This window comes from Littorina saxatilis, linkage group LG16, assembly GCF_037325665.1.
Source record: "Littorina saxatilis isolate snail1 linkage group LG16, US_GU_Lsax_2.0, whole genome shotgun sequence".
Classification (NCBI taxonomy): domain Eukaryota; kingdom Metazoa; phylum Mollusca; class Gastropoda; order Littorinimorpha; family Littorinidae; genus Littorina; species Littorina saxatilis.
The window spans coordinates 22,991,107-23,279,464 of NC_090260.1; the positions used below are offsets into that span (position 1 = coordinate 22,991,107).

General features: G+C 42.3%; 6 protein-coding genes and 3 long non-coding RNA genes across 14 annotated transcripts in view; 5 read left to right on the forward strand and 4 right to left on the reverse strand.

The window, feature by feature from the left end:
- Positions 1–31,865: 31,865 nt before the first annotated feature.
- On the forward strand, positions 31,866–55,496 carry LOC138950606 (putative uncharacterized protein ENSP00000383309). 4 transcript variants are annotated; one of them, XM_070322310.1, is made up of 6 exons: positions 42,931–43,231; positions 44,557–44,748; positions 48,679–48,788; positions 50,295–50,647; positions 51,936–52,343; positions 53,676–55,496. In XM_070322310.1, exons 1-6 carry the CDS (start codon positions 43,012–43,014, stop codon positions 54,409–54,411), a joined length of 2,019 nt encoding a protein of 672 aa, XP_070178411.1. In that variant the 5' UTR covers positions 42,931–43,011; the 3' UTR covers positions 54,412–55,496. The 4 variants fall into 4 exon arrangements, with proteins under 4 accessions (XP_070178413.1, XP_070178414.1, XP_070178411.1 ...); XM_070322311.1 differs by having other exon boundaries at positions 44,557–44,694; XM_070322312.1 differs by lacking the exons at positions 42,931–43,231; positions 44,557–44,748 and adding an exon at positions 31,866–32,233.
- On the forward strand, positions 34,974–38,719 carry LOC138950604 (keratin-associated protein 4-5-like). The gene is made up of 3 exons (XM_070322309.1): positions 34,974–35,439; positions 35,691–35,775; positions 37,422–38,719. The coding sequence occupies exons 1-2, from the start codon at positions 34,974–34,976 to the stop codon at positions 35,729–35,731; spliced, it is 507 nt and encodes a 168-aa protein (XP_070178410.1). The 3' UTR covers positions 35,732–35,775; positions 37,422–38,719.
- Positions 55,497–70,679: 15,183 nt separating the features above from the next.
- On the reverse strand, positions 70,680–123,921 carry LOC138949931 (trichohyalin-like). The gene is made up of 27 exons (XM_070321715.1): positions 123,845–123,921; positions 122,847–123,071; positions 121,775–121,884; positions 118,790–120,117; positions 117,739–117,897; positions 116,410–116,549; positions 115,169–115,369; positions 113,569–113,716; positions 111,648–111,739; positions 110,861–111,021; positions 109,625–109,943; positions 107,992–108,122; positions 102,296–102,424; positions 101,017–101,150; positions 98,956–99,365; positions 98,371–98,613; positions 97,297–97,510; positions 96,708–96,886; positions 96,123–96,359; positions 95,686–95,835; positions 94,900–95,127; positions 92,105–92,365; positions 89,616–89,810; positions 88,881–89,048; positions 76,854–76,920; positions 74,745–74,895; positions 70,680–73,799 (listed from the first exon to the last, which is right to left on the reverse strand). Exons 2-27 carry the CDS (start codon positions 122,961–122,963, stop codon positions 71,723–71,725), a joined length of 7,749 nt encoding a protein of 2,582 aa, XP_070177816.1. The 5' UTR covers positions 122,964–123,071; positions 123,845–123,921; the 3' UTR covers positions 70,680–71,722.
- LOC138950607 (uncharacterized) lies at positions 103,035–107,232 on the reverse strand. The gene is made up of 2 exons (XR_011450748.1): positions 106,577–107,232; positions 103,035–105,414 (listed from the first exon to the last, which is right to left on the reverse strand). It is a non-coding gene; the product is annotated as an uncharacterized lncRNA (long non-coding RNA).
- Positions 123,922–124,474: 553 nt separating the features above from the next.
- LOC138950608 (SAC3 domain-containing protein 1-like) lies at positions 124,475–137,780 on the forward strand. 2 transcript variants are annotated; one of them, XM_070322315.1, is made up of 9 exons: positions 124,475–124,556; positions 126,280–126,373; positions 127,043–127,108; positions 128,057–128,185; positions 128,657–128,818; positions 131,558–131,761; positions 132,971–133,114; positions 133,662–133,860; positions 135,020–137,780. In XM_070322315.1, the coding sequence occupies exons 2-9, from the start codon at positions 126,294–126,296 to the stop codon at positions 135,110–135,112; spliced, it is 1,077 nt and encodes a 358-aa protein (XP_070178416.1). In that variant the 5' UTR covers positions 124,475–124,556; positions 126,280–126,293; the 3' UTR covers positions 135,113–137,780. The 2 variants fall into 2 exon arrangements, with proteins under 2 accessions (XP_070178416.1, XP_070178417.1); XM_070322316.1 differs by lacking the exon at positions 131,558–131,761.
- Positions 137,781–138,603: 823 nt separating this feature from the next.
- Positions 138,604–166,022, reverse strand: LOC138950609 (D-beta-hydroxybutyrate dehydrogenase, mitochondrial-like). The gene is made up of 7 exons (XM_070322317.1): positions 165,928–166,022; positions 154,529–154,780; positions 153,999–154,193; positions 152,206–152,358; positions 150,706–150,899; positions 148,886–149,125; positions 138,604–138,971 (listed from the first exon to the last, which is right to left on the reverse strand). The coding sequence occupies exons 2-7, from the start codon at positions 154,728–154,730 to the stop codon at positions 138,894–138,896; spliced, it is 1,062 nt and encodes a 353-aa protein (XP_070178418.1). The 5' UTR covers positions 154,731–154,780; positions 165,928–166,022; the 3' UTR covers positions 138,604–138,893.
- A 3,915-nt stretch (positions 166,023–169,937) lies between these two features.
- LOC138949797 (uncharacterized) lies at positions 169,938–173,205 on the reverse strand. The gene is made up of 2 exons (XR_011450453.1): positions 172,869–173,205; positions 169,938–171,322 (listed from the first exon to the last, which is right to left on the reverse strand). It is a non-coding gene; the product is annotated as an uncharacterized lncRNA (long non-coding RNA).
- Positions 173,206–174,679: 1,474 nt separating this feature from the next.
- The window catches only part of LOC138949933 (uncharacterized), a 192,895-nt gene continuing 79,216 nt past the window's right edge, over positions 174,680–288,358 (forward strand). Inside the window, exons 1-6 of the mRNA XM_070321716.1 lie at positions 174,680–174,764; positions 188,264–190,237; positions 193,767–193,826; positions 254,091–254,300; positions 266,316–266,426; positions 275,781–275,900. Coding sequence (XP_070177817.1) covers positions 174,698–174,764; positions 188,264–190,237; positions 193,767–193,826; positions 254,091–254,300; positions 266,316–266,426; positions 275,781–275,900 — 2,542 coding nt within the window. The 5' untranslated portion in view covers positions 174,680–174,697. The remainder of the gene's footprint in view (positions 174,765–188,263; positions 190,238–193,766; positions 193,827–254,090; positions 254,301–266,315; positions 266,427–275,780; positions 275,901–288,358) is intronic.
- On the forward strand, positions 235,330–240,723 carry LOC138950610 (uncharacterized). Of its 2 annotated transcripts, none has more exons than XR_011450750.1 (5): positions 235,330–235,770; positions 236,252–236,381; positions 238,289–238,349; positions 238,696–238,789; positions 240,518–240,723. It is a non-coding gene; the product is annotated as an uncharacterized lncRNA (long non-coding RNA). The 2 variants fall into 2 exon arrangements; XR_011450749.1 differs by having other exon boundaries at positions 236,275–236,381.

A 288,358-nucleotide genomic window follows, 5' to 3' on the forward strand; every position in this document is an offset into this window, starting at 1 on the left:
ATTTGGCAATCCACTCAACAGAACAAAGTTTGACTGAGAGCGGTAGCAATACTTCAATCATATTTAAACCCTCAAGACTTTACCTTTTATGTTATCTGAATGTCTTGGTATACAAACAACCCCTTCACCCCCTAAATCATTGGTGACCCGAAGAAAGCAGTTACAGCCTAAGGTTTAGGGCAATCACTAGATAGAAAAGCGTTAGTGCCAATGACAATTTTGGAGAAAAAGAAAGTTGTCTGAACATTCTGCCTACTACTAGACTCGAAACTTTGTAATTGTAGAATGGTGGTGGAAGAACTGAAGTTCATGAACAACAACTATGAAAATATTTGCTTATCTTAAATGACTGGAAAAATTGCCTTCGCTGTCAAGTGGTATATGTCGCGTCAAATTCATCAATGAAATGCAAGCATTCATCTACAAGAAATATTGCCTTAATCTGGCCTTTTACTGCTGTTTTCAGGTCGCTGATTGTCAAATATTGAATAAGGTGTACTGTGTGATTCGATTGTCTCCATAGGTAACAATCTTGACGGTTTAAATCGAGCAAGTTTGGCTACCACTTAATTTTAGAACTCGTACTGTTGAGACGATCCCAGGAATTGGCAAGATAATTTGAAACTCCATAAGTTTGGCAATCCACTCAACAGAACCAAGTTTGACAGAGCGGTAGCAATACTTCAATCAGATTTAAACCCTCAAGACCATACCTTTTTAGTTATCTGAATGTCTTGGTATACAAACACCCCCTTCACCCCCTAAATCATTGGTGACCCGAAGAAAGCAGTTACAGCCTAAGGTTCAGGGCAATCACTAGATAGAAAAGCGTTAGTGCCAATGACAATTTTGGAGAAAAAGAAAGTTGTCTGAACATTCTGCCTACTACTAGACTCGAAACTTTGTAATTGTAGAATGGTGGTGGAAGAACTGAAGTTCATGAACAACTATGAAAATATTTGTTTATCTTAAATGACTGGAAAAATTGCCTTCGCTGTCAAGTGGTATATGTCGCGTCAAATTCATCAATGAAATGCAAGCATTCATCTACCAGAAATATTGCCTTAATCTGGCCTTTTACTGCTGTTTTCAGGTCGCTGATTGTCAAATATTGAATAAGGTGTACTGTGTGATTCGATTGTCTCCATAGGTAACAATCTTGACGGTTTAAATCGAGCAAGTTTGGCTACCACTTGATTTTAAAACTCGTACTGTTGAGACGATCCCAGGAATTGGCAAGTTAATTTGAAACTGCATAAGTTTGGTGTAGTTTCAAAAAATGTTTCCAAATTTAGCAATCCACTCAACAGAACAAAGTTTGACTGAGAGCGGTAGCAATACTTCAATCATATTTAAACCCTCAAGACTTTACCTTTTATGTTATCTGAATGTCTTGGTATACAAACACCCCCTTCACCCCCTAAATCATTGGTGACCCGAAGAAAGCAGTTACAGCCTAAGGTTTAGGGCAATCACTAGATAGAAAGGCATTCGTGCCAATGACAATTTTGGAGAAAAAGAAAGTTGTCTGAACATTCTGCCTACTACTAGACTCGAAACTTTGTAATTGTAGAATGGTGGTGGAAGAACTGAAGTTCATGAACAACAACTATGAAAATATTTGCTTATCTTAAATGACTGGAAAAATTGCCTTCGCTGTCAAGTGGTATATGTCGCGTCAAATTCATCAATGAAATGCAAGCATTCATCTACAAGAAATATTGCCTTAATCTGGCCTTTTACTGCTGTTTTCAGGTCGCTGATTGTCAAATATTGAATAAGGTGTACTGTGTGATTCGATTGTCTCCATAGGTAACAATCTTGACGGTTTAAATCGAGCAAGTTTGGCTACCACTTAATTTTAAAACTCGTACTGTTGAGACGATCCCAGGAATTGGCAAGTTAATTTGAAACTGCATAAGTTTGGTGTAGTTTCAAAAAAGGTTTCCAAATTTGGCAATCCACTCAACAGAACAAAGTTTGACTGAGAGCGGTAGCAATACTTCTATCAGATTTAAACCCTCAAGACTTTTTACCTTTTTATGTTATCTGAATGTCTTGGTATACAAACACCCCCTTCACCCCCTAAATCATTGGTGACCCGAAGAAAGCAGTTACAGCCTAAGGTTCAGGGCAATCACTAGATAGAAAAGCATTCGTGCCAATGACAATTTTGGAGAAACAGAAAGTTGTCTTAACATTCTGCCTACTACTAGACTCGAAACTTTGTAATTGTAGAATGGTGGTGGAAGAACTGAAGTTCATGAACAACAACTATGAAAATATTTGCTTATCTTAAATGACTGGAAAAATTGCCTTCGCTGTCAAGTGGTATATGTCGCGTCAAATTCATCAATTAAATGCAAGCATTCATCAACAAGAAATATTGCCTTAATCTGGTCTTTTACTGCTGTTTTCAGGTCGCTGATTGTCAAATATTGAATAAGGTGTACTGTGTGATTCGATTGTCTCCATAGGTAACAATCTTGACGGTTTAAATCGAGCAAGTTTGGCTACCACCTAATTATAGAACTCGTACTGTTGAGACGATCCCAGGAATTGGCAAGTTAATTTGAAACTCCATAAGTTTGGCAATCCACTCAACAGAACCAAGTTTGACAGAGCGGTAGCAATACTTTAATGGAAAATTTCCTAAATAAATTATCATTTAATTAATATACTTACCCGAATCACATTAGCATTGAGTCACCTGAGATGCTTATCACTGAAAAACGCTTACCCGGCTAAAGAATTTAAAGGGAAGCAACCCCATCACCAAAACGAAAGTGAAAGTAGCTTTGGTAATGGGCCAGTACACCGGGAGTTACCTCCCATACGGGTGTATGCCACGTCACTTCCTCTAGGAACACGTGCCTATTATCATACGGCTTTAAAAAATCTTAAAACCATAAGCGGGGCAGGTGGGAGGGAATACAGTATGTGATTCGGGTAAGTATATTAATTAAATGATAATTTATTTAGGAAATTTTCCATTTAATATCATATTCTTACTCCGAATCACATTAGCAGATAACATCAACAAGGCGGTGGGCTAGAAATGAATCAAAACTCACCATCAAGTTCTGGACAGGAACTGGCCTGCTGCTATGAGCGCTGGAAGGCCTCTGGAGCCATCCTGTCGAAGAGCTGTGACGTCCCGAAGATAAAAGTTTATGAAAACATCTTCGGAACGCCAATACGCAGTTGTCAGCACCTCCTCTAGACGTCTGGAGCGCAGAACTGCCAGAGAGGATGCCCACGCCCTCGTCTCATGGGCTCGGGCCGAGTCAAGTGGCAAGGAGGGCATAACCCCCCCCCTCTTTGTGCGCCTCCACTCATAAGCCTGCTTGATGAGCGAGGACACCCACCGGGCCAACGTTACCTTCGACAAATCTTTCTCGCGCCTAGTAAGGAGAGAGATAAACAACAACTTCTGAGAACTAGACCGAATCGGCTGAGTCCGGGCTAAGTACAGACGAAGTGCCCTCACAGGGCAATTGACCGAATCGGGGTCACCCGGGGCCAACGCGCTGGTCAGAGCCTTAACTCTAACCAGCGGAGAGGCCTGCCCCGGAGACTGATTCTTGGCCAGGAAATCAGGCCGGAAACGCAAAGATGCGGAACCGTCCGGCTCAAAGGAGATATCTCCAGGCTGACCCGACAGGGCGTGGACCTCGCTACCCCGTCGGGCCGTAGCCAACAAAAGGAGAAACAGCGCTTTGCGAGTGACATTGAACAGACTGGCCTCGCTTAAAGGCTCAAAATCCGCAGAACGAAGGAATTCCAGGATTAAAAACAAGTCCCACTTGGGAGCGGGCAAACGAGCTTTAGCTTCCTTAAGAGCAGCCCCTTTAATGACTGCAGCTATAACGCCCCCGACTCGAACAGAACGACCAATCTGCTGAAGAGTCGCCGAGATAGCGGAGCGCCGGACCCTCAACGAGGAGACTGAGGCGCCCTGTGAAGACATGAAAGAGAGGTGGTTAGCGACCTGAATAGAGCGCGGAGCCACCGAACTCACCCCTCTAGCTGAACACCAGGCAGTCCATGCCTTCCAGTGGGAAGCATAAACTGAAGAGGTGGACGCTCTATGCGAGCGAGCCACCAAGTCCAGAGTCAAAGACGACGCCCCAGAGCGCTTCAGCGAGTCCCGAACAACTTCCACACGTGAAGCTTCAGAAGACTGGGCTCCTCGTGTGGAATGCCTGTTCGGGGCTGCACTAGTTCCCCTCGCACGAGTGCGAGAGGAATGGGGGGCCCTTGGGCAAGCCGAAGAAGATCTGGAAACCAGACCTGCGACGGCCACAGAGGAGCGACCAGAAGAAGAAGGGCCGGCTCCTCCATCTCCGCTTTCCGGATTACTCGGCTGAGTAACGGAAAGGGAGGAGTCTGAAGATCTGTATGTGCCCCCCAACCCTCCCTGGACGCATCTGTAAAGAGGTCCAGGTCGGGGAGGGGCACGACGATCGGAACACCTCTGCAGACCCACTCCGTGTGCAACCACGGAAGGGTCGCAGACTGGAACCATCCCTGCAAAGGGATGAGGGCGTCCCAGTCCACCAGAGGAGAGTCCACAAACGGCTTCAGCGCGAACTGAAGCGGACATTTGTGGACCCGGCCCAGTGAAACCAGAAGAGCCATAGACTCCATCTGCCCCAAGATGGAGGCGAGCGAGCGGGTGGAAGCCATCAGGAGAGGTAAAGTGGAGCGAATCTGAGCTTGGAGCTTGTCCACCCTTCTCTGAGAAGGCTGGACAGTCCAAGCGACCGTGTCGAAAGACATCCCCAGATAAGTGAATGTCTGTGACGGGGTCAGCTCCGACTTTACCCGGTTGATCGAGAACCCCAACCAGTTGGATTCTCGAAGAACCGTCAGGGTATCCTGCGAACAGCCGCTCTGGGACTGGTTCATGATGAGCCAGTCGTCCAGATAAGCCCGCAGACGGATACCCTGGGACCTCACCAGTGCACAGACCTGTCTCACCACCATGGTGGAAATCCACGGTGCGAGAGACAGCCCGAAAGGGAGTGCGCGAAACTGGTAGATCTGATCTCCCCACCGGAAACGAAGCCATTTCCGGTCGGTCGGATGCATAAGAATGTGAAAGTATGCGTCCGTGAGATCGATCGAGGTCACCCAGTCTCCTGGGCGGAGAGAGTCTCGGACAGAGGCTGGCGTCTCCATCTTGAATTTTATCTCCCTCAAGAAAGTATTGAGGAGAGATAAATCCAACACGGGACGCCATCCTCCTGATGCTTTGGGAACAGCGACCAGACGCCCGTAAAATCCCAGGGAGCTGTGGACCCGAACTCTCTCCACCGCGCCCTTCTGCTCCAGGGAGGCAATTTCCGACTGCAAGACGGAACGTGCTTCCTGCGAGAAGGGGGGCTTGAACCGCGGAGGCACTCGGGTAAGAGGCGCCTTTTCCTCCCGCCAGAGTAGACGGAAGCCCGAACTCACCACTCCCACAATCCATTGGCTGTCTACTACCGACATCCAACGAGAAAGTGCCCGGGAGGGGCCTCCCGCCATCACCAAGGTGGAGGGCGGGAGGGAGGTGAGATCGGGAGCGCTTCATTGGGGGTGTGGCTTACTTCCAGAGCCGCCACGCCCCCTCCCCGATGCCGTCCTCTTCTTCCCACCACGAGCGGCCGGCGAAGCCTGCCGCTTCTGAGCTGGCTTGGGGTTAGACGATGTCTGAGCCTGCTTCTGTTTAGAAGGCTGGGACTGTTTCACCCCCTTCAGAGTGTAGTCAAGGAACTGACTGTCCTTGTTTGACTGAATCTCCTTCTGTCTGGCATCCAGTGCCAGCGGACAGAAGAGAGACTCCTCTGAGACCGGGGAGACTCTCAAGGTCTCCCTAGTAGCCAGCTCCGTGAATTGGGACTGCGAGAGGAAGAGATCCCTCCTGCAGAGTACCGCTTGGGTGTACTGCAGGGAGGAAAGACGCAATTGTTCCTCATTGACCTTGGCCAATGCGGTCAAAAGCGCAGAGACATCGTCCGCATTCTGTTCTTCACTGAGAGTGAAAGGAACTAGCGAATCGGTCAATGCCCGAGACAGAGCCCGAACGAGAGTCTCCGCAATGGAGGACAGTTCGATCTGCCGACGTCCAACCTCCTCAGCAGAGAGGAGGGAAGCCTCGGAAACCGGCAAAACCGAATCACGCTTGATCGGTTTAGTCAGAAGAGGCAGCAATTCCCGGGAAACCGGAAGGGTAGCCCTAGGGAGTGCAAAAGACGCCAGCCAATTCTGGCTCTGATTGGGCATGCCAAGCTTCCTATTGGCCGTAGGCACGAAGGAAGAGGCTTGGGCAGCTGAAGCCACCCACTGCTGAGCTGATTCCGGAACTGGACCAAAAGGAAGCAGTAACGGAACAGGCACTGGCCGAATACCACTCCCCGCATGTGCTGGACGAACCAGTGAATGCGAAAGTTGGAAAGCCACTGACGGAGACTCGGCGAACCGGAAGGAAGAAACATCCTCCTGTGCCGGCCGGAAGTCCGCCATGGCAGAAGGAACGAATGATGCGGAAGAGTCCGCAGCCACCACCCCTTCAGGAAAATAACGAGACGTTACTTCCGCCGCGACGTCAAGAACAGACTTGAGCTTCGACGGAAACACGCCCCGCGACTCCTCGCTGACCACTGATGGAGCATCAGAATAGTCACACGTGGAACCATGACCGAAGTCACCAGTTCCGGAAGCAGAAGCATGCCCTGGCAAACCGGAAACCGGAAAAGCCTGAGCACTAACGTCATCCTGCCGCCCAAAACCCTGTGAAGGTAAAGGGTAAGCAGGACGACCATCCGCAAAAACCGGAGCTGGATGAGCTGACGTCACTCCCCCGACTGAGTGGAGTGATGCCTGCTCAAGCCTAGGCGCTTGAAAGCCGGAAGGCGCACGCTGTAATCCACTATCTGGTATCCGGAAGGAACCACCAGAAGAGGAAGAAGCGTTTCCGGCCGAAACCGGAAGTGTAGTCAACGGAACCGCAAAAAGCGGAAGTGAAGACTGCACTGGTTGACTTCGCGATCCGGAAGGACCGGAAGTCAGTGAATACTCCATCCTGCCGCGACCGCCGTAGCGTGCCGGAGCGGACGGATCATCACTTCCGGCAAGTGCCGGAAATGCGGCAGTCGAAACCGACTGCCGCCGCTGTTCGAACAAGTCCGGGGCCTCGTAGGTTATCGCCGGAAATGAAAGATCAGCAAGGTATCGGTCGTGACCCGATGCGAAAGAGCTGTCCCCCGAAGGAGAACGTCCAGGCGCCTCACGAGGGCTATCGGACCAGCTCTGCTTACCAACCGACGCTGAAGAGGGAGGACGCTGCTCCAAGCCGGAAGTGGAGGACAAAGACACGGAAGCCAATGCCCGGACGTCACTGCCAGATGCCGGAAACGCCGAACTGCTGGCGACGGAACGCTGAAATTCTGCCTGCACCAAGCTGCGGATTTCTGGAACCAGTGACTTTAACAGAGAGGAAACCAACGCACCTTGTCCAGGTGCTAACAAAGAAGACGAAGTCTCCGATGTAGAGACAGGTGCAGAAGTAACAGTAGCGCTAGGCGCCGCAAAAGAAGCAGAAGTAGTAACAGCGCTAGGCGCCGAAATTGGTACAGCCAACAAAGTGTTACGCTCTTGGTCTGTAACAAGTAACGTTGCTTTGGAAGAGGAAGACTTAGCCTTAATTTTCCCCTTGGGGTCCGACTTGCCACGGCGCTTGTCTGAATCAGACATGTTGACAACAACACGTGGCAACGCGAAAAAATTTACTGAAACATAAGTCTAAACGACTGGAAAATTCAGTAAACACACGCACTAATGCGTTAACAAAATACTATAGCTAAACTTGCCCCACAAGCAGAGGCACGGAGAGCTACAAACAAAGTCACACGAGCTAGAAAACTAACTCACACAACAAAATGGCGACACGCAAGACACTGACACAAACGTCAACAACACGTGGCAAAGTAAAAAGATTCACTGAAACGTAAGTCAAAAACGACTGAAAACACAGTAAACACACACGCTTACGCGTCAACAAAATACTAAAGCTACACTTGCCCAAACAGAAAGAGGGCACGCAGAGCTACTAGCAAAGTCACACGAGTTAGCTAACTAACTCACACAACAAAATGGCGAAACACGCAAGTCACTGACACACAAGTCCGTAAAAAACGGACAACGTACAGTAACGAAACAGCGCAAACAACCAACAACAAACGGGAACGAGCTCACCAAACTGTAGGCAAGGCGAGCAGACAAGCTGGGTAACGTGGCCGGCGGGTGTCACTCAAACACACAAGGTCAGCCACAGAGCGTCAAAAAGTGAACCGTCCTCTCCGAGGTGAAAAAGACGTATGATAATAGGCACGTGTTCCTAGAGGAAGTGACGTGGCATACACCCGTATGGGAGGTAACTCCCGGTGTACTGGCCCATTACCAAAGCTACTTTCACTTTCGTTTTGGTGATGGGGTTGCTTCCCTTTAAATTCTTTAGCCGGGTAAGCGTTTTTCAGTGATAAGCATCTCAGGTGACTCAATGCTAATGTGATTCGGAGTAAGAATATGATATTAAATCAGAATTTAAACCCTCAAGACTATACCTTTTTAGTTATCTGAATGTCTTGGTATACAAACACCCCCTTCACCCCCTAAATCATTGGTGACCCGAAGAAAGCAGTTACAGCCTAAGGTTTAGGGCAATCATTAGATAGAAAGGCATTCGTGCCAATGACAATTTTGGAGAAAAAGAAAGTTGTCTGAACATTCTGCCTACTACTAGACTCGAAACTTTGTAATTGTAGAATGGTGGTGGAAGAACTGAAGTTCATGAACAACAACTATGAAAATATTTGCTTATCTTAAATGACTGGAAAAATTGCCTTCGCTGTCAAGTGGTATATGTCGCGTCAAATTCATCAATGAAATGCAAGCATTCATCTACAAGAAATATTGCCTTAATCTGGCCTTTTACTGCTGTTTTCAGGTCGCTGATTGTCAAATATTGAATAAGGTGTACTGTGTGATTCGATTGTCTCCATAGGTAACAATCTTGACGGTTTAAATCGAGCAAGTTTGGCTACCACTTAATTTTAAAACTCGTACTGTTGAGACGATCCCAGGAATTGGCAAGTTAATTTGAAACTGCATAAGTTTTGCAATCCACTCAACAGAACCAAGTTTGACAGAGCGGTAGCAATACTTTAATCAGATTTAAACCCTCAAGACTATACCTTTTTAGTTATCTGAATGTCTTGGTATACAAACACCCCCTTCACCCCCTAAATCATTGGTGACCCGAAAAAAGCAGTTACAGCCTAAGGTTCAGGGCAATCACTAGATAGAAAAGCATTCGTGCCACTGACAATTTTGGAGAAAAAGAAAGTTGTCTTAACATTCTGCCTACTACTAGACTCGAAACTTTGTAATTGTAGAATGGTGGTGGAAGAACTGAAGTTCATGAACAACTATGAAAATATTTGCTTATCTTAAATGACTGGAAAAATTGCCTTCGCTGTCAAGTGGTATATGTCGCGTCAAATTCATCAATGAAATGCAAGCATTCATCTACAAGAAATATTGCCTTAATCTGGCCTTTTACTGCTGTTTTCAGGTCGCTGATTGTCAAATATTGAATAAGGTGTACTGTGTGATTCGATTGTCTCAATAGGTAACAATCTTGAGGTATTAAATCGAGCAAGTTTGGCTACCACTTAATTTTAATACTCGTACTGTTGAGACGATCCCAGGAATTGGCAAGTTAATTTGAAACTGCATAAGTTTGGTGTAGTTTCAAAAAAAGTTTCCAAATTTGGCAATCCACTCAACAGAACAAAGTTTGACAGAGCGGTAGCAATACTTCTGTCAGATTTAAACCCTCAAGACTTTACCTTTTATGTTATCTGAATGTCTTGGTATACAAACACCCCCTTCACCCCCTAAATCATTGGTGACCCGAAGAAAGCAGTTACAGCCTAAGGTTTAGGGCAATCACTAGATAGAAAGGCATTCGTGCCAATGACAATTGTGGAGAAAAAGAAAGTTGTCTGAACATTCTGCCTACTACTAGACTCGAAACTTTGTAATAGTAGAATGGTAGTGGAAGAACTGAAGTTCATGAACAACAACTATGAAAATATTTGCTTATCTTAAATGACTGGAAAAATTGCCTTCGCTGTCAAGTGGTATATGTCGCGTCAAATTCATCAATGAAAAGCAAGCATTCATCTACAAGAAATATTGCCTTAATCTGGCCTTTTACTGCTGTTTTCAGGTCGCTGATTGTCAAATATTGAATAAGGTGTACTGTGTGATTCGATTGTCTCCATAGGTAACAATCTTGACGGTTTAAATCGAGCAAGTTTGGCTACCACTTAATTTTAAAACTCGTACTGTTGAGACGATCCCAGGAATTGGCAAGTTAATTTGAAACTGCATAAGTTTGGTGTAGTTTCAAAAAATGTTTCCAAATTTGGCAATCCACTCAACAGAACAAAGTTTGACTGAGAGCGGTAGCAATACTTCAATCATATTTAAACCCTCAAGACTTTTTACCTTTTTATTTTATCTGAATGTCTTGGTATACAAACACCCCCTTCACCCCCTAAATCATTGGTGACCCGAAGAAAGCAGTTACAGCCTAAGGTTTAGGGCAATCACTAGATAGAAAGGCATTCGTGCCAATGACAATTGTGGAGAAAAAGAAAGTTGTCTGAACATTCTGCCTACTACTAGACTCGAAACTTTGTAATAGTAGAATGGTAGTGGAAGAACTGAAGTTCATGAACAACAACTATGAAAATATTTGCTTATCTTAAATGACTGGAAAAATTGCCTTCGCTGTCAAGTGGTATATGTCGCGTCAAATTCATCAATGAAATGCAAGCATTCATCTACAAGAAATATTGCCTTAATCTGGCCTTTTACTGCTGTTTTCAGGTCGCTGATTGTCAAATATTGAATAAGGTGTACTGTGTGATTCGATTGTCTCCATAGGTAACAATCTTGACGGTTTAAATCGAGCAAGTTTGGCTACCACTTAATTTTAAAACTCGTACTGTTGAGACGATCCCAGGAATTGGCAAGTTAATTTGAAACTGCATAAGTTTGGTGTAGTTTCAAAAAATGTTTCCAAATTTGGCAATCCACTCAACAGAACAAAGTTTGACTGAGAGCGGTAGCAATACTTCAATCATATTTAAACCCTCAAGACTTTTTACCTTTTTATTTTATCTGAATGTCTTGGTATACAAACACCCCCTTCACCCCCTAAATCATTGGTGACCCGAAGAAAGCAGTTACAGCCTAAGGTTCAGGGCAATCACTAGATAGAAAAGCATTCGTGCCAATGACAATTTTGGAGAAACAGAAAGTTGTCTTAACATTCTGCCTACTACTAGACTCGAAACTTTGTAATTGTAGAATGGTGGTGGAAGAACTGAAGTTCATGAACAACAACTATGAAAATATTTGCTATGTCGCGTCAAATTCATCAATGAAATGCAAGCATTCATCTACAAGAAATATTGCCTTAATCTGGCCTTTTACTGCTGTTTTCAGGTCGCTGATTGTCAAATATTGAATAAGGTGTACTGTGTGATTCGATTGTCTCCATAGGTAACAATCTTGAGGGTTTAAATCGAGCAAGTTTGGCTACCACTTAATTTTAAAACTCGTACTGTTGAGACGATCCCAGGAATTGGCAAGTTAATTTGAAACTGCATAAGTTTGGTGTAGTTTCAAAAAATGTTTCCAAATTGGGCAATCCACTCAACAGAACAAAGTTTGACTGAGAGCGGTAGCAACACTTCAATCATATTTAAACCCTCAAGACTTTACCTTTTATGTTATCTGAATGTCTTGGTATACAAACACCCCCTTCACCCCCTTAAATCATTGGTGACCCGAAGAAAGCAGTTACAGCCTAAGGTTTAGGGCAATCACTAGATAGAAAGGCATTCGTGCCAATGACAATTTTGGAGAAAAAGAAAGTTGTCTGAACATTCTGCCTACTACTAGACTCGAAACTTTGTAATTGTAGAATGGTGGTGGAAGAACTGAAGTTCATGAACAACAACTATGAAAATATTTGCTTATCTTAAATGACTGGAAAAATTGCCTTCGCTGTCAAGTGGTATATGTCGCGTCAAATTCATCAATGAAATTCAAGCATTCATCAACAAGAAATATTGCCTTAATCTGGCCTTTTACTGCTGTTTTCAGGTCGCTGATTGTCAAATATTGAATAAGGTGTACTGTGTGATTCGATTGTCTCCATAGGTAACAATCTTGACGGTTTAAATCGAGCAAGTTTGGCTACCACCTAATTTTAGAACTCGTACTGTTGAGACGATCCCAGGAATTGGCAAGTTAATTTGAAACTCCATAAGTTTGGCAATCCACTCAACAGAACCAAGTTTGACAGAGCGGTAGCAATACTTCAATCAGATTTAAACCCTCAAGACTATACCTTTTTAGTTATCTGAATGTCTTGGTATACAAACACCCCCTTCACCCCCTAAATCATTGGTGACCCGAAGAAAGCAGTTACAGCCTAAGGTTCAGGGCAATCACTAGATAGAAAAGCATTCGTGCCAATGACAATTTTGGAGAAACAGAAAGTTGTCTGAACATTCTGCCTACTACTAGACTCGAAACTTTGTAATTGTAGAATGGTGGTGGAAGAACTGAAGTTCATGAACAACAACTATGAAAATATTTGCTTATCTTAAATGACTGGAAAAATTGCCTTCGCTGTCAAGTGGTATATGTCGCGTCAAATTCATCAATGAAATGCAAGCATTCATCTACAAGAAATATTGCCTTAATCTGGCCTTTTACTGCTGTTTTCAGGTCGCTGATTGTCAAATATTGAATAAGGTGTACTGTGTGATTCGATTGTCTCCATAGGTAACAATCTTGACGGTTTAAATCGAGCAAGTTTGGCTACCACTTAATTTTAAAACTCGTACTGTTGAGACGATCCCAGGAATTGGCAAGTTAATTTGAAACTGCATAAGTTTGGTGTAGTTTCAAAAAAGGTTTCCAAATTTGGCAATCCACTCAACAGAACAAAGTTTGACTGAGAGCGGTAGCAATACTTCAATCATATTTAAACCCTCAAGACTTTACCTTTTATGTTATCTGAATGTCTTGGTATACAAACACTCCCTTCACCCCCTAAATCATTGGTGACCCGAAGAAAGCAGTTACAGCCTAAGGTTTAGGGCAATCACTAGATAGAAAGGCATTCGTGCCAATGACAATTTTGGAGAAAAAGAAAATTGTCTGAACATTCTGCCTACTACTAGACTCGAAACTTTGTAATTGTAGAATGGTGGTGGAAGAACTGAAGTTCATGAACAACAACTATGAAAATATTTGCTTATCTTAAATGACTGGAAAAATTGCCTTCGCTGTCAAGTGGTATATGTCGCGTCAAATTCATCAATGAAATGCAAGCATTCATCTACCAGAAATATTGCCTTAATCTGGCCTTTTACTGCTGTTTTCAGGTCGCTGATTGTCAAATATTGAATAAGGTGTACTGTGTGATTCGATTGTCTCCATAGGTAACAATCTTGAGGGTTTAAATCGAGCAAGTTTGGCTACCACTTAATTTTAAAACTCGTACTGTTGAGACGATCCCAGGAATTGGCAAGTTAATTTGAAACTGCATAAGTTTGGTGTAGTTTCAAAAAAGGTTTCCAAATTTGGCAATCCACTCAACAGAACTAAGTTTGACTGAGAGCGGTAGCAATACTTCTATTAGATTTAAACCCTCAAGACTTTTTACCTTTTTATGTTATCTGAATGTCTTGGTATACAAACACCCCCTTCACCCCCTAAATCATTGGTGACCCGAAGAAAGCAGTTACAGCCTAAGGTTCAGGGCAATCACTAGATAGAAAAGCATTCGTGCCAATGACAATTTTGGAGAAACAGAAAGTTGTCTTAACATTCTGCCTACTACTAGACTCGAAACTTTGTAATTGTAGAATGGTGGTGGAAGAACTGAAGTTCATGAACAACAACTATGAAAATATTTGCTTATCTTAAATGACTGGAAAAATTGCCTTCGCTGTCAAGTGGTATATGTCGCGTCAAATTCATCAATGAATTGCAAGCATTCATCAACAAGAAATATTGCCTTAATCTGGTCTTTTACTGCTGTTTTCAGGTCGCTGATTGTCAAATATTGAATAAGGTGTACTGTGTGATTCGATTGTCTCCATAGGTAACAATCTTGACGGTTTAAATCGAGCAAGTTTGGCTACCACCTAATTATAGAACTCGTACTGTTGAGACGATCCCAGGAATTGGCAAGTTAATTTGAAACTCCATAAGTTTGGCAATCCACTCAACAGAACCAAGTTTGACAGAGCGGTAGCAATACTTTAATCAGATTTAAACCCTCAAGACTATACCTTTTTAGTTATCTGAATGTCTTGGTATACAAACACCCCCTTCACCCCCTAAATCATTGGTGACCCGAAGAAAGCAGTTACAGCCTAAGGTTTAGGGCAATCACTAGATAGAAAGGCATTCGTGCCAATGACAATTTTGGAGAAAAAGAAAGTTGTCTGAACATTCTGCCTACTACTAGACTCGAAACTTTGTAATTGTAGAATGGTGGTGGAAGAACTGAAGTTCATGAACAACAACTATGAAAATATTTGCTTATCTTAAATGACTGGAAAAATTGCCTTCGCTGTCAAGTGGTATATGTCGCGTCAAATTCATCAATGAAATGCAAGCATTCATCTACAAGAAATATTGCCTTAATCTGGCCTTTTACTGCTGTTTTCAGGTCGCTGATTGTCAAATATTGAATAAGGTGTACTGTGTGATTCGATTGTCTCCATAGGTAACAATCTTGACGGTTTAAATCGAGCAAGTTTGGCTACCACTTAATTTTAAAACTCGTACTGTTGAGACGATCCCAGGAATTGGCAAGTTAATTTGAAACTGCATAAGTTTGGCAATCCACTCAACAGAACCAAGTTTGACAGAGCGGTAGCAATACTTTAATCAGATTTAAACCCTCAAGACTATACCTTTTTAGTTATCTGAATGTCTTGGTATACAAACACCCCCTTCACCCCCTAAATCATTGGTGACCCGAAGAAAGCAGTTACAGCCTAAGGTTCAGGGCAATCACTAGATAGAAAAGCATTCGTGCCACTGACAATTTTGGAGAAAAAGAAAGTTGTCTTAACATTCTGCCTACTACTAGACTCGAAACTTTGTAATTGTAGAATGGTGGTGGAAGAACTGAAGTTCATGAACAACTATGAAAATATTTGCTTATCTTAAATGACTGGAAAAATTGCCTTCGCTGTCAAGTGGTATATGTCGCGTCAAATTCATCAATGAAATGCAAGCATTCATCTACAAGAAATATTGCCTTAATCTGGCCTTTTACTGCTGTTTTCAGGTCGCTGATTGTCAAATATTGAATAAGGTGTACTGTGTGATTCGATTGTCTCAATAGGTAACAATCTTGAGGTATTAAATCGAGCAAGTTTGGCTACCACTTAATTTTAATACTCGTACTGTTGAGACGATCCCAGGAATTGGCAAGTTAATTTGAAACTGCATAAGTTTGGTGTAGTTTCAAAAAAAGTTTCCAAATTTGGCAATCCACTCAACAGAACAAAGTTTGACAGAGCGGTAGCAATACTTCTGTCAGATTTAAACCCTCAAAACTTACTTTTTTATGTTATCTGAATGTCTTGACATACAAACAACCCCTTAACCCCCTAAATCATTGGTGACCCGAAGAAAGCAGTTACAGCCTAAGGTTTAGGGCAATCACTAGATAGAAAAGCGTTAGTGCCAATGACAATTTTGGAGAAAAAGAAAGTTGTCTTAACATTCTGCCTACTACTAGACTCGAAACTTTGTAATTGTAGAATGGTGGTGGAAGAACTGAAGTTCATGAACAACAACTATGAAAATATTTGCTTATCTTAAATGACTGGAAAAATTGCCTTCGCTGTCAAGTGGTATATGTCGCGTCAAATTCATCAATGAAATGCAAGCATTCATCTACCAGAAATATTGCCTTAATCTGGCCTTTTACTGCTGTTTTCAGGTCGCTGATTGTCAAATATTGAATAAGGTGTACTGTGTGATTCGATTGTCTCCATAGGCGGTAACAATCTTGACGGTTCAAATCGAGCAAGTTTGGCTACCACTTAATTTTAAAACTCGTACTGTTTAGACGATCCCAGGAATTGGCAAGTTAATTTGAAGCTGCATAAGTTTGGTGAAGTTTCAAAAATAGTTTCCAAATTTGGCAATCCACTCAACAGAACTAAGTTTGACTGAGAGCGGTAGCAATACTTCTATCAGATTTAAACCCTCAAGACTTTACCTTTTTAGTTATCTGAATGTCTTGGTATACAAACACCCCCTTCACCCTCTAAATCATTGGTGACCCGAAGAAAGCAGTTACAGCCTAAGGTTTAGGGCAATCACTAGATAGAAAAGCATTCGTGCCAATGACAATTTTGGAGAAAAAGAAAGTTGTCTGAACATTCTGCCTACTACTAGACTCGAAACTTTGAAATTGTAGAATGGTGGTGGAAGAACTGAAGTTCATGAACAACAACTATGAAAATATTTGCTTATCTTAAATGACTGGAAAAATTGCCTTCGCTGTCAAGTGGTATATGTCGCGTCAAATTCATCAATGAAATGCAAGCATTCAACTACAAGAAATATTGCCTTAATTTGGCCTTTTACTGCTGTTTTCAGGTCGCTGATTGTCAAATATTGAATAAGGTGTACTGTGTGATTCGATTGTCTCCATAGGTAACAATCTTGACGGTTTAAATCGAGCAAGTTTGGCTACCACTTAATTTTAAAACTCGTACTGTTGAGACGATCCCAGGAATTGGCAAGTTAATTTGAAACTGCATAAGTTTGGCAATCCACTCAACAGAACCAAGTTTGACAGAGCGGTAGCAATACTTTAATCAGATTTAAACCCTCAAGACTATACCTTTTTAGTTATCTGAATGTCTTGGTATACAAACACCCCCTTCACCCCCTAAATCATTGGTGACCCGAAGAAAGCAGTTACAGCCTAAGGTTCAGGGCAATCACTAGATAGAAAAGCATTCGTGCCACTGACAATTTTGGAGAAAAAGAAAGTTGTCTTAACATTCTGCCTACTACTAGACTCGAAACTTTGTAATTGTAGAATGGTGGTGGAAGAACTGAAGTTCATGAACAACTATGAAAATATTTGCTTATCTTAAATGACTGGAAAAATTGCCTTCGCTGTCAAGTGGTATATGTCGCGTCAAATTCATCAATGAAATGCAAGCATTCATCTACAAGAAATATTGCCTTAATCTGGCCTTTTACTGCTGTTTTCAGGTCGCTGATTGTCAAATATTGAATAAGGTGTACTGTGTGATTCGATTGTCTCAATAGGTAACAATCTTGAGGTATTAAATCGAGCAAGTTTGGCTACCACTTAATTTTAAAACTCGTACTGTTGAGACGATCCTAGGAATTGGCAAGTTTGTTTTATATTTGAAACTACTATAAATAAGGCTCGGGTCGACCGAGAACAATTTGAAATGGGATTCGTACGGGGACGGTTCTTTGATCTCGCTGAAAGTCACGTGATGCTTATCAACGGCATCGGTAGAAGATGTTGTCCGATTTGTTTTCTCTTTGTCTTAGAACTTGTGTCGTGCATTTCATATTGACATTTTTTATTGAAGATATCTTATGGAAGAATTTACAGCGCAAAAGCGGTTCAAGACTATGACCCCCCCCCCCCCAACCACACCCACACGTACACACTCCCTGTTCTCCCGTTTGCTCATAATTCAGGGAGGGGGGGGCATAAGCGTTATCAGACATAAACGAAATAGTATGCAACAAAGTTTTGGAGAAAGGGCAACTTGCAAAACAGACACCTGAACAGATTCTAAGTCAAATTCAGCACCACAAATCGTCGCGATATAATCATCAGATTCATCACCATGCTGATGTTGGCTACCTAGTACCTATCACTAAGAAGAAGAAGAACCTTCGTGGTTGAAAACGACGTAAAACACCAAATAAAGAAAGACCACGAACGACTCAATTAAGTTACAGAAAGGTATACCGTTTCAATCGTTGTTTTCGTATCTTTTGTTTCTTGAGAGGGAGGGGGGCGAGATTGGTTCTCCGGGGCTGTCAAGTCTCCAAAACAAATATGACCATAAATGGCCACCACTACGTGTGAGATGAACAATTTTTTTCTGTGTCCCCTTCTTTCGTTTCAGTTTGTGTAACATGTCTATTAAAACAACAAAATGCACGAAATGCTACAAGGGGTTATGATAACTAGAAAGAACAATAGTTTTAGGAAGTCAAAGTTCATTTGCTTACCAGGTAATCTGCAACTGGGACACAGAGCCATCTTGAAATCTGTCTTCTTGTCACTAGGTCTTCTTCCTACGGTGGCAAACTAACAAAGAACGCTGAACGTGGTGACATCCGGGTCCTTGCCCCCCCCCCCCCCCCCCTCCCCCTTCCACTCCAAACATCACCTTCACCCGGCCTTCGTCAAATTAAATGTGTCTATTTTGTAACCAAAGGGGAGTTTGTTGCAGTCACCTCAGTCAATGTCGTTGCTTGCTGTTGGTGTGTGTGTACCACAGTTGAATAAAAAACCACTTGGCGTTGGCATTTAGAGTCATGACATGACGCTTGCAGGGAGAAATGTAAAATAAAAGAAAATTTGCACCAATGTAAGTCAGGCTCTGTCACCTCGTGCGCCAAAATGGACTCGCCCACCACACCCAAACGCACTGGGCCAGAGTTGAACTTTGTGTCGCCAAGGGGAGCAATGCAACAATTGCTTTGCACGCCACATGATGCACGTGCGTTCAGGAAAACACTCAGTCCACTTAGTCCGAATCGGTACGTGCTTGTAGCCGGGGCTGCATTTGTTGTTTGCTGTCACTACTCCTGTGAGGTGTAACTCAGATCTTCATGGTTTTTTTCACCTGTCATAGTCATTGACACCCCATACGGCTGAATTTGCTGTCCAACTTAGCCTCCCGATATGCTGCCTGTTTTTCAAACCTCAACCTCCTCCCACCCCCCTCCCAGGATACTTTTATATTTTGTAGCTCCGGATAAAGCCTAACGCAACTAAGAGCAGAGTGCTATGACACATTTCCTTGTTGTGAGCTTCCAGCCCAGTTTTGACCAAACAATTATTGCAACAAATTTCGAACCCAAATAAAAGCATTAATTTCAGTGTCATTTCATCAGAACTTGTTCACTTAACCATCAGAATCCCCTTTTGGGTTAAAAAAAAAACTGCCGCTCAAATAAAGGTACCCTGAAAATCAACCAGACGAAAACAGAAGAGCCGAATGTAAAATCGGAAAAAAATCACTAAAGGCAAAACTTTGAAACTTTCACATACCAAAAGAAAGTCAAACCAATTATCCGTAACTCTTAACATTATGTTTTGTTTAGCTACCTTGCGCATTTCGTGTGCTGTCGTATTCCTACTGATGAAGGTGTCAATCGCAAGAGCGGTCAAAAACGGGACTTTTGCGTCATTTTTGTTAGGGGCAAAACACGCTGCACTTTAGCACTGACTTGTTGGATTGTTTTGAAACTTCCCGAATATTTAACCAACATACTTCAGATACTTCATGGGAAATTATGGATCGTTGCAGTTATAAATTAAACGTTATTCAATGTTTCAAAAGGAGAAATTAAGTTCGTCATAGGAGTGTTCATTTGTGTCCAAAAACAAGCGTTCAATTCGTGTGTGTGAATAGAATAGAATAGAATAGAATAGAATAGAATAATGTTTATTGTCATGAACCAGTAAAGTTATTGACACAACAAACAACAAATAATAATAATGCATTATACAATGCTAAAACAATCCGTAACAAATTTGCCAAGACGAACTTGAACTTCGTCTTCTAAAAATAAGTTACTTGGATTTTTGTTAGCATATTTCATATTGATATGTGAAGCATCTTCTTTAAATTCATCCCTTAATTTAACATATTTATTGCATTTATCTAGAAAATGTATTTCATCTTCTATGACATTGCATTCAATACAAAGACGATTTTCTTTAGGGATATTCTGATGTCTTCCACTTTCAATTTTTAGACAATGTGTGCTAGTCCTTAATCTGCTTAACATCTTTCTGTGTTTATTATTCTTAATTTGTATTAAGTATGACTGCATTTCGTAAGATTTACTGATCATAGAATAAAACTTAAGTCTGGAATATGTATCTGATTTTTCTTTTGTCCAGTATCTTATATATTTCCTCTTGTTGTTTTTTGTCAATGGCAAACTTTAGTTTGTGTACATTTAATGTAGATTGGTTATGCCAAACGTGACTAAAACCTAAGTTACAAAGAGATTGTCTAACAAATTGTAGCCATGGCGTTTCTGTCGGATGGAGCAACATTGAGTCATATAATTGATGTATATACGAATCTTGTTTGGAGTCTAGAATATGCTATTGTTTGTGATAACATTTTTAATCCTAAAGGGAACCTTCCTAATTCCCCCAGTACAGGTATCCACATAGCTTTTCTATGAACTCCAAGAAGGAATCGACAAAATTTGATATGAACAAATTCATGAGGAGTTTTGCTAGATAAACATGATCCAAAGAAATGATCAGTATTTGTTTGTTTTATTTTATTATTAAACGTAAACGGATACCAGATTTCAGCGCCATATCTGCCGTGTGCTGACAAAACCGAGTAAGTCCACTGAACCTAGTTCTGAGATAAACGACTTTTTCTGTTTTATTACATTTCTCAAAAGTGACGATTATCTTGATCAACCTACAGAGATAATAAGATAAATAGCATTAATGTACGTTTACAACCCGAGTTTGATAATGATCTGATGGATGGTTTTTGTTTTGTTGGGCATTTTGTGGACTTACTTGGTTTTGTCACTTTTTTCCATTATATCAGATCTAAAAAATTTGACAGATCTAAGCAAGTGGACTTACTTGGTTTTGTCAAAACATTTGGAAGAAAAAGTAATGCTTTTTTTTGAGGATGAAAGTCGCTTGTTCATTTCAATGCGTTATTCTCTCAGGTGCCAGGAGAAACGTTCCGTATAACTCTCGCTTACTCTATTACACATGTCGTGTGCACATTAGAGCGCTTACTTCCCTTTGCTTATTTGATCTCTAAACAACGCTCTGGCTCATTTCGGTACGATTCTCACAGATACTTTCGAAGCGAACCTGTAACAATGTGTGCGTTTGTGTGTTTGTTATGATTAAAACCAGTCTTGATCTAAGGACTATGTCCAGTCAAGAATAAAAGCTGGTTCTTGTGAATGACTGTGTACGTGAGTGTTAGTTTGAGTGCCTTGGAGAATGATGAGCATATCCGATTGCGGAGATTTGCTAAAATACATATTATTCACGTACAAGTTTTTAAGCTACACGGCATGTTTTGTTGTTCCGGTTATGTTTTGTTGTTGTAAGTTTGGGTGGTACGGTTACTACTATAGTTACAACCTTAAGTCACATTATTTGAAATTCAAATCAAACACTATTTACCCGGGTTTGATGTCTTAGAAATATATCTGGACATTAAAATGCTAGCACAGGCACGAAAGTGATTTTATTGCAGGTGTCAATGTTTCCTGAATCTATTTATAGATGTGTTAATTCAGATGCCGTGTGGACATGGTACGGAAACATTCACTGTCCCGATTGACGGGTTTTAACAGCGAGGACGCAATTTTTGTGAAGGCGTTTTAGTTCTGCTTCTTCTTCTTCTTTTGCGTTCGTGGGCTGAAACTCCCACGTACACGTGTGCTTTTGCACGAGTGGATTTGTACGTGGATGACCGTTTTTACAAAACCATTTAGGCAGCCATACGCCGTTTTCGGTGAAAGCATGCTGGGTATTTTCGTGTTTCTATAACCCACCAAACTCTGCTTTGGACTGCACGATCTTTTCCGTACGTACGTGGTCTTGTGCTTGCGTGTACGCACGAAGGGTGATAAGGCACCAGCAGACCTGCACGAAAGTTGACCTGGGATATCGGAAAAAATCTTCACCTTAATTACCCGTCAGGTGCGGCCGGGATTCGAACCCACGACCTTCCGCTTTGGTAAGTCTTTTTATTTTTCAAAATGATATTCTTTGTTCATCAAAAAGAAGAAATCAATGCGCATCTTGTGTGCTAATTTCTACTTTTTAGAGTGCTTAGATAAGCAGATATGAACAAGTAAGTCCACAACCAAAAACAACTTTTTAAGTGTGCATGAATGTTTTGACAAAACCAAGTAAGTCCAAGGGGTTCGCAATTTTCCTATAATGATAGTTTTAAAATTCTTGTCAGACGACCCATACAGAAAATACGTCATTTTAAGTTTAGAACTCACAAATGACGTCATTTAAAGTTTAGAACACACAAATGACCTCTTTCGATAAGGCGAGACATAATGACGTCACCTTATGACGTTTTATTTTAAACATTTTTCTTCTCTATCTATATATAATTCTCCTGACGATCCTTGTCACTCTCTCTCTCCCTCCCTCTATCCCTCCCTATCTCTCTCTTTTCCTCCCTCCATCTCTCTTTCTATCCCTCCCTACCTCTCTCGCTATCTCTCTCCCTCTTACTCTCTTCCTCCCCCCCTAATTCCTCTTTCCCTTTATTTCTCTCTCTCCCTCCATCCCCCCCCCCCCCCCCCTCGGACCTGATTTCTTTCCCCTCTCTCACTCTCTCCCTGTTTAGTCTCTCTCTCTCTCTCTCTCTCTCTCTCTCTCTCTCTCTCTCTTTCTCTCTCTCTCTCGCTTGCACCAAAACTAGCACCCCAACTAACAAGTAAAATGCCGCAAGAATATTCGGATTGACTTTGACGTCATACTGGCAAAAACATTGCATTCTGATTGGTTATAGCGTCATAAAGGTTCTTGTGATTGGTGGATGGACTTACTTGGTTTTACCAGCAAAGTGACATGTAATTTTTTTGGAGAAATGTTTGAAGTTGTGGACTTACTTTTCTATATCTCCTTATCTATTTATTTTACAAAGTCAAAATTTACACACAGGCTGCTTCGTGATTTCTTAGTTTTGATGAACAAAAAGATATCATTTTTGGGAAAAAATGGACTTACTCGGTTTTGTCAGCACATGGCAGATGTACTTTAAACAGTTTTTAAGGTGTGGACTTACTTTTTTTATATCTCCTTATCTATTTATTTCACAAAGTCACAATTTACACATAAGGTGCGCCTTAATTTCTAAGCTTTGATGAACAAAAAATATCATTTTTGAAAAAAATGGACTTACTCGGTTTTGTCAGCACACGGCAGATATGTTAATATCGGATTTACAAGTGAATCAAATAAATGTATCATTGTGTCTATTTGCACGTTTTGATTGCTGAGTTAGCTTTGGTCGGGCGTCGGGTGTGTGTGTGTGTGTGTTTGTTTGTGTGTGTGTGTGTGTGTGTGTGTGTGTTATGTACCTATGTACTATGTAGGTGTCTGTGTCTACATTTGTGCGTGTATGGGTTTCGTTATCTGTGTGTCTCGGTGTCTATGTGCTGAAGGTTCGATGACTGGACAGTCAGTCTAGCTTTTCTCAGAAACGGGTTTAAACATCGTCTACTCAGTAAATAAGCCTACAGTCATGTCATGCTCGGTTACATACAGTGGAATACTAAGCGGTGTACCGTACTGTTTCGGTATTTTTCTTTGTGTCGAGCACCGCTAAAGCATAATTATATTAATTTTACACTTCGGTTTAGGTTAGCGTGCTTCATGAGTTCATTTTAAAAGAAACAAGTCGCGTAAGGCGAAAATACAACATTTAGTCAAGTAGCTGTCGAACTCACAGAATGAAACTGAACGCAATGCAACGCAGCAAGACCGTATACTCGTAGCATCGTCAGTCCACCGCTCATGGCAAAGGCAGTGAAATTGACAAGAAGAGCGGGGTAGTAGTTGCGCTGAGAAGGATAGCACGCTTTTCTGTACCTCTCTTTGTTTTAACTTTCTGAGCGTGTTTTCAATCCAAACATATCATATCTATATGTTTTTGGAATCAGGAACCGACAAGTAATAAGATGAAAGTGTTTTTAAATTGATTTCGAAAATTTAATTTTGATAATAATTTTTATATTTTTAATTTTCAGAGCTTGTTTTTAATCCAGATATAACATATTTATATGTTTTTGGAATCAGAAAATGATGGAGAATAAGATGAACGTAAATTTGGATCGTTTTATAAAATAAATAATTTTTTTTACAATTTTTAGATTTTTAATGACCAAAGTCATTAATTAATTTTTAAGCCACCAAGCTGAAATGCAATACCGAAGTCCGGGCTTCGTCAGAGATTACTTGACCAAAATTTCAACCAATTTGGTTGAAAAATGAGAGCGTGACAGTGCCGCCTCAACTTTCACGAAAAGCCGGATATGACGTCATCAAAGACATTTATCAAACAAATGAAAAAACGTCTGAGGATATCATACCCAGGAACTCTCATGTCAAATTTCATAAAGATCGGTCGGGTAGTTTAGTCTGAATCGCTCTACACACACACACACACAGACAGACAGACACACACACATACACCACGACCCTCGTCTCGATTCCCCCCTCTATGTTAAAACATTTAGTCAAAACTTGACTAAATGTAAAAACATGATTACCTCAGAAAACCTGAAAGGAAAGCAAGGAGCGCCTCAAAACAAACAAACTGACATGCAATATCCTTTACAGTTTGTGATTATATCGTGAAGGATTTTTTTTCTCCCATGAACAAACATTTATTTATTTATTTATTTATTTTTATTTTTTTCCACTTCACCTCATCTCGACTAACCGGTACACATCTTTGTATTTTATTTTTATTTGTGAAATACTGCTATGTACCGACACAATTTTTATTACAAATCGTGTTGAACGCGTTTTGTAATACAAATTGTGTAATCCGAACACGATTTGTAATAAATTTATTACAAAACGCACTTTTATTACAAAACGTGTCGCTACACTGCTACAGTAACATCTCAGAAATTAAATTCACAAGTATTGGGACCTAATGGTACGGGGACGCAATGGCACGTAATTGTGTTGGGACGTAATGGTACTGGGACGCAATGGTACTGGGACCCAATGGTATTGGGACGCAATGGTACTGGGACGCAATGGTACTGGGACGTAATGGTACTGGGACGTAATGGTATTGGGACGTAATGGTATTGGGACGTATTGACATGTTCCCAAATTGACAAGACAGGAAGAGCGGGGTAGTAGTTGCGCTGAGAAGGATAGCACGCTTTTCTATACCTCTCTTCGTTTTAACTTTCTGAGCGTGTTTTTAATCCAAACATATCACATCTATATGTTTTTGGAATCAGGAACCGACAAGGAATAAGATGAAAGTGTTTTTAAATTGATTTCGAAAATCTAATTTTGATCATAATTTTTATATTTTTAATTTTCAGAGCTTGTTTTTAATCCAAATATAACATATTTATATGTTTTTGGAATCAGAAAATGATGGAGAATAAGATGAACGTAAATGTGGATCATTTTATATATATATATATACTAGATGATTACCCGCTTCGCCGGGAAGAAGTAGAGCCGAATACCCGGCCGTCGCCGGGGACCCGGCTTTGCCGGGTGTACGCCGGCATCGCCGGCTCACGAAGGAAGGGAGATCTAAAAATAGTAACGTGCAGTGACCTTCTAAATATATTAACGTACAAACGGGAATATCGATTGACGCCGGCGCACGAAGGAAGGGAGATCTAAAAATAGTAACGTGCAGTGAAAAACGAAAATCGGTTCAGCGCTGCGCGCTGAGAGCACGTGTTGAAATATCTCATCGATCAGGTTGTGTCCGGGGTCTCTGTCAATAAGCCCACCAAATTTGAAGCAGATCCATCGAGAACTTTGGCCGTGCATGGCGATCAATCACACACACACACACACACACACACAGACACAAGTCGTATATATATATAGATCCCATGACCTCCCTTCTTTGTCTCTGTTACTTCAGTATGGGTATATATGTTGTATTTTTATAGCTCAATAAATACATCATGGACTCAAAAAAATATATGATAGTGCAGATTCCGATTTGGGCGAAGAACTACTTTGCTCCCGACCTTTGACCTCGCGCCGAACAATGTGACACATTTGTATGAAGTTCCAAAATCGTATTGCACGGCTCAGAAAACCATATCAGTTGCACGCAAAAATGAATCTCAGAACTGATCTGATGTATGAGATGCAATAAGGCCAAAAAAAATAATAGGTGTGGTTACGGTAACATAGCCAAAAAAAATAGGGTAGGTAGGTAGGCAATCACTTCTTTTTTTTTTAAACTTTTTTTTCTAATGTGTACAAATTAAACCTACTTGACAGGGAAATAAGTGTGCGACTCGGGCGCTTTCGCTTTCATTGCGTTTTTTGCACTCGTTGTTTTTGTTTTTTTGTTTTGTTTTTGACAAATGTAATAAAAAGTTATAGGATCGGCCCCTAAAAATAGGGTAGGTCGGGTTACCGTAACCACACCTATTTTTTTTTTAGGCCTAAGCAAACGTTTCTTTCATTATGAAAGCAATGCAGGTGGGAAAAAACGAACATTCAACTTACAAAATAACCAGATGCTAGCGAACCAAAACAAAAACACGAGTACCCTCCCCTTGCTTCGTTAGCAGACGACTTTTGAGAATCTGTCAGACCGTCCTTACCTGGCACGGTTGGGCTTCGCTATCATCAGCTGTTTCACGTGTTTTGCGAGCAAGTCTACTCTTTTGTCTGGCTCTGCAGTAAGTCCACATTGGCGATGAAGGTATCTAAGAACTTAACATGTGTGTATTTTTCCGTAATCCAGTCATATTCTTTCAAAATGCAATCAAGCGGCGGTGACAGACTTGGGTCCTGTTTTCCTCGCACCCATACCAGTTTAGGTTCATGCAAACACACTCGCAAAACAGTTTATCATGTAGATACATTTCAAATAGGGAGCAAATGGTTAAATCTACATATGTGTTCCCTAAAATTTGCTTCTCTGTCAATAAGACTAATTGTATAATAATGCGTTCGAAAAAAACAACGTGGAATCGATTCTGAATCGAGTCGAGTAAGCCAAATGGGGGCCAGACCGGTTTCCCCGTTCCGCCGACCTGAAACGCAAAAGAATTGTGCGCTTCAACTAAATGGATTTCTATACGACTTCATTACTTTCTTGCAACTTATGAACCTTTACTTAAAGCTTTTAAACGGTCGGAAAGTAGTGTTACCGCGTACTTATAGATGCACTCATTCGTTTTATTTTTTCAGCGACGGTCACTTAGTTTAAGGTTGCAAAAAGGCCATGTCTCGCTGAAAACACTGTTTCACACTCCACAGATCGCAACAGTGCCGCTAGTAGTCTACACTTTGTGTTTGATGGTAGAATGGGATATACAGATTACAACACTCGTGGTTTTTTATATGGCTTGTATTTCAGTCAAGACCCAGCGGGAATATCAATCGAGAGCCACTCGCCAAAGGCTCGTGTCTCCCGATGATATTCATCCGCTGGGTCTTGACTGAAATACAAGCCATATAAAAAACCACTCGTGTTGTAACCTATACATATTTTTTTAACATTTTTCAGATTTTTAATGACCAGTCATTAATTAATTTTTAAGCCACCAAGCTGAAATGCAATACCGAAGTCTGGGCTTCGTCGGAGATTACTTGACCTAAATTTCAACCAATTTGGTTGAAAAATGAGAGCGTGACAGTGCCGCCTCAACTTTCACGAAAAGCCGGATATGACGTCATCAAAGACATTTACAAAAAAAAATGAAAAAAATGTCTGGGGATATCATACCCAGGAACTCTCATGTCAAATTTCATAAAGATCGGTCCAGTAGTTTGTGAATCGCTCTACACACACACACGCACAGACAGACACACACACATACACCACGACCCTCGTCTCGATTCCCCCTCTATGTTAAAACATTTAGTCAAAACTTGACTAAATGTAACAAGTCGCGTAAGGCGAAAATACAATATTTAGTCAAGTAGCTGCCATTTTTCAGCAAGACCGTATACTCGTAGCATCGTCAGTCCACCGCTCATGGCAGCCAAAGGCAGTGAAATTGACAAGAAGAGCGGGGTAGTAGTTGCGCTAAGAAGGATAGCACGCTTTTCTGTACCTCTCTTTGTTTTAACTTTCTGAGCGTGTTTTTAATCCAAACATATCATATCTATATGTTTTTGGAATCAGGAACCGACAGGAAATAAGATGAAAGTGTTTTTAAATTGATTTGGACAATTTAATTTTGATAATAATTTTTATATATTTAATTTTCAGAGCTTGTTTTTAATCCGAATATAACATATTTATATGTTTTTGGAATCAGCAAATGATGGAGAATAAGATAAACGTAAATTTGGATCGTTTCATACATTTTAATTTTTTTTTTACAATTTTCAGATTTTTAATGACCAAAGTCATTAATTAATTTTTAAGCCACCAAGCTGAAATGCAATACCGAAGTCCGGGCTTTGTCGAAGATTACTTGACCAAAATTTCAACCAATTTGGTTGAAAAATGAGGGCGTGACAGTGCCGCCTCAACTTTCACGAAAAGCCGGATATGACGTCATCAAAGACATTTATCAAAAAAATGAAAAAAACCTTCGGGGATTTCATACCCAGGAACTCTCATGTCAAATTTCATAAAGATCGGTCCAGTAGTTTAGTCTGAATCGCTCTACACACACACACACACACACACACGCACAGACAGACAGACACACATACACCACGACCCTCGTTTCGATTCCCCCTCGATGTTAAAATATTTAGTCAAAACTTGACTAAATATAAAAACGGGGTGGGCGTTTGCTAGGTAGTAACCCCTCTGCACAACTTTTGGCCAAAAGTGGGGGGTGGGCGTTTGCTAGAGACTGGGCCTTTGCTAGGGATTTTACGGTATGTATCATCGGCCCACGAATTCTGGCCAAAATCGCCCAGCTGCTGGCTCACAACGAGGCCGCCAAATCGCTTCACGATGGCGACGAAGAAAGCACGATTGCTGCGAGATATGACAAAAGTTGTACTTCTTAAACTAGTAGACGATTCGGTCAGTGAAATCGTCAGAGAGAATGTAGTTATGATGGGAAATTTAGCTGGGGTAGTCCCTGAACCGGCTTGAAAAGCGGTGGATCCCTCGGGTCACGTCGAAAACCACGCCGAGAAAATCGAAACACGCTACACGGCATCGCAGTGTAAACACCGCCGTCATCTTAGATAACGCAGCCAGAGACTGACGCAGCGGGCGGTGGGCGAGCATAATTATACCAAAGCCGCTCGCCGAGTGCTTCGGGAGCGCTTTCCTGCCCTAAGAAACGGCTTTTTGTCATTCGCACTGCGAGCGACCCGTGGCGAACCGCTCTGGGCAACTCGTCTCACTGATCGAGGCTGGCAGCGAGTGTTTCTTGGTCACTCCTTTGCTCTGGAATTCGTTCTGTTTTCTGTGTTGTGGAGTAGACTGGTCTTCTGCTGTCTCTTGTGTTCTGAAAGTGAATTGTCTTCTTCATCACGATTTTTGTGCCGATATCTATTGCTGATGCCAATTGCTATGTGTGTGTGTAGTATCATGTGACTGACAGATTTCTGAGAACACTTTTTAGCATAATGTAACTTAGACAGAAATATAACCCGTGTATATTCTATTTTCTGTGTTGTAGAATACACTGGTCTGCTGCTGTCTCGTGCGTTTTCAAAGTGGATTCTTTTGTGCATCACGATTTGTGTGCCGATATCATTTATGATTCCAGTTGCTTGATGTGTGCTCTATAGTATGTGACTAACAGATTTCCGAGAACACTCTTGTTAGCATAATGTTATTGAGACAGAAATAAAACTAGCGTATAGAGAATCTTCTGTACAAAAATGGATGCCACAGTGCACTCGGAATCAAGTCATTTTGAAAAACTAAATGCTCTTTGTAGAATCTGTGGTGAAAGATCTCAAAGAAAAAGGGACAGCAAACCTGCTAAATTATGTGTTAACTTTGCCTCCGACTTGAAACTTTATCATGGAATTGTCATTAACAAAGACACTGACGGGATCTTATATTCCAAGACAATGTGCATTAAATGTCATAAGAGACTATATATGTTGAAACGTAGGCCATGTTCATCAGGAAAAGCACTCGAAACCGCATCTTCTGCCCTGGATAAGAGCACCACAATTTGGACCTTGTTTGACAGCTCTGCCAGCATCGATGACTGCAGTGTGTGTAGCCAATTCAAACAGCTGGGAAAAGGCGGTCGGCCTTTGAAACCCGATCATAGCAGCCATGTAGGCCTACTTGTACAGCAGAGTTGCCAGAGTGACAGTGTCAGTGATGTGACTTGCTTTTCACCTCCATCTGCCTCCACCCCTTCTAAGCCAGCAACTGTAACGCCACAGAGTCTACCCCCTGACCCTTCCCCTTCTACCCCCACCGCCAAAACAGTTGTTGAGGTGTGTCACACGCCTGCCAAAGAGAAAGTTGCCAGAGTGTCTTTTTCAACTGCAAACCCCGCAACTGTAACGTCACAGAGTCTACCCCCTGACCCTTCCCCTTCTACCCCCACCACCAAAACAGTAGTGGAGGTGTGGCACGAGCCTGTCAAACGTAAAATGGCCAGAGTTTCTTTTCCAACTTCGATGACCAGCGCTTCCAAGTCTCTCCCGGCAGCAAAAACCATACGGAGCATCCAAGAGTTAAATCTTCCACTCATAACAGCAGAGGCTGGAGTACGCCCCGCAGACAGTGTGGAACCAGCCTGTTTATTGACCCCGACCTCCACAGCGCTAATGGCGTGTTCTCCAAAAGTCAGTGAGTGATTCGTAGAGAGGCTAAAATGTAGTCACGCTGGAACCTAATTATTTTCTTCTCTCAAAAATCTGACATGCTCCACACAGCATGGGTGGAAGTTAGTGCTCGTTTGTGTTGTGTGCATGCGACTGTGCTGTAAGACGTGTAGAATGCATGAATTACAAGGAATTGGTTCATTAAAATCAACAGGGGTCGAAGCGGTGTTATAATAAAAGAAGCAGTAATGTACGGATACATGTGAAAGTAAGCAGTTGTCCCTCGTATGTTCTTCGTGAATATGTAATAACTGTCATGCAAATATGAAGTGCTAGTAAACCTAATATTCTTAGCATCCTTTGCACAAATTCAACTTTGTCTTGTAGTTAAAAATTAAAGAAAAATGATTCCAGAACCATAATTTAATGTTGATATTTCTGGCAACATAATTTTTTACACATGAATGAAACTAAACAAAAACACAAAGGGTAAAATAATAAGGGCAGACCGCGAACTGATCTGGAGATCTTGTAGGCTACGCTACGCGAAGATGTTTTTGCGCGTTCGCTGCTAGCTGCGGTGCCACGCCCCTTGGCTTGTTGGGCTCTGCTGCCGCTGATAATTTCCAGACACCACAATGGCGTCTGAAAGAATGCCGACCGGGGGTAATTTTTGTGGTGCAATTAATTGTACCAATTCCAGCAGAAAATGCCCCGGGAAGTCCTTTTTTCGATTTCCAAAAGATAAAGATAGGTAAGTGCTATATTTGTCTTTATTTTCATAGAATAATCTGCCTTAAAGTCCCCACCAGTGTCAAATCACGAGTGGCACCTTTGTCTGATGCATGTGTGTGCCACGTGTGTGTGCCACGTATGTCTGTGTGTGTGTGTGTGTGTGTGTGTGTGTGTGTGTGTGTGTGTGTGTGTGGAGAGAGAGAGAGAGAGAGAGAGAGAGAGAGAGACTAGAGAGAGAGGGAGAGAGGCAGACAGGGGGGAGAGAGCTGACCACAAGTGCCAGAAAATATAGCGGTATTTAATCAACTTCAAACCTATTAACTGAATTTAGGTGTGCAAAGTGGGTAACCAACACTCGCCGTTCTGACCTGGAAAACAAGTCTTCCCTACAACTGTATGCTACTGTCAGGCTTTGTGCTGACCATTTTGAGGAGTGGATGTTCACATGCCCTTCAGAGAAAAAAAGACTGATGCTCTGTGCCGCCCCCACCCTGTTCGACATACGTAATCCGCCACCGCAAGTGTCTTCCAAGAGAAAAACCCCTGCAGCAAGGAAAATACCGTTACAAGGCAACGATGTTGATCAGGATACCAAACGAAAGAAAGCCAAAACTCAGAAAGAAGGTAAATTTGTCAATAGCACATCCTGTCTTTGGTCGCATTGTCAGATGTTAGACAGTCAAATACCGCACATCAATTAGTTCATATATTGACCGTGTCTCATTGTCAGATGTTAGACAGTCAAATACCGCACATCAATTAGTTCATATATTGACCGTGTCTCATTGTCAGATGTTAGACAGTCAAATACCGCACATCAATTAGTTCATATATTGACCGTGTCTCATTGTCAGATGTTAGACAGTCAAATACCGCACATCAATTAGTTCATATATTGACCGTGTCTCATTGTCAGATGTTAGACAGTCAAATACCGCACATCAATTAGTTCATATATTGACCGTGTCTCATTGTCAGATGTTAGACAGTCAAATACCGCACATCAATTAGTTCATATATTGACCGTGTCTCATTGTCAGATGTTAGACAGTCAAATACCGCACATCAATTAGTTCATATATTGACCGTGTCTCATTGTCAGATGTTAGACAGTCAAATACCGCACATCAATTAGTTCATATATTGACCGTGTCTCATTGTCAGATGTTAGACAGTCAAATACCGCACATCAATTAGTTCATATATTGACCGTGTCTCATTGTCAGATGTTAGACAGTCAAATACCGCACATCAATTAGTTCATATATTGACCGTGTCTCATTGTCAGATGTTAGACAGTCAAATACCGCACATCAATTAGTTCATATATTGACCGTGTCTCATTGTCAGATGTTAGACAGTCAAATACCGCACATCAATTAGTTCATATATTGACCGTGTCTCATTGTCAGATGTTAGACAGTCAAATACCGCACATCAATTAGTTCATATATTGACCGTCAATAGTGAATACTGATGTAAGTACATTTTTTTTTATCTTTGAAAGTGCATGTTTTGTAAGGAAATAGCGTCCACTTATATTGCAATAACCCTTCTCATTAACAGTCTTGACACTACGCCGCGTGATTATAAATAATGCCATTTAAACAATCTAAATAAATAGTCAGCGCGCATAGCTCTCTGCCTGGCTCAGCCAACGATAAGGACACTTTTGCGATAAGAGCGGAGCGCCGCTACCGCGCGTTTCCGAAAGGGCTGTAAGAGGCGGTGCAACATCTTAGCTTTGCTGGAAGCGATGCCAGACCTTCCCGCATTCCAGCTAGCTGCTCCCCCTTTGACCGAGTAAACTTTCTCACGCTCAGTTTTATTGCAATGGCGAGCAAGGCAAGAGGGTCCTGGTGTTCAGCACCAAATTGCCAGAATTCTCGCAAAAAAGGATTTCGTTTGTTTTCTTTTCCCAAGGATGAAGGACGGTGAGTGTATTGTTTACTTACTTTTATAAGTTATGAAATGTATAACTTAAATGTATGAGCAAACACTGTTGAAATAAGGTCTGTCTCATACACTCTTTGCACCGAGTCAGCGCAACTGATTTCTTTGCATAGCGTTTACCAAGAAGGGAAGAGGGGAACATACAAGTGAACGGCTCAGATCATGGGTGAAATTGACACCACCAGATTAAAATGCTCATTTTAAAGCCATCCATTTGAATTAAAAGGAAACAAATCCTACCACACTGCTTAGTTTGAAATGAACAAAAACGAAATGAAAGGAACCAACAACATTGTTTTGTGTGTGTGGATTTTAAACACATTTTATTCACAAAACACGGCAGAAAATGGCGACTGATTTGTTGCACAGCGACAGTACACTTTTTAAACCCAGGCCAGTACTTTCATCAATGACAGAAGAAAGCAATGGAGGCCTGCATACTACAGTCTTATTGTTCTTTTATGTGCCTGAGGGATAAAATGCTGCAGTAAACTGACTTTTAAGACGTCATTGCACTCGGAAGATTTGTCTTCCGCTAATAACTTTGGTGTCACACGTTATGGGCAAACTTGAGGCAGGTCGCATTCTTGCAAAATATCATTAACAACAAAGAAAAGTCATTTTTAGCATAGAAATAGAAAAGCTTTACCATAATAATGTGTTTTAAAAAAGAAAAACATTATAGTGTCGGCAGAACACGACTCTCGTTAAGTCAAATGAGTTTCGTGTCACATCGTTATGGGCGGAAGATTGTGTTCAAACGCTGTAGTAGACGAAAATTGTATTGAAAAATTGCTGTCTGTATCATAATTAGCGCCCATAGACTTTTGATGCACCAAATATTGTGTGAAAATATGACGTAATTGAGAGCGTGACCTCATAGTTCGTTCCGTCAAACTTATCAAACCTGTTATGGGCGTGAGATTTTGTCAGTGATGTTCTTGTTTTGGACTTTTGCGCTGTCCCAATGAAGCTGGAACAAATCCAAAGGTAAGAAATGTTTCTTCTATTGTATCCAAAGTCATTGGTTGGAACTGAATTCTATTAAATACGTTTCAGCACTTGGAAATACGTGATTTGTAATGTTCTGTGATTCCCGAATTCGTGGCCGTCAAAGTAATGGGGTCTGTTAGTTAACTTTTTGGTGTTTTTCTTAAGCTTAAAAGCTGTTGCGTTTATTTGTCATGATGTCAACACATGAATTGTCTTCTGCGTGCAGGAACGGATGAGCACAGCCACATCAAACGTCGGTTTGTGTATGTGCCTGCAGAAGATGTGAACAGGCACAGGCCAGAGCGGACAGGGACAAAGCCACTGAAGAACACCCAGAGACTTCACTGCGTGAAGGGAATCCAACCTTTCGTGGTTGCAACACGAGAGCGCTCTTGTTTTTGCCAGGGCTGCCAAGAAGATGCTGACTGTGAAAATGCTGAAATTGCTGGAGACTGGAACGTGTCGCGACTTGCACCTCCAAGACGGAGACAAGCACGGGCAGACCAGCCAACGGCCCCCGGACACGCTTCGCCTGTGCAGCTACCACAGCAGCCAGCTGCGCCCGTACACCTGCCAGATCAGTCAGCTACGCCCGGACACCTGCCAAATCAGCCAGCTACGCCCGGACACCTGCCAGATCAACCAGCGACGCCCGTACACCTGCCACATCAGCCCGGACACCTGCCACATCAGCCAGCTACGCCCGGACACCTGCCAGATCAGCCAACAACGCCCGGACACCAGCCAGATCAGCCAGCTACGCCCGTACACCTGCCACATCAGCCAGCTACGCCCGCACACCTGCCAGATAAGCCATCTACGCGCGTTCACCTGCCAGATCAGCCATCGACGCCTCAACAGCTGCCAGACCATCCAGCAAAGAGGTAGACCTAAAGACTTTAACATGAATTGTAATAATGTATATATTTCATAAGACTAAAAGTAAAACTGGTTGCAATTGCACACATTGGTTTCACTATAATTATTTTAAAATCGTACGTACAGAATCTATATTGATCACTCTCATTCACATGCACCAAGAATACTTTTTTCAACAAAAGAATGAGGAATTCAAAATTTGAATAAAATACTAAAGTCAGTTCACACACTCTGACACAGATTTTCTTTTTAACAGGGAACTCAAGATTGGGGACTACGTGTGAGCCTACCTGTTGACTGTCAATGGGATTGCAGCCAAGGGAAAGCATTGTGTTGCAGTAGTAAGTTTTGATTGAGCGCATTAATGCATAGCACAACACTACACGGTGTGATAATTTCGCAATCACTTTTTTCAATTTATTGATAGCTAGTACTGTAATAGCATATTACTTAGTGTAGCACGCAATAACTGATACTGTCATCATTTTCACGAGTTTTCATTCACAAACACCTGGGAAATAAATCTCATGTTCCCGATGCAATAAATCCCCGGTTACCATAGTTGCAGGAAGTGGGCTATACATGGATGATCAAAAGCAAACCCAATAGAAACGCTCGGGGATTCTTCGGCTCTTTTCATTGGCGTTTCACCAGACCTAGACAGACGACACTACTTTGCAAAGTTCCAAAAAACGAACTGGCAAACTGGCACAAGTAAACAAAAAACAAAACTACTTCATGAAAGGTCATAAATTCATCACAAACAAATGAAACCTAGTGATACGCTTTGTCTTCGTACAAGGTCATGGAGTGCGTGTATCTGTGTTTCGATACACAGACGTTCAGAGAAACAGGAACGTCAAGTTCAAGTCAAACCAATTGACCCCTGACACACACATTTTGACCCGTGCACAAGACGCTGTATCGCTAAACGAAGCGCAAATAAGAAATAATAATAAAAGCAAAGAACAGAGCAACGAGATATGCAAACATCTAACAAAGCCGAGCAAGCAGAATGACAGGTCTAATGAAAAACAAAGAGGCACTGAGTCGGAAACAAGATCGCGATTCTTTCCTTCGCTGCACGACGCACATCTTCTGTGACATTTGACCCAACGTACCTTGCTTGCACGATGTAAATCTTATGTGAGCTTTGACCAAACGTAGCTTCCACATTCAATCACTAAGCTTAGATATTTACAACTGAAAACCAAGGGGGTGGAATACTGAGAGGAACCTACAGAACTGTGCAACCTGGCATACTTATCTCAACATTTTATGAACTCAAAACACAGAAAGTTGCTTTCACACGCCAACATCTTATAATGTTGTTAAACCGTGTGTACACAAAGATGACATTTTTGTCAAATCATACTTGTGCGTTGACAGAGCTTTTTACGTCATGTATTTGATCTCAACTGTTGACTCGTGATTTGTAGAAATGTAAAACATTTTACAAATCGCGAGGCGCGCCGCGTGATTTGTAACCACTGTTTTACAAATCACGTGGCACACCACGAGATATGTAAAACTTTTTTTTTTACAAATGACGTAAATGCGCCCGATATTTTCTTGTCATCTCGAAAGTCCAGGGATCTATCAGCTTGGCGGTAATTACGATGTTGAGAATGTTTTTGAGAACTCGCGTGCACATGTTTGTGACGGACACACCGACAGACAAACAAATCTGCGCTTATCACGCTTCGAAATCGAATTATAGAAAATAATAACATGTGCAGATTTACTCAAACACTTCCATTTTCATGTGGAATTTTGGCCTGGTTGACTGGGATCTGGACAACAAATATTAATACTAATAAAATGAAAAGGCATGTATTACTTTGTGGTTTTTATGTTCGACGTAATTTGTAAAATGTTTTTACAGTTTTACAAATCACAGGTTAACATCAACTTCCATGGTAGTAAATAAATATAATACTCTGCAACGGATTTAGGGATGAGTCGGTACTTATTGTATTTGTTCCAGATCGACAAGCTGGAAGAGGAAGGTGTTCAGGTCCGGTTGATGAAACGTGTGAGGAGCCACTACGTTTTCTTGGGATTGGATGACAAAACCTTCGTGTTCCATGAGGAAATTGTCAAGAAAATGTCTACAGTATTAGCAGAATAGATTCAAAGGGCAAAAATTTTTTTGATTGACCTGCACCGAATCACTCTTTGCCCTACAAAGTCCAGAAGATGTGGGTCTTGTACGACCCATACTTTCTAACTGTGACAGGGTGAACTGCCAACACTCATAGAGTTATGTTATGTCCGGTCATTTAATTGTTTTTCTCTTTCAGTCCTTATCTAATTATCTCCCCCTGACCCATTGTTTCTGCCTTCAGGATCGCTGTGTTTATTGTAAACTTGGAAGTGTGTCTTAGATGCTGGACCCTGATTGGTTAATTGTTTAAAAGGACGCGCGCTATTCCCAGATGGGGGCCCGGTAGCTCAGTTGGTAGAGTTTTTCGTTTCATGCTAAGTCACTGTATAATGTTCCCCCATGTAATGCATATCAGAATGTTTGTCTCGAGTTCTACTTTTTATGTGTATGATAAATACGTTTGCCGATTATCTCAGTTTGGAGAGTTTTGTTATTTTCTGCATCGAAGAAGTTTCAGTGCCTTCGCTACAATTGTTATTTTTCTATCCTATTAAATAAATATCGGTTTTTACGTAATGTTACTTATTTTGCTGGAAAGTTAAAGGTCGTAGCTTTAATTTGATGTAGTGGTTGTTAGAATTAGTTATGTTCCTTTTTTGTCAACTGAGTGTAAATTAAGGTATTGCGAGAAACATAGACTGATTCTGTGTTTCCAGCCGTATTCAGGCCGAATTTTCCCCCTGCTAGTCAGTTCATTCCAATAAAATATGCGGCCAACTTGAATGCATTATCATAAAATATGTTGAAACAGTGTTGCCTCAATGTGTGTGGATGCATTGGAATGTCTTGGTGTCTACGTTATGCGCGTACATAAGATAAGATTTGATATAACAAAATATTAACGGAAAACCGTTACAGCGACCATTTTCTGTTTCGTTTTGCTCTTAGTACTGAAACGAATACAGATGAGGGTTTCTGTCATTGTTCTGTAAAATGTGGGGAGCCTGCTACCTAAGGTGTTAGATTTATTGCACATCAACTGCAGCTACCCGGCAAAAACACCATCCAGAACCACGATCCAATATGGCGGTCACTCTCTTTTACACGCTAAATCAGCCTGACTGCCCGGTGGATTTACACGGAATGGGTATGCCCTGTAAGTTCAGATACCAAACAAACTCTCTGGAGTAAAAAATCTGAATATCGTTCAGTTTAAGTCACCGTTTCCACGGTTGAAAGTGAGTCATACCATCAAAAACGCTATTTTGAGGGTAGGCGTGGTCAAGGACCTGTGACGTCATAGTACAATATTGCTCAAATCCAGGAACAACGGTTTTGAGAAGAAGAAATGCATATCTTTGAATACACATAAGTCTGTGACCCAAACACGGCTGTTAAACATCTGATCAATAGCACTGAAGACATATCCTTAACTTGTTTGGTATACCTGTATGAGCAGAAGAATTTGCGGTAACCAACACAGAAAGACTGTCAAAGTCTGGAACGCTTGTTTCTTTTTGCGTTTTTCGCCGTTTTGCATCCTACAGACTCTAAGCAACAGTACTATATCACTTAGAGTGCATTCTCTTGCACTTTATTTTTGACCGTCTGTGCAACACTTCAGTGACCCATGATCTAAGCTGTTCACATAGGTAAATAGAACATGGCAGAGAGAGAAAGAGAGAGAGAGAGAGAGAGAGAGAGAGAGAGAGAGAGAGAGAGAGAGAGAGAGAGAGGGAGAGAGAGAGGGAGAGAGAGAGGGAGAGAGAGAGAGAGATTTGGTGACCAGTGAGTAGTTCATTGCGTCGTGTATAAAAATCACTGATTGTTTGTGTATTTTCTTGCAGGTGTAAACAATGGATACAAAACTGCAGACGTGAGGATCTGATAGGCAAGACAGCGTCGTATCTTCATGCAAACTGTTCAGGGCCGGACTACCGGGGGGGTTATGGGGGTTGCGCAACCCCCCCCCCCCCCTAGCCTAAACATGTACCTTACTTATTTAATTTTTTTTTATTATTGCTTATTTTATGCCGTTTCATGCAAGGAGCGACCATTTTCCTATCTCAGAATATGACCTACCCGTCAGCTTCAGGGGGCTTCGCCCCCTGACCCCCACAACGAGGGGGGGGGGGGGTTCTAGGGTTTCCGGACCCCCCCCCCCCCCCCCAGCCAAAAAATAAAAATATTGAATGAGGTATGCATTTCTTTATTTTACATTGAGTTTCCATTTTTGGGGTATTAATCAGTGACAAAATCTGCTGCCTGAAACTGGTAATGATCATCCTCAGAATGCACCAGATTGCACCATTTTGCATCCTTTTTTTCAAAATTTTCTGGGGGGGCATGCCCCCGGACCCCCCGAGCAAGCTAGGCGCTTCGCGCCGTCGGCTGGGCGCTTCACGCCTTCACACCCATATCTTCACAATATACTTTTGAAAAAACCCAGTCATAAAATGAACTGATCCGCCCCTGCCGCCAGGGGGGACATCCCCCTGGGCCACCACTGGCAACCCCCCCCCCCCTCCTCTTCGCCTAGTCCGGCCCTGCTGTTGCCTTTGTTCTGAACACTTTGAAGCAAGTCAGTTCATGAATCCCTCCAGCAAAACCTGTCGGCTTATTTGGTTGTCAGTACCCACCCTCTTTGATGTACCCAACCCACCACCAACACTGACAAATAAACGACCACTGCCAAAACGACAGACATTGCCAAAGAAACGTTCACGCAAAAACATTTGCGCAGAACCTCTTGAGACTGTGGAAGGTAAACCACTTACATTGTGTGTGTGTGTGTGTGTGTGTGTGTGTGTGTGTGTGTGTGTGTCTATGCGGTGTGTGTGTCTATGTGTGTGGGTATGTGTGTGTGTGTGTGTCTATGTGTGTGTGTGTGAGTCTATGTGTGTGTGTATCTGTGTGTGTGTGTGTGTGTGTGTGTATGATTGTGTGTGTGTGTGTGTGCGTGTGTGTCTATGTGTGTGGGTGTGTGTGTGTGTCTATGTGTGTGTGTGTCTATGTGTGTGGGTATCTGTGTGTGTGTGTGTGTGTGTGTGTGTGTGTGTGTGTGTGTGTGTGTGTGTTTGTGTGTGTGTGAAACAGAGAAAGAGGATGCAGAGAGACAAAGACAAATTACTTTCAATAGGCACTAATAGTATGTTCATAAAGCAAATGTATGAAGATAAGTCTGTGAGTTTCTGTCTGCATATTTAGTCTTTTTTACTGTCTGTATCTCTTCAAACACTGCATGAGCGCGAGTGAAATAGTTTTCACATGCTGGAAACAGTATGACCAGTGTGTTTTCTTCCCAGAAACAAGTAAAACAGTCTTTTCGATAGTTATCTAAGTAGCCGAAAACAAAAACAGTCAGTCACTCCTCCTTGCGGCGGCCGTGGCAAACCCCCCCCCCCCCCCCCCCGCGGGTTAGGGGGAGTCCCATATTGGTTGGGACTAGAAAGAATTTACCCGATGCTACCCAGCATGTCGTAAGAGGCGACTAACGGTTCTGTTTCTTCTCTTCTTTTGTCTTATTTCTGCCTTACCAGTCCTTTCACCTATATTTCCTTCCAAGAAAACTCTCCCTACTATTCCCTGCAGTTTTCCAATTCTTTTCTTGTCTTATTTCTACCTGACTGGATCCATCACCTTTATTTCACTTACCAAAAGTTTTCTTTTCCACATCCTTATTTCTCTGCACCCCGCATGTCGTATGAGGCGACTAACGCCGGGATTCTGTTTCTCCTTTTACCCTTGTTAAGTGGTTCTTGTATAGAATATAGTCAATGTTTGTAAAGATTTTAGTCAAGCAGTATGTAAGAAATGTTTAGTCCTTTGTACTGGAAACTTGCATTCTCCCAGTAAGGTCATATATTGTACTACGTTGCAAGCCCCTGGAGCAATTTTTTGATTAGTGCTTTTGTGAACAAGAAACACTTAACAAGTGGCTCTATCCCATCTCCCCCCCCCCCCCCCCTTTCCCCTATCCCATCTCCCCCCTTTCCCTCGTCGCGATATAACCTTCGTGGTTGAAAACGACGTTAAACACCAAATAAAGAAAAAGCCGTGGCAACGTTTTACTCGGTCAAGCCGTTACGCTATTGTAGGATCTGGGCCGGCTGCTCGCATCACTATCGCTAGTAGCGCAGAGAAGGCAGTGCCCCCTCTTTCCGTATAAGCTCTTTGCTCGCAGGCCGCTCAGGAGATTACCGTAGATCCGCGATAGCGCACAAGCTATGCGCGGCCGTAAAGCTATGCACGATGGCGATAAACTAGCGTGTAAGAAAAACCCTCTTTTGTTTCAACAAAATGTTCAAAAAGCGGAACGAACACGGTGCCTTTGAAAACCTTTGAAGACATTTTAGCTGGACTATATTCAGCTCAGGAAATACATGTATCTGACGAAAAAAAAAATCAAAATAAACTATAAACCTGGTTATGGGGGGTCCTCGAATGTTTGGAAGGACTTAGACCACGCCCACTTTGGACGCGAATATCGCGCGGCAGCAATTTTGTTCGCTCACTGGAGCGTACACAATCTTGACGCCACGCGCTACGTCGCCGCCGTCGCACATATGGAAACACGCGTTCTTGGATACTACTGTTGCGATCGGTGTTGACCCTGCTGCCACCTCGCCGCAACCATCGTACCGTCGTATTACCAACAGCAATTAATTTAGCGGTTGGCAATGAAAAGGTACATTTGATAAATCGACGTGCAGCTTTTGCCATGAGATGTGTTGGTTGCGACTTTGCCGAGCTAGAAACATGTTGTGGAGTCTATATGGATCTTAGTAGTAAAAGTACTCAAAAAGGCATCAATAAAACTATTCACAGTGCTGCGGCGGTGACAGCAAACTTAACTTTGAGGTTATCTCGAATGTTTTTCAAGCTAGACCTTTGAAAGTTTGCACGCTTTTAGGGTTTGATGATCGCACGAATTGACCGGAGTTTGGTTGACCCTTGTGACATTTTTGGGTCACAGCAGGGTCATGTTCGCTTCATAAAAACTTACCATTGTGGTTAATATGGATGTATTTGAAGCTAGAGCTTTGTACCTTTGCACAAGTGTAATTCGGTTGGTTTGGTGCGTTATACAATGCATGCCTTTTCAAGACTAAGCATGGATAACTTTAAAACACAAGGATCATCATAGGCCATCATGACTTGCATCATTTTACATCGCATTCTAAGAAAGAGCAGAATTCTCACTTTGTGCGCGGTACATTTCCAGAATCGCGTAGCGCAAAGTTGGAATTCCTACAATGGCGGCCATTGTTGGAATTCCAACAAAGCGCAGGTCATTTCCGGAAAAGCGCCAATGACGAGATGGGTCGCAACATTCTATTTTCTTTGACTGACGCGATGACGTCACACAGTCGTGTGCAGAGTTGTCCAACCTTGCCCCAGGCATTCCGGCGGAACTCGCGAGAAGGCAACACGCGAAATCTGCACTCCGAAATATCCTGCATTTATCGACATGGTCTCTAGTTGTTGTGTTAAAACTTGCCATAACAGACAAGATAGAGATAGGGACAGAAGATTCTTTTCTCTTCCACATGTTGTCAAAGGAAGGGGCAAAGAGACAAGGGATTTGACTGCACGACGCCGGCGAGAATGGTTGGCACAGCTTCAGCTGAAGAATTTCAACTTTGAATCAACAGCGAGGAGATACGTGTGCTCTGATCATTTTGTCAATGGTAAGTACTCATGCTTTTGTACACCTGCCTTGGTTGGTCTATGTTTTATGCAAGCTGTGTTGTGATGGTAGTGTGCGGACATGCAGTCGGTCAGTCCTGCACTGAGTGCAGTCTATGACTGACCGGGGAGTGAGTCAGTCTTACAGTTACACTTTGACTTTCACTTACTCTCTATACTGAACAACTCATCATCAGGGATGTTGCTACAAATTCATACCTATAGGACAAATGTCCTGAGTTCTTCAGCATCAATAGGACATTTGACCGCTTTCAGAAAGTGTACTAGGACATTATGAATTTGCGAAAACAGCTTATAACACATTCCATGGATTTGTTCCAAAGTCATGCGCCAACACACACACGCACACACACACACACGCGCGCGCGCGCGGTAGAACACACACATAATATAGTAAATACATCAACACAGTGTGCGTATAATGTTGTATTTGTTTAGTTTCAACTTGAAGAAACCACAAAAAAGAAACCAACATGAACAACTTCAGAGCTCTTACTTTGATTACAAACTGCATGATTTGGATAAAAGTTGAAAAACAAAATGATCGGTTTGATCTAATGCTGGTCTTTTGCAGGCTTTAGTTTTTTTTCAGCGGCATAATTCAGTGCTTCGTCTCGTATCGAAAACAAAAGCAGACGACAAATTTAGTCAGTTGGAGTTGTCTCCCGTACTCCTGTAGCATGCACTGATCCATTGATCTAATAATAATCCACTATTTTTAGATCAGTGCGCTGCACCGAGATGGTTATACCCAAACGGCGCATACCGCAAACAGTTCGGGAATTCCCGACAAAAGAAAAGATCCGCACGCGGCACTGGCAACTTCAGTGTCAGCTGAACACGAGAGCGTTCGATCTTTTAGAAGATTTGTATCTTGAAATGAAAATTAACGAATATCGCGCTGTGCCCGAAGGAATGGAGTACATATCGGACAATGACCACGCTCAGGCTAAAACGATAGGACATCTGACCGACATGCGGCAATGTGAATCGGACATTTGGGGATTTTCATCGTTATATGTCCGATGTCCGACGCCTAACGACATCCCTGCATCATCATAATCATGGTTGCCCAAAACCATGACTTGTGAGAATGCCATATGTGTGAAATACTTGGATTTGATAATCAGAATTTATTTGAACAATAAATCATTAAATGGTCATTAATGTTGATACAACTTCATAGTTCAGTTTTAAAGGGTAGATCTCTGTCTAGATTTACTTATTCATTTTGTTTGAACGACTTATTGTTAAAATAACTCCCAATCCATAATTTACAATACATTTGCCTTTGATTTTTTTGCAGGGCAACCATCAACCCTGTGGAAAGGAAACAGTCCGAGCTGGACGCCTACTTTGAAACTTGGGTATGGTGCAGGGACACAGCCTGACAGCCAACAAGGACGGTACCAGAGACTCAAGGAGAGGAAGAAGCTTGTGGGGAGTGAGTCAACTCCTTCTCACCCTAATTTAGCAGAGGGTGATGGCGACGGTGAAGGTACTTCAGATACAGCAGAACTGGCTGCTCCTCTTCCCGAGAGAGGCGACTGTGGTGATACTTACTGCCAGACTGAAACCTATGACAATTTTGCCTGGATTTCTAAAGATGAAGAAAAGCAGCTACGGGATGAACTAAACAGGCTGGTGCTAGAAAATCGGGAACTTAAAGACGAACTTGCCAAGAAAAAAATGACACTTGATTCTTTGAGGGACAATGATGACACTGTACGATATTTTACTGGGATTTCTAATTTCTTCACACTTGTTACATTATTTGATTTTCTTGCACCGCATTTACCAACACACTCGCGCAGAGCACTGACACAGTTTCAAGCTCTCATGCTCACATTTATGCATATATATATATATATATAGGCCTTAACACACCCCTGCAACACCTGGCATACATCTTTACTGTGTCAAGAACAACTGCCAGCAAAGTTTTTCACAAGACTGTGCATATATCATGTACCACAGACTGCAGCCACTTGTTTTCTGGCCAGACAGGCGAAGCATAAAGACAAGTTTACCGCCACAGTTCCTTACCTATCCATGGAACAGAGTAGTGTCTATTATTGACTGTTTTGAAATATTCATTGAGAGACCCTCCACTAGTGTTGATGCTAGTGCACTCACCTGGTCAAACTACAAGCACAACAATACAATTCAATACCTAATATCAATAATCAATTACACCTCAAGGCCATATTTCTTTTATTTCTAAAGGGTGGGGTGGGCAAACAAGAGACAAGCACATCACTGCAAATAGTGGGTATCTAGACAATATTGTACAAAATGATGTGATTTTGGCTGACAGGGGATTTGACATTAATGAACTAGTGGCTATGAGAGGTGCACAAGTGAAAATCCCTGCCTTTGCAAGAGGGAAGAGTCAGCTTACAGCTTATGAAATGAGTCAACACGCAAAAATAGAGTCAACACGCAAACTAGCTAATCTGAGAATTCATGTTGAGCGAGTTATCGGTACATGTATTCTTTGTGGAAAGTACAACATTCTGAACTCTGATATTCCGACTGATCTTTTGTTTGCAAGGGAAGGAGAAGAAGTGGTAACACTGGACAAAATAGTCACTGTATCATCTGGGCTTGTCATTGTTTGCACTGGTATCATGTGATTCTTGCTGTGAGCTGCATAAACACAGCCTGGTGAACTGAAGGCATTGTTTAGAGAATATGTTAATTAAACTGTGGTGTATTGTATCTGATTCTGATTCAGGTGTCTCACATGAGCAGTAGCATTAGCAATAGTCTTTCTGTTATGTTTTCACTGGATGGAATCTTGAATTTGAATATGTGTGTATATATGATCTGACCTGCTGCTATTTCCTTCCAATTCAAGAGCAGATTTCATTCTTTCTATCAGTATCACACACACACACACACACCACATTAACATACACTTTGTAATCATTTTGCATGTGACATGTATTGACACAACTGACAAAGGTTGAATTATGCTGATTAACCTCAAAATAGCTCTACACAGGAAACAAGATAAGGAGCATTACAAAATTAAATGGCCTACACTTGAAATGCGAGCACACATTTAAACTACCAATAACATGCAACTGCTAGTGGTCGGACCTTTGGCACATGTCCGGTTTTGGCACTAGTAAAGGCCATGTCAGACGCACAACACAAAACAGTGTTTTCTTTCAAAACAGTGCTAGTCTGTGTGTTTCGCGTGTGACATCCCCGCTTTGAGTTGGAGTTTTTGTCGCAAACATTGTTTTGTGTTGCCCGTCTGTCATGCGCTTAACAGCGCGCTCGCCCCTGGCAGCCCTCGGTGGCTCGCAGCGCTCGCAGGCCGCTCAGAAGATTAGATCCGCGATAGCACACAAGCTATGCGCGGCCGTAAAGCTATGTTTCCATTTAGCGGCGCTGCGGCGGCACAATGGCGATAAACTAGCGTGTGAGAAAAACCCTCTTTTGTTTCAACAAAATGTTCAAAAAGCGGAACGAACACGGTGCCTTTGAAAACCTTTTGGACGGGCGCAGTGGTGTGGTGGTAAGACGTCGGCCTCCTAATCGGGAGGTCGTGAGTTCGAATCCCGGTCGCTGCCGCCTGGTGGGTTAAGAGTGGAGATTTTTCCGATCTCCCAGGTCAACTTATGTGCAGACCTGCTAGTGACTTAACTCCCTTCGTGTGCACACGCAAGCACAAGACCAAGTGCGCACGGAAAAGATCCTGTAATCCATGTCAGAGTTCGGTGGGTTATAGAAACACGAAAATACCCAGCATGCTTCCTCTGAAAGCGGCGTATGGCTGCCTAAAGGGCGGGTTAAAAACGGTCGTGCTAAAAACATGAGTGAACGTGGGAGTCTAAGCCCATGAACGAAGAAGAAGAAGAAGAAAACCTTTGAAGACATTTTTGCTGGACTATATTCAGCTCAGGAAATACATGTATATGACCAAAAAAAAGTCAAAATAAACTATAAACCTGGTTATGGGGGGTCCTCGAATGTTTGGAAGGACTTAGACCACGCCCACTTTGGACGCGAATATCGCGCGGCAGCAATTTTTGTTTGCTCACTGGAGCGTACAAAATCTTAACGCCAAACCGTCGCGTCGCACATATGGAAACACGCGTTCTTTGATACTACTGTTGCGATCAGTTTTGACCCTGCCGCCACCTCGCCGCAACCATCGTACCGCCGTCGCTCCGCGATATGGAAACACAGCTTAATTCAGTTCATTGCCATCAACAATTAATTTAGCGGTTGGCAATGAAAAGGTACATTTGATAAACCGACGTGCAGCTTTTGCCATGAGATGTGTTTGTTGCGACTTTGCCGAGCTAGAAACATGTTGTGGAGTTATGGATCTTAATTGTAAAAGTACTCAAAAAGGCATCAATAATTGAAACTATTCACAGTACTGCAGCAGTGACAGCAAACTTAACTTTGAGGTTATCTCGAATGTTTTTCAAGCTAGACCTTTGAAAGTTTGCACGCTTTTAGGGTTTGATGATCGCACTAAGTGACCGGAGTTTGGTTGACCCTGGTGACATTTTTGGGTCACAGCAGGGTCATGTTCGCTTTATAAAAACTTACCATTGTGGTTAATATGGTTGTTGTGTAGCTAGAGCTTTGTACCTTTGCACAAGTATAAGGTTTGATAGTCTCGAGTTGACCAAGTTTGATTGACCCTCACCAAGTTTTGGGGTCATGTTTGATTCATATCAAACATTGACATTATCTCGGGCATTTTTGAAGCTAGAGCTTTGAAACTTTGAACACTTCAAGGAGTTGATAATCTGTCAACATGATCCTGGCTTGGTTGACCCCCGTCATATTTTGGGGGTCATGTTTAGGCAAAAAAAAAAAAAAGGTCTGTTTACGGTAACATAGGGTGAAAAAATAGGGTCGGTAGGTCGGCTTTTTTTGTTTTGTTTTGTTTAATTCAAAAAAAAATTTCTTTTTTTTTCCTTTTTTTTCTCCCCTCATGCATCCATTTTGAAAGGAAGTAACACGAGTGACGACCCTTTACTCCTAACAGTACTTTGAGCTTACCTCCCTTCTGTCGTCTGCTGTTTGAGCGCAAACAGCTCTATTTTGGATGCGGGTTTTTTCAGACGATGCAAAAAAAAGATTAGGGTCGGGCCTAAAAACTAGGGTCTGTCGGGTTACCGTAAACAGACATTTTTTTTTGGCCTTATAAAAACGTTATTTTGAGGTTTTCTCAGTTATTTTGAGATCAAAAGTCTCATAATTTCACACAATTGTAGGTGTTGACAATCAGCAGACATGACCAACATTTGGCGTGTTTTCGTCAAAAGAAAATTGTGGAAAATGCAGCTGAGTTAGAGTACAATTTGGCAGAAGACAGAATAGACGCAGATACATGTTCAGACGTATCAACTGATGGGACATGGATGAACTCAGGTTCTGCTTCTTTTCTTTCCAGAGGATGATGCTTCTTCTAGCACTGACACGGAACATTTAACTCCAGCAAGTAGTGATGATCTGTGTGCGGCAGAAACAGACCAACAAACTTCTACATCTGCTGAACAACAGGTAACCCGCTCATTCTGTGCTTCTGCCTTCAGTTTTACACATAGATGTCCACCAATACATTAAAAAGACAACCGTAGTTCATGTTGGCATCCAGTGCAGGATGGACTTTAATGCTGAATTCGATAAGGTTGTCACCTATCTGTTTCAATGTGACAATGATGCCAATCGGCACACAGGAATTTTGGGCGCTTGTTACAGCGCTTTAGCCAGATGCCAGCAGTTCCTATAAGAAAATAGGTGTATGTGACCAGATTCTTATGATGCTCACGAAAGTGAGGTTGAATCTTCTCCTGGCAGACATATATGAATAGCGAGACGTTTCATTTTTAGCTGTTGTAAAAGTCGTGTGAGTTGCATGATTTCGTGCTGGATTTCTATCATGGCTCACCACTTGGCAGACATAACTGTGTGGCTGCCGCAAGAAACAATTAGAGCAACAATGACTGATCGACTCAAATGAAATGAAAGACTATTAATTTTGGACTGAACAATTCTGTACCTGTCCTAGCTGCATAACCCGATGGCTGTACAGTGTGTGTGTTTGGCTTGTAAAGTTTGCTCTCTGGCTAGTAGTACATTTTCAGAATCACAAGCCAAAGGCGAGTACACCATTTGTTGGACTTTCAGGGCTGCGTGTGTGTGTATGTGTATGTATGTGTGTGTGTGTGTGTGTTAGGATACTGTTGTAAGTCTCTCGTTATATTTTTACTATGTTAGGATTTGTGAATAAGAGATTCATTTTCATAGTACATTTAATGCTTACTGTGTTAGTGTATGCCTAGAGGTTAACCTTCACCGGATCACGCTTTGGACTACACAGTCCGGATGATGTGGGTCGTGTACGACCTATACTTTCAAAAGAAGGATTCAACGTAAAAAGCCACGCCATCCGAATAAGGATAAACAACGTTCAATTCCTTACGTAATTCCATATAGGTCGTCCACGACCCACATCATCCGGACTGTGTAGTTGAAATTACGTCATCGTTTATTTGTTTGTTTACAAAGATAATCTTTAAAAGTTGGGCAATTAGATGGGCGTATGGTGATTGGAGATGACATGAATGATGAAGTCTAAATCAAAAACTCCAAATAGTTTCAGAGATAAAGACGACTTTGTGAGACTCTGGGTCGTCCACGACCTACGAAGCACGGCGAAGGTTAACAAGTTTGTGTTGTGTTGTCGTGAGTTGTGTGTTCTGTTACTTCGTTTTTAATAAGATTTCTATGTTTTGTTTCAATTTATTTGAATTCCAAAATTAACTTTGTAAGGTTTTTGAAGTGTTGTTTTTCCTTGCTTTTTCCATTCAAAAGCTGAGATACACGTGACATTGAAGTCTTTCCTCAGTGTTAGTGTTACTATGGAAACAAGGAATCACATCGCTTCTTCAATCTATTTAAACTTGACAGTTATTTCCAAACATCATCGATTCTGCTATTCCCAGTATGCTTTATTCAAGGACCAAAAAATGAAAGACAACAAAAAACGACTTGATCTGTCCGCAGGAAGAAGAGGACATGCAGCGTGACGAGATCTTTCTGCAAGATGAAGAAGACACGCAGCGTGACGCTGCGCAGCGGAATCAAAACAGGTGCAGCAGCGGCAGCACGCCAACTCTGGGCACAGACAGCGATGATTCCGTCTCCAGCAGGGCAAAGAGACTCGTGGAAGAAATTGAACCCAGATGTAAACGACCAAAGCTGAGCGGGCAGGAGAGGAAGCAGCGGAGACGGGAAACGAGCAGGGAGCGCAGCAAACGCTCCGTGTTCCTGGGACAGCAGTGGGAGCGATGGGTCCAGCTGGTCACAGCACTCAACGTCAAATCAGACGAAATGCTGGCAGGGATTCTGCTCAACCTGTGAGGATTGTGTTTTCACCAGGGATCGCGCTAGCTTTTTAAAAAAACGCGTAAGTCATACGCAACGAAACGAAAAAAAACGCGTCACGGACCAATATTTTTGCGTACTACGAAAACACGTACAGACACAAACAAAACACGCACGAAAGACTTAAAGACACTCCTTACCTAAATACGGCGAGTTTTCCTGTCGAACTCCGCGCACGCCTGTCGAATAACACCCCTGCTGTCTCCAACCTTCGGGCCTTGCGAGTTTGTTTCCCGCTCTAATACGACTAGACACACTTTCCGCCTTTTGGAAGCGCGAGATGGGAGAGCAGCTAATGTCTGTTTCATTATCCGACAAGACATTATCTGGTAATACCCTCGTTACGTTCGTTTGTGATACTTCGATGCAAAAAGAAACGGACTTTAGTTTTGACACGCAGATTTCATGTGTGTCGTCACTTCTCGAGCCCTATAGTCAGTTTCAGGATCGGGTGATTATTAAGTCAGAGCAAAAGCGCTGCGTGAAGACAAGAAAAAGTTACAATATTTTTGCGTATGGCTTACGCGGCGCGGCGAAAAAAACGCGTCAGCGACTTTTAAAATGCGTCAAATACGCAAAAATCGTGCGTAAACGCGATCCCTGTTTCACTACACTCTATGCTCCATTACAAACATTATGAACAAACGGTTAAGCAAAATGACTATACAGTGGAACCCCCACCCCCACCCCCCTTTTAAGACCTCCCATATTAATTAAGACTCCCTTTTTTTTTAAGACCTTGTCTCCTCAGACTCTCAGTTCATATTACCTCTGTAAGCATACCCCCATTTTCAGACTCACTCCTTTTTAAGACCCGATTTTTTTAGATTGAGATTCTTCATAAAAAAAATCTAAACTAAAAATACACGAACAAATTCAATAGGGCTTTCATTGTTATTCCCTACATTTTCTTCAATCCAAAAAATACAGATATGTCAGGTTTCTTCTGAAATTGGCTCAGGATAAAGAACAAAATCCAGTTGTTATTGTACTACGTTTGCATACTTTGCAAAGACGAGAGCAAGTTCTCTTCAAGTTTTATTTAGCCAAGCCTTGCTACATGTAGTCTCAATAACTGGTTTTCAGCGTTCATCTTTTACTTACAGGCTGACAGATTGCAATATGTACATGGTGTGATATTGCTTTATGTGACATTTGTTGAATATAAGTGTGTGTGTGTGTGTGTGTGTTTCTTGTGATTCTGTCTCTACTGGTTTGAGTCCAAAGGTCTCTAATTAGAGGATGTTGTCTATTCCTCAGATACTATGCTAGACCACATCGGCGAATTAAAAACTACTATCCAAAGACACCTGCACGGCAGAAACCTGCACCGTCTTCTGGTCCAAGGACACCTGTACCCTCTGGTGCAAGGACACCTACACCCTCTTCTGGTGCAAGGACACCTGCACCCTCCTCTAGAGCAAGGACACCTGCACCCTCCTCTAGAGCAAGGACACCTGCACCCTCCTCTAGTGTAAGGACACCTGCACCCTCCTCTGGCCAAAGGACACCTGCACCGTTCACCCCGTACACTGCACTTGATCTGTCCACTGGTGCACCTGCACCGACCACAGGTACACCTGCACCATCCACTGCAGGCCGGGTGATTGGTGCGTGGGCACCTGAACCGCGGTCCAGAGCATCCACCATCTCTTCTTCAGAGCCCGTGTAAGTACACAGATGAATCGTTGTAGCTCAGTGTATAGCACGGGACCTTTAATCCTCTAATCACGGGACCTTTAATCCTCTAATCACGGGACCTTTAATCCTCTAATCACGGAACCTTTAATCCTCTAATCACGGAACCTTTAATCCTCTAATCACGGAACGTTTAATCCTCTAATCACGGAACCTTTAATCCTCTAATCACGGGACCTTTAATCCTCTAATCACGGGACCTTTAATCCTCTAATCACGGGACCTTTAATCCTCTAATCACGGAACCTTTAATCCTCTAATCACGGGACCTTTAATCCTCTAATCACGGGACCTTTAATCCTCTAATCACGGGACCTTTAATCCTCTAATCACGGAACCTTTAATCCTCTAATCACGGGACCTTTAATCCTCTAATCACGGGACCTTTAATCCTCTAATCACGGGACCTTTAATCCTCTAATCACGGGACCTTTAATCCTCTAATCACGGGACCTTTAATCCTCTAATCACGGCTTGCAATCCAGGCTGGAGCAGACACAGGGGAACTTTATGTGCAGACGTAGGGATGGTATCCATGCCCCACTCCCTTGTCATTGTTTTGGCAGGTGAATATAATATATCTTGGTCATTCCGCCCAAAGTGTAGGTGGGTGATTTCTTCAAAACTTGCACATGCCAGGGTTTAAGCAAGGCTGTTGTTTGCTGTTAGCTTTTCACTGGAAAGAAGCAATCTGCATTTCTCACAAATGGGATAGTCAAGTTATGGAAATGACTGAAAAACAAATGTTCATATCCCAGTTGAGCTGCTTCTTCATCCCTCTAATTCTTCTTAACTCATACAAATTGTACATTATATACATTATGCATGTCTATATATTTTGTTTGTATAAAGTGCACACTATAAATAGTGTTCTATTTGTGGCCAAGACTGGGGTCCGACACTGATTGGCTGTCTACATTGTGCATCCTTGCTAATGAAATGATTCACCCCTAAACATGCATGTGGACACATAAACACAGACACACACACATACATACACACACACACATATATATATACACACACACACACACACACACACACACATACACACACACACACATTTATATATACACACACACACACACACATGGCACACACACACCGGCACATATTTCCCCCGTCTCTCTCTCTCTCTCTCTCTCTCTCTCTCTCTCTCTCTCTCTCTCTCTCTCTCTCTCTCTCTCTCTCACACACATGCTCAACATGCACACATACAACTACAGGCAAACACACATACACGCATTTCATTGTCAACTGGTTTGTTGGTAGGTTGATGACTTGTTTAATGTGTCTGTGCAGCGGACCAAAGAAGAAAGAAACAACACATCAGAGGTCACTGGCATTTCATGTGCCTGTCAACAGTCAACTCTACCGCAAGATACAGGCAGCGGACCCCAGGCGTACTCCAAGTTTTCATAAGGTTCAAGTCAAGTTTGAGCCCGAGGAATATGCCACAGACAGTAATCAACAATTTCAAGTGGTGCAAGTGAGATCTGATTTTGAACCAGCCGAATCGGCTGCAGACACTAATACTCCACATTTTGATGTGGTGCGAGTAAAAACTGAACCAGAGGAGTCTGCTACAGAGAGTACTTCCAGTTCTGATGTGGTTCAAGTAAAGCTTGAACCAGAGGAGTCTGCTACAAAAAATACTTCCAGTTTTGATGTGGTACAAGTAAAGCTTGAACCAGAGAAGTCTGCTACAGAAAGTACTTCCAGTTTTGATGTGGTACAAGTAAAGCTTGAACCAGAGAAGTCTGCTACAGAAAGTACTTCCAGTTTTGATGTGGTACAAGTAAAGCTTGAACCAGAGGAGTCTGCTACAGAGAACGCTCCAAATGTCCATGCGGCACAAGTAAACAGTGAACCGGCAGAAGTTATGGAAGGTGAAGCAAGCACAAAACACAATTTGACGATGACCTGTGACACAAACAACACATTTTCACATGAGACTGCATCCAATGGTGTTGATGTACATATAAAATGTGAACCAGAGGAATCTGTTGCTGACACTTTTGAAATAGAGATAGCATAATGTAACACAATGCCCCCCAGAGCGCCAGTATCGCCCACTAGAGAAGCCATACGCAGATTCCAGACACGCCCATGATACTCCGTGCTACCTACTTCTCTTTTGCTGTTGTATTAACCACAATGCAAAATGACACCCATCTGTTGCTGGTTTTACCTGCTTCTTGTGGCAGTGTACACATATGTCACTCGTGTTAACCACAATGCAAAATGACACCCATCTGTTGCTGGTTTTACCTGTTTCTTATTGCAGTGTATGTTACTTGTGTTAACCACAATGCAAAATGACACCCATCTGTTGCTGGTTTTACCTGCTTCTTGTTGCAGTGTGTGTCACTTGTGTTAACCACAATGCAAAATGACACCCATCTGTTGCTGGTTTTACCCGCTTCTTGTTGCAGTGTATGTTACTTGTGTTAACCACAATGCAAAATGACACCCATCTGTTGCTGGTTTTACCCGCTTCTTGTTGCAGTGTGTGTCACTTGTGTTAACCACAATGCAAAATGACACCCATCTGTTGCTGGTTTTACCTGCTTCTTGTTGCAGTGTGTGTCACTTGTGTTAACCACAATTCAAAATGACACCCATCTGTTGCTGGTTTTACCTGCTTCTTGTTGCAGTGTGTGTCACTTGTGTTAACCACAATGCAAAATGACACCCATCTGTTGCTGGTTTTACCCGCTTCTTGTTGCAGTGTGTGTCACTTGTGTTAACCACAATGCAAAATGACACCCATCTGTTGCTGGTTTTACCTGCTTCTTGTTGCAGTGTGTGTCACTTGTGTTAACCACAATGCAAAATGACACCCATCTGTTGCTGGTTTTACCTGCTTCTTGTTGCAGTGTATGTCACTTCAATGTTGAATGTTCTGTCACATCTGTTTGATGGTCAACATAGCCAAATAGGTTGCAAGCACGTAAAATACCAACAATCAACTGCTGTATAAGTTTAAGCCTTTTTTTTTTTATAGGAGATAAATTGAACTATCAGTTTGTGAACCTACAAGTACATGATGGATCCAAGTGTAACATGTGAAACATGTAGTACGGAAGATACATTGGATAACTTTAAAGTTACACATAGTTTTGCCTTTTGTTTTTAGTTCCTGTGTGTGTGTGTGTGTGTGTGTGTGTGTGTGTGTGTTTTACCTGCCTGTGTATGCACTATCAGAGAGAGAGTGTGTGTGTGTGCTCGCGCAGAATAATAAGATAGTCTGCTGCTACACTGCAATATCATGGGGCTGGGTAAAGATAGTCCACTGCTACACTACAATATCATGGGGCTGGGTAAAGATAGTTCGCTGCTACACTACAATATCATGGGGCTGGGTAAAGACAGTCCACTGCTACGCTACAATGTCATGGGGCTGGGTAAAGATAGTCCACTGCTACACTACAATATCATGGGGCTGGGTAAAGATAGTCCGCTGTTACACTGCAAGATCTTTGGGCTTGGTAAAGACCGTCCACTGCTACACTGCAATATCATGGGGCTGGGTAAAGATAGTCCACTGCTACACTGCAATATCATGGGGCTGGGTAAAGATAGTCCACTGCTACACTACAATATCATGGGGCTGGGTAAAGATAGTCCACTGCTACACTACAATATCATGGGGCTGGGTAAAGATAGTCCGCTGCTACACTACAATATCATGGGGCTGGGTAAAGATAGTCCGCTGCTACACTGCAAGATCTTTGGGCTTGGTAAAGATAGTCCACTGCTACACTACAATATCATGGGGCTGGGTAAAGATAGTCCGCTGTTACACTGCAAGATCTTTGGGCTTGGTAAAGACCGTCCACTGCTATGCTACAATATCTTTGGGCTTGGTAAAGACAGTCCACTGCTACACTACAATAACATGGGGCTGGGTAAAGATAGTTCGCTGCTACACTACAATATCATGGGGCTGGGTAAAGACAGTCCACTGCTACGCTACAATATCTTTGGGCTTGGTAAAGACAGTCCACTGCTACGCTACAATATCTTTGGGCTTGGTAAAGACAGTCCACTGCTACACTACAATATCTTTGGGCTTGGTAAAAATAGTCCACTGCTACGCTACAATATCTTTGGGCTTGGTAAAGACAGTCCACTGCTACGCTACAATATCTTTGGGCTTGGTAAAGACAGTCCACTGCTACACTACAATATCTTTGGGCTTGGTAAAGATAGTCCACTGCAACGCTACAATATCTTTGGGCTTGGTAAAGACAGTCCACTGCTACGCTACAATATCATGGGGCTGGGTAAAGATAGTCCGCTGCTACGCTACAATATCTTTTGGCTTGGTAAAGATAGTCCACTGCTGCGCTACAATATCTTTGGGCTGGGAAAAGAGTCCACTGCTACCCTTCAATATCTTTGGGCTTGGTAAAGACAGTCCACTGCTACACTACAATATCTTTGGGCTTGGTAAAGATAGTCCAATGCTACGCTACAATATCTTTGGGCTTGGTAAAGACAGTCCACTGCTACGCTACAATTTCTTTGGGCTTGGTAAAGACAGTCCACTGCTACGCTACAATATCTTTGGGCTTGGTAAAGACAGTCCACTGCTACGCTACAATATCTTTGGGCTTGGTAAAGACAGTCCACTGCTACGCTACAATATCTTTGGGCTTGGTAAAGACAGTCCACTGCTACGCTACAATATATTTGGGCTTGGTAAAGACAGTCCACTGCTACGCTACAATATCATGGGGCTGGGTAAAGATAGTCCGCTGCTACGCTACAATATCTTTTGGCTTGGTAAAGATAGTCCACTGCTGCGCTACAATATCTTTGGGCTTGGTAAAGATAGTCCACTGCTACACTACATTATCTTTGGGCTTGGTAAAGACAGTCCACTGCTACGCTACAATATCTTTGGGCTTGGTAAAGACAGTCCACTGCTACACTACAATATCTTTGGGCTTGGTAAAGATAGTCCACTGCTACGCTACAATATCTTTGGGCTTGGTAAAGACAGTCCACTGCTACGCTACAATATCTTTGGACTTGGTAAAGACAGTCCACTGCTACGCTACAATATCTTTGGGCTTGGTAAAGACAGTCCACTGCTACATGTACACTACAATATCTTTGGGCTTGGTAAAGACAGTCCACTGCTACGCTACAATATCTTTGGGCTTGGTAAAGACAGTCCACTGCTACACTACATTATCTTTGGGCAGGGTAAAGACAGTCCACTGCTACGCTACAATATCTTTGGGCTGGGTAAAGACAGTCCACTGCTACGCTACAATAGCTTTGGGCTTGGTAAAGACAGTCCACTGCTACACTACAATATCTTTGGGCTTGGTAAAGACAGTCCACTGCTACGCTACAATATTTTTGGGCTTTGTAAAGACAGTCCACTGCTACGCTACAATATCTTTTGGCTTGGTAAAGATAGTCCACTGCTACGCTACAATATCTTTGGGCTTGGTAAAGACAGTCCACTGCTACGCTACAATATCTTTGGGCTGGGAAAAGAGTCCACTGCTACACTACAATATCTTTGGGCTTGGTAAAGATAGTCCAATGCTACGCTACAATATCATGGGGCTGGGTAAAGATAGTCCGCTGTTACACTGCAAGATCTTTGGGCTTGGTAAAGACCGTCCACTGCTATGCTACAATATCTTTGGGCTTGGTAAAGACAGTCCACTGCTACGCTACAATATCTTTGGGCTGGGAAAAGAGTCCACTGCTACGCTACAATTTCTTTGGGCTTGGTAAAGACAGTCCACTGCTACGCTACAATATCATGGGGCTGGGTAAAGATAGTCCGCTGCTACGCTACAATATCTTTGGGCTTGGTAAAGACAGTCCACTGCAACGCTACAATATCTTTGGGCTTGGTAAAGACAGTCCACTGCTACGCTACAATATCATGGGGCTGGGTAAAGATAGTCCGCTGCTACGCTACAATATCTTTGGGCTTGGTAAAGACAGTCCACTGCTACACTACAATATCTTTGGGCTTGGTAAAGACAGTCCACTGCTACGCTACAATATCTTTGGGCTTGGTAAAGACAGTCCACTGCTACGCTACAATATCTTTGGGCTTGGTAAAGACAGTCCACTGCTACACTACAATATCTTTGGGCTTGGTAAAGATAGTCCACTGCAACGCTACAATATCTTTGGGCTTGGTAAAGACAGTCCACTGCTACGCTACAATATCATGGGGCTGGGTAAAGACAGTCCACTGCTACGCTACAATATCTTTGGGCTTGGTAAAGACAGTCCACTGCTACATGTACACTACAATATCTTTGGGCTTGGTAAAGACAGTCCACTGCTACACTACAATATCTTTGGGCTTGGTAAGGACAGTCCACTGCTACACTACAATATCATGGGGCTGGGTAAAGACAGTCCACTGCTACGCTACAATATCTTTGGGCTTGGTAAAGACAGTCCACTGCTACACTACAATATCTTTGGGCTTGGTAAAGATAGTCCACTGCAACGCTACAATATCTTTGGGCTTGGTAAAGACAGTCCACTGCTACGCTACAATATCTTTGGGCTTGGTAAAGACAGTCCACTGCTACGCTACAATATCTTTGGGCTTGGTAAAGATAGTCCACTGCAACGCTACAATATCTTTGGGCTTGGTAAAGACAGTCCACTGCTACACTACAATATCTTTGGGCTTAGTAAAGATAGTCCACTGCTACGCTACAATATCTTTGGGCTTGGTAAAGACAGTCCACTGCTACGCTACAATATCTTTGGGCTTGGTAAAGACAGTCCACTGCTACACTACAATATCTTTGGGCTTGGTAAAGATAGTCCACTGCTACGCTACAATATCTTTGGGCTTGGTAAAGACAGTCCACTGCTACGCTACAATATCTTTGGGCTTGGTAAAGACAGTCCACTGCTACATGTACACTACAATATCTTTGGGCTTGGTAAAGACAGTCCACTGCTACACTACAATATCTTTGGGCTTGGTAAAGACAGTCCACAGCTGCACTACAATATCTTTGGGCTTGGTAAAGACAGTCCACTGCTACGCTACAATATCTTTGGGCTTGGTAAAGACAGTCCACTGTTACACTGCAATATCTTTGGGCTGGGTAAAGACAGTCCACTGCTACGCTACAATATCTTTGGGCTTGGTAAAGACAGTCCACTGCTACACTACAATATCTTTGGGCTTGGTAAAGACAGTCCACTGCTACGCTACAATATCTTTGGGCTTGGTAAAGACAGTCCACTGCTACACTGCAATATCATGGGGCTTGGTAAAGACAGTCCACTGCTACGCTACAATATCTTTGGGCTTGGTAAAGACAGTCCACTGCTACACTACAATATCTTTGGGCTGGGTAAAGACAGTCCACTGCTACGCTACAATATCTTTGGGCTTGGTAAAGACAGTCCACTGCTACACTACAATATCTTTGGGCTGGGTAAAGACAGTCCACTGCTACGCTACAATAGCTTTGGGCTTGGTAAAGACAGTCCACTGCTACACTACAATATCTTTGGGCTTGGTAGACAGTCCACTGCTACACTACAATATCTTTGGGCTTGGTAAAGACAGTCCACTGCTACACTACAATATCTTTGGGCTTGGTAAAGACAGTCCACTGCTACGCTACAATATCTTTGGGCTTGGTAAAGACAGTCCACTGCTACACTACAATATCTTTGGGCTGGGTAAAGACAGTCCACTGCTACGCTACAATATCTTTGGGCTTGGTAAAGACAGTCCACTGCTACACTACAATATCTTTGGGCTGGGTAAAGACAGTCCACTGCTACGCTACAATATCTTTGGGCTTGGTAAAGACAGTCCACTGCTACGCTACAATATCATGGGGCTGGGTAAAGATAGTCCGCTGCTACGCTACAATATCTTTGGGCTGGGTAAAGACAGTCTACTGCTACGCTACAATATCTTTGGGCTTGGTAAAGACAGTCCACTGCTACACTACAATATCTTTGGGCTGGGTAAAGACAGTCCACTGCTACACTACAATATCTTTGGGCTTGGTGACAGTCCACTGCTACACTACAATATCATGGGGCTGGGTAAAGACAGTCCACTGCTACGCTACAATATCTTTGGACTTGGTAAAGACAGTCCACTGCTACGCTACAATATCTTTGGACTTGGTAAAGACAGTCCACTGCTACGCTACAATATCTTTGGGCTTGGTAAAGACAGTCCACTGCTACGCTACAATATCTTTGGGCTTGGTAAAGACAGTCCACTGCTACACTACAATATCTTTGGGCTTGGTAAAGATAGTCCACTGCAACGCTACAATATCTTTAAGCTTGGTAAAGACAGTCCACTGCTACGCTACAATATCATGGGGCTGGGTAAAGATAGTCCGCTGCTAGACTGCAATATCTTTGGGCTTGGTAAAGATAGTCCACTGCTACGCTACAATATCTTTGGGCTTGGTAAAGACAGTCCACTGCTACGCTACAATATCATGGGGCTGGGTAAAGATAGTCCACTGCTACGCTACAATATCATGGGGCTGGGTAAAGATAGTCCGCTGCTAGACTGCAATATCTTTGGGCTTGGTAAAGATAGTCCACTGCTACGCTACAATATCTTTGGGCTTGGTAAAGACAGTCCACTGCTACACTACAATATCTTTGGGCTTGGTAAAGATAGTCCACTGCAACGCTACAATATCTTTGGGCTTGGTAAAGATAGTCCGCTGCTACGCTACAATATCTTTTGGCTTGGTAAAGATAGTCCACTGCTGCGCTACAATATCTTTGGGCTGGGAAAAGAGTCCACTGCTACCCTTCAATATCATTTTGCTAGGTAAAGATTGTATACTGCTTACGCTACAATATCTGTAGGCTTGGTAAAGATAGTATACTGCTACGTTACGCTACAATATCATTCCGCTGGGGGAGCTTGCGGCGTTGACAACGACCGTACGTCCTCACATCGTCCTCTAGAAAAAGGGAGGAGGAAGGTCCCCCTGGTAACTGCGAAAAGAAAACCAAACTGCAAATAATCTAACGTCCCAGTTTGTAGCTGTTTACTGCAGGTGTCTGTATCATTCACTTCAGCAACCCCCCCCCCCCCCCCCCCCTACCCCTCCCCACCCTCCTTTAAAGGTGCCTTCTTTCGTGGTTCGAACTAATGAAAAATCACAAATAGATCTGTCCAGGCTTCCGGATGGCTGAAGGGACAATCCCCTCCACGTAAAACAACGACATTGGAGACACTTCTCGACGCACCCCGCGGAAAAACCTAAAGTTTCATTGAACAAAGCTCAGTTTCGGTTTGAATGACTGTCAGTCCTTGCCGGAAAACCCCCACTAGAGCTGAATGTCGTGCCACAATGGATTGTTCTACCGTACCGTCTTCCTATCGCGCCCTGTGAGTTGTTAATGGACCATTTGAAGGACACAGCACCAGATAATACTATATGATTTTCAGTGTCATGCCAGTTTTACACGATTTGCTTTGTTTTACATTCAAACAACTACATCTATTGTCTGTCTTGTCGGTCACCACTGGCTATGAGGACAGGTCACGTTAAATCTCTACATCTATTGTCTGTCTTGTCGGTCACCACTGGCTATGAGGACAGGCAGGCTGACGCTCAGAGAAAACAAGTCTTCACAACACTGGCTGTAAAAAAAAAAGACAGGTCATGATGATAGGTGCAAGCCTACCCGGACACTTGTGTCGCCACACACTGCTGCACATTGGGTTCACGTTGTACACGCCGTGTGTCTAACAAGGGCAGAATGCAGCTATGTACCATCTGTAAACCAGGACTCCCTCCTTTTTAAGATCTTTTTTTCCGACTTTTTGTTCATAACCTCTGAAAAATTACCCCCATTTTAAGACTCCCTCCTTTTTAAGACCTTGTTTTCTCAGACTTTTGGATGTCTTAAAAGTGGGGGTACTGTAGTTCGACACGCAAGATTCAAACAAATGCTGCAAACATCCACTCATACCAGTTTTCAACAAAACTTTCACAAGTTTAACTCATTTTATTGAGAGAGCTGCCAACAGTCGGAAACTGACTGGGTTACTATAAAATCGTAAAAATGCATATTTAATAATATAATAAATTAATTCAGGGCGTATACGTCATAATTTGTGAATTCATTTCAATGTCATATATGGCATAAATGACATTAACAAGTGTCGAGTCTAAAACAATATCTATGTACAATAAAAACATATTGACAGAAGAAAGACATTTAATGAATTAACAAAATTGAGAACCATCTTATGTACCAAAACAAACTCTAAAGGTCAACAATGCTCTCCCTCACAGATCTATCCAAGCTTTAAATGCCATGAGGCATTGGAGTTCTCCTTGGATCCGAGGAAAGCTACACATTTAAGAAAAAATTCCTCTTCCGAGAAAAAAAATTGAGGAAAATAACTTTCAAAATATCAAATAACCAAAGGGAAGTTATCGCTCTTAATGCATACGACATGTGTAATAGAGTAAGCGAGAGTTGTACGGAACCTTTTCTCCTGGCACCCGAGAGAATAACAAGCATTGAAATGAACAAGCGACTTTCATCCTCAGAAAAGGTTCCGTACAACTCTCGCTTACTCTATTACACATGTCGTATGCATTAAGAGCGATTACTTCCCTTTGGTTATTTGATATCTTAACATCGCTCTGCCTCATTCTGTTTGAGATTCTAACTTTCAAAAGACAATCTGCCTAGTATGAGACCAAACTCTTCCACAAAAGCGTCCCTTCATTCAGTGAGTCACTTTTGCAAACAAATCAAAAGAGCCTACAAGTGGTGAACGCAAAGCTGGCAATCGTAATATTGAACGCAGTTAAATTTGGTCAGTTTTTTGCTGTGTAAAAATAGTGAAATATACTCACAGAATGTGCCAGATTTCAATCTAGATTTCACACAAAAATCTGGGTTTTCAGAGATTTTTCTTTAAATCAATTCCCATGCCTTACATTTGGATAATACAGCATCATAAACATTGGTGGCCTTAGTGCGGAGAACCGGGTCTTTCCTTTCACTGCATCCATTTAAACCCATCAAACATGATGCTAAGCAAAAGTACAGATTTCTGAGATAGCTAAACTGTCTGCGTCTTCAAACAAGAAGTCACAGTCACATTCCTGTTTTCCAATAGAGTCTATCTGATTTCTCTCTTTCAATCAACTGGTTGGTCCAAGAGAAACATTTGTGATCAAACTAAAATAATGGAATGTTAGGATTAGTCATTAACGTAATGCACAGCCTTGAGTTTGCTTTACTTCATAAACTGAAGAAGTTACCTTCAACACCTATTATTTTAAGAGAGTTGGACTGACACACATAATTATGCAATGTATCCTGGCGTGATCATAAGCAGTAAAAATGTTTGTGTGGTCCGCAGTATGGCACCTGACTCTGTCATTGTGCAGTACTTTGGCACTGCTGTCATTTCCATAGTGAAACACAGCAAAGAAAGAATGTGCACAAAACACTCACACATCACACCCTCACACACAGTCTCTCTCACACACACACATTCACAGTGACACACACACATACACACATTCACAGTGACACACACACACACACACACATTCACAGTGACACACACACACACACATTCACAGTGACACACACACACGCACATTCTCACACACATATTTACACACACGCATACATTCACACACAATCACATCACACATGCACACCATCTCACAGTCACACACACTGTGACACACACAGTCTCACACACATTCACAGTCACACACACACGCACATTCACACATACACACATTTACACACACGCACACATTCACACACAATCACATCACACATGCACACCATCTCACAGTCACACACACTAACACACACACACACCTCAGCCTATGCACAATCTGGAACAGGAGGAGATGGGGAGGAGGGTTGTGAGAAAACTGCATCTTTCTATGGCACTACAAACTTTTTGATTAATTAACAAGTCGCGTAAGGCGAAAATACAACATTTAGTCAAGTAGCTGTCGAACTCACAGAATGAAACTGAACGCAATGCAACGCAGCAAGACCGTATACTCGTAGCATCGTCAGTCCACCGCTCATGGCAAAGGCAGTGAAATTGACAAGAAGAGCGGGGTAGTAGTTGCGCTGAGAAGGATAGCACGTTTTTCTTTATCTCTATTCTTTTTAACTTTCTGAGCGTGTTTTTAATCCTAACATATCACATCTATATGGTCATGGCTCAGAAAAGGTGTCGAATTTGTGGGACACTTGAGTCACAAATACAAACTCTTGGATTACTTTCCATTTTGGGGTCCAGCAAAACTGTTTATGTGTTTAGTTGTGTCTGGGCAGTAACAATGTATTTTCATCAATTACTGCGGAATGAATTGCATTTTAAATTTTAACTGGAGTGTGTTACATAACACCGTGTCACACATTGTTTTCTAATATACAGTTAACAGTAAACCTATTACACAATAAAAGTTAACTGCATTATTTAGTATCTACCTTGATCTTCATTTGTGAAAAGTGGCATTCCCCGACAGCAATAATCTGCATATCTAGGTACCCTAGGAATGTGTGTATGTTACATGAACACCAATAAACAAAACAACGATCAAACAAGTACTCAAAGAACTGAAAAGATTACTGTTTCAGCAGTCAATCAATTCTTAGTTCCACACACTTCATACGGACAGTCTGCAAAAAAAAATCAAATCAGAACAAGATGTGAAAATGTATTCAAACAAAAATCAACTTTCTGTGTCTCACAACACAGACATTCAAAACTGCTAAATTCCTATTTATTTTACACACACAACCTTAGAAATACATGTAATGGGAAGAGAAACAAGTACATAATAGTAAAGAGTTGAAATGCATCAATGATACCGGACCCGTTATTCCCATTATCAGTTATCTGTCAAGTCATTCCTAAAAGTTTCCAATGAGTGTGTTACATTTCACCCAAAAAATAAAACTTTAGGACACTGTCAAGATATTCACATGAAAAATGCATGCAAAAGAATGAAAAATGAAAGAGCAAAACCATAACAACCTAACAATGATGTCTTATGACTTCTACCATGCTCCAATTCACAATACAGAGAAGATTTTCTCACTTTTGACACTGAGTGTGTTACATTTCACCAAAAAAGTCTTACTTCACATTATTTTGTAAGGTATAAAGCATATATCCATCCACTTGGTAATGAAAACAATACACTGTACAAAAAAACTTGATAAACCCAACAAAAAAATCTTAGGTTGAAGGCGGATTTTGAAGTTATCAAGAAAAATGCTGTTTATTCGCCAATGAGTGTGTTACAAAACACTGTCATAACATGAACAAAACGTTGTTCATATTCAGTGCATTCAGTTAATTGTGAAATTAATTATAAGAATGACACCATGGTTGCTACACAACTATTGAAACTATTGTTGACACATTCCGACAGCAATAATCTGCATATCTAGGTACCCTAGGCAAGTGTGTGTGTTACATGAACACCAATAAACAAAACAACGATCAAACAAGTACTCAAAGAACTGAAAATTACCAATCCTTCAAAGTAAATTGTAACAAGAAGGGCAAAGCCCATACGACTCACATGCTTGACCTTGACCTTTACATGACCTTGACCTTCAGGGTCAAGGTCAAATAACTAAACCTAGCAATGACATCATACACTAAGAACTGCTTTACACATTTTTCCTACCAAAATACATGTGACAAGGTCATCCAAGGTCATGCAACACAAAGCTGTTAATTCAAGACATAGGAAGTACAATGGTGCTTATTGGCTCTTTCTACCATGAGATATGGTCACTTTTAGTGGTTCACTACCTTATTTTGGTCACATTTCATAAGGGTCAAAGTGACCTTGACCTTGATCATATGTGACCAAATGTGTCTCATGAGGAAAGCATAACATGTGCTTTTAAGTTTGAAACAGTTATCTTCCATAGTTCAGGGTCAAGGTCACTTCAAAATATGTATACAATCCAACTTTGAAGAGCTCCTGTGACCTTGACCTTGAGGCAAGGTAAACCAAACTGGTATCAAAAGATGGGGCTTACTTTGCCCTATATATCATATATAGATGAGGTATTGAATCTCAAAAACTTCAGAGAAAATTGGAAAAATGTGAAAAATAGCTGTTTTTTAGACAACATTTATGGCCCCTGCGACCTTGACCTTGAAGCAAGGTCAAGATGCTATGTATGTTTTTTGGGGCCTTGTCATCATACACCATCTTGCCAAATTTGGTACTGATAGACTGAATAGTGTCCAAGAAATATCCAATGTTAAAGTTTTCCGGACGGACGGACGGACGGACGGACGGACGACTCGGGTGAGTACATAGACTCACTTTTGCTTCGCATGTGAGTCAAAAAAACACTCTAATTCAAAACAATAAACGCAGACATCCTTTTCTGTTTACTTGATTCATTCCTTACTTTGTTCCAGCAAGATTTAAATAATTTTCAAGATAACTGTACAAACTATTGGAGTGTGTTACCTCTCACGATGTGCGAGTGGTGTGAGTAACACACTCAACACTGTTCCTAAAAAAAAACCACTCTAATTCAAAACAATAAACGCAGACATCATTTTCTGTTTACTTGATTCATTCCTTACTTTGTTCCAGCAAGATTTAATTAATTTTCAAGATAACTCTACAAACGATTGGAGTGTGTTACCTCTCACGATGTGCGAGTGGTGTGAGTAACACACTCAACACTGTTCCAAAAAAACCCACCTCTAATTCAAAACAATAAAGGCAGACATCATTTTCTGTTTACTTGATTCATTCCTTACTTTTTTCCAGCAAGATTTAAATAATTTTCAAGATAACTCTACAAACGATTGGAGTGTGTTACCTCTCACGATGTGCGAGTGGTGTGAGTAACACACTCAACACTGTTCCTAAAAAACCCACTCTAATTCAAAACAATAAACGCAGACATCATTTTCTGTTTACTTGATTCATTCCTTACTTTGTTCCAGCAAGATTTAAATAATTTTCAAGATAACTCTACAAACGATTGGAGTGTGTTACCTCTCACGATGTGCGAGTGGTGTGAGTAACGCACTCAATGTAAAAAAACATATATTTCTTTTTCCTGTAATTTATTTCATTAAATTGGCATGAAAACAAAGCACAAGGTGAACTGTATGGAAAGACTATAGAAAAGGCCAGAAAAAACACATGCAATGACATGAACGCTGAATAACTTGGGAAATTGGTTGAATCGTCTCAAACATATGTCTTTAAAAATCAAAATAAAGAAAAATCTTTGTCCTAAAAAATGCAAATTTTATCAAAACAAATCACAATAACACTTCTAACTTTCAGATGAAAAAAAAAGGAAGTAAGTTGTTATTTAGTGAAAATAACAGTGTTTCAAACTGCAGGTGAGTACGTTACATACAACGAAAAACCAATGGTTCTTACTTTGGCCGTTTACGTCCATGTCCTCCATGCCACACTGAGTTCTGAGTTCGAGACAGTCAATGCAACTTTGTAGCAGACGATAGAACAGTTGTTTCCACCGTTGGAAGTCAGGAACATGTCGATAAACAACTTTGATTTACGTTGTTACTTTTCGCGGTAACACGAAAGTACACAACAACGAACTTAAGACTTATTTTCATTGCTTTGTCTTCTGTGTTTGTGCATATTTTTTTTTTTAAGTAGTAGATTGTTCTTTCTTGTCCAAGTTTATCGCTTAGTTCAACGTCTGTCATCATTATTAAAAGCGCGGCAAAAGCTAAAACTGCCTACGTGACTCCAAACACGAAAAGTAACATACTCACCGTTGGATCTAAACTTGATCTCAGCCGACTGTTGGGGTGAGGTACTGGTTATCGTGCAGTATGTAAACAATAACTAACACCTTCTCTTTCCATCTCCATCAAGTTCTTATCCAAGCAGTGTGTGTAGTACGCGCAAATACGACGTTTCGACACCAAGTAAAAAAGTGTCCCAACTTCCGGCCCGAAAATCGACGTAAATTCACTCTACTATTGCGCCTTGCTCGAAAACAAAGTCATCAAACCTTTCGGTTTCTACCAGAATAGTAACTGTATTCATATCTGCACCCCGTGTCAGTACTTTCAAAGGTAGAATAAACCATAACTGAGCGTGTGGGGCGTTTGAATGGGGTAAGGGTGGAGTTCGACGCCATTTCTGAGCCGTGACCATATGTTTTTGGAATCAGGAACCGACAAGGAATAAGATGAAAGTGTTTTTAAATTGATTTGGACAATTTAATTTTGATAATAATTTTTATATATTTAATTTTCAGAGCTTGTTTTTAATCCGAATATAACATATTTATATGTTTTTGGAATCAGCAAATGATGGAGAATAAGATAAACGTAAATTTGGATCGTTTTATAAATTTTTTTTATTTTTTTTTACAATTTTCAGATTTTTAATGACCAAAGTCATTAATTAATTTTTAAGCCACCAAGCTGAAATGCAATACCGAAGTCCGGGCTTCGTCGGAGATTACTTGACCAAAATTTCAACCAATTTGGTTGAAAAATGAGAGCGTGACAGTGCCGCCTCAACTTTCACGAAAAGCCGGATATGACGTCATCAAAGACATTTATCAAAAAAATGAAAAAAACGTCAGAGGATATCATACCCAGGAACTCTCATGTCAAATTTCATAAAGATCGGTCCAGTAGTTTAGTCTGAATCGCTCTACACACACACACACACACACGCACGCACACATGCACGCACGCACATACACCACGACCCTCGTTTCGATTCCCCCCTCGATGTTAAAATATTTAGTCAAAACTTGATAAATGTAAAAACAATGATGTGTTAAGATCAATGCAACCAGACTATCAAACACTGTGCCAAGAATGTGAGAAAACACAACTTCATTGATGAAATGACCATGCTGGTGAATTGACCAATCAGCACATGAAAGTCATATGAAACACTGACAGCGAAAGGCTGAAGACTACCTAACACATTGCAAACTCAATTTGCCATCTGTTCTCCATACCACAAGTTTCTGAGCTTAAACATAATGCGTAGTTTTGTGAGCAAACAAACCAAACATAAAAAAAATATTGTTTAAAAGCACAGGAGGTTGGTTCAAAATGTCATATTTTTTTGTTTGTTCCTTTAGATCAGATCATTTCACTATCACAACCAACTTCATTCCAGCACACAAAATAAGTTAAATCAGTCACATAACGTTGAACAAAATAAAATCATCTGCTCTCGTCAAGCAGAGAATACGAAAATGAAAACATGCAAAATTCTATCCTCCACAAAATGTTACAATTATTCTGACATCTGGAAACACCTTTGTAGCCCAATATGTGCTCACAGTGATCTATGATCTATGATCTAAGATGACTTGAGAGAGAGAGAGGGAAACAGAGAGACAGAGAGCACATAAAACATAAAATTGTGACCCTCCACCACGGAATGAGTCGCTTGTCACCACACGCAGTTCTGGGCTAGCCCCAATATACATCCAGGGGGTGTTAAATATCAATTTTGAAATTTCGCTACAAAGTTATTGTTCAGTCTCTTTTCTACCCAAATATATATATCACTTGATAAGCTGAAAATGCCTTAAAAGTTGAATAAAACACATGTTGAAGAACCCTACCGTCGTTGTGAAGGGTACCTCATTCACAGGCGTATAACTCAAAAAGTTGTTGCTCTTTTGTATAACGGTTTTCACCACAGGGTAGAGCACAAACAAATACTTTTGAAAATGTAGAAATACAAAAATCATACATTGGTGACAAGCGACTCATTACGTGGTGGAGGGTCACAATTGATCAATTCTGACGAATCTCCAAGACTGGAATGTAATATCGTCGTCTTCCTGGAGTTTTGGCGTAACTAGATTCTTGGCGATGTTGTTGTTTTTGTGCTTTAGCAAATCATTCTCCATGAGAAATATTCTCTGAAATACGATGGACAAAACATGATTGAACATTCTTTTCTCTTTCTATCCATACCCGGTTTGTTTGCTTAACGCCCAGCCGACCACGAAGGGCCATATCAGGGTGGTGCTGCTTTGACATATAACGTGCACCACACACAAGGCAGAAGTCGCAGCACAGGCTTCATGTCTCACCCAGTCACATTATTCTGACACCGGACCAACCAGTCCTAGCACTAACCCCATAATGCCAGACGCCAGGCGGAGCAGCCACTAGATTGCCAATTTTAAAGTCTTAGGTATGACCCGGCCTGGGTTCGAACCCACGACCTCCCGATCACGGGGCAGACGCCTTACCACTAGGCCAACCGTGCCGGTGTGCAAATTTATATAAACACTATTTCAGAATAAAAATAATCAGTTTCGACCTTCTGAAAAGCTGTCTAGAACGAGTAACGCCAACATTCCGTGATGACGTCGATATGCAGTCTTGCAAACACAGGTCAAAGTGCATGAGAGTAGCACCGAAATCTTTCTTTTTCTTTCTTTATTTGGTGTTTAACGTCGTTTTCAACCGTTCAAGGTTATATCGCGACGGGGAAAGGGGGGAGATGGGATAGAGCCACTTGTTAATTGTTTCTTGTTCACAAAAGCACTAATCAAAAAAATTGCTCCAGGGGCTTGCAACGTAGTACAATATATGACCTTACTGGGAGAATGCAAGTTTCCAGTACAAAGGACTTAACATCTCTTACATACTGCTTGACTAAAATCTTTACAAACATTGACTATATTCTATACAAGAAACACTTAACAAGGGTAAAAGGAGAAACAGAATCCGTTAGTCGCCTCTTACGACATGCTGGGGAGCATCGCGTAAATTCTTCCCCCTAACCCGTGGGGGGTAGCACCGAAATCACAGAGAACAAGACCATGTAACTGGCTGGACGGAAGAAATGTCTTTGTGATACATGTTGCTATATTATTGTTAACAGACACTGGACTGAAGACAAACAGGTGTCATTTCACACCTGTTTCAGCCAGGCCAGGTGTCATTTCAGATGTAAATGATGCTATTTCACAACCTTCTATAGAACACTTTGTCCCAGGACAGGTGTAGGTTCCGAATGCGACAGGTGTCATTTTGAAACCGTGTAGAAGTAGTAACACCTGTTTGTCAAAAGTCACATGTTTAGGCAGGTGTCACACTAGTCATCCAACAATTGCCCAGAACGCCAGTGTGGTTCAAGCTACTGCTAGGGGTTGGACAGGTGCAGTAGGTATTATCACACACCTGTCTAGAACACCTGTCTGTCAAAAGTCACATGTTTAGGCAGGTGTCACATGTTTTATCCAACAATTACCCAGAACACCTGTGTGTCTTGAGCTAAGTGAAGGGAGGTGCGAAAGTCTTATCCCACACCTGTCTAGAACACCTGTCTGTCCCAGGCCAGGTGTTTGGGCAGGTGCGACAGGTCACCCTCTGACACACTGTGGGTGGAGAGAAGACTGGTGGAGGGGGAGGGAGGGGGAAGGAACTGCTTGAGGGGGGTGTACCGATAGCTCTCCTGCCCATCCCCCTCCCCGAAAGCCTCGCTCAGCACATTGAGCGCCTGCTCCGACCTTGACTTGGCCTTGGTGGCGTGGGAGAGGGAGGGGTGGGGGCGGGTGCCCTTCAGGTCTTCAAGCGACCTCTGCAGCACCTCCGCCTCCCGCCCTACCCGTCTGGAGTGGCTGCCCGTGAACACAGGAGCCTGGCTGGACAATTGAGGGGTGTGCACCGAGGAGTGAGCGTGTTTTCCCGACCTGTGCTGCCCCCTAGTGGGGACGTCAGAGGACGGAATTAGCCCCTCTGCTGATCGGGTTCGGGACTTGGTCTTCCCGACGCCAGGCGAGGCCTCGCTCTCTGCGTCTGCCTGGTAGTGTGTAGCGCTGGACAGAAAACTGTCCGACAGCCTGCTAGACTTGTCTTTCTTGGCAGGGGTGGAGTGAGAGCGGTGCGAGCGAGAGTGATCCCCCTTGATACCCAGCCTGGCCAGCATCGTGTCCAGCGTTTCTCCCTCCGGTGCTGCCTCCTGGTGGTGAGCCGACGAAGACGTTTTTTGCGCGGAAGACTTGGACAGAAAGTTTTTGGGGTTGAGCAAGAGCTTGGCCGGCAGGGTGGAAGCCGGGGCGGAGTAGTGTCTATCGTGGTGAGGCGCAGAGTGGCCGTGATGGTCGGAAAGAACCGGCCTGTCCCTGCTGACCCCGTGAGAAGATAGGTACGAGCCGTGAAAATGGTTGCCGTGGTGCAGAATGGAATCGACAGACCTGTCTCTTTTCGCTGCGTGAGAGTCAGGCTGCGAAGAGTGACGCTGTGTTTCGCGGTGAGGCTCTACAGACAGGTTGTCGGATCTGTTCTTGTGAGATGGGTTCGAATCTTTTGATACAGAGTACGACGACGATTTCAAGGAGCGAGCCTTGTCTCCGCGCACAGGTTGAGGAGATCGTTCTAAGCTGTGATGCCTGGTGGCGGACGAGTCAGTTTTACTTCCCTGCGCTAAGCTTCCTGCCTTGGAGCTGTGCTGGTTGACTAAAAGACCTTGCACGGTGAAATCCACCGACCGAGAAAGCTCTGCATGCCTAAGAGACGCCTTCTTTCTCTGCCCACCGCCATGCCCCTTGCCCTCTGAGGCGGCCGAAGAGCCGTCGCTGTCGGCGAAGTTGTCGAGGAAAGACTTTGAGGCGAAGCTAAGCTTGCGACGAGTGGCGTCCTTCTCTTCCAGCTCCATGGAGCGAAGGTCCTCGTAGGCCTGCCACAGGTTGGTGCCCCCCACCGCCTCCACCCAGCCCTCTCCGTCCACCTCCTTCCACCCCCCACTCTCACTCCCCACTCCCTCCTCCTGCTCGCTTCCGTCCCCCTCCGTGTGTAACCTGGGGGGCAGAAGGGAAGAAGAAGAGGATCGCTTTTTCCCCTCGTCCTTGTTCACAAACACGGACAGGTTGCTCTTTATCTTGGGGGGAGTGGAGCGCCGCTTCTTGCCCGTCTCTGGCTTGGTGGTCTGAAAGCCAACATGCTTGGCTTTCCTGACGGGGGGCAGTGGCTGTCGGAACTCGGTCTCGCTGTCCGTGACAGAAGCCGTGTCGTCAATCTGCAGAGAGTAAAACACGCCCGACGCCTGCAGGTCCTGAGAGCTGTTGGACTCCAAGTCCACTCCAGCCAGCGCCGATGGGAGCGAGTAGCGCTCCGACCCTTGACTCTGCGGTGTGGAGGAGGGGCCGGAGAGGTTGACACGCCCCCCAGGTGTAGGCCCCTCCCCTTCACTGTCGCGGAGGATCCGCCCTGTGTCGTCCTCGCTGGAGCGTGGAGTGAGAGCGGCGCTGGTGTTGGGTGTGGGGTCTCCGCTGGAGCGCGGAGTAACCGGGGCGCTTGTGTTGGGGGTGGCAGAGCAGGAACTGCTGACCGAGTCGAAGAGACAGTCCAGTGCGTGGTCCACCAGCGGCCACACCCCTTTCTCCACCGACCTGCAGACACACACACACACACAGTCAGAACTAGCACAGTATAACCCCCCTTTTAAGGCTTTCAAAAATCTAAAAAGATCAGGTCTTAAAATGGAGGAAGACTTAAAATTGGGGTAAATTGGAAGAGCTCATGGTCAGTAAATCTCAGATTACATTGTCTGTAAATGGCGGGGGGGGGGGGGGGGGTGTCTTATAAGGAGAGTTCCACTGTACACAAAAACAGTCCAAAAGACAGTGAAAAAAAAAAAAATAGCAGCCAGGTAGAAACTAAGTGAACACAAATATTCATCAGCCAGCTAGAAACAGTTTCAGGTCAATTACTCAGAAGTCCGAAGAGTGAACACAAACTACAGTCCACTAGAAACAGTGAACACAAACTGCAGTCCACTAGAAACAGTGAACACAAACTACAGTCCACTAGAAACAGTGAACACAAACTGCAGTCCACTAGAAACAGTAAACACAAACTGCAGTCCACTAGAAACAGAGTGAACACAAACGTTCAGCTGTCAGTAACAAACAGGGTGATTAAACCGTTAAGCAGTACAAGAACTTCTGTGCTGCCAATACAAAAATGCTGGTTCTACTTGCATTAGCATTTAGCCATCTCAACAAATATCTGTAATGACAGGAGTTGATTTGACTGGTTGGAATAAGAGAGTGGCAAATATCAGTTTGGGAATGGCTAGCATGACCACCGACAGGACATAGACACTGACCTTTCAGCATGACCACCGACAGGACATAGAAACTGACCTTTCAGCATGACCACCGACAGGACATAGACACTGACCTTTCAGCATGACCACCCACAGGACATAGACACTGACACTGGCTAGCATGACCACCCACAGGACATAGACACTGACACTGGCTAGCATGACCACCGACAGGACATAGACACTGACCTTTCAGCATGACCACCAACAGGGCATAGACACTGACCTTTCAGTATGCGTCTTGAAGATCTGATGCAGACGTGTCTTGCAGCGGCGACGAAGATGTTGAGTGACACGCAGACGCTCGAGACGAATCTCCCCCTTCAGCGACGTCGCCGCTCGCTCGTTGGACATGCTGACGTGACTCATCACCTCGTCTGAAACAACACAACACCATCAGTGGCAAAACCACGACTCTTGTGTTTGTTACACAAAGGTTACCCCAGACACATATGAGTTACTAGATGATTACCCGCTTCGCCGGGTACCGGCTTCGCCGGGAAGAAGTAGAGCCGAATACCAGGCTGCGCCTGGGACCCGGCAACGCCGGCTTTGCCGGCGCACGAAGGAAAGGAGATAAACGCGCAAAACACTGGAGACCTTCTAAAAATAGTAACGTGCAGTGACCTTCTAAAAATAGTAACCTAGTAACGGGAATATGGATTGACGCCACACGGAGGAAGGGAGATAATCGCGGCTGAAAATCACTGGAGAAGATAAGGAAGAGTTACTGGTAGTGGATCCCGACAACAACAACAACCGAAAAAAAAAAAAATCGGTTCAGCGCGCACAGCGCTGCGCGCTGAGAGCACGTGTTGAAATATCTCATCGATGAGGTTGTGTCCGGGGTGTAGCTGAAGACGGTGTCCAAATTTGAAAAAGATCCACCGAGAACTTTGGCCGTGCATCGCGAACAGACAGACAGACAGACAGACAGACACAAGTCGTATATATATATAGATTCTCCAGAGCTGTGAACCAGTGGAAACCATGGTTACAAAGTTGACATTTCTTTACTTAACTGAAACATTTTAACCATACAGTGGAGTCTAGCTATAACGAACCTGGGTATAACGAAATCCCGCTTTTACCGAACTGCCATTGATTTCCCGGCAGACAGCCTTCTATTTCTTACTTGTTACTTTCCGGCTACAACGAACCTTTTGAACTCATTTGCATAACGAACCCCTCTTATAACAAACACGTTTTCATCGCCTCAGAGCCGTTTTGTCTCTAAAAGTCACAAGGCTACAACGAACTGATGTCAATAATTGTCTCCAAAGACAAAAATACACAAACACAAGTGCACATCGCGTGATGAGCGAACTCTGAACAAACTAACAGCGGGAGGTGCACAGATCGAACCAAAACTGAAAGTTGTGGTAACGTCATGACATTTTGCGATGTACGTCAGCGAAGCTCGTGCACATGTGGTCTGTCTTGCTAAAAACAATGGCTGACGAACATGGTTTCAAAATCTGGAACTGTTTTTTTGTTTTCTCCGATCCGTGACCGAGTGACGCAATATAGAACCACGCGTTCATTTGAATCAATACTCTACTCAGGCAGTGAAGTCTCCTAAATTGCTCAACACTGTGGACAGTCCGGAGTGCAGTTATGTCCCGTGAATGAGCGAGTCAAAGTTTTATCGTGAAAACTGACGCTTTTCGTGCACCTCCCGCTGTTAGTTTGCTAGAGCTCTCTATGGATTATATTATGAAGCTGTTGAAAACATGCAGAGATTGTACTCTCCAAGGAAAGATCGATGGGACGATCATTTGAAGGTGAGTGGGAAAACTTGTCTTGAGGCCATTTAGGGTTGAAAACTCCACAGCGAATTACTGATATAACAAACTAAAATGTATCTCCCTTGAGATTCGTTGTACCCGGACTCCACTGTACAACCTGATTTCATTTACAAGAACTGGTTCCAAATATATCCTTGGCCTTAATCAGATAAAGTATTAGAAATACTTGCCCATTTCATTTGTTCTCGTTCAGTAAATTTCAAGGGTTTTAAAGTTTGTCAACTCTATAACATGGAAACCAAAGGTTGTGACATGGATTTGAACACTAACAATGATATAAAAAGAAGACAAAAATATATACTATATTAATTTTGTTGTTGTACGTCTGTATCATTATCAAACTGGCGTATTACTGAATAAAGTAAAGAGAATACATTCTAGTTGCTATCTAATATAGATAATAAATAGAATCATGCCCTCTGCCTCGTTACTTTTCAATTTTATTTTCAATTCTCGACTACATTTCTGCTTCTGCACTATAAAAGTTACACCTCCACACTAACAAGGAGACAAGGGAAAAGATATACCTCTGATTTTCTGCACAGTGGTGAAGTAGTGGTCCTTAATATTACACAGGGAATCGTCCGTGTCAGTCTGAAAAACAGTAACACACAATTCAGTCTAGTGGTCCTTGATACTGCACTTTGAATCGTCCGTGTCAGTCTGAAAAACAGTAACACACAATTCAGTCTAGTGGTCTTTGATACTGAACAGGGAGTCGTCTGTGTCAGTCTGCAAAACAGTAACACACAATTCAGTCTAGTGGTCTTTGATACTGAACAGGGAGTCGTCTGTGTCAGTCGGAAAAACAGTAACACACAGAATAGACAATTTCAGAAAAGTCAAGGATTTTATAGGCTGAGGCAGAGTTGCGCTCATGTAATGTGGGATAAAGGGTCGCTGGTTGTTGGTCTATGCTGGACTGGGTGGCCGATTTGTAACGCACTTGCGCTCGGAATCGAGAGGTTGCGTGTTCGACCCTGGGTCGGGCCGCTATTTTCTGCCCCCTTTCCTAACCTAGATGGTGGGTTCAAGTGCTAGTCTTTCGGATGAGACGAAAAACCGAGGTCCCTTCGTGTACACTATATTGGGGTGTGCACGTTAAAGATCCCACGATTGACAAAAGGGTCTTTCCTGGCAAAATTGTATAGGCATAGTAGTGGGGCTCGTATGTTGCAGACGCACTAATCAATCATTCACATCTTGCAACAAACATCATACTTTGTGATATTGTTCCTTATAATTATTTAAGGGATTTCAGATACAGAGCCACTTCAGAAATCGTTTTTTGTGTGTTTTTGATAGGGAATAAAAGGCTGCATTTACAGCAGACGAAATTCGTACCAAAAGCGCTCAGCAGTAAATATTCCCAACTCAGCAAATGTAAAATTCAATGGTTTACCATGCACCAGAAGTTGTCTGCTGATAACACATGCATGACATAAATACTCTTATGGGTATTTTTGTGTTCTGGTATTTAATTTGATCGTTTTTAGAATGTTATATATCCACAGCATGAAAATTCAAGATGGCGGCCTCTGCAACATTGCGTGTTTTGATTTGAGCGAAAACAACGTTTCTGAAGGTAAGTTTTCAAGAATACGCATCCATTCACCAATGTCACATCATTTTACTGTTTAATTCTCCCCTGGGGTCTGTTATTCATCGGGTGAAGCGCTGAAATGCAGAGACTTTGTTTAATCTTGCAATAGCTCATCAGCTGGATTGTGATGCTGATAGATCTAGATCTATCTGTTGATTACACGTGTGACGGGAATGCCGTCAACACGATAAAGTTTGCAGCAGCGAAGGCAATCCAGAATAGAATCTGGATTGTCATTGCAAATGCCAGCTTTTCCCCGTATGTTATAATGCATGAGAATGATGTAGTTAGGATTTCCGTAAGGAGTAAGTTGTAGTTTCGATATGGGCGATGGCCGCCATGTTGTTTTATCAGCAAGTTAGATGCTGGGAATAAGACGAAAAGTTAACAAACCTGTTATGGTAGCGTTAGTTGAATAGTTGAACGTTTTAAGCAGTAGGAGATGTTATAATAAATATGTTCCCGGGTCATTAGAGCCCGTTTTAATGCTCGGTAGGAGACACGATCGGCTTAGCGACCGACGAAAGTTGTGTTCTATCGAACAACGGTCTGCCGACCGGAACAGACGAGATGTTGATCTAGTGGGCGATTGAAGCTCTTTTGAATAGAATAAAATTGTAGAACAAGCAAGTGTATTGAAATGTTAATGAAACGATGTCTGCGGACATCGTAATTGTAGGGAAAGTAGGGATAATGAGGGATTATGTTTTACTGCGGATGATTCCGCGAGAGAGTCGGCCATTGTTGCTAATTTAGCCAATGCGAAACATTAGGACATTATTTTAGAGTTGCTAGGAAAGAAGGGGTATAAAAGATCGGAGCGCAGAAAGGTCGTGAGGTTTTGCAGGATAAATTTGACAGAGTAGGGTAAATTGCTAGCAGTAAAGAATCTTGAGATTCTCTTTCATTCAAATAGGCAGAGTAGGAGTACGACTAGCTACAACGGAAGATCATCACCACTCGGGCCAGTCGAATTGTCTGGTTCCGAGCGATCCAAAAGATAGGCTAGGAGAAAGATCGTCGTAGACAGATAGAAACTAAACCAAATCGGACCGGGTAGGTCCGACAAACATAGATAGTTAGGCGTCAGTAAAATTATAGGACGTACGCGTGCGTTCGTTTAACCCATTGCAGTCGGGTTCGGACAGCGTACCGTACGTTCATAAATAGGCGTAGAACTTTGAGCATAGGGACAAAAATATCGTGGGCGAAATAAGGGCTGCGGCCTGGGTTTCCATACGATTAAAACTAGCAATAAGAAGTCTCAGACTATCCACATGATTAATAATTTAGCCTGGTGAGGAAAGAACTGTTCTTCCGTTTGGAGCCAGAAGAATAAATAGCATCCCTTTCTAAATTATAGACATCCAAACTTTAGCTAGTTAGGGACCAAATATATCCTGTATGGGATCAAAGACGTAGTTAGATAGGTGTCAGACTGCAGAACCTCCTCTTAGATAGATTCGGGGGTTGGGAGATTAGGTATTTTAGATGACATATTACCTGAGCGGAAGCGTGTGCCTGTAAGGTGAATTTTGTATCATGTAATTTGTATTTAACTTACCATTTTATGCTGGTCGTTTGACCGTTTTGATAAATAAACCTGCTCGAAATATTACAACCCATGTGTGGACTCCCTTCATGTTTGATTGGTGTTCAAGTTGATTGAGTTCCTGTTCAGTTTATAGAGTTAATTGTTGACCAGTCAAGCCGGAATCTTAGGAAAAGCGAAGAGATAGCAATAGACTAGGGTTAGATTTGCATTGCACTAGGAGATAGGGAAAAACACAACGCGAGGTAACATCATAAAAGAAAAATAACATCAACTGCATGCACTAGTCTGCAACGCTGGACAGAGAGAAACATATAGGCAAATTTATCTCTCTCTGTTCCTCTTTACAACTTTTACTAGTTCTCGCCGGCAATTAGCTTAGAAACAACAACATAGTAAGCTGTAGAATTAGGAGAACTGCCACAGATGGCGCCGTGACCATTGGATAGAATTTTGACTGGTCAAAAAGGGTCAGAATTGGACCAAGAACGAAATTTTAGAACAATTTTTTTTATTTTTTTTTTATCAGGTCTTTTTAGAGTAGAATAGTGAAATGTGATATTTAAAGAGATAGGGAACCCAGTATAACTTGAGCGTCTGTCAAACAGAGGGAGCGAAATGCGTAAAGAATGTATGATTATGATATGATGTGTCGAACAATGTGAATGATGTGTCAGATCTACAAGTGCTAGGTAGAAAATAACCTGAGTAGAGGGTCTTATCGAGATGGGGAATGATGAAACGGGTATGTTGTCGAGTTATTTGTACCCGGCAGTGCATCTGGGTGGGTTATTCCTGCTATTTGGGGTTCTAAGGGCTATTTTTGGCAGAAAAGTAGATACGATAGAACAAAGATGCCAGGAAGATTTCCTACCGTGCGGAGAAACGAAGAATGACACATCGAAACACAATCACATAAATCCACAGAGAGAATCAAGAAATCTTTTCACATATCGTGCGCCGCAATACGCGCAGAAAGCGTCGGTTCATTCTAGCCAAGCAAGGTTTTATTCCTCACAAGAATATGGCTATCAAAGGACGAGAAGTGAGCTTGATCGTCAGCGCGAGTATGTCGAGCATGCAAACAGAAATGAAGAATGCGACTTCAGAGATTACTACGCGCGTTCCAAAATACGCACAGGTCAAACTGAGTGTTGCAATGACTGTACAACATTTGGTGACGTCAATAGACATGACGTAAAGTCTGGGGATTGCGGAGACTGCAGTACAGATTCTTATGGGGATGTCAGACAAGTTCCCTCGGAAAAGTATTATGGTCATGTCAGACGGGAATTGCACTCAGAAGTCTTTACACATAGGCGACAGACGGAGGCGGATAAGTTCGATGGGAGCACCAATGTGAACTCATACTTGGGGAAGTTCGAGCGAATAGCTAAATGGAACGGGTGGTCGTATGAGGAGAAGGGAATACAATTGAGGATGTGTCTCAAGGGAAAGGCGGATTCGATAGTGGAAAGGGTGTTGAAGGGGATGGATGGAGAAGACTACGAGTCATTGGAAAGGGTGCTAACTAAATGTCTCACACCAGTAGGCGCCATTAACATGTACAGGAATGAGTTCAAGAATAGAAGAAAAAGGCGAAATGAAGACATCCAAGAATTTGGACGGTCTATCCAAGAACTTGCCGAGAAGGCATACCCCGAAGACTATAACACCGGCCTAGAAGGTATCCTAATAGACAAGTTCATCGGGGGGTTAGACAACGCAGCAATGAGAGAACACGTGTTGTATGGGAAGCCAAAGACACTCGATGAGGCAATTGAACTTGCCCAAGAGACTGAGTTAGTACAGAACTACGAGGAGGGTCTGCTTAATGAGCAAAAGGGGGAAGAAAGAAACAAACGGGAAGAGGACGAGAACGCAACTACAAGTATGGAGGCTGTCCTGAGACAGATGAAGAAAACAATGGAAATCTTTGAGGAAAAGATAAAGGGTCACGACAAGAAAACACGGGGTAAGGAAAGCAGCCACGAGGGCAAAGAAAACTTACCAAAGGAGGCTGGATGTGAGGCCAGTAACTCAAACAAGGGTAGAGATTTCGATAGAAGATCTCAAGGGAATGGAACACGGGGGTTCGTTCGTTACAACAGATTTCCCTTTAAGGGAAAAGGTGGTTCCAGGTTTAAAATGGGAAAGGAGGAAGCGATGTCTCCTAAAGCAAACCAAGAAAGAGAAGCAAGTTTAGAAAAGGGTTCTTTGGTTGGATCAGTTGTTCAGAGGAATTCTGCCTCACCAGAAGGTGAGGATGTGGCTGATTCGGCTCAAGACAGTGTGATAGGTACGGGTGACAATAGTAACTCTGGGGAAAGAGTTGTGGATGATTGTACCAAGGTATCCGGAAGAGGGGTTGTGGTGGAAGAACGTGTTCTAGTGAATCAAAGTAAGGCGTCTTGGGAGACGCAGGATTTGACTAGTTCAGACTTGGTGGGTTCACCCCTTGATAGTTGTGAGAAGAAAGGTCTTCTGATTGAACGTATTTCAAAACTTGATGCTTCAGGTGTTGCAATAGCCCCAGAGGTGGGAGATGATAAACAGGAATCACAGACCCAAGTCAAAGATGCATCAGTTGCCCAGAGACCATCTGACTTACCCAAGAGTAGGGATGTAACTGATCCAGTCGATGATGGCCTACTAAGTACCGAAGAAAGCACTAACTCCAGGGAGAGAGTTGTAGTGGGAGAAACATGTGAAGCAGAACAAGAAACTGTAGACAGGGAAGGTACCCTTGTGGTACAAAATAAAGATTTGCAAGAGACAAACGAGACTAAAGCTAGTGTGACGGGACAGTTAGATCCCACAGAGACGAGAGAAACACAAGACTGCATCAGTCTTCAGAGAGACACGACAGAACAAGGTGGTTCTGACCAAGATGATTCGCACAGGTGCTTTTTACTTGTAACAGCAGAGACAGAAAAGACTACAAAGACAGAAGAGAGATCGAGTGACGTGATTGATCTCGAGCAGGGTCACGAGGTGAAGGCCGAGACACTTGACATTGTCAAAAGAGCAACGAAAACCATTGTTGAGCTTGTTTGGGAGACAGGGTGGGTTTTGCCGGGTAAAATCAGACCACCAGTCAGACCTCCACCATGGCCACCTCCTGGCTTTTGGTCACATTCGGAAAGAGGAGCAACGAGGTTGCTTATCACTCTGGTATGATTCTGCTAGAGTTGTTCTTGTGTTCGTAATAAGTAGTGTCATTTATCAGAGTCAAAGTGATGTAATCTCTCATATCGTTTTGTCTGGACAATAAGGACAGTTTGGGCGAATGTAATTAAAGGGCACCATAGGTCAGTTGCTGTCACAGGTGATTATGTTTTGTTGTCTCAAAGTAAATGTTTGCGGGTGTGAAAGAGAAAGTGGAGTGATAGGAATTGGAAGTGGTATGAATGAGAAAGGGGGGAAGTGTTAAGGTAGGATTTAGATTATGAAAATCGGCGAAACGAATTGTGCGGAAAGGGGTACTTCGATATCCCTTTGCTTTCCGTCCCGTCAATTCGTTGGAAAGTTGGTTACTCGAAACCGGTAATAGACAAGGAAAAGCCATGGAGGCTTACGAAGCAATTAAACAGTTGGTTACTCAAAACCGGTATTAAGAAAAGGTAAAGCCATGGAGGCTCTAGTTTAAACAGTTGGTTACTCAAAACTGGTAACCTTTTTCATTATTCATTGTCATGTAGTTAGAGATGAATCGATGTTGGGTTTAGTAATTGCAACATGTTAAGCGAAACGACATTGTTTCGTGAATCGATTGAGTAAAACTTTATCGATAAAATGTTATATTCAATGTGTTTTAGTAACCACATAGAATTTGGGTTGGGGGGAGTGTGACGGGAATGCCGTCAACACGATAAAGTTTGCAGCAGCAAAGGCAATCCAGAATGGAATCTGGATTGTCATTGCAAATGCCAGCTTTTCCCCGTATGTCATAATGCATGAGAATGATGTAGTTAGGATTTCCGTAAGGAGTAAGTTGTAGTTTCGATATGGGCGATGGCCGCCATGTTGTTTTATCAGCAAGTTAGATGCTGGGAATAAGACGAAAAGTTAACAAACCTGTTATTGTAGCGTTAGTTGAATAGTTGAACGTTTTAAGCAGTAGGAGAAGTTATAATAAATATGTTCCCGGGTCATTAGAGCCCGTTTTAATGCTCGGTAGGAGACACGATCGGCTTAGCGACCGACGAAAGTTTGTGTTCTATCGAACAACGGTCTGCCGACCGGAACAGACGAGATGTTGATCTAGTGGGCGATTGAAGCTCTTTTTGAATAGAATAAAATTGTAGAACAAGCAAGTGTATTGAAATGTTAATGAAACGATGTCTGCGGACATCGTAATGGTAGGGAAAGTAGGGATAATGAGGGATTATGTTTTACTGCGGATGATTCCGCGAGAGAGTCGGCCATTGTTGCTAATTTAGCCAATGCGAAACATTAGGACATTATTTTAGAGTTGCTAGGAAAGAAGGGGTATAAAAGATCGGAGCGCAGAAAGGTCGTGAGGTTTTGCAGGATAAATTTGACAGAGTAGGGTAAATTGCTAGCAGTAAAGAATCTTGAGATTCTCTTTCATTCAAATAGGCAGAGTAGGAGTACGACTAGCTACAACGGAAGATCATCACCACTCGGGCCAGTCGAATTGTCTGGTTCCGAGCGATCCAAAAGATAGGCTAGGAGAAAGATCGTCGTAGACAGATAGAAACTAAACCAAATCGGACCGGGTAGGTCCGACAAACATAGATAGTTAGGCGTCAGTAAAATTATAGGACGTACGCGTGCGTTCGTTTAACCCATTGCAGTCGGGTTCGGACAGCGTACCGTACGTTCATAAATAGGCGTAGAACTTTGAGCATAGGGACAAAAATATCGTGGGCGAAATAAGGGCTGCGGCCTGGGTTTCCATACGATTAAAACTAGCAATAAGAAGTCTCAGACTATCCACATGATTAATAATTTAGCCTGGTGAGGAAAGAACTGTTCTTCCGTTTGGAGCCAGAAGAATAAATAGCATCCCTTTCTAAATTATAGACATCCAAACTTTAGCTAGTTAGGGACCAAATATATCCTGTATGGGATCAAAGACGTAGTTAGATAGGTGTCAGACTGCAGAACCTCCTCTTAGATAGATTCGGGGGTTGGGAGATTAGGTATTTTAGATGACATATTACCTGAGCGGAAGCGTGTGCCTGTAAGGTGAATTTTGTATCATGTAATTTGTATTTAACTTACCATTTTATGCTGGTCGTTTGACCGTTTTGATAAATAAACCTGCTCGAAATATTACAACCCATGTGTGGACTCCCTTCATGTTTGATTGGTGTTCAAGTTGATTGAGTTCCTGTTCAGTTTATAGAGTTAATTGTTGACCAGTCAAGCCGGAATCTTAGGAAAAGCGAAGAGATAGCAATAGACTAGGGTTAGATTTGCATTGCACTAGGAGATAGGGAAAAACACAACGCGAGGTAACATCATAAAAGAAAAATAACATCAACTGCATGCACTAGTCTGCAACGCTGGACAGAGAGAAACATATAGGCAAATTTATCTCTCTCTGTTCCTCTTTACAACTTTTACTAGTTCTCGCCGGCAATTAGCTTAGAAACAACAACATAGTAAGCTGTAGAATTAGGAGAACTGCCACACACGTAAGGAAATCATGATCGCCACGCTGGTGATTTTAAACAGATTAAACGAACTTTGAATAAAAGGCGAGGAGAAAGAGATTGTTCATGGTATGATAAATGATTAGTCCTGCCTACGTTAAGGACTTCCATAAGTCTCTAAACGGCTGAGGTGGGGAGGGGTAGAGTCAAAAACTGAGTGAGGGTAGGCCAGATAGTAGGATGACCAGCTGGAGATAAAAACACTCCACTCCCCATGTCTTTACAGTGTTGTGATCAAACTTTCAAAGACGGTAGGTAACAGACAAAAGCATACAGTGTATGCTAATCAAATGAGATAAGTGGTTTTGAAAAATGAAGAGGTAGATCTACTGCTCTTTGAGTTTTACAATTTTGGTTTGTTGCTTGTTTCTCATCCTTTTGATTATTTTAAGTTGACCGTGCATTGCCACAGAAGGGAGCTGATCTCACAAGTACTACTGTATCAAGGTTTGTTACCTAATACATCCTGTCTAGCTTAACAGTAAGATTTTTTTATTTGTATTAATTGGAACATGTTTGCACATCATTTGTAAGCGACCTCTGTGAATTTGATGGGTTTAACGTACCCTCACTATGGTCAACAATCTGTTAGCGACTGTTTAAAGCGAATAAATGTAGCGGTCAGAAAGATTCCAGAATCAGTTGGGTCACTGGAAACTGTGTGTGTGTTTTTTTTAATCTGAAACAGTAAGAATTATACGAATTCATGAAATAACATTTTCTTTCATTTTGGTCTGTTGTGTGAAGGTTTGCTACCCCGGCTTTGACCGACTCTCTGAGATAGTAAACATTATTCAAATACATTCAAATAAAAATGTCACTTTTCATCTTTTGTGTGAAGGGTACCCCAGGCTGATTTCCTGCACCATGGATGTAGAGGAGGCCAGACAGTCTGCTTCTCATTCCAGCTGTGTTGCGTTTTTTTCTGCTCGTGAAGTGTATCGCCACATTGCCAAAGCCATTGGCCAAGAGAAGTCACCCTGTCTGCCCATTTTGCATAGCCTTACAGGCTGTGACACTATGTCGTTCTTCAATGGTATTGGGGAATCAGAAGGCTTGGGAAGTATGGCAAGCATTTGAAGACGTCACTCAAACTTTCTTCAGGTTGTCTGCTCCTCTTTGTAAGCTGAGTACCACTGACAGGGCAGCACAAGAGCTTTTTGGTGTACATTTGTAGGATAAAACCAGCAACGTACTGGGTGTAAACAGTGCTAGACGGTACCTCTTCAGTAAAAAGAGCTGCCAAATTGACCATAATCCCCTTACAAGTGAGGTGCTGCTGCAGGACATGAGATTGAGAAGAGCCATCTACCTATTAGACTTCCAAACTCTGTGGGCTGGCAGTTCAAGAGGTATCCAGCGTGTGCCGAGAACTCATGAGGTGTGCCTGCAAGAAGAGCTGTACAACAAAACGCTGCAAATGCTTCTAAGAAGGACTGCAGAGCACAGCTCTCTGCAAATGTGCTTGCATGCCTGTGAAAACTGTCAGCATCTAAACTGTGCAAAAATATTATTGCACCCATTTTCATACCCCAACTCAAACATTTATTCCTGTGTCATTTTATTCAAACTGTCTATGCCATTAAAGGCTCGCATCTTCGCTATCTGGCACATTTTTTTTTTACATCATCATTTACGCCGTCAAAATAAGGATACCCTTGACGTGACAAAGAGATGTGACAAAAACTTCGGGTACCTTTTAAAAAGCCGACGACAATTCCTGAGGCACAACTGGGTCACTGTTGTATACGAAGAGAAAGTCAACTTGATTATCCATCCAGAACAGGTTGTTTTATTTCGACATCTGATGTATGTGTCGATCTCACGGATGAGATGTTTATGTGTCAAATTTGAGGGATACCCAAGTCAACTAAAATCCATGTATTTTAGCAATGACCAAGTGGGTTGCGTTGAAACTTTCAGGAATGTGTGTCTACACACGAGGCGTAGTTCAACCGTTTGAGTACACTTTCAAATCTTCACGAAATAATATTTTAAAAACTGCCACAGGTTTGTTGACTTACATCCCACATATTTTTGACTTCGCATGTATATATGACAGATGGTTGTTTCAAGTACTGCCAAAGTTTCTTTTGAGTATAGACACTTGCCGGAATGTGCTAGTTGTGTAAACACATGAGAACAAACAACGTTTTCGAAATACAGCGATTATGAATTTTAGTCGACTTTTGAGTTGATACATTACATTTTTATCAGTTTTATTTTGGGGGTACCCTTATTTGGGCGGCGGTCAAATAACCCATGTAAAGGCCACCTTTTATCTTAAAAGTGTTCCAGTTAGCCAAGTTGAGTGCCCTCAATAGCATACATTGAATACAACAGCACAGGAATGAATGTTTTCGTTTTGGTATGAAAATTGGTGCAATATATTTATTTTTGCACAGTTTAGGTAATCCACAAATTCTTCAACCCTGCCACCCGCACTGACCAATCATTCTCTGCACCAACAATACATGTATTGTTTTGTTTAAAAATGTTTTTGTGTTAGTTTCTATTGCAAGAGAATGTCTTGTAGCATCAAAAATGCCTAAATACCCTTTTTATTGGCGGCCATTTTGAAAATTGTTAACAAACTACTGATTTCTTAATTTTTTCACGGTGGCTCTGTTTCAGGTTTTGTTAACCAAAAGCAAATGTCCATTTACGCCAAATTTGCTGTTAATCACATGAAATATGCCTAACATACCCAACTGTTTACACTGGCGGCCATTTTGAAAAAATGTTTAAAAACAACCCATTTTTTTTTTTTTTGCAGCGGCTCTGTATCAGGTTTTGTTAAGCACATAAAACTCTTCATATTTGCTAAATTTGGTGTTTGTTGCATGATTTGAATGATTTTGCAACATAGGAGCCCCACTATAGATAAAAATGTCCATCAAATACCCGTGTGACTTGGAATAAAGGCCGCGAAAGTGAACATTCGCCTAACAGGCTTGAGGTTTGCTGGTCGATGTGAATGCGTGATATATGGTGTAAAAAATTCCATCTCACACGGCATAAAGCGCTTTGAACTTCGGATAAGGCGCTATATAAATAAAGAGAATAATAATAAAAAAATACCATGAAACCCCCTCCATTCTAAGACATCCACATTTTGGTTGTTAATTAAATCTGAGAAAAGCTGGTCCTCAAAAGGAGGGAGTCTTAAAATTGGGGGCACATTTACAGAAACAATGAACAGAAACTATGTACCTGTAAGGGGAACTTGGCTGAACATTTATCATTGCATTGCATGCGGAGACATTACTGACGAACTTCTTCTTCTTCGTTCATGGGCTGAAACTCCCACGTCTGTTACATGTCCAGTATAACCGTTTTGAGCCCGCCCTGTAGGCAGTACACTGCTTTCAGGGGTAGCATGCTGGGTCATTTTGTGATTCTTTAACCCACCGAACTCTGACATGGATTACAGGATCTTTTGCCATGCACACTTGGTCTTGTGCTTGCATGTACACACGAAGGGGGATAAGGCAGTAGCAGGTCTGCACAAAAGTTGACCTGGGAGATCGGACAAATCTCCACCCCTAACCCACCAGGCGCAGCCGAGATTCGAACCCATTGCCTTCCGCTTAGGAGGCAGGCGTCTTATCCACAAGGCCATTGCGCCTATCATCATTAGTATTATTATTGCAACTGTCCAGGTGTGTTTTGTATAACCTCTGTGGGCGTGTTGGCCAGGTGTGTGTGTGGTTACCTGTGTGGGCGTGTTGGCCAGGGCGCGGTGCATCTGTCCGCGCATGTCTTCCATCATGGTGTGCATGTCGGCCTGGTGTCGCCTCTCCATCTCCTCCACCAGGGCGCGCTGCTCTGCCTTGTGTTCCGACGTCAGCTCCTCTACCTCTATTGCGTGCTGCTTTTGGGCCTGTGACCATACAATCATCAGCATCATCACCGTCGTCATCATCATCATAAATATCATCATCATCATCATCATCGTCTTTGTCATCATCGTCGTCATTATCATCACCATTATCATCAGAATCACTGTCATCAACATCATCATCATCAACATCATGACTATCACCATCACCATCATGATCATCATAGATGTTGAAAGGATTTATATTGTCTTCAGCAAATTTGCGAAAATGCCCCAAAAAAGTTTACAGAAAATTTGGAAGTTTGAGGCAGGTTTTGGTGTCATTTTTCCACAGATGTTCTTCTGCTTTTGGATCTATAGCCAGTCAATCATCCCCATGATCATCTTCTCCTTCAAGGCCTGCAGCCAAACAATCATCCTCACCATTGTAAACATAATATTTTAGAGACTGAATCAAATAGAGCAAAATCCTTGTCAAGCACTGGGCAGCATGTTCCACAGGTGTGAGAGATTATTTTATAATTGTGGAGTGTCCTTTTATTGATTCGTCTATAAGTTAACAATAATATGTAGGGATTGTTTCACAGACGTGGCAGACCAAATAATTACCTGTGCCAGCTGTGCGGAGAGTGTGGCCATGTCGCTGCGGTGCGTGTCACGCAAGGAGTCCCGCAGCCTGTCTACGTCCTCCCGGTGTTGCTGGTTGACCGCACGCAGCGCTGCCTCCAGCTGCACCACCCTGGCCTTGCTGTGGTCACACCGCTGCTGCAGGCCGGCCATCTGCTGCTGCTGTTGCCGGGCAACCTGCACGAAGGAGAATGGAAACTGCTCACAATGGAATCTTAAGCGAAATAAGGCAGAACATTGTTTAGAGATCAAATAACCAAAGGGAAGTAAGCGCTCTAAATGCATACAATATGTGTAATGGAGTAAGCCAGAGTTATTCGGAACCAATCTCCTGGCACCTGAGAGAATAACAAGCATTAAAAGAGGATGAAAGTCGCTTGTTCAGTTCAATGCTTGCTATTTATTCTCTCAGGTCAATCAATCAATCAATATGAGGCTTATATCGCGCGTATTCCGTGGGTACAGTTCTAAGCGCAGGGATTTATGTTTTTATTTTTATTTTTTTATTTTATTTTATGCAATTTATATCGCGCAGGGATTTATTTATGCCGTGTGAGATTTAATGTTTTTATACAATACATCACGCATTCACATCGGCCAGCAGATCGCAGCCATTTCGGCGCATATCCTACTTTTCACGGCCTATTATTCCAAGTCACACGGGTATTTTGGTGGACATTTTTATCTATGCCTATACAATTTTGCCAGGAAAGACCCTTTTGTCAATCGTGGGATCTTTAACGTGCACACCCCAATGTAGTGTACACGAAGGGACCTCGGTTTTTCGTCTCATCCGAAAGACTAGCACTTGAACCCACCACCTAGGTTAGGAAAGGGGGGAGAAAATTGCTAACGCCCTGACCCAGGGTCGAACTCGCAACCTCTCGCTTCCGAGCGCAAGTGCGTTACCACTCGGCCACCCAGTCCACAAATAACAAGCATTGAAAGAGGATGAAAGTCGCTTGTTCAGTTCGATGCTTGTTATTCTCTCATGTGCCAGGAGATTGGTTCCGTATAACTCTCGCTTACTCCATTACACATGTCGTATGCACATAGAGTACTTACTTCCCTTTGGTTATTTGATGCTCACAAGGGAGGCATCGGAAACAGACTGCTGACGTCCCAAAGTCAAAAGGCAAGATACGTTAATTTCATTGAATCTCATAAACGAAGGGAAGTAAGCGATCTAAATGCATACGACATGTGTAATTGAGTACGTGAGAAGTTATACAGAACCACTCTCCTGGCTCCTGAGAGAAAAACAAGCATTGAAATTAACAAACGACTTTCATCCATAATTTAATAGAATGTTTGAGAAAATGTTTTGTATTGCATCTATTAGATGTTTTTTGTGTGCAAAAATCGTAGTCAGACCAACATGACTCTCAGTTTTCTTAAGGCAAAAAAAAAAAATAGGTCTGTTTACGGTAACCCGACCGACCCTAGTTTTTTCGCGCGACCCTAGACTTTTTTTTGGCATTTGGGAAAAAAAGAAAAAAAATCTTGTTTTTTTTGCAAAATAACGTAAAAATATGGTTTTTTGGAAAAAACAAAAAAAAACAAAAAAAAACAATCCCGACCTACCGACCCTATTTTTTGGGCCTATGTTACCGTAAACAGACCTATTTTTTTTTTTGGCCTAACCCTCAAGTATTCAAAAAGAGAACAAGAAGTGATGCACACATGAGCAGCGTTGTTTGTGTAAAAAATAAGAACCAAAGGAGGTGTAAGCCCGTCCTTAACTGGGCCAAGTAGACTTCGCGAAGCTGGCCGCACAAAGCTTTAGCACTGAGTTTTCAGTTAAAAGACTTTCAATCAATCAATCAATGAGTCTTATATCGCGCATATTCCGTGGGTACAGTTCTAGGCGCTCTGCAGTGATGCCGTGTGAGATGAAATTTTATACTGCCAGTAGATTGCAGCCATTTCGGCGCATATTTACCTTTCACGGCCTATTATTCCAAGTCACACGGGTATAGGCAGACAATTATTAACTGTGCCTAAGCAATTTTGCCAGGAAAGACCCTTTTGTCAATCGTGGGATCTTTAACGTGCACACCCAATGTAGTGTACACGGGGGGAGGTTCGGACACCGAAGAGAGTCTGCACACAAAGTTGACTCTGTGAAATAAATTTCCGCCGAACCTGGGATCGAACTCACGCTGACAGCGGCCAACTGAATACAAATCCAGCGCGCTACCAACTGAGCTATATCCCCGCCGAAGTGTTCGCAAAGTCGACTTCGGGTTCACTTGAGGACCACCGTAAAAAGAAGGAATTATCAATATAAGATGATATGATAAGAAATCTTTAATGTCCATTTTCGTTTTACATAATCATGCATATTTTTCTTGGTTTCAAATAAGTAAAGTGTGCCCATTGTTCATATAGAAAATGCATAGCACCCAAAAGATTCAAAAGGAGCAACTCCTTCAAAAGACAGCAGATAATACCCCAAACTGAAAAGTTACCTTCTCCTTTTCTGCCGCTACTGCTCGCAGCGCCCCCTCAGCCTTTTCCAGCCTTTCAGCCAGCCCGGAGTGCTCCTTCTGCAGGTGTTGCAGCTTGTGCCGCACCTCTTCCTGCTGAAGCTCCGCCCTCTGCCGCCCTGACTCCGCCTCTTCCGCTTCTTGTCTCAGCTGTTCTCGCTCCGCCTCCAGTCGCTGGAGTTGTTCCACCAGGCTGTCCATGTCCTGCGGGCTTTCTGCCCCCTGCTTCTTCTCTGTGTTCAGCTGTAGGGAGAGGAGCGGCCGGAAGAGTCACCGTTAGATAAGATCAATGGTTAGAGGGTTGATATGAGAGTAAGCGACTTGCTGGTGTTGCCACCCTTTAACTCATTTTGCAAGTTTTTGTGAACAGTTAACACTATTGTGACTAGCATTGCCACGGCGTTAACGTCCTGCCTGCCCAAGCTTGCCACCAAGAAACTTCCCAAAAATCAGTAACTGTAAAGAAATCTGTCTAGCAAGCTTGAATTAAGTCCAATCACCACCAAATTTTGTGTACTAATTCAAAAATGGATGCCCAGTTCAGTCGTGCTATTTATAAGTTTGTCACGCGATTTGTTTTAGCAAAGGGGGGGTGAAAGGGGGGTGAAAGGGGGATAATTTGTGTTTTTTAACGTTTTTTTGTGTGTGTTTTATTTTCCACTGCTTTTTTTAAAAGTTATTTTTTAACAGAAAGTATTATAAATAATGTTATAACCAAACAAGGTGTAAAACCTATGAATTAGCTGAAATATTGTTAACATTGTACACAGAAATAAGGAGACAGTACAAAGAAAAAAACAAGCAAATCACGCATTCACTCACAGCATCCTGACTCAAATGAAACAAAACTGTGACACTCACCAAATGATGTCTAGGTAATCCATATTGAATATAAGTCACATTTTCACAACAAAGTACCAACTGTACACCTATGAACATTTCCAAAAGGATTAGAAGGCTCCAGCCATCCATTGTTATCAGTGCTGCCACGCCCCCATAGCTCCTGCACGATTCCGAGATACATGTTCGTCTAGCAGTATCACCCCCTACCACGTGTAGTTTGCCGACTCGTACTAGCAACAACAGGACTGTTTCTTCCTCAATATCACTGCTATTATCGCTTTCTTGAGGCGAAAACGACATGATGTATCATGATCTACAGGATCCTCAAGATCCAACATCCGGAGAATCTCCTCCCGTGACAAGGCTCGCCTTCGATTCATTTTTTTTGTTCGAAAACACCACGCAAATCTGCACTAATTTGATCAAGCCGGAAGAGAAAACCACATGTATCAAGACAAATTCTTCTATGTGAAAATTGAAGCCAATAAAATTTGAGTTGAGTTGAGTTGAGTTGGGAAACAAAAAAATCTTCAGAAACCGGGAAGCAATCACGAGTCTTGTACCTTGTATGACTGATACTGAAAAATGCGCGTCCCGTCCATGGGCGTGTCAGCGCGGTTACTGATTTATCAGCGTCCCGTCGCGAAAGTGTTAAGCTCACCGTCTTAGAACTGGCCAGGCTTTGACACGGGACAAGACCATCCCTCCACTTGGTCACATACCAAAAATGAACAGTCTGGGTGCTCTGTGTGTACTGTCAGGATTTATTTTTAACTCCTTTTTCAAGTTTTTATGACCAATTCGGCTGATTGTCTCAGATCAGGCCAGGCTTTAACATGGGGCAGGACCATCCCTCCACTTGGTCACATACAAAAACTAACAACCAGGCTTTTACGTTGGGCAGGACCATCCCTCCACTTGGTCACATACAAAAACTAACAACCAGACTTTTACGTTGGGCAGGACCATCCCTCCACTTGGTCACATACAAAAACTAACAACCAGACTTTTACGTTGGGCAGGACCATCCCTCCACTTGGTCACATACAAAAACTAACAACCAGACTTTTACGTTGGGCAGGACCATCCCTCCACTTGGTCACATACACAGACTAACAACCAGGCTTTTACCTTGGGCAGGACCATCCCTCCACTTGGTCACATACACAGACTAACAACCAGGCTTTTACGTTGGGCAGGACCATCCCTCCACTTGGTCACATACAAAAACTAACAACCAGGCTTTTACCTTGGGCAGGACCATCCCTCCACTTGGTCACATACAAAAACTAACAACCAGGCTTTTACGTTGGGCAGGACCATCCCTCCACTTGGTCACATACAAAAACTAACAACCAGGCTTTTACGTTGGGCAGGACCATCCCTCCACTTGGTCACATACAAAAACTAACAACCAGGCTTTTACGTTGGGCAGGACCATCCCTCCACTTGGTCACATACAAAAACTAACAACCGGGGTGCTCTGTTTGTACAGTTTGGATATCTTGATGAAATAATTTTGCAAAACCTACAAGTGGCTTTTTAAGAAATTAATTCATTACAATATACCAAGTCACCACAGCAATCAGCCAGATTGTTCATTTTTGGTATGTGACCACGAGGGCCTGTGTACTATCTCACCACACAATCCCACACAAGGGCTGTAAACCTACTGTGACAAAGTGCCCGAAGCTCAACAATTACCTTTGGAGGCAAAGCCCTATACAAACTGCCATGGGTAGGCAAAGGTCCCCAAGAGCATAGCAGGAGACAGCAGCAGCCAGAACACATCACAACTGACAGGTGTCTGGAGTACAAGAAACGTCGAGCTACTATAAATAGGCCATGCTCAAGCCATCAAGGCTGAAAGACAACTCTGCAGAGCTGCTGTGAAGGGAGACTACTGAATAACTCTGTCACACTACTACACACACCTGGTGGGCGAGTTGCTCTAGCTGGCGCTCCAGTCGCGTGCGCTCCTTGTGAGCCAGCTGGAGCGCCTTGGAGTACTGGGCCTGTAGACGCAGGTTGTCCTTCTCGCGCTGTCGGGTGTAGGAGTCGGCCAGGGAATCCTTGAGACGCTCCACCTCCTGCTCCATGTGCTCGTCCGCCTGACGCAGGAGAACGTCACGCTTTTCTACCTCCTTCTTCAGCTTCTCCACCTGGGGAATTACAGTCAACATATGGAGAGAGAGAGAGAGAGAGAGAGAGAGAGAGAGAGAGAGAGAGAGAGAGAGAGAGAGAGAGAGAGAGAGAGAGAGAGAGAGAGTTTGTTTGTTTGCTTAACGCCCAGCCGACCACGAAGGGCCATATCAGGGCGGTAGAGAGAGAGAGAGAGAGAGAGAGAGAGAGAGAGAGAGAGAGAGAGAGAGAGAGAGAGAGAGAGAGAGAGAGAGAAAAAAGGAAAGAAACAAATAATGTGTGTGTGTGTCAATGTACACACTTGTCAGCGTTAGTGTGCGTTTGAATGTGTGAATGTGTGTTTATATGTATGTGTGTGCGAGTCTATGTGTGTGCACTTGTCTGTCCATGTGTGTGTCTGTGTTCCTGTCCGCGTGCCTGTCTGTCTTTCTGACAGTTTTAGAAGAAAAAAAATGGTCAAAGAAAGATGCAAAGAAAAAACAAGCTACAACGAGTGAGCTTGACACCACTGCGAGTCAAAAAAATAAAATAAAAATAAAAAATAGGTGTAACTTTATATCCACACATGCATTCTCTACCTGACGAGCCAGATCTTTGGTGCTGGCTGTGTTCTGTGAGGAGCTGGAGCCAGCTGTTGTTGTTGATGTTTCTGTGGCTGCCTGACGTAGCTCCTGCTCCACGGCTCTCAGTGCCGCCAGCTCCTCCTTGTAGCGCGACTCTAGCTCTCCCTGAAACAGCCACCACACAGGTCATGATGGAAAGGGTCTTGTTTGCATCAAACCTAGGTAAAGGTCCTTTTGAAATGGTCCTTTTGGACTGGAAAACACAGTCATTTTAGAAAGGTCAAATTTGACTGAAAGGCACACACAAAATCATTTTGGTTTCCTCCATCTTACATGTAGCACCTTCCGGAGACAAGACATCATAAACCATTATTATTTACCTTTATTATTTTGAAAAAAACAGAACAAGGGTATGAGGTATTCAATTTTGCAGTTTGATGAAATAGACTGACCAGCTCTTGCTGATGTCGCTGCCTGGCCGAGTCGAGCGCCGTGTCGAGCGTAGCCTTGCTCTCCGACATGAATCGCTCGTAGTCTGCCTGGCACTCTGCTCGCACGCTGGCCACCGCTTGTCGCCGTTCCTCGTCCTTCTCAGTCAGTAGCCGGGTCTTCTCTCTGTGCCACGTCTCCTTCTGTTTGTTGAGGTCTGCTTTGAGCTGTAAGGCTTCCTCCTTCCATTTGCTTGACTCCTGAAACATCAGCTAAAGGTGAGATTCAGCGTGATTGCAAAGGATTGGGTGGGGGGTGGGGGTCACACACGCACAGACCTCCAAAGTACCCCTTCCCTCAATCCACCCCACCCCCCTCTCCACACACACTCACATGCAAGCACACACAAAGACACCCCCCCTCCTCTTCAATTCATCCCCACCTCCTCCAACACACTAATCAATGCACACACAGGCCTCTAAAGCCCCACCCCCCCCCACCCCCACCCATGACACACACGCAGACCTCTAAAGCCCCCCCTCCCCCCTCAATCCATCCCATCCCCCAATCCAATCCCCCTCCCCCATCCCCACACACACATCAACTACCTGTACGGTAGAATCAGACACCTGTCGCTGCTGCGTCTGCCACAGAATGCGTGCTGCCTCCACCGCCGCTGTTTTGTCCTGCTCCATCAGACGCCGCACTTCCACCCGCACACGCTCCACTTCCTCAGACAGCCGTCGCTTCAGCTTTTCTGTGTGTTGCTTCTCCTGCTGTGACAGCTCTGCACAGCACACAGCCAAAATCCAACCATCAGTTGCATAGGAATCAATTCGCTTTTTCTCAGCCAAGTCGCCTTCTTTGGCCTATGCAACGAATCGTATCGAGACAGAGCGCTTCAGGATGGCGACGAAAAAGGAAGCAATGATGCGAGATGTAAAAGAAAGTTTAAATACTTTAGCTAGCAGAAAATTCGGTCATTGAACTTGTCAGACAGAACGTCATTATGATAGGAATGTTGGTTCGGGGTGGTCATAAACCTTCAAAAGCATTGGATTCCGAATAAATTGCTTGCGCTCCTCTATGGCCAACAACTGCAGAATCTGCTGTGAAGGGTGACGCAGTAGTCTCCCTGTCACATAGAGAAGAGCATATTTCTCAGGATTCTACAGCCAGGGACAGCATAGCACCCACCACGCTGCAGAGTTTCTGCAGCCTGCTCCAGCAAGGCTGTCCTCTGCTCTGTCAGTTTGGCCTCCAGTTCCGTCTCCAGCGCCTGTCGCAAGTGTTGCTCCACCCCCCTCTCCAGCTCCGCCTCTTTCTGCGCCACCTCTCGCTGCCACTTGGACTCCATGGCTGCCAGCTGGGCCTTGTGCTGCTGTCGGCACTCCTCCAACTCTGCCGTCACCTGTGTGTTTGGAACCATTCGTTCAAATACGGTTGGATCCCCCCCGACAAGACTTCCCTCTTTTTAAGGCTCTGATTTCTGAGATCTTTTGTTCAGAATACAGAATACAGAATACAGTATTTATTGAGCCAAGTGACATTAAAAAACATTTAAAGCACAAGGAATTTAGCGTAGTGTTGGTAAAATCACGCACACACACACACCCACACACACACTGACACACACACACACACACCCACACATACACTGACATACACACCAACACACACACGCCCACACTACAGCAGTCACGATCACACCATCACACGCAGGGCAGACATGAGGTAAAACAAATGACAATCATCTATTAAAAGAAAATGTACAAAGAGTGGTCTAAGATGCTGGTGGAAGGGTCTACACAGAATACAATTTTATAATCTAATGCATAGTTAGAACTAGCCCATCCCCTCCACCCACCCACTCATGAATAACTGAAATAATGCAGCTAAAAAAAAATAAAATAAAAATAAAAATAAAAAAATCACGATGATTGTAATTTTACCTTCATGTTAAGTGCTTTCTGCCCCCACACTCATCCACCCCCCCCCCCCCCCTTCTCTCTCAGACACACACACACACATAGCAGCTCTAAACCCAACACTCTCTCGCCCAAATATCCACACTCATCATCCACTCACCCCCCCCCCCCCCCCTTCTCTCTCAGACACACACACACACATAGCAGCTCTAAACCCAACACTCTCTCGCCCAAATATCCACACTCATCATCCACTCAATCATAATCAAAGTTAAAAAACAACACATCTATCTATCTATCTATCTATCTATCTATCTATCTAACACATGTCCTCGTGAGTGACCTGCTTGAGCTGTTGCTGGGTTTCCTGTTGCCACTGGCGACGGGCGTGTTCCACGGCCATGTCCACCTGGTCCAAGGCGTCGCGGTCAGCGCCCACCTGCCAGCTCAGCCGCTCTTTCTCTGACCGCTCCGCCCACTCGGCTTCCATGGTCGCCCGTTTCTCGCTTTCCCACGCCCTCTTTTCTTTTTCCAAGCGCTTCTGCCACTCTGCTTCTTGTCTGGATTGCTCTGCAGCCTCCCATGTCTGGTGACAATAGTGATGATACAAAGAATAAGGATAAGATAAGGATAAGATATCATATAGTGCTGTACTATGCACAAAAACAGACTCACAATAAAGAACTACAAATTTGCAAACTTAGTGTCCCAACAGGTTAGGGAATGAGCAGCATCCTGACAAACAAACAAACAAACAAACAAACAGTTTCATAACACCCCTCCCCCACACACACACACACACACACATGCACACTCACTTACACAAACGCAGGCACACACTCACTCACAGACAGACAGACAGACAGACAGACAGGAGAATGGACGGACAAACAGGCAAACAGACAACCTCACCCATCCACCCACCCACCTTGCGCTCTGTCTCCACCCGTTCCTGCCACTGGCTCTCCAGATCGCTCCGTCTCTCCGACTCCCACTTGCTCCGTTCCTTCTCCAGGCGCTCCTGCCAGTCATTCTCCGCCTCCGGCTGCTTTTCCGACTCCCAAAGCTTGCGCTCCCCAGCCAGCTTTTTCTCCCAGTCAACGTCTCTCTCTGACTCCCACTTTGTACGCTCTGCCTCCAAGCGCTCCAACCAATCTTTCTCCGCGCTCGCTTGCCTTTCTGACTCCCACTTTTTGCGCTCCGTTTCCAAGCGCTCCTGCCAGCGCTCCTGGGAGTCAACCTGGCTCTGCGACTCCCACTTGCTGCGTTCTTTTGCCAGGCGTTGCTGCCACTCGCTTTCCATGGCAGCTTGTCGTTCCTCCTCCCATTTCTTCTTTTCTGGAAGAGAATAACACAAACAACGTTGAAGTACACAATTCTGTGATACAGGAATTCAGACCTGGGGACCCCTGTTTTGCACTCGGGAGTATTCTCATACAAACTTGGTGTATTTTCAGAAAAATGAACGTACTCCACACAGCATTTGGACATCCATGATTTAAACATGTTTCACACGCGCCTGTCGCACCGTTTATTAAGTTTACCAATACATTCAGAACAAATGCTTCCATCAGTGTGAACTGGCAAAAACTAATCATTTGTCAAAATACTGGATCGGCTTCTGGATGCGCTTGTGAAGAAAACGTAGTCTAGTCGCATTTTTTTTTCTACCAACCATACTGATCGTATTCTAGACAATCATGCATACAAAATACGGCGAATATGGTTTCCAGGTCTGGGACAACTGTCAGCCAGAGTTTTCACCTAGACAATGTCAGTGACACAAATTCTTGCAAGAAGGAGTTTCCACAAGGAGCTCTGTTTACAATGCAAGTACCCGGGTCCATACACATTTGGGCATCAATTTCTTTCTTTATTTATTTGGTGTTCAACGTCGTTTTCAACCACGAAGGTTATATCGCGACGAGGGAAAGGGGGTAGATGGGATAGGGGAAAGGGGGGGGGGGGGGGGGGGGGAGATGGGATAGAGCCACTTGTTAAGTGTTTCTTGTTCACAAAAGCACTAATCAAAAAATTGCTCCAGGGGCTTGCAACGTAGTACAATATATGACCTTACTGGGAGAATGCAAGTTTCCAGTACAAAGGACTAAACATTTCTTACATACTGCTTGACTAAAATCTTTACAAACATTGACTATATTCTATACAAGAACCACTTAACAAGGGTAAAAGAAGAAACAGAATCCGTTAGTCGCCTCATACGACATGCGGGGTGCAGAGAAATAAGGATGTGGAAAAGAAGACTTTTGGTAAGTGAAATAAAGGTGATGGATCCAGTCAGGTAGAAATAAGACAACAAGAAAAGAATTGGAAAACTGCAGGGAATAGTAGGGAGAGTTTTCTTGGAAGGAAATATAGGTGAAAGGACTGGTAAGGCAGAAATAAGACAAAAGAAGAGAAGAAACAGAACCGTTAGTCGCCTCTTACGACATGCTGGGTAGCATCGGGTAAATTCTTTCTAGTCCCAACCAATATGGGACTCCCCCTAACCCGCGGGGGGTTGGGCATCAATGAACCAAGCCATCCCTCTGTGTGAATTGAGGAGCAGTGACTGATATGTACAACAAGAGGATGTTTGTGTGTGTACAGTGGAACCCCACCTTGTTTTCTTCGACTTTCTGTTCAAAACCTCTGTAAATTTCCCCCCATTTTAAGACTCCCTCCTTTTTAACCCCTTCACTGCCACAGTATAACAGCATTATCCGAACGGTCTAAGGAAAAGAACTGTGTTTAGAACCCCTACAAGTACTTGGACAGTGGTTACCTCCCATTTAGTTTTCAGAAATGTCCTGAAATGTTGTTGACACAAATCCCACGTATGAGATACGGTTATGGGCGTAGGACAAACCGAAAATGACCACGTATTACATACGGGGTGGGCAGTGAAGGGGTTAAGACCTGATTTTCTCATATTTTTGGAGATCTTAAAAAGGAGGGTTCTACTGTTGCTATCTTACACTGCGTGTACCTTGTGCAAGAGTCTCCTTTATTTCCTGGTCCCTGTCGCGTAAGGCTTCTTCTTGCTGCGTCAGTTGCCGACTGGTCTCCACGTACATGTCCTTGACCTTGTCCAGCTCCTCCTCCGCCTCTCGCAGCTTCTCCCTGTCGCACAAAAAATGTCGCCCCGTTTTGTTCACACATTAATAATAATAATAATAATATAATAATAATAAACACTTATTAATCACCTCTTCTCACCAGAGCTCACAGCGATGTACAATAGCATCAGCGTGCACACACACACACACACGCACACACGCACGCACGCACGCACACACGCACGCATGCACACACACACACACACACACCCACACACACACACACACACACACACACACACACACACACACACACACACACACACACTAACATACAGTTTGTGGATAACAATACCATAAAGACTATCCTTAAAAACCCTCACCTAAAACATACATTTATAGATATATACATATGACACAAAGCTTCACAGCACTGACTGACAAGGCTATATTAATACACATTGTCTAAAACCAAAACCTTCTTCTGTTTTGTTGTTCTGCATATGTTGATCTTATAACAAAGAAGTACAGTGAAACCTCCGTTTTTAGACCTTTAAAAATCAAAGAAAAAGAAGAAGTTTTATAATGGAGGGAGCCTTAAAAGAGAGATAAATTTACAGACGTTCTAATAAAAGATCTTGCAAAATTAGGTCTTGAATGAGTCTCTGTTTAACAACTCCTGTTTTAACAAGACCCACCATGTTACAGCCTAAACTTACGGAGGTGTACATTTTCTATGCATTCACGAGAGCAGAAGACAGACCTGGGAACCCCTGTTTTGCACTTGGGAGTATTCTCAAACAAACTTGGTGTATTTTCAAAAACATTGAGCGTACTCCACACAGCATACTGAACATCCATGATTTAAACATGTTTCACTCGCGTCTGTCGTACCGTTGATTAAGTTTACCAATACATTTAAAACAAATGCTTCTTTCAATGTTTACTGACAATGACTGTAATCATGTGTGAAATACTGGATTGGCTTCGGGATGCGCTTTTCTCGTCTTATTTTGTTCCCACTGATCGTATTCTAGACAACTATGCGTACACAATACAGCAAAATCGTATGGGTTCCCAGGTCTGAGATGAACTCAGCGTGCGCACACATACATGCAAGCATGGGTGCATGTTTGTCTTTGTATCTGTGTGTGCATACATGAGTGTGTGAGGTAAGTTAGTTTTCTTATATTATCATTTTGTTTTTACCTGGTTGAGGCGACTTGTTGTTCATATGTCATGATGAGCTCCTGCTTGTCAGCAAACAACTCGCTGCGTATCGCGTGTTCCATCTTCTCTCTGGCCGACCTGTGGATGTCCTCACACGTCTTGCGACACCTGCATACATAACACCTCAATCAGACATCTGCACAGGTAACACCTCCAGCACACACCTTGTCCTACATAACAGGTGGCAGGTATTGGACCAGCTGTGTCACAAGCAGAGCTAGTTTTGGCAAACTCTCTCATTTCTTAAGGGGGGACAGGGTAGGCAAGCACTTTTTTTTTTTATTTTGGAAACAGCTTGCTGCTTGTTTGATTTTTGCAAGCAGAATAACCTAATTAAGGGAAACCATTTTAAATTTTGAGTGAAAAGCAATTTTTGGGGGTTTTATTCACCAAAATGTGAGAAAAACGTTATAAAATGTGCTTTTTTTAAAATGTTGCAGTTTGTGAACCAGTGCATGTTTTGATCCAATTTTTCTTCTTTGCAGCAATATGTGTGTGTTTAATAATTCTGTGTATCGAAAAGCATTTCTAAGCAATATATTATTTTAATTTAGCATTTTCAGTTACCGGTTCAGTTCTGATAAGAAAAATACATGAAATCCTAACTGTCAGACTCATAAAAACCCAACCAATGCACTGAACTCTTATTCCATACACAGAACTGATGCTGTACAACTCATAAACAACATATACAAAAACTGAACAAATCCATCAAGCCTTTCAAAAGTTGCAACATTTTAATTGTAGCGTTTTGTCTGAAAATTACATTCAGAGAAAACAGCATTTTAAAGATTTGAACCAGTACATAAAAAAACCAGTAGCACAGTGCACCCTGAATTCATATGCTTTTATCAGAATGACCACTTTACTATGTAGGGAAAAGGATTTGACAATCAAATTATCAGGATTTTTTTTATATACATCATATGAAAACAACCATCTTTGTTTGTACCGATATGAAAACATGAATCAGAACCAAACTGTCAGACTCATAAAAACCCAACCAATGCACTTAACTCTTATTCCATACACAAAACTAACTCTTTACAAATCATAAACAACATAAACAAAAATGAAACAAATCCATCAAGCCATTCAAAAGTTACAACATTTTAATTACAGATGTTTGTCTGAAAATTACATTCAGAGAAAACAGCATTTGAAAGATTCCAACCAGTACCTCAAACTAGTAGCACAGTGCAGCCTGAATTGATATGTTTTTATAAGAATAACCACTTTACTATGATGGGGAAATGATTTGACGATCAAATTATCCAGACTTTTTAAAAAAAATCATTTGAAAACTCATCTATGTTAGTGCAGATATGAATCAAAACGAAACTGTCGGACTCATAAAAACACAAGGAATCCACTGTATTCTTATTCCATGCACAGAAATGGTGCTTCACAAATCATAAACAACATATACAAAATTGGAACAAATCCATCTTGCCATTCAAAAGTTACAACATTTTAATTACCACATTTTGTCTCAAATTACATGTAGAGAAAACAGCATGTAAAAGAGTCTCACTAGTACCCCGGTAAACTAGTACCACAGTAGAGCTTGAATTAATGGGGTGTTTTTTTTTAACCAGAATAACACTTTAACTATGAAGGGGAAATGATTTGATAATCAAATTATCAGATTTTTTTTATTTAAAAAAAAATCATATGAAAACATTAAACAAGAAGAGCAAACGCTCGATCGAGTCACTTTCGCAGTTCTGAATATTATATGAGGCATCAGATGGACAGGAAGAAATTGCTATTCACAACACAATGCATACCTGAAGAATTCAAGACATACCTGTGACCTTGAAAAAGGTCAAAGGTCACCAAAGCAGACGTCAAAGTGTAGAGGTCACTGGGAGTCACGTTCACATAAAATTTGAGCCCGGTCACTTTTATAGTTTCCGAGAAAAGCCCAACGTTAAGTTGTGTGTTGCCGAACAGAAAAGGCTAGTTATCTCCCTTGTTTTTCTGATAACGTTCGTAAAAGGCTACAGATGTAAATACTTTGATGTAAAGAATAATCCTACAAAGTTTCAATCACATCCGATGAACTTTGTCAAAGATATAAAATGTCTAATTTTTCCTTTGACGCTGACCTGTGACCTTGAAAAAGGTCAAAGGTCAACGAAACCATCGTTAAAGTGTAGAGGTCATTGGAGGTCACGACTAAACAAAATATGAGCCCGATCGCTTTGATAGTTTCCGAGAAAAGTCCAACGTTAAGGTGGTGTCTACGGACGGCCGGCCGGACGGCCGGCCGGCCGGACGGCCGGCCGGCCGGCCGGACAGACTAACACTGACCGATTACATAGAGTCACTTTTTCTCAAGTGACTCAAAAAGTCAATTATCTGTGTTTGTGCTGATATGAAAATATTGATCAGAACCAAACTGTCAGACTCATAAAAACCCAACGGATGCACTGATTTCTTATTCCATTGCATAGAAATGATGCTTCACAAATCATCAACAACATTACATAATTATATATACACAAATGGAACAAAGCTATCAAGCCATTCAAAAGTTGCAACATTTTAATTACAGTATTTCTGTGCTCAATCCTAACACTGCAGCAAATTTCTGAAAAGCTGAATGTCCCTTTCCATGTACCAACATGGTCATACGCGGATTATTTAAAATGCAACTTTACCACCCGAAGCGTTGCAAACACCGGGAGAAGAGTAAACAACTGCAGACTTGAATGGACACTCATATGCACTCCAGATGCAGGGCCTGTGCAAATCCTTGGGCTGATGCATCACCTTCTTTCATAATCAGACTGCTATCAGACAAGCATTCAGTACAGGATATAGACCTTTCAGCAATAGATTGAGCTGATCAATGTTGACAAAAGCCCAACACATGTCAGCGGAGTGACGTTGCACAGTACCAGTATCCATATCTGCTTGTGATGGGCCAGAAGATGGCAAAGTATCTGTATCTTCTTATGGTTGGTCAGAAGATGGCAAAGCTGATGTTTCTGCTGTGGAAGAGGGTAGTTCCGGTTTAGCAAACTTTTCCATCAGGTCAATCTTTCTCCTCGCTGCCACCACAGGAGGACTGGCTCTCCCCTTGCTCCAACCTAATAAATACACAAACACTGATTTAATATTTGATACAACTGTCCATGGTTTTTGTTTGTAATAAGCTGCAAAATTTAAGACTCAATATAAACGTCAACAAGTGCTTGTACTTTATTTTGCAAATGACCATGTTACATGGGGTGTACCTCAACTTTTTGGCTAGGCCGGTAAATCAGAAATCCCAATCAGCCCCCAACCACTGAACCAGGCGGGTTTTCTTACAACCACCTCAGCGGCTCGTACCCACATATGTCGGTTGACGAACACACACACACACACACACACAAAAGACATTCATTAATTGGCCCCTATCACAAAATGTACATGTCAAGTTTACTATGGGATTTGAGTAACCACACAATCACATACACACAGGAACTAATACTGAAACTAGCTGAATTATTTTCTTTCTTTCTTTCTTTCTTTTTATATTTTTCTTTTAAAATTAATTTATTTCATCACACTTGCTATGTATTTGCTTGTTTCTTGTTCTGTCTGTTGTCTGTTTTGTGTGTGTGTGTGTGTGTTCTGTGTGTGTGTGTACATTTTCAGATTTCCTAAACCTAGCACTGTTTGCAGGTGATCTTTATGCTTTTGATTCATGAGTTGCATCCCCAGTCCTTTAGTTTAACTCTTTCTTTTTCTTTGGTGAAGTAAATTGGATCTATTTTTTTATTCCTTAGTTAATGGAAAAGATTTGACAACAATATTGCTGTCAATGATAGGTTGGTCAGCCATGCTGGTGTAAACCAATCCTTTAGAATTAGAGAACGCTCTCTAGTAGGGTACTTATTTTCCTACGGTCAATGACCAGAATTAAACAGAAACTGTGTCAATCGTACATCGCTCAGATGCTGCTTCTCAGTTTGACCCCAGACAAAGAATAATGATGACATGTTACACCATAGTAAGCTCTCAAGGACTGGCCAGCGAAGAACAATAAAATAGGGGTTGTGAAGACGATATCACAGAGATGATCGAGGGAGGGAGGGGGGGGGGGGGGGTGCGGCGGCAAGAAACACGCAAAATACTTCAGACACAAACTGTTTATCATTTACCTGCAAACCCTAACACATTCTTACAACAACAACAACATAACAATGTGCAATAAATCACGTTGTCAAACAAACAAGATCGAAAAGAGAAAGAAGCAAAACCCACCTCGTCGAGTCAAGAATCTTAGAATGTCGTCTGCTTCAATACGATAATGTTGGTTCATTTCGGAGTGTTGTTACTTCCTTCTACTGTTCGCTGCTGCTGGTTCATCTTTCTCTGATATTTCTTGCCACTATGCCGAACATTTCCAATGTTAGGGTTGTTCTCCGCAGCTCAAAACTTTGAAAAATGCTGCTGAATCGGTGAAAACGTCATGGATTTGTTGACACTGGGGGACTGATAAGTTGTCTACTGCGCTTGCGCAAAATGCCTTTGACCTACATATATTTGCATATATTAATTCCGGGGTTTCGGTTGGAACGGATTCTCTCTCTTTGTGTCTATGTCAACGGAAATTCCCCAACGGTGATGACGTCATCTTGAAGAACGGAAATTTCCACACAGTTTGAACAGCGAAGGGTCATGTCATGTGCGCACATTTACCAGCACGGAGTATCCAAAGTTGACCATTTTTTCGATTTTTTTGATAAAACACAGACAAAAACAACAAAACATCGGTTTGAAAATGGTTTTATTTACATGAATACATGTCTAAAATGACAAAAGCAGATTATTGAATGCATTCCAGGATGTTCAAAGGTGTGAAAAATGCAACAACCCCAAAAAGGTCTATGAGACCAAAAATAACTCATTTTGCCTACCCGGTCTGCCCTTAAAAATAATGGAGAAATAACAAGAAGAGCAAACGCTCGATCGAGTCACTTTCGCAGTTCTGAATATTATATGAGGCATCAGATGGACAGGAAGAAATTGCTATTCACAACACAATGAGTCACGTTCACATAAAATTTGAGCCCGGTCACTTTTATAGTTTCCGAGAAAAGCCCAACGTTAAGTTGTGTGTTGCCGAACAGAAAAGGCTAGTTATCTCCCTTGTTTTTCTGATAACGTTCGTAAAAGGCTACAGATGTAAATACTTTGATGTAAAGAATAATCCTACAAAGTTTCAATCACATCCGATGAACTTTGTCAAAGATATAAAATGTCTAATTTTTCCTTTGACGCTGACCTGTGACCTTGAAAAAGGTCAAAGGTCAACGAAACCATCGTTAAAGTGTAGAGGTCATTGGAGGTCACGACTAAACAAAATATGAGCCCGATCGCTTTGATAGTTTCCGAGAAAAGTCCAACGTTAAGGTGGTGTCTACGGACGGCCGGCCAGACGGCCGGCCGGACGGCCGGCCGGACAGACTAACACTGACCGATTACATAGAGTCACTTTTTCTCAAGTGACTCAAAAACAAGAAAGTAAGTTGTTGGAACGTTTGTTATTGACAAAACAATACGTTACAATCACATATTGTTTTGTTTTTGTATTTTCTCTCATTTCTTATGAGACACCAATATCAATGTGTGAAATGTGTGAAATGTGTGAAATGTGTGAAATGAACGCCACCCACCTTTCAACGGCTTGCTGCTTGTCGTGATCGTGTTGCGTAACCATGGCAGCAATCTGTCGCTTCAGGTCGCTGTTCATCTGCGTCACCTGCTCCTCGCTGGCGCTCACCTCGTTCAGCCGAGTCTTGTAGTCCTGCAAGCACAGCGGTGTGGAGTGTTGGACTGTTGTATGCAAGTTGCGCTTATCCCCCTTCCCCTCCCCTTCCTCCCCCTTCCACTCGCAACACTAGCTGCTTTTATTGATTCTTTCTTTCTTTCTTTATTTGGTGTTTAACGTCGTTTTCAACCGTTCAAGGTTATATCGCGACGGGGAAAAGGGGGGATAGAGCCACTTGTTAATTGTTTCTTGTTCACAAAAGCACTAAGGCCAAAAAAAAAAAAAGGTCTGTTTACGGTAACATAGGCCCAAAAAATAGGGTCGGTAGGTCGGGATTTTTATTTTATTTTTTTTCCCCTCCAAAAAACCATATTTTTACGTTATTTTGCAAAAAAAAAGAAGTTTTTTTTCTTTTTTCTAAGGTCGCGCGAAAGAAATGGGTCGGTCGGGTTACCGTAAACAGACTATTTTTTTGTTGTTGGCCTAATCAAAACATTGCTCCAGGGGCTTGCAACGTAGTACAATATATGACCTTACTGGGAGAATGCAAGTTTCCAGTACAAAGGACTTAACATTTCTTACATACCGCTTGACTAAAATCTTTACAAACATTGACTATATTCTATACAAGAAACACTTAACAAGGGTAAAAGGAGAAACAGAATCCGTTAGTCGCCTCTTACGACATGCTGGGGAGCATCGGGTAAATTCTTCCCCCTAACCCGCGTTGTTTTTTTTATTGATTGACGGATGGATTATTTAATTAATTTCTACTGTCACTGACACTCTATTGTGACAGGTGTGCATGTATGGTGGGCCGGGTAGCTCAGTGGGTAGAGCAATTGACTTGTGATCCTAGGGTCACAGGTTCGAATCCGGCCGGGACAGTCACGGGTCAACTTTATGTGTAGACTCAGATACGGTATCCATGTCCCACCCCTATGTCACCACAGTGACACGTAAAAGACTTCGGTCATTCTGCCATAAGTGCAGGTGGCTGATTACACCTGAACACGCACTCAGCTGGGTAGCGCGACTATTGTTGCTGCTAGCTTTCAACTGGGAGAAAGCGACCCGAATTTTTCAGCATTGGAATAATAAAAGTAAATAGAATGGAAATGAACGCTAACACACACCAGGACAATTAGTGAACTACCAGCAGTACAAATGGCACTATAAAATGTTCGGTCGCTTGCTGTCAGACCAGCTTCATTGTTGGTCGGGGGGGGGGGGGGGGGGGGGGGGGGGGGATGGGGAAGCATAGGATTATTCTCTCTCGTTTCATTTTTTTTTTAAAGGAGGCTGGAGGTACTAACAAAGTTCTCTATGTCTATACAGAAAAACTCCCCTTTAAGACCTCCAAACTAGGTCTTAAAGGGGAGGGAGTCTGACAAGAGAGGTACATTTACACAGGTTGTCAACAGAAAACCGGAAATCACGTAAAAAGTCTTAAAAAAGAGGATGTCTTAAATTGGGGGAGGGGGGTCTTAAAAGGGGTGTTCCACTGTACTAACGAAGTTCTCTACGTCTATACTGACCTCCAGGTCGTTCAGCATGGCCAGTTTTTCCACCTGCATGTTCTCGATGTCTCGCTTCAGACGCGCCTCCACCACAGACGGCTGCATGCTGCCCCCCAGGCGTTCCTCGTAGCTCGTCACTTTCACCTGCTGGGTCTGGAGGCTGCGCTGCGCTTCTCTCAGCTGCTGCTGCGTCTCTGTCGCCTCCTGCTGCAAGCGCTTCGTCTGCTGCTGCAGCTCCGACACCTGGCTGCGCTTGGCTCGGTTGCTGGCCACGCAGCGCTCCAGTTCGCGTCGCAGTTTGCTCACCAGCTCCTCTGACGAGTGACTGCCGTCAAATCTAAAATAAAAATCAAAATAAATGATTCTATTTAAAAAATTGTTAACTTTTATTTAATTTTTTTTAATTAATTTTTTTTTTATAAGAACATACAGCCGAACAGTGGTCATTATAGATAGGTGGTCGCCATGGAAAGGTGAATTATATAGAAGAAAACGTCGTCTGGGATCCTTGGGAGGGGTCCTGGTGGGCAGGTGGTGGCTTTTAACAGGTGGTTGCTTTCATAAGAACTGCAGACTAACAACCCCCCTAGTGGTAAGGCGTCCGCCCCGTGATCGGGAGGTCATGGGTTCGAACCCCGGCCGGGTCATACCTAAGACTTTAAAATTGGCAATCTAGTGGCTGCTCTGCCTGGCGTCTGGCATTATGGGGTTAGTGACTGGTTGGTCCGGTGTCAGAATAATGTGACTGGGTGAGACATGAAGCCTGTGCTGCGACTACTGTCTCGTGTGTGGCGCACATTATATGCCAAAGCAGCACCGCCCCGATATGGCCCTTCGTGGTCGGCTGGGCGTTATGCAAACAAACAAACCAACAAACCAACCAACCGGCCCACGCGACTGGGCCGATGTGCACAAGAAAGTTACAAATTGAGTGTGAGCCAGCCACGCCATAGGATTGCTTGAAAACACAAACAAACCTCAATTTCAACAAATCCAAATCAGAAGCTGGGCTCAGGTACACGAGAAAGTTACCACCCAAACGGGAGCCTCCCGCAGTGTTGGATTAATTGAAACTGAGATGTGTTGTGACTTTAACCAATCAGAGCCCGCAGTTTGTTCTCTCCTGTTTGGGTGGCACCCACTTTCGCTTCGTCCACCCAGCTGAGAACTTTCACATGCACAACCCAGGTTCCCGCCTGGTTGGTAACTTTCTCCTGCACACCGGCCCTGATCACCGGTCAAGCCAAATCTCACCTGGCGGTGGATTCCGGTGTGGAGAAGTCCAGTGTCTTGCGGATGCCGAGGTCGGAGATGGAATCGTCGGTGAAGGCGGAGGGGTGGGAGGAGGAGATTGCGCCCAGAGAAGCGGCCGACTCCAACATGTTGAGCTGTTCCTTCAGTTCCTGGACCTCTGTCTGCAAAACGGAGGGTGGCCACAGTTTCATTGTTACTGTCTTTAGTTAGTGTGACCAGTATCATCAACAAACACATATCAAAGTCTCTGTCTGTAAACCAAGATGTATGATCCATGTGGTGCATCATCAACCAATACTTTGTGACACAGACATGAGTAACACAAGAGAGAAACGTGTGTGTGTGTGTGTGTGGTGTGGTGTGGTGTGTGTGTGGTGTGGTGTGTGTGTGTCTGTGTGTACTTGTGTGTCTGTCTGTGTGTCTGTGTGTGTGTCTGTGTGTGTGTCAGTGTGTACTTGCGTGTGTGTGCGTGTGCGTTCCAAACATTTTCAATTCCTTCTGGAGGTCATCAAATTCTACAGGTAGGTAAAGTTTCAAAACTCAAATTTTGCAAAGGTTGGCAACTATAATTTAATTTTCCATTTTATGACCAAAATTTGACCCTGTTCTCACCTTGAAATGTCAACCAGACTTGGGTCATGTCAGGAGATCATCAAACCAGAAAAATGTGTAAAGATACAAAAGCATCCAAAAAAAATTCAATGTTATTTTTGTGTGCTTATGAACAGACTATCACTGCTATTTACTAACACTCACTGATTACTCAGGTGAGTCAACAAAACCTTACCTGCAGACTGTTACACATGTCGTCGGACATATTTTTGGACATGAGCGACTGTTGTAGCTGTGCTCGCAGCTTGCCCGTCTCGTCATTGGACGCTGCAACATCACCATGGCAACTGGGGTAATCAAACAACCACCCACTCCATACGGGACTACTCATACAAATATATATAAACTCTAAGGGTGCTTAAAGATGGAGTACGGCTGCCTACATAGCAGGGTTATTGAAAATGTTTGTGCACATAATCTTCCCATCCCAGTCGCCATCTGTGTAACTGAGAGCCCTGCGAGCGTTTGACACTGAACACCAACAACTGACAGATTAAGATTCTGTTTCTTAGAAAACAGGACTGGAAACATCCCAAACTCAAGACTAAACAAGAACAGCAAGCACCTGACTGAGTATTTGTTCAAAATAGTAGGCTTCATTGGAGATTGGAGGAGGGGGGGGGGGGGGGGGGGGAGGTGTGTGTTTGTGTGTGGATGTATGTGTGTGTGTTTGTGTGTGGATGTATGTGTGTGTGTTTGTGTGTTTGTGTGTGGATGTATGTGTGTGTGTTTGTGTGTGGATGTGTGTGTGTGTGTTTGTGTGTGGATGTATGTGTGTGTGTTTGTGTGTGGATGTATGTGTGTGTGTTTGTGTGTGTGTTTGTGCGTGGATGTATGTGTGTGTGTTTGTGTGTGGATGTATGTGTGTGTGTTTGTGTGTGTGTTTGTGTGTGGATGTATGTGTGTGGATGTATGAGTGTGTTTGTGTGTGGATGTATGTGTGTGTGTTTGTGTGTGTGTTTGTGTGTGGATGTATGTGTGTGTTTGTGTGTGTGTTTGTGTGTGGATGTATGTGTGTGGATGTATGTGTGTGTGTTTGTGTGTGGATGTATGTGTGTGTGTTTGTGTGTGGATGTATGTGTGTGGATGTATGAGTGTGTTTGTGTGTGGATGTATGTGTGTGTGTTTGTGTGTGTGTTTGTGTGTGGATGTATGTGTGTGTTTGTGTGTGTGTGTATGTGTGGATGTATGTGTGGATGTATGTGTGTGTGTTTGTGTGTGGATGTATGTGTGTGGATGTATGTGTGTGTGTTTGTGTGTGGATGTATGTGTGTGGATGTATGTGTGTGTGTTTGTGTTTGTGTGTGGATGTATGTGTGTGTGTTTGTGTGTGTGTTTGTGCGTGGATGTATGTGTGTGGATGTATGTGTGTGTGTTTGTGTGTGGATGTATGTGTGTGTGTTTGTGTGTGGATGTATGTGTGTGTGTTTGTGTGTGGATGTATGTGTGTGTTTGTGTGTGGATGTATGTGGATGTATGTGTGTGTGTTTGTGTGTGGATGTATGTGTGTGTGTTTGTGTGTGGATGTATGTGTGTGTGTTTGTGTGTGGATGTTTGTGTGTGGATGTTTGTGTGTGGATGTTTGTGTGTGGATGTTTGTGTGTGGATGTTTGTGTGTGGATGTATGTGTGTGTGTTTGTGTGTGGATGTATGTGTGTGTTTGTGTGTGGATGTATGTGTGTGGATGTATGTGTGTGTGTTTGTGTGTGGATGTATGTGTGTGTGTTTGTGTGTGGATGTATGTGTGTGTGTTTGTGTGTGTGTTTGTGTGTGGATGTATGTGGATGTATGTGTGTGTTTGTGTGTGGATGTATGTGTTTGGATGTATGTGTGTGGATGTATGTGTGTGGATGTATGTGTGTGGATGTTTGTGTGTGGATGTATGTGTGTGGATGTATGTGTGTGGATGTGTGTGGATGTATGTGTGTGGATGTATGTGTGTGGATGTGTGTGTGTGGATGTATGTGTGTGGATGTATGTGTGTGGATGTATGTGTTTGGATGCGTGTGTGTGTTCATGTGCATGTGTGTGTGTGTATTTCGGGTTGGGGGAGAGAGGAATAAAAAGCAACTTCAAACAAAGGGCAGACAACTGACAGGCGGCGAGCAGGGCCTGGCACCGCTGCTGACTCTCCTCCAGGCTGCGTGTCAGCTGGTTGATGGTCGCTCCCCGCGAGATCTGCGCCTCCTCCGTCATCTTGGTCAACTGTCGCACCTGACTCTGTAGCTTGGACACCTCTTCTGTCTGTACGCACACAGAGAGAGAAAGAGAGAAGGGAATCAGCTTGTTTTGTGTGCAGCGTTTCTCAAGCAGTGTACAATGACATTTGTGACCCTCCACCACGGAATGAGTCGCATGTCACCTTTGCCCGTTTTCATAGTTTTACATTTTCTTAAAGAATTTGTTATGCTCTATCCAGTGGTGAAAACCGTTTTAGAAAAGATCGAAAACTTTTCGAGTTATAAGCCTGTGACAAAGGTGACCCTCACACTGATACCTGACACCCCCTGGACTTAAAATATGCCTAGCGCAGAACCGCGCAAGGTGACATTATTATTATTATTATTATTGTGATCATTTTTATGCGCCTAATCTAGATATAGCCCTAGGCGCTTACATATTAATTTCTGCCGTTTGAAATGGAATTTTTTACAGACAGACAGACAAACAGACATTTTTTACACACAATATATAACGCATTCACATCGGCCAGTAAAGCTCAGTAGCCTATTAGGCGAGCATTCACCTTTCACGGCCTTTATTCCAAGTCAAACGGGTATTTGGTGGACATTTTTATCTATGCCTATACAATTTTGCCAGGAAAGACCCTTTTGTCAATCGTGGGATCTTGCGACTCATTCCGTGGTGGAGCGTCACAATTGTTATTTTCTGCGCAGACTGTTGACTTTTTGTTATCACTGTTTTGATGACAAGACAAACAACCATGTAACACAAAGATCCCCCATCATGCTAAGGGGGATAACCAATAGAAACACAAGACTTCTTCTTCTTCTTCTGCGTTCGTGGGCTGAAACTCCCACGTACACTCGTGTTTTTTGCACGAGTGGAATTTTACGTGTATGACCGTTTTTTACCCCGCCATTTAGGCAGCCATACGCCGTTTTCGGAGGAAGCATGCTGGGTATTTTCGTGTTTCTATAATCCACCGAACTCTGACATGGATTACAGGATCTTTTTCGTGCGCACTTGGTCTTGTGCTTGCGTGTACACACGGGGGTGTTCGGACACCGAGGAGAGTCTGTACATAAAGTTGACTCTGAGAAATAAATCTCTCGCCGAACGTGGGGACGAACTCACGCTGACAGCGGCCAGCTGGATACAAATCCAGCGCGCTATCGACTGAGCTACATCCCCGCCCCTGAAACACAAGACTTATCATCAGTCAAGTTCACATTTACCTAACTGATAAGAAGGCATTGTAGGTAAATGTTTTGTCATGAAATGGGCACGGATTGGCTGAAGATAAGCATGGTTAGGGGGTTACTGCTTTATCATGAGATTCGACCCCCCGAAAGTCTGGCCCCAGGTTAGCTGGCAACAACAGATCTCAGTTCAGCTGAAAAACCATATTTAACAAATTATGAGTGTTAGAACTAAGATTTCTGTACACATTTAAAACAGCAGTGACACGCACAGGAGCCTCGTTTTTGTTTCACTAGAACAAAGCCAACATACCCTGCCAGCAATGGAATCGTTGGCGGCGTCAAGCTGCTGCTTCAGGTTGAGAAGTTGCGAGTCGAAACGTTGCTGCATGGTTTTGATGACGGCCTCGTGTTGGTGGCGTGCGTGAGTCAGGCTGTCCGTTCCATGTAGCCCCGCCACCTGGTGGCTGAGGTTTTCAACTGTTGTCTCAGCACTCTGCAGTTTCTTCAGAAGCTGCAACAGATTAAGTGTATCTTGAATACTAACTGCTACAGTGACCACCACAAATCTAAGAAAATCGAAGCTTCGATGAAAGTTAGAGTTTGTGAACAGAAAATGTGTGTGTGTCTGTGTGTGCACATGGCTCTGTGTGCATGTTATTTGTGTTCGTGTGTATGTGTGTGTGCCTGCATGCATGTGAGTGGTTGTCTGCATGTGCAGGGTTCCTGCAGGGCAGAGCTGATACAATTCAAGGAGTTTTCAAGGACATTTCCAGGACCAAATAAATGCTTTTCAAGGACATGATTTTCCCCAAATTAATGCAAAGCACCAAGCTTACCTTCAGTTTTTCAAGTCATCAAGTTTCTGGTGAATTTCTATTAGTCATTCCGTAGTTGTTTCCCTTGCCAACTTCCGGGAAGGGAAGCAACTACGGGTGACTAGTAATAGTTCATCTGCTTTCGTTTTCACTCGATCTTTTATTCTCCCAAAATGTGTACTGTATTTGACGAAAAAAAAGGGGGTTGCATTTTTTTTTAAAATAAGACAAGCTGCTGACGAAATGTATAGACAACAATTTGGAAAAATCAAGTACTTTTCAATGACTATTTAACAAAACTCTATTTTCAAGCACTTTTCAAGGCCTGGAAAAGGTTTTCCAATTTTCAAGGAGTTTTCCAGGGTTCAAGGACTCTGTACGAACCCTGCATGTGTGTGCTTGGGTGTGTATGCACATGCCTGTGTGTGTGTGAGTGTAAGTGTGTGGTATATATACATGCATGGGTGCAACCTGGAAAATTTCAAAAACCGGCAAAAGCTGGGGTCCAGCTTTTTTAGTATTTGAAATGCCAAAAAAAACCTCTCCTGAAACAAAAACATCGGCAGCCGATGAAACCAAAAATCGGCTGCCGGCGTGTAGCCGGCAGAGTTGCGCCCATGTACATGTGTGTGTGTGTGTGTGTGTGTGTGTGTGTGTGTGCATGCCTCTGTGTATGCATGTCTGTCCATGCATGCCTGTGTGTATGTGCGTGAGAGAGTGTGTGCAGACCACAGACCTCCTCCTTGCTCTCTGTGAGGGCTGTGATCTGGGTCTGAGCGCTGTGCCGCTGACTCTCTGTCTTGCTCTGTTCGTCCTTCACTTGCTGCAACAGCTGCTGGCACTGCTTCAGGCTGCTCTCCATGCCTTCCTTCTCCCCTGCAAAATGTCATCGCCATCATCACCATCACTGCAATCCTCCTCCTTTATCATCATAATTGAGGATACTTATATATAATGGCACAAAAATATTCACATTTGTAATGGTCTTCAAAATAAAAGGGTTAGTGGGGGGCGGCAGACGAGAAAGCCCCGCCAGCAATCACGCAGGCTACCCGCTGTCTTAACCCATTTGGCCCCGGAGCACCCGCTAGCGCCCGCTGTTTTTCTGCAGTGGCTGACCGCGGAGCGCCCGCTACCAGCCGCTAAACACGTGTCTCAGTAGGGCGCAGCCATTGTTGTTGTTATAAACGAGACTCTCGCGGACGAGACTTCGTTGTTTTCGCGACTTCCTTCCGGTTATGCACATGTTTTCTTCTTGAAAATTGGTTCACTGTGAGAGGAGTAGCGATTTTTTGAAACTTCGAAATGGATACACGATCAAACGCAGAGTTTTGGTACGACTTCATGGGGGACTCGGACGATGACAACGATGTTTTTCAGGGATTTACGGACTTAGACCTGTGTAAGGGACACTGTTTTGCTCAGTTTCATTTGGAACTGCTGCAGTAGCAGCCTTCTGCAGCTTTTTCTTTTGTGGAGGTTGGACCCTTGCTGCAAGTCTGTGTGTTTTCAACAGTCTGACACTGTTTTGAAAGAGTATAAGAGACCAGACACTGATGTTGGTGCTTGTGTGAAAGTGAAATTTTGTACTTCTGATTTTTTTTAATACATTCCTGTGCTGTGTAGCTGCAAAAAAAAATTGTATTTGAAGGAATGATGTTTTGTGCATCAAGGAAAAATACACAGGTGAGTCAAACTTTTCAAACAGCATTTTATTTCATTTTTTAAATGTTTGTACAAGTGACATGTGACGGAATTACTTCCCTGTACATGGGATTTCATAGTAAAATGGCTGCCGCTGGCCTGGGGTCAAATGGGTTAATGTGTAATTTTTGCGTATATGTAAAGCCTAAAGCTAAAAGTAAACGTAACAGTTTGATTTTATTTTCCTTCTGTGCCACATGTGAATGCCTCAGTTTCTGTACAGCCATACACTAAGCTTGTTGATAGTATTGCCTTATTGAGTAAACGGGAAAGCTGCATTTGTAGCGTCTTCCCAAACTAAAACAAATAAATTTAAAAAATGAAAATGTGTTCAGACAAGACACCATAACTATGTGCTAACCTGTGGCGACAGACAGCAAGTGTTTCAGCCTGCGTCGTTCCTTTGCGGATTCCTGTGTTAGCGCGTCCATCTCTGACCTCAGGTCTTCCAGCTGTCGGCCACGCGCACGATACAACATCTGTAGCTGTGACAGCTGTGCCGTGTCCTCGGTGTCCCCTTCTGCCACACAAACAGCCAGGTTAACCATGATCACAACAAAGATAAAATTTGATTCAAAAATGCGGTTGTGACAGCGTCTGCTCAATTTTGTTTAATGTCAAAATGGTGTTTTCGATTTTGCTTGCCAATAAAAGCCATGAAAATCTCCCACAAATTCTCAAACAAGTCTTGACACTTTCAGACATCTGTCTGTCCAGCAGTTGCTGTATTTACACACATACACACACACACACACACACACACACACACACACACACACATACACTCACGCACATACACACATACACACACACACATACACACACTCACACACATACACACACACACACATACACACACACTCACACACATACACACACTCACACACATACACACACACACACATACACACACACACACACACACACACACACACACACACACACACACACACACACACACACACACACACACACACACACACACACACACACACACACACACACATGGGCAGGGATGTAGATGGGGCGAGTATGTAGCTCAGTCGGTAGCGTGATGTCTTTCTAACCAGTTGGTTGCTATCTATTTATTTCTAAAAGTCAACTCTGAATGCTATCCCCAGGGAAAGCAACTGAAATTTTCTCGAGGTTGTCCCCTAAGGACAATAAGATTGAACAAAAAAACGTTAACATTTTTAAACTAAAAGAAAAATACAAATTTCTCACTGATGAAAAGGGGGTAGAAACAACATCAGCAGATCAAGCTGTGGACACAATCAAAATGAATAAAAGTCTAAACGCACACCCACAATCAGTGAAATCAGTGAAGAAGAAATAAATAAAAGCAGACAAGAAAGAAAAGAAGACACATCAATTTCACATTCCCCTTGCTACCAAGAGTCAAAACAACCAACCCTGTGTGATGAAGTTGACCTTGAGCTCTGACCCTGCGGACGTGACGGCAGGTTGTACGGACGGCGCCAGCTTCCGGTACTTGACCGTGTAGTGGTCAGTGTCCTCCTCCTCCCTGTCCCCTGCTGCAGACCTGTCTCTTCTCACCTGGCCACCGCCATTCTCACCTGTGCTCTTCCCACCACTCCTTTCCTCACCGTCCCATCTCCCCCCGGAAGCAGGAGGGTAGCGTGGATGGCCAGACTCCACCCCCTGAAGGCTTTCAACGGAAGAGCGCACCTGACTCCAGTCTTGTTCTGCAGCGTTGCCATGGTAACCCGGATAAACTCCGCCCCTGTACTCTGTACCTTGACTGCTGTCTGCCGTTCCTGCGGTCTTTGTCCAGTCGTGGTGAGCAGTGTTTTGAGGGTACCCCGGGTGGGGTCCCACTCTGTTGTTGGCGAGCTGTACGTTTTCAGGGTGAGAGGGTACTGCAAATCCTTGCTGGGCAGACACGCCAGCCCCCTCGTTTGTGTTCCAGTCGTGTGCAAAGTTTGAGAAAGCCTCCTGGTGAGAGGCCGGGGCTGGTTCTCCACCGTAGTCCTGGAAGTGGTACTGATCCTGTGAAGGAGTTTCTCCCTGCTGTGTCCCGAAACTGTCGGTCTCTGCGTACATGAAGGGAGTGTAGGGGTGGGGGTGGGGGTGGGGGTTGTTGTCGCTGGGCTGGCTGTCGTGGCGATAGTGGGTGGGGTTATGGGCTGGGTGGGTCCAATACTGGTCGGCAGAGGTAGGGGGTGGGTAAGAAAGCTGCGCATCGCTGTAAGCAGGTGCTGATGACGGCTGTGAAGACGAAGGAATGCTGTAAGGAAAAGCAGGGGCTGCACTGTATTGACCTCCCTGTGACTGCGAGTGCTGCCCACCGTCCACATAATCGTGCTGAGGATGGTCCACCACATCGCCGTATCCAGGGACCCTCCCTTGCTCACTGCCCAGTCCTTGCCACATTGCAACGGACGTGTCATGTTGTGGCCGTTCCGAAACCTCTCTGAACGCCGGGCCAACACTGTTATTTTCTTGCCACCTGGCACCTAATGTAACGCGCTCGACGGACGCTTGACCCTTACTATCTCCCGTGTGATCTTTCAACAAGGATTGTGCTGAGCTGTGGTTCTGGTCAGTGTGGCTGCGGTGTGCTGGCCAGCTGTGCGCATGGTGACCAGTCTGACTACCGTTGGGGCCTGACCCAGGCTTTGAGGCAAGCACGGCAGTTGTTGCCAAGGATGTTGCTCGACCGTTGCTGCTGTCTGCGCTGTGCGAGTGGCGGTCAATGCTGGCAGGCAATGCCGAAAAACTGCAACGAGAAAAATATAGGCAGTAAAGTACTAAACCAGCTTGTGAATTGTTCACTGATCTGTGTGCGGCGCTCAGTCAGAGCAGGTGAAGCTAAAAAACACAAAGAAACAAGTTGCTAAAACTTAAAGCAATATCAAATCAATCTGTCAACCAAAAGATTAAAACTAAACACACTGGGCCAGTCTTCACTGAGACTAGGAAACCTGTCCACCAAGGTAGTGCTGACTGCATGAGAGCTAGCCATTACCCTATTGTAGCTACAGGGTGACACGAAAAAAACAGATCCCACCAAAAGTTTAATATTTTCTGAAATAATCAGCCGATTCTTTTATTTTTTCAGGTGAGCCAAGCTGAAATGATGTTCTAACAGCCCACCAAGTTTGAGCTTCAAGATGTCATGGACAACGGAGCATAAGACATTTATAGTCGAGGCCTATTTTCGCCGGCGAACAGATTTGCTCGGGCTGCGCACAACAGACTCTCTGACTGAATCAATATTCCTCGGTGTCCTTGCTGATTTAGGTCGACCAGAGTGGGATCCCCTGTTAGGGTTTTTACTATTGAGGTTATTGACAGTCCCATGGTCTCTGAACTTATCCCTCCATCCATAGATAACTGATTTAACAGGAAAGTCTCTACGTCCAAACTGTCTTTTGAATTCCAGTTGAGCAGCGTGGATAGAATTCGACCGAAAATAGGCCTCGACTATAAATGTCTTATGCTCCGTTGTCCATGACATCTTGAAGCTCAAACTTGGTGGGCTGTTAGAACATCATTTCAGCTTGGCTCACCTGAAAAAATAAAAGAATCGGCTGATTATTTCAGAAAATATTAAACTTTTGGTGGGATCTGTTTTTTTCGTGTCACCCTGTACATGGCTACAGTATGCATCAACTCCTGCACTGTCACCTGTTTTTTTTCATGGATGAACAAAGTGGTTTGTTTGTTTGCTGAAATAATTTTAAATTATGGCTTATTCCTCTTTATGAAAAACTAACAAGAAAACTTTGGTCTGCAACAAGAGCTCTTGTCGTGGTCGCAAAATTCTACATACTATTTGTGAAGAAAACAGCTAATACTCTTTCAAACTCCTATGTTCACTGAAACTTCATTCAATCATTTAAATAAAAAGAAAACACACCAGTAACCAGGTTAACTTCATTCAATCTTCAGCTTGCAGTTTGAGTTAGCGGAGACTTAAATTACACATGCACACACAGACATTGAGGTTGTGACCCAGGAAGCTCTCTGGCTAACCTCTCAGTCTCAGTAGTAAGGCCAAAACAAAAAATATGTTGGTTTAGGATAACTCGACCGACCCCATTTTTTACCCGCCGACCCTAAAACATTTTTTTCATTTAAAAAAAAAAAAGAACAAAAAAGAACTGTTGGCACATTTTGCGAACCATACCTGGACTAAGGGAGGTAACCTCCTTTGAACTCAACATCACGTGTGACAGTTGCAATGGCGGCTTTGACTTCGAGCACCTGCTTTGCAAAATATATACTTTCGCAAATGCCATCATGGGGGAAGACATCAACTAAATTAAAAAAAGAAAAAAGCCTTCCTTCTGATCCTATTTTTTTTGGCCTAAAGATCAAAATCATATTACAATTACAATAGCTAACATAAAAGTAAATACACAGAAACCAACCTGTCATGCTGTGACGAGATGTGACTGTGGTTGACAGAATCGTCTTCCGAGGAAGCTATGGAAAGGTCGTCATCAAGGTCATCAAAAGCGTTGGACAATAACTGACGTAGCTGCACACAAGAGAGAACACTTTACTTCAGGAAACTCTAGATCCAACAGACTAGAAAAATCATTGGCAAACATTAGTTGTAGGTATAATTCCTGACACAATGACATTGAAATAAATCAAAACAAAAATTTCAATTTCACACCAAAAAGCTTGAGTATGGCAGTCACTTTGAAACAGTGCACAGATTTGAGATTTATTCTACCTTTAACAACGTTTTTGTAAAACAATCTAACCATCATTTTCCTGCGTTACTCTAGTACTACATGTATTTATGTATCAACTGTGCCACCACCCAGCCTTTCCTAACTGACCACTTTCTCATGTTATGGAACATGATGCACCCTAGACTTTCCCACCATCTCAGCATCCTTACTTTGCCTTAAGTTATTCAGTTTCACTTTGTACCAAGCTCTAATACCGTGTAGTTGCTTTTCCTTTATGCTCTACTCTAGTGAATAAACCTATAAAATAGATACTCGTCTGATAATCTACTGACGCGGCTTAGAGTGTGAACCTATGATATGGCCTCCCCTCACAAATAGCATCATAAACAACAAACATCGTACAGTGGAACCCCCCCCCCCCCCCCCCTTATTTTCTTTATTAGAAAATTGGGTTTTAAAAAGGAGGGAGTCTTAAAATGGGCGTAATTTACAGAGGTTAAGAACAGAAAGTCTGATAAAACGAGGTCTTAAAAAGGAGGGAGTCTTAAATTGGGGGTTCCAGTTTCCACTGTATTATTACAGTTTCCTCATTTACTGCATTGTCATCTTCAGAGGGTGGCCCACCGCAGCGACGTCTGTAAAGTCGAATAAGTCTAGAAGTGAAACGAAATTGAGATAAGGATGGAGCAGTGGATACTGGGACAGGGCGGTGTGAGACTGAGAGCACACCAGGACAAGGAACAGGTGTTTGGACAGCAAAAAAAACAAAAAAACAACCACACACACACACAAAAGTTACCTCATTCTGTTGCATCTGCTCCTCCCTCTCTATCTCCGCCTCCTGCTGGTTCTGCAGGTCTTGTGCGTCAAAGTTGATACTGACGCCATTGTTCACCAGGCTCACGTTGGCGCTCATGGTTCCGCCTCACTGATTTCACCTTCTGGCTTCATGCACTTCCCTTAGTCTGACAGCATGAAGTTACTCTACATGTATTTGCTAGATCATTCTGTCTTGTATAGAGATCTGAAAGTGAAAAGAAGAAATGCCTCAGTTTTGAGTCATAAAAAGTATAGTACATTGCTGAATTTGCCCATTTAGTCATTAGTTCTAGTACTAGTAGTACTATCGGATCCAGAGCTTACTTGCTATATAAATGCTACCATTTCTAGGCATGTTCCTTGAATAATCCTAAAAGTCCAAGACCAAAACAATACACCTCTTCACTTGATTTGTTTTACTTAATTACTTACTAGTTACTCTTAGTCTTAAGTCTGCTTCAGAGTCAGACGTGGACAACTTTACAAAGAGACATGCTCTTGTGAACCTTCATTTTACTCATGTCTGCCACACAATCGTTTTAGGATGCCTATCCCGGAATCTTTCTTAAGATGTCATTGTCACACAAACTGCAAATGAAACAGAAAGTGAACTGTCGACTAGAACGAATTCCGTTCCTCACCAGTTACTCACATTCACAAGCAGGAAACTGAAGAACATTCAAATGAGTCTGTTCCTAAACTGAAACTGCAGCTGAAATGTACCCTTCGTACAACATAATCCAAGCAGAATGTCTCTCTACCGAGATTAACTTCTTCTAGACACTGTCAGAACCTGCACGTATTTCTTGTCCAAACAGTCCTGGCCTCAACGTGTTTCAACATGTCTTCACACAATTGCGATTTTCGCAAGTGCCACACAGTGACATTTTGTGCCTTGAGCTTCTGAAAAAAGTAGTAACTTGATAAAGCAAAGATTTATTAATTGAATTTTTTGTTAACCTCATCTTAATGCCTTACCACAAGTCGTCATGGCGTTCTTCTTCGTCAACGCAATGATGTTGTTTTGAAGGCACCGCCATTTTGACGCAGAAAAATATCCGTTTACAGGAATTGGGCGTAATAACATGATTGAACCGCACGTTTCCACTCAAAATACCCCGTCTGGGTTTTAGCAAAGAAACAATTTGTTCTTCATACTCAATAACACCATAGGGTTTATATTTCTACCAACATTATTTTAAGAAATGTAAGCATATGTACATCAGAGAGATGTAGTACATCACTGACACTGCCGAAATCGTGTGTAAGCTAACAGCGTTATTACCGTATCATAATTTCATTTGCACTGCTAAATATACTGATGTATCACAACAGAACGGAATTTGATAACATTATTACAAAAAAGGAAAGGATATCATCAAGTGTTGATGTTTCTACATTTACTGTAGCCTCATCTTTCGTAATTGATTTAGATATCATTCTTTCTTATTAAATGTCTTCTTCATTCCCTTCATTACTGACTGCTCTTTGTAACTTATAGGTACCGTTTACGCATAAACAAAATAAAATAAAATAAAACAAAACACTGGCTGGGCATTGTTGTTTAATAGTTGTGTGAAAAGATAACTTGCAAACAAAGTTGCTTGAGGGTTATCTTCCCTCGAACAAGGGAAAAAAAAAGGTTTGTGTTGACGCCTAGTATTTTTGTGTGTGCTGACGTTGACAGAAGGTTGGCAAAAAATTATTGCTTATCGTGAGAAGTGGAATACTTTTTGTCTGATATTTCTGTTATGTGTGTTTTTGTAGGAGATCGAGATCGTAGTTTTCGCACGACTGAGGCGAGCATTATTTTAGTCGTCTATAAATTGTTGGTTTTCAATGTCTGACACTTTTCGTTTTGTTTTGTGGAAATGATCTCATCATATGCACACAGTCTCTACATGAGTATGAAATAAAAGAAAAGTTTCCAAGAGGCATGTTTGCACTTTCTTTTAACTGAAAGCCATTCACATTAACCACGTCTTCATATTGTAAGTACATGGTAGTACTCATGCAGTAGTAGTAGGACTAGAAGTATTAGTAGTAATAACTAATACTAATAGTAGTAGAGACTAGAAACACAATCTTTACACTTATGCTAACCCTCTTCCTGACGCTGACACCAGTCTCCAGAGTATTCCAGAGGACAATTAAGCCAGCTAATTACGTACCATTAACAACTACCATCTCTAGATGTTGAGCAATACATCAGTTGATGGTTCCTCGAGCTTTTATGCCAAGAGGCACTAATAATTTTAAGCGGCTGTGCTCAAAGTTTAAACTTTCTCCTTTTATGTTACACTTACAGTGGAACCCCCTTGTAAGACCCTCCACATCCAATTTAAGACCTTATTTTGTCTGGTTTTCTGTTCATAACCTTTCTAAATTTACCTCTTCTTCTTGTCGTTCGCTGTTGACATTTCATTTTGCGATTTGCGTGGATCTGTGGTTGGTTAAGGTGCGCCTGTTGGCCCAGATCCTCCGACTTCAGCCCTTAGGTTTCTTTCAGGGTTACCCCGCCCTTAGTTCCTGGCTCAAAAACCTAACCCTGGGAACACATGGGGGATTTCTTACCGGGGGTCCCACCCCGGGGCTAAAGCTTTTAATGCGGCTCTTAAGGCCCGTCCAGACACTCCCGGCCGACCCTGTCCACATTTGACTTATGCTCAAAACGGCCCCGTTGGGCGCACCGCGTCGTGCTGTGATCGCGAAGCGTTATTTGCAGAAGAATAGCGCGTGTTCTAATTTCTATGACACAGACATAGAACGACGGAAATTTGACCAATCAGAGCAAACCAGAGCGATGACGTCAGCTGCTCGCGGCGCGGCAGTCGAATGCAACTGAACCTTCTTGTCAGGTGACCCGCTCCACTGATACCGCGTTGTGAAAAAAATCGTCGATGTGTGGCCACTCGGCAAATCCCGCGCGACGCACAAAACGGCCTGCGGCGCATAGAGCGTAAAACGGCGTCCAAGTCTGGACAGGGCTTTACTCGCATGGTGTAACCGTCATCGGACACGTAGGGCATTAATAGGGTAGTCAGTGCCATCTGCCAACCCACCCCGTCCTGGTAGAGACACCGCTAGTTAGTCCGGGACTGCTTATTCTATTTGCAGCTGGCCCTCATATCTGGGGGCCGTTCCCCTATCCGCCACCTGGGGACCCGCCGGGTTGAGGATAGTCACCCCCCTACGGAATTGGAAGTAGTGTGTTCCCGGAAATTTACCCCCATTTTAAGACTTCCTCCTTTTTAAGACCTGATTTTCTCAGATTTGTTTACCTTTAAGTCTTAAAAGGGTGTACCACTGTAATTTCTTCGCCTGAAGGAGGATGACACTGACATGGACAATTAAGGTTCCATTGACAACATTTGATTATGTTATTTGTTAATTATTTATTGTTCTGTGTGCAGGTGTGTCTGTGAAGATGGAGCCTGAGGGAGAAGTGCCAGTCAACATAATCAAGGGTACCTGCCAGACCATGTGTCCTGTTTCTGAAATGAAGCTGTGAGTGTGAGAAAAGACTCTATTGAGATGCTGTGTGCTAGTAGTGCTTCTCAGGTATTAGTGCAAGTATATATGTGAAGCATCAACAGGTTTTAACAATTATTTTTACATACTTACAACTTTACAGGGATGATATTTAAGTTGAAGTTTAACCCCTTCACTGCCCACCCCGTATGTAATACGTGGTCATTTTCGGTTTGTCCTACGCCCATAACCGTATCTCATACGTGGGATTTGTGTCAATAACATTTCAGGACATTTCTGAAAACTAAATGGGAGGTAACCACTGTCCAAGTACTTGTAGGGGTTCTAAACACAGTTCTTTCCCATAGACCGTTCGGATAATGCTGTTATACTGTGGCAGTGAAGGAGTTAAGATTAGTTTTATATGAATAGCATTTAGCCAGATTTCTACAGTCATCAGTCATGGCATTTTACATTTGCACCCTTGTGAAGCTTGTCATTAATTGGGCGAAGTCGACTACGCGCAGTATACTTCGCTAAGCTTGTTGCACAAAGCTACAGCACTGAATTTACGGTAAAACGATTTCATGCCGTCTACATGAAGTCGAATGGTTCGGGCTCAATAATTTAAGGACGGGCTTTAACCACATGTTTAGGACCTTTGTGGGTGAAAACATGTTGCATTTATCATGTTTCTGGTTTCAGACGTGAAAGAGAGGGGCTGCTTCATCGGTTTGAGATTTTGAGGAACCAGCCAGGTAAACCACGCAGGTAGGCCATACAATGATACAGTTCTACATGATGCGGTTATTATCGCATCGGTTTTTGTTTATTTTCATATTATTTTCAGACCTCCAAAAGTATGAGAAAATTAGGTTGTATAAGGGAGGTAACTTTACAAATGTTTTGAACAGTAAATGTGGAACACTAGGGCCTTAAAAAGGTGGTAGTCTTAGCAACAACAAACTGAGGCAGGGGGGGGGGGGGGGGGGGTTAAGTGGGTTTTAAATGTATTACTAGCATTCATTATCTTACAACAAGAATAACCCTATTAAAGTTTGTGATAAGTCATGTAGTGTACCTCCACTCCTTTTCTGTAAGTCTAATACAGTAATAGTTTGAGGTCCTAAAAAATCAGCATTACAGTGGAACCCGCCTTTTAAGACCTTAAAAAATCTGAGGAAAATCGGGTCTTAAAATGGGGGTAATTTTATAGAGGTTATGAACAGAAAGTCTGAGAAAACAAGGTCTTAAAAAGGAGGGAGTCTTAAATTGGGGGTAATTTTATAGAGGTTATGAACAGAAAGTCTGAGAAAACCAGGTCTCAAAAAGGAGGGAGTCCTAAATTGGGGGTAATTTTATAGAGGCTATGAACAGAAAGTCTGAGAAAACAAGGTCTTAAAAAGGAGGGAGTCTTAAATTGGGGGTAACTTTATAGAGGTTATGAACAGAAAGTCTGAGAAAACAAGGTCTCAAAAAGGAGGGAGTCTTAAATTGGGGGTAATTTTATAGAGGTTATGAACAGAAAGTCTGAGAAAACAAGGTCTTAAAAAGGAGGGAGTCTTAAATTGGGGGTAACTTTACAGAGGTTATGAACAGAAAGTCTGAGAAAACAAGGTCTTAAAAAGGAGGGAGTCTTAAATTGGGGGGTCATAAAAGAGGGGTGCCACTGTAGTGATGATACGTAATGCATATGTATTTTTCATCCAACATATGCAGACCTCCAGCAGACCCCCAGAGAATAATAAAAGCGTTCTCACGGCCGGCTGCGGGCAGAGTGCAGCCATCGCCTGCCGACATTCGCCCCGGTCCTGTGCTGCTACGTACTGTGGTCTACCTCTTTGAGAAGTACGGAATAGTTTGTCAACAATGAGAGTGGCAGAAAAAAAGGGGGGGGGGGGGGGGTGGGGAAGATTTTGGAGGGGGCCAGGGTAGGGATGGGTGAGGGTTTGGAGAAGAAAGGAAACATTTGTGTTTTATGATTTTCATGTATATTTTGTACATGTATGTATGTATGCATTTGGTTCTGTGTGTACGCACATGCAAAATCTGTTTACTTTAAAGTTATTGAAATCTAAGTTTCGACATAATACAATTTTCAAAGTTGGAGTTTGGTTTTGTTGCTCATTTTGTCAACGTGAATAGAATTGGGTCATAATCATGTGAAACAGTTTATGTGTAATTTAAACTTGTGCTTCAATTAACGCAAAACATAAAAACGCAAGCAGAAGGAACTACCCTTATTTGTATAAATGTGAATAATAAATTTTTCATGAAATCAGAGAATCAAGTGTGTGCAACGCCAGTGGGTTGTTTTAGCGTGGCACCGATCGCAGAGCGGGACTGGTGTCATGTGTACGACTATGTGTTCGATCGTCTGCGCGCGGTGCGTCAGGATGCAGTGTTGCAAGGACTCGACGGCCCACATCTAATCACCATCCTCGAACACATCGTGCGCTTCCATGTCTACGCCGGATATAGGTAACAACAATTACACTTCATGTATCCCTTACCAAAATACCCGTGTGACTTGGAATAATAGGCCGTGAAAAGTAGGATATGCGCCGAAATGGCTGCGATCTGCTGGCCGATGTGAATGCGTGATGTATTGTGTAAAAAAATTCCATCTCACACGGCATAAATAAATCCCTGCGCCTTGAATATGTGCGCGATATAAATTGCATAAAAATTAAAAATTAAAATATAAAAAAAATCCCTGCGCTTAGAACTGCACCCACGGAATACGCGCGATATAAGCCTCATATTGATTGATTGATTGATTACCAGTTTGAACATTTCCACTAGTTTGAGCAAGCTACAGTAGAACCCCCCTTTTAAGACCTAAAAAATTTGACAACTTCCGGTCTTAAAAGGGAGGTGAATTTACATGCTATGAGCCAAAAATCTTAAAAATTAGGATCTTATAAGGGGATAGGTCTTAAAATGGGGGGTCTTAAAATGGTGGGTCTTAAAATGGTGGGTCTTAAAAGGGGGTAACTCTTAAAATTCACAAGCCCACAGCAATTTACACTTTGTCTAAAACTTGTTGATATTTTTCCTCTCTCTGAGAAAGTCAGTCTTTTAATAACAGTGACATTATTTTCAAGACTTTTAAGTCAAGGCAAATGATACAACAACAAAGTGATAAGCGGCATACTGTATGGCAGCTCGCTATCCCCAGCCAGAAGGCAACCCTAAACTGGCACGGTTGGCCTAGTGGTAAGGCGTCCGCCCCGTGATCGGGAGGTCGTGGGTTCGAACCCCGGCCGGGACATACCTAAGACGTCTCATTCTGCCGTGCGTGTAAGTGGCTGATTACACCTCATTCTGCCGTGCGTGTAAGTGGCTGATTACACCTCATTCTGCCATGCGTGTAAGTGGCTGATTACACCTCATTCTGCCATGCGTGTAAGTGGCTGATTACACCTCATTCTGCCGTGCGTGTAAGTGGCTGATTACACCTCATTCTGCCGTGCGTGTAAGTGGCTGATTACACCTTATTCTGCCTTGCGTGTAAGTGGCTGATTACACCTCATTCTGCCGTGCGTGTAAGTGGCTGATTACACCTCATTCTGCCATGCGTGTAAGTGGCTGATTACACCTCATTCGGCCATGCGTGTAAGTGGCTGATTACACCTCATTCTGCCATGCGTGTAAGTGGCTGATTACACCTCATTCTGCCGTGCGTGTAAGTGGCTGATTACACCTCATTCTGCCATGCGTGTAAGTGGCTGATTACACCTCATTCTGCCGTGCGTGTAAGTGGCTGATTACACCTCATTCTGCCGTGCGTGTAAGTGGCTGATTACACCTCATTCTGTCGTGCGTGTAAGTGGCTGATTACACCTTATTCTGCCTTGCGTGTAAGTGGCTGATTACACCTCATTCTGCCGTGCGTGTAAGTGGCTGATTACACCTCATTCTGCCATGCGTGTAAGTGGCTGATTACACCTCATTCGGCCATGCGTGTAAGTGGCTGATTACACCTCATTCTGCCGTGCGTGTAAGTGGCTGATTACACCTCATTCTGCCATGCGTGTAAGCGGCTGATTACACCTCATTCTGTCGTGCGTGTAAGTGGCTGATTACACCTTATTCTGCCGTGCGTGTAAGTGGCTGATTACACCTCATTCTGCAGTGCGTGTAAGTGGCTGATTACACCTCATTCTGCCGTGCGTGTAAGTGGCTGATTACACCTCATTCTGCCGTGCGTGTAAGTGGCTGATTACACCTTATTCTGCCTTGCGTGTAAGTGGCTGATTACACCTCATTCTGCCGTGCGTGTAAGTGGCTGATTACACCTCATTCTGCCATGCGTGTAAGTGGCTGATTACACCTCATTCTGCCGTGTGTGTAAGTGGCTGATTACACCTCATTCTGCCGTGCGTGTAAGTGGCTGATTACACCTCATTCTGCAGTGCGTGTAAGTGGCTGATTACACCTCATTCTGCCGTGCGTGTAAGTGGCTGATTACACCTCATTCTGCCATGCGTGTAAGTGGCTGATTACACCTCATTCTGCCGTGCGTGTAAGTGGCTGATTACACCTCATTCTGCCATGCGTGTAAGTGGCAGATTACACCTCATTCTGCCATGCGTGTAAGTGGCTGATTACACCTCATTCTGCCATGCGTGTAAGTGGCTGATTACACCTCATTCGGCCGTGCGTGTAAGTGGCTGATTACACCTCATTCTGCCGTGCGTGTAAGTGGCTGATTACACCTCATTCTGCCGTGCGTGTAAGTGGCTGATTACACCTCATTCTGCCATGCGTGTAAGTGGCTGATTACACCTCATTCTGCCATGCGTGTAAGTGGCTGATTACACCTCATTCTGCCGTGCGTGTAAGTGGCTGATTACACCTCATTCTGCACACACCCGGCAACTCGTGTTGCTGCTAGCTTTCCATTTGGAGGAAGCAACACAAATTTCCCAGCATTGGGATAATAGAGTAAATGAAATGAAATGAAAATGAAATGAACGATCGTGCAGACCTTTCATTACACGCACACATCTTTGTTACGTGACTTGTTGCTGCTAGTGCTAGCTTGGAAGCGACCCAGATTTTACAGCATTGGGATAACAGAGTTTGTTTGTTTCGTTCATGGACTGAAACTCCCATGGGTTTTATGGGTATGGCCGTTTTTACCCTGCCATACGCCGCTGTCGGGGGAGGATCACAGAGTTAATGAAATGAAAATGAAATCAACTGATTGTGCAGAATGTGCGAAGCTCCTGTAAATCAGTTTGACCCCGTCATCAACGATCAGCACCTGCTGGAGTGTCTGAAGCAGCTGATCCGTCTCTACGACGCCACACCTGGTTCCCACAACAACCAGCCTGTCTTTGAGGCTGTCTACCTGCTACACAACCTGGGCAGTAACCAGAGCATCCAGCAAGGTCTGGCAGTTCCTCATCACATCAGGTGAGTTGTGGAAGTGCAGAAAATCGTACTGGTACAAATTTGAAACACCATGGAAGGTTCGAATCAGGGCCGGGACAGACACGAGTCAACTGTATGAGACGGTATTCATGTTCCACCCCCGTGTCACCATTGTGGCACGTAAAAGACCTCGGTCATTCTGCCATAAGTGCAGGTGGCTGATTACACCTGGGAAGCGCGACTCTGTTGCTGTGAGCTTTCCACTGGGAGGAAGCAACCTGAATTTACCAGCGATGGGACAATAAAGTAATGAAAATGAAAAAAAATGAAAAAGAACAAATGCACTCATCAAGTTGGCTTAGTTTGTTAGTTTTATTATGGGCATTTTTAATTAAAAGCTCTTCATGTTTGTGTGTTGTTGTATGTTTTTTTCTGAATATTTTCTTTTTTGTTCTCTTTTCTTTATTAGGATATTACTTTGCCATCTTGTGATTGTCACTATTGCAAGAGTCACCTTCGTTTGCTCGGGGTCTGTGAAAAAGGTTTTTAATACAAATGGGTTTCAAGCTTCTAATATTGCATACATGTACAACATTTAAATAACAAGAAGACACGCCAGCAACCAGGTACTTGTTTTGATCAATATTTCGGCATATAAACTGCCTTTGTCAGGATGGTAAGAAAATACGGAATCAATCAATGAGGCTTATATCGCGCATATTCCGTGAGTACAGTTCTAGGCGCTCTGCAGTGATGCCGTGTGAGATGAAATTTTATACGGCCAGTAATTGCAGCCATTTCGGCGTATATTTACCTTTCACGGCCTATTATTCCAAGTCACACGGGTATAGGTAGACAATTATTAACAGTGCCTAAGCAATTTTTGCCAGGAAAGACCCTTTTGTCAATCGTGGGATCTTTAACGTGCACACCCAATGTAGTGTACACGGGGGGGAGTTCGGACACCAAAGAGAGTCTGCACACAAATTTGACTCTGAAATAAATTTCCGCCGAACCTGGGATCAAACTCACGCTGACAGCGGCCAACTGAATACAAATCCAGCGCGCTACCAACTGAGCTATATTCCCGCACGTGATCTACAGTGTATTAAATTGTCATGATTAGTTATGACGTCATTATTTATCGCGCATTCTTTCTCTCTCTCTCTCTTGTTTTCTCTGTCCAGCTTTCTATCTCTTTAATTCTGTTGTCAAGGAAATTGTAAAATTTCGTATCTTTTTCTTCCACAGAGAGAGTGCAACGGTGAAAGATGCCTTAGACCTCAACCTGGCCTTCCAGCAGGGAAACTTTGTACGCTTCTTCCGTCGCTCCATGCAGACTTCCTCTGTCTTGTGCCTCTGTGCTATCCACCGACACTTCTGTCATGCGCGATTGTAAGTCATGAAGGTTGTTGTGATGTTGTGTGTTTAGTGCTTACAGTGTGAGTGTGTGTTAGGGGTTGTGGGGTGGAAAGGGGTTGCACTTTTGTTAGTGTGTTGGTCAGTGTGTGTGTAGGTCAGTGTGTTGGTCAGTGTGTGTGTGTGTACACTTGTGTAAGTGTGTGTGTACACTTGTGTCAGTATGTGTGTGTGTGCATGTGTGGTGTTTTTTGTGAGTGTGATTATGTGTGCACTGATATATATATTTATATATATATGTCTGTGCACAGTAGTGTGTTTGTATGTTCGTATTTGTGTGCACATTTTCACGATTTGCCTCCATATCACTGTGTGTGTGTGTGTGTGTGTGTGTGTGTGTGTGTGTGTGTGTGTGTGTGTGTGTGTGTGTGTGTGTGTGTGTGCATTGCCTGTGTGTCTGGGAGGGGTGGGGTGTGTGTGTGTGTGAGCGAGAAAGCTATTCTTCGCTCTCTTTCGGTAAAAGCGGTTTGGAAAAACACCACAGTCTGACGTGTACCATGACGACACATTGTGTATGTTGCAGGCATGCGGTGCGTGTGATGAGCATGGCCTACAGCAGCAAGACGTGCCAGTTTCCCGTGTCCAAGCTGGTCAAGCTCCTGTACATTGACAGAGGTCATCTCACAGAGTTGCTGACCGCCTGTGGACTTCTCACAGACCAGGAGAAGATCTCTGCACAGCATGTCAACTTTCTCAAGGCCAAGTTCACTGCACCAGAAAAGGTGATAGATTTTTATGCAGTGATAGTTTGTACTCTACAACAGGTGATTGATTTTTATGCAGTGGTAGTTTGTACTCTACAAGAGGGCGCTATGCTGCCCGTGTGGTAAAAGACATAGTTGCACGCAACACTCTCCCCATAAGGTGACCATGACAGCTAAAAAGCTCAGGGAACTCACAAAAAGACCCCAAATTCCTCCCTTTTAAGACCCTGCTTGTTCGACTTTCTATTCATAACCTCTGTAAATTTATCCCTATTTTAAGACTCCCTCCTTTATAAGATTTGGTCAGATTTTTGGAGGTCTTAAAAGGGGGGTTCCACTGTACAGTGAAATCCACTTTTGAGACCTTCCAATATAAGACTTACCTCTTATTAAGACACATTTTTCTCAAATATGTTTGGTCCTCAATGTCTGTACATTTGACACCATTTTAAAACTCCCTTCCTTCTCTTAGAAGACCAGATTCTTTCACTTTGAGATATTTGCAAAATTATGATGAGCGTACCTGAGTAAGTGAAGTCTAATTGTGGTTTTATCGACCACAATGTAGAGAGGAAAGGGATTAGAGCACTAAGTACGTCTTCACGGGACAGAAACCTTTCGTTCAGTGACGTATTCCCGCTTTCTCTCTCACGTGACCCATTCCTCTCGGCATTGTGGGAGATCGTGTGTGTGTGTGCGTGCGTGTGTGTTTATTGGAATTGTAAAGCGCTTGGAGCTGTGAATCGGGACTTGCGCTATAGAAAGTTAATTTATTATTACACCCCCGGTATAGGGGTGTGTATAGGATTCGGTCGATGTGTTTGTTTGTTTGTTTGTGTGTTTGTGTTCGCATATAGATCTCAAGAATGAACGGACCGATCGTCACCAAACTTGGTGAACAGGTTCTATACATTCCTGAGACGGTCCTTACAAATATTGGGACCAGTCAAACACACGGTTAGGGAGTTATTGGTGGATTAAGATTCTACAAGGACTTATAGAGGGACATATTAATGGTCAAAGGGAAATAACCTTCTCAGTTGGTGGCAGTGAGAATGGTAAGGACGGGGGTGTTTTTCCTACCTCGGAGGAATTTCTTGTTATTATTATTATTATTAGATAAAATTGACTGATCAGAAAATTGTTGATTGAACTGTCTGTGACTGGTGTGTTACAGGTCGCAGTATACAAGCAACCAGAGCTGGAAGCACAACTACAGAAGCAAGACCTCGCATCCCTGTTACTCAACAAACTGCAAGACGCCAGTTGACCACTTCTTCAACAACAGAGCCTTGGGGCGCTTTTGAGTTTTGTGAAGGGGAGGATGATTCTTGTTCCTCGATGTTGCAGTGCAGAAGTGAAGTAACCGAGGTCGGCTTGTTCCAGTAGAGAGAAACATGTTGCCGTTTTACAACACCGTGCAACACTGGAAGGACAGCTCAGACCTGTTTACACTACACATTGAGCGTAGTAAACTACGATTTTGGTCCCCAAACTACGCAACTACGCATGCTTGTCTTATACTACGCAAACGTTTCGTTTCGACTACACATTTTGACATTTTGAATACGCAAAAACGGGAGCGAGTTCCGATCCATAATTTGTACTAACCGGTTGTGTACTGCGTGCAAAACATGCCCGGCGCCCGCGAGAGTAGCGTAGTCAGTTGGTCTTGCTGCTGTTATTACAACTATCGCGGGCGTTTCAGCACATACTTTTCTGAACGCGGTCACTTCGTAGCTGTCAGCTAGATTGGTTACGCAAAAACTGTGCAGTCACACAACTTGAAAAGCTTGACATTACATCCCTGCTGCTCGACAACCTGCAAGACGCCAGTTGATGACCTTCAGCAACAGAGGCTTGAAGGGCAACTGATTTTTGTTCGAGTGGAGGATGGTTTAAATGACATTCCTCGATTTTGCAGTACAGATGTGATTTAATCTACGGTGGCTTACTCCAGTAAGCGAAACATAGTGCAGTCTTACTAGTGCAAGATACCAGCTGACGAATTGGTTGAAGACGCGTTCTTCGATGGCAATTGAGTTATGTGACGTGAAGGATTGTCGATACCTCTATGCTGCAGTACAGAGTCGAATTAATGTACAGTGGCTTGCTCCAGTAAGCAAACAATTGCGCAGCCTTTCTGCAAGACATCAGCTGACGAATTCTTTGAAGTACTGGTCTTCGAGGGCATTTGAGTAATGTGAAGTGGAGGATTTTTTTAATGCCACAGTGCAACACCGGAAGAATGCCTTGCTCTAGTAAAGGGAAAACTGTGCAGTCTTTGTGCAATGTCACTGGAAGAACTACTTGCTGACCAGTTTGCTCGCTCTGGCGGATCCCCCCGCGGGTTAGGGGGAAGAATTTACCCCCCGCGGGTTAGGGGGAAGAATTTACCCCCCGCGGGTTAGGGGGAAGAATTTACCCGATGCTCCCCAGCATGTCGTAAGAGGCGACTAACGGATTCTGTTTCTCCTTTTACCCTTGTTAAGTGTTTCTTGTATAAAATATAGTCAATGTTTGTAAAGATTTTAGTCAAGCAGTATGTAAGAAATGTTAAGTCCTTTGTACTGGAAACTTGCATTCTCCCAGTAAGGTCATATATTGTACTACGTTGCAAGCTCCTGGAGCAATTTTTTGATTAGTGCTTTTGTGAACAAGAAACAATTAACAAGTGGCTCTATCCCATCTCCCCCCTTTCCCCGTCGCGATATAACCTTCGTGGTTGAAAACGACGTTAAACACCAAATAAAGAAAGAAAGAAAGAAAGCTCTGGCGGATGTCTATAACAGAAACCTATCAGGAGTGGAGGTGCTCTTTTCAACTTAAACTTCAATCCACACCGATTCCACAAATGGCTCTTCTTCTTCTTCTTCTTCTTCTTCTTCGTTCGTGGGCTGAAACTCCCACCCACACTCGTGTTTTTTGCACGAGTGGAATTTTACGTGTATGACCGTTTTTTACCCCCTCCATTTAGGCAGCCATATGCCGTTTTCGGAGGAAGCATGCTGGGTATTTTTGTGTTTCTATAACCCACCGAACTCTGACATGGATTACAGGATCTTTTTCGTGCGCACTTGGTCTTGTGCTTGCGTGTACACACGGGGGTGTTCGGACACCGAGGAGAGTCTGCACACAAAGTTGACTCTGAGAAATAAATCTCTCGCCGAACGTGGGGACGAACTCACGCTGACAGCGGCCAACTGGATACAAATCCAGCGCGCTACCGACTGAGCTACATCCCCGCCCCCACAAATGGCTCAAAGTGTGTTAATTGTGTATAGCTAACTGATTCACTTAAAAACAGAAGCAAACCAGTTTCTTTACTTTGCTGTGGGTCTCGTCGTAATACACTGTAACCAGGAATAGCAACATCAGAATCTGAGATGAACAGTGTGTAGTCTCACAGTGTATGATGCAACTCGAAAAGAACACCTTGCTCCTGTACACGAATGAAGAGAAACCGGTGCAATGCTTCTTCTTCTTCTTCTGCGTTCGTGGGCTCAAACTTTCACGTACACTCGTGTTTTTAGCAACGTGGAATTTTACGTGCATGACCGTTTTTTACCCCGCCATTTAGGCAGCCATACGCCGTTTTCGGAGGAACGGTGCAATGCTCATTGGATTGTTCCAGTATAAGGGTAACACTGCAGTCTCACACATTTTTTGACCAAAGATGAATAAATGAAAATAACTAAATGATGTGGCTTATTTTCGTTTTTTTGTGTGTGTATCAAATCATGTTTGTGTTAAACAGAATAAAAGTCAAAAATGAAACACAAAACACAGTTTTGAAGATATAGATGAATGAACAATTGTATTCTTATCATCACCCTAAAGACAGTCCAAAGTATATTACAATCACTTCATTCAAAATCACATGAACACACGCTGATGTTTTCCCTTGCATACCTCATTTTGACCCGTGTCCTGAACGATTTCAGTGCGGGACGGGGATGTAGCTCAGTCGGTAGCGCGCTGGATTTGTATCCAGTTGGCCTCTGTCAGCGTGAGTTCATCCCCACGTTCGGCGAGAGATTTATTTCTCAGTGTCAACTTTGTGTGCAGACTCTCCTCGGTGTCCGAACACCCCATGTGTACACGCAAGCACAAGACCAAGTGCGCACGAAAAAGATCCTGTAATCCATGTCAGAGTTCGGTGGGTTATGGAAACACGAAAATACCCAGCATGCTTCCCCCGGTATCGGCGTATGGCTGCCTAAATGGCGGGGTAAAAAACGGTCATACACGTAAAATTCCACTCGTGCAAAAAACCACGAGTGTAAGCAGAAGAAGAAGAAGAACGATTTCAGTCTGTGTCTGTAAACTGAATCCAATTGACTACTAAAATGTAAATCTAATTCCAACTTTACTTAAAAATGTTTGTGCTTGTATGTGATAGCGTGTTTGTGCATGTGTGTGCTTGTGTGTGATAGCGTGTTTGTGCGTGTGTGTGTTTGTGTGTGGTAGCATGTTTGTGTTCGTGCGTGCGTGCGTGAGCGCGTGCCTATGTGTGATAGCGTGTCTGTGTGTTATACTGACAGTGAGTGTGCGACGATCTTCTTGACAATCACTGTGAAAGTTGTACATGGTACAGCATGTCTTTTCTAACAGATGACAAAACGATAGAAGAGAGCTGGAGCTGTCCTGCTTGCAAGGCAGGCTTGTTTTTTCTCCACAAACTTCTTGTCATAGGTGAACACAGTCTGCATGCCACTCATTGAACATTCAACAATTTCGACCCCTCCCCCCCTCCCCATCACGAATGTTCAACAGTTCCGCATCCAACCACCCAACAACGGCTGTTACCCCTTCCTCCTTCAGTTTTGCAAAACAATAAAATAAAAAAATGAAGTTCCGAGTCTCCTTATGGGATTATTTTCTTATCATAGGTCAACACATGCCACTAATTGAACATTCACCAATTCAACCCCCCCCCCCCCTATCCATCACGAATGTTCAACAGTTCCTCAGTCCATGCAACCACCCCACACCCCTTTCCTCCTTCAGTTTTGCAAAACACAATTGAAGTTCCGAGTCTCCTCACAGGATTACTTTCTTACCATGACTAGAGTCTGAATCCAGGGCAAGACTTTGTCGGGCACCAGTGGTTTGATCTGACCCAGAACCTGCAGACAAAAACAAGGATATATATACATACACAGCAATGAAAATACAAAACTGCTCAAACGACTCACTTGCGACAATTTCTGAACAATACTGATGTATTTATCTCTCAGTCGTGTGGCTATAGGTCGAAAAGAAGATTGAAATGTTGAAAATCAGTCCACAATAATTATATATATCAAAAATCACTGCAAGAATCTTAAGCGAAATGAAGCGGAGCGCTGTTAAGAGATCAAATAACCAAAGGGAAGTAAGCGCTCTAAATGCACACGACACGTGTAATGGAGTAAGCCAGAGTTACACGGAACCAATCTCCTGGCACCTGAAATGAAGGAGCGACTTTCATCCTATTAACACTTTCATCCTCACTGAAAGAGTTATTAAAACATTCTGTCAACCTGTGAACCTCCTAAAACATGTGGGTGATGTTGAAATCAGTCGTTGTGATGTTATTAAGGCTGGAGTCTAACCCATGAAAAAGTGATAGAAACATTAACAGGAACTTTCAAGTTCAAGGGGGCTGAAACCAGGTATAATCAACATATCAAGAACAAAAAATTAAAAAAAATAAAATAATATGATTCTTAATGCGCTAATTTTCAAGACAACGACTGAAATTTGAGTATACAGCGATGGCCAAATCTCAAAATTTTAAGTCACTGGCCAGGCAGAAATTTTGCTGGCCCGGTTTGTTTGTTTGTTTGCTTAACGCCCAGCCGACCACGAAGAGCCATATCAGGGCGGTGCTGCTTTGACATATAACGTGCGCCACACACGTACAAGACCGAAGTCGCAGTACAGGCTTCATGTCTCACCCAGTCACATTATTCTGACACCGGACCAACCAGTCCTAGCACTAACCCCATAATGCCAGACGCCAGGCGGAGCAGCCACTAGATTGCCAATTTTAAAGTCTTAGGTATGACCCGGCCGGGGTTCGAACCCACGACCTCCCGATCACGGGGCGGACGCCTTACCACTATGCTGGCCCGGTACATACCACAGTTGATCTGCAGTGTTTATATGGCTTTAAACCCCGATATTAAAACCAAAAGTGTTGCATTTGACCAAATGTTTCACTGGCCAGCCGGGCGAGTTGCCAGGCGGTTTCTACAAGCCCGGCGGATTTTTTTACTCGTCCCTGGCGACCGGGTGGACGATTTGGCCATCCCGGGTATGGAGTATCAAACTGCATTTTTCACAAAACGACTGCTGATGAGGTTTCTAAGATTATATTGGGGATATTTAAACGAATCAAATGATCACACCTGAAGAAGAAAAACAAACTTGAACGGGTAAATAGCGAAAAGAACAAGAAATTCCTCCGAGGTAGGAAAAACACCCCCGTCCTTACCATTCTCACTGCCACCAACTGAGAAGGTTATTTCCCTTTGACCATTAATATGTCCCTCTATAAGTCCTTGTAGAATCTTAATCCACCAATAACTCCCTAACCGTGTGTTTGACTGGTCCCAATTTTTGTAAGGACCGTCTCAGGAATGTATAGAACCTATTCACCAAGTTTGGTGACGATCGGTCCGTTCATTCTTGAGATCTATATGCGAACACAAACAAACAAACAAACACATCGACCGAATCCTATACACACCCCTATACCGGGGGTGTAAATATCTGAAACTTTGTCACATCCAAAGGTAGATATCCTCCCTTTAACCACAGTAAATATATGAATATTCCTTGACATGCTTTTACTGACCTTACCTCTATCAATTTTAACTAAAGAAAACGTGCTCTGATCTTCGCCTGAGAAAAAATAATTAAAACGGACATGAACATTTTTATTAGATAGTTTTCATGTAACCTAAAGGATTGCAAAGGACAGAATTAAGAAAACATGAAAAGTTAAGTCGTTATCTATAACATTATGTATGAAACTAAAGTAGGGGGTATTTGACTTTTGTGCACGACCCACCCCTGAATAAATAAGTAAAATTGACAAGAAAACAATATTCGATTTCAGAGCTGAAATACCTGGTTTCAATCACTTGTTTATCAATGCTGCAGACCTGGGAACCCATACGATTTCGGCGTATTTTGTACGCATTGTTGTGTAGAATACGCGGATTACGGTCAATGGGAAAAAAAATACGACGAGAAACATACCTAGACTACTTTTTTTCACAAGCACATCCCGAAACCGATTCAGTATTTTGATACGTGATTACAGTTAACATTGAAAAAAGCATCAAGCAAAACATGCAATGTATTGGTAAACTTAATTAAATTTGCAACGTCAGCACTATGTCCGGAAGCACGGGTTTCAATTGGCCAAACACCTGCAGGCAACAACAGCACTATGTCCGGAAGCACGGGTTTTAATTGGCCAAACACCTGCAGGCAACAACAGCACTATGTCCGGAAGCACGGGTTTCAATTGGCCAAACACCTGCAGGCAACAACAACACTATGTCCGGAAGCACGGGTTTTAATTGGCCAAACACCTGCAGGCAACAACAGCACTATGTCCGGAAGCACGGGTTTCAATTGGCCAAACACCTGCAGGCAACAACAGCACTATGTCCGGAAGCACGGGTTTCAATTGGCCAAACACCTGCAGGCAACGTCAGCAGAGGGGTGGGGGAAAGCGTGAACAGCAAGGCCTATGGACCCGTCTACTCAAGTAACGAACAGCTACCTAGCGACGTTTGAAACTTGGCTGAATACAGAATACAGAATACATCATCTTTAATTGCCCAAGGTTGGGAATTTGTTTTGACATTGTGGTTAAGAAACATTCAATCCAGCCATGTACACCAACACACGCATCTATACACACTGATCAACGACACCAACTAACTGATCAGCGTAGCCAGGTATTAACTGTGATACTTATAAGTAATTATAAGTAACGAACAACTATCTAGCGACGTTTAAAACTTGGCTGAATACAGAATACAGAATCTTTAATTGCCCAAGGTTGGGAATTTGTAAGTAATTATAAATATCTGTATTGACGTACACACAAACAAAACCATTATAACAAGCAAAAGAACTAACTAAAGCAAGTAGGCCTAAAACCAAGCAAGGAAACAAACACTTGAAAGAACAAATCAAACAGGCGCTGCTTATTTACATTTGTCTTTGTTGCGATTTGATCATTCTTCTCCATGACCGCAACACGGTGGCCTAGTGGTAAGGCGTCCGACCAGTGAGCGGGAGGTCGTGGGTTCGAACCCCGGCCGGGTGATACCTAAGACTTTAAAATTGGCAATCTAGTGGCTGCTCCGCCTGGCGTCTGGCATTATGGGGTTAGTGCTAGGACTGGTTGGTCCGGTCAGAGACTATAGAGTATACAGAGACGCGTCATCCTTCTTTGCGCTGCGGTGCGAAACTGAGACCGGCCAGCGCAGCGCGGGAAAAGAGCCACTCCCTGCTGCACAAGGTAGCTCGCGAATAGCGGCTGCTGTCTTAGTTCATGTAAGCGGCCTACGGTATATTTTATTTGAAATGTAATGTCTTAGTTCGTGTATGATTTATTTCATTTGATTTGTGTGCAAATGTCATTATGTCATTGTATATATGTTCACCCCTGTCATAAGGGGCTATGGCCTAAATGAGTAAACAATCCAATCCAATCCAATCTCTCTCTCTCTCTCTCTCTCTCTCTCTGTCTACCCTCTGGACTGGTTTGAGGCTGCAGTGTGTACAGTGTGTGTTTTCACTGTTCCGGTAGAATAGATCTACACGCAGTTCGACGCTACAACTTTTACTGATTTTCCAACATTTAACGAGAGAAAAATTGAAGAAACAATCCTCACCTGCTCTCTTCCTTGGGAAATTTGAACATCCTGAAGCCTTTGGCATGTGCGTTTGAGCAATTGATTCTTTCTTTATTTGGTGTTTAACGTCGTTTTCAACCACGAAGGGTTATATCGCGACGGGTTTGAGCAATTGATGGCCGAACACCATGCCCCACTGCGTTTTCGCGTTGGCGCGGCCATGCTTGTGCAGCACGATATCACTACTGCTGTGAAAAGAGAAAGGAGGTTTTTCCATGTTTCCGCGTGGTGGCGCCACTGGGCATCCGGTCTCACTTTTCAGCACCGCATGGAGCGTCTCTGTTTACTCTACAGTCTCTGGTCCGGTGTCAGAATAATGTGACTGGGTGAGACATGAAGCCTGTGCTGCGACTTCTGTCTTGTGTGTGGCGCACGTTAAATGTCAAAGCAGCACCGCCCTGATATGGCCCTTCGTGGTCGGCTGGGCGTTAAGCAAACAAACAAACAAACAAATGTTTGAGATCTAGAATTGCCCACAAAAAAAGGAAAGCGGCAGCCAAACAACGCTTCACAGATCGAAAATAAACTATAATTAAACTTAGAATGAAAGTCCGATCAGTGGATAGGTCCATTATTCAGTTGGTCTGCTTGCAAAGACATTACCGAAGGCAGAAAGCAAGGAAAACTTGGTTGGAGCATTGCATGCATGCAGTGGCATGTTTGTGAGACAACAGAAAGCAAGTGAAATAACACGCCGTGGATCGTGTAACTCTGCATTTGCGCCACCGCAACTTTTTATCGCTTCACGCCGACGAAGAGGCAAGCTGCGAGGTAGGTCTCTCGAATGATAAATTAAATTGTTAGAATGCTAGGCACTCAGCATGTTCTCAAGTGTTGCATTTCACATACTTATATCCTTAGCTATATTTCTGTATATATTTTTTGATGCTTTGATGGCCCTGGTGATCGTGACGATCTGTTTTTCTTCTCGTTTCCCCATGTTTTGGGCATATTTTCAGTTTCTGCGTCAAATGCAACAAAACGGAGATTACTGGTTATTCTTGGACATGTTCACTGATAACTTTAATGTTTTATGAATCTCCACGTGTAGTTTCTCTGTATATAGTTCCATATATACTTTGCAAGAAGCAGATAAAAACAGAGTGTCAACAACTCTCTGTAATTCGCCACCGCATCAATTCAATGTTAGATGTAACTCGTCACCGCATTTTTTGTTATTCGCCACCGCACTACGCAAATTGTTATTTTCAAACGCAACAACATCGTGGAGGCATTTAAACCTTTATTTTTGTCACAAAACTGACAGCAATTGATAGGAGCATTTTAACTTTAGTGCTGCAAGTTTTAAACTCAGGGGCGTGGCGTGATCTTGCCTATGCAAAGGATTTAAAGGCACCATGAGTTGACAAATCAAACTGTAGTATTTCTTCTTCTTCTTCTTCTTCTTCTTCTTCTTCTTCTTCTTCTTCTTCTTCTTCTTCTCCTTCTACTTCTTCTTCTTCTTCTTCTTCTTCTTCTACTTCTTCTTCTTCTGTATGAAAAGTATGCTTATCTGTACTTGAGTGTATAACCCACATGTACTGGAATGTGCTTTTATATATATATATATATATATATATATGACCCCCCCAAAAAAATCCCTGGGACTGTGAGATTCAAGAGGTTTAGGGTATGATGACATCAATAGGAAATATAACAGTGCTTACCGTAAGAGTGAAAAAAAATACTATATTTACAAGTGGGAAATGCATCGATGACTGCTAGTGATGATCTGAACAGATTACGCAGCAAAATAAAGACACATCAGAACATGAAGACCAACGTTTTCACCAATGAGATTTCACTTCTAGGAAGGCACGCTGATGAAAAGTTTGTCCTCATGTTCTCTTATGCATTCATTTACATTCGGAAGATTGACTACACATACAAGAATGTACAAAAACGTTCCGCATGGTTTGAACATTACTTAGTGTAAGGTGACGAATGGCAGGATGGATAGCGTACTGCCCCTATGATCCGCTTGATTTCCTTGGCCTCGGGTTCAATCCCTTGCCGGGACAGTTCATAAAGTGAATTTGGGTTTACGCTATGCATTAAAAGCTTGTCGTCAGTGGTTTTCTTCCGGGTCCTACCAGTTTGTTTTCCTCCACCATTTCAAAAATGTAAATTAATTGTGCCCATCTGCAAAAATTAAAAACAAGAAGAGCAAACGCTCGATCGAGTCACTTTCGCAGTTCTGAATATTATATGAGGCATCAGATGGACAGGAAGAAATTGCTATTCACAACACAATGAGTCACGTTCACATAAAATTTGAGCCCGGTCACTTTTATAGTTTCCGAGAAAAGCCCAACGTTAAGTTGTGTGTTGCCGAACAGAAAAGGCTAGTTATCTCCCTTGTTTTTCTGATAACGTTCGTAAAAGGCTACAGATGTAAATACTTTGATGTAAAGAATAATCCTACAAAGTTTCAATCACATCCGATGAACTTTGTCAAAGATATAAAATGTCTAATTTTTCCTTTGACGCTGACCTGTGACCTTGAAAAAGTCAAAGGTCAACGAAACCATCGTTAAAGTGTAGAGGTCATTGGAGGTCACGACTAAACAAAATATGAGCCCGATCGCTTTGATAGTTTCCGAGAAAAGATATAAAATGTCTAATTTTTCCTTTGACGCTGACCTTGAAAAAGGTCAAAGGTCAACGAAACCATCGTTAAAGTGTAGAGGTCATTGGAGGTCACGACTAAACAAAATATGAGCCCGATCGCTTTGATAGTTTCCGAGAAAAGTCCAACGTTAAGGTGGTGTCTACGGACGGCCGGCCGGACGGCCGGCCGGACGGCCGGCCGGCCGGCCGGACAGACTAACACTGACCGATTACATAGAGTCACTTTTTCTCAAGTGACTCAAAAAATTATCTTTCCAAATTCTGATTTCCTAATTGCAGCTTTAATCCTTCGTACCACATGGTGAGTGTGTGTTGTACGATTGTCACCATGTGAGCGTACGTGTTGAAACAAAGCGCCGCACTTTGAGCTCGTAATGAGAAATCGCGCGTATTAAATTTAATTATTATTATTATTATTAGTTACTGGCAAGCTGCTCAGATCAGCCCCCCCTCCCCCGCACACAAACACAACTGATTTTATATCAGTGAAACTAACCCCTGTATGCATTTTTTTTCTCAATTTATTTATTTAATTTATTTATTCTGTTTTTACAACCCACTGCCAAAACATTTCAATTTTGTTTGTAGTGGACATGTTTCTACATCCCCTGACCATGATCATTTTCATTTCTGATGTCTGATTTCTTTGTCTCCTCCATTTTATTTTTTTAAAGGCATATGCTTGTTGCAATGCACTCCACAATCTTTATCAATGTTTATGTCACACAGGATTGGAACCAAATTGTGGGGCCAAATACCACATAATTCTAAAATTCTTAAGCTTCGTTGGTGTTTATGTGTGTGAAATAATTCTAAAATTCAGTCATTCCTATTACCAGCGACAACACAAAAACTCATCAGTTTGACGCTGGAAGAGAAAAGAACGCCTCTGACAGACGTGACTTCTTCTTCTGCGTTCGACGGTTGTGTCTAGGGTCGTAGTTCCGCTGCTGTCGTGAACTGGAACGTCGCTTTCAGGTCTTCTGACGTTCCCCAGAGTGACAGACGTGACGTTTTTCGGGAAAGAAGAATGACGAAGAATGTGGGAGTGAAACGCCGCCAGGTGCGTCTCAGAAACGTGTTCTACAAAAGCTGAACTATACACTGAACTGAACAACTCCAAATCAATATTTTCAATTGGAAGTGACAGAATCACTGAACTCTTCAACATATTATGCAATTCATTAGACAAGTTGCGGTGGCGAATAACATCCAAGACGTGAAATTGCGGTGGCGAATTACACCAAGCATCGGTGGCGTATAACATGAAGTCTAATTGTTTGTGTTTTCTTTTGCCGCGTGCGTCACCCAAAGACAAAATTGTGCAACATCATTCATCAAGAATACAAAGGACATGTTTAGCTCACAGGATATCATCACGGGAATGCATCAACTAGTGCTGTTTCGTTGAAGTTACGAAGGAAGAGACAAATCGTGCAATTTTTACTACAATTCCAGCAGAAATCGGACTTCTGAACTGCCGAAACCTGACATTTCGACTAAAAAAGCACGTGCCTTAGACCTTGAGTATATACTTCTTTAAAATGTACTAATGAAGAATCTAGATGATGCCTGAAAGTCCTACAAATTTTCATTTTCTGTGAGAGACCTACCTTGCAGCTTGCCTCTTCGTCGGCGTGAAGCGATAAAAAGTTGCGGTGGCGCAAATGCAGAGTTACACGATCCACGGCGTGAATAAAGCTGAAGAAATATTATTGCATTCATAAAGAAAGCAAGGGAAGCTTGGCAAAAGCATTATTGTTATTGCATTATTGTTATTGCATTATTGTTATTACATTATTGTTATTGCATTGTTGTTATTGCATTGTTGTTATTGCATTATTGTTATTGCATTGTTGTTATTGCATTATTGTTATTGCATTATTGTTATTGCATTGCATGCAATTACATTACCGAGGAAAAAAGCAAAGTACATTTTAACAGAAGCATCATTATTGCATTCTTTGCAGTAACATCATTCAGGAAGCAAGCAAAGTAATTAAATTTGGGCAGAAGAATTATCATTGCATTGCATGCAGTGACATTACTGACGGAAGAAAGCAACGGAAAGTTGGCTGTAGAATTATCAATGCATGACGGAGACATTGCTGAGGAAGGAAGCAAGGGGAACTTGGCAGAAGAATCATTATTGCATTTGTTTGTTTGTTTGTTTGTTTGCTTAACGCCCAGCCGACCACGAAGGGCCATATCAGGGCGGTGCTGCTTTGACATATAACGTGCGCCACACACAAGACAGAAGTCGCAGCACAGGCTTCATGTCTCACCCAGTCACATTATTCTGACACCGGACCAACCAGTCCTAGCACTAACCCCATAATGCCAGACGCCAGGCGGAGCAGCCACTAGATTGCCAATTTTAAAGTCTTAGGTATGACCCGGCCGGGGTTCGAACCCACGACCTCCCGATCACGGGGCGGACGCCTTACCACTAGGCCAACCGTGCCGGTATCATTATTGCATACGTCTACATGACGGACAAAAGAAAGCAAAGAAAGCTTAGCTAAAAGTTTTCAGGTTGTTTTTGTACAAAATATTTTTTTAATTTATTTATTTAGCTTTAAGCCCACAGGGGTTTGACTCTAGTAATATAACAAAACAAAACAAAAATGCTCACACTGGTCGCCCAACAATCATACTGTGAAAATGACCCCAACTTTGTGCAGACTCTCTTCGGTGTCCGAACACCCCCGTGTGCACACATGCGCACGAAAAAGATCCCACGTTCACAGCGAAAGTCTCAGGGCTTGGAAAACACGAAGACACGCATGCATCATCTCTCGTCTCTGAATATCATGATCGTATCTCGATACTTTGACGAGACAAACCCAATGCTGGTGTGTCGAAGAAGACAGCCACAGCGGGCTTGTTCGAATCAAAGTAACACACCATATCTTCAGCGTATTACCAATACCTGTCCCAATATAGACCAGTTGGTCTAAGAGGACGTTAAACCCTAATAGAAGAAGAGAAGAATAGAAAATGACCCAAACGTAAATAGGGGGAAACGTATCACTTTCTCAGTCGTTAATAAAGGTAGAGCTTTCAAACTTCTTGAGTTGTATTACCTCTAGAAATGACCTAAGTCTGGTCACAGAGGGGGGGGGGGGGGGGGGGGGGCGATACGAACGAAATTATAGTTGTCTTGAAACATTTAAGGAGAGATACGGAACCGAATGCGTCTAATTCATTTTAACATTAAAATGACAAAGGTGCATCGTATGAACATTCTTATTGTTGCTTTTTCTGTGTATGTGTGTGTTAATTGGTTGGAAACAGAACCGAATGATTTTTCTTCATCTTTAAAGGCCAAGATCGGCTCGTATGCTGGCACGACAGATGAAAGCTTTTTTCGTGTCTGGGCTACATCTGGTGTCGATGGCAACGCTAAAGTCTAGCTCTGTGGCATTCTATAGTAACGAGGCTTTGTAGCCTAGAGACGAATGTTCGACTTTTAAGCTACTCACGATGCCCCAGTCGACGGGTCCAGTAGTTCCATGCACAGGGTAGCGGTGGGCGGGGCGCGTGCTGAGCAGCGCGTGCATGACGGCGTGAACGACGGGAGTGACGTCAGAGGGTGAGTAGTCCTTGCTGCCCACGAACTTCTGCACGACGTCGTCCACCGTCCTCTGACCGTGGTAGGTCATCTGCACCTCCTCCGTGCAGCGCTGGAGGTCACGCTCCAGTGACGCTCGCATGGCGTCCACCTGCACAGGTAAAGGTGAGATCGTGAAGATGATATAACGTGAGATGAGGTAAGGTAAAGGAAGGTAGGGTAAGGCAGGGTACGGTTAGGTTAGGTAAGATATGGTAGGGTCAGGTAGGGTAAGATAAGTAGGGTAATGTTGTTTTATGAATGGTAATGTAAGGTAAGGCAAGGTGGTTCAATGTAAGATAATGGAAGGTTAGGTAAGTAAGGTAAAGTAGGGTAAGATGCTGTTCACCTTGTCTGAACAGATGGAGCGTGGTAAAGGTTATATATCTATATCTATGTACGGCTTGTCTGTCTGTCTGTCTGTCTGTCGGTCACTTCGCGATGCACGGCCAAAGTTCTCGATGGATCTGCTTCAAATTTGGTGGGCATATTCAGGTAGACCCAAAACACAATCTGGTCGATGAAAATTTTCAACACGTGCTCTCAGCGCGCAGCGCTGAACCGATTTTCGTTTTTCTGTACATCCATTCCCAGTAACTCTTCCTTATCTTCTCCAGTGTTTTGCGCGTTTATCTCCCTTCCTTCGTACCCGGTATTCGGCTCTACTTCTTCCCGGCGAAGCCGGTTACCCGGCTTGGTACCCGGCGAAGCGGGTATTCATCTAGTATATATATACAGGGTGACACGAAAAAAACAGATCCCACCAAAAGTTTAATATTTTCTGAAATAATCAGCCGATTCTTTTATTTTTTCAGGTGAGCCAAGCTGAAATGATGTTCTAACAGCCCACCAAGTTTGAGCTTCAAGATGTCATGGACAACGGAGCATAAGACATTTATAGTCGAGGCCTATTTTCGCCGGCGAACAGATTTGCTCGGGCTGCGCACAACAGACTCTCTGACTGAATCAATATTCCTCGGTGTCCTTGCTGATTTAGGTCGACCAGAGTGGGATCCCCTGTTAGGGTTTTTACTATTGAGGTTATTGACAGTCCCATGGTCTCTGAACTTATCCCTCCATCCATAGATAACTGATTTAACAGGAAAGTCTCTACGTCCAAACTGTCTTTTGAATTCCAGTTGAGCAGCGTGGATAGAATTCGACCGAAAATAGGCCTCGACTATAAATGTCTTATGCTCCGTTGTCCATGACATCTTGAAGCTCAAACTTGGTGGGCTGTTAGAACATCATTTCAGCTTGGCTCACCTGAAAAAATAAAAGAATCGGCTGATTATTTCAGAAAATATTAAACTTTTGGTGGGATCTGTTTTTTTCGTGTCACCCTGTATATATATATATATATATATGTGTGTGTGTGTGTGTGTGTGTGTGTGTGTGTGTGTGTGTGTGTGTGTGTGTGTGTGTGTGTGTGCTTGGATGTATTCGAGTGTATATACGTCTCCATATGTATGTGCGCGCATGCGTTCGGGCGTGCCTCACGTGCTTCGTCGTCTCTCTCTCTCTGTCTGTCTCTGTCTGTCTGTCTGTGTGTGTGTGTGTGTGTGTGTGTGTGTGTGTGTGTGTGTGTGTGTGTGTGTGTGGGTGGGTGTGTGTGTCTCTCTCTCTCTCTCTCTTTCTCTCTCTCACCCCACCCCCCAATAGCAACACCAACATCTATTCCCAAACACTCACCGCCTGCGGGTTAATAATGGCGGTTGCGGCCCCGAAGTGTCCGGGCTGTAGGATGCAGACAGTGACGTCAAAGCGTGTCATCTCTTCCTGTAAGACGTCACTGAAGGTCTCGATGCCGTGCTTGGCGATGCAGTAAGCGGCGGAGTTGGCTGGGGACATCATGCCTCGGTCACTGGACATGGTCACCACACGCCCTGCGCAACACAGCCCAGCAGAAAGAGAAATTCAAGTTTGACGCCCTCACGGGCGCAGTGGCCTCGTGGATAAGAAATCGGCTTCCTTATCGGAAGGTCGTGAGTTCAAATCACGGCCGCGGCCGCCTGGTGAGTTAAGGGTGGACATTTTTCCGATCTCCCAGGTGAACTTGTGTGCAGACCTGCTAGTGACTTAACCCCCTTCATGGGTACACGCAAGCACAAGACCAAGTGCGCGCGCAAAAGATCCTGTTATCCATTTCAGAGTTCGGTGGGTTACAGAGACACGAAAATACCCAGCACGCTTCCACCGAAAGCGGCGTATGGCTGCCTGAATGGTGGGGTAAAAACGTTCATACACGTAAACACCCACTCGTGCAACAGCATGAGTGAACGTGGGAGTTTCAGCCCATAAACGAAGAAGAAAAAAAAAGAAGTTTTGCGCCCTCACGGCAAAGCCATTGGGGGCATGTTCTTGGGTTTTTACCCCGACTTTAGATGAGACACACAACAAGTGTATGCGTGTAGGTAGTATGATATCTGCCATATATATCTGCACTTATGGCAGAATGACCGAGGTCTTTTTTTGTGCCACTGTGGTGACACGGGGGTGGGACATGGATACCGCCGCTGGGTCTACACATAAAGTTAACCCGTGTCCGTCTCAACCAGGATTCAAATCCGCGAACCTAGGATCACAGGTCCCGTGCTCTACCCCTGAGCTACCTAGGATCACAGGTCCCGTGTTCTACCCCTGAGCTACCTAGGATCACAGGTCCCGTGCTCTACCCCTGAGCTACCCGGGCCCCCGAACACAGCCCGGCACGATTAGGGTTTGGTTTTATAAGTTGATCCCGAAAGTACACCCACTTTTATGTTTCCAAATGTTCACATATTTCTGGTTGAAGTACAGAAGAAACGCTACATTTTATGACAAGTTGAGGTACACAAAGGGACGTAAGCGCTTTAAATGCATACGACATAATTATACAACAAGAGAAACCCTAAATGAGAGTTGTGCGGAACCAAACTCCTTGCACCTGAGGGAATAACGAGCATTGAAACGAACAAGCGACTTTATTCCTCATATCTTAAATCAGCGCTCTGCCTCACTGATGTGATTAAGTTTCTCTTTATAAGGATTTCAATGTTAATGACATCTATTTGTCAATCTAGTGCAAGCTAGGAATGCAAAATGGCCGACCCTTATTTTGTGTCCTGACCGGCGGAATTCACAAGGTGTGTTTGTTGGAGGGTGAGTGCATGATGCATGAGTCGTAGGGAAACGCGGCGTGGAAGTACTGACCTTTAGCTTGACGTATGAGGGGCAGGAAGGCCTTGGTGACGCGCACAGTGCCGAACAGCATGACGTCAGCCACATGACGAAACGTGTCCATGCTCATCAGCTCCACAGGGGCCTGACGATTGAAGCCGGCGTTGTTCACCACCGCCCACAGCCCTGGAACACACACGGGTAACATGATCCATAGACCAAATAGCCTGGACCGCCAACTCGTCACGTGACCCTTCGAGGTTACGACTCTCGACTTTCAGGGGCGCGTCGCGTTGAAAGGCGAGCGATTCGAAGACAGTGAAAAGAAAGCACGCTCCAGTTATTTGTGACAATGGGAGGTGACAATGGACTGGATTTTCCAAAACTCCAAACTAAACTTAACAAAACTCATCGAAAAACATGTTCCATATGCGCTTTTGCTGAGTTTATTTTAGCATTTTCAGAACTTACCTCGGCAACTTCGTCCATGTTTACAATCGACACCGGATATCACGTCCCCCTGATTTCTGAAAGGCTTGTAAGCGTAGGTTCCTAAATGCGAGAGGCCGCTACCTCGTAATAGAGAGAAAGAGCGGAGAGAGAGCTAAGTTGGCGGTCCAGGATAAATGGTCTATGCATGATCCCACGATTGTTTTTTTACCCCCCCCCCCCCTTCCGTAAAGGCGGTCCTTCCTTGAGCCCGAAGTCGACTTCGCGAAGTCTTGTTACCGAAACCTCAGTGCTAAAGCTTCATGCGGCCAGCATTGCGAAGTCTTGTTACCGAAACCTCAGTGCTAAAGCTTCATGCGGCCAGCTTTGCGAAGTCTTGTTACCGAAACCTCAGTGCTAAAGCTTCATGCGGCCAGCTTTGCGAAGTCTTGTTACCGAAACCTCAGTGCTAAAGCTTCATGCGGCCAGCTTTGCGAAGTCTTGTTACCGAAACCTCAGTGCTAAAGCTTCATGCGGCCAGCTTTGCGAAGTATACTTCGCGTAGTGGACTTCGCCCAGTTGAGGACAGGCTCTATAGCTCTGTCTTTCAGTCGCAGTTGATCATATCTGGAACAAACTCCCTTTGTCTCTACGTCTCAGTCCATCTCTGCCTTCCTTCAAAGCAAATCTCAAGACTCACCTCTTCAGAGAAGCATTCTAGAAGGTTAATGTTGATGATGTAGTTGTCGCGACCCTGTGAATGTGCATTGTCGGATGAACAATGTTTACTGTGTGTGTGTGTGTGTGTGTGTGTGTGTGTGTGTGTGTGTGTGTGTGTGTGTGTGCGTGTGTGTGCGTGTGTGTGGGCATGTGTGGGTGTGTGTGTGTGTGTGTGCATTATAATTGTTGTGTATACTGAGAGTTCGTTCCTGTAAGAGCCTCTGGATTTTTGTAACATTTATGTTTTGTTTTTGGTTTTGTTGTAAAGTGTTTATGATTGTGTTCTATTCCGTCAATGGCGTCATTCTGGTAATGATATTGTTATTGCTTTTGTAAAGCGCTTTGTGTGTTCGAAAGCGCTATAGAAATCACCATTATTATTATTATTACTATAGCTTTCAATCTGTCTGTTTGTTTGTATGTTCGCATTAAGATCTCAGGTGTTCAGTAAAGTCCAACGAATTAATAGAATGTGCAGTTGAGAGAAGACTCCAGTTTCTGCACTGCGGAATCCCCATTATTTTTAGGACCCACTGACACTCCCTAGATTTCCAGATTTTATTCAACGATCGCCTGTAAATGTAGCTCCATGTTGCGACCAACTTGGACCTCCCTTCCTCCTTCCTCCCGCCACCGCCCCCACCCTCTACCCCAAGGTGCCTGTGATTTCACCATACCTTTATCATCACAGAGTTTGGTGACTTCTTCCAACGCCGCCTGGATGCTGTCGTCACTGGTGACGTCAAGCTGCAGCACGTGCACCCGTTTGATTGCGGCCAGGCGTGACGCCCCCTCGCTGTCCTTGTTCAGACACCCAGCTACCACCGTCAGGCCTCGCTGGGCGGCCGCCACTGCAGACTCGTGGCCAATACCTGCATAAAATGGAGATATAAGTAGGTTTAGATGAAATGTTTTAATTTTGTTTCCGCCTAGAGACTCGTTTTTGTGTGTTTGAGTAAGGAGAAAGGGTGTGTGTGTGTGTGCTAGGAGTTTTGGTTTGGTGTGCTGAATCAGACATGGAGAAACAGAGGCAGACAGATAGACAGGCAGACCGACCGACAGACATACCGATCAAAAGACAGACAGACAGACAGACACACAGACACACACACACACACACACACACACACACACACACATTCACACACACACACACACACATACACCCAACCCACAATTGCATGAACCAAAACATCAACAAACCTACCCGTATCACATCCAGTGATGAGCACCACCCGTCCATCCACGGGTAGACAGCTGTCCAGGTGCCGAGCCACGAAGCGACACGACATCATCACCCCCACCACCACCAGCGTCAGCAGCAACACCGACGACAACAGCATCCACATCGTGTACAGCACAACCACCACCCCGAAGGCGTGACACGCACCTAGCAGTAGCCGCTCCATTCTGGGCTGTGTGTTCGTTGACGGCGGGCCTTGTCTACTCTTTGCCTGTCCTACAAATTGATGCAGGTACAATAGGCAGACAGAGAGACAGACAGACGGACGCAGACACAGATAATCATGCATTCATGCACTTGAACAAAGACACACGCACGGACATATAAACGGACGCACACACACACACCCGCACGCGTCCACACACACACACACACACACAAGCACACACACACACACACACATACGCACGCACGCACGCACACGCGCGCAGGAACACGCACACACACACACACACACACACACACACACACACACACACACACACACACACACACACACACACACACACACACACACACACACTGATTTCGAGTACCATCCTAGATTATCAAAATTGTTATCAATGCATTTTGAACTTTGAGTATTAATTAACAGCTATTGTGTTTTCAGCGTAGCAATAGGGTCCAATATTTAGACGATACAAGTATAATGCCGACGAGTCGAAGACGAGTCGCATTATACCCAATATTGACGGACTGTGTGATGATATCTTCTGCTATGGTCTGTTGAGACAGTCATATCAAAATCGAGACCGGAGGTCGAGATTTTGATATCACTGTCGAAACAGACCAATAGCAGAAGATATCATCACACAGTCAGTCAATGTTAGATATATTGCTAATTCTCTGGACATTTTGTATTTACTGTAAAGAAATTACAAAAGTATTTGTCTCAGTTTTGGCTGTTCCATATCCCTCCCTCTGATTATATCATTTCTTTTTGTTCACTCTTTTCTTGTACTTTTCAGTATTTTAAAATGTCTTTTGTCACTTGCTCAACTAAATTCTGGGATCATTACATTTTCATATATATGTGTTTGTTTTTAATTTTAGGTGTTTTTGTTTTTGAAGTGGGGAAGCAATAAAGAGGTCGTCGATATCAAAACTCATATCGACGAAAATGTCGTCGATATCACTTTTGCACTGAGCTCAGTTTTTCCCAATTGACCAATGGAAATCCACGTAACATATGAAATAGAAATATCACTTGTTCGAGACTAAATATTAACAGCTATTGTGTTTTCAGCGTAGCAATAGGGTCCGATATTTAGACGAGACAAGTATAATGCCGACGAGTCGAAGACGAGTCGCATTATACTTGTTCGAGTCTAAATATCGGACCCTATTGCTACGCTGAAAACACAATAGCGATTATATAGCTGTTATGACCTTGATTTGTTGTTCCAAACTTACAAAATGACAGTTTTTGCGTCGATGCGTTGATCTCAGGTTTTGATAGCAGACAAACTTCTTACGCGCATCATGTTCGCGCAGACATGCACACCGCTACACGCTTTCTGACTTTGGAAGAAAAACTGACTCCAAGTGCATTCGATTTCACAACACAGTTGTTGAAACAGCTTTTTAAGTTGTCAGTGTATGCTGTTGTCGATAGAAACATCGCCGTGGTACAGATAGGTAAACCGGAACCATGCGTCTTTGTTATTGACAATATGCCGCTTTTGGATATTGAGAAAAATGGCCGACTTCCGTAGCATTATGCTTTGATGATCGGAAGAGACCATCCAATCACAGCCCCCGAATTCCCCCACGTGTTCATCAGAATAGCTATATAGGACCCTATTGCTACGCTGAAAACACAATAGCGATTATATAGCTGTTCTGACCTTGATTTGTTGTTCTAAACTTACAAAATGACAGTTTTTGCGTCGATGCGTTGATCTCAGGTTTTGATAGCAGACGCCGTTTCTTATGCGTATTAGTTTTGCGCAGGCGCCACACTGACTTTGGAAAAAAACCTCGATTTGACAACACAGCTGTTAAACAGTTTTTTTATTAGTTCATTCGTATACAACACAAAGAAGTTTGAGTTTTCTAATTTTGAACAAGACTACTTATGAAGAAGATCAAAACACAACACCAACGGAAAACTAGAAACAACTGAAGAACTGGGATGCAACACGGGGAGAAGAAGAGAACAGCTATAATCCGTACAACGCGAGCAGACGGCAGCGAAGTTTTCAGTTTGGGTGAATGGCATTTAAACTTGTCTCGTCATGAAGCGAATTTTTCAACCTCAGTTTTAAACGACTACATGAATGTTAGTGCCATGGGTTGTACATCAATACTTCAGAGGGAAAGTGGGGTATTTAGTGTGGAGTTACGAGATAAGCCAAAGCCGAATGTGAAAGTTTGTGTCAGTCTACAACAGTGAGCTCACACATGGCACACAAAAACGCTGTTCCGTTTTACTCCCCTGTTTGTACTACATCTTTCGACTTTGGGCATTTTGTGGTGTTTAGGGACAGAAACGCGTAGTCCTGTTTCATCGGGAAGTTAGCAGAAAAGGGTTGCTATCGACATTTGTAAAGCTGAAAAACATTCCCGAGAAGAATTTCAAGTTGTCAGTGTATGCTGTTGTCGATTGAAACATCGCCGCGTGGTACAGATGGGTAAACCGGAACCATGCGTCTTTGTTATTGCCAATATGCTTTTGGATATTGGCAAAAATGGCCGACTTCCGAAGCATTATGCTTTGATGATCGGAAGAGACCATCCAATCACAGCCCCCGAATTCCCCCACGTGTCCATCAGAATAGCTATATATATACTATGATGATGTTTGAGTCAGCTTGAGAACAATGATATTACTTTTGTTATCTCATTTCCAAACTATAAAGCAGAAGCAGAAGCTCTCATGCAGGCCGCCTCCTTGGTTCAGGACTCCGCAGACCCTTGCTACCAAGTTGTCTTCCTCTCGGACGCCCTTTCAGTCCTTCAGGCCCTAGAGAACGACAAACTCCCACAGCTGGCCAAAGCATTACAGATGGTCAGACAAACCAGAAGAGTTGTCCTCCAGTGGATACCAGCACACTGTGGGATACCAGGAAATGAAAGGGCAGATGAGCTGGCGAAAGAAGGAGCCGTGGAAGACCAACCTGAAAACAGTGTCAGCTTTAGTGAGCAGAAAACAATCATCAAGGCATTGATGAGGCCAAGGACAAACAGAGATGACCACCACACAATGTCCAGAGAGCAGCAAGTAAAACTCATCAGGCTGCGTACTGGCCACAACAGGCTCAATGCTCACATGAACCGAAAGTTCAAGCTGGCGTCATCACCAACCTGTGCCTGCGGTCAAGAAGACCAAACAGCGGAACACATCTTACAGCGATGTCCCTTACTAGATGAGGAACGAAAAGAAGTGTGGCGCTCACCAACTCCCTTGCAGACCAAACTATACCACACCGGTGACACTGTGACGGTTCCCCTACGCTTTGTGTTCGGTGCCCTGACCCTTTGTTTTCGGTTCCCACTCGGTTCCCACACGCCAAAATTCGCGGACAAAACATCCATTTATGGTAGTATTACGCAATGTTGCTCTCTGAGAATGGTCTTGTTAGATCTGTGAGTGTTTACACTACATGCCTAGGTGCTGTTGGATTGAAGGTTTTGGATATTTTAGCCGTTATTAGGTAGAATGCCTTCCACTTTACTGCAAAACTGCATAATTCGTAGCATCGGCAAGAAATATCCTACCAAAAAATGCCTGCTTGGAACTGTCGTTGGTCCAGCAAAAAGTTCAACATGTCTGTAGCAGACAGCCCAAGTTTCAAGATTGTAGGGCCATCCAAACAGCCGTAATAATAAAAACAACAAAAGTAGTCAGTGAAATTGGCTGTGTTCGGTCCCCACACACTTTTGTGACGTAGGCGTGACGGTTCCCATAATTCATTGTGTCGGTCCCCACTTTCTGTGTCGGACCCCACTTTCGACCTAATTTCTCTGTGACGGACCCCACAACCAGCCTATTTTGTGTCGGTCCCCACACCTTCTTGGATTTATGACTTGCCGGTTATTTGTATCATTGCATTCATTGAATCTAATTGTCTCGGAGTTATTTTTCAGCAAAAACCGGCAAGGCAGCACCTTTTGTGATACCAAGTAAGTCAGATGACATCAGTATGTGTGTGTATGTGTGTGTGAGAGAGAGAGAGAGAGAGAGAGAGAGAGAGAGAGAGAGAGAGAGAGAGAGAGAGAGAGAGAGAGAGAGACTAACTTTATTAGTTTATGCCACAAATAATATATAACATTATTTATCTCTGGGACGGTTCCCAGTATACCAGCAAATTATGTGTTGATCCACCCACACCTTCTTGAACTGGCCTTCCCAATATCTACTCTTAGTCTTACGGCCTTGGAGATATGCAATTTGGCACATTTTTAAAATAAAAGATCCACCTATCGTATGTGAGATTCAGTTTTCAGAGCAAAATGCTGCCCAGGGACTTCTAGTGGTGATTGAAAAAAAAAGAGTACTTGCCTGTGTCAAGTATGTGTCTTTATCCACGCTTGTTGTAAGAGGCAACTTTTCCCAGCTCCTTGTGTTCATGACTGCTTTCTCTTAAAATTAATTACTTTATGACAGTCAGAATACAATGGAACAAGGCTACATAAACCCTGACAGCCTACGACAACGGCCCGACTAAGGCTCAACACCGCGCCAATAAATTCAGCATTGGGCCAATGTTGGGCCATGATTGCTCCGTTTTCGTAGGCTATCAGGGTCAAAGATACATATTGGTAAACTAGTAAAATACATGTTCAGCATCATCAGCAATACCACAAAAGGATTAAAACAAGAAATTCCTCCGATAGGAACTACACCCCCGTCAAAGGGAAATAACCTTCTCAGTTGGTGGCAGTGAGAATGGTTATTTCCCTTTGACCAACGGGGGGGGGGGGGGGGGGGGGGGGGGTCCGTCTATACCAGGCCTTGTATAATTTTAATCCACCAATAACTCCCTAACCGTGTGTTTGACTGGTCCCAATTTTTGTAAGGACCGTCTCAGAAATGTATAGAACCTGTTCACCAAGTTTGGTGACGATCGGTCCGTTCATTCTTGAGATCTACTTGCGAACACAAACACATCGAGTGAAACCTATACACACCCCTATACCGGGGGTGTAAAAATCCTATTAGCTGTATGTCAGCGGCACAATGCAACCAGAACCAGCGTTTATGTGGAGTGATCGGGTGCTGGTCACTACCGCGAGCGTCACTACCGCGAGTACCACTACCGCGTCTCACACTAAAGTTGTGTTTCCGTACCCGCGATAGCGTTTTTCCAGCGGTGCGACGAAAATCAAGCACATAGAAAATGACCAGGAGTGTTTCCACACGCGCGACGCGTTAGCGGCGCGACAAGCGGCAAGCGACGCGATTTTTTTGAAAGGGTCCTGGAGCGATTTTTTCGCGTTGTCGCGCGGCAACGCGGGAGTTTACAGATTTTACCGCATGTTTAAAACGCAAGTACGGAAACACGTCACGCGTTTGCGCGCGTTTTCTTTTGTCGCTGCCGCTGTCGCGGGTACGGAAACAGAACTTACCGCGAGTACGACACTACCGCGAGTACGACACTACCGCGAGTATAACACTACCGCGTGTCACACTACCGCGAGTATAACATTACCGCGTGTCATTTTATGACTTCCATGGCTGAAGGCAAAGGTTGAAATGTTTCCTTGAAATATAAAACAAAAAGGCCTGGGCTCGTATTCTTGAAAAAGCTGCAAAATTGTGTCCTTTAAAGTCAAACTGTCGTTTAACTACCGTCCGGTATTTATTTTTACTGCCCAGTAATTATTTATTTTTCCCCGGTATTAATGTGTGTCTGGCGGAAGGTCGGCAGCTACCAGAATTGGTTATTTTTAGAATTGGAGATTCCTCATGCTTGCTCCTCTCTACAAACAATATTTGAACAAGATTTATTCTTGAAAAAGCTGCAACTCATATACTGGCCTGTAAAACTCAACTGCTAAGTGTTATTTTTGAAACACCGGTAAGTCCTTACCGGGTTGTCTCCGAGCTGTAAAGTTAGAGGACCCCTCCCCCTCCTGTAAAGTCGCTACCTGTCAGTAACTTCACCAACACTGTCCATTAAAACCGTCAAGTTCGAATAAATCTTGTTCAAATATTGTTTGTAGATTTATGTCCCTCATGGACACACATTGGTGTCATTTAAGCACCGATGCATTGCGGTCAAATACGAGCTTCTGCTCGCGAAAGATTTCAACCGATGCTCGATCATAACGGCGTGTTGCAAAAGCGTGCTTGCGTCTTGTTTAATGCATTACAGTGGCGAGCATTTGGTGTCTGATTCCGTAGCCGAACGGTTGTCGAATTCGCTTGATGCGCAATTGAGTCGAGTACGAATCGCCATCAGGCCTTACTTTTTTTTTTTTTTACTCTTTGTCGTTAATTTTGTTTGTTTTTGTTTATTTTCTTCGTGTTCATAAGAGTACGTTGTAATATCAAAATGGATTTAAAAAATTAATTTTAGGCGAGAATGAGTTTTTTTTAAAAATTGATGGTTAACATGATATTACCGTTAACTACCTTGTATACGCCCACCCACCCTATGTACCAGTTTTGCCCAAAAGTGGGGGGTGGGCGTTTACTAGGTACTATACCCTTGGCAGGAGCGGGTCCTTAGCTAGAAAAACGATATTTTGGTCATTTGTCATAGAAGTGTTCAAAGGATGCGTTATTGCACAAAACTCCCCCCCCCACACACACACACACACACACACACACACACACACACACACACTAACACTAACACTAACACACAAAATCAACCTCTTCAGACATCACTTCCCGCCAAAGATGAAGCTTTGAAGATGAAGACCATTGTTGGAGCAGTCCGCGGTACAAGCCATCAACAACTGTACGACGAGTCAGGCTTTATTTCACTTTAAGAGAGGCGTAAACGTTCAAAATTGGTATTATTTCACAAGATTGTACACCGTAAGGTGCCAAACTACTTACTTGCGATATTGCCACCATTAATATCAACTAATAATCCGTATCGCCAGCGCAGACCTTTAGATAGGAAAGTTCCATCGTTTAACACTGAATTATACAAAAACTTATTTCTCCCATCTACAACACAACTCTGGAATTCTTTACCAGACTACATAAAACTTAGTAAGTCCCTCAAGCACTTTTTGTCAAAAAACGATTTAAGTCTGTCGTGTTATTGGTATTCTGGAGATCGCATATCACAAACAATTCACTGTAAGCTTAGGCTATGTATAAGTCATCTTAATAACGATCTAGTGAGACGACACGTTGCTACAGATGCAACTTGTGACTGCGGATTTCCGTCCGAAACCGTAAAACACTTCCTATTGGATTGTCCAAATTATCGCGAAGCACGTCAAGAAACCATACATACTCTCCCTAACCACAGTATTCACCTCCCCCACCTTCTAAATGGAGACAGACAGTATTCTCTAGATTTGAACAGGAACATTTTTTCAAGAGTACACTCGTTCATTGAACGTTCAGGCCGCTTTGGGCAAACCAGAATCAATGCTCCACAAGCCGGACAACAACTTTAATTTCTGCACAACTCCTACCCATCCCTCTTCTTTTTATTCCTTTTCTTCCCCTCCTTCCTTCCTCTTACTGTCTTTCTTTATAATGATTATGCAACGTTTATTATGTTATGATAATTTTGGATGATTAATGAGATGAGGATGATTATAATGATGATGCTTTGGATTTCCAATTTGGTTTATTTAGACAAATTGTTCAGCCGTTACCGCCTTACGTTATAATATCCATGCAGGAACACCACTATAAGCTTCTAGCTTGTTGCTGTTACCTGTGTCTTTTGTATACATGTCATGATTGTAACATTTGTTGAAATAAACTTATGAAGCTTTCGTTTCTTCTTTTTCCTCCCAGTCAAAAATGTATTGCGATTCTCTAGCCACTCCAGAAACCTTTTTCTGTCCAATCCCCGAAGCATGTCTAAGGAAAGGAAACAATTGAAAAACAACAATAACAGCAGACTGAATAATCTTTATTTATTTTCCTTGTCTACTAGTCCACTGGTCGAAACTGGGGGGTGGGCGTTTACTAGGTACTATACCATGTACACCTGCATGCAACTGAGGTTTATAAAAAAAATAAAAATAAAATCTCCCCGTGTTTTTATTTCATTCAGTTTGTTTGGGTTGTTGCTATTGACTTTGAAACTGACACACCGGCGAAAACGCCGGTAACGCGTGCGCAGAGAAGAGCAAGCATCGGGAATCTTCAATTCTAAAAATAACCAACTGGTAGCTGCCGACCTTCCGCTAGACACACATGAATACCGGGGAAAAATAAATAATTACTGGGCAGTAAAAATAAATACCGGGCGGTAGTTAAACGACAGTTTGACTTTGAAGGACACAATGTTGCAGCTTTTTAGCCAGCGTGTCAGTTTCAAAGTCAATAGCAACTACCCAAACAAACTGAATGAAATAAAAACACAGGGAGACCCTTTTTATTTATTTTTTATTTTTTTGTTTTTAATCTCAGTTGCATGCAGGTGGCTGCTACCGCATTTTAGGTGGGTTTTTTTTCTCTCTCACCTTTGTTTTTTTAAGCGGGAAGCATCCTTCTTCATGGTTATTTATTTAAATTTTTTAATCCAAATGTTTACATGTTAAAGTTAACAAACTTTATCAATAAACGAATATCATGTCAACCAAAGATTTTAAAAAACAACAACATTGCAGCCTAAAAAAATTTTTTTAAATCAATTTTGCTATTATAACGTACTCTTTTGCACATGAAGAAAATAAACAAAAAACAAAAAAACCAAAGAATAAAAAAAAAAAATTACGGGCACTTGGAGATTTGAACTCGACTCAATTACGCATCAGGCGAACGAGAGAACCGTTCGACCACGGAAACAGTTGAAAATAACCGGACACTGTAATGCATTAAAGAAGACGCTAGCACGCTTTCACCACAAGCCGGTATGATCGAGCATCGGTTGAAATCTTTCGCGAGCGGTATCTCGTATTTGTCCGCAATGCATTGGTGCTTAAATGACACCAATGTGTGTCCAGTGAGGGACATAAATCTACAAACAATATTTTAACAAGATTTATTCAAAATTGACGGTTTTAGAGGAGGGGGATGGGTCCTCCAACTTTACAGCTCGGAGACACCCAGGTAAGTCTTTCCCGGAGTTTCATGAATAACACTTAGCGGACTTATCGAGCGGAAGTGGTTTTACAGGCCGGTATATGAGTTGCAGCTGTTTCAAGAATACGAGCCCTGGTCTGTTCTCTGAACACTAATTCAATGTTTGTCATGCTAACCAAGAACTCAAAACGATCAGAACACACTATCAGAATACATATAGAATGGGTTGCTTCCAATCAAAGCCGTTAGAACACAAACTCACAAGAAGTAAGTTTGCATGCGTTCTCTCTACGGTTATGGTACTCGCGGTTGTGGTACGCGCGGTAGTGTGACACGCGGCAGTGTTATACTCGCGGTAGTGTCGTACTCGCGGTAGTGTGACACGCGGTAGTGTTACACGCGGTAGTGTCGTACTCGCCGTAGTGTGACACGCGGTAGTGACGCTCGCGGTAGTGTCGCATAACCGGAGTCAGTGATCTGGAAAGGTGTCAATCTCTCTCTCTCTCTCTCTCTCTCTCTCTCACTCACTCTCTCTCTCTCTCTCTCTCACACACACACACACACACACACACACACACACACACACACACACACACACACACACACACACACACACACATACTGATGTCATCTGACTTACTTGGTATCACAAAAGGTGCTGCCTTGCCGGTTTTTGCTGAAAAATAACTCCGAGACAATTAGATTCAATGAATACAATGATACAAGTAACCGGCAAGTCATAAATCCAAGAAGGTGTGGGGACCGACACAAAATAGGCTGGTTGTGGGGTCCGTCACAGAGAAATTAGGTCGAAAGTGGGGTTCGACACAGAAAGTGGGGACCGACACAATGAATTATGGGAACCGTCACGCCTACGTCACAAAACTGTGTGGGGACCGAACACAGCCAATTTCACTGACTACTTTTGTTGTTTTTATTATTACGGCTGTTTGGATGGCCCTACAATCTTGAAACTTGGGCTGTCTGCTACAGACATGTTGAACTTTTTGCTGGACCAACGACAGTTCCAAGCAGGCATTTTTTGGTAGGATATTTCTTGCCGATGCTACGAATTATGCAGTTTTGCAGTAAAGTGGAAGGCATTCTACCTAATAACGGCTAAAATATCCAAAACCTTCAATCCAACAGCACCTAGGCATGTAGTGTAAACACTCACAGATCTAACAAGACCATTCTCAGAGAGCAACATTGCGTAATACTACCATAAATGGATGTTTTGTCCGCGAATTTTGGCGTGTGGGAACCGAGTGGGAACCGAACACAAAGGGTCAGGGCACCGAACACAAAGCGTAGGGGAACCGTCACAGTGTCACCGGTGTGTATACGGCAGTCGACAGGAGTTGGAGAAAACGACAACATTTATCACCAATGCTGGACTGATTGTGTAACCTCTGCGAACGCCAAGAAGAAGAAGAAGAAGTTATCTCATTTCCGCGACTTTGCCGTTTCTTGTTCTTGCTCTCCGCAACCTCTGTATTGTGTCTGTGTTGGAGACGTGGTGTTTGTGTGTGTGTGTGTGTGTGTGTGTGGTGTGTTAGTGTCAGTGTGTGTGGTGTGAGTGTGTGTTCAGTGTCAGTGTGTGTGTGGTGTGTGTTGGAGACGTGGTGTTTGTGTGTGTGTGTGTGTGTGTGGTGTGAGTGTGTGTGTGGTGTGAGTGTGTGTGTGCCAGTGTGTGTGGTGTGAGTGTGTGTGTGGTGTGTGTGTGTGGTGTGAGTGTATGTGTCACAGTGTGAGTGTGTGTTTGTCAGCTGAGTGTGTGTGCCGGTGTGTGTGTGTGTGTGGTGTGAGTGTGTGGTGTGAATGTGTTTGTCAGTGTGTGTGTGGTGTGGGTGTGTGTGTGTGTGGTGAGTGTGTGTGTGTTTGTGTGCGTGTGTGTGTGTGTGTGTGTGTGTGTGTGCGTGTGTGTGTGTGTCAGTGTGTGTGTGTCAGTGTAAGTGTTGTACGCGTGTGTTGTGCGTGCAAGCCGGTGTAGTGTGAGCAGACGCATGTCTGTGCAGTGTGCTCATCATGTGCATTTATCCGAGAATAATGTACTTCACTACTTGCCTGTGTTTCACGCTGGGTCGATGCAAGAGAGAGAGACTGAGAGAGACAGAGAGTGAGATAAAAAAAACCAAAGTTAATCTTACATTTTAAACATAAACTAGCACAAGTAGCTTAAAACACTTACCCGATGTGAGAGAATATCAAACTCGATGAAAAGCGCTTCAATTCACGCATCACACACACACACAGACTGCGTGTTGAGACAACGTGTTCGTGTAGTACCCAATATTGACGGACTGTGTGATGATATCTTCTGCTATGGTCTGTTGAGACAGTGATATCAAAATCGAGACTGGAGGTCGAGATTTTGATATCACTGTCGAAACAGACCAATAGCAGAAGATATCATCACACAGTCAGTCAATGTTAGATATATTGCTAAGTCTCTGGACATTTTGTATTTACTGTAAAGAAATTACAAAAGTATTTGTCTCAGTTTTGGCTGTTCCATATCCCTCCCTCTGATTATTATTTCTTTTTGTTCACTCTTTTCTTGTACTTTTCAGTATTTCAAAATGTCTTGTCTTTCAAAAAGTCTTTAGTCACTTGCTCAACTAAATTCTGGGATCATTACATTTTCATATATATTTGTTTGTTTTTAAATGTAGGTGTTTTTGTTTTTGAAGTGGGGAAGCAATAAAGAGGTCGTCGATATCAAAACTGATATCGACGGAAATGTCGTCGATATCACTTTTACAAAGAGCTCAGTTTTGCCCAATTGACCAATGGAAATCCACGTTACATATGAAATAGCAATATACAGTGTTATCGCTTGCCAGGCCCGCGTGGCGATAACACAGCACTGACGCGTGTCACTAATAATTAGTAGGATGTGGGTCAAGGTCGTCGGCATAGATAATCACCTTCGTTTGTCTCTCCGTCAGTGAACTTCTGACTCTAATGTGTGGTTTTTACATTTAGTCAAGTTTTGACTAAATGTTTTAACATAGAGGGGGAATCGAGACGAGGGTCGCGGTGTATGTGTGTGTGTGTGTGTGTGTGTCATGTGTGTGTGTGTGTGTGTGTGTGTATGTGTGTGTGTGTGTGTGTGTGTGTGTGTGTGTGTATGTGTGTGTGTGTGTGTGCGTGTGTGTGTGTGTGTGTATGTGTGTGTGTGTGTATGTGTGTGTGTGTGTGTGTGTGTGTGTGTGTGCGTGTGTGTAGAGCGATTCAGACTAAACTACTGGACCGATCTTTATGTGGTTTTTACATTTAGTCAAGTTTTGACTAAATGTTTTAACATAGAGGGGGAATCGAGACGAGGGTCGCGGTGTATGTGTGTGTGTGTGTCGAGATAATCACCTTCGTTTGTCTCTCCGTCAGTGAACTTCTGACTCTAATGTGTGGTTTTTACATTTAGTCAAGTTTTGACTAAATGTTTTAACATAGAGGGGGAATCGAGACGAGGGTCGCGGTGTATGTGTGTGTGTGTGTGTGTGTGTGTGTGTGTGTGTGTATGTGTGTGTGTGTGTTTGTACGTGTGTGTGTGTGTGTATATGTGTGTCTGTGTGTGTGTGTGTGTATGTGTGTGTGTGTGTGTGTGTGTGTGTGTGCGTGTGTGTAGAGCGACTCAGACTAAACTACTGGACCGATCTTTATGAAATTTAACATGAGAGTTCCTGGGTATGATATCCCCAGACATTTTTTTTCTTTTCGATAAATGTCTTTATGACGTCATATCCGGGTTTATGTAAAAGTTGAGGCGGCACTGTCACACCTTCATTTTTCAATCAAATTGATTGACATTTTGGCCAAGCAATCTTCGACGAAGGCCGGACTTCGGTATTGCATTTCAGCATGGAGGCTTACAAATTAATTTATGACTTTGGTCATTAAAAATCTGAAAATTGTAAGTAAAATTATTTTTTTATAAAACGATCCAAAATTACTTTTATTTTATTCTTCATCATGTTCTGATTCCAAAAACATATAAATATGTTATATTCGGATTAAAAACAAGCTCTGAAAATTAAAAATATAAAAATTATGATTTAATAAAATTAAATTTCCGAAATCGTTTTATAAACAATTTCATCTTATTCCTTGTCCGTTCCTGATTCCAAAAACTTATAGATCTATGTTTGGATTAAAAACACGCTCAGAAAGTTCAAACGAAGAGAGGTACAGTAAAGCGTGCTATGCAGCACAGCGCAACCGCTACCGCGCTGAACAGGCTCGTCACTTTCACTGCCTTTTGCACTAGCGGCGGACTACGGTCATTGTGAAAAAATGCAGTGCGTTCAGTTTCATTCTGTGAGTTCCACAGCTTGACTAAATGTAGTAATTTTGCCTTACGCGACTTGTTTTTTCTGTGTGAACAGAATTGTTTGTTGGTGTATGCATTTTGTGTGGCGCAACTACAAATTGTCGGATTTGCTTCATAGAAGTGCTTTTGGCTACAGATGTGCCTCTGTTTACGCTCGTGTATGTGTTTGTGTGTGTGTGTGTGTGTGTGTGTGTGTGTGTGTGTGTGTGTGTGTGTGTGTGTGTGTGTGAGTGTGTGTGCGTCCGTGTGTCCACGTGTGCGTGTGTGTGTGTACGTGTTGAGTGTGTGTATGTATGTGTATCATTGTGCAGTAGCAACAGCTTTTCTGTTATGTTTTCACTGGATGGAATCTTGAATTTGAATATATACATGTGTATATGATCTGACCTGCTGCTATTTCCTTCCAATTCAAGAGCAGATTTCACTCTTTCTATCACACACACACACACACATACATGGGTGCAACTGCTGGAAAATGAAAAAAATGAAAAGGCCGAGGTCCAGGGGCCGTTAAGGCCCCGGCGGGGTGCAGGGGCAGCACCCTTGCTGGGGGGTCCAGGGGGGCAGCGCCCTCCACTCAAAAACGAAATTTCGCATTTCAGGGAGGATTTGAATGGCCTCTTTTGACTCTAAATCTATTTCAGAACAAACGGGCTTTGCGGATACGCATAATATGAACAATCTTGTAAACTTGAAGGGTTTGTAACCACCCAGCCGAAAATGAATTTTAGCATTTCAAGAGGGTATTAAACAATGGCGACTGCACGTGAGAGGGAACAATTTCAAGAGGGGCTATTTGAGCCTCTCCTGTTTTAAAACTGAAAACAGCAACAACAACAAAATTGGGGTGGGGGGGGGGGGGATGCACAACATGAAAAACCTCTATACTTGAAGGTGTTTGGTTGCATCACTCTTGCTAGAAGGTCTACAAAAAACAAGGTCAACACATTTGAAGAAGGGTTTTAGAAGCCTCTCCTTGCTAACAAAACCTTAAAATTGGAGATGCCCAAATTAAAAATCTTGTAAACTTGAAGGTGATTGATTTTATCACCTAGTTTTGTCTTTGATTTAAAAAATGTTTACTGAATTAAAAAAAATTACCATGCTAACAACAAGTTCACAAACACAGGAAATTACAGTCACCTCCCTTGTATTACAACTTTTTTACTTGAAGCTTATGAATTTATCATTGCAGGAGGTAAATTCTCAAATAATTGTTGAACCATAGCTTCAACGAAATGAGAAACAAGTTTCAAGTCACTGAGTTTGTTTCAATTGAATACTTTTAAAAGGACTAACTGCTCAGGTTAAAAAGAAGGTTTAGACAAAAACAGAAACCTCCCGAGTTATATCCCTTGCCATGCACATGCAATCTTGTGATGCTGCTTTTTCATTTTAGGAGTTACATTCGCAAATGATTGTTGAATCATAGCTTGAAAAGAGAAATAAGTTTCAAGCAAGCTTGTTTCAGTTGCCAACTTTCTAAAGGACTCAATGTATCTGAAGCGAAATACCACTGGTTCATAGATCACGAATGCAAATGTTCTCTACCACTGAAGGTCTCTGAATCCCTGAAAGTGGGGTATATAAGGAAGGCTAAATACACAGCACTTAAGATGCCACATTCACCAGTATGACATGACATCCTCCCCCCCCCTCTACAACCTTGGCACCTTTACACAACCGTCCCTATCAGGCATGGTCAAAGGTGGCTGACCTCTCAAGCAACTCCCCACCCAAACACCAGAATTTAAAAAAAAACCCCAGATTTTCCGTCTCCAGCCTCCTGAGAAAAACGGAAATTCCGTCCTAGACGGAAGAGTTGCACCCATGCACATACACACACCACTTTAACATACACTTTGAAATCATTTTGCATAAATGTGACGTGTATTGACACAACTGACAAAGGTTGAATTATGCTGATTAACCTCAAAATAGCTCTACACAGGAAACAAGATAAGGAGCATTGCAAAATTAAATGGCCTACACTTGAAATGCGAGCACACATTTAAACTACCAATAACATGCAACTGCAAGCAACACTGAACATACCACTACCAGTATTACAGGTATGAAGCCAAAGTGAAGAGAAGAACACTTTCACTAAATGTTCAAAATTGAAATAACATACTGTGGGCATGTGAGTCATTAACTATTCTTTATGATAAATAGACCTGTGCACTTTATTTGCAGAAATAAGTGTGTTCAATTTTGTTGTCATCAAAACAGAACTAGTTGATAATAGAAACTAACTTTCAGTTCCACTGCCAATTTAAACACTGTATTACTTGACTGTACTGATGCAGAACTACGCTGGACCACACACTCTTATTTGTTCCCTAAATCAAACAGCCAATCTGTGTCACTGGAAACATTGAACAAGGAGAATGAACAATATACCTGGCTGAATAAGTTGATAATCAAACTGCTCATGATTCTTTGTTATTCACAGGCTAACACAGCTGTGGATGTAAAACAATCACACAATAACTGAATAAGGTCCTGTATGCATCATAATTTATACTTGTAGCACTTGATTTTGTATTGTGGTCGGTGATCCTTAACAAAATGTATGCCTACATATGTGCATGATTTTACTTTAAGAATAAAATGAAACAAGAATGGAACAATTAATGACTTATCTTTTCTCTCCCTCTCTACAACTTTTGTACTGCCACTTTCTGTGTGTACAGTCATACATGATGTTTGTTTTCTCACACACATGAGCAAGCGAGTCTGGCATTGTCACTGTTTCTTGCTAGTTTCACGGCTGGTGTTTGCAGCTGCTCCTGGTTCACATCCACTGCTTGCAGAGGCTCAGCTTCTCTGTCCAGCCAGTTTCCAACTAGCTCTGGAAGAACTGCGAGTCTGAACACTTTCAAATCTTTCTCCACACACATTACCCAAAAATCAAAGTCAGGCAATACTCGGACAATAACTTTATCCACAGTAGTCCACACCATGAAATCGCAGTAGGAGGAACTGGTTATAACAATCTGGCACTGTACTTGACTAAAGTATGGGTAATCTTTGCGCAGACAAAGCATCCCCTCACTGTTAGATTCCAAACAGAAATGGCGGTCTGCCACAGCACACTCAACAGCTGACTCCTTGAAGGTGAAGGGACGTGTGTGCAGGTTTCTCCAACTCCGGCCATCCAGGTACAGTGTGCTGCCAGTATGTTGCCATCAGAAGTGTCGATGATCCAAGGAGAAAGTGCTGGTTCATTAAGGCGTTGTGAATGAAGAATCTGAAACATAAATTGAAGGTCGCACAAATCAGCATTCAGCTAGGTCAATCGAATGAATATAACTCTAAGACGCACATAATGTGCTTTACAATAATCTTAACAATGAAAAGTAAACAACAGATTTTTAACTGAATATGAACATAAAGCTCATTATAAATATAATATTTTGCAAGCTATTTCAAAATATAAATATATTCAAGACTATCTACAGCTTTTGTCGTAGTCCAGAATACAAACTGAAGCGAAGAATATATCAAACAAAGACAAAGCCTCAACACAATATCCTGAACAGCAACTCGGGGGGCCCGGTAGCTCAGTTGGTAGAGCACTGGACTTGTGATCGGAAGGTCGCAGGTTCGAATTCGGGCCGGGACGGACACGGGTCAACTTTATGTGCAGATTCAGAGACGGAAGCCATGTCCCACCCCCGTGTCATCACAATGGCACGTAAAAGACCTTGGTCATTCCGCCATAAGTGCAGGTGGCTAAAAGTGATGTTAAAAGCTAGAGATTTTCGAAATTTTATGACAGATATGAAATATAGTCCACCCTGCTGTGTTCGATTTTGGCTGAACAAACTTGGTATTAGTATTAAAGAAAAAGTTTGGCTTAATGCAAAAGAAACAACAACAGAAACCAGACTAAAAGAATTACAGTGGAAGATATTACACAATATATACCCAACCAATATTCTCCTCTTAAAAATGGGACTGGCAAATAATGATAAATGTCCATACTGTATTGAACAAGTTGATTATAATTTTATTGAACATTTCTTTTTCTATTGCAGTAAAATTCACCATTTGTGGAAGCATGTTGAAACATTGTTCTACAATCGATATAACATAGCAATTATTTTACAAGCAACAGATGTGCTGATTTATGTGCGAGATATAAAGAATGGTTTGACACATGAAATGTTTAAGTATCTTACCCATTTAATCTTGATTGGAAAAATGTGTATAAGTAAATTTAGATATGGGACACCCCTTGAAATATTATTTATTTTTCAAAGGGACTTAACCCTCAGGGGCCTGGTATAAGTTGAGTGTTAAAAAAGATTTGGTGTATTGGAAACTGAGCTGAACATTAGGAATAAATTTATGTTATGATTACTTTTATTTATTTATTTATCTGAACATATTAGTTTACTGATAAGGTTTATTGATTTAAAAATTGTACACATTTGAAAAGAAAAGACCTATGAAGAAGGTTTGCTCCAAGCCACAAAACAAAAAAAAAAATATAATAAAAAGGCAAAAAATAATTGTAGTAGCAAACCTGCATGCAACTGAGGTTAAAAAAAAAAATTAAAAAAAAAAAAAAAGTGCAGGTGGCTGAATACACCTAAACACGCAGACACCTGGGTAGCGCGACTCCGTTGCTGCTAGCTTTCCACTGGGAGGAAGCGACCCGAATTTCCCAGCGATGGGACAATAAAGTAATGAAAATGAAAATGAAAAATGAAAAATGAAAATGAAATATCTGCAACACAAGACAGAGAGCACTCACGTTCATTCATTATAAACTGAAAGCACATTCTTACCTTTGCAGAAATGACAGAGTTCTGACAGCCATCAGGGCTGTAGCACTTGACATTCCTCACCCAGCCAGAGACAAAAAGTCGGTAGGAATCCAAACGTTTGTAAGCTTTCAGCTGCTCACATACATGCACTCTAGTCTTTCCAAGCACAAAATAATTTACGATGTTGATGTAACTCAGCTCTGGCAGATTGTCCGGATTTGCTGACCAGCACCTGGTTGGAATGTCATACGGATCATTCCCGTCAATCTCCAAAATCGTCTGGTGGTATCGCCGCCTCTCCTCTGGTAACAATCGCTCAGAATATTTTCGCTTCTCGCCCGGTCGCTATGTTTCTCCATCTTGCTTGAGGCAAGGGAAGTCACTCCAGATTCTTCTCGGAACGCGTCAGAGCAAGATTTGATTAAACAGTTGTCGGAGGCAGTGTTTCCCGTTTTTCAACGGTTCACAGCTGTTTTTACTTTTCTCTTTGAAATAAAACGATGAAAGGAAGAGAAATGGAAAGACAGGCATGTTGTTGGGACATAAACAGAACAGAAAACATAAGGGGAAAAAAAAACTGTGTTTCAACAACTTCAAGCAAGAAAATGCAAACACTAAACACTCCCGGCAGGGAAACACCTTAATTGACCTTGACCTTTGACTGTGTTTGAGATCAGTTATTTTCGTACTCGGCTTGTAAAATAAACAAAGTAATATCCAAACAACAGCTATTTTAAGATAAGAGTGTGTGGAGAGACCTTGTATTCAATTATAGTAATCACTGAAAGACATAAAACTTAGTTCAGAAGCGAATCCTAGAAACCCCTAAATAATGGAAAATGTGTTGGCTAAACAATTCATTGTTTACGTAAATAATTCATTGTTTACGTAAATAATGATTTATTTAGCAACATTGCTGATTGTTTATAAACAATGTAATATAAGTCTAAATAATATATTGTTTACGTAAATAAATCATTATTTACGTAAATAAATCATTATTTACGTAAACAATGAATTATTTACGTAAACAATGAATTGTTTAGGTAAATAATGAATGGTTTACGTAAACAAAAAATTATTTAGAATTGTTTTACATTGTTTATAAACAATTACTTATTTAGCACATGAGCTTCTAAATAATGATTATTTAGCTAAAACTGGTGAAAAAAACATGAAAAAGTATCCAAATCATTATTTGACAAACGGAATGCCATATGTTTGGGTCCTGCAAGACTTTATGACCAACGACTTCTCCCTTGGAAGAAAAAAAAGATGTTTGCTTTTCGTCTGCTTTGAAGATAGGGAGATTTTACAGCGCACACGGTAAATTGCAAGTCGTATTGGACAAGAATGTTGTTATTCTTCTTTCTTCGAAGTACCGTAGATTTGTTCTTGGCCATATTTTCGAGCTGTGCATTGTTATATTTTGGGAAAAACACGTTTGAACGCAAATTCGCAAAGAAATTTTGATCATTTGCTCCGGAACTGCAACGTCGATTTACCCAAACAAAAAATTCGGGCTCAATATGCGGAAACAGGCTGGTAGTGTCATATTTTTTAAACGGGTTTGGAAGAACTGCTCATAATTTACATAGCACTCCGGCCCTATTCTTTTTTTCGTCACACCCAAAACCGTTTTTTGTTTTGGGCGACGCAGCATTAACAGGTCTTCCGCGTAAACGTGTTCGCAGTCTTGGTCGTAGAGCTAGAGAGCTCTACAAGTCAGTCGGGGCTGACTGAGACTATCGTTTTTGATGTGTTAGCGTGTCCGAGACAGACACAAACCAGAGCAAACGCCTTTGACGTCATGATGACGTTTTCAACAGAAGTTTCAGCAAGAGGATAAAATGAAGCGTACAGTTTTTGTGTTGGTATCGTTCGGTGTGCTGCATTTCTTGCCACCTTCTTGTGCGGGTAAGTACGTTCTGTGAGTCTCTCTCCCCCCCTCTCTCTCTTCATGTGTAGATCTTATGTCGATTCCTTCTTTGCGATATATTTATGGAAACCGCCGGGTTTTTTTTTTAGCAAAAGAATCGGCATTTTCAACTAGCCATATCTTCGAATCCACTCGGACTAGAACAACGAAATCCGACTATCTTGTGAAACAATTCTTGAGCCTTCCGACAGTGGTATTTTTGCGAGGCGGCCTCGGGCAGATACGACGGTTTTAGTCAACCACAAAAATAGATCTAAAACGCGCGTGGTTGAGCTTTTCCATCGCGTTTTTGAAGCCTGCAAATGTTGTGTTTTTACATTGCTTCGGGGGCACCCTTTAATCTATACGTACAGACAAACCAAATACATTGAACGAAAGGTAAGAGGATACTTGTGAAGGTCTTTAATGCAAGACCGACTCAAAGATCGCTTTGTTTTAGGCAAGTGTAGATTACAGAGTACTTAGCAAAGGAATGCAGTAGTTAAAGGCACAGTGCGCCTCCCGTAAACCATCACAGATACTGTCAGGCTTTTACACACAGTACTTCTTCTTCTTCAGCGTTCCAGAATTTGTCTGGTTACGTGGGACCTGTCTATGAGCTCGTTTGCCCATTAGGGTTCCCCACACTATACTCTGAGAGCATAGTCAGCTCACTCCGCTTTCGTTGAGTAGGCATGCTGGGTATTTTCGTGTTTCCATAACCCACCGAACTCCGACATGGATTACATGATATTTTCCGTGCGTACTTGGTCTTGTGCTTGCGTGTACACACGAAGGGGGTTAAGTCACTAGCAGGTCTGCACATAAGTTGACCTGGGAGATCGGAAAAAATCTCCACTCTTAACCCACCAGGCGGCAGCGACCGGGATTCGAACTCACGACCTCCCGATTAGGAGGCCGACGTTTTACCACCACGCCACTGCGCCCGTCGACACACAGTACAAACACCCTTCCATTTGAACGCTCACCAAACGGATTGTGTCAGAGACAATCGGACCGTGGTGCGTTTTGGCGCTAGACCTAACTTTTAAAATCTAAATAATAAATTGACAGCTTGTTAGTAACACAAATATTCTTTAATCATAAAAGAATTCTTTTTTCATCAAGACAAGATCAGTACAATTCGAAGTTCTAAAAGTTTAAAAAATGAAACGCCCGGAAGCAGGGTCACGCAAGGTCGGGGTTCTCGTAGCAGACGACGGTTTATGTCTATCGCCAGTACCTCTGAACAGTCAAAAGCCACCGCGAGAGTTCTTGTGAACCACAGCCGTTTCGTGCATATATAAATAGTCAGAGGTACATAATAACGTGCTATTGCAGATAAGCTCACAGCTAGTCGCATTCAAATTACTAACTGAGGACTGCATTGTGAAAAAGGGAAACTGGATCACACGGGTTCACGATGGCTCAGGGGTAAGATAAACCACGCAAAATTAAATTCTGTGAAAATTGCTCGCTCTTTACGGAGGGCACCTAGGATTTTCTCAAGCGGTGAGTGTTTAAATGAAAGGGTGTTTGTACTGTGTGTAAAAGCCTGACAGTATCTGTGATGGTTTACGGGAGGCTTACTGTGCCTTTAATATGTCAGAATAAAGAGCAAGCTTTGTTCTTTCGAACGATGCATGATTTGGCACTGAAGGTTTAAGAACTGCCTCCGAAGTGATTTTTGAACACACCCGTCGAAAAGAACACGCTATTTTGGCCGTAAAAAGCACCAAAATGCGGTACATCTTCAACCTTTGTTGTGTGTTTGAAGCAGTACAGCTCAGCAATGCCATTGATTTAAAACCTCACCGAAATGTTTTCTTCAAACTCGCTTCATGAACGAGTTTTCAGCGGTGCGTCCCGCTAGCGCTACGTGTCATTTGTGCTACGTATCGTTTGCGCTATTTTCTGTAGTGCTATCGACACACATTGCCAAAAACAGTAGTGCTATCGGCACGTAGTGCTATTGCCACAATTCACACATGCCATTATCACTACGTCTCAATAGAACTACGTGTCGATATCACTATTTTTGAAAAACCAATGTACTGTAGCGCAACGTGTCGATAGGGCTACGTGTCGATAGCACTACTACATCAGTGTTCAAACGGCAGACACTTCCCTTTGTGTGTGCGTGTGAGTGTGTATATGTCGTGCCGAATTCACGTAATTGCCGATTCCGCGTAATAGGCAACATTTTTGCCCATTTCGCGTAATCGGCAAAACGCTGCCCAATACGTGAAATCGGCAGCGTTTTGCCGAAATAGCGTAAAGGCCTCAAACACTTGCCTATTTCGCGACTTCAGCAGCCGATTACGCGGAATCGGCAGCCGATTACGCGTAATGGGCATGTTGTCCATTACTCGAAATCGGCAATAGTGAGTTTAGTGTGTATGTGTGTGTGTGTGTGTGTTGTCGTCGATACAGACTGTGATAATATACCCTTTAGCACACACACACACACACACACACACACACACACGCACGCACACACACACACACACACACACACACACACACACACACACACACTCTCACACACACACCCACACACACACACACACACATCACGCGCGCGAGAGAAAGACCGAAGTGAGGGGGTGACGTCATGATACATTGACGTCAAAGCCTTTTGTAGCATGGGCCAACCAATTTTTATTTTCAAATAAATGTTTATGGTACAAATGCAGATCTTTATGTTCTATGATCTTTTCGAAGACAAAAAATATGTTTGGGGGAGTAACCCTAGCAATATATATTGTTGCGATTTAAACAAGAGGCGAAGCCTTCAAGGCTCACGTAAGAAATAGACAAACAGTAACACAAACTCACTACACGAAGCTTCGCAAAGTCTTAATACCAAAAACCCGCAGCTACGGCGTGGTACTTTGACCCCAACATCGCTTCTCAAGTTTTGACATGCGAAGCTTCGCCGTAGCTCGCAACGAAGTTGGGGTTTTTTGTAAGAAGAGTGCTTTTCGATTCAAGATGGACGACGAAATCAGACTCAATACCATAGTGAAGAATGCATTTATCGACTTTGGTTGACCCAAAGTACAAGAACTAACCTCCTACCTGTATTATTTCATACTGCGATGCATTGACATGTCGAATGAAACTCGAAACCCCAGCGCTCACGCCAACAGGTCCCGGCCGTGCTCAGTCAACGAAATAGAACACATACAATTAACTTACGTCATCATCAAGTACGTAAAGTACAATTTGTGACGTAAAGTACTCAGAAAGAAGCACACCACGCGCTGGTCGAGACTACGTGCATGCGCTTTCTGACTAATAAGATTTGAGACGCCAAGACATGAAAAGAAAAAGATAACTCTTGCCTTCCAACTAGTCTCGGCCCGCTCAAAACCGAGACTTTCAGTAATTCCTTCGCGTGACGTCTAACCCTCTTACGCCATAATGTGACGTCTTCAAATGACGAAATGTTAAAGTTTGTACCACATACATACACACGCACAAACACACACACGCACACACACACGCACAAACGCACAGACAGACAAAGTTACGATCGCATAGGCTACACTTACGTGAGCCAAAAACAAGAAACAAGAAACAAAGGTACGGGCAGGTTTCACGGTATTGAGACATTCTATTGACTGCACAATGTGCTCTGATTTCTAACTTGCTGAACCAATTTTCTCAGTGTTTTTTTTTATATGCAATGCACAAATGTGTCATTTTGAATACAATTCTGAAAAAAAAAATCGTTTGAGTTGTTTTGTTGGCATTTTATGCACATGTGTTTGGTAGCGATCGTGTGAATCCTGACAGACGCCATTTCCTTCTGCATGACAGAAGCCAACCATTGATGTGAAAATTGAAACGAAAAGGCACTCAATTCACACTGAATGGTCATATTTGATAGCAGAGCTGCAATATCTAACCATACAAACAAAAACAAAAGCACAAATATGAATTTTGCATTACATATTTTGCACACAAAAAATCGAATCGAGAACTGGACGCTGTCTGTCCGAAAAACTAAGTCTTCACAGATAAACCAAGTAAGCTTATTTTACCACAAGAAATGATAACATGATTTTATTTTGACATTGAAAACACACCTTTATAGTCTGTACTTCATAGGAAAGCATTTACAATGACCGAAATTTCGCGAAATTCCGCGCAGTGTCCATTTCTTGGAATGTCCGACCGTCGTCTGTCAGGGGTTTCCAACGATCGCTACTTTCACTTTCGTTGTCATTTTCGGGCAATCCTATGCCGTATGTGACATATTACACACTTTTCACAGTTGAGGCCGAAGGCGTGATTTGTGATTATTTTTTCAGGTGAGATTTTATTGTTTTTGTTGCCTTTTTGTCGAGTAATATGCCGTCTGTCAGCCAACGATCGCTACCACACGATCGCTACCTCTTCATGCTCGATCAGATTTTTAGCTTTTTCAATGATTATAGAAGTTTGATTAACGTTTCCTTTGCAGTTCTGGATCGGTAGGGTAAAGGTATCTAATTTCGACATAAGATCTTGGGGGTACCTAAATCCGACCGATTTTCCAAGTCACATCAATGACGAGGTGCGCACGTCATCACAACAGAAGGAATGCCATTCATACACGGGCCATTCATGAACCGGTTGATGACGCGACTTTACGGACCAATCTTTTTGTCGCGAGAGTTATTTGCGTCATCGGCACCGCGGCGCGAAAATTTGCCTTGCAAGTGTCTTCTAAAGTTTTAACGTTGAGGGGGGAATCGAGACAAGGGTGTGGTGTATGTGTGTGTGTGCGTGTGTGTGTAGAGCGATTCAGACCAAACTACTAGACCGATCTTTATGAAATTTTACATGAGTGTTTCTGGGAATGATATCCCCGGACGTTGTTTTTCTTTTTTTTGATACATACCTTTGATGACGTCATATCCGGCTTTTTGTAAAAGTTGAGGCGGCACTGTCACACCCTCATTTTTCAATCAAATTGATTGAAATTTTGGCCAAGCAATCATCGACGAAGGCCGGACTTCGGTATTGCATTTCAGCTTGGTGGCTTAAAAATTAATTAATGACTTTGGTCATTAAAAATCTGAAAATTGTAAAAAAAAAAAAAAAATTATAAAACGATCCAAATTTACGTTCATCTTATTCTTCATCATTTTCTGATTCCAAAAACATATAAATATGTTATATTTGGATTAAAAACAAGCTCTAAAAATTAAAAATATAAACATTATGATCAAAATTAAAGGCACAGTAAGCCTCCCGTAAACCATCACAGATACGGTCAGGCTTTTACACACAGTACAAACACCCTTTCATTTAAACACTCACCGATTGAGAACATCCTAGGTGCCCTCCGTAAAGAGCGAACAATTTTCAAAGAATTTATTTTTGCGTGGTTTATCTTACCCCTGAGCCATCGTGAACTCGTGTCATCCAGTTTCCCTTTTTCACAATGTAGTCGTCAGTTAGTCATTTGAATATGACTCGATGTGAGCTTATCTACAATAGCACGTTTTTATGCACGAAACAAACGGCTGTGGTTCACAAGAACTCTAGCGATGGCTTTTGACTGTTGAGAGGAACGGCGATATGCACTGTAAACCGTCGTCTGCGACGACCCTTGCGTGACCCTGCTTTCGGGCTTTTCTGATCTTGTCTTGATGAAAAACAAATTCTTTTATGATTAAAGAATTTTGTAACAAGCTGTCAATTTATTATTTAGATTTTAAAAGTTAGGTCTAGCGCAAAAACGCACCACGGTCCAAAAACATTCTGATAATCATCGATCCACGGCTATCGACAGTTTACATCGATAGAAGGGAAGTAACTCATTTTTGACCCGAGTTCAGAATGGGTCCAAAAAGTGTTCGAGACAATCTGCAAAATTAATTCTTTAAAAATTGCTCGCTCTTTACGTAGGGCACCTAGGATGTTCCCGTTTGGTGAGCGTTCAAATGGAAGGGTGTTTGTACTGTGTGTAAAAGCCTGACAGTATCTGTGATGGTTTACGGGAGGCTTACTGTCCGGGCGTGATTTCCGGTATCATATTCATAACAGCCGTCCCGGCCAGCACCAAAACGAGGCGCAATTGTTGTTAAGGAGAAGTCCACGAAAATAAATTCTTTGAACATTTCTCACGCTCGACAGAAAGCAGCCAGGATGTTCCCGTTCGGTGAGCGTTCAAATGGAAGTATGCTTGTACTGTATGTAGACGCTCGGGGAGCTCTGTGATGGTTTACGGGAGGCTTACTGTGCCTTTAAATTTTCGAAATCAATTTAAAAACACTTTCATCTTATTCCTTGTCGGTTCCTGATTCCAAAAACATATAGATATGATATGTTTGGATTAAAAACACGCTCAGAAAGTTAAAACGAAGAGAGGTACAGAAAAGCGTGCTATCCTTCTCAGCGCAACTACTACCCCGCTCTTCTTGTCAATTCCACTGCCTTTGCCACGAGCGGTGGACTGACGATGCTACGAGTATACGGTCTTGCTGAAAAATTGCATTGCGTTCAGTTTCATTCTGTGAGTTCGACAGCTTGACTAAATTTTGTATTTTCGCCTTACGCGACTTGTTCTTCTTTGTTTCTGTTTTTCGACGGCATAATTGGATGACCAAGCAGTCACGGCTACCTACTAAAGTCGTGTTGAGGCAGGCTTTGTGTAGGGATCCTTCTATCTCCCCCTCCCTATGTGAGGAGAGTAGTTAGGGTACCCACAGTCTTTGGTGGTAAGCCTTCAGTTTGTGTGCGTCACTTATGTGCGTGTTTTTTGTTGTGTGTTATTTCCACTTAAAATAAAAGTAGATTTGTTTAACATTCTGTATTCATATATGTATGCAATTGATTATTATTTTATATCAAAATGAGTGAGTGTCTTTTTATGAACAAAAAAGTGTTCCTTGTAAATGAAACAGGTATCTTGGCTCTTCTTGCCGTTTTCTAAATTAGGGGGTATCGATAGTATAAGTTTATTTCTGCCATTAAAAAAATGATAAAGAAGTACTTATCTGTTTTTATCTTGTACACACATAAATACACTTTCAAAACATGTGACTTTTGTTAGTGTATGGAGACCTTGAAATGTGAAAAAAAACATTTCGCCGGCCGGTTTAGGTGAAAATGGCGTTCTGATCAAGGACATCTGCATGCAAACATATAGACAGCCTCAGGCAAGGAACTTTGTTGTGAAAATCTGTTATATGTTTAAACTTTATGTAAATCATTTAGTATTAGTGGTTTTCTGTCTTCTTTCTGGAGTCAGGCTTGCATCAAGTTTGTTTGATAGATTTTCACGTTTTGGGGGCAACTTTCGTTTCGCTTGATTTTCTATGGAAAAAAAGACTCTGCGTATAATTTTTTTCTTTGTTTTGTGTGGTACTGATCCTAATTAATTACAATAACATCCATGTTCACAGTATTTTACAGTTTTATGTTTGACTGGAAGTGTGAGAAAATGGGAAATGGCTGAAATCAATACCGTGAAACCTGCCTATGCTCATATATTTTTTGAAAAACTTGGGACCATGATTATTGTTATAGAAGTTTTCATAAAATGATAAGGAAAAATAAATGATAAATCAACAATATGGTTTTGTTCAGAAAAGGGCAAAGCAAAGTGTGAAAAATCTAAGATGACGAACATAAAAACATGTTTGGGGTATGAATGTCTGTAATTTGTAACTCAAATCAAATTCTTGGATAAGTGTTAATAAGTCTTAGCCGAGATTAATGCTTCGATAGAAGTGCTTTTGCTCAGGTGAGTCATATATCGGCTTACTTATAAGGTGGTGAGAGAAAGAATGTTGACCATTGGTCACCATTACCGAAAAAGCCAGGAACATTACCTTAACAATATCCCTGATGCGGAAACACGCAGTGAAACCTTGCAAGATCTACTTTCACTTTTTCCGTAACCAGAATAATTATAATTATGGTAATATTAAAATTTACTGTGAAAATGCTTGCAAAAATGGCGACCCAAAACGGGAATGCACAAAAGGAGCGTCTTTGCAGACTTACCTCACGTTCTGTGTTGTTGATAACAGTCGTATCTGTGCTGTTTTTGTTGAGTCACTTGAGAAAAAGTGACTCTATGTAATCGGTCAGTGTTAGTCTGTCCGGCCGGCCGTCCGGCCGGCCGTCCGTAGACACCACCTTAACGTTGGACTTTTCTCGGAAACTATCAAAGCGATCGGGCTCATATTTTGTTTAGTCGTGACCTCCAATGACCTCTACACTTTAACGATGGTTTCGTTGACCTTTGACCTTTTTCAAGGTCACAGGTCAGCGTCAAAGGAAAAATTAGACATTTTATATCTTTGACAAAGTTCATCGGATGTGATTGAAACTTTGTAGGATTATTCTTTACATCAAAGTATTTACATCTGTAGCCTTTTACGAACGTTATCAGAAAAACAAGGGAGATAACTAGCCTTTTCTGTTCGGCAACACACAACTTAACGTTGGGCTTTTCTCGGAAACTATAAAAGTGACCGGGCTCAAATTTTATGTGAACGTGACTCATTGTGTTGTGAATAGCAATTTCTTCCTGTCCATCTGATGCCTCATATAATATTCAGAACTGCGAAAGTGACTCGATCGAGCGTTTGCTCTTCTTGTTTAAATAATAATACTGATGCGTTTCTTTGTAATGTTGCCATTTATTGTTTTCATTGTGAAATGCGAGTGTGTTCCGAGGCGTAATATGCAAACGACTGATGTCACACTTAGGGTACCTCACTTCGATCAGCGTAACACTCAAAACAAGAGGCGAAGCCTTCTAGGCTCACGTAAGAAATCGACAAACAGTAACACAAACTCAATCACTCCGTCACACACACACACACACACACACACACACACACACACACACACACACACACACACACACACACACACACACACACACACACACACACACACAGTAAGCATAGGTGACACTGTGCAAGAAAGCGAGACACTAGATATAGATCTGTCTGTCTGTCTGCATGTAGCCTACTTACAGGGACACGACTGCCAACTAGTCTCGGCCCGCTCAAAATTACAATGACCGAGACTTTCAGTAATTCCTTCGCGTGACGTCTAACCCTCTTACGTCATAATGTGACGTCTTCAAATGACGAAATGTTAGAGTTTCTACCACAGACATACATACATACGCACGCACAGACAGACAAAAGTTAGCACCGCATAGGCTACACTTACGTGAGCCAATAAGCTTCAAAGTAGAAAAGCAGATATACACTACCAACAGTGGCGGATTTAGTGTGGGTTCAGGGGAAAAAAGAGAGAGAGAGAGAGAGAGAGAGAGAGAGAGAGAGAGAGAGAGAGAGAGAGAGAGAGAGAGAGAGAGAGAGATGATTAAATGAGCATTTTGCTTCCTTCAGGAAAAATAATTCAGGGGGGCCATGCTCCCGGACCCCCCTAGCATGTTCGGGCACTTCGCCCCCTCAATTTCTTCAAGTTTGTGCAAAAATGTTTGGGTGGGTCCCTTCCTTACGATCCTGGATCCGCCCTATACATTGACCAAAACACTGAATTCGAGATCCACAAGACTGAGCCAGAATCAATGAAATTGACTTCCTGTATAAAATATTGCTATCAAATTTGTTCGTGCCGTCACAAATGAAACGCAGGTTACCTTCGACTTTTGCTTCAAAGTAACTGTACACACATAGAATTACCATTGACACGAAGATAACGAACTTATTCGGAAATTACACGCCACACACCACATATTGATGATATTTTACACACACAAAAAACATGTGGTGCCGTCACGTAGACGTAGAAGTCAAAACAAGAACTTACTGTCCAGCCTCTCAACTTTCGTTCCATGCAATTTGTTTGTCTGTACGTATAGACTGAGGGGTACCCTGAAATGATTTGTAATCACAACATTCACAGACTTCAAATACGCCATTGAAAAACTCGTCCACGTGCGTTTTAGATCTATTTACTTGGGTGACTAAAACTGTCGTACCTGCCAAAGGCCGCTTCGCGTAACAAAATGACTACCAGAGTCATATATCCGTACCTCGTCAGATAGTCTTAGAGCCATATGAGTGAGAACGGATATATCCGTACCCCGCCATTCAGGCAGCATACGCCGATTTCGGGGGAGGCATGGCATGCTAGGTATTTTCGTGTTTCTATAACCCACCGGACTCTGACATGGATTACATGATCTTTTCCGTGCGCACTTGGTCTTGTGCTTGCGTGTACACACGAATGGAGGTTAAGTCACTAGCAGGTCTGCACATAAGTTGACCTGGGAGATCGGAAAAAATCTCCACTCTTAACCCACCAGGCGGCAGTGACCAAGATTCGGACTCACGACCTCCCGATTAGGAGGCCGACGTCTTACCACCACGCCACTGCGCCCGTCAATCCTCCTTTTAAGACCTACAAAACCCTAAGAAAATCAGGTCTTAAAATGAGGGTAAACTTACAGAATATCTAATAAAACAGGGTCTTGCAAATGTCTTGTTGGACGTCTTAAAATGAGGGTAAACTTACAGAATATCTAATAAAACAGGGTCTTGCAAATGTCTTGTTGGACGTCTTAAAATGAGGGTAAACTTACAGAATATCTAATAAAACAGGGTCTTGCAAATGTCTTGTTGGACGTCTTAAAATGAGGGTAAACTTACAGAATATCTAATAAAACAGGGTCTTGCAAATGTCTTGTTGGACGTCTTAAAATGAGGGTAAACTTACAGAATATCTAATAAAACAGGGTCTTGCAAATGTCTTGTTGGACGTCTTAAAATGAGGGTAAACTTACAGAATATCTAATAAAACAGGGTCTTGCAAATGTCTTGTTGGACGTCTTAAAATGAGGGTAAACTTACAGAATATCTAATAAAACAGGGTCTTGCAAATGTCTTGTTGGACGTCTTAAAATGAGGGTAAACTTACAGAATATCTAATAAAACAGGGTCTTGCAAATGTCTTGTTGGACGTCTTAAAATGAGGGTAAACTTACAGAATATCTAATAAAACAGGGTCTTGCAAATGTCTTGTTGGACGTCTTAAAATGAGGGTAAACTTACAGAATATCTAATAAAACAGGGTCTTGCAAATGTCTTGTTGGACGTCTTAAAATGAGGGTAAACTTACAGAATATCTAATAAAACAGGGTCTTGCAAATGTCTTGTTGGACGTCTTAAAATGAGGGTAAACTTACAGAATATCTAATAAAACAGGGTCTTGCAAATGTCTTGTTGGACGTCTTAAAATGAGGGTAAACTTACAGAATATCTAATAAAACAGGGTCTTGCAAATGTCTTGTTGGACGTCTTAAAATGAGGGTAAACTTACAGAATATCTAATAAAACAGGGTCTTGCAAATGTCTTGTTGGACGTCTTAAATGAGGGTAAATTTACAGAATATCTCATATTTAAAAAACAGGGTCTTGCAAATGTCTTATTGGACGTCTTAAAATGAGGGTAAACTTACAGAGGTTATGAACAGAGTCTTATAAAAGAGGGTCTGACAAATAATGTCTTGTTGGGGGTCTTATAAGGGAGGGAGTCTTTTTCAAAATTTGGAGGATGTCGAGCATGTCAAGCTAGTGATGGCGGTGGAAAGGGGGTCGGGGGGTGGTGCAAGTTTGTAAGTGAGAAATTTGGGTTGAATATCAAAATGGATTGATACAGGTCACAGTAGGTTCATGTTTGTGTCAATCAGTCAGATGAGAACGTTTTCTTGAACATTATTTAATGAAGCTCGAACAGCATTTTTTAATTTGTTTAAAAAGTGACTATTATTTTTATTTAGTTATTACTTCTTTTTTTCTTTGGAAGGGGGTGTCATTAGCAGTGGATTCCTCCTTTTAAAACCCACAAAACCCTGAGAAAATCAGGTATTAAAAAATAAGAAATCTTAAAATGGGGGTAATCTTACAGAAGTTATGAACAGAAAATGTGAGAAAACAGGGTCTTGAAACGGCGGAGGGTCCTATTGGGGGTAAATTGGGGTATTAAGGAAGGAAGATCAAGTCTTCTATCAGGTTTTAGGGGCCAGGTAGCTAAGTTGGTAGAGCACTGGACTTCTGATCGTACGGTCGCAGGTTCGAATCCGGGCCGGGACAGACACGGGACAACTTTATGCGCAGACCCAGAGACGGTATCTACGTTCCACCCCCGTGTCACCACAGTGGCACGTAAAAGACCTCGGTCAATCTGCCGTTAGTGCAGATTGCTGATACCACATAAACACGCATACACTTGTGTAACTCATCAAAAACCGTGAGGGCGTACAACTTGAAATATCATGTAACCCAAATCTTGTCCTTTATAAGAGGCGAAACATTTAGCCTGTAGAACATCAACATTCTCTCTCTATCAGATTGGGTAAGAAGGGAGGAAGTCTTCTACGGTGGGGGTCTTACAAGAGAGGGGAGGGGGAAAAGGCAAGTCGTGTTAGCATTTGCTTTTCTTCTTTAAACAGATAATGGGACAAACAAACAAGTCGCGTAAGGCGAAATTACTACATTTAGTCAAGCTGTGGAACTCACAGAATGAAACTGAACGCACTGCATTTTTTCACAATGACCGTAGTCCGCCGCTTGTGCAAAACGGAGTGAAACTGACGAGCCTTTTTAGCGCGGTAGTGGTTTCGCTGTGCTGCATAGCACGCTTTTCTGTGCCTCTCTTCGTTTTAACTTTCTGAGCGTGTTTTTAATCCAAACATATCATGTTTTTGGAATCAGGAACCGACAAGGAATAATAATTGTTTTTCAATCGATTTCGGAAATTTAATTTTGATCATAATTTGTATATCTTTAATTTTCAGAGCTTGTTTTAATCCAAATATAATATATTTATATGTTTTTGGAATCAGGGAATGATGTAGAATAAGATGAACGTAAATTTGGATCGTTTTATGTAAAAAAAAACAAAAAACAATTTCAATTTTCAGATTTTTAATGACCAAAGTCATTGATTAATTTTTAAGCCACCAAGCTGAAATGAAATACCGAAGTCCGGCCTTTGTCGAAGATTGCTTTACACAAATTTCAATCAATTTGATTGAAAAATGAGGGTGTGACAGTGCCGCTTCAACTTTTACAAAAAGCCGGATATGACGTCATCAAAGACATTTATGGAAAAAAGTGAAAAAAACGTCTGGGGATATCATACCCAGGAACTCTCATGTAAAAATTCATAAAGATCGGTCCAGTAGTTTACTCTGAATCACTCTACACACACTCACAGACACACAGACACAGACACAGACACAGACACACACACACACACACACACACACACACACACACACACACACACACACACACACACACACACACACACCACGACCCTCGTCTCGATTCCCCCTCTATGTTAAAACATTTAGTCAAAATTAAATGTAAAAAAACCAGGACAGTTACTCCTTAAGGCAGAGCCTTCAATCGTTCAGCTTCATGTTGTTAAATACTCCTGATGTCTGAAGTCATTTGAGACAGTAGTTATGCTGTCATACGCCATAATTACTGCCTACTTTCAGCAAGAGGCAGCATCAATGATTCACGAGCCTCCCCTTGGCAGAGCTCAAACAGTGCGACGCACGATGAAGAAGAGTTGCAAAAGACGTCGTCCCATCCCAACGAACAGAAGACCAGTGTTCCTCTCTCTCAGAACGAAGGAGACACTGCAGTTCGTCAGAAGGCCAAGGACACAGACCTCGGGGGGCCCGTGTTATCTCCCGTGAAGGATATCCACAGGGAAGAACAGTCATTGGTCCTTCGCTTGAAAAACGATGACAGCGAAACGCCTCCGACCAACGGTCGCACAAAGCCTAAGAAAACCATGGCGTTTGTGAACGAAGCAGACGGTCGCAGCAAGCCAAAGAAAACGCTGGCGTTTTGGAATGTAGTAGACGGTCGCAGCAAACCAAAGAAAACCCTGGCGGTTTGGGACCAAACAGAAGGCCGTTGGAAAGAGAATGTCTCGCCTTCTCTGAAGAAAACCCAGGATGAAAGCGGCACCGTGTCCCGACGCCCACAGAAAGGCTCCATCAAAGAAGCACCGGGAAACGGTTCCATCAAAGAAGAACAAGAACAATACTCAAATAGAGAAGACCCAGTGAAAGGCTCCATCAAAGAAGCACCAGAAAAAGGCTACATCACAGTAGCACCAGAAAATGGTTTCATCAAAGAAGCGCCAGAAAAAGTCTCCATCCAAAGAGCGCAAGAAAAGGGTTTCATCGAAAAAACACCAGTAAAAGGCTCCATCAAAGCAGCACTAGGAAAAGGTTCCATCAAAGAAGCACCAGCAAAAGAAGGCTCAATCGAAGAAGCACCAACAAAAGGTTCCATCAAAGAAACACAAGAGGACCACATCCACAAAGACAGCAACGAAAAGCAAACCATCTTCACCAATCTCAAAAAGGACCTTAGTAACACTCACACAGAAGCCCAACTCCCACAGAAAAGGCAGAATGAAGGGGGTATAGTACAACACGCCAGGAAAGGGCAGAATGAACACAAGGCGGTGTCCGCTTCCCCAACGAAAGACCGGGTTGAAAATGACGCGGCGTCTCAACACACACAGAAAGATGAGAAAGTACCAGGCTACGCGCCCGATCCGTGGAGACAAGATGTCACAGGGAAGGGAATAACCTTTTCTCCCCTCGAGCAAGACCAGGAAAAAATGGATGCAGTCGCCCTGTTTTTGAAGAACATTCTGATCAAAAAAGAGCCCGTACCACATCTCGGCAAGACAAACGGCTATGGCAATGGCACATCCTTGCCCCCCTTTGGAAAAGAGCACAGTGGAATGGCCGCAAACAAAGCCACCAAACAGAATCCCCGTAAAGGACGTTCGAACGAAAGTAGAACCTCCGCTCAACCGCCAAGAGAGATGGAAGCGAAAACGATGTTAGCTGACAACAAGGCGACACCAACCAAGATGGAAGCGGAGACGATGTTAGCTGAAAGCAAGGCAACACCACACAAGATGGAAGCGGAGACGATGTTAGATGGAAGCAAGGCGATACCACACAAGATGGAAGCGGAGACAATGTTAGCTGACAGCAAGGCGATACCACACAAGATGGAAGCGGAGACGATGTTAGCTGAAAGCAAGGAGACACCACACAAGATGGAAGCAGAGACGATGTTAGCTGAAAGCAAGGTGACACCACACAAGATGGAAGCAGAGACGATGCTAGCTGAAAGCAAGGCGACACCACAAAAGATGAAAGCAGAGACGATGTTAGCCGACAGCAAGGCGACACCACACAAGATGGAAGCGGAGACGATGTCAGCTGACAGCAAGGCGACACCACACAAGATGGAAGCGGAGACGATGTTAGCTGACAGCAAGGCGACACCACACAAGATGGAAGCGGAGACGATGTTAGCTGACAGCAAGGCGACACCACACAAGATGGAAGCGGAGACGATGTTAGCTGACAGCAAGTTGACACCACACAAGCGTGCCGCCTACAGCCTCGCCGTCCACAGAAGTAAAAGAACAAGTAAGTAACAGCATGTTATACTGTTCTAAATCACGGTGTGTCAACTGAATCCGTTCGTACAGCGTCATTTTTGGCACTTGGTCGAGGAAACATATTGCGGTAAATTAATCGTGTGGGCAGCGCACATTCGTGATATTGCAAGGATTAGGTAGCAAATTCATTGCGCTATGTGTACAATAAATACCAAGGTGCTAGTCGACCTTATGATTGCACACGCGGGACAAACGTGGCAGCTTTGCATGTTTTTCAGACATTTTCTTGTTTTTATCGCTCTGTAATCAAAACTGACCCCTGATTTGCACATGAGCACCAAACCCATTGCCTGTTACGATATTTCGCTTGAACAGAAGTTTATAGAAACTAATTGCTTTTGTACAATCACTTGAATTTTGAAAACATACCGATTCTGTTCGTACCCCATGATTCAGTTCGTACAAAACAACATGTTTCCGTTCGTACACAAAGCGTTTCTATTCGTCACATTCGTTTGATCAGGGAGAAACAGGCCCCCACTACAAGTTATGTGTGTTCCAATGGTCGTCATATAATGCACAGAGTACGCCTACGAGAGATATTGGACCTATGTGAACCATAATATGTATTGCATTTGCATCAGACAGTTTTGTTTCCGTACATCGTACTGATTTTGACGAAAACAGGTGTCGGTTTGTACCCATTTCATCAAATTGTTCCCGTTCGGATGCGTTTTATGACGTTCGTGATTTTGGTTGAAAGCTTGAGAAATTAGCATTTTAATACCCCATAATACAAACAAACCAGGTAGATGGTAAGGAAGGAGTGTGCCTCTAACTTTTTGTTTTCATTGACCGCAGCGTTAAATAAAAACGCATTATTTGATGAACGCATTGTGGTCCAGGGGTAAATTATATAGGCTCATTGAGCTCGCAGTTTTGTTTGTGTGTGTGTGTTTGTAAGTTCGTGTGTGTGTACGCGCACGTGATGACAATTCAAGCTTTCATTAAAGCAAGCAACACTAAAAGGGGTATTACAATGGTACTACTACTTTCTCAAGCTTGCAACCAAAATCACGAACGTCATAAAACGCGTCCGGACGGAAACTGTTTGAAGAAAGTGGTAGAACGGAAACCTGTTTTCGTCAAAATCAGTACGAACGGAAACAAAACTGTCTGATGCAAATGCAATACATCTTATGGTTCACATATGTCCAATATCACTCGTAGGCGTACTCTGTTCTACATGACGACCATTGGAACACAAATAACTTGTAGTGGGGGCCTGTTTAGTTTCTATACACTTTTGTTCAAGCGAAATGACGTAACAGGCAATGGGTTTGGTACTCATGTGCAAATCAGGGGTCAGTTTTGATTACAGAGCGAGAAAAACAAGAACATGTCTGAAAATCATGCAATGCTGCGACGTTTGACCCTTGTGCAATCATGAGGTCGACTGGCACCTTGGTATTTATTGTACACAATAAATGTGCTACCCAATCCTTGCAATATCACGAATGTGCGATGCCCAAACGATTTACCGCAATTTTTTTCCTCGACCAAGTTCCGAAAATGACGCTGTATGAACGGAAACATTCGGCGTACGAACGGAAACCTCCGGTGTACGAACGGAATCAGTTGACACACCGTGTAAAAGAATATGGAACAGCCCTACGCATTGCTGTGTCTGTGAATGGTGATCCTAATCTAGCTGGTATGTTTCACCATGACTGTATTGCTGTGTCTATCAAAACTGTATCGCTGTGTTTGTAAGAATGTTGCTCTTGCTGGCATGTTTCGCAATGACTGCATTGCTGTGTTTGTGAATGGTAATGTTGCTGGTATGTTTCGCCATGACTGTATCGCTGTGTTTGTAAGAGTGTTGCTCTTGTTGGTATGTTTCGCAATGACTGTATTGCTGTGTTTGTGAATGGTAATGTTGCTGGTATGTTTCACCATGACTGTATCGCTGTGTTTGTAAGAGTGTTGCTCTTGTTGGTATGTTTCCCAATGACTGTACCATTGCTGTGTCTGTGAATGGTAATCTTGCTGGTATGTTTCACCATGACTGTATCGCTGTGTTTGTGAGAATGTTGCTCTTGTTGGTATGTTTCGCAATGACTGTATTGCTGTGTTTGTGAATGGTAATGTTGCTGGTATGTTTCGCCATGACTGTATCGCTGTGTTTGTAAGAGTGTTGCTCTTGTTGGTATGTTTCGCAATGACTGTATTGCTGTGTTTGTGAATGGTAATGTTGCTGGTATGTTTCACCATGACTGTATCGCTGTGTTTGTAAGAGTGTTGCTCTTGTTGGTATGTTTCCCAATGACTGTACCATTGCTGTGTCTGTGAATGGTAATCTTGCTGGTATGTTTCACCCTGACTGTATCGCTGTGTTTGTGAGAATGTTGCTCTTGTTGGTATGTTTCACCATGACTGTATCGCTGTGTCTGTGAATGGTAATCTTGCAGGTATGTTTCATCATGATTGTATTGCTGTGTCTGTGAATGGTAATCTTGCTGGTATGTTTCACCAGGACTGTATTGCTGTCTGTAAATGTTGCTCTTGTTTCATCATGACTGTATCGCTGTGTTTGTGAGAAGAGTGCTCTTGTTGGTATGTTTCATCATGACTGTATCGCTGTGGTTGTGAGAAGAGTGCTCTTGTTGGTATGTTGTATCATGACTGCACTGCAGTGTTTGTGAGAAGAGTACGTGCTCTTGGTGGTATGTTTCATTATGACTGTACTGCTGTGTTTGTGAGAAGAGTGCTCTTGTTGGTATGTTTTACCATGACTGTATCGCTGTGTCTGTGAGAAGAGTGCTCTTGTTGGTATGTTGCATCATGACTGCACTGCAGTGTTTGTGAGAAGAGTGCTCTTGGTGGTATGTTTCATTATGACTGTACTGCTGTGTTTGTGATAAGAGTGCTCTTGTTGGTATGTTTTACCATGACTGTATCGCTGTGTCTGTGAGAAGAGTGCTCTTGTTGGTATGTTTCACCATGACTGTACTGCAGTGTTTGTGAGAAGAGTGCTCTTGTTGGTATGTTTCATCGTGACTGTACTGCTGTGTGAGAAGAGTGCTCTTGTTGGTATGTTTCATCATGACTGTACTGCAGTGTTTGTGAGAAGAGTGCTCTTGTTGGTATGTTTCATCATGACTGTACTGCAGTGTTTGTGAGAAGAGTGCTCTTGTTGGTATGTTTCATCGTGACTGTACTGCTGTGTCTGTGAGAAGAGTGCTCTTGTTGGTATGTTTCATCATGACTGTATCGCTGTGTCTGTGAGAAGAGTGCGCTTGTTGGTATGTTTCATCATGACTGTATCGCTGTGTCTGTGAAACGAGTGCTCTTGTTGGTATGTTTCATCGTGACTGTACTGCTGTGTTTGTGAGAAGATTGCTCTTGCTGGTATGTTTCATCGTGACTGTATCACTGTGTCTGTGAGAAGAGTGCTCTTGCTGGTATGTTTCATCGTGACTGTATCGCTGTGTCTGTGAGAAGAGTGATCTCGCTGGTATGTGTCTTCATGGTGTGATAATTGTGTTTGTGTGCAGATGATTCAAACTGTCGCTGTTCCAGTTGTGATAAGGATGCTGAGTATTCCGGAGATTTCTGTAAGTTTATTTTTGCAGGGAGAACATTGATGTGGGTCGTGTACGACCAATACTTTCCAAAGAAGGATTCAACGTAAAACGTATGGGGCGTACACCGAATAAGGATAAACAACGTACAATTCCTTACCTAACTCCATATGGGTCGTCGACGACCCACATCATCCGGACTGTGTAGTTCAAATTACGTCATCGTTTATTTGTTTGTTTACAAAGATAATCTCTTAAAAGTTGGGAAATGGGAAGGTCGTATGGTGATTGGAGATTACATGAAGTCTCAATTAAAAACCCCACATATTTTCAAAGATAAAGACGAGTTTGTGAGGCTCTGGGTCGTCCACGACCCACGAAGCACGGTGAAGGGGTGGAAGGAGGATGACGTATGATCATTTAATAGGTAGGCGAAGTAGTCGCCTAATAGAAGTTGACCCCGAAGTAAGGAGAACACCATGTGGGTGCCTCTTTAATGTCTGGCACTGGACAAACAACACGTGCTCTCGTCTGGATAGGTAGAGTAGGATAGACAAAGACTTGCAGGCACAGGCCGACAATTCACTTGATGCAATATTAAACTCTGGAAAACCATGACTGTCGGGTCACATTTCTCTTTAATTCCTGTTCCTGCCTCTCCTCGTCAACCCATGGCATCCAGACGGCCGGGAGGTAGTCTACATCATGCTATTGTTATGGTACCACAGTACAAAACAAGTCCGTCTTCTCTCTAGTTCTGATTTGGACAGTTCTCCACAAACTCTCAAAATGCTATGATGTACAGTCACAGTCCCCGGCGAAAGAAACGCAACTCATTCGCGCCCACTGTTGCTGGTGAATTTTCGTCATTTTCAAATTGTAAAATATGAACCAGATAAGGTAAATAAAAATAAAAAAACAGAGGATATTTTACTGGTTCCACGATAAATGCATAGTATTTAATCGTGTTTTTTTTTTTTTTTACTTGTTCATGAATTATGTTATACAGGGTAGGGGTCACACAAACGTGTCTTCAACATGCTACAAAAGTCGTAAAAATGCATATTTGTTAACAAGGTAAAGACATTTTTGGAGGAAATTCATTTCTCAACAACACCATTTATTAGAATTATTCGCCAAAGCGTTTGAGACTCCAAACAATGAGCAAACATCACTTAGACAGTGTTAAAAAGGGTTGTTTGGCAAAAGCTCATTCGCACGGAATCGACGTGATGATTTCTTTAAAAAAAATAGGTGCTATTTGTGGCCAAGTGTCTGGTCTACGCGATCAGGCTATAACTAGAAACAAAAAAGCGCGTTTTTAAAAAAGTTTTTTTTATTTTTAAGATCGATCGATTAGCGATAGTGATTCTCATGAAAGTACTATGAAGCCAAACGCATAAAACATATTTACACACACACATGCACACAAATACACACACACACACATACATACACACACAGAGACACACACATCCATACATACAGATAAACAAACAGACAGATAAACGAACAAAGTCGCGATGTGCAGGAGCGCTACGCAGTGCTAAAATGGACGCCAACTGTCACTTTGATGATCGCTGTCCCAAACAGTTTGTCTGTCACTATTTCTCCAAAGTTATATTTCTCACATTTAAAACAACGGACACAGAGACAAAGACACACGCACACACAAACACTCATGCACGCACGCACACACATACACGGACAGACGCGCGGACACACATGCACACGCCGGCCCGCCCGCCTGAAGGCACAACTCACACACGCGTAATCACACACACACACACACACACACACACACACACACACACACACACACACACACACACACACACACACACACACATACACGTGTGCGCGCGCGCTCGTACACAAACGCGAACTCGTAGAGAGGTTTTGATCGGAAGGCATCAAACAAACAACACTAATCTTACAAACACACACGGCTGAACACGCAACCTGAAAGATACAACTCCCATTCTAACATTCTAACACTCTCTTAAGGCATTGATCGGAAGGCATCAATCAAACAACACAAGAACATCGTCCGGGAGTCTACCCTCGGTGTAACAGGCCATTTTGACACATAGTCAGTTTTGACCGGGATGTCATTCTGGGCTAGCTGATTTTGACCGGGAGGTCATTCTGGGCTAGCCAATTTTGACACCCCCCAGTCAGTTTTGACCTCCCCTTCAAACTTCAAGAATAAGTACGTTAGGACCTTTTAAAACGAAATACATGTATATGTGCACAATATTTGTTGGAAAAATGATATAAACAAAAAAATTAAAAAGACATTCTAAAAAAAAAAAACCCAACATTTTTGACACCTCCTTTGAAACTTCAAGAATAATTACACTAGGACCTTTTAAAACGAAATGTACAAATAAATAAATGCATCTATGCATCTCTACAAGTTGGGGGGGGGGGGGGGGGGGAGGCATCCAGAATGACCCCCCGGTCAAAACTGACTTGGCCAGTCAGTTTTGACCTCCCCTTCAAACTTCAAGAATAAGTACCTTAGGACCTTTTAAAACGAAATAAGTATATGAATATGTGCACACTATTTGTTGGAAAAATGATTTTTTTTTAAATCAAAAAAAAATCTAAAACAAAAATACTTGTTTTAAAAAAAAAAAAAAAAAAAAAATTGGACGCTTCCTTTCAAACTTCAAGAATAAATACACTAGGACCTTTTAAATAGAAATGTACGCATATATGTATGCATCTATGCATCCCCACAAGTTTGGGGGGAGGGGGGGGGGCAGTCATTCTGGGCTAGCTCAGAATGACCTCCAGGTCAAAATCAGCTAGCCCAGAATGACCCCCCCCCCCCGGTCAAAACTGACTAGGCAAGTCAGTTTTGACCTCCCCTTCAAACTCCAAGAATAAGTACTTTAGGACCTTTTAAAACGAAATGTGCCGAGCACAAAAGAAACGCGAATTATTTTTTGATATTTTGATTTTAAAAAACGCAGTTAATCTGAGAGTGACAATTTTGGGGATATAGATGCACTATGCAGTCATGTGTAAGAAAGCTGTTGTGTGAATATTTTCCCATTGCTGCTGTCTCAACGCACGGGACAAGCAGTTTCCACGTGAAACACATGATGCGCGCTTACAGCACGTGCAAGCGGAGTAGGGGAAACCTCATGTGTGAGATGTGTTCACTGATGCATTAGTAATAAAAAGAGACCATGACACGCTTACTGCCAGTCTAACTTTTGACAGAGTCAAGATGCCAAGATTGACACCAGAACAACGCGAGAGGGCAGTGGGTCGATTATCGGCTGGTGATGACCCAGAAGCGGTAGCAGTCGCTTTCAATGTGCATCTGTCAACAGCTTATCGCCTTCAGCAACGTTTTGTCAACACTGGAAGCACTGCTGATACACAACGAAGTGGAAGACCTCGCGTTACCACACAGAGACAAGATCGCCAGATCCTGCGTCATTATTTGAGAAACCGATTCCATACAGCCAATGAAAGAGCCAGGAACACCGTCGGTAACCACCAGAGACCTATCAGTGGCCAGACAATACGCCGAAGACTTGCTGAGCGAGACCTCCAAAGCTGCCGTCCCGCTAGAGGACCAGTCCTCACTCAGAGACATCGCATGGCGCGCCAGCAGTGGGCCCAGGATCACATCAACTGGAACTGGAGACAATGGCAAAACATTCTGTTCACCGATGAGAGCCGTTTCTGCATTAGTCATGTTGATGGGCGTGTCAGAGTGTGGCGAAGAAGAGGTGAACGCTATGCTGGTGACTGCATCATGGAACATGTCACAATCCGATGGGAGGATTTTCACGTGTCCGGCTCTTTCAAGATTGAATCTCGAATTTTGTTAATGTTGTCTAGGGTATGATTATTTGGCGGCTGTTCGCTTTTATAGTTAGTGATATGCGTGGTTCCTTTTAACTTAATTGAACGATAGACAGACTCAAATGTATCGACAGAAAGAATAAACACTGGAAGCAACTGGACGAACACAACTACAATGAGTGAAAAACGGCTTTAATTTTGGTTACTCATCTTCATGCATCGACGTACTCGGCACTACAGGTCAAGGATCAGGTGTGAGAGGTTTGATCTTGCCGAATGAGCGACTGTAAAGCTCTCGGAGTGTTTATACACGGCGTCGGTGATGAAGGTGATGTCTTTAAAGTTTAATGTCTTGACGATGAGTTCAACGGTGATGATGATGTCCTTGATGTCTTGATGATGTGACGAACGATGTTGAGGATGCCCTTGATGTCTTCGACGATGAAGTGAATGACGATGATGATGCCCTGGATATCTCGGCGATGGGGTGAACGGTGATATCAGTTCTTTAACACGGTTCCATCTCTCTCTCAGTTGGCGTCCGATTCATCTCCAGCTTGCATCTACACGAGCATCTAACCAGCATCTAAACCTGTCGATCAAAGTGAAAACAACATGTTATCATCAGCTTTATGAGCCTAACATCTATCTAATCATTCTGACCGTTACTTACAACCAATGGAATTTTGGATTTCGTCCAACTGCTTCGCCTTTGAAACACACAAAACAGATGAACGTAGGGATGAAAATGTGCCGCTCTACTTCTGAAATGAAGAACGATATTATTACTTCCCTTTTTCCTACTTTAGCAGTTTCTTACCTGCATAATTCAGGTTTGTGATGAAAACATAACTCCCGAAACAAAAGCTTGAGTGTTCTCCAAAATGGAACGAGAATCAACTGATCTTGGTGAATGGACTCAAAGTAAAACTCTACGCTACGAATATAGGCCTTCGCACGTGTCTCAAAACAATTCAATAAAACAACTCTTCCACACATCTTTTAACGCGAAGTACAAAAGACAAACATCTCAAGTCTTTATTGATAGAAATCATCGTATGAATTCGCAAATCTAATAATCTTTCATACGGTGTAGGCGTAGAGATCTATCATAACCATTTCCAACCTCGTGTTTTCCTCTGTGTCATTCTTCCTTTTTGACGTCACGCTTTTGACGTCATCTCGACGGGCGCAGTGGCGTGGTGGTAAGACGTCGGCCTCCTAATCGGGAGGTCATGAGTTCGAATCCCGGTCGCTGCCGCCTGGTGGGTTAAGAGTGGAGATTTTTCCGATCTCCCAGGTCAACTTATGTACAGACCTGCTAGTGACTTCACCCCCTTCGTGTGTACACGCAAGCACAAGACCAAGTGCGCACGGAAAAGATCCTGTAATCCATGTCAGAGTTCGGTGGGTTATGGAAACACGAAAATACCCAGCATGCCTACTCAACGAAAGCGGAGTGAGCTGACTATGCTCTCAGAGTATAGTGTGGGGAACCCAAATGGGCAGACGAGCTCACACGTAACCAGAAACATTCTGGAACGCTGAAGAAGAAGAAGAAGACGTCATCTCTCTTTACGGCGTTCCGTCTCGCAAGGAAATGACTTAAGGGTGTCACCCATGGAAATAAAATCCAATGTTACTATAATGCGTAACACACGCCCTTGGAAAGGAAGATTTTATATAATCTATGAACATGCATAATAGTTACATTAATACTATATATGTGTATAACATTCTACTAATTGTTTCCGTGGATCTATGATCAGAATTCCCTTCACAATCAGGTAGTATCTCTGAGTTGTGACGAACATTGCCATGGTCTCCCTCAGTTCATGGTAGCACGGCTGAGGTAGTCTGCTCCAATGTTGTCTTTGCTGGGAATGATCTTCACGGTGAAGACGTACGGTTGAAGTTGCAATGCCCAGCGCATCAGTCTGGCATTGGTTGGTTTCATCCGCTGTAGATACTGAAGAGGTTGATGGTCCGTCTCCAGTATGAAATGTCTTCCGTAGAGATAACGCTCAAATTTCTGGATTCCCCAGACGGTCGCTAAGCATTCTTTCTCTACGGTGGCATATTTCTGTTCTGTCTCTGACAGCTTCTTGCTGGCATACGCGATCGGCTGCAGACCTTCTCCCTTATCTTGAAGTAGAACAGCTCCCATTCCTTTGTCTGAAGCATCAGTTCTGAGGATGTATGGGAGTGTATGGTCTGGCATCTGGATGATCGGTTGTTCAGCTAGCTTGGCTTTCAGTGTGTCGAACGCCACCTGACAGGCCGGAGTCCACTTGACCTTTTCCGGTTCTTGCTTTTTGGTCTTGTCTGTCAGTGGTGCTGCGATCGAGGAATACGCCGGGACGTAAATCCTATAAATACCGGTCAGACCTAAAAAAGCTCTCAGTTCCTTCTTGGTGGTAGGAGGTTGAGCCTTTTGTATCTTGTCGACCTTGTCGTCGACAGGCCATCTCTTCCCTCTTCCGATCTCATGTCCCAGATACTGCAGTTGTTCATAACCGAAGTAGCACTTGGAGGGTTTCGCTGCAAGGTTGGCGTCTTTCAGGGCTTTCAGGACGGCCTTGATCGCTTCAATGTGTTGTTCCCATGTTGCAGTCGCGATCAGGATGTCATCCATGAAATGGTAGACGTCTTTGCGATTGGGAGGACCCAGGAGCTTCCGCATCATCCGGTTGAAAACGCTGCCCGCGGTCTTCAATCCAAATGGCATGTTGATCCACCTCATTTGCCCTAATGAGGTCGTAAACGCTGTCTTGTCTCGGTCTTCCTCTTTGATGGGAATCGCCCAATATCCTTTGGTCAAGTCCAACTTGCTGAAGTATCGTGCATCGGCGAGTTCAGAGAATAGATGTTCCACATCTGTGATTGGTTCAGCGTCGTTCTCGATGACTTTTTTTTTTTTTTTTTTTTTTTTCTTTTTTTTTTTGACCTCAGTTGCATGCAGGCTGCTTCAACCCTTCCTTGTTTTCTTCTCTCTTTTTTCTTTCCTTTTTTTTTTTTTTTTTTTTTCCTTTTTTTTCTGTCTTTTTTTTCTTGTAAATAGGCGGTGAGCATCCTTCTTCATTGGTCTTTTTTCTTCTTTTTTTAACTCCAACATAGAGGTATATTACACTCACGAGACATGGACATTTTCTCTTTACAATGGAAATATTCCTTATTCTCGATGACTTTATTTGCTTCTCTGAAATCATTGCAGAAACGCACTGCTTTACCCTGTGCTTTCTTCACGATCACTATCGGAGCGTTGTAGGGTGAAGTGGCTGGTTCGATAACCTTCAAATCCAACATCTCCTTCACTTCACGTTCCACCACGTCCACTAACGCATGAGGTATGGGTCGTGGTTTCACGTACACAGGTCGATCATCAGTCATCTTGATGTTGCAGATTTCTAGAGTCGTAGCTTTTGGTACATCAGTCAACGATGCGCTGAATTCTGTACATGCGTCTCTGACTTCACGTTGTTGTCTTGCCGTCAATGTGTCAGCTACATGTACATCTTTCTCATTCTCGGTACGTTTTGTAGACGGAATGAGTATGCTGGGATCAGGTCCCATGTTGGCGAATATTTCGTCATCTTGTTCTTCCAGATCTTCGACGACTATCGCGCTCTGTTCCACCACTTCTTCTGGAAGTTTCTCTGGTTCAGCGATCATTTCTCGTTCATGGTACTCTCGCAAAAGGTTGATGTGATAGACACGAGTTTGGCGACCCACTTTAATCTTGTAATCAAATGAGTTGATCTGCTCCTCGATCACGTATGGTCCCTTCCATGCAAGTTCTAGCTTGTTGTGTTTCGTTGGCAGTAGAAGCAAAACTCTGGTGCCGACAATGAGTTCTCTCTTCTTCGTCTTCTTGTCGTAGAAGTGAGCTTGTATTGCTGACTTGGCGAGATGGTCGCGGGCGATCTTGCACGTTTCTTCAATGCGATTTCGCAGATCAATAACATGTTCAGCCGTCGTGCGTATCTCGTCGTTGCTTTCTTCTTCCGTCCACAGTTGACGCAATACTTGCATTGGTCCACGCACTGTCCGCCCATACAGAAGTTCGAAAGGAGAAAATCCAAGTGAATCTTGGGGAACTTCTCGGTATGCGAACAGTAGTGCTGGCAAGTACTGGTCCCACTTGGTCGGTTGTTCAAAAGTCATCTTCTTGAGCATCGCTTTCAAAGTTCCATTGAAACGTTCTACAACACCATTGCATTGAGGATGCCAAGGTGAAGTTGTCAATCCCTTGATTGCGAGAAGTTGGTTGACTTGAGTCATCAACTCGCTGGTGAACTGCGCTCCGTTGTCGGTCAATACTTCTTCTGGAAGTCCCAATCTTGTCCAGAATGTCCATAGCGCGTCAGCCACGGTTTCTGCCTTTATGTCTTTGAGAGCAACAGCTTCAGGATATCTGGTCGCGAAATCCACCATCACTAGGATATACTGCTTCTTTGTCTCAGACATGGGTTTGATTGGTCCTACTATGTCAACGGCTACACGCTTGAACGGAGTTTCAATCAGAGGCATCTTTCCCAGAGGTACCTTCCTCGTCCGTCCTTTTGGCATAGTACGTTGGCACACGTCACAAGAACTGCAGTAGCGTTTGATGTCACCCACGATCCCCGGCCAAAAAAAATCTTGCCAAATCCGTTCTCTTGATTTCTTCTGTCCGAGATGGCCCGACATCGCCGTATCGTGTCCGGTGGACAATACCTTTGCCCGCATCTTGTGAGGTACTACTACTTGTCGGTGGTCCTTTCCTTGCTTGTCACTGTATTGGCGATATGACACGTCCTTGTCATAGATGAACTGTACTCGCCCTCGAGTTTCATTCGTTCGTGCCAACACATGTAATTTCTCAAGGCTTTTGTCGTCTTGCTGTTCTCTCTTTAAATCAGCAACGGTGAAGATCTTTCCTTCCATAGGAAAACTGGGAATTGACGCATTCCCCTCCTCTTCACGTTTTTCTTGTCCTCGGGTAACGGCTGTTGCAGTGGTTTCAGGGATTACGGTCTCACGGACTGGATATACAGGTGTCTCGATTTTCTCCGATCCTACACCCATCGAGTTTCCAATCAACACAGGATGGACAGGATTCTCCATGACGCTAACTTCGGTTTCTCCCACGAAGTACGGCGTGTCCATGTAAACGTGTGCGACCGATAGTTTCTCTTTCACTGATTTCTTCGCCAAAGACGTTTCTTTTGTGCGCGTAGTAATCTTGCTAGCTGGTACTAGTTTGGAATCAACAATCGTAGAGGTGCTTCCGGTGTCGCGGAAAGCAGTGACTACCTGGCCTTCAACTACGATTTGGGACAGTTTGGTGAATTTCTTGTGAACACATTTGTCGCACAGTTGATCATGTGTCGCATTCCCCTCGACGTCATTCTCGTCTTGAAATGCGGCACTGGCTGATTCATCTTTCGGAGGCTGGCGACAATCCTTCTTGAAATGGCCCAATTTTCCACATCTGAAACATTTTACGCTGGTTCTGCTTTTTGACTCACATGCGAAGCAAAAGTGAGTCTATGTACTCACCCGAGTCGTCCGTCCGTCCGTCCGTCCGTCCGTCCGGACGTCCGTCCGGCCGTCCGGAAAACTTTAACGTTGGATATTTCTTGGACACTATTCAGTCTATTAGTACCAAATTTGGCAAGATGGTGTATGATGACAAGGCCCCAAAAAACATACATAGCATCTTGACCTTGCTTCAAGGTCAAGGTCGCAGGGGCCATAAATGTTGTCTAAAAAACAGCTATTTTTCACATTTTTCACATTTTCTCTGAAGTTTTTGAGATTGAATACCTCACCTATATATGATATATAGGGCAAAGTAAGCCCCATCTTTTGATACCAGTTTGGTTTACCTTGCTTCAAGGTCAAGGTCACAGGGGCTCTTCAAAGTTGGATTGTATACATATTTTGAAGTGACCTTGACCCTGAACTATGGAAGATAACTGTTTCAAACTTAAAAATTATGTGGGGCACATGTTATGCTTTCATCATGAGACACATTTGGTCACATATGATCAAGGTCAAGGTCTCTTTGACCCTTATGAAATGTGACCAAAATAAGGTAGTGAACCACTAAAAGTGACCATATCTCATGGTAAAAAGAGCCAATAAGCACCATTGTACTTCCTATGTCTTGAATTAACAGCTTTGTGTTGCATGACCTTGGATGACCTTGACCTTGGGTCAAGGTCACATGTATTTTGGTAGGAAAAATGTGTAAAGCAGTTCTTAGTGTATGATGTCATTGCTAGGTTTAGGTCAAGCATGTGAGTCGTATGGGCTTTGCCCTTCTTGTATTTCCTTCGTCCTTGTCCTTGTTTGTGGAATTCGTCCCGTGTGTTGCCTTGTGTCCTCTCTCTTCAGGTTTCTTCCCATGTCTACGGTTTTCTTTGGGTCGGTTTTCTTCGTAGAGAGTTACGGTGTCGATCACGTCATCAATGCTGTTTGGTTTTCTATCCTTCACGTACGTGACGAGTTCAGTAGGCATGCTTTCATACACTTGTTCCGTCAGTATGAGGTCTTTGAAATCATCGAAACTTTCTCCGATATTGGACATTTCAACCCAGCGATCGAGGAACAAGGAAATCTGAGTAATGAACTCTTTGTACGAGTCAGCGTTTTCTTTCCGTGTGTTTCTGAATCTTTGTCTGTATGTCTCCGCGGTAATCTGAAATCTTTCCAGCAAAGTCTTTCTGAGCAATGCGTAGTCGCGTGCATCAGCGACTTTCATCTTGGTGTAAGCAGTGCGTGCTTTACCTTTTAGCAGTGCGGACAAACGTACAGACCAAGTGTTAGGGTCCCAGTGTGATGCTTCAGCATGACGTTCAAATTGCAGAAGAAACGCTTCTACATCGTCTTTGTCTTCGAGGAATGGTAACTTCGGTTGGTAGTTATCGGTATCGCGAGGTCTATGATTTCTGTGATTGTTATTGTTCTGATTTCCTTCTTCTTCATCGCCTCCGCGATCGCGTGAGTTTGTTGCGCGAGCTAATTCGACCTGAATCCTCAACTCCTCGAGTCGAGTTTGTTGCTCGCGTTCTTCTCTTTCACGTTCAACTCGGTCGGCACGTTCACGTTCACGTTCAGCGTCGGCACGTTCACGTTCACGTTCACGTTCAGCGTCGGCGCGTTCACATTCACGTTCAGCGTCGGCGCATTCACGTTCACGTTCAGCGTCGGCGCGTTCACGTTCAGCATCGGCAATTTCCGCACGTTCAGCACGTTCACGTGCACGCTCCGCACGCACACCATTCTCACGCTCACATTCCAGAACAAAATCACGCAACTCAGATCCCTCCAAACCAAGTAACTTCCCTTTATCCATCAAAATCCTCGTCGCTTCCAGGGCTGCATCCACTGAAGTAGCCATCTTACTTGTCTGGCTTTCTACGTCAGTCTCACCACACGCCTTCACTCCAAATTTGAGGACGTGCGAAGTTTCTATATCGGGTACTGTGCATGGAATTTATCTCATCACAGACTATCTCGAACCTACTTCGCATTTATGGAAAAAATCAGTTATTCCAAACTGTAACTGAACAATGTTACTGTCAACTCGTAAACATTCGTTCTGTGACCTAGAGTGGTCAATACAACTGCGGCTCGACTCCCAGTATTATCACTCTAGTCTATCACCATACGTAATCCAACGTAGGGGAAAGGCCCCAATTAACGGACACTTGACGGGCGCTGTGGCGTGGTGGTAAGACGTCGGCCTCCTAATCGGAAGGTCGAGGGTTCGAATCCCGGCCGCGGCCGCCTGGTGGGTTAAGTGTGGAGATTTTACCGATCTCCCAGGTCAACTTATGTGCAGACCTGCTAGTGGCTTATCCCCCTTCGTGTGTACACGCAAGCACAAGACCAAGTGCGCACGTAAAAGATCCTGTAATCCATGTCAGAGTTCGGTGGGTTATAGAAACACGAAAATACCCAGCATGCTTCCTCCGAAAGCGGCGTATGGCTGCCTAAATGGCGGGGTAAAAACGGTCATACACGTAAAATTCCACCCGTGCAAAAACACGAGTGTACGTGGGAGTTTCAGCCCACGAACGAAGAAGAAGAAGAAGAAGAACGGACACTTAAGGTTAAACCCATTTTTCTCACAAAGTATATAACATAGCGCAATTTTGAAAACGGATTATTGTAGATCTAACCTACTTTTATCCTCATGTTGAAAAAAATTGAAAAAATCTGTTATACTTTAAAAGTTATTAAGGTTTGACTTTTTCGGCAAATTGTCCGGTTTTGGGGAACCTACTGCCTAAATCCGGACAGGGGGTCACCAAAGTCCGGACACAAAATTCGCTGCTTAATAGAGTAACAAAAGTTGCTGAAACCATGTTTTAATTAACAATTGCAACCGTTTTCTTTTTTGTGAACGTTCATGTATTTTTACATTTAATTATTATGTTGGTTTTTGCAACTTTTGTCAGTCAAAAAGCAAGTTTTTATGAAGATATAACATGTATCTTTTTCTCGAGAGAGGGTTATGCGTTATTTTTAGTCAAGCGAATTAACCGCACGTTCAACTATACACACACACACACACACACACACACACACACACACACACACACACACACACACACACACAAACACACACACACATATTTATTACATATTGCCAGGGACCTATATTTTTTACACATATTACATAGTCCGTTATTTGGGCGCACGTGGTGGACGGTATTTGGCAAACCCCACTAGTTGGAGTTACAATGCAGCTGTTGAAAAATGCGTTCATTTAATACGTCGTATTGCATGGTATTTACTAATAGAGTGTATGTACTATCTACTTCAACCAATCAATTCATCTTAGAAAGTCGTAACTTCTTGCTGCACTTAGTTTACAAATGTCTAAAATTACAGTGAGAGTGCGAAAAACAGAAAACCACTTCCCGTGCAGAATGCGTGCGTTCAGTCGCCATGTTATTTTGGTGCGAAGTGTAAGGGGATATCACTGAATCGTTTCGCGCAAATTTTTTTTGTTTTTGTGACCTACCATTTCTGAGATATCGCGTGTCCGTTATTAGGCGCCCGTCCGGTAATTAGGGCCTTTCCCCTATATAAAGATCCCACGGTTTCTATCTAGAAAATTTCTTAGAACTAATTGAAGTAGCTAATTTCAACACTAAGAAAGTATCCGTGATCTTCAATATTATGAATAGTTTAGTAGCTAGATACTCAGACTCTGTCCATTGAATCTGTCACCACAAATAGTCAAATGACTTTTCCCATGTGCGTGAACGTAAATAAACTAGTTCAAAATGTTTTTGCGAAATACCTCCATTTCGACTTCCTTTTTGTTTCGTTGGTTCTACTTAGAAAGGAATTTGAGCCGTTCCCCAACAGAATGTTGCCAACTGATCCTACCTGCTAGAACTAGATCTACAGATAGATGAAAGTGATCTAACTTTCACTTTCCAGTTTTGTTTTTTTCCTCGAGAGTTACGTTTTGTTTTTACCTTCAGTAAGGTTGTGTTATTTAGTTTACCTTCATTAAGGATGTGATTTACAGTGAGTTTTTACCCATACTACACTATAGTTTTCCTTTAAATAAATACACAAATAAACATATACTAATTACTTAACTAATGAATGATCAATGAATACACACAAACCACACAAGACAATTTCTTCACATGTATCTAAACGAAATAGCCTATCCCGGACGAGGCAACCAATATGTCACAATCCGATGGGAGGATTTTCACGTGTCAGGCTCTTTCAAGATTGAATCTCGAATTTTGTTAATGTTGTCTAGGGTATGATTATTTGGCGGCTGTTCGCTTTTATAGTTAGTGATATGCGTGGAGTGATATGCGTGGTTCCTTTTAACTTAATTGAACGATAGACAGACTCAAATGTATCGACAGAAAGAATAAACACTGGAAGCAACTGGACGAACACAACTACAACAAGAAGAGCAAACGCTCGATCGAGTCACTTTCGCAGTTCTGAATATTATATGAGGCATCAGATGGACAGGAAGAAATTGCTATTCACAACACAATGCATACCTGAAGAATGAGATTGCATGGATCGAGCAACAAAATATTTACCTTGGCATTAAAAATACTCTCATTAATCTCACATAAACAAACCCCATCAATAACTTAATTCACATAAACTAGCATCATTAATTTTTTTTCGAAGCAATCATATTAACAGTAGACACACTAACATTTGTTACTCTTAGAGCTGTGTCACTTTTATAGTTTACGAGAAAAGCCCAACGTTAAGTTGTGTGTTGACGAACAGGAAAGGCTAGTTATCTCCCCTGTGTTTCCGATAACGTTTGTAAAAAGCTACAGATGTAAATAATTTGATGTAAAGAATAATCCTATAAAGTTTGAATCAAATCCGATGAATAGTTTCAGAGATATGATATTTCAATTTTTTTCCTTCAAGACATACCTGTGACCTTGAAAAAGGTCAAAGGTCACCAAAGCAGACGTCAAAGTGTAGAGGTCACTGGGAGTCACGTTCACATAAAATTTGAGCCCGGTCACTTTTATAGTTTCCGAGAAAAGCCCAACGTTAAGTTGTGTGTTGCCGAACAGAAAAGGCTAGTTATCTCCCTTGTTTTTCTGATAACGTTCGTAAAAGGCTACAGATGTAAATACTTTGATGTAAAGAATAATCCTACAAAGTTTCAATCACATCCGATGAACTTTGTCAAAGATATAAAATGTCTAATTTTTCCTTTGACGCTGACCTGTGACCTTGAAAAAGGTCAAAGGTCAACGAAACCATCGTTAAAGTGTAGAGGTCATTGGAGGTCACGACTAAACAAAATATGAGCCCGATCGCTTTGATAGTTTCCGAGAAAAGTCCAACGTTAAGGTGGTGTCTACGGACGGCCGGCCGGACGGCCGGCCGGACAGACTAACACTGACCGATTACATAGAGTCACTTTTTCTCAAGTGACTCAATGAGTGAAAAACGGCTTTAATTTTGGTTACTCATCTTCATGCATCGACGTACTCGGCACTACAAGTCAAGGATCAGGTGTGAGAGGTTTGATCTTGCCGAATGAGCGACTGTAAAGCTCTCGGAGTGTTTATACACGGCGTCGGTGATGAAGGTGATGTCTTTAAAGTTTAATGTCTTGACGATGAGTTCAACGGTGATGATGATGTCCTTGATGTCTTGATGATGTGACGAACGATGTTGAGGATGCCCTTGATGTCTTCGACGATGAAGTGAATGACGATGATGATGCCCTGGATATCTCGGCGATGGGGTGAACGGTGATATCAGTTCTTTAACACGGTTCCATCTCTCTCTCAGTTGGCGTCCGATTCATCTCCAGCTTGCATCTACACGAGCATCTAACCAGCATCTAAACCTGTCGATCAAAGTGAAAACAACATGTTATCATCAGCTTTATGAGCCTAACATCTATCTAATCATTCTGACCGTTACTTACAACCAATGGAATTTTGGATTTCGTCCAACTGCTTCGCCTTTGAAACACACAAAACAGATGAACGTAGGGATGAAAATGTGCCGCTCTACTTCTGAAATGAAGAACGATATTATTACTTCCCTTTTTCCTACTTTAGCAGTTTGTTACCTGCATAATTCAGGTTTGTGATGAAAACATAACTCCCGAAACAAAAGCTTGAGTGTTCTCCAAAATGGAACGAGAATCAACTGATCTTGGTGAATGGACTCAAAGTAAAACTCTACGCTACGAATATAGGCCTTCGCACGTGTCTCAAAACAATTCAATAAAACAACTCTTCCACACATCTTTTAACGCGAAGTACAAAAGACAAACATCTCAAGTCTTTATTGATAGAAATCATCGTATGAATTCGCAAATCTAATAATCTTTCATACGGTGTAGGCGTAGAGATCTATCATAACCATTTCCAACCTCGTGTTTTCCTCTGTGTCATTCTTCCTTTTTGACGTCACGCTTTTGACGTCATCTCTCTTTACGGCGTTCCGTCTCGCAAGGAAATGACTTAAGGGTGTCACCCATGGAAATAAAATCCAATGTTACTATAATGCGTAACAGAACACAATGCCCAGGGTGGACCAAACGTCATGGTCTGGGGTGGAATCGGCCTCAACCAATCGCTGGGGCCTGTGTTTTTCAACAATCTTGGTCCTGGTCGGGGAAATGGCATCACAGCACAGCGTTATATTGACCAGATCCTACAGCCTCATGTTGTGCCCTTTTTCCAGGCGCGCAGAAACTGTTCTGCAGCAAGACAACGCTCGCCCGCACACAGCCAGGGTCACCCAGGCCTTCCTGCAGCACAATAACATCGACATCATGGCCTGGCCCGCCCTCAGCCCAGATTTGAATCCTATTGAACATTTCTAGGACCAACTTCAAAGAAAGGTCAACCAGTTACGCCCAGGACCAAGAACTGCCGCAGAACTGCGTCAGGCCCTTATCAATGCCTGGTGCAACATCCCGAGAGACGCCATCAACCGACTTATTCACTCCATGAGGCGCCGTTGCCAGGCCGTCATCAACGTCCATGGGGGTCACACACCGTACTGACCATCTGCAGAGGCTCACTTTGCCCGTGGCAGCAAAAGACTATGCCATAGCCAAGAACAGTGTGCGAGGAACATACCACCGTGATTTTAATTCGTTTCGATGTTACGTTTATGAGAAATGACATTTTGAAATTGTGATTAAACGTTTTTATGGAGAAAATTCGCGTTTCTTTTGTTGCTCGGTATATCTATATCTATGTACGGCTTGTCTGTGTCTGTCTGTCTGTCTGTCGGTCACTTCGCGATGCAAGGCCAAAGTTCTCCATGGATCTGCTTCAAATTTGGTGGGCATATTCAGGTACACCCAAAACACAATCTGGTCGATGAAAATTTTTAACACGTGCTCTCAGCGCGCAGCGCTGAACCGATTTTGGTTTTTCTGTACATCCATTCCCAGTAACTCTTCCTTATCTTCTCCAGTGTTTTGCGCGTGCCGAGACTATCATCGTAGCGTCATAGATTTCATGACGTCTGTCGTCCATCGCGTCATATTAAGGGGACGTAATCTATTCGCTGTTCTATTTTGTTTTGCGCGTTTATCTCCCTTCCTTCGTACCCGGCTAAGCCGGGTCCCCGGCGAAGCCGGGTATTCGGCTCTACTTCTTCCTGGCGAAGCGAAGCCGGGTATTCGGCTCTACTTCTTTCCGGCAAAGCCGGGTACCCGGCGAAGCGGGTATTCATCTAGTATGTATAAGGGTGCGTCTCAGAATCTCGTCCTCTGTTTGTGACATTATCACCAAAAGTAAAATCTTCCCAGAAAACGTTGATAATACTTTTTACACACTTCTCAGGGTGTACCTTTTCAGTTTAAACAAGAAAAAATATAACATTGCCTTTAGTTTGCCATATATTGAGCATTATTTGGACCATGTGTGCAAAATCACCCGTGTCACATGGAAACAATAAAAGACAAAACAACTGCATTTATAAGGCTGAAAACGACTTTTATTCAGTTATTATTGTTGAATCACAAGCCATTATAGAGTTCAATATGAAATGACTACATGCAAACAACAAAATAATGTTTTTTTCAAAGTTCCATGCATTCGTCAAAATTTCAATACAAAAATGAAAATTAATTAATGATATCCTGATCAGAACATGTTGATACATGGCATTCATTCAGTCTTATTGACATTTAACCTTCACAATAGCATATATACAAAGATTTGTTGCTCTAAGACAAAATGTTAGAAAGTTAATCCAAAAGAATGCAAAATGGTCACCGATGTAACATGGAAACATCACTTTTGTAACAAAGAAACGGTTATGCTTTTTCCCACAAACTTTACTAAATGAAGCTGATTTTGCAACCAGATTCTTCTTAGGTAAAATGCCAAACACTAAAACAGGAACAGAAAGAAAAAAAGCTGGACAAAATCAAGCAAACTTTGCCCCAAAAAAGAGAAACATTAATGAAAAGTTCATCACCGACGTAACTCGGAAACGAACAACCAGACATGTATAATAAGGTTTGACATGAAGAATGCAAATGTTCAAAAGTGGTTCATTCAATTGTTAAGACAATAAACCAAAGGCATTGGTTACATATAGAACAGTTGCCACTTGCAGTTAATTAATTTATTTTAAAAGAAATTATGCCCCCTGGCATTGAAGGTGGGGTCACGAATCATGGTTGCATCAGATGTAGGGACTAAGTGTTACACGACACTTGAGATTGCCACAAGTTCTCAAACGTCGTATAGTTGTGTTCTTTTATTCTACGTCGCCCGTCTTCGCAGCAGCAGAAAACAACTCGTCAAATTGAGTTCGAGGATTTATTCAGCATTCAATACATACAACTGCACAACGTAGCAGAACTCAAATAGAAGCTTTTTTTAACATTCAAATCGCGCTGGCATATATAGTAAATACTCAATCTCGAGAATATTCCAGACCGAACATGATACAACTACATTATACGAGCCGTGCATGGACTAAACTAGCGACATTCTCTATGACGTACATCAAAAAGCGCCGACGCACTTAATCCGAACGAACGCCACGAACTCACGAATAAAACAGCATGGTAAACAACTTGTTTTGACAGGACTAGAAAGTTCACCTGCATTCTCGTCCAAGCATAAATATTGTGTTTACAAAATATAATATCGGTACTTTCCCACAAAGTAAAAATAAGTCAACTACATGCAACACACAAAACTGAACCAAAGCTCAGCAACGGTAGCGTTTCCTAACATTACCCCCAACACCAGAAGAAATTTACCTAATTTCTTTCAATCATTGAAACGCTACCTGTACACATGTTATATGTATACATAACAGATTGAAATCCAGGTATGTACATTAGTCTGTTGGAGAATGAACACAGTTTTAATCACATACTCGGCTGAGAAAATCTGCTCCAACATTGTCTGAACCTTTGATCGATTCCACTCGCATATCAAAGTTCTGCAAGTACATCACCCACCTCATGATACGATTATTCACAAACTTCGCAGAGTTCAGGTAGGTGAGGGGTTTGTGATCAGTCTGAAGCACGAATTTCACCCCTTGGAGGTAGAGTTCAAATTTCTTGATTCCCCACACGATGGCTAAACACTCTTTCTCCATGGTCGAGTAGTTCTTCTCGGCTCCTGACAGCTTCTTGCTGGCATAGCTGACCGGAAACGGTTTACCTCCATGCTCTTGCATCAGCATGGCGCCGATCCCTTCGTCCGATGCGTCTGTACGCAAGATGAACTCTTTGGCAGTATCAGGAAGGCGTAGCACCGGGTCTCGTGACATCAGGTCGCGCACGGTCTGGTATGCCTTCTCCTGAGCTGGTCCCCAGAGTATTCGGTTGGGGCATCCTTTCCGGGTCATGTCCGACAAAGGCGCCGTTATGGCGGCGAAGTTTGGAATGAACTCTCTGTAGTACCCAGCCAATCCAAGGAAGGATTGCACCTGCTTCTTGGTTTCAGGACGTGGCGCATTGAGGATCTTGGTAACGTTTTCCAACAAAAGCCCCTTCTGCTGGTCTTCCGTCAGGTCAGGTCCTAACTTGACGTCATCCACTCCCTCTTTCTTGTGGAGGTCTCCCAACTCCAGTAGTTCCTCACCGTCGAACTCGTCTAGTTCGGCTGGTTCTTCCACCATTGCTGCAACCTGTACTGCTTCCGGAGGTCTCTCCACATACAGTTTCAGGAGGTTAGCGTGGTAGATCTTGGACTTCTTGCCGACATTCACCTTGTAGTCGTTGATCCCTACCACGGCCTCAACCTCGTATGGGCCTTTCCACTGCATCAGTAGTTTGTTGTGATCAGTGGGAAGCAGTATCAGCACTTTGTTACCTGGTGTAAACTTCCTGTTTACGGCCTTGCGGTCGTAGTAGTGCTTTCCACTATCCTGAGACTTTCTCAAGTTTTCTCTCGCAATCTCGAGAGTCTCCTCCAGTTTCTCTCGCAACTCGAACACGTACTGGTAACTGTTCTTCACTTCAGGTGTGTCCACATCTTTCGTCCACAATTCCTTTAGTATCTGCATCGGGCCTCTCACGGTCCGCCCGTACATCAGCTCGAACGGGGAGAATCCAGTGGACTCTTGTGGCACCTCCCTGTATGCAAACAGCAAGGCATTGATGTAGCGATGCCACTGCCTTGGCTGCTCACTGCATAGTTTCTTCAGCGTGGACTTCAGCGTCGCATTGAATTTTTCGACCAGCCCATTGCACATCGGGTGATAAGGTGTCGTAGTCAAGTGACGAATGCTCAGCAGCCTGTTGACCTCTTCCATGCATTCAGAGACAAACTGTGTCCCCAGGTCTGTGAGGATCTCTTCAGGAACCCCAATTCTGCTGAAAATGTCCACAAGTGCCTCGGCAACAGTCTCGGTGTCAATTTTCTTCAGAGGCACGGCTTCTGGGTACCTGGTTGCATAGTCTACCAGGGTCAGTACCCAACGATGACCCGCTTCACTTGGCGGTTTTATCTCGCCGATGAGGTCAATGGCCACCCTCTTGAAAGGTCGGTCAATCAAAGGCATCTTCTGCAACGGCACTTTCGGGACCCTTCCTCGAGGTATGGTTTTCTGGCAAATATCGCACGATCGGCAGAATCGAGTCACATCTGCATGCAGTCCTGGCCAGTAAAACGCAGCCTGGATTCTGTCCGATGTCTTCTTGACACCCAGGTGACCTCCCATAATAGAGTCGTGGGCCACCTCCACCACCTGGCGCCTAAGTGGTTGAGGCACCAGAACTTGACGTAATGGCTTCCCACCGTTGACTCTCGGGTGCTGGAACACTCTGTACAGGATCTTGGCCTTTACTTCAAAGTGCACAGTGCCTTCGCCCTTAGTCATCTCCTTGACAGGACGACTCCTGTACTTTGTTAAGGTCGAATCAGCTTCCTGTAGCTGAATCAGCCGATCCCTGTCCACGACAGCAGTTGCAGAACTGTTGGTGACCCTGAGTGGCGTAGTTGTTTTGTCCTTCTTCGCCTGGGCTCGGGTCGTCACAGCGCTTACAACCTGCGGCTGGTCGCGGCGATGCACAGTTGCTCTGTCATCTCGTAACAGTTCGCTGATATCTTCATTCGCGAATGGCAGTGAGTCTTCCTCCTCAACAGCAGGCTGAGCTGCGCCCATTCTCCATTCGACATCAGGGTCATCAGGACGTCTCGCACCCCCAATGTTCCCAATTAGTAGATCGTACAAGGGCTTCTTCAGGCAGACGGCCTCAACTTCTCCGGTGAAGTCTGGAGTATCGATCTGGTCCTTCCCGTCAGTGGATGCCGGAAGTTTCGATGCCCTGTGTAGCATTTGCTGCTGGTTATCTCTTAGGCGTGGTGCCTCGTGCTCATTTTGAACACGCATCATTTCTGTCTGAAGCTCTAAGCGCTTCCTCTCCATTTTTATTTGGAGCTCTAAGCGTTTCAGCTCAAATTGCCTTTCTTCACGCTGTGCTTCTCTGTCTCTTTCTTCACGCTGCGCTTGTCTTTCTTTATCTTCACGCTGCGCTTGTCTTTCTTCACGCTGCGCTTGTCTTTCCTTTTCTTCACGCTGCGCTTGTTTTTCTTCACGCTCACGCTGCGCTTGTCTTTCTTCACGCTCACGCTGCGCTTGTCTTTCTTCACGCTGCGCCAGCAGTCGTGTCTGGGACTCGACGAACTCCGTCAGCTGCTTGCCTTTCAGTCCCAGTTCAACTCCTTTTGCCCAGAACTCAGCCATTCTGGTCTTTTCCGGTGCGTTCGTCTGTATTCTTTCACAGCCACGAACGTAGACGAATGTAGTCTTCTAAAAGAACACAGTCTCTACTGCACCTCCGATGCTTCTCTCGTCGCTGTTCACCTTCGTAGACGCAGGCTGCCACCCTCCTCGTCTAACGTGACGGCGCACTCTGCTCACGATACGTACACGACGTACCTCAGTCGTATTTCGTAGTATTAATGCACTAGCTCCGCGACGAAGTCCGTCTCGTCCAAACGGCAGCTAACCTCTGTAATCCCGTTACACTCCGGCGTCGCTCACCGTACCGAGCTGCGGCGATTACCAAACTCTTCCCACAGTCACACCGAATCCACGGTTCCGTAGTCTCAATACTGATCCCTCAGGATACACCCGATTGATGGCTACCTCCTGTGACTGTCTTGACACTAGTCCTTGTTGCTGGAAAACACTTGGCGTTAAACGTAGATCCTTGGCTTGGCCCCCAATTGTTACACGACACTTGAGATTGCCACAAGTTCTCAAACGTCGTATAGTTGTGTTCTTTTATTCTACGTCGCCCGTCTTCGCAGCAGCAGAAAACAACTCGTCAAATTGAGTTCGAGGATTTATTCAGCATTCAATACATACAACTGCACAACGTAGCAGAACTCAAATAGAAGCTTTTTTTAACATTCAAATCGCGCTGGCATATATAGTAAATACTCAATCTCGAGAATATTCCAGACCGAACATGATACAACTACATTATACGAGCCGTGCATGGACTAAACTAGCGACATTCTCTATGACGTACATCAAAAAGCGCCGACGCACTTAATCCGAACGAACGCCACGAACTCACGAATAAAACAGCATGGTAAACAACTTGTTTTGACAGGACTAGAAAGTTCACCTGCATTCTCGTCCAAGCATAAATATTGTGTTTACAAAATATAATATCGGTACTTTCCCACAAAGTAAAAATAAGTCAACTACATGCAACACACAAAACTGAACCAAAGCTCAGCAACGGTAGCGTTTCCTAACACTAAGGAAATATCATCGATCCCTGGAAAGCAATAGTAGTTCCCCTCCGGTTTCCTTCGAAGGAACGTTACCACCAGTTCATCAGGTCGAATCTCTTGCACCTGAAACATGCAAGTACCTGCGATTTCAACTAAAGATTGATGCAATATGTGTACTAGTTTCACTAACATGAATTTGTTTAATGTCTATCAAGATTTTGATGCATCCACATTCACTGGCTAAAAACAAAATAAAGTAATTATTTTGTTCAGACTTACCATTCAATTGAACATACAACTTTTACAATTAAAGAAAACATTGACACTTACCGTTCCTTTAAATGGATTTCGGAAATTTAATTTTGATCATATTTTTTTATATTTTTAATTTTCAGAGCTTGTTTTTAATCCAAATATAACATATTTATATGTTTTTGGAATCAGGAAATAATGTAAAATAAGATGAACGTAAATGTGGATCGTTTTATATATAAAAAAAAAATTATTACAATTTTCAGATTTTTAATGGCCAAAGTCATTAATTAATTTTTAAGCCACCAATCTGAAATGCAATACCAAAGTCCGGCCTTCGTCGAAGATTGCTTTACACAAATTTCAATCAATTTAATTGAAAAATGAGGGTGTGACAGTGCCGCCTCAACTTTTACAAAAAGCCGGATATGACGTCATCAAAAGTATTTGTCGAAAAAAAGAAAAAAACGTCCGGGGATATCATACCCAGAAACTCTCATGTCAAATTTCATAAAGATCGGTCAAGTAGTTTAGTCTGAATCGCTCTACACACACACACGCACAGACAAACAGACACACACACACACATCCACCACGACCCTCGTTTCGATTCCCCCTCTATGTTAAAACATTTAGTCAAGTTTTGACTACGTGAAATCGAAAGAAAAACTATTATTAACAAATGTTTAGCCTAATTTTTCACTTCATAGAATATCATAGCAGCAAAAACTCACCTTTTCTTAAGAACCTTGGGTGTTGATCACTGTCGTAAAAAAATCACAGACTTCGGAAACATTCTCGAAATCTTTCTTCGCTGCTGGAAGCTGAACTATTTCTCTCTGTAACTGCGCATGCGTAGTCACCCGCACCTCTAAGTCACTACGCGCAAAATAGTTCTAATCTTTCTTCAAAACTCTGAACATTATTTGCAAAACCGTTCACCATCGTAACGGAATTTTGAAGAAGCATGTCATATTGCGCAACTTTCAACTTAGTTTGCAGATGCAATTTTGAGAAAATAATACTTAAATAACATTTAACTTAGCGAGTTTCTATGCCCTTTCATGTCAAGATCGTGTTGAAGATGAATATGCAAATTCTAAAGTTCAAATTTAGGACTTGTTGCTGTTGCACGCGTGTGGAAACCTATGTTACGACAGTGATGGCAAACTTTCAAGCGATTAATTTCGTTTAAAAAAACAATTCTGTGGACAAAATAACATTTCAACTGTCAAGTACACTTAAACCAAACACACATAACAAAAATAGCAGTCCTTGGACATTCTAAACGATTCTTGTAGTGAGGTACAAAACTAGTTGATGGTTCATGTCACAGATCAGACCTCCATTTTTCACGCATTTAATCATTTCTTTCGCAAAACAACCTTCATAATAATCATGCAAAATACTCAGTTTTGTTTGTACCATTTCTTTATTCATTTTACTTCTCAAAAATACCAATATTATGATTTAAAATTCAGTATGTTTCAATTGTGGGCTAATTTGATTATGGCACACACAAAAGGTTCAGTTTCTGAGACGCACCCATATATATGTGCACACTATTTGTTGGAAAAATGATTTTTTTAAAAATCGAGAAATAAAATCGAAAGAAAAATTACTTTTTTTTCAACAAAAAAAAGAAGAAAAATAAAGTGTCGACGCTTCCCTTCAAACTTCAAGAATAAATACACTAGGACCTTATAAAACGAAATGTACGCATATATATGTATGCATCTTTGCATCCCCACAAGTTGGGGGGGGGGGGGGGGCGGTCAAAATCAGCTAGCCCGGAATGACCCCCCGGTCAAAACTGACTAGGCCAGTCAGTTTTGACCTCCCCTTCAAACTTCAAGAATAAGTAGTTTAGAACCTTTTAAAACGAAATATAAGTATATGTGCACACTTTTTGTTGAAAAAATGATTAAAAAAAAATGGAAAAGAAATGGAAAAAAAAGGAAAAAAAGAGAAAAAGATAGAGAGTGGGACGACATAATGGAGAGGGGGCCGACATGATGGAAAGGGGGACGACATGATGTGGAAGGGGCCGACATGATAGAGAGGGGGCCGATATGATAGAGTGGGCCGCGACGTGATGGAGAGGGAGCCGACATGATAGAGAGGGGGCCGACATGAAGTGGAGGGAGCAAACATGATAGAGAGGGGGCAGACATGATGTGGAGGGGGCCAACATTTTGGAGAGGGAACCTACATGATGCGGAGACGCCCGATCTGATTATAGGGGGTCGACATGATGCGGAGGGGGCCGACATGAATGAGAGGAGGTCGACATAATAACGAGAGAGCCGACATAATCTGGAGTGGGCCGACATGATGTGGAGTGCGCCGACATGATAAAGAGGTGGCCGACATAATGTGGAGGTGGCCGACATGATGTGGAGAGGGCCGACATGATAGACAGGGCACCGACAAAATAGAGAAAGGGTCGACATGATAGAGTGGGGGCCGACATAATAGAGAGGGGGCCGACATGATAGTGAGCGGGTCGACATGATGGAGACGGGGCCGACATGATAGAGAGGTGGCCGATATGACAGAGAGAGAGGAGACATGATGGAGAGGGGGCCGATATGATGGAGAGGGAACTGACGTGATGGAGGTAGAGCCAACATGATGGAGAGTGGGCCGACATAATGGAGAGGGGGCCGACATGATCTGGAGGGTGCCGACATAATAGAGATAGGGCTGACATGATGTAGAGGGAGCACACTGTGACACATGATGTGGAGGGTTCCGACATGATGCGGAGGAGGAGGCCGACATGATGTGTAGGGGGCCGACATAACAGAGAGGGGACCGACATGATAGAGATGGGGCCGACATGATAAAGAGGGAGTCAGCATAATGGAGAGGGGGTCAACATGACAGAGACGGGGCAGACATGATAAAGAGGGAGTCAGCATAATGGAGAGGGGGTCAACATGACAGAGACGGGGCAGACATGATGTGGAGATGGCAGACATGATAGAGAGTGGGCCGACATGATAGAGAGCGGGTCGACATGATGGAGACGAGGCCGACATGATGTGGAGGGGGCCGATTGATAGAAAGAGGGCCGACATGACAGAGAGGGGGCCGACATGATAAAGAGGGAGTCAGCATAATGGAGAGGGGGTCAACTTGACAGAGACGGGGCACACATGATGTGGAGGGGACCGACATGATAGAGATGAGTCCGACATAAAGGAGAGGGGGCCGACATGACAGAGAGAGAGACCGACATTATAGAGAGGGGACGACATAATAGAGAGGGGGGCGATATGACAGAGAGCAGGCAAACATGATGTGGAGGGGGCTGACATGATAGAGAGCTTTCCGACATGATGGAGACGGGGCCGACATAATAGAGAGGGGACCGATATGACAGATAGGGAGCCGAAATGGTGGAGAGGGGGCCGATATGATGAAGAGTGGGCCGACATGATGGAGAGGGAGCCAACATCATAGAAAGGGGTCCGATATGATGGAGAGATGGCCGACATGATGTGGAGGGGGCCGACATGATGTGGAAGGGCCGACATGATAGAGAGGGGGTCGACATTTTAGAGAGGGGCCCGACATGATTGAGACGTGGGCTACATGATGGAAAGGGGGCCGACATGATGGAGAGAGGGCCGACGTGATATAATGAGGGGGATGACATGATGGAGACAGGGCCGACATAATGGAGACAGGGCCGACATAATGGAGACGGGGCCGACATGACAGAGAGGGGGCCGATATGCTAGATAGGGAGCAGACATGATATGGAGAGGGTGCCGATATGATGGAGATAGGCATGACGGAGACCACAGCTCCATTTCGTAGCATTCAAACTGTCTGATTCGTCACAGCAAATGCCAGATTGTGTCTCGCCGCTATCAAGACGACGATGAGAAAAACCCAGTGTTGCCTCCATCTGACGTCATATTTTTTACTCACATGCGAAGCAAAATTGAGTCTATGTACTCACCCGAGTCGTCCGTCCGTCCGGACGTCCGGAAAACTTTAACGTTGGATATTTCTTGGACACTATTCAGTCTATCAGTACCAAATTTGGCAAGATGGTGTATGATGACAAGGCCCCCAAAAACATACATAGCATCTTGACCTTGCTTCAAGGTCAAGGTCGCAGGGGCCATAAATGTTGCCTAAAAAACAGCTATTTTTCACATTTTTCCCATTTTCTCTGAAGTTTTTGAGATTGAATACCTCACCTATATATGATACTAGATGATTACCCGCTTCGCCGGGAAGAAGTAGAGCCGAATACCCGGCCTTCGCCGGGGACCCGGCTTTGCCGGGTGTACGCCGGCATCGCCGGCGCACGAAGGAAGGGAGATCTAAAAATAGTAACGTGCAGTGACCTTCTAAATATAGTATAGTAACGTACAAACGGGAATATCGATTGACGCCGGCACACGAAGGAAGGGAGATCTAAAAATAGTAACGTGCAGTGAAAAACGAAAATCGGTTCAGCGCTGCGCGCTGAGAGCACGTGTTGAAATATCTCATCGATCAGGTTGTGTCCGGGGTCTCTGTCAATAAGCCCACCAAATTTGAAGCAGATCCATCGAGAACTTTGGCCGTGCATGGCGATCAATCACACACACACACACACACACACACACACACACACAAGTCGTATATATATATAGATATAGGGCAAAGTAAGCCCCATCTTTTGATACCAGTTTGGTTTACCTTGCTTCAAGGTCAAGGTCACAGGAGCTCTTCAAAGTTGGATTGTATACATATTTTGAAGTGACCTTGACCCTGAACTATGGAAGATAACTGTTTCAAACTTAAAAATTATGTGGGGCACATGTTATGCTTTCATCATGAGACACATTTGGTCACATATGATCAAGGTCAAGGTCACTTTGACCCTTATGAAATGTGACCAAAATAAGGTAGTGAACCACTAAAAGTGACCATATCTCATGGTAGAAAGAGCCAATAAGCACCATTGTACTTCCTATGTCTTGAATTAACAGCTTTGTGTTGCATGACCTTGGATGACCTTGACCTTGGGTCAAGGTCACATGTATTTTGGTAGGAAAAATGTGTAAAGCAGTTCTTAGTGTATGATGTCATTGCTAGGTTTAGTTATTTGACCTTGACCCTGAAGGTCAAGGTCATGTAAAGGTCAAGGTCAAGCATGTGAGTCGTATGGGCTTTGCCCTTCTTGTTGGAATTATATGACGTCATGTCTGCATTCTTCTGTTATTTGATTCTTTGTATTTTAAGTTATTGAGACATCCCAGTGCACTAAGGGATTTATAGAGCAAATCGAGAAAATTCATTATTGAACGAAGCGCATAGCGCTGAGTTCAATAATTATTTTCGAGATTTGCTCTTTAAATCCCTTAGTGCACTGGGATTGTTTCAATAACGATATTGTCAGTACCGCCAGAGAAAAAAAAAGATTCAAAACGCACATTTTGCAACGAGCATTTGGATAGGCGTAACTGTGTGGTCAGGTTTGTGTCACTGGATCTACTTTTGTGTGGGCTGTCTCAAGTGTGTCGTGCTTTCGTCACACGCAAACTCTTGTTTTAATTTCTGTTGGTAAATTCCAGTGTAGCGTTATCGGTTAAGCTAAAAAGTGATGATCTTTCATAGAGACATTTAAACTCGGAGAAAGGACTGTGCTCTTAATTATTTGCGATTCGAAACCTTCATCGAGCTTCGACAGATTGACTGTGCAGAGTTTTCCCCTTGCCAAGGTCGACGGAAAGAACATTTTCAAAATAAATGTGGCATGTTTCTCGTGTGGTATCTTCACTCATCGGGGAGTCTGGTCCTAAATATGAACGGTAAGAATGCTCTGAACCCTACACGTATTATATCCCCATCGTTTTATCGTTCACATTTGCCCAACATGTTAATTTGCTGAGCGGGATTTATGTCGTCTGCTACTGCACTGAGTCTCATTTCAAAAACAACTTTGCTCGTCACGTTGCACTGAGTCTGCACGCATGAGGCAGGCTGGTAATAAGTCTTATATATGGTAAGAACGTTCTAAACCCTACACGTTTTTGATTCCGATTGTTCTTGCCTTGAAATAATAATTCGGAAAACATTCATTTACTGAATAGATGCAGTCGTATTTCAGTGTAGTCTGCTACGTGCTGCTACCGTCTCTGCTGCTACGTTATCGGAATAACACTTGTGTTTTCTGTCAGCTGCTGGGACTTGTATACTAACTCATCATTTGGTAATGTGGACAATAAACTACATCACATGCCACTAACATGGCATAATTATGAGAGGAATCTTCGCAAGTCGAAACTGAAAAATTAGACACAGCGGGTTCTATTTGTAGATCAGTGGCAACTGTGGCACAGGCACATGCAATCTGTCAGAAAAAAAACCCATTTTCTGCTTTAATTGAGAAGCAGGAAATTTATGGTCTTAATCATTGGTATTGTGGAGAATATAAGCTACATGTCATTAATTAATTCTGAGGATGAGAGTACACTCTCGCTTAAAGTGTAACTAAACAGACATTTTGAAGTGTCAGCTTTACTGAATTGCTTTATGTTTTGTCCAAGTATAGACCTGTAGAAGCGATACTGGACGATTTTTCCAACGTTTACTGTGTTTTCTGATTTACTACGATTTTTTAAAAGTGTTGAACCCATTTCAGATTTACCTGCTTATCTGTTCTTGATTTGATACTTCCAAAGAACAAGTGGTACTTTGAGTTCCGGTTTTATGTTTTAACCAATCAGAATTTGGTTCCTAAATAAAATCGTCTGCTGCCTGTCCCAGCAGAGTCGGCAACAAGCACTGCTTGCCACATGTGTGATGTTACCAACAGAAATAGCCATAAATTGGGCAAGGTAGCAATGTCAATGAATTGGATCTAACTAATGTGCTTGTACTGCATCTCTGGCCTTTGAATTCACTCCAAATGTACTGGCTCAGCGTGAGAGGCAACATCCTGTCGAAGTCGTAAGCACGAGGCTGACTGGGAGATTATTATTCGAAGAGCATGCTGAAACGGATTGTAAGTACAATATTTTACATGTTCTCGACATTTCTGTTGATCTTTCCTTAACTTTAATTGTTTCCTTGATTTAAAACCCTGGGGCTTGTATTTTCAGTTGTGATACTAAGCACGTATCTTTACCACAGTATCCGATCACTTCACACTTGAATTTTGGAATGATGAAGTGGAATTATTTCTAGATCTAATTTATTCCTTGTTCCCCCCCTCTCGATTCCTTTTTTCGCCACATATGTATTGTCGTGTGAGGGGGTAGATGCGTGTACTGGCTGATTTTTTTAATTTTTTTACTTCGGTCAGATACAGATGATTGAAAAAAACTTGTCAAGGATTTCAGAATTTAATAGATCTGTTCGAAGTTTTTACGGGATGGGTCCTGTTACAATACAGACTGAATGTGCCCAAGATGAACTTTTGATTAAACATACACACACAAATGAATCTTTTGAGCTTGTTATACGGCGAATGTCCAGTTTCCACCACCACGTCTGTGGTATGTTTTTATACTGTTTGATTGAATAGACTGACGTGCATTCTCTCGCAAATGTGCGCGCGTGTGTGTTTGTCTGTGCCTCAGACTTATTAATCAAAGATGATGTTGCACATTGCAGATCTATGCGACAGGAGCAAGTGGACAAGACAGCTACATTTGTCTGAGCGAAGATCCAACGGTAAACTCTTTTAGCCGAAGACAGCGAGCCTGGGTGCATGCATGCAAGCTTCTATCATGTTCGTGTGAGTGCTGCAGGGCTATTAGACGACTTTTCATTATTCTTGATTTGGAGATCCATGCAAGTGCAGAATATACACGTTTGAACAAATACGATGTGTGTTTGTTCTGAAAAAAAGAAAAGACGCAACAAACAAACATTGTATTTGTTTAAAGTATCACAAATATGTATTACCTGTATCTGCATGTTTTGATAATGATGAAGGGTAAATTACTTTGACGTGTGCTTTTTTTTTTAACCACACTGATAACGAATGATAGAAACACAGACACACTTAATAACATATCCACAAAAATTGTAACAATAAAAATTAATGTAAGCTGAACAATGCCTGCAACACATTTCAGGCCTCAGAAGGAAGTAACTATGAGATTCAGACAGAGAGAGAAAGCCCAACACGAAACCAGTTGTGACATTTTTTATTTCATTGTGTAATATTAAAAACACGACAACAACGTATTTCCTGTACTTAGTTTCGTGCAATTATGGATTGCAAAGTATGTCTAATTGAGTGGCATAAAGAGGCACAGTGGCATGAAAAACCAACTCGGATCTTGACTAGGATCAGGATTTTACATGGACACAACCTAGAATTTAACATCCTGGGGGGAGGGGGGTACTGCGCCTTTCACATCAAGATGTAAAGATCTATTTTAAATAATATTTATTAGAAGGGAACAAAATCAAACAAACTACAACAATCGTTCTGAGGGGAGAGAATTACCTCTTCCGAAGAAATTACCTCCCTTGCTTTTCTTGTCGTGACTTATGTAGAGTAAAGTGAATAGAAAGTAAATCAGTCAGTAACAAAAAAAACCACAACATTTCTTAAGATCAATGAGGAGTCTTGAAGTATTTGTCAATGTTAATCTTGTATGCATAACAAACAATATATTACGGATTGATAATTAAAGAAAATCGTCTCTTCTACAGGGTTGACCCCCCTAAAAAGGACACCCACAACCATGCAAATTACTTCTGCATCTGTTGAACCAATTATTTTATATATGGTATTCATTAACTTCAGTTTATGTTCTGCCTTTCCAGTAAGTGGCAATTTTGTAAATTGAATGGTCTGACTTTTGTGCAATTTTAATTTTTTTCTCCAAATTCGGGGGTCGACTAAACAGAACGAGTTTTGACATTGAGCGGTAGGCAGGTTTCACAGTATTGTGTTCAGCAATTTACTATTTACACACTCAAATTCTACAAAATAAATGTTGGCACACAATTCAAAGGACATGTTTTTCCAACAAAGTGAGTTTGTTACAACTAAAAACAGTAATTTTTTTTATAGTCCTGGTCCTTATTTATATCTAAAAACCAGGCGCAAAGCGGCATACCCTGAAAACGCAAAAAAAGCAATACGGTCATCCTATGCATGCATATAGCTCATATAGCCAAAACCGTTGAAGATAGAAAGACATTTATTGAACAAAAAATATGCCCCACATCATTCTTAACAAGTTTTGTTCTTGTATGTATATCAAAATATTGATTCTCAAATGAATGGTTTGAAAAAATACGACTTCCGGCAGACCTAGACCGTTTTGAAGGGAAAAACCGTCTTTTTTTTCAAACCATTCCTTGGCCATCAATATTTTCATATACATGTAAGACCAAAACGTGTTAAGACTGGTGTTGTGCATCTAGTTTGTTCAATAAATGTCTTTCTATCTTCAATGGTTTTGGCTAGATGAGGTAACAAGAGAAGGATATGGGCATTGGAATTACGTCAACATTTCGAGCATTGTCACAGATGAAACATTTACTGCAGGGTGCTCCTGATTAACAAACCGAGCAAAACTGAAAATTATTGAAGAGAAGACATGTCTGAACAGTTTATAAAGAGACAAGTTTGCAATCATTTGTAAACACCATTATTGTATGGAGGAGTAACTGTTCCCCTACCCCCTAAGAAGGTATTTCTGTCCGTCAACCACGTGAGCGATCGCCACAAATCGAGGCATCACTCGCATTTCAGTTTGGACACACCGGCTGATTGCAAATGCACAGTACGTGTTTCGACACTGAAACGTGACGATTGAGCGTCAAAATAGTTTCTTAAAACAGTCGAAAATGGAGTTAAATGTGACTTCAACACTCAGTGGCGATCGTTAGAGTGGCGATTGTTACTAGACGGACACTAGAAAACCTCAGAAAATGTAATTACTTTGCGATTTTTTTAACTGAAAAACTGTTGCGGTCTTTTTCTGTCGAGCGCGAGCGTCAACGTAAAACAACGTGAGGTCACTTCCTCCCCAAACGGTTAGTTTTTGAATGAAAAGAAAAAAGTGGCGATCGTTACATTGTTTAGACGGACAGGATCGCAACTTTGAAACTCGGGTCACCGTGCCTCGATCAAGGGCAAATTGACCTCGGCAACATTATAACTCACTTCAAGGGTGCACAAACTTGTATTTACAGTATACAAAATTAGGTAAACTTGTGTTTTTGTCCTGTGAAATCACAATTAGTTTCGATGCTCTTGATATCGCTATGCGGACGGACAGATCCGAATCCCCATACATTTTTTTTGCGGAGCTAGTATAAGTTAGAATTTGTGTTATGGATATCGATTGTTGTTGAAAAACAATCATTTCAATGTGTTCTGGCACTCTCAACCACAACAGCATTGATACTTGTGCATGTGTGTGTTGGAATTTAGTTCTTTGTTTAGTGATGCTGTGGCAAAAGTAAATTCATCCGTCCGTATTTTGACGATCGCCACCATTCACACGCACATAAATAAACACATTATAAAAAAATTCAACTTTTATTTTCAAAAAAGTATTTAAACAACAACTAGTTTGCATGTTAATACAACAAATACAGCAGATTCTCACAGATATGGATTTAAAAGACTAAGCAAATCTGAGACTATCAAAATGGCCTAATACCATGAAACCTGCCGGTAGCCATTTTTACCTAATTTAAACCCTTCAGGATTTTACCTTTTTGATTATTTTGAATGTCTGAGTATGTAAAAACATCCCCTTCAACCCCCAGGCTATCGATGACCTGAAGAAAGCATGCAGTTACAGCTAGGTTCAGGGCAATCCTCAGACACGAAAGCGTTGGTGTCATTGGTGATGCAAAAGTTAGATAATTTAACCTACAAATTTGCCACTTTGTGAACTGCACATGCATAAAATCAAGTTTAAGTATGCTGAATATGAAGTTATCCAGTCAATTGGTGTAGAAGTTATAGCATTTCTGTCAGTTAACAGTATTTAAAATCTCTAAAGTAAAATCTGACATATTCGAAAGTTTTGCATAAACACCCAGACAATTTTTACGATACTCTCCTAAGCTTCTCCACTTCTCAGCCCTGTCTTGGAAATATAATTCGAATAAGGCAGTCAAAATAACTTAGTTTGGAGCACCCATCAATCAGAATAAGCATTAACTTTTGACACAGGAAATATCTTCTACCGAAAGCTCTCCTGGTTTTATTCTACATTTTTCCTGCATAATGGTAACAAATTTAATGATAAATCTAAACAACGAAGTGACTGTGGTAAGATGAACAAAGTTAAAAAACCCAAAGGATTACTGTAAATGGTTTACGAATCGAAATCTAAACAAGTTTTAATGATAAGTAAAATGATAAAAAAATAAAATTAAAAAAAGCTAACGTCCTCGCATTTGTCCAGAATTATTCCATGTTTAACATGGGAACAGAGGGATAATTGGTCTAAAGAATTTTTAAAAAGGAGGGTTAGGGTAACCCTAACTCTCTTTGGACTATCTGTATGCAATGCCCGCTATAGGTGAAAGACTTTTGTGGAAGCCATGGAAGAATGCATCGCTGTTGTGCTGGTTCAGCTTGAGGTCCTGTCCTAGCGAATATCCTGCACACACAAAAACACGACTTTTTAAGCCACTTATGTTGCATTCCGTGACATAGCTTTGTTAAAACCGTGTGCCTGATAATAATGACAGATTTTGTTGATATACATTTTTTTTAAGACACCCCATATGATATTGTTTGACAATCTCTTTCAACATAGTTTACGAATCACCAATGTGTATACAAACGCAAATAACCCACAGGTCAATAAATTACTTTCCAGAGAGAGAGAGAGAGAGAGAGAGAGAGAGAGAGAGAGAGAGAGAGAGAGAGAGAGAGAGAGAGAGAGAGAGAGAGAGAGAGAGAGAGAGAGAGAGAGAGAGAGAGATATTAAAACTAGAAAATGTGTGCTATATAAAACAAGGATAATCTCTGTCAAATCTTCGCTTGTACCTGCATGGTGTTTACTGCGCTATATACACAACCTGTTTTATTTCATTTATTTTATTTATTTAATTTTTTTTGGGGGGGGGGATGTTTTGTGATGAGGGTTTTTTCAAAGCCTTTACTGCTTTAGTCATTGAATCCACCCGACTTCGATTTATTGTTCAGTGATGGGTAATTGTGTGACCAACTATGTAAGTTAGTGATTGTTCTGGCTTCATACAATGACATTGCATTAATTTTATAAGTGTATGTGTGTGTGTTTCAGGCAAAAGCTGATATTACAGTCCTAGTTGTATGCAGTACCTCTGCTTCTTCGTTCAGGAATCAAAGTATACAATCTAAACCGATTATTTTGTTCAATAATGTTCAGCTTACCATCCCGAAGAAGGCAGTAACGTGCCGAGATATTGATTATACATATTAACGTACCTAACCTGGTTACTGGTGTGTTTTCTTTTTATTTCAATAATGTAAATGTGTGACAACTTGCAGGGTACTTGATGTTCAGAGCAATTTTTCTGGCAAAAGACCTTTTATGGATCAAATAAACTTTTGTCATGGTGCACAAGTCAATCAATTTGGTTGATAAATAATTTGTGCTGCATTTTCCCTGGTTCCAAAACGTAGTATGTATTTATACCACATGTCCTTACCTGTCATTGGCATCACATGATTCTCTGCAAGCAGTCTTTAATACGTCATTTAACACTTGCACTTATAGTAGGTGGCTGTGGAACGGTAGACATGCAACGACAACGAACAACAAAAGACAAAGTGTGGAGTACACTCATTTTTCTTAACATACGCTAAGTTTCTTTGAGAATGCTCCATCAGGGGTTCCTAGGCCTGATATCACAATTAAACAGCTTCTTCTCAGAATCAGGAGGGAAAAAACTGCGAGATGTCGTGACAAGAAGCAGCAGCAGCAACAACAACATTGCTAAATCATCGCTTTAACAAAATGTCATGTTTAGCATCGCAGACAAAGCACGGCTACTGATCCGACCAAAGCCACACTTCATGCACGATGGGCACATTGTTATGGCCAGCTTGTTAACGTGCGCATTGTGTATGTTTTACATAGAATTGAATGTGTTTGTCGTTAAGTCTGTCATCTATCCTAGTCGTTTGATTTAGAATAAAGCAAACTTATTACAATGACGATTTTCTTCGGTTTTTGATGAAGGATTGGCATCAAGACTTTTCCTATTTTCCAACTCTGCCAACATACACTGGCCGTTCAGGTCTGCATGTCGACCACATGGTGTGTAATCAGATTTTTCGGACATGTTCACAATGCTTACATGACCACCAAATGGAAAATCAGTTGGTATTTGTTATGTTTTTGTGTTAAGCACAATCTTCATACAAGTAAACAGAAACAGTTTTGTTGCAAACAGAGCCTTCATAAGAAAAAATGCTTCTAAGTCAAAATACATACCCCCTTTTTCGTATTGCGTAAAATATACCCATAAATTCTGGACATCATATTTTTATTTTTTTTCACAACAATGAAACCAAACTTTGGCATATGTTTTAGCAATATATTCACAATAAAACCTATGAGTTTGAAGGCTGCATCTTGTTTTGTTTATTTTTGAGAATTTTTTTGCAAACCCATGCAAATGGCCAGTTTCTGGGAAGAGACTGGGGAGATAATGGCCAGTATAGAAAGAATTAATAAGTAAACTAATGTCAGAAGTAGGTATTTACCTTGTTTGCCTTCGCGTTCTTGATAGCCCGCTGCAGCATTTGTATCACTTCCCTTGACATTCAAAACGCCAATGTATTTCTGAAAGGAAAATAAAGATATTGACCGAAACATCACACAAGTGGTATATCATGCTAGGTTTTGTTTACAGTGCCTGTTCTACGACCACATCTGATTGTAATTTAAATAAATAAAAACTGTATCCATTTATTACTTCTCTATTTGTGTGTGTTTGTGTGTGTGCAGGGGCGGATCACATCATTTTTAAGGGGGAGATTCCAAATTTCTTTTAGGGACAATTTGTTGACGCGAAGCGTTTAGTTGAAGACACGAAGCGTTCAACCTCCTTGGGGGGTGTGGGGGGGGGTGGGGGGGGGGGGGGGGGGGGGGGGGGTCCGACAAATGTTGATAAAAACAAAACAAGGAAAATGGATCAATCTGAGCCAAGAAACATCCCCTAATACACCTTCCAAAAAAGTAAATATATTAAGAAGAAAAATTTGAATCACAACAAGGACAATTGATCGATCTGGCGCAACCTCAGCAAACTAATTAGCCAACTTCTTTCCAAAATCGTCACTTAGAATACAAAGGCCGGCTCCTAAGTGGTCCGGAAACCCCGGAACCCCCCTCTGGATCCGCCCAGTGTGTGTTTGTTTGTGTGTGTGTGTGTGTGACCGATGACCGTCTCTAAATTCTAATCGTTGCGTTTGCATGGTAATAAAGTTTCAATACTGGATATGCCCATGAAAAAATATCATTTCTTGTTCATGTCATTGTGTGTGTGTGGCCAGGACCGTGACTTCTGCTTGCCTCGACGTCTTCAGAAAAGACACAAAATGCCAGCAGGCGTATGTTCTTGGAGCACTCAGTATGCCGTCATCTGCAAACAAATAAATACAAATTATTCAATTGTGTAAATAAAGAACAATCATTTTAATATTACAACAAAAAATTCATATAACTGTAGTCTTCACCAGAGACATCTACTACACTATCTTTAAATAAAACTACCGTAAAAAATTGAAATACTATAAAACTTACCCCCACTCAGATCTATTTGGGATTATTCAAGTTTCAACCATGAAACGATGCCGGTTTGGACAGATCTGCTAGTTTGCCGCTGAAACTGAAATCAAAGGCGATCTTCAGAACTATTTCTAATCTTGTATTTGTGATTAATATAAAATACTGATCTTCCCAATAGAAGCTGATGTGTATACACATGACCAGGACAAGGTATTTTGTTACAGGGCATTTACGCAGACGTCGCAGTTCAAAATATCGTTTTAGATCTGATTTTGTACAGCAGCCTGTGTGATTCAGAATCGTCTGCCCTTTTTCGGTTTAACATTTTATGGACGATTCCTATGAGACTGCTCAATCATAACTGATGACAAATTCAGAAACAGATGATGGTTTCAAGTAGGCTACAGTAATGATTCGTTAAAAATGTCAAGCCACTCGTCGATCATTCACACTCAAAGAACCCAAGCCAAATCTGCTCTGGTTCCGAGCAGCTTTTTCCAACTGAGACCCTAATTGTTACGCATCTGCCGCGAAAAGATAGACCACAAACAAGCGGCACTGTACCATGCTTTCGTTTATGTTGCTAAACAGATTAAATGTGCATTGTAAATGTGCTAACAGCAAAGAAATGCATCCTTACTTACCACAAAAATACTGGTACCACATTCATCACACTTGTGTCTTCTTACCAAAACCTATCGATATGTTTGTTTACGATATATTGGTAATTACTAACCGTTAACTATTTTTCAAAAATCTGAAATGACTTTTAAGAATCAAAGAAAGATTCGCTAAAACGGTTGACTTCAGAAAATAAGCAATATTTTTCTGAACCATGAAATAAAAATCGAAAACTCCGTTTGATCTTTTATTTTGGTAGATTGATGACAACAGCCGGAACTGAAAGTACCAGAACCAAAAATTAAGGGCATTAATCAGGTAAACTAAGAAGATTGTCGTTCCTGGCGCGCACTTCACATGTCCGTCAAACAGTGTCCGAGTGAGAGAAAAAAATTTTTTTTTCGCAGTTCGACAGTATATGAGGCCCTTCTTCATATCAAAGTGTAAAGGTTGCTGAACGATGTTTTTCCTTTTTGCTTGTTTAGTTACACTTTAAGCAAAGGGCGGAAGAATACGCTCTGTGGAAAAGTTAGCGCACTCCAAGAGTGCGCTTACAGTTTTAGCGCATCGCCATTAGCCAATCAACTGGTTCACATCAGTCATGTGACACCAGTACTTACTGACAATCTTTCTTATACAGCACAGCTGTGTTCAAAACACACGAAAAGTTCTTTTCTGCAACTTCTACCGAGCAAGTGATTCGCATCGTCCGTGAAAGGCATCCTATCGGAGAACGAGAATCAAAATTATTGAAAAAGTCCTAAAAAAAAGTTGCACGATCTGTTCGCGCAGAGACAACAAGTTTTCATGTTGTAGGCAACGCTATGTTCGCGGCGAACAGTTCTACCCTCTGTACCTACTTTCAACTAAATGGACCCGTCTCTTCGCTGACGGCCAAGTCCATGCATGCATATTGGGGGCGATCATGCAAACAGTCGCTTTGTACTTGGAACAGCATTTGCCCTCAGGATATCTGTGTGAGTGTGTGTGTTTCGTTCCCCACGTGGAGAAGCAGGGGTTTTCCTTTTTTTGTTGGTGGTCAGATTCACAGTTGGATTTCTTGTTGATTCCGTGAAAAAGTGTTGTGGTCTTCATGTCAGTTAATAAAGGTTGATTAAAGGTGAAGGTTTAGGAGTAAATAGCCCGTGTGCGCTCTCTCTCTCTCTCTCCCTCTCTCTCTCTCTCTCTCTCTCTCTCTCTCTCTCTGTCCGTCTGTCTCTCCCCCCTTTCTCTCTCTCTCTCGCCCCCCTCTCCCTCTTTCCCGCCCCCTCCCCCTCTTTCTTGCCTCCTCTCGCCCTTCTGCACACACGCACGCGTAAACACACACACACACACACACATGCACACGCGCGCACTCACTCACACACATTAACATACACAAACACACAAACACACACACACACACACACACACACACACAGAGCCACTCACATACGCACACGCAAACAAGCAAATACACCCACACACTTCATTGCACGGAGATATGAAGGTGGGGGAGGGGGGAGAGAGAGAGAAAAAAAAAAGAAAGAGAGAGAGAGACTGAGAGAGTGACAGGGAGACAGACAGAGAGGGACAGTGAGAGAGGTAAAGAGAAAGAGAGAGAGAGAGCGAGAGAGAAAGAGATACGGGGACTGGGAGACAGACGGACAGAGAGACATACAGAATATATATGTCTGTGAGAGAGAGAGAGAGAGAGAGAGCGAGAGAGAGAGACAGAGAGAGAGCTCTTTCCCGCACGTGTCACTATCTGCACGCATTCTTCTAGCTCTGACTTGTTCAGTGTGGACGTCAGCCTTTTCAATCTTACAGGTCCTTGTCTACATTTTTATACCGAAATCGCCATTTGACCATTAAAATGCAGAGTCTATCATCTACAAATATCAACAATACACCCCCTTTCGATCAGGAAAGACGAAGCCAGTGTAGCCGTTTGAAAATTCATTGTAGTATTTGGAAAATGCCAAGCGCAAAACTCCTCTCAAATCCCGTGCATTTCGTGCGTTTAAAAAAAAAGCGTGGACAGCGCTCCAGTGTCAAACTGTTGCTGCACTTGTTTGGGCGTGGCTTTAAGCATAGTGACATGAATTTGATTGGTCAGTATTTTTAGGCAAAGCACATGTTCTTAGCAAACAGAAAACAAAATATTGGAAGCGTGAGTCACGCTACCCAAAACTAAAATCTGTTTTTTACATATATTTTTGTTTCTATGATTTTTTTCCCCATGGTTCATTCATCATTTGACATAATTTTGTATCGAAATCTAGCCATAAGATTATTGAAAAAAAGTTCAGGCGTGTACAGCGGTCGGAAAACATTAATTGCAGCTGTCTGGGAACTTTATTTCTTGCAAAGGCGTAATGCTGAAAGGAATTTTTCAGAAAGGTAGAGCGACGTTCGAACATTTAGCGTCTGCTCTCGCAAAGCGCGTTTGCCGTGACACGGCACTTCCGCCCCGCTCGCGTGGAGTTATCGTTCGTCAATCGTTCGTCTATCGTTCATAGTGTGACGGGTCATGGCCTACGATGTGATGTGCGATCGGCCAAAGACTGAATCGCGACGACTTTTTATTATTGCTTATTTTATGCCGTTTCATGCAAGGAGCGACCATTTTCCTATCTCAGAATATGACCTACCCATCAGCTTCAGGGGGCTTCGCCCCCTGACCCCCACAAGGGGCTCTGCCCCTTGACCCCGCCCAGGGGCGGACGACGGGGGAGGGGGGGTGTTTCTAGGGTTTCCGGACCCCCCCCCCCCCAGCCAAAAAATAAAAATATTGAATGAGGTATGCATTTCTTTATTTTACATTGAGTTTCAATTTTTGGGGTATTAATCAGTGACAAAATCTGCTGCCTGAAACTGGTATACAATGATCATCCTCAGAATGCACCAGATTGCACCATTTTGCATCCTTTTTTTCAAAATTTTCCGGGGGGGCATGCCCCCGGACCCCCCTACCAAGCTAGGCACTTTGCGCCGTCGGATCGGCGCTTCGCGCCTTCACACCCATAGCTTCACAATATACTTTTGAACCCCCCCCCCCCCATAAAATGAACTGATCCGCCCCTGCCGCCAGGGGGAACATCCCCCTGGACCACCACTGGCAACCCCCCCCCCCCCCTCCTCTTAGCCTAGTCCGGCCCTGACCAGTCTTCTGTTACGGTCTGCAATCTACTGGCCGTATAAAATTTCATCTCACACGGCATCACTGCAGAGCGCCTAGAACTGTACCCACGGAATATGCGCGATATAAGCGTCATTGATTGATTGATTGATTGATTGATTGATTACGGTCTGCCTAAGCAACGCGCCTCAGGAGCAGTATTTTTCAACTCTTTTCAAACGATCATACCTTTTGAGCCCGTGAAAGATTGTTTTTGAAACTTGGCACACATGTAAAGCGGGGCTCACACACAGGTGGAGCAAGCGGAGCAAGGGTGGAGTAGGCTGCACCAGGCGGAGAGATGACGCTACTTCCGTTGCAGGAGTGGAGAAAGTTGTGTGTGCGGTGCGGAGCAAGGAATAGGACACGTTTCTATTTTTTGGCTCCGGTGCAGCGGTGCAGCCAATCAGCGCACTCATCACTTTCTCCGGAAATAGTAGTGTGTGACACTAGGTGGCATCCCAAATAACGACGGCCGCCTTTTTCGAAAGAACTTTTTCATGGATTTTACACAAGAATGCCGAAACGGAAAGATAAAATGTGGTTTCCGCTAGATTTCAAGTCACGCTTTTCACTTTTCCGAGGAAGCCAACAGCTGAGTGTGAAGAAACGCTGCTGTTCAACTTCGAAATCTCCAGTCGCAGACGACCTTCGCTTTCGCAGTACAGTCAATGCAGGTGCGATATTACTCATTTCGATCAGCTCGTTTTCGTATATATGTTTTTGCATTAAGATCATATACAATGATTGGAATCAAAGGAGGATTGACTTCGGCATGCAAATGCGTTGGTTTGGCCGAAATCAATACAGCAGTAATTAAGCTAGGTTCTTTCTCGTCAGTTTGTTTTTGCGACTGAAGTTTGTCTTCTGAATGTACCACTTGCTTGATTTTGATTGTTTGTTCAGCTCCTCGGCACAAAATTCATCATGCAAGATATCAATTTGTTGAATGAAAAGGGGATAAGTGAAGTTCAAACATTTATCTGCTTGCAAAAACAATCGCAGGGACAGATCTATCTGTTTCATTGACTGACAGATTGTCATTGAATTTCCAACGTAAAATGACTCGTTTGCAGACTCTCTAATTAGATCCATCGAGTGTTTGTGTTCTTAGATCCATTGGCTATGCAGGCTTTTTGCGATCATAACATTGTTTAGGTTTGTGCTGGTGCAATCTGCAGATCAGAGGAGATTGACCGCAGGGTGACGCAGTGTCAGTGACTGATCAATGCAACTTGTGTTCGACACTCAATATTGCCTTCTACCAAACTCAAGGGCAAAACAAAAGGTACATGCTTGTGAATTCATATTATGTAATGTCTGTGAAGATTAACACCGTTTTTAGCTCTAGTCTGAGTTATCATGCTTATTAATATCCAATTCAAGTTACGTACGATACATACTCCGCCCCAGCACCACCCTCACTCCATAGCACTGCTATTCAGATACTACAGTCCAACAACCAACCCTCTAAAAGTCCCCCCCCCCCCCCCCACTCTCGGTGTAACATCTGTTGCTATCTGCACCTTTGTGTGGTAATGGGGAACTCTTGCTCAAATAGTTTCAGAACTGTTGATATTATAAGAGTTTTATTTACCAATGGTTCTCCCCTCCCTCCTTCATATATATTACACCGACACTCTCTATGCCCACCCCCCACCCCCTTCCCCCATCCCTTCCCTCTACAGGCACGTCTACTAAAGTCTGAGTCGTGATAGGAGCAAGAGGATGCCACAATGATCCAGGTAACTTTGCAAATAATCATACTGATATAACAGAAGAAAGTTATTCCACAGTCATTTCTGCTTATACATTACAGTGTTTCACACTGCACAACAGGAATTTGTGCTAAGTTATAATCTACAAACAACAAAGAGCCTCCAGCCACCACCACCCCCCCCCCCTTCTCACCTGCAACATATATATGTTCATGTCCAACTTTCCCAGTGGCTCTTAATCTTATGCCTATGACTGTTGATATTGAAGAGTAGAAAGTGTTTAGTTTTCAATGACTAAATTTTCCCTCACACACACACACACATACACATAAGGCCTAACAAAAAATAGGTGTGGTTACGGTAACCCGACCTACCCTATTTTTAGGGGCCGATCCTATAACTTTTTATTACATTTGTCCAAAAAAAAAAAAAAAACCGAGTGCAAAAAACGCAATGAAATTGAAAGCGAAAGTGCCCGTGTCGCACACTTATTTCCCTGTCAAGTAGGTTTAATTTGTACACATTAGAAAAAAAAGTTTTAAAAAAAAAAGTGATTGCCTACCAACCTACCCTATTTTTTTTTTGGCTATGTTACCGTAACCACACCTATTTTTTTTTTGGCCTAATGCACATAGCTGTTGTCTCCTTCTCAATCTCTCTATGTCTCTCTGTTTAATTAACATATTTGGATCACTAACTCTTCACTGAGATTCAGTGTTATGTGTTATGTGGAGTAAGATTAGTGAATGTTGCTGCTGATTCTGTTGTTCTTACTGTTCTTCCTCCCTACATAATCTTTTTACTCCTTAAACAGTTTTTGAGTCACTTGAGAAAAAGTGACTCTATGTAATCGGTCAGTGTTAGTCTGTCCGGCCGGCCGTCCGGCCGGCCGGCCGTCCGTAGACACCACCTTAACGTTGGACTTTTCTCGGAAACTATCAAAGCGATCGGGCTCATATTTTGTTTAGTCGTGACCTCCAATGACCTCTACACTTTAACGATGGTTTCGTTGACCTTTGACCTTTTTCAAGGTCACAGGTCAGCGTCAAAGGAAAAATTAGACATTTTATATCTTTGACAAAGTTCATCGGATGTGATTGAAACTTTGTAGGATTATTCTTTACATCAAAGTATTTACATCTGTAGCCTTTTACGAACGTTATCAGAAAAACAAGGGAGATAACTAGCCTTTTCTGTTCGGCAACACACAACTTAACGTTGGGCTTTTCTCGGAAACTATAAAAGTGACCGGGCTCAAATTTTATGTGAACGTGACTCCCAGTGACCTCTACACTTTGACGTCTGCTTTGGTGACCTTTGACCTTTTTCAAGGTCACAGGTATGTCTTGAATTCTTCAGGTATGCATTGTGTTGTGAATAGCAATTTCTTCCTGTCCATCTGATGCCTCATATAATATTCAGAACTGCGAAAGTGACTCGATCGAGCGTTTGCTCTTCTTGTTTCTTATTACTACAGTGCGTCTATGGAGTGTACATCAGAGATGTGATGGGACCAAAAGCATTCCAAAATGAAACAGGTAACTTTTTAAACTGGTCTTCATTTGGTTTATTGAGAAATTGGTTCACATGATACATTTCAGAGTCGTCCTTTTAAATTCGTTAAATATTGCACCGGTCACTACATCTATAGATGACCATGCTGATTAGTTTCAAACTGTGTACATAGCCAGCTTATCCCCACCCGTACTTCCCTCAGTTCCCAAACTACCCTTCTCCCCAAACTCATTTATAGATCACTGACATGACACTGATCTTTATTTTATGATTAAATGTTCTTTGAGTAAAATCATATAGACTGTTGGTGCTGCTAATGTTGTTGTGACTATTCTTCCTCTGTGTATTCTTTCTTAATCTTTTCTTCAGATTGCAGTTCTCCCATGCACCACATCGTCTATCAATGGAGTCTACAACATTGTCTGAGATGTGATTTGAGTACGAGAATGTCAAAATGATGAAGGTAAACTTTTAAACACACAGAGCTGAACAAACTGCTGAATTCAAATATACAATTACAGTCAACTTCCTTGTAAACGCCCAGTATCGAGCACTTTGGGTCAACAAACTCTGTATAGGGTATATAGGGTATAGTACCTTGTAATCACCCACCCCCACATCAACACCCGACAGTTTCTTTTTGTTTTTAATCCTCTTCACAAAATACAGAGATATTGGCCGAGTGAATAATGAATGACAAGAGGCTGCAATGCAGACATACCGCTGAGTTCATACATTGGCCACTGCAGTCTTTGGATAGCCATGTCAAAAGTGGACAAATATTTGAGAGACTCATCGAAGGTTTACGAGGTCGACCTTGGGGGATTTAAAGAGATCAAGTAAACTGACCTGTGTTTTTTTAATTTTTTTTAAATTTTTTTATTTTTTTTATTTTATAAAACCTTGCTGTGTTTGACATGTATACATTTCCCCCCTCCCCCCTCTTTGATCAGGAAAACGGAACTGAATGCAGTTATAATGTTTCATTGTGCAAGTTTATGACTTTTGTCCCGACACAAGCGCTGCTGCTCGTAACGCTAGATATGCGAAGCAGATCTTCAGTCATAATTTTCTTTTGCGATATGAGCATTTGTTCTAAAACTATGACACACAGGTATTGCTTTGTTTAGGTTTCCATGTTCCATTCGGGCGAAGCACTTGCACACACACGAACGAGTGTGTCACATAGTGAGAAACATGAGGGTATAGACATGTTTTGCACATTAACAAATCCTACTATCATTCTCATAACCAGTGATCAAATACACGATTTTTCACGAGCCCCTACTTTTGAGCAAAATTAGTGCATACGGGGGATTGGCGAGTACAAGGTAGTTTACGGTACAGGTGTTTTTTTCATGCAAACAAAATTTTAACACTAAATATCAGGGTATTTATCTCCATGCAGATTGTGAGGTTAAATTGCAGAGAGTTATTATGCAATGTGTGACTTGCATCGAGTTGTGTCGCTATGCAGAGTGTGACTTTTCTTGTTTAATTGCCGTACTATTAAATGGAAGATACTCAGATTAAAGAAAGTCTTACATTGGGAGGTAGGAATGTGCTTTTGCATGGTTTGTGACAAGACAAACTTTCCTTATAAGAGCTTAAAGATACATTCCATGACGTTTGAACCAAAATGTCAGCTATCATAGATCTCTCGAACTAAACAAAATGAGGGTAACCTTCTACCGGAACGCATACCAAAAGCTCTTTAGCTTGGTTACCACCCTTTCGAGGGCAGGTAATTTGAGTAGTTTTTTGACATCTAGCATATATGAGATCTTAGTCAATGCATCCCTCAGACAACCAGTGACACCGTTAATGACACATGAAGCAATAAGGTAACTATCAGATAACACTTGTATACACACAATCCACTCGGACAAGATCAACAAAATCTTACGATCTTGTTAACTCATTGGAGACGTAATGTTTTAATCCTTTTTTGTTGTTGTTGAAAATGTGCTGAAAAAAGAAGATTACAGCTAGATCAAAACTCAAAAGTGTTCCAAATTACCCCTCCATTTGACCTGTGAACTCGCCACTGTGTTGACCTTTGTCATGCATAAGATATAGTTAATAATCACCAAATATTAACTAACTAGGTCAACAGGTCAAGAAATATTAAGCATTTTTGTGGGCTGCATTTGTTTCATTTGTGTCACCTTTTATGTTTATACTTTTGCAGGCTGGTGTGGAGTTCTGATGTTGCCAGGGCGATGGAAGACACATACATAAGACATATAAACAAGCTTCCCTGTGAAGTGTTTTGATCACAAATCACCATTATTTTACACATTTATGCATATCTATGCTCAGCTCAGACTTGTGCTTTGAAATTTGATGTTTAAGTACTAGCTAAAACCCTGAATAAAGTCTTCGCAGTACATGGAATGGGATCAAAAGTGTGTGTGTGTGTGTGTGTGTGTGTGTGTGTGTGTGTGTGTGTGTGTGTGTGAAAACAACATTCAAAAATGTGACCCTCCACCACAGAATGAGTCGCATGTCACCTCGCGCGGTTTTGCGCTAGGCTTAATATAAGTCTGGGGGGTGTCTGGTAACTGTCTGAGGGTCACCTTAGTCACAGGCTTATAACTCGAAAGGCTTTCGCTCTTTTCTAAAACGGTTTTCACCACTGGATAGAGCATTCAAAACTCTTTAGGAAAATGTAAAAATATAAAAATCATGCTAAGATGACATGCGACTCATTCCGTGGTGGAGGGTCACAAATGAGGGTGAGATAAAACATAAAAAAAAGCTACAGCACAGATACTTTTTTGTTTTTTGTCTAGCGTCAAGGACGGATCAAGGGGGGGGGGGGGGGGGTTCCTGTCACCCCCCCCCGGCCTGAACATGTATCTCCTCCAAGGGTGAAAATGAAATAAAAATCAATAAATCATGACAAATATTCGGAGAACGCGCCAGCTAGATTCCACATATTCTCATCTACATTTCAAAACGTCCAGACCCTAGCGCCCTCAACTAATGAACCCCTAACACAATTGGGGCTCCCCCCCCCCAACCTGATACGGTCCGGCCATGAGCGTTCTATATCGTCCTCTTTAGAAACTTGTTGCGCTGTTGACACACGTACGTTTCTATTTGCAAACATCCATAAAGTAATATTTTGTTAATCATGTTTAAAACATTTCTTCTGAGTAGAATGAAGCTAAATGAAACCACACACAAAATGAAAAAAACTAAATCTAAATCAAAGCCATATTGCGCGTAACATAAAGCAACAGTCTAACCGTCTGCAAGAGAGATTGTTAGTAGTAGATCTAAAAGAAAAGAATGGATTCCATGGAAGCTAGTGTAGCTATGCACATTGAACATCTTTGAAGCTTCGGATATAACTCGATAAAACAAAAAAGAACCAAAATTTAAAACATGTCCCAACAGTTGTTAGTCCACCTCTCTCTTCACCCGACCCCCACACTCACATAGTTTGTGTCTGAAAAGCTCTAAAACGCACTGGCACACACGCACACACACTGACTTATACAGAGTCCATTTAGAAATATGTTCAGTAATTGCGATAAAAGACAAGACTTTTGTCTCCTTTGGTAAACATCACGGTGTTTTTTCCTGCCACTGCTTATCCACGTGTAACAATATTTCCCATCAGACAGCGCGGGTGGAGAAACTACGTCATATCATAGGGGAATCCCCTACCGGAGCAGGATCGGAGCAGCCTGCTCCGGAACCGGAGCTTGTGTGTGAGAGGGCAGGTGGAGAGCGGAGCAGGATCGGAGCAGCCTGCTCCGCTTGCTCCGCCTGTGTGTGAGCCCCGCTCAATGGCACCATTCTTTGCAAAGTATACAAAGTTGCTTGCATGTTACATTTGTTTCTTAGATGTTACAAACGTTTCCAATTTTTTTACGGAAAACCGTTACAACGTCCATTCTTGGGTTCTGTTTGACATTAGTACTGGAACATATCCAGATGAGGGTTTTTGTCATTGCTCTGTGAAATTTGGAGAGGCTGCTATTTGTAGTTTTAGATTAATTGCATATCAACTGCGGCTACCCAGCAAAAACACCATATTTAAACCCTGGATTTTTTGCTGTTTTTCAAGATTGTTGTCGCTTTCCTTAACACGTTGGATCAGCCTAACTGCGCGGCGGATTTGAACGAAATGTGTATGACTTGTTAGGTAAGAATGACGGTACCCACCGTTAATTCAATTTTCATCTTCAGTTTCACAAAACAAAAAATGAAAAACGACTCAATTTTCAATATTTCGTTTTTCAATCTTCAATACGGTAAACAGAAAAACAGTTCACTTCCGTTTTTGAGTCACTTGAGAAAAAGTGACTCTATGTAATCGGTCAGTGTTAAGCTAGGATTCCATTCTTACGGCTGCGGTGCGGCTCCGGCGACGGCAGCGGCGACGGCAATTTGAAAAACATTGATGAAAGAAGGGATGACCCCATTCACACGGGTGCGGTACGGCGACGGCGACGGCGACGGCCCGGCGTGCGTGCGTTTTTTCAAGAAAGCTCCATTCAGCTTTCTGGACTGCCGTCGCCGGACGCCGTCTGGTATTTTGTGGGCGTGTCTCTTTTCCCGCGTTTTTCTCAGAGCCTTTCCGAGCACAAAGAGACGAAAATACTGCTGTAATCTTTCGCCATCGAGTTGCAGTTCTTGAACAAGATGGTGATAGGTTCCAAACTGCCGTCTTTTCTCCAAAATGGCATGCACCCACCAGCGATGTCGTCTCTTTTGGCGTTTTTTCATTTGGCGGTACGCTAATAATATTAACATAAATTGTTCTTCATTATGAATGACAGTTTGCATGAGACGAGACCAATGTGGAGCCATGGCGGCATTGGCGGGAAGAGAACATATCCGGACGACGTCGCCGTTATATACGGTTCACGACGATGCGTTTTTCTCGCCAGAGCCGGATGCCGTTGCCGTCGCCGGAGCCGGAGCCGCACCGCAGCCGTAAGAATGGAATCCTAGCTGTCTGTCCGGCCGGCCGTCCGGCCGGCCGTCCGTAGACACCACCTTAACGTTGGACTTTTCTCGGAAACTATCAAAGCGATCGGGCTCATATTTTGTTTAGTCGTGACCTCCAATGACCTCTACACTTTAACGATGGTTTCGTTGACCTTTGACCTTTTTCAAGGTCACAGGTCAGCGTCAAAGGAAAAATTAGACATAAATGGCGGGGTAAAAACGGTCATACACGTAAAAGCCGTGGGAGTTTCAGCCCATGAACGAAAAAAAAAAAAAAAAAAAAAAAAAAAGACATTTTATATCTTTGACAAAGTTCATCGGATGTGATTGAAACTTTGTAGGATTATTCTTTACATCAAAGTATTTACATCTGTAGCCTTTTACGAACGTTATCAGAAAAACAAGGGAGATAACTAGCCTTTTCTGTTCGGCAACACACAACTTAACGTTGGGCTTTTCTCGGAAACTATAAAAGTGACCGGGCTCAAATTTTATGTGAACGTGACTCCCAGTGACCTCTACACTTTGACGTCTGCTTTGGTGACCTTTGACCTTTTTCAAGGTCACAGGTATGTCTTGAAGGAAAAAAATTGAAATATCATATCTCTGAAACTATTCATCGGATTTGATTCAAACTTTATAGGATTATTCTTTACATCAAATTATTTACATCTGTAGCTTTTTACAAACGTTATCGGAAACACAGGGGAGATAACTAGCCTTTCCTGTTCGTCAACACACAACTTAACGTTGGGCTTTTCTCGTAAACTATAAAAGTGACACAGCTCTAAGAGTAACAAATGTTAGTGTGTCTACTGTTAATATGATTGCTTCGAAAAAAAATTAATGATGCTAGTTTATGTGAATTAAGTTATTGATGGGGTTTGTTTATGTGAGATTAATGAGAGTATTTTTAATGCCAAGGTAAATATTTTGTTGCTCGATCCATGCAATCTCATTCTTCAGGTATGCATTGTGTTGTGAATAGCAATTTCGTCCTGTCCATCTGATGCCTCATATAATATTCAGAACTGCGAAAGTGACTCGATCGAGCGTTTGCTCTTCTTGTTCAATATTTGATTTTCTTTTTTGACGGAAAGAATGTTATCACACCATTGAAATGACATTAATGACGGTATTGACATTCTTTCCGTCCTCTATAGGCGACGAAATAGGTCAAATTTTGTGCATTTTTCAGTGGAAAATGCTTCGATGCCGGAGCGGGTACTGGACCCAGTGCCGTTGTAGTGCAAGTGCACTACAAAGGCACTGCACCCAGTGCCGTTGTTGTGACGTAAAAAAAATGCACAAAATTTGACCTATTTCGTCGCCTATACAGGACGGAAAGAATGTCATTTCAACGGTGTGATAACATTCTTTCCGTCAAAAAAGAAAATCAAATATTGAAAAACGGAAGTGAACTGTTTTTCTGTTTACCGTATTGAAGATTGAAAAACGAAATATTGAAAATTGAGTCGTTTTTCATTTTTTGTTTTGTGACGAAATATTGAAAATTGAGTCGTTTTTATATTTAGTCAAGTTTTGACTAAATATTTTAACATCGAGAGGGAATCGAAACGAGGGTCGTGGTGTATGTGTGTCTGTCTGTGCGTGTGTGTGTGTGTGTGTGTGTGTGTGTGTAGAGCGATTCAGACTAAACTACTGGACCGATCTTTATGAAATTTGACATGAGAGTTCCTGGGTATGAAATCCCCGAACGTTTTTTTCATTTTTTTGATAAATGTCTTTGATGACGTCATATCCGGCTTTTCGTGAAAGTTGAGGCGGCACTGTCACGCCCTCATTTTTCAACCAAATTGGTTGAAATTTTGGTCAAATAATCTTCGACGAAGCCCGGGGTTCGGTATTGCATTTCAGCTTGGTGGCTTAAAAATCAATTAATGACTTTGGTCATTAAAAATCTGAAAATTGTAAAAAAAAATAAAAATTTATAAAACGATCCAAATTTACGTTTATCTTATTCTCCATCATTTGCTGATTCCAAAAACATATAAATATGTTATATTCGGATTAAAAACAAGCTCTGAAAATTAAATATATAAAAATTATTATCAAAATTAAAGTGTCCAAATCAATTTAAAAACACTTTCATCTTATTCCTTGTCGGTTCCTGATTCCAAAAACATATAGATATGATATGTTTGGATTAAAAACACGCTCAGAAAGTTAAAACAAAGAGAGGTACAGAAAAGCGTGCTATCCTTCTTAGCGCAACTACTACCCCGCTCTTCTTGTCAATTTCACTGCCTATGCCGTGAGCGGTGGACTACGAGTATACGGTCTTGCTGCGTTGCCTTGCGTTCAGTTTTATTCTGTGAGTTCGACAGCTACTTGACTAAATATTGTATTTTCGCCTTACGCGACTTGTTCATTTTTTGTTTTGTGAAACTGAAGATGAAAATTGAATTAACGGTGGGTACCGTCATTGGTAAGACACCAAATAAACCTTTTGGTGTAAAAAATGCAAAATATTATTCAGTTTAAGTCACCGTTTCGACGGTTGAAGGTGAATCATGCCGTCAAAAAAACGCCATTTTTGACTCACATGCGAAGCAAAAGTGAGTCTATGTACTCACCCGAGTCGTCCGTCCCCCCGTCCGTCCGTCCGTCCGGAAAACTGTAACGTTGGATATTTCTTGGACACTATTAAGTCTATCAACACCTGATGTGGCCTGATGGTGTATGGTTACAAGATCTCAAAAAACATGTGCGGCAACTTGACCTCACTTCAAGTTCAAGGTCACAGGGGCCGTAATTGTTGTCTTAAAAACGACCATTTTTCACATTTTCGCATTTTTTTCTGAAGTTATCGAGAATGGCAACCTTAGCTATGTATGCTATACAGGGCAATGTAAGCCCTATCTTTGGTCACCAGTTTGGTTGACCTTGCTTTAAGGTCAAGGTCGCAAGGGTCCTTTAAAGTTGGATTGTATACATAGTTTGAAGTGACCTTGACCTTGAACTATGGAAGGTAACTCTTCCAAATCTACATATGTGTGAGGGAAATACATTATACTTACAAAAGTGAGTCTATATACTCACCGACATCGTCCGCCTGTCCTTCCGGGCGTCCGGGCGTCCGCCCCCCCCGTCCGTCTGTGAAACCTTTAACATTGTATATTTCTTGGACACTATTAAGTCTATCAACACCAATTGTGGCCTGATGGTGTATGGTTACAAGATCTTCAGAAACATGTTTGGCAACTTGACCTCACTTCAAGGTCAAGGTCACAGGGGCCATAATTGTTGTCTTAAAAACGATTGTTTTTCACATTTTCACAGTATTTTCTGAAGTTATTGAGAATGGCAACCTTAGCTATGTATGCTATACAGGGCAAAGTAAGCCCTATCTTTGGACACCAGTTTGGTTGACCTTGCTTCAAGGTCAAGGTCGAAAGGGTCCTTCAAAGTTGAAATGTATATATTTTGAAGTGACCTTGACCTTGAACTATTGAAAATAACTCTTCCAAAACTACATATGTTTGAGGGAAATACATTATATTTTCATACTAACTCACATTAGGTTACATATCTTCAAGTTCCAGGTCAGTTTGAGTTTCGAGTTAAACTGATATTTGTCAAAAAAGAGAAAACAGGCGCCAGACTAGAGAGAAGTCGCAGAACTGACGTTCCTTGTTCGACTCGATCCCGTAATGACCAGCGATTAGCATTTTAGGATGGAGAACCTTTTTACACAGTATGCACCATAACTTGGATGCAATTACTGAATGTGCAACTCACAATGGCATTAGTTTTCTGTAATTATTTTCTTTACTGAATAAATATTGTTTTTCTCAGTTTTATTGTAAAATTATTCTGAAAGAAAGATCAAGGTCTGTTCAGCATGTGAGTCGTGTGGGCTTTGCCCTTCTTGTTAGGGTAGGCGTGGTCACGGACATGTGACGTCATACCCAAATATTGCTCAGATTCAAGAAACATATTTTTAAGCAGAAGAAAGACTGATATTCAAATACACGTGACCAAAAAATTGCTGTTTAACATCTGGGGTATTCCACTGAAAAAATATCCTTAACTTTTTGGGCTCAGTGTACATATCGTTTTAAATAGTCCTAAAATACTGGTTCTTGAAGTTTGAAGGAGAGATCAAATCTGACTAGGCCAGAGTGAGACCTCCCCCCCCCCCCCCTCCCCAAACCTGTGGAGATACACATATGTATACATATGCATACATTTCGTTTTACAAGGTCTTAATGTACTTATTCTTGAAGTTGGAAGGAGAGGTCAAAACTGAATAGAATTTTTAAGGTTTTTCTCATTTCGTTTAGAAAAAAAGAAGGGTTTTTTCCTCGATTTAAAAAAAAAAAATCCTAGTATGACTTGTCCAGAATGACCCCCCCCCCCCCCCCCCCAAACCTGTGGAGATACATAGATGCATACATATATATGCGTACATTTCGTTTTAAAAGGTCCTAGTGTATTTATTCTTGAAGTTTGAAGGAAAGCGTCGAAACTTTTTTTTTTTATTGTAAGTAATTTTTTTCCGATTTAAAAAAAAAATCATTTTTCCAACAAATAGTGTGAACATACACATATATTTCGTTTTAAAAGGTCATAAAGTACTTATTCTTGAAGTTTGAAGTGGAGGTCAAAACTGACTGGCCTAATCAGTTTTGACCGGAGGGGGGGGGGGGGGGGGGGGTCATTCTGGGCTAGCCCATAATGACTGCCCCCCCCCCCCCCCCCCCAGCATAGATGCATACATATATGAGTACATTTCGTTTTAAAAGGTCCTAGTGTATTCATTCTTTAAGTTTGAAGAAAAGCGTCGAAACTTGTTTTTTATTTTTTACATTTAGTCAAGTTTTGACTAAATGTTTTAACGTAGAGGGGGGAATCGAGACGAGGGTCGTGGTGTATGTGTGTCTGTCTGTCTGTCTGTCTGTCTGTGTGTGTGTGTAGAGCGATTCAGACTAAACTACTGGACCGATCTTTATGAAATTTGACATGAGAGTTCCTGGGTATGATATCCTCAGACGTTTTTTTCATTTTTTTGATAAATGTCTTTGATGACGTCATATCCGGCTTTTCGTGAAAGTTGAGGCGGCACTGTCACGCTCTCATTTTTCAACCAAATTGGTTGAAATTTTGGTCAAGTAATCTCCGACAAAGCCCGGACTTCGGTATTGCATTTCAGCTTGGTGGCTTAAAAATTAAATAATGACTTTGGTCATTAAAAATCTGAAAATTGTAAAAAAAAAAAAATTTTATAAAACGATCCAAATTTACGTTCATCTTATTCTCCATCATTTTCTGATTCCAAAAACATATAAATATGTTATATTTGGATTAAAATCAAGCTCTGAAAATTAAAAATATAAAAATTATTATCAAAATTAAATTTTCGAAATCAATTTAAAAACACTTTCATCTTATTCCTTGTCGGTTCCTGATTCCAAAAACATATAGATATGACACGCTCAGAAAGTTAAAACGAAGAGAGGTACAGTAAAGTGTCCTATCCTTCTCAGCGCAACTACTACCCCGCTCTTCTTGTCAATTTCACTGCCTTTGCCATGAGCGGTGGACTGACGATGCTACGAGTATACGGTCTTGCTGCGTTGCATTGCGTTCAGTTTCATTCTGTGAGTTTGACAGCTACTTGACTAAATGTTGTATTTTCGCCTTACGCGACTTGTTTTGTTTTTTTAAGTAATTTTTTCCGATTTGTTTTCTCCATTTTTAAAAAAAATCATTTTTCCAACAAATGTTGTGCACATATACATATATTTCGTTTCAAAAGGTCCTAAAGTACTTATTCTTGAAGTTTGAAGGGGAGGTCAAAACTGACTTGCCTAGTCTGACTGACTGCCCCCCCCCCCCAAACTTGTGGGGATGAATAGATGCATACATATATGTGTACATTTCGTTTTAAAAGGTCCTTGTGTATTCATTCTTGAAGTTTGAAGGGAAGCGTGGAAACTTTTTTTTTTTTTTTAAAGGTTTTTTTTTCTTGATTTTTTTTCTTGATTTTTTTAAAGATCATTTTTCCAACAAATACTGTGCACATATACATATATATATTTCGTTTTAAAAGGTCCTAAAGTACGTATTCTTGAAGTTTGAAGGGGAGGCAGTAAGTTTTGACCGGGGGGGGGGGGGGGGGGGGGGTGTCATTCTGGGCTAGCTGGTTTTGACCGGGAGGTCAATCTGGGCTAGCCCAGAATGACTGCCTCCCCCCAAGCTTGTGGGGATGCATAATTGCAAACATATATGTGTACGTTTTAAAAGGTCCTAGTGTATTTATTCTTGAAGTTTGAAGGGAACCGTCGAAACTTTTTTAGTTTTGTTGTTGTTGAAAAAAAGTAAGTTTTTTTTGGATTTGCTTGTTTGTTGTAATATCATTTTCTTGACAAATATTGTCCACATTTACATTCATTTCGGTTTAAAAAGTCTTAAAGTACCTATTCTTGAAGTTTGAAGGGGTGGTCAAAACTGACTGGCCTAGTCAGTTTTGACCGGGGCTAGCTCATTATGACCGGAAGGCTAGCCCAGAATGACACACCCCCCCTCAAACCTTAGATATACGTAGTTATATACATAAATATTGTTTCTAAAGGTCTTAATGTACTCATTCTTGAAGTTTGCCGGGGGGAGGGGTTAAAACTGACTAGCCCAGAATGACCTCCCGGTCAAACTGGGCTGCTTCAAAATAGACTGCTACACCGGCTCGGTCATAACAGTCGCGAAACTTGACGCATGCAAGCGAGGTACCCGTCTCTCCCTAGGAGAGCGGCATGACTTCAGAGAGATCAAAGACTAGCCTTTAAGTGGATGGACACAGACAGCTAAGAGCGTTTACGCTCGACAGGTTTCTGCGCAGGAGCATCTCAACATTAACAAGAGGCGAAGCCTTCAAGGCTCCCGTAAGAAATCAACAAACAGTAACATAACACAAACTCACTCACTCCGTAACACACACACACAAACACACACACACACACACACACACACACACACACACACACACACACACACACACACACACACACACGCACACACACAGTTAAAACTAACGCATCATATCAACTCCATGTATAATTTTCAAAAGAAGGCAAACAGATAAAATGACTAGGGTAATAGGTTAGGTACCTGCCATGTGGGCACTTTTTCCACTGCTGTCCTCAGTCCTATACTTTTCATCAAGACTTGTCACCATGCCGAGTAGATCTAAATTCGGAAGTCTTCATGTGGCTGAGGCATATATCTGACATAGCGTCGATCTTGTTGTAGGTTAACCTCCTTTCTGAAACAAATGGCAAAATGCGATTAGTTATGATGACTACAACCTACACAAATATAAACAGTGTTTTGAAACAGAATAGTCAGGTTATACAAGCCACTTTACCTATGCAGCATGGTAACCCTACAATATGCGAAACATGTCGACTGCAGCAGCCTGGTTCTTAAAATAATTCTGACGGTCAACACAGCCAGAAATGCCAACAAAGACAAGAAAGCTGTGGCAAGGTAAGCTTACCAAACGTTACATAGCGAATCATATGATAGTGCGTAAACAGCAAACAGTAGATCTACAATCAAAGAGAGGATCGAGTCTGGAATGAAACGCGATACAGATCTAGCATTCAAAAACTGTCTTTCACGTTCAAGGAAGTTGTTGCAAAGTACTTAAGACTTACTAAATTGTACAGACAAAACCATGACAGTGCATGTTTTGAATCTGAGGAAAAAATCGTGATCATTTTGACTTTGAGAACAGATTCATTCCGTTTCCTTACATCTGCATGTTCAAGTAAATGGTGGACAGTTTTTTTCGGGCAGAGTAAACTTAACTTGAGACTCTACTGCAAGTCTTGAAATTCACATAAATCGAACCACGAGCAAAGACATCCAAACATTACAGGCACTTTAGATCAACTCATTTCCCTAGAGGTGACTGCCTAGCACTGTGTTTGACATCCGTGTCTGCTGAAATAAAAAGAAATTAAAACAAAACGGATTAACAGTAGGTGACACGTTATCAGAGTGGGAGACACTAGATCTGTCTCTGAACTTACCGGGATACGGCTGCAAGATCGACACTGACTGCCGCGCTTTCGACAGCTCTTCCTCGCGTGGACATTGGAAACACGCTGTGCAGATCAAATTGTAGGAAATCTCCCTTTGGTATCTTCTTTATTTACTTTTCTGGAGCTTAGAAACCGAACAACATGAAATCGTCTTCCCCGGCGAATCGGCGAGGTGAGAACTGGACCACAATCCTTCGCGCGACCCCTGACCTGATCTTGACACCTGACCTGCCGTCTACATGCCAAACACGACACAAATCAGTCAACTGCTTGTACCCCTTCAAAACCCCCCACCACCCGTTTTCTTTGGATACACGCTTTAACTACACACATGCCGACACAATGTTGATCATTGCTTCAATAATTTGAAGATGGTGCTTGAAAATTAACCACGTGAAATGAGTATTTCGGTGTTTAGCCAAAAATGTTAAAGTTTCTACCACAGACATACACACATACATGTATACATACGCACGCACGCACAGACAGACAAAGTTTACCATCGCATAGGCTACACTTACGTGAGCCAAAAACAAAACACAGCGATCGGCAAAACACCAGACACACATGACAGATCAGCACGTTAAAGGCACAGTAAGCCTCCCGTAAACCATCACAGATACGGTCAGGCCTTTACACACAGTACAAACACCCTTTCATGTAAACACTCACCGATTGAGAACATCCCAGGTGCTCTCCGTAAAGAGCGAACAATTTTCAAAGAATTTATTTTTGCGTGGTTTATCTTACCCCTGAGCCATCGTGAACCCGTGTGATCCAGTTTCCCTTTTTCACAATGTAGTCGTCAGTTAGTCATTTGAATGCGACTCGATGTCAGCTTATCGACAATAGCACGTTTTTATGCACGAAACAAACGGCTGTGGTTCACAAGAACTCTAGCGATGGCTTTAGACTGTTGAGAGGAACGGCGATATGCACTAAACCGTCGTCTGCTACGACCCTTGCGTGACCCTGCTTCCGGGCTTTTCTTTTTTCAAACTTTCACAACTTCGAATCGTACTGATCTTGTCTTGATGAAAAAAGAATTCTTTTATGATTAAAGAATGTTTGTGTAACAAGCTGTCAATTTATTATTTAGATTTTAAAAGTTAGGTCTAGCGCAAAAACGCACCACGGTCCAAACACATTCTGATAATCATCGATCCACGGCTATCGGCTATCGCCAGTTTACATCGATAGAAGGAGACCCGAAGGGAAGTAACTCATTTTTGACCTGAGTTCAGGATGGGTCCAACAAGTGTTCGAGACAATCTGCAAAATTAATTCTTTAAAAATTGCTCGCTCTTTACGTAGGACACTAGTGGTAAGGCGTCCGCCCCGTGATCGGGAGGTCGTAGGTTCGAACCCCGGCCGGGTCATACCTAAGACTTTAAAATTGGCAATCTAGTGGCTGCTCCGCCTGGCGTCTGGCATTGTGGGGTTAGTGCTAGGACTGGTTGGTCCGGTGTCAGAATAATGTGACTGGGTGAGACATGAAGCCTGTGCTGCGACTTCTGTCTTGTGTGTGGCGCACGTTATATGTCAAAGCAGCACCGCCCTGATATGGCCCTTCGTGGTCGGCTGGGCGTTAAGCAAACAAACAAACAAACAAACACAATACGTATGGCACCTAGGATGTTCCCGTTTGGTGAGCGTTCAAATGGAAGGGTGTTTGTACTGTGTGTAAACGCCTGACAGTATCTGTGATGGTTTACGGGAGGCTTACTGTCCGGGAATATTCATAACAGCCGTCCAGCACCAAAACGAGGCGCCATTGTTGTTGAACAAAGTCCACGAAAATACATTCTTTGAACATTTCTCACGCTCGACAGAAAGCAGCCAGGATGTTCCCGTTCGGTGAGCGTTCAAATGGAAGTATGCTTGTACTGTATGTAGACGCTCGGGGAGCTCTGTGATGGTTTACGGGAGGTTTACTGTGCCTTTAACGAATTAGTAGCCAAATTTGCACTTGGCTACATAAGGCCAACGGAGTCTTAAGATGGGGGTAAACTTTCAGAGGTTATAGATAGAAAATTAGAGAAAACTGGATCTTGAAAGGGCAGACGGTTTAATCGGGGGATGGGGTCTTAAAAGGGAGAGAATCCTATATTGGAGAGGATGGTTGGGGGAGGGAGGGAGGAAGAAGGGAGGGAGTCATCTATTGGGTGGGGAGGGGGGATTGTCTAAAAAGGGATGGGAGTACGTCTTATTTTTGGTAAGAGGCGGAGGGATCTTAATATTTGCTTTTCTTGTTTTCCTATGTTTTTTTCAGATCTGCATTAGATGTACACGTCCGATTTCGCGCAATATATTTCCTTGAGCGCTTGGTGTGCTTTCAAGGGGAAGTAAGTCATTTGTAACTTCCGTTCCTTCTAGAGCGACATAGGATTGTGTAAGTCAAAATTCCCTGCCGTTTTTCAGAATGACAACAGTAGCAACACCTAGTTGGTATAATTATGTCACTGTCCGATAGTTTGGTGTATACTTGATGCTATCACAGCCGTTGTTTTGCTTGCAAAGCTGTGTATGGCATGAATTCGAAGTTTGCCGGCGAGGTCAAGAGGTTCCGCAGGAATCAGTCTCCTACCATGTAGAAACTCTACTAGTAGAGAAGGCCGTCCATCACCCTAACCAAGTGACATCCAAGACATAAGCCCCGACCACCTCCTTTCGAGTGCCTGTGGCACGAAGGTCAGTTTCAGTTTCAGTGTGTTTCTCTGTTTGCAGTGAACGTTATATACAACAAGGCCACGACGACCAGCAGCCAGCTCGGTGAGGGGCCTGGATGCCGGTTGACAGACGGTATCATCACCACAAAGATTCCAGTCTCGTGCTTTCACAGCGACGCCGACCTGACGCCCTATTTTACGATTGACATGGCAGGCGTCTACACCATTAACAAAATAGAAATTACTCGCCGAGATTATGGCACGGGAGGTACGCTATACCCTTCTTTTATTCTTTTTTATATTTAGTCAAGTTTTGACTAAATGTTTTAACATAGACGGGAATCGAAACGAGGGTGGTGGTGTATGTGTGTTAGTGTATGTGCGTGCGTGTGTGCGTGTGTGTGTGTGTGTGTGTGTGTGTGTGTGTGTGTGTGTGTGTGTATGTGTGTGTGTGTGTGTGTGTGTGTGTAGAGCGATTCAGAGAAAACGACAGGACCGATTTTCATGAAACTTCACATGAAAGTGTCTGGATATATATAATATCCCCAGACATTTTTTTTAATTTTTTTCCGATACAAATGTCTTTGTTGACGTCACATCCGGCTTTTAGTGAATATTGAAGCCGCACTGTCACGCCTTCAATTCTTGATCAAATTGATTGCAATTTTGGTCAAGCAATGTTCGAAGAAGGGCGGATTTATAGCATTTCAGCTTGGAGGCTTAAAAACTAATTAATGAGTTTGGTCATTAAAAATCAAAAAAATTGTAATTAAATTATTTTTTTAGAAAATGATCCAACATTAATTTCATCTCTTTGTTCGTCATTTCCTGATTCCAAAATCATATTAATACGTTATATTTGGATTTTGAAAAAAGCTCTGAAATTCAAAAATAAGAAAATTATAATCAAATTTAAATTTCATAACTCGGTTTTAAAAACAATGTCATCTTATTTCTTGTCGGTTCCTGATTCCAAAAACATAGGATATCTTTTGTTAGGATTAAAAACAAGCTCAGAAAGTTAAATAAAATAGAGATACAGAAAAGCGCACGTGCTATAGCATCGGGTAAATTCTTCCCCCTAACCCGCGGGGGGCATGACGATGATGATGCTAATGATGATGATGATGATGATGATGATGATGAAGATAAGGCATGAAGAGCATACACATGTGGTTATTCATAAAATCAAATGCATGCTATGCAGGTAATTATGCATACAAGCTGGTAGCAATGGAGCATGTAGCAATAGTACAACAAAACTATGTTCAGATTATAAAATGCACAGCATAATTTTGACATTATACTAAGTGTGGTGAATCGAAACGTTAAACTACTCAGACATGAAGTGTTTTTAACACATTTTTGACTCACATGCGAAGCAAAAGTGAGTCTATGTACTCACCCGAGTCGTCCGTCCGTCCGTCCGGAAAACTTTAACGTTGGATATTTCTTGGACACTATTCAGTCTATCAGTACCAAATTTGGCAAGATGGTGTATGATGACAAGGCCCCAAAAAACATACATAGCATCTTGACCTTGCTTCAAGGTCAAGGTCGCAGGGGCCATAAATGTTGTCTAAAAAACAGCTATTTTTCACATTTTTCCCATTTTCTCTGAAGTTTTTGAGATTGAATACCTCACCTATATATGATATATAGGGCAAAGTAAGCCCCATCTTTTGATACCAGTTTGGTTTACCTTGCTTCAAGGTCAAGGTCACAGGAGCTCTTCAAAGTTGGATTGTATACATATTTTGAAGTGACCTTGACCCTGAACTATGAAAGATAACTGTTTCAAACTTAAAAATTATGTGGGGCACATGTTATGCTTTCATCATGAGACACATTTGGTCACATATGATCAAGGTCAAGGTCACTTTGACCCTTATGAAATGTGACCAAAATAAGGTAGTGAACCACTAAAAGTGACCATATCTCATGGTAGAAAGAGCCAATAAGCACCATTGTACTTCCTATGTCTTGAATTAACAGCTTTGTGTTGCATGACCTTGGAGGACCTTGACCTTGGGTCAAGGTCACATGTATTTTGGTAGGAAAAATGTGTAAAGCAGTTCTTAGTGTATGATGTCATTGCTAGGTTTAGTTATTTGACCTTGACCAAGTAAAGGTCAAGGTCAAGCATGTGAGTCGTATGGGCTTTGCCCTTCTTGTTAAAAATTTGTTAATGACTTTAAGTGCTTGATTGACGATGGAAGTGAATTCCAGACTGATGTACCCGAAAAAGCAAGATTGGTCTTATAAAGGTCAATTCGTGGAATCGGTGGGATCAAGTTGACAGACCCTATCTGTCGGTAGCTTTTTTAAATAATGGTGTAATGTAAATCGGAACTAAACCGTAATACAATTTATGCATGAAAATGGCCTTTTCGACTCACATGCGAAGCAAAAGTGAGTCTATGTACTCACCCGAGTCGTCCGTCCGTCCGTCCGTCCGTCCGTCCGTCCGTCCGGAAAACTTTAACGTTGGATATTTCTTGGACACTATTCAGGCTATCAGTACCAAATTTGGCAAGATGGTGTATGATGACAAGGCCCCAAAAAACATACACAGCATCTTGACCTTGCTTCAAGGTCAAGGTCGCAGGGGCCATAAATGTTGTCTAAAAAACAGCTATTTTTCACATTTTTCCCATTTTCTCTGAAGTTTTTGAGATTCAATACCTCACCTATATATGATATATAGGGCAAAGTAAGCCCCATCTTTTGATACCAGTTTGGTTTACCTTGCTTCAAGGTCAAGGTCACAGGAGCTCTTCAAAGTTGGATTGTATACATATTTTGAAGTGACCTTGACCCTGAACTATGGAAGATAACTGTTTCAAACATTAAAAAATTATGTGGGGCACATGTTATGCTTTCATCATGAGACACATTTGGTCACATATGATCAAGGTCAAGGTCACTTTGACCCTTATGAAATGTGACCAAAATAAGGTAGTGAACCACTAAAAGTGACCATATCTCATGGTAGAAAGAGCCAATAAGCACCATTGTAATTCCTATGTCTTGAATTAACAGCTTTGTGTTGCATGACCTTGGATGACCTTGACCTTGGGTCAAGGTCACATGTATTTTGGTAGGAAACATGTGTAAAGCAGTTCTTAGTGTATGATGTCATTGCTAGGTTTAGTTATTTGAGTAAAGGTCAAGGTCAAGCATGTGAGTCGTATGGGCTTTGCCCTTCTTGTTTAACTTAAGATGCTTCTCCAGTGGAAGAAAGTTAAGCATTTTTAACTTCCTATCTGTTGAGAAATTATCATTTACAATGACTTTAGCTGACCGACGATAGAGAGAGTCTAACTTTTTTCAAGTGGACATCACTGCTGCCATCCCAGAGCGTCGAAACATAATTAATGTGAGGCATTACATGAGCATGGTGGAACCTTTTCTAGAGTCTTTCTGTCCGTAAATTGCTTTAACTTGGATATGAGGAAAATGTTCTTGGCTACTTTCTTGCAAATATCCTGTAGATGTGCCTGCCACTTGAATTCACAATCAATAATTACCCCTAAAACGCGATGTTGTTGAACTTGTTCAATTGGTTGCGTACCAATAGTAAGATTTAGTTTCAGTGGAGAAATCTGGTGTTTTTGTCAGGTTGCAATTACCATACTTTTTGTTTTTACTGGATGGACAAGCATAGCATTGGCACTACACCAGTTATTAACATCGTTTAAAGCTGTTTGACGGGAGAACTCTATTACTGGAACAGATTTTCCACTTGAGTGAAGAGAAGAGTCGTCAGCAAAAAAATCACTTCTTACATTACTATCAGAAATGTGCAGTGGCAGATCATTGATATACAGACATAACAAGATCGGTCCAAACACTGAACCTTGAGGCACCCCGCAATTCACAGCCTCCTCGGTAGATATTTTACAGTTAAGGGCAGTATATTGAGTTCTGTCCTTTAAATAGGATGCAAATAAGTTACACACTGAACTGTTTCTGATATACAACCGTAATTTCTGCAGATCAAACGCTTTTTTAAAGTCGTGAAACACAGCACCACTGATTTCAGATCGATTTGCTGCAGACAACCAGGTGTCGCATAGTGTGGTAAGCGCGCTGTGACAAGAGTGATTTGCTCGAAAACCAGATTGAAATTGATGGAAAAGGTTCCTGCTCTTAATGTACGCGAGCAATGTTTGTGAATATGTTTTTCCAATGGTTTGGATAAAATGGGTAACAAGGAAATACACTGAGCACAAACAGTTAAGGATATTATTTCAGTGGTATACCCCAGATGTTAAACAGCAGTTTTTTTGGTCAGAAATATACGTGTATTTGAAGATCAGTCTTTCTTCTGCTCAAAAATGGGTTTCTGGAATCTGAGCAATATTTGGGTATGACGTCAGAGGTCCGTGACCACGCCTACCCTCAATAATGGCGTTTTTTGACGGCATGATTCACTTTCAACCGTCAAAACGGTAACTTAAACTGAATGATATTTTACATGTTTTACACCAAAACGTTTATTTGGTGTCCTATCTAACAAGTCATACACATTTCGTTCAAATCCGCCGCGCAGTCAGGCTGATCCAGCGTGTAAAGGAGAGCGACCACAATCCTGAAAAACGGTAAAAAAAATCCAGGGTTTTTTGTGGTGTTTTTGCTGGGTAGCCGCAGTTGACTACAAATAGCAGCCTCTCCAAATTTCACAGAACGATGACAAAGACCCTCATCAGTGTATAATGTCACAGGACAAACGAGTATCCAGGACAATCCAGAATTGTCCTAGGACAAACGCGGATCCCTGTTCTTCCTGGAAAATATCAAGTACAAATGCAGATCCTTGTTCTTCCTAGGAGAAATGAGGATCCCTATTCTTCCTAGCGGCCAGTAGAAACTGAGATCTGGTACAATCCAAGATTGTCCTAGTGCAAACTGGAATCTTACAGAGGGAAAACACTAGAACAATAAATCAAGGGTTTAATAATCGACAAAATAAAACAGCGTGTAATGTTGATTAAATAAACTTTGCTTAGAAACTATACATTTACATTTTACATTTACATTTACATTTAAATACATTTTCTACATTTGATATTGATCCATACAGAACGTGCTCAAGCAGTAAAGTGTGAAAATCATCTGCATGGAAAACATAATTAACTAAATTAATTAAAGGTTTGATCAACACCAATAAGCAAGCCCATGATCAAGGCCTCCTGCCCGGACTAATAGTAGGGAGAATAATAAAAAGTCTGAGATCGAAAATGAACTGAATAAATTGACAGTGTCATTAGTGTAATTGTTCGCCTCAAGTTACCCTTTGGGTCTGCCCAATGCAACATGTGCACACCAAACTCAGTTCTTGCAGCAAGAATTTGATGGGTGACATTTTGTCCCACACATGATCCCAGCTTTCTTACAACAACATATATGCACTTGCTGACGTTTGACGCAGAAGAGCTGGAAGATGCATGCCATCCAGTGCACGCCAGTGAGGCTTGTATCAGACTGATCTCTATGAGACTGCTGGGTTCCACGTGATTTAGAGTTGGAAAATGTACGTTGTTCATATTAATCAATTCCTCTGGTCTGAACCAGTTCTTTATTATACCTGATGTTGTGTACACTTTGAACAGTTTAAGATTGTGGTCTATTGTTTTCGTTGCAAGCACTTTGCATGGCAGAAGTTTCGCACTGGTGTTAGTCCTATCCACTTTATGAATTTTGATGCCGACTGTGTTGCCTTCTTCAAATGTATGAGTAGCTGTTTGTTTCTCTTCTCGTAACGGGTTTGTTGACGCGATGCGGCTTTGAGGTATGCTTTCCTTGCTTCAAATCGTGCCTGTTTGTGACCCGATGTGTCATCTTCGAATTCGACCATGTCTGACCGACACCACAACACAAACTGTCCTATTTCAAGTGGTTCTTCGGCAGGATTTGCATCTGATGGAACAAATGATGGAGCCACCACTTCCTCAATGAGGACAACTGTATGCGATTCACTGTTGATATTGTGTCCATGAATGATTGTGCGGTGCTTCACCTCTGTACCAGTGGCAACAGTCAGGTTTCTTGAATCAAGAAGAATAAACTCCTTTCCACGTTTCATGTTGTCACTGTTCGTGCTTGGCTCTTCTGAAGCATCGTCACCCAAGGCCTCAGAAAGCGGCAGCCCGGAAGAAGAGACGTCGGGAGGCGGCACCGCAGAAGTTGAAGCATCGAGAGGCGGCACCACAGAAGAGTCTGCTGATGATCCGGGAGGCGGCACCACAGAAGTCGAAGCATCGGGAGGCGGCACCACAGAAGTCGAAACATCGGGATGCGGCACCACAGAAGAGTCTGCTGATGATCCAGGAGGCGGCACCACAGAAGTCGAAGCATCGGGAGGGAGCACCACAGAAGTCGAAGCCAGAGAAGAGACAGGTCGTTGATCACTCGGGCAGTGAACTCCTTTCCATTGTCGGACTGCATGATTCTGGGAGATCCAAACACACAAAACTGAGTTATCAGATGGTCAGCTACTTCTGCGGCCATTTTGGTTTTCATTGGATACAGCCCGCTAAACTTTGTGAAATGGTCTCTAGCGTGAAGGATCCACTTGAACTCGCCGTCAGGTTGGCTACGCATGTCTACGAGATCGATCTGCAGCCGCAGAAGAAACTCCCAGACATGGGACTGGTCCGATTTTTATCGGAATTCCGATATTTTCCTTAGCTCACAGACCATTCTTGAGATCGATGCAAATTCGTTGAGAAAAAAGGGGGGGGGGGGGGGGGGGGGAGTTGGTATGAACCGTTCAGCTGAAGCTATCTGCGTCTGAAGTTAGTGCATTCGCACCCCAGCACTCGCGTGAACCCATAGGTGGTGGTATGAACCGTTCAGCTGAAGCTGTCTGCGACTGAAGTCAGTGCATTCGCACCCCAGCACTCGCGTGAACCCATAGCAGTATCATGGGTCGCGTTTGATTGGCTGTTGATCTCCGACGATTATTGCCGAGGCTTAATTATTCACCGATGGTTGTTTTGATTGGCTCCCGATCTCCAAACACCGAAGGTGAACAATGTAGCATCATGGCGTCTGGATTCCATATTGTTTTGTCGGCTGTGGAAGCTCTTACGATCGACGACCAAAGTGTGAAAAACAAGTGGAAAGCCAACTGGCTGTCAGAAGAAGTGACAGTCACTATCAACAAGAAAGAAAGGCGCCAGCTCATTGGCGACAGTATCGCCAAAATATCCATTCCCGGTCAGGCCGTGTGCACGTGGTGCGACAACGGCCACTGCGTGGTGAAATACGGACTTGGTGGAAAAAAGGTGTTGGTTCGTCACATTGAAAGCAAGAAGCACAGAGGGCTCTTGGAAGCACGTCAGACAACAACCTCCGTTGTTTCTGCAACCGAGATAAGCTTTCTTATAAATCTGAATCTCTCTCTCTCTCTCTCTCTCTCTCTCTCTCTCTCTCTGAGGGCGGGGACGTAGCTCAGTTGGTAGCGCGCTGGTTTTGTAGCCAGTTGGTCGCTATCAGCGTGGGTTCGATCCCCACGTTCGGCGAGAGATTTATTTCTCGGAGTCAACTTTGTGCAGACTCTCTTCGGTGTCCGAACACCCCCGTGTGCACACATGCGCACGAAAAAGATCCCACGTTCACAGCGAAAGTCTCAGGGCTTGGAAAACACGAAGACACGCATGCATCATCTCTCGTCTCCGATTATCATGATCGTACTTCGATACTTTGACGAGACAAACCCAATGCTGGTGTGTTGAAGAAGACAGCCACAGCGGGCTTGTTCGAATCAAAGTATCACACCATATCTTCAACGTATTACCAATACCTGTCCCAATATAGACCAGTTGGTCTAAGAGGACGTTAAACCCTAATAGTCAGTCAGTCAGTCTCTCTCTTTCCCTCTCTCTCTCTCTCTCTCTCTCTCTCTCTCTCTCTCTCTCTGTCTCTCTCTCTCTCTTTCCCTCCATCCTGTCTGCGCTGAGCCGGTGACCCGCAGTTGCTGGTAGGCCTGAATAAGGAAAATTAACACCTCAACTCAAGGCAAAACAACCGATTTATAGATTAGAACCTTTTTTTGGGGGGGTGGGGGGGAGAGGAGGTGCACTCTGTTCAGACATTGTAGCAGCTTTGATGAGTTATCTTGATTGCTTTTTGGCTCACGTAAGTGTAGCCTATGCGATCGTAACTTTGTCTGTCTGTGCGTGTGTGTGTATGTCTGTGGTAGAAACTTTAACATTTGAAGACGTCACATTATGGCGTAAGAGGGTTAGACGTCACGCGAAGGAATTACTGACAGTCTTGGTCATTGTCATTTTGAGCGAGCCGAGACTAGTTGGCAGTCGTGTCCCTGTAAGTTGTTTAAAATGCTAAAACATATTATTCTTGTGGTTTTTATAGCTTTTTAAAAAGGCATGATCTATTTTTTTGCTATCAGGAGAGGCCCCAAAATGGCCTTTATAATTCTAAAATTCATTTTCCGTCAGGGGGGCTTTGCCCCCCTGAACCCCCCACCGGGGCGTTGCCCCTGGACCCCGGCTTAGTTTCCTACTTTTTGAACATTTGCTGGTCTCATGCCTGAACTCCAGGTTTATCATCGGTCTTCCTGCTGGAGGACTCGTTGAGGGCTGTCGTTGGGTACATGCTGTACAAGTTTTCAGAAAAATATCGAGAACCGAATGCTTGATACCCGCATAGTTTGCTCGAACCTCACTCCAAGTCTTATCTCTTCCAGAGTGTCCCACTTTTTCATGACATTTACTTATTGTTTCAAACATTTCCTCGTATGTTACAACAGGATAAGACGCCTTGGTACACAATCTGCATCGATCCAATGTGCTCAAGTTTAAACTATTTCTTGCACCACATTTTAAATGTTGGCCCGTCTTCACACAATTCTCCTCTCTGCAAGCGCAAAGCTTGGACGATCTTGTTGTATTTATCTGTGAATATGCTGAAGGGTTCCTGTTTACACTTCATTGTTTCAATATGTTCTTTCAAAAGGCTGTAAAAAGTGTCCTTTTGAGCCATTTTGACACTTCAACAACTGCACTAAAGTCAGATCACAATAATTTATCATCGACCAGCAAAAACGTTGTGAACCTTACAGCTCAATGTCAATTTCAATGTCAACAGGTATTCGAATACAACTCACTTCCCGAAGAAAAGTCCTGTTCCATACATTGCACAGCAGGTATTCAATACAACTCACTTCCCGAAGAAAAGTCCTGTTCCATGCATTGCACAGCAGGTATTCAAATACAACTCACTTCCCGAAGTTTCCCACTGTAAGCAATATGTAAATAGGACAATCCGGATTTGTACTAATTCTTGGTTTCTACTGGCCGCTAGGAAGAATGAGGATCCTCATTTCTCCTAGGAAGAACAAGGATCTGCATTTGTACTTGATATTTTCCAGGAAGAACAGGGATCCTTGTTTCTCCTAGGAAAAACAAGGATCCGCGTTTGTCCTAGGACAATTCTGGATTGTCCTGGATACTCGTTTGTCCTGTGACATATATGTTACAGTACTTAGAGCAAACAAAACCCGAGAATGGACGTTGTAACGGTTTTCCGTTAAAAAAAATTGTAAACGCTTGTAACGTCCTATAAACAAATGTGACATGCACGCAACTTTGTATACTTTGCAAATAATGGTGCCATTACATGTGTGCCAAGTTTCAGAAACATTCTTTTTACGGGCTCAAAAGTTATGATCGTTTTAGTGCATCGCCCAGATATAGTCGAGGGTCAACCCGACGGGGTTGGGTTTGAGATGATGTTTTTTTAGAAAGCTTATTCAATTTACAGCCGATGTTCGGAAGACGAAAAATGGCTCCCTTGTACACACACACACACACACACACACACACAAAACTACAGTCAGCATTGCAAAAAAATGAAGATGAATATATCTTATGCATAATGCCGAAGAAGGCAAATTAGTCTGATTTTTGATTTTAAACGAATGATGCAAACAGCGCTACATACCTTGTCCATATCCTGTTCTGCAATGTTGGCTGGCGTATGTTAAATTAGCCCATTGTAGATATCCTAGCGGTAAAAACTGTAAGAGATCAAAATCAGATAACATTAGGAAAATGATACCGCTTGCAGAACAAAACACAAGAATGCATACTTCTTTCATTTTAGCCAGTCTAAACAATTCATGTTAGCCAGTGTTAAAACTTACATGACATGTCCACGAACAGCTTCTATACAAACGTATGCCCTAGCATTGGGAACTTTGTGGGACTCGAGAAAGGAAAAGAAATACTTGCTTAGAAACTATTCCGTGTTGTGTTGTTATCCTGCAATTGAATAGATGAAAAATCCATGCGTCCTTAAAAGGCACAGTCCTTTACATGCAAACGATTTGGCTCACTCTGACCTGGCGATGCTTTTACGTAGAATAAGACTTCCCCTTTCCCAAGACACATGACAAAATTCAACAGCCTGAACCAGTGAATGCTTTGAGGGCACAACAAACTGTTATTTTTTAAATTTTTTGCGAATTCACTTAATTAACAAAAAATTCACCAAATTCCAGCTGAGCAGAACTGCTTTCACAATAAGGACTGGACCTTTAAAGACCTGTACGTTCCTCATCATATTACCCAGTATATCAGACACCACATGTTTGTTTAGGTTTTTACATGGGAAAAATAAAACTTTTTTGACTTACATGCGAAGCAAAAGTGAGTCTATGTACTCACCCGAGTCGTCCGTCCGTCCGTCCGTCCGTCCGTCCGTCCGGACGTCCGGACGTCCGTCCGTCCGGAAAACTTTAACGTTGGATATTTCTTGGACACTATTCAGTCTATCAGTACCAAATTTGGCAAGATGGTGTATGATGACAAGGCCCCAAAAAACATACATAGCATCTTGACCTTGCTTCAAGGTCAAGGTCGCAGGGGCCATAAATGTTGCCTAAAAAACAGCTATTTTTCATATTTTTCCCATTTTCTCTGAAGTTTTTGAGATTCAATACCTCACCTATATATGATATATAGGGCAAAGTAAGCCCCATCTTTTGATGCCAGTTTGGTTTACCTTGCTTCAAGGTCAAGGTCACAGGAGCTCTTCAAAGTTGGATTGTATACATATTTTGAAGTGACCTTGACCCTGAACTATGGAAGATAACTGTTTCAAACTTAAAAATTATGTGGGGCACATGTTATGCTTTCATCATGAGACACATTCGGTCACATATGATCAAGGTCAAGGTCACTTTGACCCTTATGAAATGTGACCAAAATAAGGTAGTGAACCACTAAAAGTGACCATATCTGATGGTAGGAAGAGCCAATAAGCACCATTGTACTTCCTATGTCTTGAATTAACAGCTTTGTGTTGCATGACCTTGGATGACCTTGACCTTGGGTCAAGGTCACATGTATTTTGGTAGGAAAAATGTGCAAAGCATGTGAGTCGTATGGGCTTTGCCCTTCTTGTTTTAACATGGGCGTGAGAAAGGTCACATGTTGGGGAACCGGGGGAGGTTTGATATTAATCATTGTCATTTAAATGTAATGACTGGTACAATGTTTAATGTATTTGGAAGACAACAACACTGCAATGTATAATGTGAACCAACTTCAGGGGTGGGACTCTCTTGTGATGAAAAACGAGGAAATCCCTTTTTTTCTAGGGGGGTTCGGAGGCATGCTCCCCCGAATTTTTTTTAAATGGTACATTAAAATCTGTGCAATCTGGTGCATTCTGAGACTAAAATTCAACTCGTTTGGATCAGGTAAAAAAAGACATTCTTCTCACATTCCCCCCGCCCCCCCCCCCCCCCCAAAAAAAATAACCAAAACACCCAACCAAACAAAAAACACACTTTCACACAACAATGGTTGAAGCTCAAAATGACTATTAGTTATCAGGAGTTTTCAGTCAGCACAATTTAACTCTCAAGCCCTTCAACTTCTGCATGACAAAAATCAGGTAAAAAAAAAGTTACCTGTTTCATTTTGGAAACCTTTTGTTCCCATCACATCTCAAGTGTAGACTATATGGACACATACTGTAGTGATTAAAACAAAAACCAACGGACAAAACGAATTTGTGGATAGGAAAAACAGTAAGAAGAACAGGAGCAGCAACAAAGTCAATAATCTTACTCCAAATAACACTATCACAGATTCAGTAACTGAACCCCAGTTAAGTGTTTGTGACTCAAATGATTGAATTTAAAACAGGGAGAGAGAGATTGTGATCTTATGTATGTGTTTGTGTGTGTGTGTGTGTGTGTGTGTGTGTGTGTGTGTGTTTGTGTGTGTGAGTGTGTGTCTTGCAGTCTACGACGTAAAGCGGTTGTGGGCTCTTGAAAGCTCTGTGGATGGGGACGTCTGTTTCTCCTTGGCAACGTACGGAACTGAGGAGGTCCTGCCAAACTACACATCAAACAGTAAGACAAAATAAATCGCGTGAAGCGATATTAACATATTCAGTCAATCTGTCGGCATCAAACTAAAAAATCAACACACACAAACAGTCATCGCCGAGATTATATTTAGATATAGTCGTGCGAACGTAGTACTGTACTTCCTGTTACATAACTTTTTTTCTGTAATTCTGAGCACATTTGAAAAGTAAACATGACATTATAAGATGTTTGGTGGCTTGTTGACAGACCAGCTTTTTTGTTGGTCCAAGGGGACCATATCGTCTTTTGTTTCATCTGTATCGACCAAGGCCGAAGGCCGCGGTTGATAAATATGAGACAAAAGGTGATATGCTCCCCGAGGACCAACAACAAAATCCTGGTCTGACAACAAGCAAAAACACAAACATGCACTCCTCTACAAAACACAAACCAAAACAGAAGCAGTGAAAATCAGCACTCGTAGAAAGAGGTAGACAATTAACAAAAGACAGGAACAGCAAGAAACAAACGCAACTCGATTTTGACTCTCTCACTCGGTCAAATACCCCCAAGCGGACACGCCAAGAGACAGAAGGGGTTTCCCCAACAACAGAAGGCGTGGAGAAACACGCACGCTTGATGCGAGTGCCAACTAGCGCACGTGCTGTGTAACAAGAACTGACACTGATACTAGACACTGACAATGGCTTGTAACATGAAATTGATCTCGCTGAATACTCGAGGAATAAGAACCAAAAGAAAAAGGAACAGTTTGTTTACGTTTTTCAGAAGCAAAAAGTATGATGTCATTTGTTTGCAAGAGTCGCATATTACTAAAGATGTCAGTGAAGAATGGAGGAGAGAGTGGGGTGGTGATCTGTTTTACAGCAAAAGTACCGTGCATAGCTCGGGACAGGTTATATTATTGAAAAAAAGGGTTTGTATGTGATTATGTAAAGATCGTGTGTGAAACGAAGCGCATTCTTGCTGTGAAGATTGGAAGTGATAACCAATGTTTGATTATCGCAAATGTATGTATGCACCCAACGAGTCTAGAGAGAAAATGACTTTTTTTTACTGATGTATCAGACATGTTAAAAAAGGAAGATGGTGATATAGTGTTGTGTGGTGATTTTAATTGTGTCATGATTAATGAGCTCGACATAATAAGTAGAGATAATCATTCAAATGTTGTTGTGAAACAATTTAATGACCTGGTGAATGAATGTGATTTATACGATGTATGGAGAATGCATAATTTAGATAGAAAAGAATTTACATGGTCAAAAAATGTTCCATTTGTGGCAAGAAGACTTGACTACGTTTTTAGTAGTTTAACTTATAAGTGTGTTTGAAAAGATTGTTGATTGTGACATAATCTCTGTTGCGACGTCGGATCATAGAGGCTGTAGTATTCATATTAAACTCTCTATGTCGTTAGAGGAGAGGGTTATTGGAAATTTAATAATTCTCTGTTACATGATGTGGGCTGTGTTGATCAAATGAACAAAATGTTTGACACATTTCAACGTGATGATGAAGAGGATTGTCAACTTGGTTGGGAATTATTGAAAATGAGAATCAAGGATTTCTCCCAACATTTTAGTAAGCTCAAAAGTTTTGAAATTAAAAATGATGTTGCAAAATTGTATGGAGAATTAAATGAGTTGGATAAAGCCCTTGGGATCTCCCCTGACTGTAACGCAAGGTAAACGGCAGAAGGTCAAGCTGCAGTTTGAACTGTTAGAGCAGCGTAAATATCGTGCAGCACAGGTGCGTGCAAGAGTTCAATGGATCGAGCAGGGTGAAAGGAACACACCTTTTTTTCTTGGGTTAGAAAAGGCGAGAGCAAATGCAAAAATAATGGAAAGTGTAACAGATGATAATGGACGAATTGTTACAACGCAAGAGGATATTATTCTCGTCCAAAAAACGTATTTTGCTGATTTGTATTGTAGCCGTGTGGTGATTTGACGTACTGTTGTTCATTTCTCTCGTTACCTACCCCAATTATTCCCCTTGACCATGCGTGTAGGTCGTTGTTCCGTGATGCGTGTATGTCTTTGTGCGTAGATGCTGCGTTTTAATTGGTTAATCCCTTAACGGGGGCGTACGCATCCACCCCCGACAGTGCGAGTTCGGTCAGTCTGACCGGTGATTTCGAAGTGTGAAGACGTGTCAGTGCGCTTTAGCCTTGAGACCGGTGTTCTATTTGAAACAGTTCTTTGTGTTGGTGTGGCATCTTTTAAAATACAGATAGCCTATGCTGGATTGTGAGTATCATCTTTAACCTGTGGTTTAATAGCTGATTTATCATCAGCGAGGTGAGTGATTCAGACCGGCATAACTTCGTGTGTGTTTAGTTCTTCATTGAGGAGTGAACTGTAAGTAGATGCTGTTTCTTTTGTTTATATTGAATTCTGCTTGTCTATAATATGTTCTGATCGTATGAATGATGCTATGGTGTGCACGTATGTATGTAGCTATTTTATCCTAGTGGCGTTATAGCGTCAATGTCGTTGTTTCGCCGTTGAGACCCAGTTTTCCCGCGCTAGCCTAGTTCTTTGTTGTGTAATAGCGTGTCCTGTGTTGCGGGCGCGTCACATCCTGTGTGACATTATAGATAGCGTAGCGCCCCCTGTAGTAACTTGTGAAGTTATCGGTCCTTGTCAGTGTGTCACGCTCCGATGGTTTAAGACCGTAAGGCGTGAAGCGTATCCTCAGTTACCTATTGTGTAGGGAGTTAGTCCCGTCCCTCCCATTATTTCTGGTGTACGTTAATTAAAAGTCACGTTATCGCAACCTCTGTCTTGGCGTCTCATTTATGCTTCCTGGCCTATTTTCCCCCTTCCACTCCACCCTATCACAGTATAAACGAAAAATTGATGAGGGAAACATGAGCTTGAAAATTGACACTTTTTTGGATGGAACAAAGGTTTTAAAAATAAATGATCAGCAGAAAGACAGCTGTGAAGGAGAAGTGGTAGAAGGAGAAGTTTTGTCAGCTCTAAAGCGTATGAATAATGGTTCTGTGCCTGGAATTGATGGATTAACAGTTGAGTTTTATAAGTTTCTTTGGAGGAGCCTAAAAAGGTATATATACTTGCTTCTTTTAACTCTGCTTTTAAGAATGGAACTCTATCTAATTCACAGTGTAAAGCGGCAATTACACTGATTCATAAAGGGAAGGATTTATCAAGAAATGATTTAAAGAATTGGAGACCTATTTCACTGACCAATACAGAGTATAAGTTATTAGCGAAATGTGTAGCTCTTCGGCTCTCTGGTGTTGTAGGGAGTGTTGTGAATGAGGATCAAGTTGGGTAATAAAAGGTAGACGTGTCTCAACCTTATTGCGATTAGTTGATGATGTTTTAGAACATGCAGATTTACATAATAAGCCTGGATTGATGGTGTCAATTGACTTTTTTCATGCATTTGATTGCATTTCCAAAGAGTTTATGTTGAAGATGTTTGAAAAATTTGGTTTTGAAACTGATTTTGTGAAATGGGATGAAAAACGCAAGAAGTTGTGTAAATTATTGTGGTTGGTTATCTGAATTTTTGACTCACATGCGAAGCAAAAGTGAGTCTATGTACTCACCCGAGTCGTCCTTCCGTCCGTCCGTCCGTCCGGAAAACTTTAACGTTGAATATTTCTTGGACACTATTCAGTCTATCAGTACCAAATTTGGCAAGATGGTGTATGATGACAAGGCCCCAAAAAACATACATAGCATCTTGACCTTGCTTCAAGGTCAAGGTCGCAGGGGCCATAAATGTTGTCTAAAAAACAGCTATTTTTCACATTTTTCCCATTTTCTCTGAAGTTTTTGAGATTGAATACCTCACCTATATATGATATATAGGGCAAAGTAAGCCCCATCTTTTGATACCAGTTTGGTTTACCTTGCTTCAAGGTCAAGGTCACAGGAGCTCTTCAAAGTTGGATTGTATACATATTTTGAAGTGACCTTGACCCTGAACTATGGAAGATAACTGTTTCAAACTTAAAAATTATGTGGGGCACATATTATGCTTTCATCATGAGACACATTTGGTCACATATGATCAAGGTCAAGGTCACTTTGACCCTTATGAAATGTGACCAAAATAAGGTAGAGAACCACTAAAAGTGACCATATCTCATGGTAGAAAGAGCCAATAAGCACCATTGTACTTCCTATGTCTTGAATTAACAGCTTTGTGTTGCATGACCTTGGATGACCTTGACCTTGGGTCAAGGTCACATGTATTTTTGTAGGAAAAATGTGTAAAGCAGAAGGTCAAGCATGTGAGTCGTATGGGCTTTGCCCTTCTTGTTTTAATATTGATTCCGGAATAAGGCAAGGTTGTCCTTTTTCCGCACTAGCCTTCGTATTAGCAGTTGAATTGTTAGCAATAAAAATTCGAGAGGCCAAAAATATAAAGGGTATGTCATTATGGAAGAACGTAGATATGGATACAGTTTTGAAAGTATTGTTGTACGCTGATGATGTTACAGTGTTTTTGCAAGATGAACATGACATGTTCCAAGCCCTAGCTTTGATTGATACATTTTCGGAAATATCAGGTTTAAACATAAATCACCAAAAATCCAAGCTAATGTGGTTTGGGTCACGGAAGAACTGTAGGAATGAGTGTTGCGGTTTTGCATGTACAGACAAAATGAAAATTCTGGGTGTATATTTCTGTAATTACATGCGTGCGTCAAAAGTGAGAGAGAATTGGGAAGAGAGAGTGAATGTTGCGAAAAGGCTCATTTGCGTGTGGGAGAAAAGGAATTTGAGCATTATTGGTAAAGTCTGTGTATTTAAAACATTTACTCTCTGCCACATTTTGTCTATATAATGCAGGCGCTGATTGTACCAGACGACGTTCTAACTAAAATTAATAGGTTAATGTTTCGCTTCGTGTGGCGCAAAAATGACTGCAACAGGAAGGCATTTGAAACAAAGTTAAGCAAGGTGGATTGAATATGATTGATTTGCGACAGATGCAGTGTTCCTTTTTGTTAAGCTGGGTTGTGAACCTAACTCTGTCTAATGAAGATCAGAAATGGTCATGGCTCCCAAAAGCACTGTTTTTCCGTTTTGGGAGTCGCTTTGAATGTTTTTTTGGCGAACATTAATAGCAAACCATTTAAAGGATTGGACAGTATTAAATCGGAATTTTGGTCCGCTGTGTTGAAGGCATGGCTTGATAATAATCAAGTCGATAATGGTAATTCTGTATCGGGTTTGTTGTGGAACAACAAAGATATAATTTGTCAAGGTAACCCACTCTTTTTTGCGGATTGGATTAAAAGTGGTATAATGTATGTGAGCGATGTGTGTGAGAATGGACGTTTTGCTACCTATGAAGTCCCGCAGTGGGGCACTGCGGTTATGAAATTAAAGGCCCCTCCTGTTTTTGGAACCGCGGGAGCTTTCTAGTTTGCTGTTAGGTAGATTTTTGGTTCCTCTTTCCTGTCATGCTCTCTTTTTCTTCATGAATTCTTTTCTTTTTTCTGCCTTCTTGCTCATTCACCTGTATTTTTTCCAAAAATCTCTTCTCTTGCCGCTTGTCTCGCGATTCATGTATAGTTTGATCTGTTAGTGTTCTGATGTAAGTCCAGCAGTAGATAGGTTAAGCCTATTTTAACATACTGGAAACTGGTAATCTTCCAGTAGGTATTAATTTAGTTTTACTAAAGCCTGCTGGGACACAAGTAATGGGTTAGTGCATTTGTAAACAGGAATCGCTTGACAAGTGGCCCCCTTCATCCCCCCTTCCTCGTCCTGATATGGCTCTGCGTAGTCGGCTGGACGTTAAGCAACAAATAAACAAACAAACAAACTATCTATGAAGAAGTGTGTGAAAGAACTGGCTACACTGCAAATATATTGCTTGAGTACCATGTTGTTCGTACAGCTGTATATCTCCTTTTAAGAAATGTAGCTATAGACGATGTAAATTGTTCAGTCTGTGACATTCCGAGCTTTTGTGGAAAAAAAGTGACATCAGTAAAAGAAATTCGAAAGTTTCTCGTAGGAAAAAAATACAGCCCACCCTGTTCAGAAGGATTTTGGAGAAGAAAGTTAGGATTTGAAATTGACGAAAACAATTGGAACTTAGCAGCCACTGTCACTAGTGAAGTTCGATTACGTGTACTGCATTGGAAAATATTGCAAAACATTTATCCAACTAATATTTTATTGTGTAAAATGAAAGTTAAGGCTGATAAAAACTGTACATATTGTGAGGATGAACTTGATGTATTGGAGCATCTTTTCTTTGAATGCCCAACCGTGCTCAGGTTTTGGAAATATATTGAAATGTACATATTAGTAAACATTGGCGAAAGAATTAGGTTGAATGTTACAGATGTGCTTTTTGGTATTAAAAGTAACAGCAAAAATATGAAGAAGATTAATCATTATTTTATTCGCAAAGATGTGCGTAAGCATTAAAAAAAAAAACAATTCACGATTGACACTGGAAATTATTTTTGGAAATCATGTTTTGAGATTTCGTTAGTCTGACGTTTTATTAATTAGAAACAAATTGTTTATTGTATCTGATTTAAGGTAAATCATGTAAATGAGAAATTATGTGTACAGACAGAAAACACACAGTTACCATGTTTGTTATCACGTGTTTATTGATTGATTAACATTTTGGAGAAAAAAAACCAAAGAAAAAAACCACCAAACATCGTTTTTGTCATCATTTTGGTTGTGCAACAAAATGCACAATAACCCACAGGGAGACGAATTTTTAGAATCCAACTCCGGGCCACAAAGCATCGTCACAGTAGCACGAGATAACACGTCAAACTTGTATGTGAGGTCAAACGTAGCTTGTTGACGCTTTTCTTCCAGTCTGAAAATGTACAGAGCTGCGATCATACCTGTGAGTTCAGTAAGTGTTGAGCATATTTTTTTCTTTTAAGTGTTTATGATTTTTTGTCGTGGATTTTGCGATTACAGAGATAAGTTGCAAATTGACCATGAGTCGCCGCGGTAATTATCAACATTGATTGGGTCTTTGAGAGTGAATGCTTACAGTCGTTGTCCTCGGAAACACAAATCCAAAGCCGCGATGGTTCCACACATCAAACAATCAGCCTGATTGGGTTTTACTTTGACAATCCACGTTTCACCTGAAAGCTCAAACCCATTCACCACCTCGAGTTATTGCATGGGAAACATGAGATTTATTTCCCAGGTGTTTGTGAATAAAAACTCGTGAAAATGATGACAAATCTATTTATTTCTGACTCACCTGAGTAATTGGTGAGTATTTCGGATTTAAATGTGTCCGTCCGTCTGTGGATAAAAACGTAACGTTGAGGTTATCTCTGATGTTTTTCAAGCTGGATCTCTGAAACTGGGGTTTTAACATGGTCATGTTCGTTTCCTAAAAAAACTTAACATTGTTCCCTCTCACGTGCAGTCTCCATTGTTTAATACTTAACATTGAGGTTATCACCTATGTTTGTGAAGCTGGAACAGGGCCGACATGCGATGTAAATTATGAGCAGTTCTTCCAAACCCATATACAAAATAGGACAGTTTCCGCATATTTAGTCCGTGATCTGAGTGGCATAAATACACTGAGCACAAAAAGTTAAGATAATTTTTTCAATGGTATAGCCCAGATGTTAAACAGCAGTTTTTTGGTCAGAAATATACGTGTATTTGAAGATAAGCTATTGATGTGTACATTGTTGTTAAACAGTTGTTTGTTTACCAGGGTTTGCTAGTGTGTGATAGGGTTCGTGTCCGTCTGAAGATGTTAGTTTCTTTGTTAGTCCTGTGTTGACAACTCTTCGACAAGCGCTTAGAACTGTACCCACGGAATACGCGCTATATAAGCTTCATATTGATTGATATTGATTGATTGATAAATCTTTCTTCTGCTCAAAAATGTGTTTCAGGAGTTTGAGCAATATTTGGGTATGACGTCACAGGTCCGTGACCCTGCCTACTCTTATTTCTCAGAACGATGACAAAGACCCTCATCTGTATATGTTCCAGTACATAGAGCAAACATATCCCGAGAATGGACGTTGTAACCGTTTTCCGTTAAACTTTTGCAAACGTTCGTAACGTCCAAGAAACAAATGTGACATGCACGCAACTGTGTATACTTTGCAAAGAATGGTGCCATTACATGTGTGCCAAGTTTCAGAAACATTCTTCCACTGTCCCTGCTGTCAGTGTCAGCCCCTATTTTCTGGCATTGACGAACGCCTGGGCGTTTTTCTTAAACTCGCTCCATAAACGGGCGTCGTGTAAAAAAATCAAGGCACATAGCCGCCCGCAATGAAAATGTCAAACATGAGCGCACTTGATCTGGGAAAAACGAGTGAAAAGACGAAAAGAATTGGCGAAACAAAAACTTAGTTGACCTCTTTCTTTGCTGGAATCTTGGAAAAGGGGACGCATAGACCTGTGCGTGCCCGCCCTTTCAAGCCTGGCTGGGCAGACCCGCACAGTTCTCTGCTGCAGCAGAAACGGGGCTGGCGCGCTCACAAAACTGCCTTCGTTGTATCTCCGTTACACGAAAAATTGCCTTTTTGACAGCTCTTGCGATCGACACCTGCATCATCAGGAATAGCATAGCACACGAAATAAGCAAGGTAGCAAAACAAAACAATCTTTTCAAGACAGATAATTGGTTTGACTTTCTTCTCGTATGTCAAAGTTGCAAAGTTTTGCCTATTGTGCTCTTTTGTCGATTTTTCATTCGGCCCAAGGTCCGTTTTTGTCTGGTCGATTTTGAGGGTACCCTTACTTGAGCGGCGGTCACGTGATCCCTGTAAAAGAAATATTGAATCCAAAACGTGATCCTGAAGGTTAAGTAAACGGCCTTAACTGGCATATATATACAATTTTAATGAAATGACACGGGAATTAATGCTTTAATTTGGGTTTGAAATTTGTTGCAATAATTTTGTTGCCAAGTTTATGTTAAAACATTTAGTCTAAACTTGACTAAATATAAAAACAACTCGTGTAAATCTAGTATGGCACACCCAGCCATGTAGTATTCTCTATATAAGTCACTTGCAGCCAGCTTCTCAGCGAACAGAATAAGGTGGTGAGGGTCCATATGGTTGAAATTAACTTTGTTGCTGTTTTGGAGAGAACAATGCTTTATTTACCTTAAAATGCCTGAATTTTGTAAAAATCATCCTCAACATGTGTTTAACTTGCTTTTATTGATACATTCTAGTACAAGCGTATTCCCAAGCGTCCCTTTCTTGTAAACAAAGGCCACACAAGGCCAGATTGTCAAACTGATTATTTATAGAACCCCTGCTTATTATACATCGTTGGAAAGATGACATACAATTTAAAAAAGTAAGCAAAGAAGAAAGAACTAAACGACTTATGTTTGCATGTGCAGGTACGTTTTCCGTCGATTGTGAACACGCACTCAATGGGCGATATCTTCGTTTTCGGAAAAGAAAAGAGCCCAACTACTCCAGTTACTATCAAATTTCATTGTGTGAAGTTACAATCTGGGGTGAGTGGACCTTTCATATCACCCTCGTCAGATTTTAGTCACAGTCAGGTCGTGTTTGGGTCGTGTTTGGGTACAGAAGAAAAAAACACACGTTTGATTCACCCCAGCAATCGGTTAGTCTTAGTACTCATCTGTGTCCGTCTGTATGGGCGGCCGGTGTAACACGAAATTTTTACTCCGGAGTAAATATTTCGTTCGAAATTCTTACTCCGAGTACACTTTTCGTACGAGAAAAGAACTCCATACGGCACGAAAAAATTACTGCCTCCACGAAATTTTTACTCCCCATTTTTGACTCACATGCGAAGCAAAAGTGAGTCTATGTACTCACCCGAGTCGTCCGTCCGTCCGTCCGTCCGTCCGTCCGTCCGTCCGTCCGTCCGTCCGTCCGGAAAACTTTAACGTTGGATATTTCTTGGACACTATTCAGTCTATCAGTACCAAATTTGGCAAGATGGTGTATGATGACAAGGCCCCCAAAAACATACATAGCATCTTGACCTTGCTTCAACGTCAAGGTCGCAGGGGCCATAAATGTTGTCTAAAAAACAGCTATTTTTCACATTTTTCACATTTTCTCTGAAGTTTTTGAGATTGAATACCTCACCTATATATGATATATAGGGCAAAGTAAGCCCCATCTTTTGATACCAGTTTGGTTTACCTTGCTTCAAGGTCAAGGTCACAGGAGCTCTTCAAAGTTGGATTGTATACATATTTTGAAGTGACCTTGACCCTGAACTATGGAAGATAACTGTTTCAAACTTAAAAATTATGTGGGGCACATGTTATGCTTTCATCATGAGACACATTTGGTCACATATGATTAAGGTCAAGGTCACTTTGACCCTTATGAAATGTGACCAAAATAAGGTAGTGAACCACTAAAAGTGACCATATCTCATGGTAGAAAGAGCCAATAAGCACCATTGTACTTCCTATGTCTTGAATTAACAGCTTTGTGTTGCATGACCTTTGATGACCTTGACCTTGGGTCAAGGTCACATGTATTTTGGTAGGAAAAATGTGTAAAGCAGTTCTTAGTGTATGATGTCATTGCTAGGTTTAGTTATTTGACCTTGGTCAAGGTCATGTAAAGGTCAAGGTCAAGCATGTGAGTCGTATGGGCTTTGCCCTTCTTGTTTTTACTTCCAGTAAAAATATCGTATGCAAAAATGGGATGCGGGCGAAGGGATAATGCCAATAAGTGATCTCACGCACACGAATGTCGCGCTACCCTCCTTCCACCCCTTCCACCACCAAGACTAACAGGGGACAAGGGAGTAAAAATTTCGTACACCTGGCATGGGAAGTTAAATTGCTTGTGTTTGGGTGAAGTAATTTATTCGTTATTTATTCGTCAGGGGAGTAACATTTTTGTACGAAATGTTTACTCGGAACTCACCTGTCTTGGGGAGTAATTTTCTCGTGAAATGGGGGAGTGCCTTTTTCGTAAAGGGAGTAACTTTTTCGTACGAAATGTTTACTCCGGAGTAAAAATCTCGTGGGAGTAATTTTCTCGTGTTACACCGGCCGTCTGTCCGTCCGTGGACAAAAAAAAAAACAACCCCGTCACAGCTGGACATTTGAAATGTTGCACGCATTAATTTAGGATTGGATGATGTCCCGACGTGACCCCAGTTTGGTTGAGCCTTGTCAAATGTTAGGGTCACACTGGGGTCATGTTCGATTCATAAAAACTTAATGTTGGGGTTACGTTACTTCGGATGTTTTTGACGCTAGACCTGTGGAACTTTGCACACTTCTAAGGTTTAATAATCTTCCGACTTGACCCAAGTTTGATTGACCCTCGTCAAGTTTTGAGGTTACAGGGGGGTCCTGTTCGATACGTTATCTCAGGCGGTTTTAAGGTTAGGGTCACAGTGGGGTCATTATCATTCAACAGTAAAGTTGAGGTTTTCTCAGATATTTAGCCAATTTTGGAACTTTGTCTTGGCAACTTAGTTTGATCACGAAAATGTTGGTTCTTGTCAAAATATCTACTTTCAAAGACATCCGACACTGATTAAACAACCATTACAAATCGCTATTTTTTTGCCTGATGTATGTTAAAAATCTGATATAACAAATGTGTTAATATCAGAGAAATCGATTGTCGCGTTGTTAAAGTGTAACTAAACAAGCAAAAAGGAAAAATATCGTTCAGCAACATTTACACTTTGATATAAAAAGGGGCCTCAAATACTGTCGAACTGCGGAAATTTTTTTTTCTCTCACTCTGACACTGTTTAACGGACATGTGAAGTGCGCGCCAGGAACGACAATCTTCTTAGTTTACCTGATTAATGCCCTTAATTTTTGGTTCTGGTACTTTCAGTTCCGGCTGTTGTCATCAATCTACCAAAATAAAAGATCAAACAGAGTTTTCGATTTTTATTTCATGGTTCAGAAAAATATTGCTTATTTTCTGAAGTCAATCGTTTTAGCGAATTTTTCTTTGATTCTTAAAAGTCATTTCAGATTTTTGAAAAATAGTTAACGGTTAGTAATTACCAATATATCGTAAACAAATATATCGATAGGTTTTGGTAAGAAGACGCAGGTACAGCTACCAGTATTTTTTGGTAAGTAAGGATGCATTTCTTTGCTGTAAACACATTTACAATGCACATTTAATCTGTTTAGCAACATAAACGAAAGCATGGTACAGTGCCGCTTGATTGTGGTCTATCTTTTCGCGGCAGATGCGTAACAATTAGGGTCTCAGTTGGAAAAAGCTGCTCGGAACCAGAGCAGATTTGGCTTGGGTTCTTTGAGTGTGAATGGTCGACGAGTGGCTTGACATTTTTAACGAATCATTACTGTAGCCTACTTGAAACCATCATCTGTTTCTGAATTTGTCATCAGTTATGATTGAGCAGTCTCATAGGAATCGTCCATAAAATGTTAAACCGAAAAAGGGCAGACGATTCTGAATCACACAGGCTGCTGTACAAAATCAGATCTAAAACGATATTTTGAACTGCGACGTCTGCGTAAATGCCCTGTGACGAAATACCTTGTCCTGGTCATGTATATACACATCAGCTTCTATTGGGAAGATCAGTATTTTATATAATCACAAATGCAAGATTAGAAATAGTTCTGAAGATCGCCTTTGATTTCAGTTTCAGCGGCAAACTAGCAGATCTGTCCAAACCGGCATCGTTTCATGGTTGAAACTTGAATAATCCCAAATAGATCTGAGTGGGGGTAAGTTTTATAGTATTTCAATTTTTTACAGCAGTTTTATTTAAAGATAGTGTAGTGGATGTCTCTGGTGAAGACTACAGTTATATGATTTTTTTGGTTATAATATTAAAATGATTGTTGTTATAATATTAAAATGATTGTTCTTTATTTACACAATTTAATAATTTGTATTTATTTGTTTGCAGATGACAGCATACTGAGTGCTCCAAGAACCGCCTGCTGGCATTTTGTGTCTTTTCCGAAGACGTCGAGGCAAGCAGAAGTCACGGTCCTGGCCACACACACACAATGACATGAACAAGAAATGATATTTTTTCATGGGCATATCCAGTATTAAAAATGTATTACCATGCAAACGCAACGATTAGAATTTAGAGAAGGTTATCGGTCACACACACACACACACACACACACACACACACACACACACACACACACACACACACACACACACACACACACACACACACACATTGGGCGGATCCGGAGGGGGGTTCCGGAGTTTTCGGACCACTTAGGAGCCGGCCTTTGTATTCTAAGTGACGATTTTGGAAATAAGTTGGCTAATTAGTTTGCTCAGGTTGCGCCAGATCAATCAATTGTCCTTGTTTTGATTCAAATTTTTCTTCTTAATATATTTACTTTTTTGGAAGGTGTATTAGGGGATGTTTCTTGGCTTAGATTGATCCATTTTCCTTGTTTTTATCAACATTTGTCGGACCCCCCCAAGGAGGTTGAACGCTTCGAGTCTTCAACTAAACGCTTCGCGTCGTCGAATTGTCCCTAAAAGAAATTTGGAAACTCCCCCTTAAAAATGATGACTTGTGATCCGCCCCTGCACACACACAAACACACACAAATAGAGAAGTAATAAATGGATACAGTTTTTGACTCACATGCGTAGCAAAAGTGAGTCTATGTACTCACCCGAGTCGTCCGTCCGGAAAACTTTAACGTTGGATATTTCTTGGACACTATTCAGTCTATCAGTACCAAATTTGGCAAGATGGTGTATGATGACAAGGCCCCCAAAAACATACATAGCATCTTGACCTTGCTTCAAGGTCAAGGTCGCAGGGGCCATAAATGTTGCCTGAAAAACAGCTATTTTTCACATTTTTCACATTTTCTCTGAAGTTTTTGAGATTCAATACCTCACCTATATATGATATATAGGGCAAAGTAAGCCCCATCTTTTGATACCAGTTTGGTTTACCTTGCTTCAAGGTCAAGGTCACAGGAGCTCTTCAAAGTTGGATTGTATACATATTTTGAAGTGACCGTGACCCTGAACTATGGAAGATAACTGTTTCAAACTTAACAATTATGTGGGGCACATGTTATGCTTTCATCATGAGACACATTTGGTCACATATGATCAAGGTCAAGGTCACTTTGACCCTTATGAAATGTGACCAAAATAAGGTAGTGAACCACTAAAAGTGACCATATCTCATGGTAGAAAGAGCCAATAAGCACCATTGTACTTCCTATGTCTTGAATTAACAGCTTTGTGTTGCATGACCTTGGATGACCTTGACCTTGGGTCAAGGTCACATGTATTTTGGTAGGAAAAATGTGTAAAGCATGTGAGTCGTATGGGCTTTGCCCTTCTTGTTCTTTATTTAAATTACAATCAGATGTGGTCGTAGAACAGGCACTGTAAACAAAACCTAGCATGATATACCACTTGTGTGATGTTTCGGTCAATATCTTTATTTTCCTTTCAGAAATACATTGGCGTTTTGAATGTCAAGGGAAGTGATACAAATGCTGCAGCGGGCTATCAAGAAAGCGAACGCGAAGGCAAACAAGGTAAATACCTACTTCTGACATTAGTTTACTTGTTAAACAGGTACCTAGGTTTATGTGAAGCACTACACATGTTCTAACAAGTTTGCGTTATTCTAAATCAAACGACTAGGATAGATGACAGACACAACGACAAACACATTCAATTCTATGTAAAACATACACAATGCGCACGTTAACAAGCTGGCCATAACAATGTGCCCATCGTGCATGAAGTGTGGCTTTGGTCGGATCAGAAGCCGTGCTTTGTCTGCGATGCTAAACATGAAATTTTGTTAAAGCGACGATTTAGCAATGTTGTTGTTGCTGCTGCTGCTGTCTGTTCTTGTCACGACATCTTGCAATATAACAGTTTTTTTCCCTCCTGATTCTGAGAAGAAGCAGTTTAATTGTGATATCAGGCCTAGGAACCCCTGATTTTCACTTGGAGCATTCTCAAAGAAACTTGGCGTATGTTAAGAACAAGAGGCGAAGCCTTCAAGGCTCCCGTAAGAAATCGACAAACAGTAACACAAACTCAATCACTCCGTCACACATACACGCACACAGTAAGCATAGACACAGTGCAAGAGTGGGAGACGCTAGATCTAGATCTGTCTGTCTGTAGCCTACTTACGGGGACACGACTGCCACTAAGATCGACACTGCCCTTTCGACAGCGCTTCCTCGCGCAGACACTGAAAACACGCTGTGCAGATCAACCTGCAGGAAATCTCCTTTGGTATCTTCTTTATCTATTTTTTTCTGGAGTCGCTACGAAACCTTGACCCCTGACCTGGTCTACATACCACACACAACACAAACCAGTCACCTGTTTTTACCCCCCTTTGGATACACACTTTATCTACATACGTGCCGACGAAATGTTGATCATTGCTTCAATACTTTGAAGCTGTTGCTTGGATAATAACCCGGTAAAATTAGTATTTCGGTGTTCAGCCAGTCTTTCTTTTTTTGTTTTTTTGTTTTTTGTTGTTGTTGTTGTCCTTACACCTGTTCCTTGTTCCGGTATTCTCTCACGCCGCCCCGTTCCTGCATTCGCTGCTCCATCCACATCTGAATTTCGTTCCGCTGCCAGACCTGTCGATTTTACAGACGCTCCAGGGAGGGATGTCGGGTCGTTGCGGTAGGCTACCCTCGGAAGTTGTCACTGCACTTCTGCTGAGTCACTTCGACGGTGTTCAGTAGTGGGTCTGTCCCGCGCTAACGGACTCGGCCCACTACCTACTATGCCCCCTACTAACGACATTGACTGCTAAGTCGCGGAGCCAGACTAAGTGAGCGTCCCCTCCAGAGAGCAGACCGCCACCACGTCCCTCCGTCGACCCCCCAGAACGTCACACGTTGAAGACTGACAGCAGAAGTACTATTCAGGGAAGGATGGAACAGGAAAACTGAGACCAAGGTCACCATGAGAGCTCCGGGCATGAAGGGCCACAAGAGCAAGGACATTTTATAATTTTGGATGATTAATGAGATGAGGATGATTATAATGATGATGCTATGGATTTCCAATTTGGTTTGAGACTACGTGACAGGGCAGCACTCTACGCTTACTGTCATAATATATCCTGGTGTCAACCAGGCCCGAGAACTGCCGCACCTGCGGTGTTGGTCAGGTAAGCAGAACCTGAGAACCCTCAAAGTCGCATTCGTTAAGTGAATGACACTCGGCTGTGTGATTCCAGCCTTCCCATAGGAACCATAGCACTTCCACTCTGGGTAGGAGCCGACCGTAGCCCGAAAAACCCACATGACCCTGATGGGATTCGAACCCACGACCTCCCGGCCCGCAGCCCGATGCGCTAACCACTGCGCTACGGGGGCCGGTTCAGCCAGTCTTTCTTACAAACAGACACACACATACACACACACACACGCGCATGCATGCACGCACACACACACAAGCTCACACACACACACACACACACACACACACACACACACACACACACAGTGACTCACACAGATCTCATACATACAAAACTCATACGCACATAGACAGACGGACACACACACCTTTACAAACAAACACACAAAAACATACACACAAACTCATGCGCACACACACACACACACACACACACACACATACACACACACACACACACACTCTCTCAGTCTCTCTTTCTTACACACACACACACACACACACACACACGCACGCACGCACGCACACACACACACACACACACACACACACACACACACACACACACACACACGAGTACACACACACACAAACAGTAACAATAACACATGTGCACAAAATGAACACACACACACACACACACACACACACACACACACACCGCGAGAGAGAAAGACTACAGGGAGGCATGACGTCATGATGCATTAATTGACGTCAAACACTTTTGACCGTGACGTAATCTTTGTCCATAGTCTTGGATAACCACACACACATAGACTCGGAAATGTTAAAGTTTCTACCACAGACATACATACATACATACATACATACATACATACATACATACATACATACGCACGCACGCACGCACGCACGCACGCACGCACAGACAGACAAAAGTTAGCATCGCATAGGCTACACTTACGTGAGCCAAAAATGAGTGTACTCCACACTTTTGTCTTTTGTTGTTCGTTGTCGTTGCATGTCTACCGTTCCACAGCCACCTACTATAAGTGCAAGTGTTAAACAAGAGGCGAAGCCTTCAAGGCTCACGTAAGAAATCGACAAACAGTAATACAAACTCAATCACTCCGTCACACACACACACACACACACACACACACACACACACACACACACACACACACACACACACACACACACACACACACAGTAAGCATAGGTGAAACTACGCAAGAAAGCGAGACCCTGGATCTGCCAAGAAGTCTCGGCCCGCTCACAATAACAATGACCGAGACTTTCAGTAATTCCTTTGCGTGACGTCTAACCCTCTTACGTCATAATGTGACGTCTTCAAATAGTTTCTATCACACACGTCGAACACTTTTGACCGAGACTGACGTAATCCATAGACTCGGAAATGTTAAAGTTTCTACCACAGACATACACACATACATACATACGTACATACGCACGCACGCACGCACAGACAGACAAAGTTTATCATCGCATAGGCTACACTTACGTGAGCCAATGACGTATTTCCACAAAAGACTTGCACAGAATCATGTGATGCCAATGACAGGTAAGGACATGTGGTAATACATACTACGTTTTGGAACCAGGGAAAATGCAGCACAAATTATTTATCAACCAAATTGATTGACTTGTGCACCATGACAAAAGTTTTCTTTGATCCATAAAAGGTCTTTTGCCAGAAACATTTCTCTGAACATCAAGTACCCTGCAAGTTGTCACACATTTACATTATTGAAATAAAAAGAAAACACACCAGTAACCAGGTTAGGTACGTTGATATCTATAATCAATATCTCGACACGTTACTGGTTACTGCCTTCTTCGGGATGGTAAGCTGAACATTATTGAACAAAATAATCGGTTTAGATTGTATACTTTGATTCCTGAACGAAGAAGCAGATGTACTGCATAGAACTAGGACTGTAAGATCAGCTTTTGCCTGAAACACACACACATACACAAAACAACAGGATTTTAACAAACTTATAAAATTAATGCAATGTCATTGTATGAAGCCAGAACAATCACAAACTTACACAGTTGATCACACAATTACCCATCACTGAACAATAAATCGAAGTCGGGTGCATTCAATGACTAAAGCAGTAAAGGCTTTGAAAAAATCCTCATCACAAAACATCCCCCCACCCCCCCCCCCCCCCCAAAAAAAAAAAAAACCAAAAAAAAACCCCACACAATTAAATAAATAAAATAAAACAGGTTGTGTATATAGCGCAGTAAACACCATGCAGGCACAAGCAAAGATTTGACAGTGATTATCCTTGTTTTATATAGCACACATTTTCTAGTTTTAATCTCTCTCTCTCTCTCTCTCTCTCTCTCTCTCTCTCTCTCTCTCTCTCTCTGAGTCTCTGGAAAGTAATTTATTGACCTGTGGGTTATTTGCGTTTGTATACACATTGGTGATTCGTAAACTATGTTGAAAGAGATTGTCAAACAATATTATATGGGGTGTCTTAAAAAAAATGTATATCAACAAAATCTGTCATTATTATCAGGCACACGGTTTTAACAAAGCTATGTCACGGAATGCAACAGAAGTGGCTTAAAAAGCCGTGTTTTTGTGTGTGCAGGATATTCGCTAGGACAGGACCTCAAGCTGAACCAGCACAACAGCGATGTATTCTTCCATGGCTTCCACCTATAGCGAGCATTGCATACAGATAGTCTCATTTTTAAAAATTCTTTAGACCAATTATCCCTCTGTTCCCAAGTTAAACATGGAATAATTCTGGACAAATGCGAGGACGCTAGCTTTAAAAAATCATTTTACTTATCATTAAAACTTGTTTAGATTTCGATTCATAAACCATTTACAGTAATCCTTTGTTTTTTAACTTTGTTCATCTTACCACAGTCACTTCGTTGTTTAGATTTATCATTAAATTTGTTACCATTATGCAGGAAAAATGTAGAATAAAACCAGGAGAGCTTTCGGTAGAAGATATTTCCTGTGTCAAAAGTTAATGATTATTCTGATTGATGGGTGCTCCAAACTAAGTTATTTTGACAGCCTTATTCGAATTCATTTCCAAGACAGGGCTGAGAAGTGGAGATCGAAGCTTAGGAGAGTATCGTAAAAATTGTCTGGGTGTTTAAGCAAAACTTTCGAATATGTCAGATTTTACTTTAGAGATTTTAAATACAGAAATGCTATAACTTCTACACCAATTGACTGGATAACTTCATATTCAGCATACATACATTTGATTTTATACATGTGCAGTTCACAAAGTGGCAAAGTTGAAGGTTAAATGATCTAACTTTTGCGTCACCAATGACACCAACGCTTTCGTGTCTGAGGATTGCCCTGAACCTAGCTGTAACTGCATGCTTTCTTCAGGTCATCGATAGCCTGGGGGTTGTAGGGGATGTTTTTACATACTCAGACATTCAAAATAATAAACAAGAAGGGCAAAGCCCATACGACTCACATGCTTTACACATTTTTCCTACCAAAATACATGTGACCTTGACCCAAGGTCAAGGTCATCCAAGGTCATGCAACACAAAGCTGTTAATTCAAGACATAGGAAGTACAATGGTGCTTATTGGCTCTTTCTACCATGAGATATGGTCACTTTTAGTGGTTCACTACCTTATTTTGGTCACATTTCATAAGGGTCAAAGTGACCTTGACCTTGATCATATGTGACCAAATGTGTCTCATGATGAAAGCATAACATGTGCCCCACATAATTGTTAAGTTTGAAACAGTTATCTTCCATAGTTCAGGGTCAAGGTCACTTCAAAATATGTATACAATCCAACTTTGAAGAGCTCCTGTGACTTTGACCTTGAAGCAAGGTAAACCAAACTGGTATCAAAAGATGGGGCTTACTTTGCCCTATATATCATATATAGGTGAGGTATTGAATCTCAAAAACTTCAGAGAAAATGTGAAAAATGTGAAAAATAGCTGTTTTTTAGGCAACATTTATGGCCCCTGCGACCTTGACCTTGAAGCAAGGTCAAGATGCTATGTATGTTTTTTGGGGCCTTGTCATCATACACCATCTTGCCAAATTTGGTTCTGATAGACTGAATAGTGTCCAAGAAATATCCAACGTTAAAGTTTTCCGGACGTTGTGTGTGATACGTGGAAATGTGATACTATTTATTTGCATGTATGATACAGGTACAAATGTGATAATTGTAGGCTTATACTAGTGATTACTGTGTGTGATACATGAAATGTGATATGAATGCTGTTTTTATATGTTATACTCTTACTTTCTCCCAAGCGCAAGACAAATTCTTCCATGAAAATTGAAGCCAATAAAATTTGAGTTGAGTTGAGTTGAGTTGAGTTGAGGACGGACGGACGGACGGACGGACGGACGGACGACTCGGGTGAGTACATAGACTCACTTTTGCTTCGCATGTGAGTCAAAAAGGTAAAAGCCTGAAGGGTTTAAATTAGGTAAAAATGGCTACCGCTCAATGTCAAAACTCGTTATGTTTAGTCGACCCCGGAATTTGGAGAACAAATTTAAAATTGCACAAAAGTCAGACCATTCAATTTACAAAATTGCCACTTACTGGAAAGGCAGAACATAAACTGAAGTTAATGAATACCATATATAAAATATTTTGTTCAACAGATGCAGAAGTAATTTGCATGGTTGTGGGTGTCATTTTTAGGGGGGGTCAACCCTGTAGAAGAGACGATTTTCTTTAATTATCAATCCGTAATATATTGTTTGTTATGCATACAAGATTAACATTGACAAATACTTCAAGACTCCTCATTGATCTTAAGAAATGTTGTGGGTTTTTTTTGTTACTGACTGATTCACTTTCTATTCACTTTACTCTGCATAAGTCACGACAAGAAAAGCAAGGGAGGTAATTTCTTCGGAAGAGATAATTCTCTCCCCTCAGAACGATTGTCCTAGTTTGTTTGATTTTTTTCCCTTCTAATAAGTATTATTTAAAATAAATGTCTTTACATCTTGATGTGAAAGGCGCAGCATCCCCCTCCCCCCAGGATTTTAAATTCTAGGTTGTGTCCATGTAAAATCCTGATCCTAGTCAAGATCCGAGTTGGTGAACCAACCTTTTTTCATGCAACTGTGCCTCTTTATGCCACTCAATTAGACATACTTTGCAATCCATAATTGCACGAAACGAAGTACAGGAAATACGTTGTTGTCGTGTTTTTAATATTACATAATGAAATTAAAAAAAAATTCACAACTGGTTTCGTGTTGGGCTTTCTCTCTCTGTCTGAATCTAATAATTACTTCCTTCTGAGGCCTGAAATGTGTTGCAGGCATTGTTCAGCTTACATTTATTGTTAACATTTTTGTGGATATGTTATTAAGTGTGTCTGTGTTTCTATCATTCGTTATCAGTGTGGTTAAAAAAAAAAGCACACGTCAAAGTAATTTACCCTTCATCATTATCAAAACATGCAGATACAGGTAATAAATATTTGTGATACAAATACAATGTTTTTGTTTGTTGCGTATTTTTTTTTTCAGAGCAAACAATCAATCAATCAATCAATCAATTAATGACGCTTATATCGCGCATATTCCGTGGGTACAGTTCTAGGCGCTCTGCAGTGATGCCGTGTGAGATGAAATTTTATACGGCCAGTAATTGCAGCCATTTCGGCGCATATTTACCTTTCACGGCCTATTATTCCAAGTCACACGGGTATAGGTAGACAGTTATTAACTGTGCCTAAGCAATTTTGCCAGGAAAGACCCTTTTGTCAATCGTGGGATCTTTAACGTGCACACCCAATGTAGTG

What these genes read in the sequence shown, in the direction of transcription:
- LOC138950606 (XM_070322310.1), top strand. Translation starts at nt 43,012, where the DNA reads ATGGTCTCTAGTTGTTGTGTTAAAACTTGCCATAACAGACAAGATAGA. An exon ending in CTCTGATCATTTTGTCAATG is followed by an intron (nt 43,232 to 44,556) that starts GTAAGTACTCAT and finishes ATTTTTTTGCAG; the next exon opens with GGCAACCATCAACCCTGTGG. An exon ending in GGGTGATGGCGACGGTGAAG is followed by an intron (nt 44,749 to 48,678) that starts GTACTTCAGATA and finishes TTTTCTTTCCAG; the next exon opens with AGGATGATGCTTCTTCTAGC.
- LOC138950604 (XM_070322309.1), top strand. Translation starts at nt 34,974, where the DNA reads ATGCTGACTGTGAAAATGCTGAAATTGCTGGAGACTGGAACGTGTCGC. An exon ending in CCAGACCATCCAGCAAAGAG is followed by an intron (nt 35,440 to 35,690) that starts GTAGACCTAAAG and finishes TCTTTTTAACAG; the next exon opens with GGAACTCAAGATTGGGGACT.
- LOC138950608 (XM_070322315.1), top strand. Translation starts at nt 126,294, where the DNA reads ATGGAGCCTGAGGGAGAAGTGCCAGTCAACATAATCAAGGGTACCTGC. An exon ending in CAGCCAGGTAAACCACGCAG is followed by an intron (nt 127,109 to 128,056) that starts GTAGGCCATACA and finishes CAACATATGCAG; the next exon opens with ACCTCCAGCAGACCCCCAGA. An exon ending in AGTTCACTGCACCAGAAAAG is followed by an intron (nt 133,861 to 135,019) that starts GTGATAGATTTT and finishes GGTGTGTTACAG; the next exon opens with GTCGCAGTATACAAGCAACC.
- LOC138950609 (XM_070322317.1), bottom strand. Translation starts at nt 154,730, where the DNA reads ATGGAGCGGCTACTGCTAGGTGCGTGTCACGCCTTCGGGGTGGTGGTT. An exon ending in CATCACTGGATGTGATACGG is followed by an intron (nt 154,194 to 154,528) that starts GTAGGTTTGTTG and finishes CATTTTATGCAG; the next exon opens with GTATTGGCCACGAGTCTGCA. An exon ending in CCTCATACGTCAAGCTAAAG is followed by an intron (nt 150,900 to 152,205) that starts GTCAGTACTTCC and finishes TGTGTTGCGCAG; the next exon opens with GGCGTGTGGTGACCATGTCC.
- LOC138949931 (XM_070321715.1), bottom strand. Translation starts at nt 122,963, where the DNA reads ATGAGCGCCAACGTGAGCCTGGTGAACAATGGCGTCAGTATCAACTTT. An exon ending in ATCTCGTCACAGCATGACAG is followed by an intron (nt 120,118 to 121,774) that starts GTTGGTTTCTGT and finishes TTCTCGTTGCAG; the next exon opens with TTTTTCGGCATTGCCTGCCA. An exon ending in GGTCAACTTCATCACACAGG is followed by an intron (nt 117,898 to 118,789) that starts GTTGGTTGTTTT and finishes TTTGTGTGGCAG; the next exon opens with AAGGGGACACCGAGGACACG.